The sequence below is a fragment of the Onychostruthus taczanowskii genome, unplaced genomic scaffold, assembly GCF_017590055.1.
Source record: "Onychostruthus taczanowskii isolate IOZ18803 unplaced genomic scaffold, ASM1759005v1 scaffold32, whole genome shotgun sequence".
In the NCBI taxonomy this organism is placed as follows: Eukaryota; Metazoa; Chordata; class Aves; order Passeriformes; family Passeridae; genus Onychostruthus; species Onychostruthus taczanowskii.
In genome coordinates, this window is record NW_024500572.1 from 668,958 (window position 1) to 903,961 (window position 235,004).

Below are 235,004 nucleotides of genomic sequence, written 5' to 3' on the forward strand. Positions count from 1 at the left end.
GCTTTTACAGATGGTCAACCCCTTCCAAAAACTCTCCTGATGAAATCTTAAGCCCAGATGAACAGCAGGTTGTGTCACAGTTTCAGTACAGATAGATTTAATTTTTGTTAACATACTAGTCTTTCACTCCCAAGCAGATACATAAAGATTCATAAAGTAAATAAATTATCATAGAATTATAGAATTGTTTGGGTTGGAAGGGAGGTTGTTCCAAGCTCAATCAAACCTGGCCTGGGGCACTGCCAGGGATCCCAGGCAGCCACAGCTCTCTGGGCATCCTATGCCAGGGCCTGCCCACCCTCACAGTAAAAAAATTCTCAATCAAACCTGTTCCAAGCTCAATCAAACCTGGCCAGGCAGCCACAGCTCTCTGGGCACCCTACGCCAGGGCCTGCCCACCCTCACAGTAAAAAAATTCATAATATCTAACCTAAACCTACTCTCTTTCATGTTCTGTGTGATTTATTTCCCCAAAAGATAACTTTGCATTAACAAAATTAAAGCTGCTTTCCAATCACTACTGCTTCTTTTAAAATCAGGATTAAATGGCAATTACTTGGGAAGAAGCACTATGCTTAATTTGCTCATTTGCAGTGCTGCCAAGCAGCACACTAACTAGATAGTTATCAGCTGTAAAAACCTTATTGAGCAGAAATAGGAATTAATTAAGGTTGCACGTCTAGAATCAGAGGGTCAGCATCCCAAGGCTGCCTGAGGACTTTTTGTCCTAGAGGTGATTGCACTCAAGATGCTCTCAGAAAGTTCTCTCAGTGGGGAATCTTTTATTTACCACTTACAGCCACCATATGACTGAACAGCATGATTGCAAGTCAGGTTAAAATTGCTTATTTATTAGAAGATCTTAAGTTTTGAGTCCAGACTTTCCTGTTGTGTAATACACAAAAACTGTCTGTGATGCCAGCAGTCTAAAAACAAACACTAGGGCTGCTGGAGCTTTTTATTTCTATTGTACATGCACATGCAGTACCAAGCCATATCTGTAAGGGCTGTCTGTTAAGAGATCTCACAGAGTCGTAGTTACACACTTGAAGAAAAGAGAACAGCTTTGAAGTTTCACACCATTTTGACATCATCCACTCAAGTACAGCCTTCTCTCCTGGGATGCGTACATTGTGTCTCACTAAGAATATATCTCAGAACTTGCTAGTTACCCAGCTACTCAGGAAGAAAGCCTTGGCATACCAGTAAGAAATGGTCACACCACTAAGAACTGCACTGGGAATGTCAAAGTAGAAGGAAAACAGAAATGCTAATTTAATTCCCATCTTAATTGAAATCTACTTTGGCAAAGAAGAAGTAGAACCAGAACCATAAAATGTGACTCTACCAACAGGCCAAAAGGACGTTTTAAAGACAAATGAAGGCCACCCATGACGGAACCACGAGCTGATTGCAGTGTTTGCCCTTGCAGGGTGAGGTCAGACCGGCACCGACCGACGGGCGCCATGTTGGCCTTGCCAGGCTGGCTTCCCCACACGCGGGACAGAGTCAGCCCCATCACTCCTGTTCACCCAGTGGATAAAGGAAAGATTCCTTCCTGCTGTCCAGCCAGCACAGCAAGCTCATCGTTACCTGGTGGAGGCAAACTGGAGGGGCCATCCTGCTGACCAGGGGTACCTCGGCCGTGACCCCTCACGCCCATCAGGTCCTGACAGGGTACAGCCCTCACGGCCCTCACGGCCCCTCATGGCCCTCACGGCCCCTCAGAGCCCCTCATAGCCCTCATGGCCCTCACGGCCCCTCATGGCCCTCATGGCCCCTCAGAGCCCCTCATAGCCCTCACGACCCCTCAGAGCCCCTCAGAGCTCCTCACGGCCCCTCACAGCCCCTCACAGCCCTCACGGCCCTCGTGGCCCCTCACGGCCCCTCATGGCCCTCACGCCCCTCAGCCAGCCAAGGGGTCTGGGCACCCATGGGCACTGCCAGGGCTTGGGGCAGGCTGAGGAACACAGTGCCAGGGCTTGAGGCAGGCTGAGGGACACGGTGCCAGCTGTGAGATGAGCTCCCTGGTGCGAGCCCTGCTCACCTGGAGCGCCCGGAATGAGCCGTGGATCCACGAGGGAGGCAGCGACATGGCGGGCACTTGGGCAGAGGCGTGAGGTGAGCTGCGATCTCCACAGGGACGTTGGGATGGGAGCTGTAAACATCCCATTCCCTTGGGAGGAGGCTGCAGGTGAGGGCTGCCCCTCACACCTGCGTGGGAGGAGGGAGGAGGTCCTGGAGCAGGGATGGGGGTACCCCTGGGGATACCTGTGAGTACCTGCCCAGCTTGGCATTGGCATTTCCTTATACTAGAAGCTGAGAGAAAATTGCATATTGATGATAGCAGAGTTGTTCCAGAAAAGAAGGAGTAAGAAATCATTTAAGATTTTATTAGATACGTTCTGGATGTTGAACTACCCAACTTTAACACTGGCATAAGGAAAGCATTTCCTAGCTTTGGTATTTTCTGCCTGGCAGAAGGTGCTGGCACTGCCAAGGTGAATGACCTGTGGGGTTGGGCAAGGAGCAGAGCTCAGAACAGTGAGCAGGCTTTGTAGAGAAGGAACACTACACCAGGCAGCCAGAAACAGCTGCTCTCAACAATTCTGAGAAAGTGCCTGCACTCCTGTATATATATGGGTGTGCTGGCACTGGGGTTTGAACTGACAGTGGGTTTTGTTTGAGACATATCCCTCAAAACCAGCATTATACTGAATATCAGGTTTATCAGATTTACCAGATTATCTGATTTTGTAGAGCTGCTTCTATTTGCTGTTGGAGTTGTGTACTAAAGAATAGCCATAGCACAACCTAAATGTATATTTCACTTACCTGTTTAACAGACTGTGAAATAACACAGGCCACACCACACAAGAATTTCACTCATATTAGGCTAGACCTTTTGTCTTCTCGTTCTATACAGTGGTAGATTTATCTATGGTGTAATACAAACTGTAATTTATTGTAAATTTACGAGGAAGTCTGTAGAGGATCCAACTTTATCACAACAAACCTGACGAAACGAGGGGAGCTGATGCCTTGTGTGAGGTGACTGAGGCTGAAAGGCATGAGTGCTCTGAACACAGAGATCAGCAATGTCACATCTGTGTCACATCTGTGCCACTGCTGGCCTCTCAAAGAAACCCTGCAAAGGCTGAAGGAAGGGGAGAGAGCTGGCTACAAGCATTTGTTTCCTCTTGGCCTTTCCTTCTGTTAGTTTACTTATTAACAGAATACTCTGTCCCATCCCTGGATTTTTTGTCTGCCTTCCTTCTTTTCATTTCAGTCGTTCTGCTGAAGTTAGCATTCACTTCAAATATCACACACACACTGACACTGATTTCTAACCAGCAGTGCAGTCACATTTAAATGAAGGTGGAAGAGCCTTGACTGGGAAGAGAAACCATGACATTTATCACAGATGTATGGAATGGTTTGGGTTGGAAAGGACCTCAAAGCCCACCCAGTGCCACCCCTGCCATGGCAGGGACACCTCCCACTGTCCCAGGGGCTCTCAGCCCCAGTGTCCAGCCTGGCCTTGGGCACTGCCAGGGATCCAGGGGCAGCCACAGCTGCTCTGGGCACCCTGTGCCAGGGCTGCCCTCCCTCCCAGGGAAGGATTTCTGCCTAATATCTGATCTAAATCTACCCTCTTTCAGTTTAAAACCATTATGCCTCACTCTGTCACTACCACATTTTCTGGAAGACTGATTACCTCCTCTTCTCAGCCCCAGTGGTGCTGATCCCTAGAAATCCATGATGTATTCTTCTGACAGAAGGAATTAGATTTATCTGATCTCTGTTCCAAAAACGTATGGGAAATCGGTTTTCTTTCAGCATGGTACTATTTAGCAGTGTAACTGTTGACTGAGGCAGATCTTGCATCATAAAGAAAAAGATAAGAATTTAACTGCTTGGAGAGTAACAGACTTTTTTCACACCCTTAAACTGAACTATTTTACTATTAAAATGAATTGTTTTGCTAATAATTTTTCTTCCTAAAATTCCAAGCACACACATTCAAAAAGGAGCAAATCCTCCACAGCACATCAACTGTTGATCAAACTGCTTTTGTATGAGGGATAGATTTGGAATATTTTTTTTCCAGAAATTCATTGTGCTGGAATAGACTTCTGAGACATAATTAAAGGTAATAACTTCAAATGCACTGAAACTCCTGAGTGTTTGCTGCACAGTCTCAGTTATCCATAATTGAATAAGCAGTTAAGATTTTAGTCAATTTGTCTGGAAGTATTTCAGTTCATTGGCTTTACAAAATCTCCTGGGCTCATCAGGAAGTGCTGCACACCTCCCCTCATCCCTTTCATTTTCTGGTTAATGCTCCAGCCTATTTCCATGCAAAGGGCTGCTGCTTGAGACAGGAACAAAGTGCATCTTGGTTTACTTGCATACATTTACATGCCAATGAAAAGCAACATGCTGAAAACATCTGAGTTAATTTTAGGCATTAAATTCAGCAGGAATATTCATATGAGTAAATATTTTCACAATTACTTCTGTCCCAGAGGATAGACACGAAATGAAATTTGAAGCCTAATATACTACTTTTTTCTATGAATATAAATTTCATAGGAGAACATTGGTTTTTTCACTCTTTGCTTTTAAAAGATTAGTTCAAATGATCAGGTTTATTAAAGGGACTCTATCAAGGCTTAATTTAGGAATTGATGAGGTAACAATATAAAAAATCAAATCCATGCTTCCTTTGTGTTGTTAATCTATGATCTTCTGTAAGACTGAAGTTGAGCCTGTGTAAAACACAGTTTTGCATTTGGAATTTTTTTTCTTCTAATGAGCTAGAAAATGTAGCAATGTGGTTTTTATTACTATTCTTTCTTTCATGCCTCTGTTTTTTTCTTCTAGCCCATAAGAGGTTTTTTGCATGTCTTAGCCTGAATGAATGTGTAGGTTCTTCTGAAAAAATATTGCATATTGGAGTATGCATATGGAGTAATAAAGGTATTTGTGGTGATGTCCATTGTCTGTATTAAAAAAAAAAAAAGAAAATAACATTAAAAGAGAGAAGGACTAATTGTTCATATACTGCTTACACAAATCCAGTTCTTCAGTTCACTTTTATATCCACATGGAACTGAACAGAGATTGTTATTCTCCGCGTCCAAGCACAGATGTAGGTTTGAAAGTAATGCAGTTAAAGGCTGTGGAACTCAAGTTTTTTTTCTTTTTTTAAGTTCACATGATTGATGTAGATTATACTGTAATTTGTCCAGGAGGTACAGATGCAAAATAATATGGAATTTATTAGATGACAGTTAAATCAGCCCCAGTGTGCCCTTTTGCCTTGCAGCCCAGCCTCCTTCCCAGGCTTTTGTTACTTTGCCATCACGAAGGGGGAGTTATCTGCTTTCTGCAGCTTTTTGGTTGAAGTGATCTTTTCATGTTAAATCAAATGAAAAGTAATCAACACTTAACTGTTGTTGTTGTTTTGCTACCTGAAGCATTTACCTGACAAAAAAATAATCACTGCAATATCCCATAAGGCTTCCTCCATTATCAGATTGACAGCAGCATGCACAGAGAAAGATAAAATGGAAGCAAACTGCTGCAAAGAACTTCAGTGTCTTTTTCTGGTGACCAGCATGGCAGTAGGGATAATTCCTCCTAGGAACTGCTGTCCTGGGAGGACACGTGGCACCTCCAAAGGCTCCAGCACTAGAGCACCACAGGAATGACCTGTATGCCTTACCTTGCAGAAGGTAGAGATATTAGCCAACTTCTTTATCTTTGTAATTGTAATGTACAGCAAGATCCTTGAGATTAATTCATAACAGATGTCAAGAAAGGATTTATCCATGGGTTGAATTAATTGGGAAAATAACAGAAGAAAAAAAGTTATTTTTTGTTTTATTCTTTATATCCTAACCAGCCACCATCTCTCCAGACTGACCTAGAACTTCACAAAGCAAATGATTATCATATTACTTTTCCAAAAAAAGAGTTTCCCTATATGTTTTTTAAAAATTCAGATCAGTCAAACTGCTGGAGCCTTCCCTTTATTTTGTGCAGCATCTGAAGCCGTGCTCTCAGTGTCCCCAGGGCAATAACTGCAGCCATGTGTGTGCCCCAGCGCAGGTTTTGGTATCAGCAGAGGAGAGCAGGGCTGGCTGCTGGAACTCAGCAGAAATTCACTCTGTGTGCTGACATCTGGGCTGGATTCTCAGTAAATGAGTAACTGACAGCACAGGCAGCTGTTGATGACTCTTCTCCGTGTGTGGAGACACGAGGCTTGACTCCATTTCAGAAGGCTGATTTATTATGTTAAATATTATATTAAAATACTACATTAAAACTATACTAAAAGAACAGAGAGATCAGAAGGCTTAACTAGAACAGAATAGACTAGAATAACAAAAATCTTGTGACTGCTCACAGCCTTGGCACAGGTGGCTGTGATTGCTCATCAATGGAAAACAATCCACATGGACCAATCACAGATGCACCTGTTGCATTCCACAGCAGCAGATAGTAATTGTTTACATTTCTCTCCTGAGGCTCCTCAGCTTCTCAGGAGAGGAAAAATCCCAGCAAAGGCTTTTCATAATATCATGGCTACAGGCAGCTTGTCTCTGAGTGCAGGAAATGCTTGGGAAAGGATGCTCAGGTGTTTATTCTGTGGCAGCAGGAGGACAAGTCATTCCATCCAGTTACCTTAACGGATCCTGGGATACCAGAACCTCAACCAGGCTCTAAAAATTACTTAATATGAATAAAATATTTATGTTTTCCTTGTATAATGGATGAGTTACCTTAAAATAGTGCCATGCAAATAAACCCCTCTAGCTCAACAGCAAAATGCTCAAGTTGTCATCATGTTTCTGCCTATGAGACATGACTGAATCAGTTCTGCCTAATTCAACCGTAAATACAAGATCATGAGACCTGGGGATTTCAGTTCCCCCAGGAGGGGCACCCCAGCATGTGCAGAACTATTCTCTGTGCAGGACACTGCAGCTTAGGCCTGAATTATCCCAGAGATGTGATTTGGGTGTTACCCTCAAAGACAGTCCTGAAGTACTTTTGTGCAGGATGTTTGCAGCTGCATTGTGTGAATAAATGAAAGGGACAATGAGCTATATATTAGCACTGGCAGTGGAACTGAGTAGCACCAAGTCTAGACCCTGTATTAATGCAAACAGTAATCAAAGACATGGCCTGAGCAATATTTCCAGTTACTCTTTTCAGTGAATATTTTGATACCAAGATTAGAGAGGAAATTACTTTTTTTTTAACTGTCCAGCAAGCACAGACTGAACAACTGAACAAAGAAGCAGTAAATTGTTATCAGCAACTCCAGCTTAAAAAGATTTAGGCTTGAGATCTGATTTGCTAATTCTGAGACTGAGGCCATCTCCTAACATTTTTTCCAATAAGCATTTCTAGTCAGGTTTTAGTCATCAAGAACTTAGTTCAGTTTAAGTTTATACCTTACTTCCACAGTTTCCTTGACTTCTACTGAACTTATGGGAATTTTGATTTAGAGACCAGTTCAAGAACTAAGTATCAACAGTTGATGAGAAAATGCTTCTCTGTGCACTGCATAAAGGCATCATAACTTACACTCCCTCATTCTTCATTAATATGCAGTTACACAATTTATATACCACTTTAGCCATTAGCATATAAATTGCCACCAATATACTGCATTCCCAGTGCAAAAATAAGCCAGTGTGAGGAAAGGAAAAGCTACCATAAAATGCCTGGTGTTTTTATATCTCTAGCTGCTTCAGTGAATAATAATCCTAGAGAGTCAAACTGATACACTTTGCTTCATTATGTAGAAATGTTGCTGTGATCACTTCCTCACCACTCTCAATGTCTTGCAATTTGAAATATCAAAATATTTTCCTGTTTGGAAAGCAAGCAAGTATTTTTGTAGAACATTCTAAAGAAAAATCTAAAATCACGTTGATATGGTTTTACAATGTCAGTCAAGCTCCAGACTGGAAAGCATTTTCTTCTCCACTTAGAAGAATGGTAAATTTGTAATTGTCTTTATTAACGACCTGCTTGCTGGTTTTGATGACTTGGGTTAACACAAAAGTAGCTTTGGGGGCAGGAGCTAGAAGTTGTGGCAACAGGACTGATGTGAGAACCCTTTTGAGATGGTTTGCTGTAGGGACATCTGTGGGTGCCAGGAAGGCAGCCTGCATCAGGACATGTTGACATAGGTGGCAACTTTCCATTAAAATTTTGGGGTTTTAATCAGAGCTGGAGATGTTTCTGTTACATGGTGGATCCACAGTACAAGATGATAGTGGAAATTCATGAAGCTCAGATGGAGAAGAGCAAGCCATCACAAAAAAACCCCAAAACAAACTGAAAAAAAAAATCAGTGATTCACTTAGTGAATTAGCCTAACTTTATAAAAGACACTTTATTTGAATTGGAATAAAAACACCAGCTTGCATCCTTTTCTGGTTTAGAGATGCATTATTAGCTTCTCAAGACCACAGTTGCAGGTAGTTCAATTGTTCCTCAAGCACACTCTTTGTTTTACAAGAACAGAACTTTTTGACAATCTTGTTCAAGACATAATTAGAACAATGAAGTCATTTTAGGTTAACTTCAGCAGCAAAGAATCCCATAGACTTAATAGGAGGAGGACTGGCTTTGAACTAAGCTTGGGCATGATTTTTTCTTATGCCTTTGAAGACACAAATAAAATAATCTCTCTCACATGGTTGGATTTGCTGGTTAATTATCCACAGCATCTGCAGCACAGAATCCAGTCTTGGGCTATTTCAGGTTTGGCAAGACAAATATATGGCTCTGCAGTCAGAAAACTGCATCCTTGCTCAAATCACTGACATCTGGAATTACCAAGAGCCAGGGGCTGGCCAGAGTTGGTGGCTTTGCATTGGTAAAAATGTATTGCAAGGTGACTGCACATTCATCACCATTCACGGCTGGGCTTCCCACTGCATTATGTTTTTGGAAATATCAGAAGACTTTTATTTCTTGCTAGAGATGGCATCCAATATCCTGAGAAAAAGTGGAGGTTTTCCTACAATAAAATAGCAAAAATATTGTGCTTTTTATGGAGTGTGAATGGCAAAGCTCTCATTTGGAACAGTAACTCACCACAGTTTTCAGAGAAATAAAACCAGAGTCCTGTAATAGAGGCTGTCACAATGTCTGTGTCAGATGAAGTGCAAAATGTAGACATTTGTAACTGTGGTGTTATTTCCCTCCCTATGGACAGATCTTTTTTCTCAATCACCTACGAAATACATGAAAGTGACAGGGACTTTTCCCTTCTGGTCATCTCTGAGAGCTGGAAGGAACACTCTGAACATCCCAAATAATGTCCCAGCCATGGTTTCCTTATGAAATGGTTAAAATGAGCCATGCTTCTCTCTGATAAGATGTCTGTGTCATTTCTAGTATAAATATTGGCAAGGATTATTTGCCAGTCTTTAGACACTCTGAGTATTTTTCCCCCTTAAACTTGGCTTTGTGATTCCTTGGTATGATTCCATCCTGGTGCAGCGCTGTTCAGTTCATTGCTGCTGTGGCTGGGAATGCTGGAAGTGCAACAGGCTCCACTTTGTCAGTGTTATCTCTGCAGTCCTCTTATTGAGATGGAGGCTACTTGGAAAAGGATGAGGTTTCTCACCATTTTGGGAAGTGTTACTGATCCCTGAGGAAATGTGAACATCCCACACTCAGTTACTTTATTCAAGTGTAATTTAAAACCGGCTCTCAAGCATAATGGGATGTTACAGCCAATATTTATTTTTCTTTCATTAGATAAATAGTATTAAATTGCAATCCTTGAGAAAATTGTACAGACTGTATCACATTTGAATGTGTTTGAGCTTGAGTCTCGCTCAGGCAAATTCTCATCATATTCAAATAACCATCATTATGCAAATAAGAACATCCTCATTGCCAAGCAAGTTTAAAATGGATGGTTGTTTTTTATCATGATGGATTATCTTCCTCCTGGTAGCAGCCACATGCAGCTCAGAAGAGCTGTACAGGTCCTGGTTATTCTCCAGATTTCTTTTGCCAGTTGCAAGCTATGGGTTTTGCCAGCAAGGATGGACTTTGATTCCTCTTCCCATGTATGCTGCTTGAAAAACAGATAACCAAGCTTTTCTTATCACCAGGGGTTTTGGCTTCTTGATTGTACAGAATTTTCATGTAACAAATAAGGTTATTCTGTGAGAGCCATTTTATTATATCAGTACTGCCTCAAGTTAAAATTAATTATAATTACAGCTCTGAAAACTGTAAATATAAGGCTGCAAAAGTCATCTTCGTGTTTTCCCTCTGATGTACATGTTGTGCAAAAAGAATGGTAGCTACAATAAGTTACAGCATTTAGCTCAAACAGAAATAATTCTTTCTGTCCTAACTTTACAAAGTTTGATTAATGCAATAAACAATAAATAACAAAACCAACCCCCCTTATATTTGGATTAACTGCAACCGTCCAGGACCTTTCTGTTTGTTCTCTTGGTTTTTCTGCCAAGTATACTGAGGATTAAGAATTCAAAATAGATACCTGGAAAAGAAATGCTTCATTCTCTGCAGAGCCATGAGAGAATGTGCAAGTGAGTTACAGGCCAGACAGGCTTGTTATGATAATAACATCACTCTTATTTCTATTTACAGTCAATGTTAGAGCTTCTGTAAATGAAAAATGCCACCAAACTACTTGAAAAGGAACTAGAATCTATAAATAGCTACTTTATGCACACTCAATTGTTTCCAGTTCTGTTAAGCAAATACATTTTCATCCTCTAGTCCAGCAGCTCATCCCAAGCAGTAATGTCTGGATGCAAGTATGTGCTACAGGCCAAAATCTGCTTCCATTTACTGCTTTCTTTTTAAGATCACTATCTTAAAGAAGTGCAACAGGACATGTTCTATGGCCAGATTCTATCCCTGGCCATTTGTGTGTAATCCTGAAATAACAATCAGCTCCTGAGCATGGTTGATCATAAGCAGTTGACTGTGTGGGTTATTTATTAAAAGACTGATTTTTGTGCATTCTCTCATGTACATTTCAATTTCTTTGAAACTCATTCTTTCAGTAAAGTTAAATGCCCCCCAGATTTCTAAATTAATAGAAGGTTTGTTTTAGAGTAGGCCTTCACAGACACATGAAATCATGTAGTTTAAATCTACTTTTCTAAATGCTAAGGGATAGGGGTGCTGTTGACATTTTAGGCTTTTTATCTTAAAAAAAAATAGAACAAAATATCTGTGATAGGAGGATTCTTGTAGATACCTAATGCCAGAGGGGAAGGCCTCGGCAAGAAATATTACATTTGTTGTAGCCTTTCCCAACAGCACTGTCTTGGAACTCTTGCCCCCACAACCACGGAGCAGATAATCAAATTTGTACTTTTGGTCTTAACACAGAGCTAAATCCCAGAGTGCTGAAAGTTAGCAAGAAATATTACATTTGTTGTAACCCTTCCCAACAGCACTGGCTTGGAACTCTTGCCCCCACCAACCACGGAGCAGATAATCGAATTTGTACTTTTGGTCTTAACACAGAGCTAAATCCCAGAGTGCTGAAAGTTGCTTTGTTTGGGAAGGATCAAAGAGGTGCCCAAGTTTGTGTGCAGCACGCTGCACTTTGATTCAATTAGGAAAGAAGTGATCAGCTTTTGCAGCACTCCAGGGTCACTGGATGGAGTTAATGAAGAAACAAAAGGTGCAATAAGGCAGAGCTCTGAGCCCCAGAGAGGGCAGCTCTGGGAGCAGCAGCTGAAGGGGAAGGAAAACACCCCAGTGTGCCCCAAGCCTTTGCTGACACCCTAGAGATATGGAAAAGCCTTGGCAAATGCTCACTGGAATGAAAATACACTGATTTAAAATTCAAAATTCCTGTCCTGAGCTTAGAAAAAGAACTTAATGACAATAAACTGTTGCAGTCTACATGTTCTTTTAAAAGCACTGTTGCAGTTCAAAAATATAGACAGAGTAGGATGCTGAGCAGCTGTGTTATAACTCCTGTTATACCCAATGAAACTTTCCATGAAAAAAGACACACCTAGCCCATCTTGCAGGAGAAGGGATGTACATGCACCTGCCATGATATTTTGCATAAAGCAGGAATGTGTTATTACATTTTAAAAGGCAAAAACCCCCATATCAGATAGATAAATTTTTGTTTTGTTTTCCTTTATTTTTAAGGAAGGAACATGGTATTGTATTGCAAGAGCCCTCTAACAGTCTGGATTTTTTATTTGGTCATTTTCTAAGGCACTGGCAATTATAGAAGTTTGGAGTTTTTTCTAAACACAGAAGAAAACCACATTGAAAAGTGTCCAGTTTTGTTTCCACAACTGATTCTATTGGGGTATTGGTGGTGTTAAGGGAAAAGAAACAACTATTTTAGAAAATGTGGCTGCACCCCTTAGACGAAAAAAATGAGCTATAGCCTCTTTGTCATTATAGAGTTCAATTCAGCATGGAAAATTCTGTGTATTTCCCTTCTTTTACCAGTGTATTGTACTTCACTGCATAACTCTTTAAAAACCAGGAATTGAGACACCTCTCATGCCATCATCTTTCCTCTAAAACAGCTTTCTTGCACAGCCTGGGATTAAAATTAATTTTCCTTTGCTTAATATGAAGGTTGTTAATTCCTATAATGCAAATGTTGTTTATCTAACACAGGCAAATAATTTACTTATTAATGGCACATTTAATTGAACAGCTTTGCTGCTTAGTGTGTGCTGAGTGTGTTGTTTGTGTCCTTCTTCAATAGGAAATAATTTTTTCACTGTCATTGTTTTCACTGGCTGGAATGGATGTGTTTAGTAACTGCTCATGCTGTTTGCTTTGCTTCATTTTTGGACAGGCCGTAACCCCCTTTGTTGAGAAGTGCATGGCTGTCTTTTCTATCATTAACTACAAGGACATTAGAGAGAAATCACTTTCTTTTTCCTTGATCAGACCGTTTGCAAAGTTTAGCTTAATCTAAACTACTCTGTTGTGCTCTAAGCTTGAACCCAGTGATGCTTCTCCCAGTCTGGTCTCCCAGGCTGTAATTTTGGCTGAGCACAGTGACTCCTCCTGTCCTGCAGCAGCAGAGTTACGACAGCACCACAGCACATTCTTCAGTTCAAATGTTGTGCCAAGCTCACAGAGAGAACAACAAATAAATGAAATCAGCTGCTCTTAAATAAAACAAGAATTGCAGAAGGATGTAGCTTACCTTGTGAACTCCATTTCATAATGACAGCTGGTTTATTACACCTTTTACAGACCATGGGTTTAATCAATACAAAACTCTAATAATGCAAAAAGATCCCGCAATGTTTTCTGACAAGTACTTGTAAATTTTTCTGGAATACTTCTTGTTAAACAAAGATTAAATGTGGCTATTAAAAGCGGGCGATAATGTTCCAGGAAGAGAGCTTTATTTCTACACATGAAATGGGTACTGGGAAAGGATTGTTAGGCTCTGCAAACTTAAAAAAATGAGGTAGTGACAGAATAGCTATTACTTTATATAAACAGTCAAATAAGCAAAGCTGCACTTGCCTTGGACTACATGACTGGGATCTTCAGCAGCACAGAAAGCAAACAAAAATTGTGTTCATTCCTATATATCAGCACTTCAGGTAAAATAATCTGAATTGCATCAATTCCATGATATTAACTTACACTGTTTAATTAAATCACCCCAACATTATTGCTGAGGGCATTACTCACTCTGTAATGGTGTCACTAACCTGGCAATTGTCAATTCAATTTTCTGGGTACAAAACAACTTGAAATGGTGCTGGAGAAAAAAACCTGAAATTATGCTGAACGTAATTGAGGTTTTAATTGGCTGTCTGATCAATGAGTGCCAGATCATGGACATCCTCAAACTTGTGCCTCTTCTGTGGCTTGGGGACAGATAATTATAACAGCAGTGCTGTGGGACCAAACACCAGCAGCTCCCTTCAGTGGAGTGTTGAGCATCATAGGTAGTTCCTGGTAAACCTAGTTTAAAGTTAATCCATACAAAGAAAAAAGCCCAATCTTCTTAAATTCCCGAACCAACTTATTCTCTGAATTTATTTTTTCTTCCAGCTCTGCTACTGTACATTCATTGCCGGTTCTAATCCCTCAGCTTCCCAATTCTGCATGCAAATTTGTTTATTTTGCACAGGATCTTGTTCTCAGAGTCGTTGGTTTGGGGGTTTTTTTGTCACACATTCACAGAGCTAGTGTAATTTTCCCCTCCCCAATTTCTTCTCCAGCAGCTCCAACTGCAAGGACAGCCAATGTTTATAGTGAGAAGGTTAAAATATTCTGGATATCTTCCGTTGCTTCCTCCCGTTTACTGACGCTGCAGTTTCAATATGAAATCTACTATAGCATGGAAGCTGTTTGCAGTATAGTGTAAGGGCTTCCTACCATATGCTCTCCCATCTGTGATAAGAATGAGGGCTTTGGGAAAAAAAGGCAAAAATTTCAGTGTGACTGGAGCTGAACTGCATGCAATTTCTGCCTGCTTTGAGGAAATCTTGAAAAGTAAATATGTGCATTATACATGTCATGAATTCTTCTGCCTCCTGTTTATTCCCCATTGCTGATCAAGCATTTTCTGTGTAAAAACCAGGGGCTAAGATCCCTGGAGAATGTTGGAACTGAATGGAACTGAATACACCTCAGGAGCTTGGCTCAGTAATCAGTTTGCAGACACTTTAATTGCTTCCAGTGACTTTTAGCCCTTTAGTGCTTTGGAGAGGGCGGCTGTAGCCTTGCTGTACAGATGTTAAACTTACACACAAGTGTCCCTGTGACTCCTTTAAGACCTTCTGTGGAACCTGCTTGCCTTGGTTGCCTCTGGTATTTTCAGTGTAAGCGAGGCCAGACAGGAAGAGCTCTATGGGCCCTACTAGACAGCTTAAACACCCCCCAAACCACCAAAAAACCCACAGAAGGAGGCAAAAAGAGGAACTGTTTAATTTAAAATGTCTTTATGGAAATTACTTTTAAATCTAACATGTTTCTGTATTGCAAATCTTTCCTCTTGATGTGTTTGATGTTCCTGTCTCTTATCATTCTGCAATGGAGTTATCAAATCTGGCTTTGGAGGTAAAAGGTTCACTGTCTTCTACAGTAGGTTTGAATTTGGCTTCATGTAACTACTATGTAATATTGACTCTATGTAACTACTCATTTTGCTGCACTGGATCTTCCATTCATAAATATTTAATAAAGAGCCAATAAATTATTAACCTCTAGTAGCATTACAACATGGATATAATAGTAAAAAATGCAATAATCACATTACTGTAGGGTATTACCTATTAGCAAATAACAGACTTAATTAGACATTACAAACATTTATCCTCCATTAAAAATCGATTAGACTTACACTTTATAGACCAACCCTAAATACACAGTGTGATCTAAAGCACACTGAATTTGGTATGCAGACAAAATACTGCAGAAAAACATACCCAATATTTTGGGCAACAATGATTCTTCAGTAGCCACCAGAGATCCAAGAAGGGAACCAGACAAATATTTTCTGTATGATTCAGTAATTTAAGTAATCCCATTCTTTCTGAAACCATATTAAGCAAGACAATCAGTCAGTGTGTTTTAAGTGACCCAGCTAACTATTCTTTGATATCTAGAAATGGAAAAGTTTAATAACTATAAGTTTTGCTTTTTCCTCTAACACCCTTGGTTTACTGTTTCCTCATGCCATTTATTTCACTATAATTTATACATTTTGGATACATATTTAGTTCAGATATCAATTCTTGTCTCGTTTTGAGGAGAAAATATGTTGTGCTTTGGTGTCAGGATGGTGTCTGGAGGCTCAGTGAGTAACTGCAGCACTAGGGGTCACTGGCACTCCATCAGTAGCCGGCGTCTGTGGCAAACCAGCTCGGGCTGTGCCGCAGCGACGAGCCCATTTAAATTCCTGGGAATTTCAGGGATATTGGCGCTGCCAAGCAGGCGACTGCTCGAAGGTCTAACGTGTCCACACGAGTCGGCACCATATGTGTTTATCCGCTGGGTTTGTGGGTTTCTCGTTCCTCCCAAATTCTTGGGCTGTGCTGTTTCTCTATGTATTTCAGCCTAACCTACAGCCAGCTGTAAGCTCGTGTTCCATGGGGACTGAGAAACTCCAGACCTTTGGCTCCAGGTCACAGTAACCAGCCTGGGGCACTAAAATGCTCCCCGAGAGGTTTCTGCAGCACTGGGCTCCTTCTTTCCAAGAGATGTTGAGCACAGAACATCAACTGCTTCTCAGAAAAAAAATTCTAATCACTGAAGATTGGACCTCTCCTTACAATATTGTGTTACAGATTATAATTAATGCATTTAATGACCCTTCTACTAAAAAAAGTCAGTTGATAAGGCATAAAAGTTGCTTTTTTAATCCTATTAATAGAATTGCTGTATTTTCAGTATTTTTTCATATTGAAAATGAAGGTCTAAATGATGAATTAAGGAATCTCTGTCTTGGTTTTCCAGAAAAGGAAGCTAGCAGTACATGCAGGCAAGGTTTTCATATCTCCAGAGTAATTTTAAATGGGCTTTGCCTTCCTTGGTTGCATCACATCAACTTGTCTTTAGTTACATCTCAGGTCAGGCAGAATAACATCTGGTCTGCTCTTTCACTTTATCTGCTCCTACAAACCAGAGTTTCCAGCTGCTCCCTGGGAATGTTATCAGATTTCCAGGTGGACAGTGCCTGTGAGCATTGACATTCCAGCCACTTGGATCACTCTGCCTCTAGTAACTCGGCAGGTATGGGTGCTTTTGTACCTGTTCATTTTCTCACAATATAGATATTTCTTCTCATACTGGCTTTTCCCTGAGGTGCACACATATTGGTTTGTTTATTTACTGAGTTTTCTCTGAGCTGGCCTCTGTGTCTTGTATGATTTGGTCCTTACCAATCATTTTGCTTTATTGTGATATGAGTACAGTAACTTGCAGCCACAGCAGCTTTTAAAATTCTACTGTCAGATGAAGCAGGTTAATGTATTAGTTCATTAATTCAAATCAAAAAGCTCTCTTAGATACACCTTTGCCTATTAGAGTGCTGTTGATTTGGCTGATAAGAGCCTAGCTGTGTTGAGATAAGGTCCTTTGTCACTTTTAGAATGACAAAGGAAATCATTTGGAACTGAGATATTTCTGAGTTTTCATTGGAAACAAGCAAAGGAGAGTGGAAATTCTGACATCATCTCCTTTTCCAGCGGTTGTGAGCTGACAGCAAGGCCAGCACCACAGAGCAGAGCTGCAGGAATGCTGATCCCCACTGAGGCTGGTGTTTGATCATTAAGGAGATGGCACTCAAGGGGCACTGCCACAGCCAGCAGAAATACAAGCTGTCAAACAGATCTTGCTTTCAGCCTGGCCAAGATTTTTCAGTGACTCCGCTTTTCTCATAAAACAGAGGCATTATAAGGAAATCAAGTGATTTAATTTTTTATTTCCCTGTGTGGTTTGAACAGATGAGAATTAGTTTTAGTCAAATTAACAAAGATTTAATGCTTCATCCTGCTGTCACTGAAACAAAAATCTAGGTGCTGCTTAATGTCAAAAAAGCATAAGATGCAGAAATTAAGAGGCAACTGAAGCGTGTGACTCGGTGTGGTCTTTGTGGCATCTCCCATTAAGCTGTTCTGACTTTCAGAGCATTTCTGTGGGAGCATCACAAAGAGACTCAGCTGTGGCTGTGGCACAGCTGGCCAAGACGTGGGGTACACGAGAACCCAAAGGAAGGCCCTTCCCCAAAAACTGCATTACACAAAGAGAGAGCAGACCACAGCTAGATGTGGTGAGGAAATAAGAGAGAGAAACATGAAATAGTAATGGAACAACTTCCCCTGTGCATTCTAACTGGCAGTCACAGTACACCTGCTGCCTCATCGCTGCTCAGTGTTTTGGAGACAACACATGAAATTGTATAAAATTGCTGGGAGGTCAAGCTGATCATGCTGATGCCTTTTCATCTTCTGAATCTCTGACTCTAATTGCTCCTCTCTTCGAATGTTGTGCAGTTGCAAACCCAGATAATCCATTTCAATGCCCTTTGTGCAATCCCAAGCAATGGAGAAAAAAAAAATAGGAGTAAAAATCTCTCTGTAAAAATCAATGGCAAGGCATGCACTGACTTCAGCAGCACCAGGATTTTTCCCTCAGAGTTTAATTGAAAGTGAAAAATATTTTTGGAGAAAAATGTCTAACTGCTCAGGTTAAAAGACTCAATAACATGCCCAGTTCTTCCAGGTCTGTGGGCACTGAGAGACAATTTTTAAATGCAGCTGGCTTTTGGAATGAATTGTTTGCTTTCAGATCACTAGGCATATTCTGCATTTCCATGTCTTTTTATCTATCTCTATAGATTTATTTATTAAGATATCTGCATCTATATCTATCTGTCTATCTAGATGTGAAATACTGGGCAGAGGAACATTTTTGCTCATGTACCTGGCTCCAGTTTTCCCTTGTGCAGCTCTTTGCCTTATCAGTGGGGCTTCCCCCAGACGTGTGCTTTTAGCCTGTCAAAGAGGGGAGATTGCTGCTTAAAAAAACCAACCTCAAGCAAAAATGGGAATTGATAAACTGATCAGAACAATTAACAATTCTAATGACATAAAGTTAATGTACCACACTGCAGATGAACCAAGAAGTCTCAGGGTGTGGATGGATCTTTTCATTACCTTGTTGGGTGTGGATTAATCAGTTTTCTACCTTTTCCATTAGGTTGTGGGTTTTCAAGTCTTCCCACTCTCTCATGTTTTCCTAATGCCAGCTCTTCCTTCACAATTAGTTGTGTTAATCACCCAGAAAAGATGGCATTCTTGCCAAAATAACATATTGCTAATGAAACAGGAAGATGTTTTCTCATTATGAGCTGTATGAATTGCTGTGATTTCCACGAGCAGTGCACAGGAAAGGTTTTCATCCCAGAAGCGTTGGCCAGGACAGAGTTTGCACAGCTGATGTGCTGCCATCTGCACTCGTGGGCACAAACTGGAACTGGGACACCCACTCTGCAGGGGGAAATTTGAGTGGCCTGACCTTCAGTTGGTACTTCAGCAAAATGCCCACTAAACCAAAAGTGAGATTATTTCTGGGCAGGGCAAGAAATGGGTGCACTTGCTTATCTCTGGAGGGACTGAAGACAACAGTTTATTCAAAGTCACTTGGCTTTGAGAGGGACTCGAGACCCAAATCTGGTTTGTGGGCATAACAGGATAGTAGAAGAAAATTAGGAGGATGCTGATGAAATATTAAGTGTCCATTACTACCTACTAAAAGTAAAATGTCTGTGGAATGCTCTGGAGGAGAAGAGTATTGATGCATAAAATTTAATAATTAGTTAGTGACCTTTCAGAATCACTTTAAAAAACCTTAAGGAAAAAGTAATAGCTTAGATTAATTTTTTTCCCTCTCACAAGATCAAATTAAAAAATTAATCTGTTCAGTGAGTAGCAGCATCCTAGAAGAAGGATCCTAGGTTCCATAGTTTCCTATTTGGGCTGAAAAATGAAGTGCTTTCAAGTCTGTTGTTTCAACAACGATGTTGCAAAATATGAAGAGAAGGGAAAGGAGCTAATTTTGCAAACATAATATGGCTGGCATTAAAACTCTCTCTCACTCTGCATTTCTATAACAACTTCTGCCCTTCTTTCATTCTAGTTACCCTAAATGACTGCAAGGCCTTAAAGCCTGTGCACAAAACATCTCCAAATGGTGCACAAAATAACTGAATGTAAAAGCATAGAGGCAGAAACTGTAGAAGAGAAGAGAATCTTGGTTTGGTTTTCTTATTATTCCCGTACCTTTTTTTCTTAAATTACTTTGGTGACTAAACTGCCCACACCTGTATCTGGAGAGAAAGCTCTTCCTTTGCACTTTTCATACTTTGCAGAGGCTTCTTTTTAAAGCTTCTTCACCAGAACACAGATTAACTGCAATGTTATCCTGGCACATTCCACCCTGCCACTGAATGAAGCTGGACACTGACTTCCTCCTCCAGAGCATGACTGCTGTATCTGGGATAGAGTGTTGTTTAATAATAATTCTCTTATGTTGTACAACACTGCAAGGTTTGGCCACAACATCTGTCAATAGCAGTTATCTATCCTCTGTCAGGTGGGGGATGTTCTGAGCTGGTACATTTCTGTTTGCAGTGCAATGCCAGTTCTAGACATGTGCTTCATTTCAGCTCTGGGGAGCCTCTCAGGAGCTGGGAATCCTTCCAAAGCTGACATGAACTTCTAAAATGAATTCACACTACCACACAAAATGCAGCCTTTTCTCACTGCATGGGTAATCATGTACTTCTCAGTGTTGGCAAACAGAAAGTGTGCAAAGTTTATTTTGATAGACTATTTACAGCTTCAGTGTTGTGGATGTTGATATACAGACAAATGTTTTTATTGCTCCCAAACATGTACTCCAAGAAGGAAGAAAATGACGATAAATTCTTGTAGCTACTTCTTGTTTTGTTTTGTTTTGTTTTGGCTGCGGTAAATTGTATTTTGCTGCAATTCTATCTGCCAAGGGTAATATAAATTTCATTATTAAGCTTGACCAAATGTTTGGGTTAGTATTGAAACCCTCTGTAACGGAAAACCTGAGGTCAGTTATTTGCCTCCAGCACTTTTGGAGACTGTTTTAGACCAAAAGTCGGTATTTTTGCTGCTGGTTTTGCAACATATACGAAGTATTCCATTACACACCTCTCACATTATTTCCCTATTCTGCCTGCACCGCACTTGATTTGGCTCACGACTGTTGCAGTGGCTTGGGGAGAGCCGCAAACACGGCAAACTGAGACGAGGGAAGGAGCCAAAGCCTCGCCACGTGCAGCAGCACGCTCAGGCCAGCGCGTCGCTCCTGGCAGCCGCAGGGATGCGGTGTCTGGGTGCGCGTCCGTCCGGGCGGGCTCGGGGACGCTGCCGAAGCGGCTGGGGATGCTCTGCCTGTCCGTGCTCCCGGAGCTGCCTCTGCCTGCCCTGTGCCCGGCCCTGTGCCCTGTCCTGTGCCCTGCCCTCCGAGGATGAGCCGGGGATCGGCGCCGCTGCCACCTCCGGGAGGAGCTGGGCAGCGGAGGCCGGGCAGGACGTGGGCAGGGGCTGGGCAGGAACCGTGCAGGGGCCGGGCAGCGGCGCCGGTCCGCGCATCTCCGGCCCGCCCCGCTCCGCCCCGCTCCGCGCCCCGCTGCCCGGGGATTGGGGCTGCCGGGCCGCCGGGGGTGAGGCGGGGCTTGGGTCGGCGTTATTTATTTATTTGTTTGGCGGTGCCGCGTTGTTGTTCTCGGCGGCGGCGGCGGCGGCTCAGCCCGGTACCCCCAGCAGCCCGCGGGATGCGGCGGGGCCGGCGCGGGCGGGCGGGCCGGGCCGCGGGGCGGGAGGTGCGCGCCGGCCGCCGCCGCCGGCCCCGGCAGCCCTGAGCGCCTCGCCGGCCGTCACCTCCTCCCTGTGATCTGCCTCTCGTGCGCAAAGTCAGACAGGTCAACGAGGAAATTGAGAACTTGAACGAAAGAAAAAAGAGCGCGCAGCACCAAGCCCTGCGCGTGTGGATGATTCCCGGGCTGATGAACATCGCCTAAAGGAAAACTTCGGTGCCGCCCGGGAGCCGCCGCGCCGCTCCCCGCGATGCGGGCGCTGGCCGTGTGAAGCGCATCCCGCGGCGGGCGGGAGGGCAGCGCTGCCCCGAGCCGGCCCTGCCCAGCGCCCGGCACGGACACGGGGCTGCCGGCCACGGCGCTGCTCGCCCGCCTTGGGCGGCTGCGGCTCCGCCGGCGTCTGAGTCCAAACTGACTCCTTTTTATTTACTGCGAGGAGAGGGGTGTTTTGTCACAGCATCATCTGTTTTGAAGAAAGAGGGAGGAAGGGGGAGGGTTAACGCTAAAGAAGTAAGTCTTCTGTGCGAAGGAAATGCTTTTTGCGCTTTCCAGATGACCTTTTCTGAAAATGTAGCCTCTCCAGCTGACCGGTTTTGATTTTGACTACCAAGTGTGTGAAACTGATCCCTAAGTGCTCCGCAAACCGTAGGATGTGTGCTTCCTGGATTAGCAATATGGGGCATCTGTTGTCGCCTCTCCTCTTGAGCCTGGCAGCAGTTTTTTCCAAAGGTAAGTCTTAATCGCTTCTGTTTCACTGCATCTTGTTTCTTACTTTGCACAGCCAGCCCTTCACCTCTCTCTCTGTAATGCCTTGAGTGCTATACAGTTCGAGACGGAAAGACTTGGGGGAAGCCATGCGCTAGTCAGAAACACAGAGGATGAGATGGGAAAACCTGAGGGGAAGGATCTTTCCTTGGCTGACCATTACAAACAGTCTGGCAGTTTCCCGAGGCATCTGTTACCTCCTTTCTGTACTTTTGGTGGGGTAGAAGATGCTGCTGCTGAGCTGAGCTGGTTGCTCTGCTTTGGATTATGAAGGGTTTCTGTTATGGAGATCTGAAATCTACAGAGGTACAAGCTGTTGGAGTTGGCTGCCCCACCGTTATCTTCTGTGCCGTTTTTCAGATTAAAATTCCTGTATCTCAGACTGACTGGCAGTGTTTTATTGGACCAAAGAAACAGGTACTTAGTGCAACATTTAAAAGCTTTGATGAGATGCTGTAGCAGGTGTCTGATATCCTGCATGCTGAATAGAGTTGGAACGTCCTGATGGCATGACTTCACACAACTCAGTGATTCCTTCTTGGAGCCCTCGAGCTTGTTTACAGTTCCAGTCAGAAAACCAGCACACAGGCAGTGCACATATTTTTGTGTGCATTTAAAGCTTCCTCGGAACTTAAAAGTTTCCATCGATGGCCTCAGCCAAAAGGTGAATGCACTTTTGCAATACTTAATTTAGATGATTCTGAGCATTCCTGTGACATATAAATTAGGAGAAGTATACATTTCTACCGAGCAGATACTGTGCATCAGCACTTACATTTTGGCAGGAAAACAAAGTTTTCACGTGGTTTAGTCTTCACAGGGGAATCAGAGCATATGCATTTAATCTGTGATTCTGCAAACATACTGGTGAAGAGCCCTGCTTATAAATATCCCTATTAAAAAAAATTATTGGTTATTCTTAACGCCCTTTTACACTTCCAGACATCAGCACTTTTCTTTTTCATTAAGTGAGTTATTTTTACTAATTAGTTTGTACCCACAACTGAACTTATTGACAGAAGGCAGAATACATAGTTATGTATTTCTATGGCACTCCCTGTATCAAATTCCATTCTCCTCCTTTTTTCCTTAGAACAGGTAAAGAATAAAGGAACAAAATTATAAGGCTTCTCAAATGTTCCCTAAATGCAGTGCCTATGCAAGTCCTGTTCTAAAGTTGCAATTGGAAATGCATTAGCAGCAGGGATTAGAATTCAGAGTCTTTTCAAGAGATTGCTTCATTCACATTGCACACCAGTAGCTTGTGATTGCCCAGCTAGGTTGTAAATGATGTATTTTATTATAAGCAATGTCATCAGTGCTTTGGATAGGCTCACAGTGCAGTAAGAGTATGAACTTCATTCCCTGCCTTTTGCTGTGTTTGAGTTTGCTGCCCTAACACTGCATTAACATAGTGTTGGACTGAGATTGCAGTTTATTCCAGGACTGGAATAAATGGCATTTCAATTTTACAGAATACAGCATTTCTTTTACTGCCAACTCAGCAATTATAGCATTCATATGTGATTTCATTCTGAAATGTCACATCTCTTTTGAAAGATGTATTAGGAAAAATTGCTTCACCAAAGGGGTTATCAAGCCCTGGCACAGCCGCCCAGGGAAGTGGTGGAGTCCCCATGCCTGGAAGGATTTAAGAGGCTGTAGATGTGGTGCCTGGGGACGTGGTCAGGGGTGAACAGGGCAGTGCTGGCTTAGCAGTGGCATTCGATGATCTCGGGGTCTTACCAGCCTAAAGAATTCTGTGATTCCATGAAACCTGGGATCAGGAGATTCCAGAGCCACTGGTGTTAGCTGTGCTATTGATCTTGCACGTCGGGTATCCAGGACACAGATACAGATATCTGTCTTTAACGCAATTGTTTATTTTTTGGTGACAGACTCCATCTGCACTGCTATGCCTTAATACACTGGAAAGACCAGAGTGTTCCAGAGATTTATAGAATGAACTTCACAGTGTAAAAGGTTGATTCCCACCCCCTCCACAGAGTAAGATGAACAGACAAAAAATACATCAGGCATGAGTACTACTACAGGGCATGTTACTTTGATGCTTTTTTGTTGCTAATAGAAAAACTCTCATTTATGACACGATGACAAAGTTTTCCTAAAGAGATACAAAGGCTTTTAACATGCAACAGCAATCAGCTGTCTATTGTGTATAGGGCTGCTGCTTATTACTCAGAACCATGGCAACACACCTTGTACTGCACAGTTTCCAAATCTTTCAGGTAATAATGTTGAAGACTTGAGAATACTATTGTGATTTTGCTTTGCTTTTATCTTGTAAAATGCAGAGCTCCAGCCTGAGAAATGAAATGTTGTTTTCAATAATGAGCTAAAGATCCTACCAGGCCAACTTGTCAGTGGTGATATAATCCACGTGTGTTAATGCACTGTCAGCCTAACAGTACAGGGATGTGTAAGGGCAGAGGAGATTATGCTCTGTGACTGTAGTTCACAGCTTTGTCTTCAGCAGTTTTCCTCAGTCAGTCGTAGGAGGCCAATGCTGGCCCTCAGTCAGTTCAGCGTTTTGCTGTTTGTTATCAAAGGTGGGAAGAAGTTCTTGGGAAATCTTCAGTCAAAAAATAACCAGGTCCAGCTGATGCTAATGAAAACAGACTATATACAGTAATAGTCAGCACAATAATGTTGGTGTTTTGTTCTCTTGTTTAAATGGAAATTCATCAGCTCCACTGGAGTACAACAGAAACTTCCATATTTTATGTGAGCTCCAGGTTCCATGCCTGGTTTAAGTCTAGAATAAAAACAGCATCTCCCATAAGATGCCAAACACTTTTGGGATGCATATTGTGAAACTAAAGATTGAGGAGCCTTTTTCATTATGAATGTCTCCATATGAAACTGGATTTCATTGATTTCAAATTTCAAGTTTAAGTAGACAGCAAAAACCAAGTGAATATTTTAGTGACTTGTTCTGTTTGTCTTCTGCCGAGCATTTTGTATTCTTCTGTGTCATCCTGGGCAGAAAGCTTCCTGCAAGTTGCTCTCTAATGATATCTCAACCCATAGAGCTGCTGGTTTCATTTTCTTTTTCTCTCAATTTTATTGAAATGGAGGCTTGGCAAGTGTATTAGGCAGGATTTCCTTGTATCCCCTCAGGGTGTTCCCCATAGCTAGAGATGTGCAGAGCGCATGTGCAGTGATGCAAATCTTCTGTTACAGCAAAGTGAGTGTGGGAAAACAAGGAACCCAAACCCCCAAATGTCTAGTTTTGGTTCATTTCTCTGGAAAAGTGGTAGTATATTAGTAATGGGATATTACTCTGTATAAGGAATTAAAATCAAAGATTGTTTAATTTATGAGATGTATTTTTTCCACTCCTTCTTGGTGGTGGCTAGACAAGAGTTCAGGGTTGAATTGCAGTTCGTGTTGACTGGTAGTGATTGTGATGATGAGGGACACATTCTTCTTCTCAAAGTAACAGTGCTGGTGTTTCTTGTGGACAGACCCATTCCTGGCATCTGTTGCTCTGGCTGTGCAGTTGGTCTGGATGGAAAATGTGCTTGCTGCTTTCACATGAACATAAAGTGCACGTGTGGTCATTAGGAGCTTTTCCTGTGAGCTCTGCCTATGGGCAAAACCCCCAAAAGTTTTCTATAAAACCCCCAAAATAAATTGAATCTTTCCACCTTTAAGCTCAAGAAGTTTCCTTAAACCCAAAGTTTTTGTGCTTTGTCCCAGCTGCATTGAACTTGAAGTTGTTCGAGACACTGTAAAAGGGAAGGGGAACACAATTTCCACTTTTTCACCCTTGCTGTGTTTCTTGCCACAGAGCATTTGTGGGAAAAGTCCCATTCTGATTCCTTTTCTTTCAGTAAAACTAATAAATTCAGACTTAAACAAAAAATTCCACAGCTAGATCCGTGTTTTATTTGTCAGCTGCAATACTGGCTTAATGTGATTTGGTTTCTAATATTTCCCTGTAATGTTCTCATTTTTTACTTCTGTCTTTTCTTTTATTAGTTCCTTAGGACAGGCAGGCTCTGTGACACCAACCAATGTTTTAGATATTAATAATTATTCCTTAGGACAGGCAGGCTCTGTGACACCAACCAATGTTTTAGATATTAATAAAAGCAGCTTTATTCAATAAAGATCAGTTTTATTTAATAAAGGAGAGAATCAAAAGATAATCTGATTTTTCATGCTGCATTCACATTAAATCAAGCTCCTGAGGTGGTTGTGGATGCCAAGTCTAGTGGCAGTCTATCACAGGCCCTAGGATACATAAACATGACTGCAGACAGATTGATTGCAGGGAAGCTGAAGAGGCAGCTGAGATTCATCACAAGTTTGGTTTGGTTTATAAAGTGCTACATTAAATTACTTGATTTTCACCAGCCTTTGTAGTATTGCCTGCTGCATTATTAATGGCAGCTCCAAATGAAGTGGATTTTAAGTAGTTCTGAGACATGTAGATAACAGTAATTATCATGAACAGTTTAAAGTACGTATTTGAGAATGTTAGGCTACTTCACCCGGGGGTTGAAATGTGGGCACAGTTAACTGCAGAATGAGGATTGGCCTCTTCACGTCCCTGATTTCTTCTTTTATTGAATAGACTTAATTCTGATGTAAGGTGTTGGTCTGGTGGCCCCACCGAGCCAAGGGATTGAAACTCTGCATCTTCCAAAGCACAGCCTGTGTGGTACCAAGGCAAACTTCCATTTCCTGCTCATTCCTGTGCCTTAAAGTGGACCCAGAGGAGGGTGTAACTCACAGCTCTGCGGTGGAGGCAGGTACAGCCTGCTGTTGAGCCCACTGCAGTAGGAGAGGGCATTTCAGTGCCTTCAGCAGGCTTCGGTTCAGAGCAGCCAGAGTTTTCTGGAGTGGTGTTTTTCAGCCTGTAGCCCACACACCGGTGGTGATTCATAGAACATCTGAGCAGTGTTGTGAAACCAGTGCCAGAAACCTTCTGCGTGCAAGGCAGAAAAAACCGAGGGGAGGAAATGGAAGTAACAAGGCTGCTTTCAGACTGCATCCCAATTTGTGTCTGGTTGTAAACAAAGACCTTTGTGACAATACCAAAACCAGGGTACTGTGTAAATGCTCTGGATTTCTGTCGGAAGGTTAGATGGCTTTTTTCCCTTGAAAGAGAAAAACCAGCGAGACTAACTGTGGGAGTTGGAAGTGTTGCTGTTTGGTGTTGCCTCTGTGCTCCAGACACAGGCACTGCTGGTGTCAGTGTTTGTGAGCCAGTGCAGCAGGGCTTGGTTTAAATCACCACTGAGCAGTGGCTCGGTGGGCAGGGCAGGAGAACCCTGCCAGTCACTTATGGCACCTGCACTCTGGGTCAATTAACTGCCTCAGAGCTTCTGCTCTGCACACAGAGGATGCTTGTTTGTTCTCACTGCTGGGTTTTTTTAATCAAGGTTTCCAGAAAGGTTCCTTGAGGGAGTTTCCTGTGCTGCAGACAATTGTCTCCCTGGAAGTGGCTCAGCAAAATGCACTTTGGTTTCTTGTACAAGCAGTATATAAAAGGTTGGTAGGAGAGTCATCAAAGTTGCCATATTTTCCCAGATTTACAAAACAGAAGGCTTCTTTCCTCCTCCTGTAGTCACTTCACCTTCTCTCGGGCCCATCTGGCTCTGTTTTTAAAGTTACTTTGAATTGGTTTGGTTTATTTAGTTATTTGGTGTTTTATTTGCAAATAAAGACTTTGCTGCAAGGATTTGGCTGAAGTGTTTCAGAAATTTGCTATGGTAATGGTTCGTAAGCAAAACAGACCCACATCTGAAAGTGACCGTGTAGATTCTAAACTGTGGGAAGGGGAAGGATACTGAATAATGTAGCTCTTAAAAAAACAACAAAAGAAATCAGTTAGCTGGGTAGGTATAAAAAAGCAGCAGGGGTAATAATAACAAGCGCCACAAGCAGAGGTGTGGGAAGATGTCAACACACTCTTTACCATTGGGGGACACAGCTTTGAGACAGACTAAGGAGCAACAGGAGCTCCTCTCAGCTGAACCAGGATGCTCCACATCTTGTCCTTTGATGTGTTTGCTTCCAAGAGAGGCAGACTGTTGAGCAGACAGTCTGTGATCTCTTGCTGAGGAGCAAGGCAGATGTCCAGATAATCACACAGATGAGTCTGCATGTCCTGCGTGCTAAAAAATCTCCAAGTCACAGAGTGTAGTCTCATCTAATGCTGAATGGTCTCAAAACCTTGAATTTTGTGGGCCCTCAACATCACTCACTTTTTATTAATATTTTTAAAAGTGTAGTTTTATGTCTTCAGTATACATTAGGTAAAATTCATTGTGCAAGCAAAGGAACCAAAAGCTGGCAGAGGTAACCAGTCAGTGGTGTCTCTGAATATTGATCCAATCCACAATATAGGGAAGGAAACAATCCCACTTAGTCTTCAATCCACTCATGAACCAAAGATTCTGGATTAGCACATAAATGTATCCTCCATTTTCTGCTGAGCCATGGTGACTCATTCTACTCATCTTCATGGAAATAATGGTGATTTGCATCTGCTTATATTTGTAATATCTGTATTTAGCATTGTATCTCTGTCCTAATGTAATCAGCCTTGCTTGGTTAATTTTGATTTGCTGGTACACATGGGGTAGTTATCTTTCTTGTCTGTGTGCATTTAACTTCCTACTTTGCTGCTAACAGTGGGGTATATTGTCAGGTTTTCCTACTTGATGTTGTTTTTGTAGATTGTGTTTTGAGCTACTGTTGAAAGAACTATTCAGCTCTTGAAAACTTTGCAGTGTGATAAATCTGTAAATGCACCATGTACCTGCAGTTACACTCCTGTCATCCTTACCTTGTTCTCAGAAATAAAAATAGCATCTAGTTTGCTCAGGGTCACAAGTCTGTAGCTCTGAAGATGAAGAAGGATCTCTTTATGTGGTTCACAGTACAGGACTTGGAGCAGAAGCGAGCAGCTGATTGTGCCCAGCAGAGGAAAGAGGTGCCCACACGCTGGAAGTTCATTGCCACACATGGTGCAGAGTACAGGGAATACTTTCACACTCATTTTCCGTGTGTTTGTTCTGTTTAGGATCTCTTTAACCCAGAGTTTGTTAGGTGCTGTGCTCACCTACAGAGTTAGGCACTCATCAGGAAACACTGAACACACTTGTCCTTCCTTCTCTGGAAGGAACATATGCAATGTACTGCTGTGTTAGTGCATGTCTGATACGTGACTTACCAAGTTTTGTCGTGTTCTCAGACTGTCGTGGCAAAGCCATTTCCAGATGTCACTGATGAGTTTCTTTGTACCCATTCCCAGAACTCTACAGAAATGCCAACTGCCCAGCAGCCCTGTGAATCAGGGTGTGAAAGATGGGGGTCCAAAATGTAGTGGACACTTTTCAGAATCTCATTTGAGCTGTGCTATCCCTCTTAATGACAAAGAGTGGTTACCCCTTTGGTGAATAAAAGCAGTGTGTTGTTTTTGAAGCTCCATCTCGTGCTCTGTGTAGGTCTGCCCTTGCTCACGTGGGCTTCCCCTGTTCATGCTCCCTTGTTCCATATCCTTTTCCATATTTCTGGGTTGTGAGCCTACCCTGACTTTGCTGTGCTCTGCTCTCTCCTCTGTGGCTGCCTGTGTCCCCTGCAGCACTGTCTGATAGGAGATGATTTCTTGCATACTGAACACTTGTGCACAGTGGGATTCTGTTCTGTGCTCCTGACTCTCTGACACCATCTGCCCAGCAAAGTGGTTTTAATGGGTTTCCACTGAGCCAGGCTGTACTACAGCCCTGGCAGCATGCTCAGGGTTTTTAAAAATAAACAAAATCTCTTCAGACAAGCCACACACGAACATTGGCATCTCCAACAAAATTGAGGATTTCATACTGTTTGATATTTTGTGGAGCAGAAATATCTCTGTTTGATAGGCTCTAAAGTGGGAAAATGACTGATAGCTTGGAGTGGCCTTCTAATAGTACTGGTTTATTATTGTAAATGACCTTATAAAGCATTATTTTCCATCCCATTTTTTAAGTCAGGCATTATTATCCTTTTACAAAAATGCAATCGTTTTACCTTGTTAGAGTTCTCTTCTTTATGAGAGCAGGGGAATGTAGTGGTTCATGATGGTGATTTAGGAGTGAGGGTATCCATTGGCTTTCTGTAACCTTTGAAAAAGCACTCCAGTTCCCTGTTTCCCTTTTTTTAAACTGTCTTGTCTGCTCAGAATACAAGGTGTTCAGAGCAGAATCTGGTTTACTTGCAGCCATACAGCATCTGCTGTACATTGTACAACATGAAATTAATTAATTTCTAGCATCTATATTAAAAATTGGAATGTGACATTCTGATGGACGTGTTGCTGGACAACATGAGCTGCTCAGAGGCCTGTAAGAACAGAAAAGAAGAGTGGGGTAAGGAAAAAAATAAAGATATGATGAAAGCAAGTGTGTGTTTAAAATATTCTAAGAGACTGAGTAGATGCCATCCCCTTATGTTACAATTAATATGCTATCTAAGCCTTTTCAAACAGCAGCAACGTCAAAAGCTTTTTATAAGAAGATGTCATAAAGATGGCTTTGTATTTACTTCTGTTGTAGTCCGTGTAGTCCAGTTAAACTATTAAAGAAAATATTTTCAATGTCTGTATTAACAGTGCAACAAACCTGTTATGAAAAAATAGTTTTTTTTGGCAGATGGTACAGATCTTAGAAATATTTCATTCCTTCTTTGCCCCTTCAAGTCTTTGGGGTTTATTTTAGGCTCCTTCACTTGGTAAGTTGTGAACATAGTGGGCAGTGGTGGTAATGAGATGGTGAAAGAGACTCTTGGCTGGTCCCTGTGTTATTGATGGGACGTGGAAGTCGAAAGAGTCAAAAGAAATGGATTTTTTCTGACTTCTGAGCTAACTTGTATGAGCACACAGAGAATCAGACACAATCCTGTTTGTTAGTCTTCAGGTTCTTTTATTCTAAATTATGTGGAGTCTGACCTGGAGCCGATTTCATGTTATAAAAAATACAAAGAAAATATCACTGTGAATTCCCTTGACAAAGAAGGTGGCATTTCCTTCTTTGTCAATGCTGTCCACCAGGCTGATGTTTTGTGGTATCTCAGTGCTCCTTTATTGTTCTTAATTATTCATTTGTGTAAAGCTATCTAAGGTAAATACTTAAGATCTGTGATCTTCCACAGGTGTTTGCTGCTGCTGTTACCTTTTTCCCCATTTGTCCTGTCATAACTTTGGATATTGCTGAAGATGTTCCCTGCTGTTTCAGCTGCAGCAGTTTACAATACAAGTATCAGCATCAACTGGGTCTTTGCTTGCCTTTTTATTTAGCCTCTTTATCTGAGCAGCAGTAGATCAGAGTAATGGTACAATAATCACTGGTGAAGCATGTATTTGTTTGGTTTTGTTCTATTTCTATGCAGTCATGTGCTCCTTTCATCCTTTCATCTATTCCTGTCAGAATTATGAGTTTGGTTTGGATCAGACCCTGAAGAAAGAGAAATGCTTGTAAGTGGAGAATACTAAATATAGCAGACCTTTGTTCCTGTATTTATAGTTTGGTGCTTAGAGTGTCTGCATGTACATTATAGGTTCTCATCAAATAATCAAATTGCATCAGTAATAATAAAATGATGGTTCATGAAGAGATTGTCTTCAGCAGGATGTTTTCCTTTCAGCAGGTCCAGAAGAGCAGGATGACTTTGGCAGCATATCTGCACTGCTGCCAGCCCTGGGTTTGGCAGCCCAGGTGAGGAGCAGTGAATTCAGATTGAGGTGCAGAGGGAGCATTCCCAGACCTTGTAGGATTTCAGCGGTTGCAGTGGGTCAGATGATCATTTCTCTCTCAAACTCTCCCAGCCCTTTGGTACTTATGGCCTACAACTTGTCTGGAAAGTTGTTGGGAGACAGTGAAGATCAAGGGATGAGGAAAAGTGCCCCCTAAATGCTACAAGAGTCCTGCAGGATGTTATTTGGTGTAAGAGGGCTTTTCCAGTGTCTCAGTTCATCCAGGGAAGTGCTAAAGCCATCCTTTTTTCCATAACAAGTACACTCCCGTTTGTCTTCCGCCTGAGAAGAGCAGCCCTGTAATCCTCACATCTGTGCTGACTGCACCGTTCCCTTCTGGGCCTCTCGTAGACTTGTTGCAGATGTTTGCTGCCACTTTGATCAATCTGTCACAAGAACTACACATTCTTTCCCTTGTTCTATCTTCTTCCTACAAACAGGCACTATCAAAACGTCCTCTGTGGAATTGTTGTGGCAGTCCCAGTTATCTTTTGTCCTTCTTTGACATCTGTCTTAGGAAGAGCTGATCGTTGTATTCCTTCCAGTCTGAATCTGACCTGGCCTTAGCAAATGTTACTGCCAGTACCTCGTCATTTTCTTCTCCAATTTCTGAACGAATGTTTCCCTCAGACACTCAGCAAGTGAATCCCTCCATAATTCCTGCACTTTCTCTTGACCCCTTATTTATAGGTCAGTGCTGCTACTGTTCTCCTTCCAATACCAAGGCTTGTTTTCAGCAGTGGGATGAACAGAAGGAATCACGGAGGAAAACAGACCATATATAATCTTAGATTTAGAGATGACATTGAACTTCAGTACTGACCTATACGAGTTATCAGAAAATAATTGAAACTCTAGGCTGGGAGCCCAGAAAATTCAGATTGAGGGCAAGCAAGAAGAAATTTATGGAAATTGGAAGACAAGAAGAAATAAAGATTGAACTCTGTGTTGTGGTGGTACTCTGCAGAGTAAGAACTGATAGTGAAGATGGGATTGTGAAAGTTGCATGATAGAGAAAATCAGAATTGCTGCCCTGTGAGCTTCTCCAGGCACCCAGGGTGTGCACAGCCCCTCACCACAGCCATCCCAGGGTCTGATGGGTTCAGTTACACAAATACTTGATCTTATCCAATGAAACTTGTATTCTACCAAACTGCAGAGCTGCCCTCACGTTTATCAAAGCAATTTAAATTAAGAAGACACAATCCCTTCTTTACACTTTAGTTTCAGACTAAGACAAATATTAAACTACCATAAATTTTCATGGAGTAAACAAATAATAATTTTGCTTATGCTGAGTGCAAGTTGCAGCAGCTAAGGTAGTTTTGCTTATTTTCTCAATAGTCTCATGTGAAATGGTTTGTACTTTATTTCACCCCCCTGAAAGGAAAACCAGAACAACTGATGCTCAGTTACTCCTTTGCATTCAATGGTTGAAAATAACTCTTTTTGTCTTTGCAGTAAAATATTCTCACATACATGCAAGCTTCATCATTCTCACCTCTTTTTTCCAGTAGTAAAATTCTCTCCGCACCTTCTGGCCTTAGCATAATGGAAGCTCTCACACTTTGCAAATCCTCTCAGTGTCTTCCCTTGACCTGCTGGCCGAGGGTGATACTGGGAAGGTTTTTGTTTCATTCTCAGCTCTAGCAATGGAACTTGCCTTCTGCCCTGCACGAGTAGGCATCAGCTGGGCCAGGGAAATGCTGCATTGTGTGCTCCTGGAGATGCCACGCAGCTCCAGAGGAGGGAATAATGAAACCACACAGCATTGCTGGGAAAACTGTGCTAAGTGCTGTGAAAACACAGCTGGGAACAATAAGCCTTCAGGAGTCAAGGTCTAACTTCACAGAAACAACGTTCAGAAGTTTTGTAATTTGGCTGTAGAAAATGGTTCTGACAGACCTTTCCTGGAAATTAAAAAAACCCACTTTGCAGGGATAGTGCAGGTGCAGTAGTTGTATTTTGTGTGTTGGATTTCGTTCACTTAAATCTAGACTGTAAACTGGAAGCAGAAAAAAAATAATATAATAATTCTTTACTGGGCTGGATCTGATCTGAAGAGGAGCATGGATGGTAGAGCTGCTCAGCAGCAGTCAGCCTCAGCTGGGGCTGCTGCAGTCTCTTTCCTGTGTGGCATTGGCATTTCTGCAGTTGAGTAATGAGCCATGCAGAGAGCTCGCAGAGACAGCTGAAAACTAATATTTTTTCCTCACTTATAGAGGTTGGGGTTTTTCTTTGCAGGCACCAGCTCCAGTAATACTGCAGTTGCCTACTGAGGTGGTTGAGCTCCTTGATCTGATGGAAAACTAACGGACCAAAAAGGAAAGCTTTCCAACAGAGATGGGGCTGTGAATAATCTCACCCCGAGGCCACACGCTCACCAGATCTCAGAAGAAAAAGGGCTGAGCGCCTTCACAGGCTGCAGTTAATGCTTTCTGTTTGTAGCATCAAACTATACATCCAGTAATCTGTTCCCAGGCCTTTTCATTCTCATTCCCTTGCAGAGAGCATGATTATAGAACCAGGTGATGTTCAACCTTAGCTGTTGTTCAAGCGTAGAAACCAGGCAAAATGGAAAGAAGCTTGACAGTGATCACTTGGTATATTTATATTTGCAGCTGATAGGCCTCAGCAAACTAACATCCATTGCAGCTACAGAACAGACACTTGGCTCTCAGTGCTGTGTTCAGCACTACAGACTGCTGTTGGATGGGACCTCACACCTGCCTGTCACCCAGACACTTCCCAGTTCTTCATCTCTTGGTTCTTTCCTTCCTCCTGAACTGAACTGCTTAAGTCCTAATGCTCATCAGATCTTGTGTGGGCTTCCTGCCTCTCTCCCACCACCACAATCACTCCCAGCAGACAAATTCCATGTGGGAGCTGTAGCTCTGCACAGGTACCACTGCTGTTCAGAGAGTGTGTAGTAAGGTGCAAGGACTCTTCAGTGCTCACTGATCTGCATCACAGTTCCCTTTTCTGTCCATTTGGATTCTTAAGGCATTCAGCCTTTGGGTCAAACTGCGAGCTCACAGGAGTGTTTTATTCCATTACAGTGGAATTGTGAGACCAGCATGAGGGCAAGTGGCTGTTTGAGTCATGGCCCAGTTCCTAATTATACCGGTGTGCTTCCTTAATGGAATTCAGAGGAATGATGATGTTGTGTGAAAGCAGCAATATTGTATTTATTTCTAAATTCATTCGAAGGTGTCAGCATGTAGCCCTGAGGATGTGAAAGCAAGGCAGAGCTTGTCAGCCTCCCTGGCTGCTCTGAATTACCCCGAACCTATTGGAAATGAAAGGTTCAGAGAGCACAGATGGAATAGATTGAAGCTTTGAGTGAATTGAAAGGGCAAGTTTGCTGGCTAATCATGATCTCTGTGGAGAGAGGGGTAGCTAATAGATTGCAATTGTCAGACATTGTGAAGTCCTCCAAAGAACTGCTTAAGGCATTTCACTTCCCAGTTCTAGCTTGTGTAGCTGCCTTCTCTTTAATTAAAATAGCTTTAGTTTCCACATAGTTAAAATAAAACATGGAAGCATGTAATACTTAGTGAATATGTGATGTAAGAATGGCCTTATCTTGGTTGATTATTTTCCTGCTTTTAAGATAACATTGCATTAATACATCTGTTCAGCAACACATTTCTTCTCTATTTAGATGAAAGCTAGATTTTTAGAAGCATCTGGTTTTAAGTTTAAGAACCAAAATGCTCCCAGCTCAGTGGATAGAATCTTGTCTGGAGTTCAGGGATGCTGATATTACTATTACAACAAAACTGGATGAAATTGATGAATTCAGAATTTCTGTTCCCCTATATATATTCAATTTCTCTGTGTTATCTTCTGATGGCAGAACTTGTCTTGAAATTTAAAGTCACTTTCAGATCAGTCATGAATATCTGGAAGTTCATCATTCACTCCAGACCCATGTCCATGATGCAGAACTTAAGGCTACTTTAAAACTATCTTGAAACAGTTTTACAGATACCAGGTTCATTCACATTTTTGTACATTAAAGCCCAGCCTGAATTTTGTTGAAAGAGCAAAGAAACTCCATAAAACCCTAGGAAACAGGGTGGCAGTCCTGTGTGCATCAGGAATTTCTGTCAGAAGGCTAAGATTGGATTAGAGCATCAGAAATTTCAGGGGTTTGTGGAGAAGCAGCCAAATCAGCCCAGCCTTTCCCTGAGGCAAATGAACGGCAGCATGTCCTGATGTCCTTTCCAAAGAGATTCACATTGATTGGATTGTTGTTAAGATTTTCATTGATCACAGCATTGAGCTGCATTCTCCCTTCCCCAGGACTGCACAAAGAGTGCTATCTTGAAAGACAGTTTTTTATCATTCCCAAATAATGCTTTCATGCTTCCTGTATACACAGAACAATCCATATCTGCCTTCTAAAATTAAATTCCTCTTACATTGTTTCAGAGCTGGATAATATCACAATATTCACTCTCCACAGCTGCTGGCCCCAGAAGATGATATGCAGGGCATTCTGTTAAATCAGACATATTCCAAGCAGACCAAACTTCCATTTTTTAGAAAACAATCCCTCTTCCCATATTAAGAAGTTTACAGACAGCTGTTTTTTCACATGCTCTTACAAGCTTTGGGTAGGTGAGCTGATTGGATATCATTTTAGACACCTTGGCTACTGAGACTTGAATTAAAGCATCCAAGTAATTCAGTATTTATTTCCCTTGAGATTTTCCTTGGAGTATCTGGTGGGCATCCTGTTCAGAGGCAATCCTCCTTGGGAGGCTGCCTGTCTGAGGAGCTCCACAGTTACCATGACAAAGATCTCTTTTATTTATTTCTCTGGGAGGGGAAGGCAGGAGCAGCAAAAGAGTAGGAGAAGAAAGCAATCCCGAGAGAGGAGAACTTGGCCATTGCTTTTGGAATCCAGGATGCCCTGGCAGCCCCCTGGCAGGGTGGACATGGAGCTGAGGGTGACTTTGCTGGTTGCTGCCTTTGTTTCCCTGCCCTGGACACACAGGGAAGTGACCAGAGTTCTACAGCCACTAACCAAATTTACTGTTTTTACAGCCTGTAAGGCCCTCTAGTCTCTCCATTTATAATGGCAAACGTGCAATTAGACCTTTATCCATCGTTTCACCTTTGTACTGAGTCTAGTGTTGCACGTTCTCCTTCTTTTGATCACCTTTAAAAGGGCAAAGCTTGTTTCTGTTGACTGTCACCTTGGTAATTAAAAGCTGCTGCTTTCCAGTTTGAATTTTCTGCTTTTCTGTTAAGCAGGTCCTGTTTTACCTTGATAAGGGTCACTCTCTGTTTAGGTTAAGCATATCTTTAGTGCCCGGTATTGGGGCCTTTTTAATGCACCAAAATCAGCTCCTGTCTGAGCCCTTCTGTGACACTGAGAAAAGGACTTCATGACTTTATCCAGCCCAGTGCCTCTTCTGGCCAGAGGCAGCTCTGATGGAAGGAGCTGTAACACTGGTAGCATTCCAATCAAATATAAAAAGCCAGATTTCAACCCCTGTCTTTGGGGTTATGCAGCCACAATCAGTCATAAGTTGGCCCTCAGTTTGAGGGAACAGTGAGTGTCACCTTTTGTGTGGTTCCTGGGGTGCTTTGGAATGGTATCACAGCCACCCGAGGGCCCCACAGCCTGAGCATCCTCCTGCTGCTCATGTGCTCTAAATGTCCCTGTCAGTAACACAGGACAGAGGCCTTGGCATCAAGGAGAATATTTAAAGGGTCAGAAATTAAGTGCTTTAATAAAGTGGAGGTGAGACACTGGGATACTATTCGATTTTTGTTGTTATTATTAATTCAAGGGGGAAGAAATACTGTAAAATGAACACAACCTCAGCTGAAGTTTACAGCTTTGAAGAAAATGGTGCCTCAGAGGAGTAGTAGGACTCAGGCTTGATTAAACTGGGATTTCAGGAATTCTCTGCACTGAGCAAAATAAAAAGGCATTCAATCTAATTAGATAGAATTGTGGAGGGAGAGGAGGAAGAGAGGTATTTCTGACCTGTTGGCTTTTATATAACCTTTAATCCATGGGATGTGTTTGCAGCTATTTTGGTAGATTTATTTTTCTTCTCAAGGGGATTTTGCCTCAAATTGTAACCTTTTGATAACTTTGCTTAGGAAAATCTGAGGAGAAAATATTCTTATGATCCGGTTAATATATACAGACTTTCAGGAGGCCTGTTCTGTATTTTTTCCTGATGAAGGTTGATATTTTGGCCAGATCCTGTGCCTCTGTTCCATTTCTGTTGGGTTAAATGGCTTTCCTGCAGTTTTGATTTCTGGAATATTCATCTAGTTTAAGGACTGTTAATCCTTATATGCTTTTGAGGAGCTAATTGGTACTCACTTGGCAGTTGCCTATTAGGGCATGAATATAAAAAGATGTAGAGGTATGTTTAGAGATAGCTAACATAATGCTTTTTGAAATACATTATAGCCACATTTTAGAAATGCCAGATAATATTTTTGGAAAATCTCTACTATATTGTGAACGTCCTCAAGAAACAGAAGAGGTTGCAATTATGTGCTCTGAAATGGAATTAATCCTTGACCCTTTGGAGAAGCAAAATGCTATTTGTGCTTAGAGACTGATGGAGATTAATTTTGATCATTTGCCAGTCATTCCAGTCTTTCCATCTTCTCATTTACTGCAAGTTATCAGGCTTCAAAATTCCCCCTGAACTCTGTGATAAACAGACCTAGGCCATGGAAATACTGTTCCCAGGGGGAGGTTTTGGAGTGACCCAGTGACACTGCAGAACAGTTTCCAGTGCTGGTGTTCTTTGCCCTTTTGGTGTAGATCTATGTTCATGTAATCCCTGAAGGGCTGAGAAGCCAAAGATGTGCTTTTAACATCAAATTTCAGTTTGCATGGACAGCAATCAGTGAAAAGCAGAGTTTGATTTATGATGGTTGCAGCTTGTGTTAAAGCTCCTTTGTTGCTCTCATGTTTGCTGTTGTTCCATTAATGCTCCCTTTGCTTGCTGCTCGTTGTTGGAGAACACATCACACTCTCTGTACTTCATTAGTTTGGTGTCTGGGAGAATTTGGAAGGAGGAGGAGCGAGTGCTCAGCTCCTGCAGAGTGACTCGTGCTCAGGATGAGGCGCAGTCACTTTGGATTTACATCGCAGCACTGGGGGCAGAACTTGCCTCTCTCTGAGGAATTTCACCATTCCTTTTGCTCCTGAGGAGCCTGACTAAACCCCATTCAGTATGGATTGTTTTATTTCCAAAATTGTGAAGGTTTCCTTGAAAGCAAAACGTTGTGGTCGGGACTGCTTCCTATTTTATTTGTGATTGGTTTGTATGTACTAAGGATGGATAAGAATTAAAACAATGACATAATTGTTATACTGTTGAAAAGCTTTGTGATTAATATGGAAACACGATTTGATGTTTTCCAGTATGTAAAGCTGCCAGTTGTGTTTGTTTCTTTTGCAATACTTGATTCTGTTATGTCTAAATATTTAGTTACATCTATGTAACAGTGACAGAAACCACAGAACATTCTAAAATAAATATGTTGTATTAGTAAAAGAAGCATCTGTATCCCTGCACTAATAACAGCCCACGTAGTACCTTCAAAATTCAATCACTGCAGTGGCTTAAGTTGAGGATTTGGCTGCAGCAATCTGTGTAATGGAGAAAACACCTGTTACTGAGTAGTGGTGAATGACTGCATTTTATTGGTTCATAACGGAACTCGGAGGTTAATATCTTTGTTTTGTGAAACAGATGTTTAATTCTGAGCCTGGGCAATTGGCTCTTTTCTGTCTGAAGAGGGAAAAACAATGGATGTGTTGGATTACTGCAGACTCTGTAATTGAGTGTGACAGATGTAATAAATTAGCCTTTCCCAAAGCTTTTGGTGTTTGCCTCTCTGAACTGCGAATTTTACTGGACTTTCTCCCTGCAGGTGGCATGGCAACATTCCGTGCATGTTTCACGTTTCTCTGAGAGGACAAAATGTCCCAGGTTTGCTGCAAAGTCACAGCCCCTTCCATGTGGGTAAAAGACAGATTCTCTGGGGTTCATGCCTCAGACTAACGTGAGAGGATGGCGGGGAAGAGCCCTTCAAAAGAAATGCTGCATGTGCTTCTGATTTACCCAAAGGCAGAAGCAGAGCCGTGCCCAGTTGAACATCCCAGCGTGGGCCACAGCCCCGGGAGCACCAGGGCACTCTGGGGGTGTTTAATGACCCAGACACTGCAAAGGTTCATTAACAGTGCCCAGCCTTCATCTCAGCCCGTCACCATCCTCTGCTGATTAAAGCACGACAGACCTGTTACACAAATGGGATGCTCTCTGGGTGTAGGTAGCACTTGCAGGGCTTCATTTTAATCTGATTTTCAAGAACCCTGACTAAATTCAGCTACTTGTTACCTTGATGTAACGGTGGAGTAGTTTCTGAGGGATTACTCTGGATTTACTTGCTTTAACAGGAGACAGAATTTGTCTGTTTAGATTTCAGCAGGAGGAGAAACTTTCTAATTAGAGTAATTTCTACTTTCCCAGCACATATATTTGATACATGTGCTTTCCCTGATTTTATTCCCTAATATGGCAAACCTTTATGGGATCTTTAAAAATGTACATCTGTTTTGTTTTAAAAATTACCTTAAGAAAACGTTGCATTTGAGCTCCTTGTTTTCTGATTTAGCTTCTTGTTATAGCAAAAAAGAGAAAGAATTTGAAATTCGTATTTGGGGGAAAATAGCTTTGATGAGATCATGTATCTATGACTCACTAAAAAAAGCAAATACTATTGACATTAATATAGACTATAAAATATGGGGTACACTTCTCCATGAAGACTGCCTGTGAGTCATGGAGGGGATGTGGCAAACACTTGTACACACGTTTGTTCTTGGTAGAAGTGTTCTGTTTCCCTGCGTTTGTAAGCAGGGAGAAATTCCCCTGTGATGCTCCTCTGGTAACTGCAGATCACTTAGAAGAGGATTATGAGGCAAACCCCCAGCATTCCTTCCCCTGCTACCAAAGGCTGTCCTGAGCACCCCCTCCCAAAGGCCAGAACCCTCTGTGCATCCTGGCAGGTGAGGCTCTGGGGATGCCTGGACTCTGCTGGGGGAGATGAATCACTCCCCTGGCATCTGGTGCTTTTGAGAAGTTCTGAGGATTTAGCTGTAAACCTCTCATTTATTACTTCACAAAAAAAGCTTCACATTTCTGTGGTTTTGGAGGAAACCTTGAACATATTTGAGTCTTTAAGGTTTATGTCTAAAGACAAATAAAAAGAAATCCATAAAATTTCTGTGGAAGTTATTGCAATTACTTCTTTCTGAGACACCAGAAGAACAGACTGAGGCTACAGTTATGAGAAGTATTAACTCTTAATCCTGTAAGTGCAGGCTGAAAGATTAGAACTGCAGTTGTTTTGTGTGTTGTTTTTTTCTTTGGTGATTTGAGTGGAAGGAGAAATTCAAGCAGGGCAAGGAAAATCTATGTAGTCTGTTTAAATCCTTGTTATTTATATTTTTGCAAAGTTTATTGGAATGATAATATTTATTGCAATGCCTTCAGCATCCTTAAATAAAGCGTGTTATAAGAATGGGAAGTCAGGTTATATTGGTTAGTTGCTGACTTTGTTTCTGGTCTGTGTAGACAAGAAAACAGGTGAAATATAACTGCAAACTTGAAATTACAGACATGTATGCATTTCCAACTCAGGCTCAACTAATAAAGCTTCCCAGTATTTTTAGAATGCTGTGCTGCTGGTAAAGTCAACAAAATCTCTGGAGTCCTGCTGGGGACTTGACCCTAATATCTTCCCTTCTGCTGCTTCCCTGAATTGGGGCTTTAGCTGCATTTGGCTCATTCTTCCATCTCTGCTGCAGATCAGAATAAATATTGTGACCCCAAGGGAGCTGGGGGAGCATGCAGACCCACAGGTCACGCATTTCTTATCAGTCTTGCATAAAGAGGGATCTCTCCTTCCTCCACAAAGCTTCAGTGGGAGGCCAGTCTGTCACTGAAGGACAGGCAGTGGAATCCCCAAATCCCACTGGATAAATGGATTTTACACGCAGCTCCAAGTGCAGTGGGTTGCAGTTGCTCAGTTACACTCACTGCAGTTTTCATTCAGGCTCGTTTCTTAATTCCAGTAGTAATTTTTAGCCTTTCTAACAATGCATTTTATGACAGAATAGTGAAAATTTATTCTCTTGATGCCTATTTCTTCTAAGGTTATGAAAAAATGATAAAACTGGAGTTTTCCTCTAACTCCAGCTCCAGTTTTTCCCTGCTGAGGAAAGAGCTCCTGCGCCGGCGCTGATGGATGGCTGGCTGCAGGTGAGCTGTACAGCATTTTAGCAATGAACACATTTTGCTTTTGAGTAACTTTGTCTGGAAGACATCTTTCTCCATAGCAAGGCAGGTTTGGAGGAGTGATCTCTGAGACAGAAAAGCTGTTCCAGTCCTGCCATGTTTTTCCTTACTTCATCTGAAGCATTGAGGCAATTTACCCAGCCTCGTTCAGTGCATGTTGTTACAATCCATGTTTCTGTGGAGTAAAGCTCACCACAAATCTGTGTTCTCCTTCATAAAGCTGAGCTGAAAACTGCTGTATTGAAGAGGTCTGTAGAAGCCCAACACAAAAAGTATTTTTTCCATTTATTTTCTTTGCTACATACCTCTCCCTACTGAAAACCTGTCTTTTCTTTCTTTTTCCTTGAACATTTAGGAATTATCCTCCACTCTCAATGGCAGTATGATCACCTTTTGGGAGAGCTAGGGGAGGCACAAGTTCACTATATCAACTGTGACTTAAAATGTTTCCTTGGTCACCGAGTTTGAGTGCTCCAATATCCACCTGTGTGGTGTGAGGAGTGACAGAGGGGAGAAGTAGAAACACAGAAACTTGGTTGACACAAGTTCACGATATCAACTGCGACTTAAAATGTTTCCCTTGGTCACCGAGTTTGAGTGCTCCAATATCCACCTGTGTGGTGTGAGGAGTGACAGAGGGGAGAAGTAGAAACACAGAAACTTGGTTGTATGAACAAAGCTGTGGCATTGTGCCTGGAAAACAGGCCAGGAGGGAAGGTGTTCTAATTTTCTCTAATAGTCCAAATCTATTTAAATTATCAAGAAATTAAATTATTTTTCCCCAACTCGAGTCTGTTTTGCTGGAGATGCTGAGTCAATGACCTCCCTGTCTTTATCTGAATCCATGAGATTTTCATCTTACTGTCCCCCCTGTGCTGTTGAGGAGGGGAAGTGAGAGAGTGGCTGGGTGGGTGTGTGGCAGCCAGTCATGGTCAGCCCACCACAGTCCTGCAAGGCCATTTTTGGATCCTGGGGGAAATACCCTGCTCCCAGAGCTGGGAGCAGCCTGCCATTTCATCTGCACCAAGGCACTGCTCCTGTTAGCATCCTGAGCTAATCTGCTGGCACAGGGGCCCTTGGGCCAACCCATGGGATTCTGGTAAAACAGCAGAACTTCTCCACAATTGAATCTTGTCTCTGAGCTCGTGCTCGCCTGGGTAAATATTAACTTTATTAGCTATTAATATATATAATACTGCTAATTCAGGCTGTGCTTTGCAAACACAGACCAGGCATTGTCTCCAACGGTAGGAAGTGGCTGTTGGAATGGAACATGCACAGCTAGAAATGACTGCAGAAGTTCCAGCAATGTTAGCAAAAGGAAAGGGAGATGTTGAGGAGGATTTGGAAGAAGAGTGGGAGTTCTGGCTAGCAGCCTGTCAGCCCAGATTTGTCTGTAGAGCTGGGAACAGCAGGACTGGCCCTCTGCACTCTCAGCAGCTACAGAAGGTTAGGGGAAAAGCTTTTAGAAAAAAAGGAGAAATGATAGGGGTGCAGAAGAGTGATGGTGCTTCTGAGTGTCACACAAACAGGATGTGCTCTCCTTTAACAGATTGCTCGGGTTTGATTTCAGCCTGTGCAAATGATCAGCTGGGGGTTTGGGAAGAACACGTCATGTATTTGGTTTTTGCTGTTGCTGTCTGTGTGAATACTCATGAAACTTCTGTGGCATTTTGCAGCCTGTTTTCCTTCATGCTTCCTGGAGGCCATACCTTGGCTTTCCAGAATTTTTCATTCAATTTATTACTAACCCAGTTGCAACTTCAGCTCTTTAAGCGCTATAAATAAATGCAAAAATATCATCCCTTCTGGAGGGGGAGAATAGAAGGTTCTTTTCATTTACATGCTTATTTTTCATTCATTTTTTGATATGTCTCTGTTCTCTGGGTTTCAGTGATTATGTACATGTCTGTACTGAAATTACTGATTTCTTTTACAGCTTCTCTGCAGTAGGTCCTGCAGACAGTTGAAGCTAATTTGATGGTGTCTTGCTGAGAACTCTCTCCAATGGCAGACTGAAACGTAAAAGACACAAATATCATCTGTGTTAGGGGTGTAAAACATCCAGCTGTGAATGGGGAATGGCAAAGCTGTTATGAAACAGACGCATTAAAGATTTTTAAGCTGTAATCTATGGCCAGGAAGTGACAGCTAACACAGAGTCACTCCTCCAGACACCTCTGTGAAAACTTCTCCGTGGCCTCCAGGGCAGCTGATTGATGGGCACAGAAAACTCTCCTTGGAAGCAGCCTCAGGTCATGAAAGTCATGGAAGATTTGACCCTTGCATTAGTCAGAGATCTGCTCTAAGCCCCAGGAATTACCACACTATTCCTGGTTTATAACACAGGTGCCTGCCTTGCCTCCTGATCTTAGACCTGGATTGAAAACCTCGTGCTTTCAGAGGAAACTGCTCCTGCCACAGCCTTTCAAATGCTGGATGTTAAGTGCTGTAATTCTGCAGAGTAACACTGTTGTACCAGATAATTTCTATGTTCTTTACTCCGTTTGCTTCCTCAAGGCACTGAGTTTTCTTGTTAATAATCCTGGTCAGGTGAAATATGGAAGAAATGGTGGATGTTACCCTTAATATTCACTTCTCTAATGTTTTTATTGGCAAACTGAATTTCTAAAGGCTCACAGCTACAATATTTTCTACATTTGAAGCAGCAATTTCCCTTCTACTGTATATTAACAGCCACATAGTAACATTTTTATTCTGTGCTAGGGGATAAAATGACTTGGACACTTTAATAACATCTGGCAAATCATTTTCCCTCTTATATGATTAATAATGGTCTACATGGATATGCAGATATACTCTTTACTTACTATGTGGGTTCATGCATATATAATGTCATATGGAGATGGGATGGATATAGAAAATAAGCAACAGTATAATGGGTTATAGTCAAAAACTCTAACCTGGGCAGTTAAAAAACTTGGAATGAAATATTCTGGGATTGGAATGTGAGATCAGTTCTGAATGTTACAGTTCCAGTTAATCACACCTGCACATCCAGCTCCCACTGCCATGTCCAGGGCTTTCCTGAGCTCCCCAGGAACGGGGACTCCACGCCAGTCCTTGACAGACCCTTCAATGAAGAAATTCCTCCTGATGTCCACCCTGAAGGAGTGTGAGTCTTTTGAGACACTGGGCTGGGGCTTAAAACGGGTCACGGACTCTCACTTGGCCAAGGGGAGCTGATGTTTGTGCTCAGCCAGGTCCCTCGTGGTAATTTACACCCATCATAGAACATTGGCAGAGCTGTAAAGCTGTGGTTATTCAGGTTTGTGTAGTACTCAATACTTCTGCACAGAATGCAGCCTGTTTTATGATGCTGCTGATTTTTGTCTTGAAAATCTCCTTCAGTAGATTTGCCTTGCAGCCATGTTTCAGCATGGAATGATTTTCAGTGGTAATAACGGAATTATTTCAGATTTGTATGACTGGATTTGGACCTTTTGATTGATTCCTGCTCCCACCTTGGATCCTAAAGTAAACAGAACCTGTTTCACTTAATAGGATTTTTCTTAGTGCATGATTGCATGACTTGAACCTACTTGTGTAGTAGTGACTGATGGTTTGTCCCTAGACAGATGCTCACTCTCCCACTGTCCTCTGATGTTTGCATCTCATTTTGCTCTCTTTCTTCATGGTAGCTTTTTTCATACTTCTTTGTCAAACTGCACCCTTGTGATAAAATGGGGATCTCTGCTTCCATGTGGGCAACAAGAGCAGCTCACAAAATGCTCCCCCCTTGCCTGTGAAGGATTGTTTTCCAGTGCCAGTCTGCAAGCACGGCATTACAAATGTACCCTGAGTCTCTGTTCATCACAGGTCTGCCAAATCCAAGATTTGAAATCAACTTGGTAAATATCAGTGCTTTGTTTTTGTTCCTGACTTTGTTCCAAAGGCCAGCTGAGGAGTTCAAACTGCCAGCCTTCACAGCCAGCCCTTCTCCAGTATTTATTTAGTGAGAGCTGCAGCCTGTACAGAGTAATCCCAGTGCAATATCAACTCGCAAACAATTTTCTAAAGCATCTTTAATGTACAGTGTTACTGTACCCAGAGGTGCAGGGGAGCAGTATTAATGCAGGCATGATAGTTCTGAGTGTTCGTATGAGTCCTCCAGGAATAATAAACAGCTTGAAATAACAACCAACAAATTCTCCAGATGCTTTTTATCCCTGTGTTGGCAACTGTGTTGATTCCAGATCAATGCAGGGTATTAAGACATTTATATGATTGAGCTAAAAAGCTGCCAGGTTGTACAAGCATTGGGCTCATAAAAAATAGGAGATCTGAGTAAAGGCAATGGTGTTCTATTCATAAACTGCAGGAATGGAACTTCCTGATAACAGAACAGATAGTGGCACTGGGAGGACGTGGGCTTTCATTGAGCAGGTGTGCTGGGGAACTCGGGGTGTGTGTAAGTCACTTGAGTACCTGATCCCAATATTGGAATCGTTTGCTTTTATAAAATGAGACTCCTGGTAGCATGGCCCAAGTCATTCCTTAAATAAAGCCACACAAAGCCATTATTTCAGATGGAATCCCAGCAGAGCTCAGAGCTGGGTTTGCCTCTCTGGTTCCTGGGCCAGCAGAGCTTTGGGACTCTGATGGATGCCACAGCTGGGCACCATGGAACGCCTCTGGAAAACAGAGAATATCCAGAGTACTCCTGTGGCAGGCAGGTGGGGCCTGGCTGCTGTCATGGCCCAAAGTCTGGACAGATAAGCTGATCTGAAGATGATGAAAGCCTTTGGAGCCCGGCGTAATTGGCTGTGTGGAGGTTTGGATCAGACTGTGGTTTTTTTACTGCATAAGTCAAAACCACATGTGGTTGGATAAAATGAAATTACACCCAGTTTTTCTTTGAAATCATTTGATAATATGAAATTGCAATGGCAGTGTAAACCCAGATAAGGTATTGATGCAAATACCTGTGAAGTGAAATCATTCTGTTCAGGTTCAGGTCTTGTACCAACCTTTTAATGCAAGAAACATTACACAGAAAGCTCCAAGCTTTCAAATGGTTTTGAAATGTTTCAGATACAAACTATTTTCCTGCAGATGTGTCTGTAGCTATTTTCAGCTAGAAGCTGAAAATCTTGGCTTCAGACCATTTGTTTTGGAAAACGGCTTTATGTACTTCTTGGGCAAAACATCATAAAAAACAGGAAGGGTTTTGTTTCTTCCTATTTGTATTTAATCTTGCATGTATTTCAGAATATTCTGGAAACTCACACAAGTGCTGTCAGGTGTTTGAATTTCCTGTGTTTTGCTTCAAGGACTCTTTTGTGTGAAAGCGTGTTATTTGTTGGTTGTCATCTATTCCACTTTTTAAAAAGTTTGTCAGCAAGTTAGGAGGCTTGAAAGTATTTCTTTGATTTTATTGACCTAATTTCATTTTTAATTGCTTTTTCAGTTGACATCCAAATGAGGTAATATTCATCAAATAGAGAGACAAAACAAGCAAAAGAATAGAGACTACTTTTTGGCTTTTATGCTCGAATCGTGATCAGTATAAAATATTTTTAAAAGGGGATATTAACTTCTTCAGAACTCCCAGGCTTTCATGTCAGTCAAACCATCTCTTCACACAGTTTTAGCTGGATGCTGCACAAAGAAAAGCTTTTTAAACATCATCACCTTTATGAATGTCCTGGGGTGACTTTATGATGCTTGTATGCTTATGATGCTGGGACAACGTCCCAGGGTTTATTTCTGCAGCCTTACTCCTGTGACAGATTTACTCACATGAGTAATCTCATGGGCTTAAATTGAATCCTGGCAGGAGTAACAATTGTGTGAGTAAACTAGTGATTATTTTTATCCTTTCTTTTGAAAACTATATTAGAATTCTTCCCTCTGAAATATCTTCCCAGTGTCTCCTGCATCACTCAAGTTACACAGCACTACATAAAATTCATTACAACTCAATTATGAGGCTCATTAGGCAGGTAGTGGCATTTTGGCTATCTTACCAAGTTGTGAAACATATTCATTTATTATCCATGGTATTGTTAGAATCAGAATGGAACAATGAAACCAAACATAACACAGAAGATGGTTCAGAACATAAAACTGTGGATCTTTGCCAAGAAAAGGTTTTATGTAACCTGCTTTGAAATCTCCCTGTGCTACATTCATGGCTGGAGCAAAGGGAGAGCTGTCCTTTGGAGGTGATAATGAACTCAGAGCACCTTTGACAGAGTGCCACTGCATGCTGGCTGGTGCTGGGTTTTATCCCTTTCATCTCCTGAATCTATCCAGCAGGTAGAAAGTATATTTATCTACCTGTACATCTTTAAATATGATCCAGCTCTTGCTTTCTGTGTTAATTAGCCCTGGTTTCCTCGGCTGAGTGCTAGCAACAGCAGATTCTGTGACGGGGACTCAAACTTCCTAAGCACTGCACAGAGCCAGCAGAGTAATTTGTCCTGTTTCAAGCAGCCAGGGACAGTGTCCCCAGCCAGGCTGGCATTTACCAGCATCCAGGAGCTTCTTTACTTAGTGGCTCGTTAGGGCCAGTGGCTGCTGATCGTTCTCAGCACTGACTGCTGCTGGCAAGGATGCTTCCAGGTGTGAGCTTTAGCAGCCGGGTCAGGGTCTCCATTGAAGTGTTCTGCCTGGAACTGGGTATTGTTCTTGGGTCTGGGGCTGCCTGTGCCTGTGAATGTTGTGTGTGGTGCCCCTGTGTGCAGATCTGTGCAGCTGACACGGACCATGGCTTACCCTGAGGTGTCCATTTCATTGTGGTGTCACAATGAATGCTTTGGGTTGGAAGGGAACTTAAAGATCATCCAGCTCCAAGCCCCCTGCCATGTCCCAGGTTGCTCAGAGCTACCTCAGGTTGCTCAGAGCCCCATCCAACCTGGTCTTGGTATCCCTTTGTTAACAGAAGAAACCTCAATTAAAGCTTTTTCCGTATCTTGTTGTTTCTTGAGTCAGTTTGTCCTGAATCCCGCCTTTCAATCCAATGAAATTCAGCCATTTTATACCTTGCTGTTATTTACTGAGTCTCAACATCATGAAGTTGGAACTCCTTTAGGCTGTACCTCCTTTACACTGAGAGTGTGTCTTACTTTGTGTTTGTTTTAATGAGTCATCCTATCATAAAACAACAGATGGGAAGTGACAGCTTTGAACTGTTCAGGAACAGGCACATCCCCATTGATGGTTGAAGGCCTCCTGAGAAATGTATCACAGAGAGCCCTGACTCATGTCCTGTTCCAAAGGTGAAGCCCACCGCTGAGCTTGTCACCCAGGGCTGGATGCTGATTGCCAGTGACACGTGTGCTCCTGGGATTAAGCCAGGGCTTGTGTCAGCCTGGCACACTTCATCCCCACACTCAGAGTGGAAAGGTCCCCAGTGCCCAAAGGAGAGAAAAATGCCACTGAACTGTGAAGAAATCAGAAGAGACTGGTCCCTTCCTTCTCAAGCAGCATCTCCTCCCAGAGCAAGGGCTCTGCGAGTTCCCTCTCCCAGTACAGTGGTCACAATCCAATTCCAGTTCAAGCTGCCCTTCCAGCCTCAGGGAAGTGTGTGCTCACCTCCCAGCACAGCCCAGCACAGCTGGGCATTGCCAGGGTTTGCTCACTCCTGCCACGCTGCCAGCCCAGATGAGGAGTGTGGTTTTTGTTCCTTCCTCCCTCCCTGCGTGGTCTGGCACCGTCTGTGTCCTCTCCACCACTCAGACACTAAGCAAGGTAAATGGTGCTGTGTAAGGAGGGTGTAAGAATTCCATTCAGGGTTTGTCCAGGTGGGCAGGGCAGCTCCTGGAGTTACACACCATTGTCTGCAGATCCTCCTGCAGCAGGAGTTCAAACTTAGCTTTGATGTTTAAACTGGAGCCCTAGTCTCACAAATCTCAGATTAAGTGAAGTCTTTTATAATGTCTTTTCTTGCATGATCACTTCTTGTGATTCCTATTTGAGAAGATAATGGACTCTGTAAATTCTGCCATATGAGCACCTGTGTCAGTGAGAAACCGTGCCCCAGAAAATGAAATTCTTCTGCTGTATTAAGTGCTTGGATTGTAAGCTAAAGAAACCTCCTGAGTAAAAGCTACTCAGTGCAGTTTCTCTATTAGCAAAGTGCTGTATACACTAAATTATATTGTGTGGCTGCCTCCAGTTTAGATAAGCACATAAATGAGATGTGCTGAATCTACTTTTTCACAGGCAGCAGTTCAAACTGGGTGTTGCACTGCAGCTGAAAACGTAAAATGGACATTATTCATATGAATGGCAGTAGTTACCAGTTAATGCTCACACCTTGATCAGGAAAGGAGCTCTGCGAGAAAAGGCAAAATTCCAGCAGCCTCCTGAAATTTCTGCCTGAATTGAGTGATGCAAAGTTTTGAGAAAAGTATTAAAATAATATAAGGAGGACATTTATTATTCTTTTGCCAAATGGAAGTACATTTACCTCCTTTAGCTCTTCTCATTTCAGTGTTGCTGGCAGACAGAAGGGTGTGCTCTGCATCACTAAGTGCTGCTCTGCCTCTGACAGGATCATCTGCACACCTGTGTCAGTGTTTGTGTGGGGTGTGTGACCTCTGGACTGGCTTAGCCCTCACACAGGCTCATGGACACAGGATAACAGCTTTACTTAAAGCGTGGAACCATGATGAGGTACTTGAGCTGCACTATAAAGACTGAAAGTCTTTGGTACTTGAGGCAGTGATGTGAACTGAGCCATATTTTTGTCAACAGACACTATCCATGAGACAAAGTCCTTATGGTTTGTAGTTTGATTTGGTTCTTAGTCTTCAGACATTGTTTTCTTTTAGTTCACTGCCTTCATATGAATGTAAAATACTCATGCCAAGAGACCATGCTAGGTACAGCTGAAGCAGAGAGGGGGGTTGTTTGTTTCTGGATATTGACTGTGCTTGACTATAGTTCAAGGCCTGAGATTAAATTTCTTAGATTCTCTTGAGATGCTAAGATCAAACATGGGCAATCCTAGAAGAATTCTTTTGTTTGGAGCTGCACTTAAATCAGAACAAATTAAAAAGTAGTTTAAGATGTGGAGAAATGGACTCTGAGTATGACCATGGAGCCTTGTCAGCTCTAACGTTCTGCTTGTCTGATTTTGAGCTTCCCTCATGCCAACTAAACCTAGTTTAGTGGATTAACTCTTGGCTTTCTTGGAATATTTTAACCACAGCCAAGCAGCATGGCACTGAAATCTCTTGTTACTGAAGTCCCAGGCAGGACACAGAGCCTCAAAAGCTGCATAATTAAAGGAATTGTGCTTTGCTTTACTTTCAACACTATTCTAACAAAAAGCACATTTGCTGTTCATGTAGGTAAGACAATTATGGCCACAGGCTTGGATTTCTTGTTGTGTGCAGAACCCTGGGGTGGTGTGGGTAGTGGTGGAATTCTGTGGGTTAGCAGGGGTGGGACAGGAGTGTCTGCGTGGGTTTGTGTCTGCACAGCCCAGGAACAGGCACTCGGCACTTGCACACTGCTCACTGCAGACTTGAATGCTCTGATGTTTGCCTTGTTGGTGAACCTGTGGAATTAGTTTTGAAGGCAACATAAATGCTTCTCCTCTACCTCACCAGAGCCTTTTAATTGCCTGTCACTGCAGCATTAACAGGCATGGAGCAGTATTAGAATTCCTGTGGTCCAAAATCTGGAGTCTGGACTGCTGGTACTGGAAGGCAAAGAGTGCCTGGTGTTGCAGCTCCTACATCTGTCCTGATGGAGCTGAACCCCTTTACAGTCCAAAGAAGAGCTTCAGCTAACACCAGATGGACCACATTCTATTTTCAGACTGATCTAATGAAATCACAGACAGCTGAAAATCGTCATTAGTCTAGCACTTAGTCTGGGATCCAGCGAGCTGCAGCTGAAACCAATCTTCAAAGAGTTTATTCTTTTCAAATACTTGGAGAGTTGTTACTTCGTGGTGAGCTACTGCTCATGAAGTCAAATACTTCTCTGGTCCTCTTCCTCTTAGCAAGTTTATGCGAATTTTTGGTCTTTGCTTCTTTCTTTCCTCCCCTTAAGTAATAAGGAACCTTTCCTGCTCAGGTCTCAATCAGCCTGCACACCAATTAAGCTAATTGGTGACACATTTGAAACACTCCCTAATTACAGCTGCAGAAGTTTTCAGAGAACAGCCTTTCTGCAATTTTTCCTTCAATCAAAATATAAAATGCAATAAACCCCCTGCAACTCTTAACTCTTCCCTGAAAAGACTCTTGAAATACTTCCAGAAGAACTTGGTCAAGTGACTCCTGGACCTAGTGGCTGCTCAGGGCTGTTGGAGGTGCCATGAGCAGGAGGGTGCTCCCAGTGAATTTCCTCACAGGAATCTCCCTGTGAGTGCCCCTGTGCAGGCAGTGGTGTCAGGATCAGCCCTGCTGGAGACAGCTGGGGCCATTCTGAGTACTGAAGAGCACCAAAGCTGCAGAAAGCTCTCACAAACCAACTGAACTTGGAGCAGCTGTGGGGCTTTGCTAAGTCGTGCAATCAGCCAAACCATCTCCTGGTGTGCCTTCTAAATTAAATACAGAGTTCTCCCCCAGTCCCCTTCATTTACAGAGCAGCTCCTGCTCCCCTCCCTGTGTGTGCAGCTTTGAAAGGACAGTGTGTTGCACAAGACCTGCAGATCCTATTTGCAAACAAAGTGAGTGGTTTGTGGTTCTTTGGGTGTTATTTTTCCTTTGTGTTTTAGTGGAGGAGTATTCTGTCTATCTGAATTAAGACATTATTAATAACTGATGATATCTCATTTGCTGTTACAAAAAATGCTGAGCTACTTTGGTTTATAAATGAGGCTGATGTCATATTTTGTTTGATTTTTTTGACCCAAACAGGGGAAAAAAGTGCATCTTTCTGTTACTTCTGTGTTTCCTGTGGGTTGCTGGTTTTATGCATCACCCCTTTCTATCCTGCATTATTTCTGCTGAACTGCCTTGCCTTGTTTTCTGTCTCGGGAGCAGTTCCCAGCTCCAGTCTGCTCACAAAGGAGTAATTTGTTGCCTTGAGCCTGGTGTCTGAAGGAGGAGACAGAAGTGAGCCTGTCCTGCTGGGGAAGGGCAGCACAGAGCTTCCCTGAGCTCCCCTCTGTGACTAGCAGCACTCACTGTTAGTGCTCCCGTGTGCCCTTCACCTGAGGAACTTCTCCCTGGAAAGTTCCTCCTGTTTCTGTGTGTTTTGATGACACTCTTCACCTACTACAAGTGTTTCCTCCCAAGGTATTGCCAGTGAATCTGCTCTGGCTTCCTTCTGCAGGTGGAGTAGTCAGGTACCAAATTCCTTCCCAGGTGTGGAGTTCCTCACTCTCAGTGACTGTGGGATCACTGGTGCTCCTTGCTATTTGTACCATTTAAAGCGCTCAAGTCTTACATTTTAAATGTGGCACCTCTGTGAACCATATGTAATTTGGCAGAACACTTTTAATATGTCATTTTAATGCTTTTGCTTTCCTTCACTTTCAGTGGTTTGTCTTGGTTGATTTATTCCTGGATATTTCCTAAAGTGCCAGGCAGTAAATGTCTGTACGTTCTGTGATTTGTTCCATCAAGTCAAACCATTTTTCAGGGACTGGGAAAGAGGTCTGAAGTACTTGCAGACTGCGTGCATGGATATGTAAAGAAGCTTAATTTGTAAAACAAGAGATAGTAATGGCAATTAGATTAAGTAATCAGTACTGTTCTGTTTGGTCCTAATTATATATTTGTTGTCTTCGAAATACAGGTTTAATCCTTCTTTTTGGTGTGTAATAAAACAACAGTTGGTAGTGATTTGTGGATTATCAAACTAGGCATAGAAATATTTGCTCAACTGTTTATTCCATTTATCCAGTGATTTGATTTTATCCAGCTAGGAGAGTGAGAGGTAGCTGGTATGCTCAGCAAGTCATTCATAGGGAAACAATGTCAAGCTTTAAAGGAACTGCCTTTATTATGAGTGTGCTAAATTAAAAAAAAAAAAAAATCCAGTAGCTCTTGCATGCACCATTGTAGTACAAAGGCTGTGAATTAAAATGGAGATGCAGAATACCTTTCCTGAGAAAGGAATATTCAAAAAGTAAGACGGAACTTGAGAAGACAGGTTGGAGGCTTTAAATTTTTTTCTTTTCAATTTTTGAAGGGCAACATTATCCTTTCCTATGTGTTTCTTAGGGGTTTTCCTTGCCTTCTCTAGTGCTGGGGTGCTGAAGTGTATTTCACTTTGGATTGACCTGAGAGAATAGTTTTTAGGTTTTGATTAGTTTAGCTTGGCAGCTGAAAAATCAGTTATTCACACAGACTTAGAGTAGACTATGTGAAAGTGCAGCAGCAGTTCTGTAAATTAACCCTGCTGAACAAAATGCAGCGGCCAGGGCGGGCGCCAAGTGGAACTGAAATGGGGAAATGCCTTTCTGCTGGGCTGCTCTTGCACACAAATCCCACCATCTGTCTTGCTCCACCTGGCAGACACTGCTCTTTATTCTGGAGACATGCAATTAGAGAAGTGCAGCTTTTCATCTGTTATTTACAAGCACTGATGTGAAGCATCAGTCAATTACACAATTGTAGAATCAATTTGGTGCAGACTTGATATATACAAGTTAATATGTTGCTTGCAGCAGGGTTTGCACTCAACTACACACAAACAGCAGCTCAAAATCTGAATTGAACTGTCTCAGGTGTGCACGTGGATTCACACATGCACATACTCAAATACTTATCCTTGGTGAGGATAATTAGTTGGAATGTGCAGAGAACCAGCCTTTAAGAGCTGGCTGTGACAGGGACTTGTGTAAGTGTGAAGACCTGCTTGGCAGAAAGTGTATCTGTAATTTGTTTTAAATGTACTGTAATTGTTTCTGGGCTTTCCACTGTGTGTTTTCCACCACTGCTTCTGAAGTCTCCTGTTGAAAGCTGCTCAGTGGGGCTAAAATGCAAAACTATTCATGTCCAAGGTGCAGGGATTTTAAGTATCCAAGCTAATTGCAGGGTAGGGGAAAATAACCTGAGCTCCCAGTGGTTCTTGTGCAGCTCCCCTGCAGTCCCTATTGCTGCTGAATATCAAACATCCTCCACACTCTCCAGGAGGAGCTCTCCTGCAATTAAATCTCCAGAGCAGGCAGTTCAATGCAATGGCATCCTCCTGAGGGGATTCTGACTGTGACACCCAGCTAAACATCCCAGTTCTGGTCAGCCTTCAAGAAAACAAAGTATTTAGCTGAGGTGGGTTTTCATGTGACCTTTAGGATCTGTGAGGTGATGTGGAACTGGCTCAAAACTGACAGAACAAACTCCCAGAGAAGTGCTGAGGAAAATACTGGCACCTTCTTCAGGCAGAATCTCTTTTTTGGTGTTTACAGAGTGTTGAACACTGCAGCAAATCTGTAAGTACCAGCTCATCTAGAGAGTACTTTGAAATAGCTCTGAGAGAATGAAGGCGGTTTGAAAAGGTACAGTAATTTCTGGAATGAGATTTTGCAGATTTGCATGAGCAAAGAACTTTCCCTAGTTGAGTTAAATGAGTAGTGGATAAGTTTGGAGCTTTGTGCCCTTTGGCGTTTGCTGGGAAAGTGAAACGAAACATTATGGGATTGTAAAGGGATAACTCAGTCCTCTTGACTCTCCTCTGTTACACTTTTGAGACCTTCAGGAGAGGAGCACACTGGTTTCTTTCCAGAGCAAGAACAGAGGTTTTAAAAATAGAGGAACATGGCAGAATAGGACTGAAAAACTGCCAGATTAATTATTCTGGTGTTTGGGTCCCTTTTTTTCCAGCAAATTCAATTTCTGAGAGACCTCAGCTCCCCCCTTAGTTGACAAGAAGATGAAAAGGGTGGGGAATGTCAGTTACCTTGCAGCAAAGGAAAAGCAGGGAAGGATGGAGAGCCAGTGATGCAGGGGCTGTAAGAACATGTCAGCAAGGCTCTTACTCATCTCCATTAATGAGTGTGGCCTTTGTGTTTGGGGAGGTGCTGAGGTCTCAGTGGCTGCTGACAGATTTGGAGCTGCACACGTTTCAGAGCAGCTTTTCAGGGCAGGCATTAAGGCTTTGTTTCCTGAATGCCCCGAGCAGGAGGAGCCTGTGGTTGAGGACACTCCCAGGTGTGTGGGGTGTCTGTGCCAGAGATCACTGAGAAAGAACAAATACCCAGGTGCCAGTGAGCTCTGCCTGCGTGCCCTGCTGCCAAAATCAGATTGGCCTTGTCCTTTTGGGATGTGTGTATGCATCTTCTCTGGTGCCCTCCAATTTCCAGAGTCCTCAGGTATGAAAGGTGCCTGAACAGGTGCCCATTTCTATCCGCAGCTCTTTCGGAGAGCACACTCAAGTATTCTTAAGCTGCACTTTCTTTATTGAATGTAAAATGTGTGACAATAATGTATTTAATGAAATATTGCTGGGTTTATTGAAATTCCTGGAAATTTGCTGCGTATACCAGCACCATGGTGTTATTTAAATGAGACTTTAAATGATTTTCTTAATTTTTTGGTCTTGTTAGTGAATGTAGCCATTGAAGATCAATATTGTAATTGTTGGTTGTACAAATTCAGTATTAGGCACAGAGCCTGCAGCAAGATGTAGAGTCATGATATGGATTAATAAAATTAAAATGAATTTTAAACCCCCCATACTCTGAAGGGGAAGAATGCTCTGCCAGCAGCCACAAACACTGTGCAGTTTCCAGAGCAGGGGGTTGGCTTAGGGTGCACACACATGGGGGTCTTAGAAAAGGTCAGCTCAGGACCTGCTCTGTTCCTTCTGCTGACTCAGGTCTTCATGTAGTGCTTAGAATTCTTTTTTCCTGCCATCAGTAATGGCCTGGTAGCAGAACTGCAGCCTCTGCACAGCCCTGGGATTCCTGCAGAAAATGAAGAGGGGATTTTGCAGACACATGAAGAAGCCAGCAGCCACAAACACTCTGTGCTGCAGTTCCCAGAGCAGGGGGGTTGGCTTAGGGTGCACACACATGGGGGTCTTAGAAAAGGTCAGCTCAGGACCTGCTCTGTTCCTTCTGCTGACTCAGGTCTTCATGTAGTGCTTAGAATTCTTTTTTCCTGCCATCAGTAATGGCCTGGTAGCAGAACTGCAGCCTCTGCACAGCCCTGGGATTCCTGCAGAAAATGAAGAGGGGATTTTGCAGACACATGAAGAAGGTGATTGTCTGAAGAGAGTCTGAACAGTGTAAGGCTGCTCCTGCCAGTCCTGTACTTCTGTCTGTCCTGAGGAATTGGACAGCTGATGTTGCATTCCTGGCACTCTGCACTCCCTGTTACTCAGCCTTACTTTTCTTGCTATTGGTTTCCAAGCATAAGCACATTAAGAAATTGTGTTTAAGTCAAGATATTCTTGGCAAGTATTTCGGCTTTCTTATTTTGTGGGGGGTTTTTTTTGGGTGGTGTTTTTTTGTTTGGGTTTGTTTGTTTGGTTTTTTGTTTTTTTGGTTTTTTTTTTTGGGTTTTTTTTTTTTTTTTTTTTTTTTTTTTTTGCTTGTGTGTTTGGCTGTGTTTTGTTCTTTACATCTCTGATATCTTCATTTCTTGCCTTCTCTGGAAGCAGAGCCATAAGTGGGGAGGAGGCAGGGCAGAAATGGAGGCACACAGAGTGCTGCTGCTGAAAGCCTCAGACATTCCAGTCTGGACACAGCAGCTCTCGTCTCAGGCCTTTTGTTGTTAGAGTTCTTGAGCTTGAAGTGGCTCTGTCCTATCCTGGTGCTTCTTCCATTGCATTTTCCTCTCATGGCCCGTTCAGTAACTGCCCCAGGACTGCAGGGGCAGGTGAGGGTGAGGCAGGGAGCAGAGCTCTGTGCCTGCTGGGGCAGTGACACACACACTGATGGTGCCTCTCACCTGTCTGGTACCTCCCCCCAATCTCCTGCAGCTGCTGGGCTGGGCACAGCCCTCTGTGCCTGGCCTGTCACAGTAATCCTCCTCTGCCACTCTCCCCTCTCCCCCAGTAGTTAGTGTGGCTGTGAGTTTGGTTTATTTATTGTTTGATTTTTTTTTTTCTGATTTTTTCGCACTGTAAACTTTGAGGTGCCCATCACTGCTTTGCTCTTTCATGTTCAGGCTGACATCATTTTGTGAAACAGTGTCATATCCTTTTATCTAAATACTTTTCTCTGTAATTATTACTTTGCTGCCTTTTCAGGTGGGAGCTTGCCTTTGTTAGATGATCTTTCTCTGATCATTTTGGTATCACTTGGTAATATAAAGGTGTATGTGTTCCTCTGAGACCCTTTTATTTAAATTATTTCTTCGTCTGTCTGTCAATGTGAATAATAAAACACCTTCAGGATTGCTCATCTCTCTCCTAATGAATGATCAGGTGTCATGTGTTCTAATATCAATGATTAATTTACAAAAATTTATTCAAACTTCAATAAAATGCAATATTCAAAGAAAATATTGTGTCATCAGAGCTCAGTGCTGTTGTCAAAAGCTTTCTGTGCCTGTTGATCAGGCCCGTGAGGGCTGGAGTTGCTGGGCTGCAGTGTGTGTGTCAGGGAGCCCTGCACAGCCCCGAGCTGGGTACCAGAGGTGCAGCAGGACTGTGGGACCCCCCTGTGCCCAGCAGCTCCTGCCCCTGGGGTCACTGCTGGCTCTCACTGCACACGTGCAGGCTGGAAACCCTTTGGTGCTGAGATTAAACTGCCTGAATTATCCTTTAGGGCAGCCCCAAGGAGCTCCTGATGGTCAGGCTCGTGAAAAGGGTAAATTCATGTTGGCTTTGGTTTGTTGCCCTGCTTTGGAAGCATCAGAGTGGCTCGTGCTAGGACTCAGGATTGTTTCTGTGCTGCTGGCTCTTCTCTGGTGGAGCAAGAGCTCCCTTTGCAGAGAACCTTTGGAATGTTTTAACAGTGGCTCAGGTGTGCTTTGCTGGGCAGGCTCTGATGTTTCTCCTTGCAAAAGCCTCTGTTTAAACACATCAGTAACTGACTTGTCTTTCAGCTCAGGCAGATCCTCGTGAAGTTCAAGCATCTTGGCTCAGAGTAGTTCCTTCTTTGCCTGACTCAACACTGACAAATTCTTTGTTTCTCGCTGCAGTGGTGATGCTTGATAGTTGCACAAAAAGAATGGTTTGAAAATGTGCAGTCCTTTAGAAGTGATGGTACAGGTGATTTGTCTGCATCTTTGTCAAGTTCAATTTGCTTTATTCAGCATCTGCTGTTGTTAAGTGTATGTTTCACTCTTTAAAATACTCCAACTTGTTTAAAGTGATCTTACAAGAAATGAGGAGCCACCTTTTCATCAAGAAGCTTTTCAGTGTGGTCTGCAGCCTTGATGTCCAAATCACATTTCCCTGACCTTCTTAAAAGGTCTGAAGAGAGATGCAGAACTGGATCGGGAGTTGGAGTAACTGGGGGAAGAGGGAGAAGTTGCCAGGTTGGGAACAGCATTGCTCTTGGAGAAGAATGATAATTTCCCAAGGATGAAACAGTCACAGGGAATGTCATAAAGTGAAGCAGGCAGAGCAGTCTGAAATGCTAATAAGGAGAGTACTCAAAAAGGAATTGGCGATTTTGGGCCTCGAAGCCATTTTTCGTTTTAATTTGTTACAGATAAATGCATGACTCTTGGATTGCAGGGTTCTATTTTTGCTTCCCTCTTTGTGACACATCGATTTGGCCTTATCACTGCTCTCTGGGTGCTTGCCCTTTAGAATGCTGCTGGTTCCCAAAAGCAGGAGGTTTTTTTGGAAACTGTTCCTTAGTGGTGCCACAGCACAAGGAGGAGAGATCAGGGTTCTTGCTGCAGATAGGCTGGATTCTTTGATTTCTGATTATGCTGATTTTCCTCTTCCAAGCAACTAGGTGAAGAATAATGGGAAATGAGTGCTCCAGTGTGAAGAGTGACAGTTACTTGATAGTGATCAATTGCTGCATCAGCCTTGTGTTACACAGCTGTGTGGGGAATATTGGGAGCACTGGAGACTTTTAAATACAGTCATGCATTCAGAAGGAAAGGCTCCTTTGTTTATTTCTTCTGCGTTTGGGGTTTTTTTATTTTATATGGCAAAGTAGTGGAAGCCTACAGCAAAATGGGACTGGTTTAGTCCTCAACCTCCCCTTACTTCTTGCCACTGTGTCACAAAGCTGCTGGCAGTAAAGCAAAGCAAGCCTGAATCCAGAATGGAAAAGTGCACTGCTGATGGTGCTGAGGAAGCTGAAGCTGCCACGAGGCTGGCAGAAGGAGGAAGATGGGGAATCACCCTTGGGAAGCTCCAGTTGGTTTATTCATGTCGAAGGGCTGTGGAGGATGCTGGAACCTGAGGAAGGAACAGGACAAGCAGCCTACCAAACCTTCAGGATGGAAATGGTCCTACTCAGATCTTTATGTAGCACGGTCTGAATTCTCTCTGTCACTCAGAGGGGCAGAGCAGATCATCCCTCTGGTAAAAACTGGCTGAGCTACACCTGGGGAAGGGGCTCACTCTGTTTATAGCCTGGCTTTAAAATGCCTCCCTTCTGAGCATTAGCAGATTCAGCCACTTAACTAGGTTAAAGCTGAAATACCTTAATTTTTCAGAAGTGAGCATGAAGTTTCATTGGAATGGACATCTCCCACGACATTACTCTGCAGAGCTGAAAATATATCATGCTAGCAGATTTTTTTTTTCTAGATACTTTTGCTGAAATTATTTCAATTCATAGCAAACCTAGAAGAGCAGAAGTGTTCAGAAGATTCAAGGAGAGCAGCTGAAATGAACTAAAAAGGTAAAATTTCAGCCCTTGCTGAAAAGAACCACTTATCTCAATCCCCAAGATATAGCAACAAATTTCATCTATTGCATTACCAGCCTGAGCCTGCAGCTGGGAAGGCAATTTCCCTAAGAAGTTGTTCCCTTCAATCTACAAGAAAAAGACAATTTACTTTTTTTTAATAGTAGCATTATATAATTGATTGGAAGAGTTTTATGTCTCATGAATGCTGGATGATTGTGGATTGAATTGTTTTAAAAATGAAGTAACTGTGAGGGCTGAAATGCCAAGGATCTGGCAATACAGAATGGAGTCAGGGGTCTGGCAGATGGCTTCACTTTTCCGAAGCCATGGTCAACGACTGCAGTAGAAGTGAGCCGTGAGGAGTGGTTTGTCACTGACTGAGAGCTGCTGTTCCATGGCTCTGGAGAAACGAGGATGGCAGGTTTTTAGCCAGGGTACAAGTGAGTGCCTTCACGAGGAAGGCAGTGTGGCTGAAAGGTGAATGCAGCAGGTGCACACAGGTGGTGCTGAGGGATTTGTGCACCAGCTTTGGCTGTGCAGGAGCAAACTGAACATGCTGCCTTTGCCTCAGATGCTTTCAAATTCACTGACCTACAAAGTGCTTGCTTCTTCCATCAATGGCAAATATTTTTAAACAGTATCAGCCAGAGGAAGGTTTACTGAGGAGAGAGGAAAGAAAACCATCCTATGAGAACATCTCAGGTGGCCACAGACTGAAATCCTCCACAGATTTCACATCAGAAGGGGTCAGACAGTCATTGTGGCGAGGGATTGAGACATGATCTCTCTGGGCATTAGCTTGGCATCAACATCAGCTGGGTTGGTTTCCTCCACACTGCTGGGGATGCTCTCCTGAAAGGACAGTGCTGGTTCTTCTGCTGCCAAGGTCTCCGTGTGGAGACGTTTCCAGACAGTGGTGCAGGAAAGGTCAATTGCAGTTCTTGAATTTGTTTATTTTTTGTCTTGGTGCTGTTTCCTTAAGAGCATTTCAGTTGCCCATCCTTTGTGTTGTTTGACATACTTTAAGTGAGAGAGTCACTGTGTCACTCTTAACTGTTCAGGTGGGTTATTCCAGTGGAACTTGGATTTTGATGGTATAGATGGAATGTAATATTTAGGGTAGATTATGTAATTTAAATCTTTAAAACACCGCTTTTCTGCTGAGTCTCACTAATAACAAACAAAATGGTAATCTTCTGCAATTCTGCCTTTGTAAAAACATGCATAATTTTTATAAAAATAGTCATGGTTGTAATTAAGGACGCTGATAGTTGTTTTTGTTTTTAATTTCCTATCCTTCTGAATCCTTAATAAACTTTCACGGTCAAAATCCAGATGGTACAGCAGAGCTCAGTGTTGTTTTTGAGACATTTTTTTGTTTGTGCTGATTACAACTCTCCCCAGATAAAAGTTTAAAATTGCTTGGGTTTTTGGCCTTTGGCTGTTTGGAAGGCTGCTGTAGGCTTCCAGCACAAACCAGTTCAAATTCAATGTACATTCACAGCTGGTGCTGGGGGAAGGGCCCTTTGAGGGGACCAGTTTGCCACTGCCCAGAAATGTAAAGCCCATGCATTTATTCCAGCTGTGAGGCTGGTTCCTATTTTCATAGACAATTCACCTTCTCTTCTTTTATTTTTCCCCATTTGTGTTGCTTTCCTGTTCTGAAGAGTCACTGATTTACAAAATCTGAGGAATATTGTCCTGTGGGGATGGGGAATGCAGAGGAAGGGGTTTTAATCCCTCAGATAATTAAGCACTAAAATAAATGATTAAAAAAAAAATGAGGCAAAACACTGTTAATTTTAATATAAAAATAATGTACTTTTCCCTGTGGAACATGAGGGAGCTGCAATCAAAATAAGGGGAATAAAAAATTGAATACTCAGAGTTTTTTCCTCTCCAAGTTGCATCTTTGATGCCTCTCTGTGCTTTGCCAAGATGTTGGGAGAACGAAATGAGTGTGGAATTTATAAATGGGGCATTGGATGGGGAAGGATGCTGTGGGCTGGATGAGCTGAGGAGTACAGCAGAGCAGAGCTCCAGCCCTGCAGCTCACTGCCCCAGAGCATCACGGCTGGGAGAAATCTTTGCTGGAGGATTATCCAGAAAAAGGCCTTGAAAAATTTCATTTGCTCTCAGTCACTATCTAGAGAAAGAGTGGGAGCTGGATGCTCAAAAGACTGAGGCTAAAATGAAGGTGGTTTTGGGTGAAAGAAAGCTCTGCAGTTTACTCTTTATTAAAAATGATCTTCATGGCAGATCTCAGATGAATTTGCCACCTCTGGGGGATCACAGGATTTCAGGCTTTCAGTGCTCTTGCAGTTTAGTCTCAGATGTTGCTGTGTGCTGGGGCCATCTTCCTGGTCCTTCAGATCGACTTTATTTCCAGTTGTTTGGGGTTTGAGTGGATGTTAATTAAACTTTGTAATGTATGGTTTTATTGCAGTTGTTTGTTGGAAGAGGAATTTCTCCTTTTCAAGATGTAGAGAAGGATTTTGTGAACTTGTGTAATCCTTTCTTCCTGGCCTCCTCCATTCTCAGATTGGTTCCTTCTGAGTGGAACCCTTATCTAGGGTTAGTTTGTTTTGGTTTGTTGCTGGTTTTACGTGATTTTTTGGATTATCTTCTTTTAAGAAGCCAGATAGTTTTGCTTTTACATCTAGAAAGTCTTTTTGCTTTTTTTTTTTTGTAAACTTCAGTTTGTTTTGCAGTGTGTTTGGGCCTGGAGAGCCTAACCAAAATCACAGCTTTGGGATTTTAGGTGCTGCTCCTACATAAATAGTAAGATAAGTTGGTTATGTTTGCTGCCTAGAAAGGGTGAGGGGAAAGAAACAGTAATAGCCTTTATTTTTTGAACATAAAACAGCAGCACAGGAAAAGTGGCTTGTCTGAGGTTGGACAGAGTGGACTGCAGCACCTAAATGGAAAATTCAAGCCAGGAGTAACTGGCTTCAGTTTAGGCCACCACGGTACTTGTGAGCAAATAAATATTTAGGTCAGATGCTGAACAAAAAAATAAAGACTACTAAAGCATTTGTGAATTAGAGCTTGAGAAACTGGGTTGTCTTTGGATGCCTTTGTCCCCTTTCTGAATAAGGGTAATGATTTGAATTTGCTGTGGGGGGAAAAAAAGGCAATTTCTTTCATAATTAGGGTAGAGGATGTGAGCACAAAGGTCAGCTGTTCAAACAGGAAAGGCGATGCTGTATTTGCATCCATGTTTTTAAAGTTTCTGTATTTGTTCTTTGGGACTGCCAGTTCCTAGAAAGGATGCAGAGCTTGCCTGCCTCAGGTAATTGCTGGCAGGCAGAGTTAAAACAGGTGCCCTGCAGTGGGAGAGGCTCAGGGCCATTGGAAATGTTCTGTGTGTGCAGGGATGTACAGCCTCCAGATAATGCAGCTGGATGAGGGGACAGTGGAGGGTTAGGCAACAATGAATCCTGATGGTGATCTACAGAAAAAAACCCTTTATTCATGATTCAAGTGAAATAGAAGGGACTGTAAATTGGATGCAAATGCAACTCCTTTAGAAATCCTCGCAGACTGGTGCAAAGGAGCTGTTGTGTAAATGGCTATTGTGCTAAATGTTTTTCAAGTGAAATTCAGCCTTGTGCAGCAAACCATTTAGGGTCCATGTACTGTTTGAGAGTGCTGAGAAGGTTGAAGTGAACTCTGGGCAGTCCATTTGCAGCATTTGGTGTAAAATCATTGCATTGGATTCCTGCACAAATGCAGCTTGCTGTAATGATCAGATTTTTCAGCTGTGCCTGTGCAGTGATCTGGGGTTGCAGGTGCTGACTGGGTCATTTTGTCTGTGATGATAAATGTTCATTGCAGTGGAGATGTGACCTTTGGCATGTGTAAACCTCCACAAGCTACTTCTTTTGATCTGGCTGTCGTGCAGAATGTATCATAAAGCATTGTTTTCCAAGCTGATTAGATAAATCATTGTCAGCCTAGGCCACCTCTGCATGGACTGATGAGGTTTATTGCCACAAACCCTGCTGCAGCACTGTCCAGCCCCTCAGTAAAGTCTGAGGTTATATCACAGTATGACTTGAAGAGCTGATATTTTACACTCTCCTTTCCTTCCAACAGTGACTGAGAGTCGAGGGATCCTGGAGAGCATACAGAGGTTTTCTTTGCTGCCCACTTACCTGCCGGTGACCTACCGCATCCACAATGCGGATGTTTCCTTCTTCCTTAAGGAAGCCAACCAGGATATTATGAGGAACTCCAGCTTGCAGTCCCGGGTGGAATCCTTTCTGATCTACAAATCCAAGAGTCCACCCGTGTTAAACGCCAGCTATGGACCTTTTTCCATTGAACAACCAGTGCCCCAGGACTTAATGCTGTCTTCAAATCCCTTTGGATCTACTAACAAGTTCTCCTTTAACTGGAAGCTCCAGGCCTACATCATGAGCACCAAGATCTACCTGAGCAAGCCCAGGGTGCAGGTGCTGTTCTACATCGTGGGCAGGGACTGGGACGAGTACAGCCCCGCGGAGCGGCTGCCCTGCCTGCGCGTGTTCGCCTTCCGCGAGACGCGCGAGGTGCGCGGCAGCTGCCGCCTGCGCGGCGACCTGGGGCTCTGCGTGGCACAGCTGGAGCTGCTGCCCGCCTGGTTCAACCCCCCCACCGTGGTGGCTGGCCGGAAGAAACAGCTGGAGAGGTCTGAAGGGAGCCCCGTGGAGCTCTACTACTCCATCCAAGCAGGAGATGAGAGAGGGGAGTGCGCCAAGGAGGATGTCAGGAAAAGCAACGGGATCCGGTCGGGGCGCAATGACATCGATGAGTCGGGACCTCCCCTGCAGAGGATTGGAAGTGTTTTCCTTTACCAAACACACGCTGCCCCTTCTTTGACTGAAATGAGATTGGATAATAATATTGTGATCCAGTATGCACCAAAGACTGTCAAACAAGGAGACGTTCTGACTTTCCTTGTATCTGTTGCTAAAAACTTGACAGAAGATCAGTTCACGCTGAGGTAAGGCTGCTTTGTGTTTCTTCGGTACCTTACTTTTTGTTTCTCTGCTCTTGGAAGTCACTTTCTCTGTGTAAATGGCCTAACAGTCCATCAGGTGCTGCTCTCCATTTCTCATGTTGCTCAGTCTCATACTGTATGAATTGTCTGAGATGGAGTGAGAGTGGCCTTTTCCTGAAGTTGTCCTTTGAGGAATACTTACAAAAATTGAAATGGTAGAGCTGGGACATATCTATGTACTAAGAGGAGATAACATCTAAATTCTTGAGAGCTGGAGTTTGAGTTCTCCTAATCTCTCTCACTGGACTCATGTTGAGATTAATGAAGCTTAAATCCACAGAGTTATTTACAGGAAATGAGCAAGAATTGGGCATTTCGGTAGGATTCACGTTTCAGCATCTCTCCCCAGCTTGTCGTGAGCTCAGTTCTGTATTGCAGGATGTCTGAGGTTCCTCAGTATTACTGATCTACCAAAACAATTTCTGAAAGTGAGAAGCTGCCCAGGGGGTGGTGGTTGGATGTGACATCAAGTGGCACATTGGTTCACCTCATTCTGTCCGAGCACTGAGCTGTTCCAGGACAGCTCCCTGTAACCACCAGCATAATCCAAGCCAGACCAGTAAGGACTGGGGCACGGAGCAGGTGTGTGGGCCTGCAGGAGGGACTGTCCAGCTGGCTTTTCTTTCCAAGCTTGCCCCTGTGTTCAGCACTGTAAGTGAGGGTTGTGTGGCTGGCGTGTGGGAAATCCGTGTCTGCAGAGATTATTCCATTTTTGATCCCTTACCGATGACTGGTGCCAGCTCTTCCTGAGCTGAAGGTAAATTCCACATTCTGACTTCTGGGGGTGAGGCTGATTTGTCTCGGGCGGTTGTCCTAGAAATGGTGGGTGTTGCCAAAGCTCCCAGAACATTCCTCTAAAACAGCATCATAGGAGGAGCAGTGAGCTCCCCACTTGGACAAATGCATTCACAAACAGCTGTGCTGAGCACCAGAGATGCTTTGGAGCTGTTCCCTAAGAAATCCTGAGAGGAAATGAGCTCCCCACTTGTACAAATGCATTCACAAACAGCTGAGCACCAGAGATGCTTTGGAGCTGTTCCCTAAGAAATCCTGAGAGGAAACTCCTTTCTCAGGTGGTTACACACCTCCCATTCCAGGGCTGAAAATGGGGCCGGGTTGGAAATGGAGCATTCATGGACTCCCATGTCTGCCTTGGCCTGGAGCAAGGAGTAACTCAGATTTGGCACCACTGGCCTCAGTACTAAGAGCTCAACCCAGCAATTTTTTCCCCTCCCCTTCCCCCAGGGAGATTTTTGGGGGATTTCTGGGGGAAATGGTTTGCCCTAAAATCAGGACGTTTTCCCTCTGCAGGTGTGTGATGTATAAACTGAATAACCACAGCACTTGGTTGTTGACTCAAGGGCAATTATTTCTTTTTCATCTGGTGGAGGACAAGCACATCTCCTCACCATATCAGTTTCTCATCTTCTGAGTCAATCTAAGATTTAAATTGTGTCCTGAGTGCTGATTTCAAACCTGGCAATCCCAAGTTCCTCAGAGCAAGTGTTCAGGGATGGCTTTCTCTTTATTCTCTGTACTAATGACTTAATCACATCAGTAGACATGGCAACTTCTGCTACATTTAAAAACAGGTTTAAATATAAACACTAAAAGCAATTAATTAAGGTAAAAAGTGTTTGTTTTCACTGTAAATGTAGAGTATTAGAAATCTCACTTCAAAGCATCTGTATTTCCATGAGCTGTAATCCATTAGAAGTGGAGCTGGTTGCAACCATTATAATTGTTACATATGGGTTTATAAAATTTTCAAAAACCTTGCTTTGTTTAAATTAGGATGAAAATGCAGCACCTGAACTTTTTAAGGAATGCTTCTAAAATGAATTCTCTGGAACAAAAAGGAAAATATGTGTTTGAATTGTAGCTTTTTATTCTGAGATCTAAAGTAGCATAAAACAAAAAATAAGCTAAAAATAGGGAGCGAATATCAGTTCAAAATGAAAAGTGTGGCATTCTTGTCTTAAAAACAGCACTTTGCTGTTACCTTTTAAAAACAGACTGTTGTAACAACTTGCTGTTGCTTTCCTGAGTTTTGATTTCTCTTGACCTGCTTTTCTGAGAGCACCTGGCTTTCAGACTGGGCTCTGCTGCAGTGGCAGAGCAGGTATAATGTGGTTTAGCTGTGCTCTGAGGGAGCCATTCCTTTCTTGGATCTGGTTACAGCATCTCTACGGGGTTTTTGGTTGGGTTTATTTGGTCAGAATTGTGATTTCTGTGTTCATCCCTCCATGGCATGTTCTCCATCTGTCTGGTCTCTTCTCATTCTGACCTTCTCTCTGATAGAGGAAAAGGTCTCTTTCCCCCCTCCCCCAGTGTAACTATTTATGAGGAAAATTGTATTAATTTTTATTTGAAACCACTCCATTATTTTTCAAAGTTCTGCCTTGAGTGTCAGCAAGACTTGGAACTATGTTCATGAAGCGAGGCCAAGGGCTGCTGGCAAAATGCTTTTACCATTGCTTTTGCTCCAGTGGACTGGAAACCATGGCTTGAACAGATGGAAAATATAGGATATGCAGGTCAAAAATGAAGAAACAGGCATGCAAAACAGCCAAAAGTAAAAAATTACTCATCACCACTATTTTCTGGTTCAGAATTATTGTGCCTAGAGTAAACCCTATCCCCTTTCTAACAGGAAATTGTCTTCAAGGGGAGCCTTCTAGAAACTTCTGAATACTAAAGATTACTGGTGAAAGGTACCCTTGGTTTTTATCTTGGGGTGTTCTGCACAAAGGAAGATATAGGGGTGTGAACATGGAACTGATGGACTGTTTTTAATTTTGGGAAAGAGTTGGACCATAAGAGCCAAGGCCTAGGTTTTGTTTTTTAATGAGCTCGGGAAATTAAAAATATTTGTCTTGATTCTGTATGAGTGTGAGAGATGGAGGAAAGGAAGGAGATAAAATATGGATGATGGGTAAATATGGAATATTGCTCTGGCTTGAAAGCCTCAGCTGGGCCTAGGGAAAGGGAGGGATTTCTCAGCTTCAATCAACACGTGCTTCCCCTTTTCCACCTTCTTTTCCCATGCTGCTGCCTAGGGAAGGCTGAAGCTCTTCTTCCTTCCCATCATGGGTGCTGAAAGGTTCCTGATGTTCATGGAAAATATTCCAGTCTGTCTTGTTTTGCTGTTTTCCTGCAGTTTCATGGTGCAAGTATTGGAAACTGAAGTGAGATCTTTATTTGTAGTGTTTTTGCTGAGAAAGGAAAACATGAAGTATAATTTCATGTCCGTCCTTCCAGTGCTTTCAGCAATTACAGCCTCAAAGCTCTGGTGTAACACGATTCCAATTCCTGTGTGCAAGCCCCAGTTCCTGCTGGGATTGACTCTGTGCTGTTACAGACGTGGCAATCAATAGGTGCAGGGATGCCAGGGTTTCCCACAGTCAGGAGCAGGACTTGGAATCCACACTGTCAATACTTTGCTTATTAGCTTTTTCTTGTTTTGCTGGGCCTAATAAACATAACCTTCTGTTTTGTTTTAAAGTCAGCAGGATTGATACTTTCTACTTGCAACCTTTTAAATTTGTTTTCCTATTTCTGGAGATGAATCAGCAAAGAAATTAGAGCTGGAATTGCCTTAAGCTACTGAGGGTTAGGCCTGCATGCATTCATGAGTGGAAAAAAACAGCAGCTTTTTTTCTTTTTACAGTTATTCAATTTCTAATTACACCTCATGACTCCTGTGTGAGGGAATGATTGAAGGTTGAAATAGAAACTTGTAAACCCCCAATATTGGAGAAAAGTAAGGGGCTTTTTATAAACTATCAATGCTATTTCTGCATTTGTAAACCCAAACTGGGGGTTGGACATCTGTAGGTACCAGTTTTATAAACTATTGGGAAGCTTTGTGGCTTCCCTCTGGTATTTTTAATGATGATAATTGTGGGAATACAGAGACTGGTGTGGAATTGTGGTGGTGAGTAAGCAGAGCTTATTGATAATTGGGAAGATTTCCCCCACAAGGCCCAAAGAGTTTATGTTACATGAGCTTCTTATTCTGTTTTATCTAACAATCAATCGACAAGAATCCAGCAAACATGGAAAGGGCTGCATAAATACACGAGGGGAGCAGAGTCCAGATCATTAGCACTCAATTTACACAGCAAGAAAATTTGAACAAGACTGGCATTTTATCAAACTGCTTGTGTGTTCTTCTAGTGCTGGGCTAAATCAAATCTTGTATTTCGTGCTGAGCTGAATCACATTTAAATAGCACAAACAAGTGGTGATCAGGAAGGTTACCAGCCACATAAAACTGAGATGGGCTTTTCTCCAGGCCTTAGATTATGTGGCGATTTTGTGGCAGCCCTGAACTTGTACCTCCTCTGCCAGATTGAAAAGAATCCTATTGTACATGTTTTACTCCTCCTTCCATAGCTCTGGTTCTGTCAGTTAAAACATCCTCTTGCACATTCTGGTTTAAACAGCTTCTAAAACCTTCTCGTAACTGAATTTTTCCCCTCACTTCTAACTATGAGAGAAAAGGAATTAAAAAAGCCCAACAAAACCAAAATTATCTCTTCTTTTGAAATACAGCCTCTGAATTTCAGCTTTTTCACTGCTCAGTCCTGAGGTAAAAATAAGATTGAGTTAGACACTGTGACCTAAGAAGATGAGAGTCCTGTGTCTTTATTGTTTTGTGGTAATAACTGGTAATTTCTTTCTTGAAATGCAAAATTTCTAAGTTTTGTTCTTTCCCAACACAAGCTGGTCCAGAGGTGTTCCTGCAGCAGGGCTGGGTGGAATCACCTCTGCTGCTGCCTGGGGAGAGGCTTCTCCAGCAGCCTCCTGGGGTTTTCTGCTGTGCTCAGCACACTGTGCAAGGAGGAATTAACTTTCATAGCCTGTTTATGAGCTAGTCAAGCAAATGTAATTTCTTTCCATCTTCTGGATGGCAGAATAGCTTCCTGCACTGCTAAGTGACTTGCTAATGGCCCAGAATTGTCAGTGGCACTGTGGAGACAAGTGCTTAAGAACTACCGACTTCTAGGGCACGCTATTGCCTCCTGTTGGACTTGCAGATTATATTAAGAAGAAAATAGTTCCTTCTGTTAAAATTATTCCAGTTAACATCCTCTGCCTTGAGAATCAACTCACATTGCCTGAGCTGATGTCAGAAAACTGAGAGACAGATCCAGCAAACCACTACCCACCCAGTGGCCTTTGCAGCCCTCTGTTATTTCAGGTTTGTTGCACTCAAGGCCTGTTTTCCTCCTCTCAGACCCGTGCAGAGCCTGAGCCCAGCCTGGTTCAGGCGTGGCTGGAGCAGCAGAGCCTCAGAGCTGTGTGAGCAGCCTGTGGTGCTCTGCTGGCAGACCCTGGGTAAGTGCTGCCCCGGGTCACTGCCCTGCAGCCTCGCTGTCCCAGCCAGACTGGACAGGTTTATTCTGCTTCTCCTGCTGGAAGGACTCTGCCTCTTCTCCTGATCGCTTGAGACTACAAATGTCAGGGAGCTGCACTGCTTGGGATTGTACTACTGCCCTGCTGGTCTAGCACTCCAGAATTACTGTGCTGCTGCTCTCTGGAGACACTGTGAGATTTGGCTAGGGAAAGCCAGCTTTCCAATAGAACTCGTTAATTTAGGGAGCTGAAGAACATTAGCAGAAATCAACTGAGCGTGGTTATAGCCGGGAAATACAGGTTTGGGTTTAGAAAAGGGGAGGTTTGGGGTACTACAGATCCCCCAGTTTACGGAAGAGATGTCAGAAGTGCTGTTTTCTCCCCGCAGAACTGCTCAGTTCTCAGTGCAGAACACATTAGCAGCTCCTTGGTATCAGAAATGAACGGATGTGGAGGGGCTGTCAGGGCTGTGCTGGTAAAGGCAAGACAGATGGAGAGGCTGATTGGCACTGGCAGGGTGTGAGCTGCCTGCTGCAGGTGCTGCTCCTGCCATCCATCACACTTTGGGAGATGTCACCCCTTGGCATGGGCTCAGGTCCCCCTGCTCAAGGGCAGGGCCTGGAGGGGTGTGAGCACAGGGAAGGGACACTGAGGGCTCTGCTGGGCACACCTCTGCTGGGACACTGAGGGCTCTGCTGGGCACACACGTGTGGCTCTGCTGGGACACTGAGGGCTCTGCTGGGCACACACGTGTGGCTCTGCTGGGCACACCTCTGCTGGGCACACACGTGTGGCTCTGCTGGGCACACACGTGTGGCTCTGCTGGGCACACACGTGTGGCCTGTGCAGGGATTTCTTTGTTCACAGCACCAGCGTGTGATGAGCGTGTCCATTCCAGCTCCTTGCACTTCCCTAGTTACTGCTGACAAGTTTAGGAGCTCTCTTTTATCTGTATTTTGATGTCTGCATATGTAAAACTGTCTTGTAAAACTCTGGGTCAAAGAATTCATCCTCTAGTATTCTAGTAAAACATGAAATCTCAATCAGGTAGGGATTTTTCCTGTTTCCAAAGTACTTCTAAAAATAAAGGGTAAGTACATTGAGGAATAAGACATTTCATGGGAGGAAAAGTAATTTTTGATTTGAAATTATTGGAAAAGTTTGACTTTTCAAGTGTTGCTTTCACATTTTTTAAGGGTAACATTTATCCAGGATGAGCACACTCATATGAAATGCATCAGGCAATCTCAAAGTGCATTTTTGATCACAAATAAATTGGAACATTAGTTTCCTACTTCTAATGGCAAATCTTCAGCCATTTCAGATTTTAAGGTTATTACTTAAACAGGTCTGACAGATCCTTGTAACATCTTGTAAAGCCGTGGTAATGAATTGTCTTGTCACTTTATCACATGTCAGGCTGCACAGCATCAGTCACTTCCCAGCAGTTTCCTCTGTGCTGGTCCCTGCTGGAGCCTGAGCAGGGTTTCACACTCAGCAGAGTCCCACAGCCTGCTGTGAGCCCTGGCTCCTGAGGAGCTGTGTCTGTGCCCTGGCTCTGCACCCCCCTGCCCTGGCTGTGCTGCACTGGCGTGTCCCACTGCTCTGCAGTGTGTTTGCTCTCTCTCTTTCCAGGCTGCTGCATCCACACCCCCTTCCCATGGCATGGAATTCCCCTGGGAATGGAGTGAAGGGAGCTGCTGGTACAGAATCAGTGTTTGTGCTGGTTGATCTCTTCAACCCCATCACAAAGAATGCCAATAGTAATAGCCCGGGGTTGGTGGTTCATTGCACAGAATAATTGATGTGTATTCTAGTAGATAGAATCTGATCTAAATCTGTAACAACTTTAAATGGTGACACCAAGCCCTGGCTGTCAGTGCAGGAGTTCTGCCTTTGGGGTATTAGAGCTGCACAGCCTGAGGTGCTGGGCATTGCTGGCCAAACTGGTGAGGCCCTTGGACACTTGGTGCAGACTGGGGGTATCTTTAGGAGCTCCACCTCGAAGCCCAGGATTAGTGGTGCATTTCTGGGTGATGTACTCACTAGCACTGAGGGCAGGGTAGAGCTGGTGCTCAGTTTGGTGCAGGGTGGCACATTTGGAGCCTGGGTCGAACCTGAGCACTGTTTTGTTTGGGTGCTCTTTGAGTGAAGATGTTGCCATTCTCCTGTTCTCCAGGAGGAAAGGGGCAATCCTCCCACGCTCTAGGGAGGACAGCACCGTGGGTTTGGTGCCAGGCAGGCTGTGCTGGGCACAACCTCAGCCTGTGAGTGCCTGTGTTTGGCTGAAATCAGAGACTTGAGCTCACAGAATCTGCCGTGGCCACTTCAGTGGCTCTCTGGCCTCTCTAGCAATTGGCTGAAGTTAGCAGGACAGAATTTGCTCTGAAGTAATGCAAGGACCCTTCATTTTCCTACTTACTTTTAATTGTAGTCTACCTGTTCCTTCCTCAGCTGTGCCTGCTGAACTCTGGTGCACTGTGCTTTGTAAAGGCTTATCAACAAAAAGAGATCTCTTCATAAATCCTGAGATCTAATGCCTGAAAGCTCTGAAGGGTTTGGGTTTAAGGATTGTCATCTGTTTGAGGAATTGCCTATTGCAAGTGTTCATTACTCAAGCTAACAGATACTGAAAATGGCTTTAAATCACCTGCTGGGTTTTACTTGCTTGTTTGCTTCATATATTATTTTATTTCAGGGATAGGTTTTCCTGCATATAGGTCCTGAATTTTAGAGTTCATCTATGAAGGCTTTTTTCCCTCTGCAGCTAGAAATGCTAATTGACTTTGATTGATCAAATAAAAATAAATTAATTGTGTGTTGAGAGACCCTTTCTGAACCATATCTGTGCTCCAGATTTAGCAGAGACAGTCATTCCTTTGCCAACCTGTCGATTGGAGCAATCTGTAACCAGTGAAAGAAGAATGTCAGCCATCACCAGCTGAAGCCCGTGTTGGTGGACAAATTTGAACCCAGGAGGGGAAAGGCAATTTTGGGTGTTGCCACTGTTGTTTAGAGAGGTGTCAGATAAACAGAATAAACAGGGAGGGCCTGGGCTGCAGCACCAGTGCGAGTTCTGGCACTGCTTTTGATTAATTTTCAAAATGTTCAAAAAGTTTTCAAAAACCAACTTCTGTGACCATACAGATGTTCAGCCCTCACTGAAACTTCATACAGAAACCAGGGTCTGTGACTTGACACCTCTGCAGTGACTGGGGCCTTACTTTGGTTGGCAAGTTCCAGAAATTTACTGCAAGTTTCCCAACATCTCTTAATAATGAAAGTATGGTGGGAATTTCCTTTATTGTGTTACTCTAGCTTCTTGACCTGTTTGTTAGAGGGAATATATTATTAGCTAAAAATACCCAACGTGAGGTATCTGCAGAGAAAAGCTCTATGTATGGCTTTGAGGTCTTGTAATAATTAGGTGGATAAACAATTTGGAATGCCTGAAAAATCTCATTATTTAGCTAGAGATGTTTAGGCTTTCTTAACCACCCAGAGCTGGTGATACTTTTAAGCTGTGACAGAAGATAGGAAATGCTTGGCTGTGCACTTTTTGGAAAATAGACTTCAAATCTCAGTTTGGGAAGGTTTTAAAATAGTAAGCTGCTCACCACGGGCTTGCAGATGGCTGAACTAGGACCTAACTGAATAAATAAGGTGGCTGCAGGGAAAGAACTGAAAGAGGAAAAGGAGGAGGGAAGAAAGAAGGGCATTCCCCAAGATAAATTAACATCTGTGAAATAAGACACTTCCAAATGTATGCTAATGGCCTAAATGTTTCCATATTCAATTAAGTAATAAGTCCCGAGTTGGCAATATCCTCCCAAAACATTCATTTACCAGGAGAAGGCTCCGCTGGGACAGCAGAGGCACCATAATGAACTGATGTGGGCAGTAAGACATGATAATGCCTACTTCAGAGGGAATTACTGCTTTCATAATGCAATTTACAACAAGAATTTACTTGTTGGAAGAGTTTTTTCTCTCTTCATTATGACAGTGTAATTATGACTCCAGTGGCTCAGAATAATTTGAGAGGAGTGAGTTACCAAAGCTTTTGTACTGAGTGTTCTTTGAACACAGGACCAAGGACAGTTCTCTGTAAATAATAATCCCAGGGAAGCTCTCAGAGGCCAGCAGCCTGCTTGCAGCTGTCTCATCCTCCTTCACTGGGCCCCACCTACAGTGGCCTTCATGTGGTTTTCTTTCTTGCTGTGTATCTATTTATCAGTTGAATTTAAAACACCAGCCCAGTTCAACCCTCACAGGCTCTGGTGCAGTACTCAGAGATGTTGGTTTACAGGTGTTGATGCACCTGTAGGGAGCAGCCAGTGTCCCCTGCAAGGCTGGCCTGAGTGGGTGGCACTGTCTGTGGCTGGAGGCTGCTTGGCACTGTGACCAGCCTGAAGTATTCCATAGCACTTCTTCAGAACAATGGCTCAACCCCTCTGGAGTTTCGTTCAGAACTGCATGTAGATGTAGTGCAGGGTGCTTCCAGTGCCTGCTGAAAGCCACAAGCAATTTATTTAGTTATTGTCTAGCTGACAGTCTTTCACTTCAGCCTCTGAACTTGGACGAGTGCATGTGAGCATGGAAATAGTCCTTGATGTTCTGTGCCCCCTCTGGTTGTGTTTTGGTTTTTGTCTGTGTTTTCTGACCAGCCAGGCACTACTGGAATAACTGTTCTGAATAGACTCAATGTTTGTTTGTTTTCCTTCCTCCATTGTCTTAGGAAAAGCTTTTAAGGATGGCACTTGGCAGAGATTGCTCTGGCCTTGTCAGACAGAAACCGACTGGCTGTAATGTGTTTTTTTCATTTCTCTGAGAGGCACCGAGAGATTGACTGTACATTTGTTACTTAAGACAGTATTGGCAAAATCTTTTTCAATTATGGCAGACTTCTCATCTTCACAGTGTGGCAGATGTGGCTTTTTCTAGAAGCTGAGCTGGATGTGCTAGAGCCTGGAAAAATGGCTCAGCTGTAACAGAGCTCTCTGCTCTGGTGTGTTGTTTATTCCAGCCTGAACGAACATCTCCAGGGGGATGCGAGTCCTTGTGCATCTCTGCCTCAGTCTGGGGGTGACTGCCATCTCCCTGAGCAGGGACAGGGCTCAGGAAGCCACTCACATCACAGCTCCTCACTGGTGGGAGCTTGTTTCCATGGCTGGCTGCAGCACCACGCCAAAGTCAGGGACCAGTAGCTCTGAAACCCTGCCAGGAACACCTCGTGATGCCTCTGGGTGTCACCTGGGAAAAAACCCAAACAAACAAACTGCATGTATGAAGTGTAGAATTCATTCCTAGAGGTGCTGACAAGAAATCTCAGTAGTCAGAGATGTTCTTTGGAGGACTGTATGAACATGCTGCTAAAGGTGCCAGGAAGCTTTGGAAAAACTAGAAACTATAAATAATGTGGTTACCTGATGATTTGCATTCCTTAAATCTAAGTAAATGCTAAGGCAGAAAAAGTAGATAAAAAGGACTTTTGCACTTACAAAGTCAATCTTTAGGTTTCATGGTGTTTTACAAAAAAAAACCTGACTGCATTTTATAGTCAGGTGAGCTGAAGCAAGAGGTGAGGCCAAATTGCCTGGTGTCCAGGAGAGTTGATCATTTCCCTTCAGTGCTACCAGGAAGCCTCACAGCCCTGCCTGCTGTATCAAACACACTGCCAGGTTGTGGAGATAGGTCAGGAATACAAGGGAACAGCAAGGAACTGTTTCTCCTTTTGTGATTTAATAGACTCTTCTGCTCTGTTTGCCCTCCGAGGGAGCCAACGGATTTAATACCCAATTTCTCTCATCTGCTATCAGAATGCAAATGTGATGGCAGATGAATATACTTTCAAGAATACTTAACCTAATGGGCATGTAAAGCCTGGTAATTAGCAGTTGTTTGTCTCCTCGTGTATAATGGTTTCAGTAATAGGCAGTGCCACACACTGAGATCTTGGTGTGGGCCTGGGCTGGATTCCAGTGCAGCATCTCCTGCTCTTCCAGTGGAAACAAACAAAAATTGCAATGTCCTCATTGCATTGGTTCCATTTTCAGTACCCTGTGCGTACCAACTGGAATACCAGGTTAATAATCCAAATGTAGCAATTAATCCACCTTTGACACAACACATGTAGCAACAGTGACAGATTTGTTGTATTGTATGTGGCACACAGGCAGGAATGTTGACAGAGCAGCCAGGGCTTTGTGGCTGATAGAGAAAGGATCCTACCTGCAGCCTCTGACCTTCCCAAGCCCTCTCTTGTATGGAAAAGAAGCAAACAAGAAACACAGCTCAAGGTTCATTACTCTCAAATTTGACAATGATAAAAGATAAAAAACGGTAATGGACACACGGCAGACAAAGTGGAAGTTGAGCTGTCTTGCTCCCTAACTGCAGTGCGTTAAAGCTATTGGGAACAATAAATTACAGTGGCCTGAGCTGGGCTGGGAATCAACACAGCAGTTTGTGCTGTATTTCATAATTCATGTTGTCATTAAGAGTGCCACTATTGTGCCAACACTTTTTGAGATTTTGTTTCTCTTCCGTGGGCTGAAATATTTCAGCAGAGCTGCGATGTGGACTGAAGGCTGCTGTTATCAATCGGGTGTGCTCTCCCAAAGTGGGTGTGAGCAATGAACTGCTGTCCCTGGGGTGAGAGCAGGGCTGGAGAGGGGCTCACAGGGGCTGTGCCAGGGCAGCTCTGAGAGGCTGTGCCAGGGCAGCTCTGGGGCTCACAGGGGCTGTGCCAGGGCAGCTCTGGGGCTCAGAGAGGCTGTGCCAGGGCAGCTCTGGGCTCACAGGGGCTGTGCCAGGGCAGCTCTGGGCTCACAGGGGCTGTGCCAGGACACCTCCTGCCAGGGGCTGCAGGGCAGTGGCGGCTCCCAGGTGTCCCCAGCTCCTGCCGGGCACGTTCCTGGGCACACACCGTGTGTGGCCGGCAGCACTGCCCGAGCTGCCGGCACCGCTCCGCTGCTGCTCGAACACCAAAGCTGGGGCTTCAGTCCGTCATGGAAAGAGAGGCTGCGTTTTGGTTTTGTAGACATTGCTGGGGCTGGGTGACAGTCTGAGAGCTGTGAAATTCCTCCCTGGCTTTGCAAGCAGGAAGGAAAAGCCAGAGCCATGGGTTCGGCTGGAGCGTGGCCGTGGAGGATGCCCGTGGAGGGGCAGCGGTGCCAGCCCCAGCTCCCGCAGCCCCTGGGCTGCTCAGGTGCGAGAGAGTCATTTCCTCTAAAAGGAGCTGCGAAGTCTAATTGAGCCCGTAAATGTAACTCCCCCATCACTCCTAAAAGTTAGGTGCAGTAATCATGGATTTTTCAACTGAGCGATGTAAAGTTGAAAACGAGCTGCAAAATGTGTTTAAAAAGCTCTATTTTCTAAGTGATTAGCTCTCACTGAATCTGTGTGGCAGCATGTGATCAGTAACAAGCCCAGCTCTATTAGAATACTCTTATTTATGACTGACCAATATAGACTCAGCTGTCATCACTTCACTCTTACAATCTGTTTTCTAAATAAAATCACAACTTAACCATATGCTTGACAGAATTATGTAGCAGCTTTAGTGTGTTTATTTTTCGCTCTGCTGTATACATCAGTCCACGCTCGGTTTGAAAGTCTGTTCTTTATTGCTGTTGTAAACTCAGCTGGGCCATTCATGCCCCGTGGGTATTCAGAGAACAGGCATTCAGTCAGATTTGTCCAATGATGCTGCCGAGGAGGCAGCATTCAGAATCCTTGAGAGGTGCATTGCCCTTCCTTCACAACAATTACTGTTTAAAGGGTTGAGATTTAGAGAAAATTGTTTGATGTACCTGTCTCTTTTTTCCCTCTCTTATGGGCAATCGATATTTCTTACAGGATGAATCAGGAGAAAGTTGTTCAGATGCTGGGCTTCTCTTTGGTTTGGCCAGCATAAAAACAGGCTCGGTCCCTGTGCCACAATCGTTTAATCTGTGGAGAATGTTATCAGCTGACTGGGGGAATTAAAACCTGGCCAGCTGCCCTACAGAGCTCAGCAAGTGACCAGTAAATCTTTGGGGCTCCTAGGGAAAGGTGGGCTTGAAGTCAAAAACCAGACATCAACAGAGAGAGAAGACAAATGTGTATATTTCAATCCCAATAAATTGGACTTTGGTACATGTCAGAATTGCTCTGTATTCCTTCGGAGCTGAAAACTGAAGCTATTAAGCCAAAAGAAGTGATTGCCTGAAATCCTAATATAGACTGGGGAGAGGGAAATGGTGCTGCAGCCAGGTAGAAAATGACAGCTCGTGGTGTGCCAGTCACCCACGCTCGCCTTGCAAATGGAGCCATTAGGGGAGAGCAGCTGAACGCAGCCGGATCTGCTGGGGCTGGCACGAGCGCGCTCGCCTTGCATTGGGGCTTGGCTTTTTTATTCTTTCCAGCTCACGGCTGATGCTTTCAGTGTATTCCAGCACCTCCTGACTTTGCAGCCAGGCCCAGTGTTTGTGGAGCTGCTGGAATTGGGTTGTGGAGAAGGTAAACCTCGGGTGGGGACTGCAGGGCTGGGAGTGGGACGCAGGGGGACTTTGTGCTGCTGAATGGTTTCAGTGAAAGGGCCACGAGCTGGTTGCTCTGCTTGGCAGGGCCAGCGTTTGTAGGCAGCGAGGAACTGGATACACAGGCTTTTCTTAGGACGTCAATACATCTTTTTAAAATGAGAAATATTTTCAAATATTTCAAAACCATTTAGAAAAATGTATGAATGTGTACCCTGCTGTTTGACAGACACAGCTTGGGAAATGTTATTGACTATAGCACTCTTCTTCAGAACTGGAGTCTGCAATATAAACCTTAACAACAAATCAGGCTAAGTGGAGCCTGAGTTCATCAAATACATCACAGCAGCACAAATAAACACCATACCAGAAATCCTTGGAATCCCCAAAACCTTCACTTATGCGTCAGAATTAAATTAGTCACGTCTCTGTTGTGTTATGATATTAAGACATGGTGGCTTTGAAGCACAACTCAAGTCTAGAGGAGTTCTGCTTAGTGGTAGAGAATTTAAAAATAGGTTTCTAAAGGGAAAGATTAATTTGGTCAAGTGACAATAATTTCAGAATAACAAAATGCTTGTCCATAATAGATAGTGCCATCTCCTCTGTTCCTTTGTGTACACTGAGTACGCCCTGCTTTTTATCTTACGTAAATGATGAACTACCTTGCACTGTCAGAAGTTGCACTCATCTTTACTAAGTGCTAATTAGTAACTACATGGCAGAGTCCTATTTTTAATGATCTGGAAACAATGCAGGTGGGGTTGGACAACAGTGTTAGAACAGGTCCTTTTCTCTGCCGTGCCAGCTGCAGACAGCCCAGGGAACCCTTCAGTGAGTACAAAGCCCAAGAACTCCCAGGCTCGGGAGGCAGATGTGCCTGGGAGGAGCAGCAGGGACAGGGACAGATCTGTGCAGGCAGCTGAGCTCAGCCAAAGCAAATCACAGCGCAGGTTTTGTTTCGTTGAGAGGATTTTGGGGAGCTGTAGTCCCTTAAGGAAGCTAACAAATGTGGTACCCCTCAGGGATTAATAGTACAGGGTGCTTCCTGTTTCCATGGGAAATTTAAAAGACCAATCATAAACCTTTGGTTTTGAGAAGATTTGTTAAATTGTTCAGAAGTTTTATGAAAACAAAGTATGTTCTGGATGTAATATGGCTTATTTTGAGATTTATTATTGGTGCTGAAAGTGTTCCCAACCTTGAATAAATCATATCACATATTTTTTAACTACCTGTGTAGGAATCCTGAACTGAGAAATAGACATAATAAATAATTTATTGTGCAGACCAGGAGCAAATATGTATATTACACTCTTTGATTTCCAAACACATCTTGCTGAGCAAAGCCACGTGGTTTAAAACAGCTTTGCAATACTCCTCAGTGTCTCAGAATCAACTTCTGAGCTATCCTTGAGTGAAATCCAGGGGCAGTTCCCAGCAACAGCAGTGGCAGCTTTGCAATCCAGCACTCTCCAGTTCTGTTGTGCCCGCCCTGGAGCTGATTTTGGGAGGTGCTGCTTTCACATCAGCTCACAGATGTTTGAAGAAGCTCCCATTCGTGTCAATGGCAACAGCCAAAATTTCTGATAGGAATTCTAAGTAGGCCAGAAAGAAATTAATGGCCTGAAGTTCCTTGATTATAAATAAATGTCTTTATTGGGTGAATGCTGAGAGGAAAAGACAGGAAGGAGAGAAATGATGATCAAGGGCTGGAGGTAGAATGGGGAGCTCTTCAGGGACAGAAATGAGCAGGAGACATGCAAATTTCTGGGCAGGGAAGAACATGCAAAAGTGAGAGTTTTCTATGTTTAAGGAAATGGGTTTGGATAGTCCCTGAAAAACTACGAAGGAATGCATTACAGAACTTGAGGGTTGGTGTAAAACGGAATAAAACTCATGGGAGCAGGGCTTCCATCTAATCCATGGCCTCTGTGTGCCAGGACAGGAGACCGGCGGGTGGCCAGGCTCTGTTCCTGGGCATGGCCTCGGCCAGACCTTGTTGGCATTGCTGTTCCAGGATGGCACAGATCATTTCTTCTCTCTGTAAATATTTCTTTTCAAGAAGCAGCACAGAAGTGCCCTTTTCCTCAGAGCCTTGCTGGCACCCTGCTTTTTTGATGTCCCTGTCACTTGCTTGGCGTGGCGCGGGATATGATCCCAGTTCTCTCTTTCTCTCCCAGAAGTGAGTGATGGTATTGTTACAGGAACGTGGCAGATTGAGGAGAGCAGAGCTCATTTTCTCCTCCTTCTGTTCCAGTTGAGGGGGAGCTCTCCCCCGTGATGCCATCAAAAAGCCCAACAGTGTCAGGAGAGCAGGGAGAGGGTGCAGCAATTCCAGCAGCTCTCAAATACCCTCCCCGGGCTGATGAGCTCTCCCTGTAACTGTTGCCTTGGTGAAACCTCATCTGTGACTTTGGGAAGTACAGGAGCTGATGGGACTTGCAGTGTCTTTGCTTTCAAAGTGACTTCACAGAACATGAAACTTGTGAGAAGAACATTTAAAGTCTCTTGCTGGAATTAATTCTGATCTGACTTATACCCAATTTCATTCAAATCAGACAGTGCAGATGAGAGCTGGCAATTTGCATAGACACAGTAATTTGGAGAGGGCGTGCAGAAGGGCTTTTTAAAATCCACATGGAGTTCATGTCCTCGGTCTCTGAGCATGGGTAAAATTGAAGAAATTCTGAATTCTAAGTCATTTTTTTTCCCTCTGACTCTCTTGTTTGCTCAAGTCCAATTATTCAGAACCAAAATATCCTATTATATCATGGACTAAACAGGCACACTTTGCAGCTGTGTTGGGAAATGAATGAACATTTGAAAATGTGACTCTCATATTGCTGTATTGTCATTAGTTTGAGTATGTGCTGCAAATAACATTTTGAAGACCAGGTTTCCTTTTGACTTTGAAGGAGACATATGAATTATTGAAATAATGAGCTAAAGTCTTATTTTAAATTGCATTCTGTTACTTTAAATGATATTTTGCTATAAATTCCAGTTTTGTCTGGTACTGCATTTAGCCATCTTTGATTTCCAGCAGGTAATAGTCTTTTCCTCATCACCACTATCAGTAGCAGCTTCAGTTTTAATTAATTCCCTGATCTAAGCACATCCCAAGGCAGTGCCATGGCACTGATCAGTCAGTGCATAACCAAACATGATAATGCCTCTGATAAGGAGCAGCACACCCAGTGACCCACTTTCCACATGTCAGTCTAACTCTGCTTCAAGGACGAACCTAGGAACGTGTGACAGCAGGTAACTCACTCCAGCTGCCCCCGCCAGAGCTGCTGCCTAGCTGCTGATCCAGGCAGGGTTTCCTGGCAGCCCTGCCTGGTGCTGGGTTCTCCAGGGCTGTCCATGGCTTCTCCTCCCTTCAGAGTGGATTTCCCGGGCAGGTGGAATGGGAGTTAATCAGTGCAGCCCTGTGCTGCTGCAGGACACACACATGAGCAGTGATGGCTCTGTCAGACTCAGCTTCCTAGAGGGAAGGTCTTCAAATTAGCCTTCAGGAGGGCCTGTCAGATTTATTTTTTTCTACTTTTCTTTTTCAATGTATCATTTGAGTAAATCTCCTCTAGCAGTCACTCCCAGACTACCAGGAGGGTATTTCTGGAAGAGGAACAATTTCTTTATTTAGCAGAAAACCTTGGGGCTGATTTATTGCCCTTTGACCTCCAGCCCTGGTGCTGCTGCAGATCACCCTTGGTGGCTCTGCCCCGTGCAGGGGATGGTGCTGGTGTGGCACAGGTGTGCCAGTGTGCCCATGGCAGCACAGCCTCTGCCCCCAAAACACAGCATGAGGAGGCAGGAAAAGCCACTCCAAAGGGAGCTGCTCCCACACTCCCCATCCCCTGCACTGAACAGAGTAGGGTGGGACTTCAGTGACTGCTGGATTTAAACTGGTTTTCCCCAAATTAGCCCTGTTAAAACAAGTAGCTCTCAAAGATGATTTCAATATTAGCAAATAGGGATTCCTGAAACACATTAGGGGGTTTTTGTCACTGAGATATGGCTGAATTACAGGCTTTGCCATGGATTTGATACAATCCTAATGGACTGTAATCCTTGTAATACGACAGGTTGGTGACAGAGATTACTAAAATATTTATCCCTGGCATCTTTCCTTTTCAATAAATTTGTTTTCTCTCTCTTAAGTGAAAGCACTACATTGACAGCAAACTAGAGGTATTTCATCAGTCTCTTATCAGCAGCCAGCACTAAAGCCAACAGGAAAGGTTGGGGGTTTTGAACAACATTTATTACACAGTGTTTTCTGTATTTCCTGACAAAGTTCCAAGAGAACCTTTGTAGCCACACAGAGCAGACTGCCACTTGCTTTTTCCAACTTGGAGCAGCTTGTGCTTAAACATCTTTGTTCCCCCAGCCCCACACTGCCCACATTTCACCTTCTGCAGCTCTGCACTGTCACCTCGGGGTCCCCAGCCTCGGGGCTCTGTCTCCCCAGCCCAGCACTCTGATGAGGAATAGATTTAAATCCAGATTTAAATCCAGTCCCTCCCCCAGCCCCTTCCAGGGCAGGTTGATTTTGTGGCTGGTTTTGCTCTTTGCTGGGAGCACGTGTGTCATGTCCCCAGCAGTTTGCTGGCGGTGGGGCTGTGATGACAGGGGCTGTTGTTTAATTAGTGTCTCTCTAAAGTGCCTCGAGCTGGGGCTGCTGTTCAAAGGCCTCTCAGAGCCACCTTTGGTGTGGGCTTGGAACCGGGCTTCAGAGGGAGCTGCTGGAAAGAATCAGCGCGCAAAACACTCCCAAGTGCTAATTTCACTGTGAGCTGAATTCTTCATTGCCCTGTTTGTTGATTCTTCCTTTGCCTCTCTGCAATTTGGGAATAAAACAGTGATTTTCAGAGCCATAGCACTGTGTGCACGTTTTGTGCAGGAGAAATTCCAGCTGCAGCTGGGAGAATGTTCTTTGTGAAGCAGATGTCTGCTTTTCCCCTGTCTTAAACTCATTAAAAACCCCAAAGCCACTCCAGCAGTCCAAGAGGTGAGAGTGCTGTTGGTAGCCACATCAGCACAGTGTTAGCTTCGGTCTGTCCTTTTAGAAAGCTCCACTCGTTTTGTAGGGTTTTCAGATATCTGGAGTTTTGAGGCAGATCTCAAAATGCAGCTGTGGCGTGGCACTGGGGCACAGAGGTGGCTGCTGAGAGCAGAGCACACTGCACGGCCAGAGCTGGGGCTCTGAAGACAGATCCCCAGGCAGACCATGGCTCAGAAAGGAGGGTTCAGCTGTTCGAGGCCTCTGCTGCTACTGGCCTCTCATTTGGGGAAGTGGGGGTTTGATGGCTGGTACCTGAAACCGGCTCACGTTCCTTGCAGTTTGAAACAACGAGGGGAGAGGCAGTGGTGGAGAAATTTATAATTTAAGTTATTTTCCAGGGCTGCTTTTCTGCAGTTTTTCTCTCTCTGTCGTGGTTTTTTTCAGCCTCGTGTTTCATCACTGTCATCACTTCATCATCCAGCCATTGTGGTGATGTTTCAGTTGCCTGCTAAAACAGCTTTTATTCTCTGGTGGTTTTTGTCCTACGAGCTGGCAGCCAGCGATACAGCCTTTTTTCTTTCAAAAGCAGCTGTCTAGTGGTCACTTCTTCCTGGAGAATTTTAAAACGTAGCAAATTAAATTAAGACTGTTAATGTTTTTGGCTACTGGGCTTTTGCTGCAGGAGTAAAAATGTCAGTCCTTGCCACAAGTAACATTCCTGCATGTCTGCTCATTAAAACTTTTAAAACCCTCTATTTTCAATAGAGCAAATTGGTGCCTAAAATTTTGATGCACTGAACCTGGTGTCCAAGGCTACAAAGTTTTAATACAAAACAGCAGAAAAATTCATGTGCACTTGAATTCTTCTTGAATTCTTGTTTTAAGTTCCCATATTCTGTTTCATGATGTTTAACTTGGAGCAGTGATGAAGGACAGTGGGGTTCTCACCCATTTGAATCCCACAGGAGGGTCCTTAGAACAACTCTGCTGGGACAAGAAGCCTCTCACTCCTTCTCATCTTTCTTACCCTGAAATGCACAAATAGAATAAAGCAGTCCAAGGATATGCATGAAGTGTGAGGCTGAGACATGTAGTTATTATTTTTTCAGGATTTATGTGTGGAGGGGATTACCAGCTGCCTTTGTGCTCCTGCACAGTAGCTCTTGTCTTGGAGAGCAATCAACAGGGAGGTTTTTGTGTTACTCCAAGGGATCTCTTCTGCTTGTTTGGATCAGCCAAACCTTTACCTATGGCTCTTCCAAGATGAAAATCATAACCATAACTGTGCTCTGGCAGGCACTGGAGTTAACTGCTGCAGCTGGATACTGGTAACACTGTGTGTACCCTACATTAAGGGCACAGGATAATTTTGAGCAGTGTCATTTTTGTATTAATTGAACTCCCTTCTGCATCAGTGGCTTCACTGAGCTCTTAGGCTTTGCCTGCAGCAGAACTCCTTGCTGCTATTTAGCAAATGTTGCTTTGGTGGCCACTCGTGCAGATGACAGAGAGGTGGTTAAATGTGGCACTATAAGAGCTATAGTGTTCAGCCTGGATTTTATGTATATAACAAAAATTCCTATTTGATTTATTCAGTGAATAGCTATTTTATGCCAACAGCAACTTTGGAGCAATGCAGGCTATTTTCCTGCATTGAAGAATCTGCACCCTTTATTTATACACTTCCTTTCCTTTCTCTTTGCTGTAGCCCTGGTGCTGTAAACCTTAAGTAATGTCATCAGGAATCAGTGGAGTTGCTCCCAGGAGGGAGGAAAGGTCTCTGCAGAAAAGGCTTTTCAGGTTCAGGATTTGTGCAGCAAAGACTGCTCCATGGATTTCTGTCCCTCAGATGCCGTTCTTTGAACATCTGACATGGATGTCATTGAGTGAAGGACAGGCACAGCACACATGGATCCGTGGGGTTTTAGTTTTGGCCAAGCTAATGTAACGGTCCAACTGCTGTCAGTGGCTGCTGTGTCACCTCCTGCAGGGAGCTGCACACAGCAATGGATGAGAGAATTCCTGGGAAAGAGAACTAAGCATTCACCATTTCTGTGATGTCCAGAAGATGATTTTATCTGCAGCTGTGAGAAGTTGCTAGGGAACAGAGCTAACTCATTTTGCTGATGGCTCTTCGTTAGTGCTGTGGAGCAATGTTCCTTCCGCTCCCAGCGCTGCTGCCGCCTCATTCTGCATTAGGATGTGACTTGGAAATACCTCAGAACTGTCCTGCTGCTGGAGTCTGAAAGGAACTTTTTAGTAAAGAACATTTTCCAGGTCACTTCCAGCAGCAGCCCGTTCAGTGCTGGGAGTTCCCAGGTGTCCGTGGAGGTCTGGAAGGGCAGGTTCAGTGTGGGACCCTGTGGGGAGCATTGGGCTCACAGAGCCTTCCTTGGGTTCAGTCCCTTCAGCAGAGGACAGGAACATTTCTGGAGGTTCTTGGTGTTATCTGTGGCTGCTGATACATTTTAGGCTCAGCTGGAAGCACTTGCCTTAAGATGCACACTCCTTGTCGCTGAGCATCAGGCAGCTGGGGGAGTTGGGGTGGTGGCTGCTTGAGGAGTCAAACTTCCTGTAGTTGTGATTGCTAGCAACATCCCTCCTTTCAAGTCTTGTGAAAAGGTCATTGGCCAGGCCATGGCTCTGAAGGAGTATCTGCATCCCTCAAAAAATTGCCTTATTGTATGACCTCAAAACAAGAGGCCTGTAGCAGGCACTGCTTTTCAGAGAAAACCAAAGAACTGATTTGACCAACCCCATTGCTCCTTGGTCTGTATAGAGAATATAAAGGTCCATTCCTATTTCTGCAACTTTTTGGAAGACTCAAAGTGCACAATTCACCGGTTTTTCCTTTCTTTTTCTGTGCTCAATGTTTTCAGCCAGTTCAAGTGAATCATAAGAATTCCCCTACTTGTTGCTTTCCCACTCAGCAGAAATGTATATGTGCACACATAAACACAGAGAGAAGGGTCCTACAGCTCTTTGGAAATGCTTTGTTGTTCTGTTCTCTCTCCTCCTCCATCTGCAGTGGAGGGCTGGGTAATCCACAGGGCACTCATCCCCTGGGCTGCAGGGTTCTCTGGGGCTGTCCAACAGCAGCCTCACCCCATGCTGCTTGTGCTGTGCTGGCTGTTTCAGAATATGTTTTTCACCTGTGAAATGGGGCAGATGGCACTTTGTTTTCACTGCACAGAGTGCCCAGTACTGTGCTTTGTTTTTCTGTCTTTCCTTAAATCTAAGTCTAATTTTAAAAAATTGCTGGTTGCACAAGCTGTGCTGTTAGCAGCTTTGCTGCTGTTTGGCCAGGAATAAAAGGGATGTGCTGTATTGTTTGCTTTCTTACAAGCAATTTAGAAAGATTTCAGACCCTACATATTATTTTTTTGCATTTATTTTGGAAACAGTACTTTGAAGCAGTCCACAGGGCTCCCAACCACTTTAAATCAGCAGGCAGCACTGTTTGTCTTTGCCTTTCATTTTTGTTAGCAAACACCTTCCTGCACAGCCTTGAATACAGAAAAGATTTGCTGTGCTCTGGCTGCTCGTGGTGCCCAGAGCTCTGTCCTGCAGGGGTGGGTGCTGGGGAGGGGATCTCCTCCTCCTCCTCCTGCCTCCAGCATCCTGGACAGCCCAGAGATGTAGGAGCAGGAGGGGGCACCAGCCAGGCTGTGGGCATGGGGCAGCCACGAGGGTGGTGGAAAACCTGTTCCTGACCTTTCTGTCACGCTGGGAGTCCCAGGATGAGTCCTGCTGGGGACACAGAGTGCTGTTCTTAGCTTGAATGTCTCTGGAGGTCTGCTTCCTGAGCTGCATCTAAGTCAGAGTCTGTCTGAAAAAAGATCTAGCTCTGCTTCCCACTGAGGATGTGGCCCTCTGATGCCTTGTTTGGTGAGTAAATAGAGGTCAGAGCTGCAGACTCTGTGTTTGTTTCTGCTTTAAATCGATTTGTATGCATCCTTTCCTTTTGGCTCTCCAGAGATGTGTGTGTTTTACATCTTGCAAAACATGTTTTTACCTTGTTTGAAAGGCACAGGAATATAATCTGAATGTGTGTCATGTGTGCATGTATGCAGGTATCTGCACCTGTGTGCACCCACACAAACTTCAACCACAACAGGCAATTTCTGGCAACCCATGAGATATACATTACAGACAAACCTATTTTATTTAACTCCTGGTATGCACAATACACTTCTGAAGCCCAAATAGGTCTTGTGCCCTTTCACTAATTAAATTTCATTGTAAATCCACCTGGGCTATGTTTTTGTAATATCTCCGTTTGAATGGCGGTGGCTTGGTGGCTGTGTGGAGTGGCTTTTCCTCCTGAAATGTTAATTAGGTGGAGAATATGTTATGCTTTGGAAAAGCTGCATTGCAAACCCATAGATAAACAGATTGATTTAATTTTAATCTGCTTTCATGGTGATGCATAATGATAACTGGTTTCTGTCTCACAGGGCTGAAAACCACAGACCTTAATAAGAGTTTGTGGGTATATCATACAGCTTTAAATGGCTTCTGTTGTGCTAGACCGCTCTCCATAAATTATTCTAACTCCATCAGCATCTCAGGGACTCCCCATTCTCTTCTGCTGTGGATTTTCAATCAGTGCAACTATTAGTGTAATCTGAAGAAACATGGAGGTATCTGCTCTGAAAACAACTGCCAACACTGGTTTGTATATCAAGTATTCAGTGGGGAGAGCAGAACCAAAAAAAGCCTTGCAGAAGCCAGCTCTGCAGATCAAATCACTGCATCCAAATCCTACCTTTTATGAGCCATGCCAAAATTAATTATAGAATTAAAGCCAGACATTCAGATGGTTGGTATGAAGTGTCTTACTACATAGCCTGTTTTTTGTGATTTCCCTTTCTGCTGAACTGAGAAAGGTGCAGTTCACCTCAGCCAGTTCAGAACAGTTGGTTTAAACGGGCCCTTCTCAAATACAATTTCCTGCATTGAAAGAATTTCAGCTTTAAAGGTTTGTTCCCGATGAGGAAATAATTTTTGGGTTTAATGGTCTGAATTTCTTCAGGGGTTCGTGGTAGACACAGATCCAGAAAGCCTTTGTATGCTTGGTTTTCATGTGCTCACAGCAAATATGCCTTAAGTCTGACACAGATGGGCTGAGTTGTGCCTGTTTTCTCAATGACAGACACGTTTTATTTTTGACTGATGTTCAAAGAGCCTCTTTCAGTCTCAAATTTTGTCCTATATTAGCTTCAGCCATAAAAAGCAATGAAACTGCAGAGGGAGGCAAAAGAAGAGTATGACCTCAAAGTGCATAAATTTAGCATCACCCCAATCTGTACATAAAACTGGAAATGGAAATGCTGGGAACACAAATCCCAGCCAGCCCTCCATGTGCTGTGGAGTGGTTAATTTGTTCTCTGAGGGCTTCTCAAACGGGAATAGATTTTGGCCCAAGGATGGTTTTTCAGGGAGACTGGAAAGACAAAGGGCTGGATTACCTCTGGGTTTTGTTTTCACTGTGAGTCTTGGCCTCCTGCTTCACCCTCTCACTCTTGTCTGGTGAGCTCTCTGGCATTCCTCATTCCCATTCCACTGCTGTTCATGAGGTTACCAGCTTCTCTGGCATTCACAAACCTGCTATCCCATACTGCCTTCAATTCTGGTACTCCAGAATTTAAAAGAAGCTCTGTCCCGAAGCAAAGCCAGAACATTTGTTGCTGTTTTCCATTGTTTTGTGATATTTTTGTGCATTTGAATCTGATTCTTTGAGCACAGAGGCCTCAGGGAGGGGAGGAGGTTGTGTGCAGGCAGTGAAACATCAGGATGTAAATGTCAGACTGAAGTGCTCTGGTATCAAAACGGCCTCATTTAAGCAACATACAGCTCCAGCCTGACCTCAGATCCTGCAGAGATGTCTGCATTTAATGTACCACAGCATTAACAGGATCATTCTGCACGCACTTGCCAGCAAGAGACAGCTCCCAGGGAACTCTGTGAGTGCATCTACAGCTTAGTCATGCCACAGCTGCTGTCTCACTTTTGGATCCCATGGTAGCAGCTGGCCCCACACTACCTGATTTCAAGCACGACATTTCATTCTGGTCTTCAGGAAGACCCTGAGGAGGTCTGCCAGCTCCTGCTTGGTGTCTGGAAGGTGGAAGGGTTTGTCCTTCAGCCCCTTCCAGGCTCGGGGAGTACAGACTAAATAAGGTGTTTCCAGCTCCAGGAGCAGCAATTTGTTCTTGGATCTAGCAGGGATGTCACTGGAAGGAGCCTGTGTGAGGAGCCACCCATGCACTGTCCCCAGCAAAAATGAGCTCTGGGCAATGAGAGCTGGAGGGCTGGGAATGCCTGCAGGGTTTTGTGCAGGGAGTATTCTGCTGCTGGCTTACATCAGTGTGTTTGGCTTTCCAGTGAGTAAAAACTGACCTCATTCCTTTGTTTCATGCCAGGAGAAGCTGTGGTCAGGTCCATTTCTGCTCACATCTTGGTTGTCTTTGGTTTGAAATGGGTGGTGGGGGAAAGCCTCTCCCCACCCCTCCTGCTCCCATCCCTGCTGCCCAAAGGAGGTGCATATTGGCAGAGGGAAGGCTGCCATCCTGCACTGCTCTGCTCTCTCTCCATTGCTGGGTTAAGGTCAGGCTCTGGGCAGGAAGAAACACTGGAGATAAACAGAAATAGAAGCCCCTTCTAGTTATTTCTGAAATGCTTCGGGGAGATGCAGTGACAAGGCAATCTCAGAGGCCACTGTGATGTCTGGTAGGTGCCTAGGAGCTCTCAAAAATGCCCCCTCTGCACACAATTTATCTGCCACCTTCTCATCGCTGCTGGTGACAAGATGACAACCAGCGGTAGCAGGGTGTTAACAGGCTCCCTTTTCTTTTTCTCCTTTGATGTTGAAAGTAGCTCTCTTTCTCAGAAGGACCATGAAAGGTTCCCACAGATCTTTGCCCCGAGCACTTACAGTAATGAAAAGCTAACTTCAATGTCACGGGTCTGAAGCATCTTTATTTAGAGCTGTTTAGGGGTCGGATTGCCTGTTTATTTGTACTGTGTTGGAAAGGGGGATGATGCTTGTGTGCTGCCAGCAGGGCACGCTCTGAGTGAGGGGAGGGGAACCTGGCCCGGGCAGGGTGTTCGTGCCCATCCTGGGCAGGGTGTCCGTGCCCATCCTGGGCAGGGTGTCCGTGCCCATCCTGGGCAGGGTGTCCGTGCCCATCCTGGGCAGGGTGTCCGTGCCCATCCTGGGCAGGGTGTCCGTGCCCATCCTGGGCAGGGTGTCCGTGCCCATCCTGGGCAGGGTGTCCGTGCCCATCCTGGGCAGGGTGTCCGTGCCCATCCTGGGCAGGGTGTCCGTGCCCATCCTGGGCAGGGTGTCCGTGCCCATCCTGGGCAGGGTGTCCGTGCCCATCCTGGGCAGGGTGTCCGTGCCCATCCTGGGCAGGGTGTCCGTGCCCATCCTGGGCAGGGTGTCCGTGCCCATCCTGGGCAGGGTGTCCGTGCCCATCCTGGGCAGGGTGTCCGTGCCCATCCTGGGCAGGGTGTCCGTGCCCATCCTGGGCAGGGTGTCCGTGCCCATCCTGGGCAGGGTGTCCGTGCCCATCCTGGGCAGGGTGTCCGTGCCCATCCTGGGCAGGGTGTCCGTGCCCATCCTGGGCAGGGTGTCCGTGCCCATCCTGGGCAGGGTGTCCGTGCCCATCCTGGGCAGGGTGTCCGTGCCCATCCTGGGCAGGGTGTCCGTGCCCATCCTGGGCAGGGTGTCCGTGCCCATCCTGGGCAGGGTGTCCGTGCCCATCCTGGGCAGGGTGTCCGTGCCCATCCTGGGCAGGGTGTCCGTGCCCATCCTGGGCAGGGTGTCCGTGCCCATCCTGGGCAGGGTGTCCGTGCCCATCCTGGGCAGGGTGTCCGTGCCCATCCTGGGCAGGGTGTCCGTGCCCATCCTGGGCAGGGTGTCCGTGCCCATCCTGGGCAGGGTGTCCGTGCCCATCCTGGGCAGGGTGTCCGTGCCCATCCTGGGCAGGGTGTCCGTGCCCATCCTGGGCAGGGTGTCCGTGCCCATCCTGGGCAGGGTGTCCGTGCCCATCCTGGGCAGGGTGTCCGTGCCCATCCTGGGCAGGGTGTCCGTGCCCATCCTGGGCAGGGTGTCCGTGCCCATCCTGGGCAGGGTGTCCGTGCCCATCCTGGGCAGGGTGTCCGTGCCCATCCTGGGCAGGGTGTCCGTGCCCATCCTGGGCAGGGTGTCCGTGCCCATCCTGGGCAGGGTGTCCGTGCCCATCCTGGGCAGGGTGTCCGTGCCCATCCTGGGCAGGGTGTCCGTGCCCATCCTGGGCAGGGTGTCCGTGCCCATCCTGGGCAGGGTGTCCGTGCCCATCCTGGGCAGGGTGTCCGTGCCCATCCTGGGCAGGGTGTCCGTGCCCATCCCGGGCAGGGTGTCTGTGCCCATCCTTGGCAAGGTGTCCATGCCCATCCCATCCTGGGCAGGGTGTCTGTGCCCATCCTGGGGAAGGTGTCCATGCCCATCCCATCCCGGGCAGGCTGTATGCACTCAGCAATGGCACGGGCTGAAAGCTGAGCCCTAATGGTTGTAAACTGCAGGGACTGGAGGTGTTAAAGCAGCCCCTGTGATAAATGAGAGAGGATGCTGCCTGCATTTTAATTGGAGCTGCAGCCTCTTCCATCACTAGAGTAAACAGTGTTCAGTGGGTCAGGGGAGAGGATTGGGAATCGCTATCTTTATGCACTTAGGTAATGCATTCCTTGATTTCAGCTGTGATGTATTGATTCTGGGAGTTCCTTCTGTGCTCTCTTTGCTTCTCCCTTCCCTTGATTTGTACCCTGTCAGCACTGACGAGTTTTCAGGGATGTGGACTCCCAAGGGCTTTGTTTGCCGTGATTGATTTTGTGTGAGGGGTGAGCTGCTCAGGAGCCTGGGTAACTGATGTGAGCAGTGATCCAGAGGTAAATAACAGCCGGGAAGGTGGTTAGCTGGATGGGCTCCTTGTTTGAAAAGAAACAACAACCCCAAACCAGCCACAATTCAAATGTTTATGGCCTTCCTTTTTCCTCCTCTCCACCAAGCAGACCAAAGTTGACATGATGGGCACAAAACACTCCAAGGACTCCTCTTGCTGCAGCCCAGCCTCAGTGTTTTGAGCAAACTTACAACGTGTTGTACTTAGACTGTTAACTGAGAGCAAACCTGCTGTGCAGGTTTTTGGTGTGCTGCAATTGAGACATCTTAGAACAGAGAGGCTGCCTGAGGAGCCCTGGGAGCAGCTGAGGGGTCAAGCCCTGCCCTGGGAGCAGCTGAGGGGACAGCCAGGCCATCCCGTGCTGCAGAGTGGCCACAAAGTCACTGAGCTCTGGCAGCAGTCAGTGCTCTCACCTCAGGAGACTTCAGCTGGTGCCAGAAAACACACCTTCAGTTGTTACTGACCCTGTTTCACCCAGGTCAGTCTTCACTAATTGCAACGTGCTGCTGCCACTGTAAATGGAGTGAATAAAATGCTGCAATTGCCCAACAGTGAAAAACACAGCACTGAGACATACTGGAGGCAAAACATTTCCTGGGATTGAGGATTTGAAGTTTCTGTGCTAATTATAGAAGTATACTAATCTGATTCCTCAAAATGAGTTCCTAACCTCTAATTCTGTAGAAAGCAGCAAACTTGTGTACTGTTTTCAGTAAAATCAGGGGATTGGAGCATTTCACAGATGACTACATGAGATCTTATCTCTTCTGAGAAATCCTGATCCATAGACTGCATTTACCCCAAGGATCTGCATTTCTTTTGAAGCATTAGAAATCAGTACAGGATGGCAGTTTGTCATTGGATAAAGTGAATGCCAAGGATAAACAAACTCAGCTTGTCCTGCTGGTTGTGTGTCCCTTTTTCTGGCTTACCTCCTCACCCACCTCCTGGCATTTAAAGGAATCCAGACAGAAAAATAAGATGATGGCATCAGCTATGTGTCTGTGCTTGTACACTTATTTTACTATAGTTTTAAAAGCTTTTTACAATAAGGAATGAATTTTCTTTGATTTTCAGTGTGTATCTGTTTGCTGACGAGTCCTGAGACCCTGCACAGCTTTCCAATTGCAGTACAGCTAGTGCAGGTGTGCCAGCTGAGCAGGGTAGACCCTGCTGTGGTCTTAGGCTGTTTAGTTAATAAAATGTGTAAAATAAAATGTGTAAACGTGGCGCTGCCGTGCAGTCAGCACAATGCACTGGTACAGAGCTGAGGGGCCCAGCTGGCAGCAGGAGCTCCAGGCTGTGTGAGTGAAAGCACCCCTCACTCACAGCTGGGAGGGCTGGAGGGAGGGCTGGGCATCAGCTCAGCTTCATCCAGGCTGGGGCTTTGCACACCCATCAGCTCAGCTTCATCCAGCCTGGGACTCTCCAAACCCATCAGCTCAGCTTCATCCAGGCTGGGGCTTTGCACACCCATCAGCTCAGCTTCATCCAGCCTGGGGCTTTGCACACCCATCAGCTCAGCTTCATCCAGCCTGGGGCTTTGCACACCCATCAGCTCAGCTTCATCCAGCCTGGGGCTTTGCACACCCATCAGCTCAGCTTCATCCAGGCTGGGACTTTGCACACTCATCAGCTCAGCTTCATCCAGGCTGGGACTTTGCACACCCATCAGCTCAGCTTCATCCAGGCTGGGACTTTGCACACCCATCAGCTCAGCTGGGTCACCCAAATCCCACAGTGAGACTTGAGCTACAGCTGCTGTGTCAGAGCTCTGGGGTGGGGTGAGCTCCTCAGTCACAGCCAGACAACTGCACAGCACTTGAGCCACCCAAATCTCCCTGAGGGGTGGGGATCATTTTTCTGTCACTGCTCTGGGCTGGTGCCCAGCAGTTTTCCTTCCCTGAGGTGGAGCAGGAAGGCATGACCAGATGCCAGTCCCTAGGAATGGCTGAAGACACGTGCTGAGAAATGTTTCACCCAGGTTGTGTGGCCTCTCTGTACCTCCCTCTCTGAGACATCAGGAATGGAGTTTAATTTCCACTCCTTTGACCACTGATCTCTTGTCCTGAGGGATGTCTGCTCTAGCAGCAGTGACTGCACCTGCTTAAAATTCATTTTGTTAAATTAGCATAGGAGAACTTGTACAAAAATTGGCAGCCTCCCTGTATTTATTCTTCCAGGTGTGCTAAGGAAATTGCAGCCACTGCTGTTGAGTTAGTGCTGGAAGAAAAGAGATTTAATCCTTTTTGTTCAAGACAGTTGAAGGAATCCTTTGGCTTTTTATTCTGAAAACATCTGTGTGGATCTTGTCCTTCAAAGACTTCCTGAGCAATTTCATGCGGGGGCAGAGCTGACAGTGCTGTTCTGCTGCTGTTTGCTTCTCTGCGTGGCAGCAGCTGCTCAGACAAAAACCTCACCTACCTTTTGGGGTTTCTGCCCAGAACCAAGAACTTGCCATGGCACTGAATGCATTTTGTGTATGAGATTTTAAGCAAATATAATTAAACTGTCATTTCCTGACACCTCATGAGGCTTGACCACAATGGACTTCTTGTAAACACGTTCAGGAACCAGAAGTAAACAGCACCAGGGACTCCTCGTTCAGTAATTTGGCCAACATTATATTTATACCTGTGGGGTAATTCTGTAGTGCCCTGAGGTAGAAATTTTGGAAAAGAGAGAGACAGAATTAAAGAATGCCACACCTGATGAGAGGAATTGAAACAGATATTTGAAAGTGCATCTCTCTCCAACCCCTTCTCCACTTGCAGCTTTTATTCTGGTTATTCTTTCACCATGCAACCCCAGAAGTATAATGCTAGCACATGAAAACTAGAAAGTGCCTCTCAGCAGGAGCCAGTCTAGTCTGCCACATGGCTTTTGCTGTTGTTTAAGCTCTCATACATGGAAACAGAGCTCCAGAGAAATCTTGCTTTAGGAAAAATAAGAATTTTTAAAAATAAGTGGTTTTAAGTTCAGAGATTACAGGACAACTAAACGCAACAGTATGAAAAGAAAATGTTGTGGACCCAAAAAGATGATGAAAATAAGAGCAAAGATAAGGATTGTCATCCTACAGTAATCCAGAGAGGGAGGAGAGAAAGGGTGGATTTTGTTTGTAATGAGGCTTAGCAATGGCTCTTCACTCCCTTGTTTTTACACCAGAAATGGTGCTTTCTGCTCCAATACAAAAACTTGCAGCCAGGACAGAGCCTTAACATGCCCAGAGTGTGGGTGAGGGAGGAGCAGGAGCGAGGAGCCTGCTCCAGAGCACACCTCCCCTTCAATCCAGCTGTGACTAAAGCTGTAATTAGCATCAGTTCAATCAGATTTCTGTCTTGATACAATTTCTTCAAAATATGAAAGTCTCAATTAATTCTCTCATCTCCTTTCCTTGTCCTGCCGTTGAACTCTTAACGAGTGGTGGCATTTCTGTGGGGCAGTAATGAGAACACGATGATGAAATAGGAACAGATTGAGCTGCTCTTTCCTGTCTGATGGGTGAAATATCTTCTCGTTTCCTAGGGCCAAGGTGAAGAGAGGTGTGAACGTTGTCAGCGTGAGAGCCAGCAGCCCGTACCTGTGGGACATCCGAGAGAGCGAGGATTACACCGGGAAGTACGCACCGGCTGTTGTTGTTTGCCAGAGGAGATCTGCTGCTGAGAGCAGGTAGGGCATGTCCTGCAGCCTTGCTTTTCAGAACTCGTGCCTGTTTTCAACACATTTTTATGATTTTAATACCTTTTCCTATGGTGCATGAGGAAAGGCTTTTGGAAAAGCTGTGTCTGTCTTGTACTCATTGCTGAATCCACCACGCAAATGTTACTGAGTCCTAGTGCTCAAAGGAACTGGAAACTACCAGAAAATACTGTTGTCACCAGTTATTTGGAAGAACTTGTTTCATATCTTCGAGTTTGATTGTGGCTAGTTTAATTTTTCTTAAATTATCTTCATATGGCTGTTTGTGGTGGATTTTTTTGGTTTGGTTTATTAATTTTCCTTGAGGTTTTCTTGGTGGGTTGGGTCTCTTTCCTTTCTTTGCTGGGTTTTTTTCTTGTTTTGTTTTGGTCATTTGTGCCTGTATGATAATGATGTTGAAGGTGAGATTTATATGAATTTTTGATCTGCAGAAGGAAATAGATTTTCTGTTTTCCATTCCCATTCTGCAACATTGACCTGTCTTAAAATGCCTTCATCTGGCAGGTGGATGTTCCTTTTTTAATCACAACTCTTGTTTAATGAATGCATTTTTATATAATGTGCTGCTGCTTCTTCATTGCTTCTGGAGCTGCAAGTCAAGTGCACATTACAAGGACCTGACTGCCTTTGTTTGTGGTTGACATTGCTGATAGAAAACTTCCCACATTGTGTGTGATTCACGTGTGAAATGTTACAAAATCTAATAAGGTTTGAGGATTTATTATGTGCTTTACGATATTTAAGTAAATACCTTCTGAACGTAATAATTCGGAAGTTTCGTCTCCTTGCAATCTGCATGTATGAAAAAAAAGAGGAAGGGAAGAACTTCCCTTTGTAATCACTTTCTGCTTATAATAACTCAGATTCTACACAGTTCCTGTGCTATAGTGTGCTGAATTTCCCCCATCTAAAGCGTGTATTGTCACATATCTGACTGAATGGCATTGGGCAGAGCAGAAATGTGTGTGCATGCCAAGGTGGGAGCTTCCTATGCCAGGCACAGTCTGTCAGATTCCTTAAAATCCCCCTTCAAAGCTGCTGCAAGAAAGGATGAATATTTTCATTGACAGAAATGGGCACTGGATCAAAATCAGAGATTATTTCAGCGATGAGTTTTCCATCACACTTTATCTTGTTGGGCCCATAGAGTGCATTTGCCTGATTTCTCTTCCTCAGCAGGAAAATGTAAAGCAGCCTCATGGGGAAATTGAATCTTGGCAACTGAACTTCCCCTCACTATTCATCATCCAGTGGCAATCCTTGAAAATGACCCCTGGTACACAAAAAATAAATTACTATGTCATCTTTCATGTAGTGGCTGTGGATTCTGTGTGCTTGCACGTGCTGAGTATAAACATTGCTGAGTGTTTATTGAAAGAGATCTGAGGTTGTACACAGATTTTACTGGAAAGAAAACCCAGGGAGGAGAAGGTGCATGTGTACCTCTCCTGTAACTCCTGGTTGGATTTGCTCCATCGAGTTGCCAGCTGAGATTTTCTGGTTTTCTAACTTTTGAGAACTTCTTCCTCCCTCTTTGTAAACAAGTGCAAAGTATTTGCAATGCATTGCCCAGTGTATTGTTTTCCTCATTAAATTTAGTTGGATCTGTTTAGCTGTGCATTTGAAGAAGCAAGATCAAGCATTACATGGGGAAAGAGCACATTACATGTGCTCTACACTTTTTGGGAAATAATTTTATCCTTATCTAGAAATGTTTGATGTCACCAAATAGGCACACTGGGTCACAGTTAAATATTGATGTCCCTTACCAAATTTTTGGCCTCTATAATTAATTTAGAAACGACACAAACTCTGTTTGCATATTCTTGAATTTCTCCTAAAAAGCAGAGGTCTGATCACACGGGTGCAAAGGTGGCAGTGTTAATTAACTGCAGATTCAGTACCTTTGTGTTCCTGATAGTTTTACATGGATCAGAAAGTAGTGTTAATAAAGCTAACTCAGTGTGACAAGTGTAATTTCACGGCTTAAGGAGGCACTTGTGCAAGTGACAACCCAGAGCAGAATGGCAGAGCGTTCCTGCTCGGGGTTTGAAATATATCCGTCATTTTGTTTGGAGAGGTTCTGGCACCGGCAGCTTATCGTAACAGGATTAACATATAAATATTATCACAGCCAGCAGGCTGTTTTCAGATGAATATTAACAGCAAATATTATGATTCTGTCTGGGAATAACTAATTAAGCCCATCTGTCAAATATGATTTGAAGTTCTCGTGCCTTGCTTATTATGGGCTTGCGACAGTGTTCCAGATTAATGGTGAAGCAATTAGAAAGTTCTCCCAATTCTTCTGATTTCCTTCTCAGGCAGTAATAATTTCATAACACTCTAAATCCTGACCCAGGAGATTATTAGATGGCTTTACTGCTTGTAGCATCTGCACAGCACTGCTGCTGTTGCCCGTGAAGCATCGATCTCCCACCGCTCTCCTGACATGCAGGTGACCAGACAAGCAAAGAGAAAATGGTGTGGGAATTAAACAGTGATCAGAAACGGGCACGGGGAAACCCTTCGAACGCTGACGGAGTCTGGGAGGTGTGTGCTAACCTGTGCCATCCTTTACTTGTGTGCTGGGAGTTGGCTGATTTTATTTCTGTGAATTCCTCGTGTAATGAGGTGAGATTCAGGGTCCTGCATTTCCCGAATGTTTTCTTGGCTTTGTGCTGTTTCTCACCTTACCAAAATGGGGCATCTGTGCTGTGCCAGTGGTGACTGAGAGGAGGAACAGCCAGAAGGTGAAGGTCTGGATTTCTGCCTGCTCTTCCCCTGTGGCTGCTGTTGGACTGGCAGTGCCAGGTGGGATGGGCCTGGAAAATCCTTGGCTGCAGGTGAAGATTTTTTGGGTTTTCCTCACTGCAGAACACAACTGACAGCACTCCCCTCTGCCCACAGCCGCTGTGGAGACATTGGGCAAGATGTGATAGTAATGGGAGCCATGATCCTCCTACAATATTCTGTTCATGTTTATATTTTTGGGTAGCAATGTTTGATATTCCCATTCCATTAGTGTGCTCTGTGCCTGTGGCAGGAATGAAGCCACTGATTCTGTCAAATACAAAATAATTACAGACAGGGCTTGGCCATCTCTGAGTAGAGCCTTAATGACCATTTTCTGCCTTATCACCAAAAGTGTTTCAGTTATATAATGGATAATTGGCCCGGCAATTTCCTTTCCCCTTTTCTGGAAATGTAACAAGGACAGCATTTGTTTTGATACTTTTGCTCCTCAGTTCTGTAGCACTGAAGGAGTTGCTGGTTTGTGCTGCCTGAAACCAGATGCTGCTGTCAGAGAAACTGATTTTCAGTTTGAACTACAAGTGACTAAATCAGTTTGTGAGAACGTGAACACAGTGAGAGACAGTAACAGGATTTTCCAGACTATATTCTTCATTTGTTCCTGCATTTATTCCTCATTTGTTCATGGTACTGTATTTCAGTGCTTAATTTTCTTAACACTTCTATAACTGAAGAAATTAACCTGATATTAAATAACAGGGGACAGGAAAATTTATGCCAACATTGCCTTTGATTTTCTACTCAATATTTTCTTTCTATTGCATTTATGCCATTGTCCTTAGTGCCCTGTTTCTCTCATTTTCAGTGCAGTTATTAAACATTTTCATGCTGTAAAAGCAGTGAGCTTGTTGCACGTGCCAGTACATTTGATGGACTCCCAAGAGTGCTGTACTCCTAAAACACTTCTGAAGCCAACAAGAGCAACAAATTTAACATAAATAACAGCCTAATGGCCACAATAATTACACTCTGTCTCTTGCTGGTGTTCATCAAAATGCTTCATAAAAGTAGTTTAATGTGTTAGATCACCATTAATTTTTTCCTTGCTCCCCTGTGCTCACATGACTTTGTCACCTAGAAATGAATTATTGCTGGGAAAGAGAAATTTCTGCTCTAAAATGAGAGAAAAGTACATGGGATGTAGTAAAAAAAAATCCCCTTGTATTTTGTCACATCCCATCCCGTGGGAATCACGTGAGCTTCACTTTGTCAAGATGAAATGAAAGCAAGAAAGAGATTGCAGAAATCAGACTTTCAGAATGGAATAGACTCAAGAGTGATGTTCTCAGAGCTGGACAGGCCCAGTGGGTGAAGGGCTGGGCTAGCCTGGGTGTTTGGGGATTTTAGTGGCAACCCAATGCATTATTTGTTTATGTGAATTCTAAGCAAAAAAAGATTTCTCCTATTCATTTTTTAATCCTGATTTTATTATGGAGGGAAACAGGAGGGAAGGGAGAAAGGTAACACTTTTATGTGGTTGCAAAATTGCTTTCTGAGAATAATTATTCAGCCCTAAAAACTGTCTGTTCACTCAGCATTGTTGGTGCTGATGTAATGCATTAGGATATCTGCTGTTGGGCAGGTAGAATGTGTTCATTTAATTCTGAAACAGCAGGGTTGAACTCTATTTCTGCTTCTGAGACATGTGGGTAATGATCAGCTGCAAATATATTTACCCTGGGTACTTCTAGAGTTTCATGCTGTGTACACTTTGGGTTTTTCTGTTTCCTTCCTGTGGTATTAGAAACCTCCAGGCTTCCACGAGTTTGTCTGCTGTGATCATGTGAAAATCCTGAACATCTCAGAAGTCATGTTTACATTCCTCTGTTTGAAGGCAATTAGTCACAAACCTCAGTTTCTCATTTTAAAGCTTAAATGTGCCCTCAGAGAGAGAACCCCTTGAGATGCTGAGGAAAAATAAATTTGTCTGAACCAAGCCTCAGTGCATTATTATTTTACATGCTGACCCACTTTTTCAATTTTTTTAAAAAGAAAACTATTTTATTTAGCAAGAAATGCAGAATCTTTCTTGAAATCATTCTACTCAATGCTGATACACTAGAAGAAATGTTTATGGTTATCATCTGGGATCAGATGGAAAGGAAAGAGATTAAATAATAACCAATTATTAGATAAAGGCATTATTAGCTGTTTTTTTCACCACCTGTTGGTTTGAGACTCGTTCATTTAAAGAAAGCCCTTCAAAGGCAGGAGGATGGCCCTTGGCATCTTAGAGGGGCCCTGCTGTGTGTCTGACATTCACATGGAGAGGTAACCCAGGGAATTGCAGCTCAAAGGGCAGAGCAGATTCCCTTTAATCTCAGCTGAATCTCGGGCTCTCCTTGGAGAGCAAGGCTGTTCCTGTTCCTTTGGTGTTGAGCAGGATGCTGTTGGAAGTGGGAAAGGTGAGAATCAGCACTGCCTTTTGAAGCTGTTAAAGAAAATAAATTCCTTCATTCAGGGATTATCCTTTTGAAATACCAGCCTATCACTTTCGTGGTGCCCCAGATGTGCAGATTTCCTGGGATTGGAGTCCTTGGAGCGGAGTTGGGATCACTGTGGGAGCTGTGCTGGCTCCCCCACACCCAGGGAGAGCTGGGGCTCCCGTTGCACCTGTAGGAATAATGATATAATTCATGAGTAAATACAAGAAACTGCTAAAGATGCTGTGTTCCTTTCAGAGGGTTTGCAGTAGTCTCATTTATCCTGGCCACTTTTAGGTTTGGCTCTGCTTTAGTGACAGTGTGTTCCAGGTGGGAAATGAGGCCAAGGAATAGTGACAGACAGTGGGGACTGCAGACTGGTGTCCTCAGGGCCAGTGGCCACTCCCTGGCTGTCCACCACCTCAGCACAGCTCTGGAGTCCTCCTCTGGATATCCAGAAACCCTGGGAGGAAATTCTGTATTCTCTGCACTCTCACAGCTGAAGACAAGCTGGAAAAGTGTTCCTTAATTTGAGTTGGAGCAGTTCCATGTTCCCATATGGCAGCATCAGGGCAACCTAGCCCAGCTCAGCCAGCTGTGGCCTCAGGGCACAGCTTGGAACAGAGCAATTCTGGCTGCTTGTAAGGAGGATGGATTTCATTTCCTGGCCTAGTTCATCTGGAAGCGTGTTACCCCTTTGTAATTTTGGATTAAATCTTGCTGGGTTTTACTTCACGTATCAAAATAGCCCTGGAAGGCAGGGATCCATAGGTACTTCATGGATGGGGCTCCCAAAGGATACAAAAATGGAACACAGAGCAGGTACTCCATACTCCCTTGCTCAGGAACCCAGCTAGGAACACAAGAAGAGCTGTGCTGGCTCCAGCAGCGTCACTGGGGTGGCTCAGAGGTGGGGCTGTGGCTGGAGCTGAGAAGTCCTGGCAGGAGTTCTGATGATTCCTGTGCTCACATATGAGAGGCCATTTTCTGGTGCTCCCATGGGAGTGGTCAGAGTTTCATTTTTGGCATTTCCAGAGGTTCTGGAGACACAGAGCTGTCTGTGATGTGCTGTAATCAGCCTGTTCTCTCTGAGTTACCCATGCAGTCCTGTGGATAAAACGAGGTTCTGCAGCACCATGTTCTGCATCAGCAGCTGAAAGGAGTTCCCAGGGACTCTTCTGAAGGTACTGCAGCTCTGCAAGTAATTGAGCTGCAAACAATAAATAATGTTAGGGGCTTAATCCCCTTTCATTGAGAGTTCTTGGCAGGAAGGCTGGGAGTCAGATAATTGAAGGGAAACAATCTAAGGTGAAGTAGCTTGCTGACAGAAGTCAGTTACAGAAAAGGCAGGTAATTCATGGATGTGCTGGGAATGCTGTCCTCTCTTCCTGGGTGATGTGCAGGTATTCTGGGGGTGTTGCTGTCACCTCCCTTGCAGAGCAAAGGTCCTTCTTTCTGCCTGGTGTTGAAGTAGCTAAAGGATATTTCCAATACTCTGGATAACCTCATTCATATTTAGTGTCTGTATTTTTACCCTGGTATTACCCAGTGTAATAAATACAATTTGAAACTTGAGAAAGAATAATTTCCCTTAAGAACCTTCAAGATTCATCATTGTTATGCTTGGCCTGTGTTTGTGGTACTTAGCACTGTAGTTCTTAAACCTTTAGTAGCCCAGAGGCTCAAACTAACAATTCCAATGGGACAAAACCAGTTTGCTTTCTATTACAAAAGAGACAGCAAGTGAGTAATCTCCTGTCTATTAAAAAATTTAATATTAAATGCAAAAGTGTGTCTTGTGAAAATATCTCTAATGCTGCTGTTGATTTTTTTCCCCTTGGAGGAAATATTGTAAGAAGTAATACTAATTACTGAGAGAGTTGGAAAGTTGAGTGGATGACTTGAAATATGAGCTGAGGCTAAAAATATGCCTGTTGCTCTTGAGACATGGGAATTCCCCTGATTTGGATGGAGAAATCAATCTGTCACATCTAAATCAACACACGAGCAAGTGTAGGCCAGAAGGTTAAGGGAATTATGTAACACAGCCTGGCATCCTTCTAAATCACAAAACCAATCCTAAATAAATTCCAACTGCCAGTACAAGGCTGAGCTCACTGGGCATTTGCATGATTTTATGGCTTCAGCTCTTCCTGTGCAGACACATCAATGGCACAGTTCTCTGCAATTGCTAGTGTGTTTTAGCTCTCCTTTTGGAGTTTCTCTTGGCTGCCGTGCCAGTGAAAGAATTTGTGTGTTTAGGATGCCTTGTCTTTGTGGGTGTCTCTGAGTCTGACAGAGACATGTACGTGTGTAAAACAGGCCCAGGGCAGGGGTCTGCGCTGAGGGATTCCGTGCAGGGCTGGGGGGTTCCCTGGATATTCTGGGTGCCACGCAAGGAGTGTGCAATGTGACTCGTTCCTCCCGCAGGGGAATCTGCCGTGCCTGCTGCACCCTCCAGCCTGGCTGCTGTTTCCAGCCCAAGGCACGGTCTGGAGCTGAGTTCTGTGCTGTTTGTTACCTGCAGCTGCTGGAATGTGCAGTGCACTGTGTCTCCAGAGAGGCTGGGTCTGTTTGAAATCCGTGCTCCTTGGGTGAACGATGAACCCTGTTCTGTGTGTGATAGTTTGACACAGAATTGAGCGGAGCAATGCACAGAGGAAACGTTACATAAGCAGTGGGACAGGAGGATTTTTAGAGGGTGTAGGAGTGGGATTCAGGCTGTACCATCTATGGCAGTGAGTGAGCTGGGAAGGACGAGTGGCTCGTTGCACAGTTCTTTGGAAAAGTGCAGGAGTTACTGCAGCACGTGTTCCTTTTGTTACTCAGGAGCCCTCAGAGTTCTTTGTGTCAGAAGTATGAATGTGGTTTGTAATGGGAGTATCAGGAAATGGGAGTGTTTGCTAGCCCTGCCTGTGGTGTGAGAGTGGCCTAGGCTGGGCGTTAGGTTAGACTGCAGGAAAACATTCTTCACTGAAAGAGTGACAGGGCACTGCAGTGGTCTGCCCAGGTGGAGTCACCGTCCCTGGACGTGGCGCTCTGAGCCATGCTTTGGCTGATGAGGTGGTGTTAGGTCATGGGCTGGGCCTGATGATCTCACAGGTCTTTTCTCCCCTGGTTAATTCTGCTGGTCTCTTATTCAGTGATGAGAAGTGCCAGTCCGTGGGAATGTGGGCCCTGGCACGGGGTTGCTGCTGGCTCAGTTTCCAGGAGGATCCAGAGCAGATCCCGTGGCTGTGACCAGGCTGTGCCTGGGGCTCTGTCAGGGTGCCAGTGAGGAATCACCTGCACTTATGCAAATGTGCTCATGTTATTCTTAGTTCCAGGGGTTACCTGAAGCTAATATTCAAATGTGCAATTAGCTGAAAGGATGGCTACTATCTCCAGTGATTCTGAGATAAATTTTCCCTGGCGTGTTGCAGGAATGCCTGCTTGCCTTTTCCTCAGCTTTAGCTGAAATACTTGAAAATCCCTTCAGTGTTGACAAGATACTGTCTTTTCTAGAAGTCTTACCTGTGACCCAGAGGCACACATTCCTTCAGCAAGTCACTGGTCACAGGACGAGCAGAATCCTTGAAACTAGGACTGGAACAGGGCCTTTCACTGTGAACTCAAGAAGTGCTAAGTGAAACTTCTTCATTTTCAGTTTATTATTAGACTCTTACATTTAATCTCATACTAGAGAGAAAATAATTAGCTTGAATAATTTTCAATACAGTTAATCTATTCCTGAGTGGCAAATATTGTACCTGGAAACAGATCGATTATGAAGTGTTTCCTCTGAGATGCCTTTTCCTGTTAATTGTTGAAGCAATTAATTTTCTTACAGACACTTGCAGCTCTTTGTGTGAAGTAGTGAAGGCAAGGAAAACAACAGGCCTGGCAGAGAACAAAGATGCCTATAAAAAATGAGCACAGAATGAATAAATAGAATGTATGTAGAGTACATGAGCTGTGCTGGCCATACATGATGCACGTGTCAGCATCCATAGCGGAGGAGCTTTCCAAAGCTGCCCAAATCAGGAGATGCTGGAGTGAATCTTCGATGCATATTCATGAGGAACAGCCTCACATGAACACATGGCACTTGTTCCACAGGACCATGGGCACAGAGGAGTTTGGCAGACAAGCTCTGCCAAGTCTGGGTATGACACGTGTTTCAAAAGAACGTCTCCCTCCCGTCCTGAGATCCACACTTGGGAAAAATTAGGGTAGATTTTTATAGGGAAAACAAAGTTCTGTTTTGCATTTTGGATGCCAAACCCAAAATTTATCCAAACTGTGTCCCTTGCCAGTCTTTGAGTCTTTGCTTGGAAGCATAAGAAACTTCATAACGTTCTTCTATTTTTGAATGTTGATTTCCAATTCTAAACGTCTTTTAATATAAACAGACAATGCTGTTCTCCTAAATTCTGCTGCACATTGCAAAATGGCTACAATTTAACTTGGTTTTCCCAAAAGCTAGATACACTTCTGACATGGAAATTTATATCTTCATTTTATAGCTTCATTTTTTTTGCCAAGTTGTCAACTACTGAATGGAGGGTGGTGCAACAAATAATTTTGAATTGTTTTAATTATTTTCATAGCTTTCAAATCCACATGTTATATTCCCATGATCTCACCAATATCTATTTTATGTTAGAGATGCATTTACACATTCAGTGCATACCTATTGTCTATATTGCAATTCTGATAGATTGAATCTGGTTTGATTTTATGCATATTCAGTACCAAGAAGGCTGAGGAAGAGAGGGGGGTTGTGGGTTTATTCTGTATTTGTTTTCTATATTTGAGTAAGATAAACCTCTGACTTAGCCCTTAAGAGTCTCAAAGAGAATTACAATGTCTTGATGAAAAATTACTATTTGTTCAAAAATCAAGACTTTGTTCTCATAAAGGACATGAAAATAAATCTTGTTTGTAGTGGCTCTCAGCAGCAAAGGATCAGGAATTTAGCTGTCTCCAGAGTTTTGGGATAAATGACAGTTTTAGAAATGCAGCCTTATGATCAAATCTCTGAGATGGTGAGAATCAGCAGTTGTTTTGTAAAAGCTGTATTTTTGCTCCTTTAGGTGTGTGGTTTTGGCACTCTCATCATTCTTATGTAATTCTCTAGGAAAATATCTCTTGTTCAGTGGTTTAAGGGATTAATCTTGCTTATGAAAGGAAATGCTGCTTCTGCTTCTTGGATAAACCACAAATAAAGATTTTACTCTTCAGTTGTAATCAGGACTTGTAAACACACCCAAAAGTCCTAATGAACTGCTAAAGATCGTTGAGGTGCTTCCATCAGAAACTGCAGAGTTTAATTGCATGGAAATGCACAATGAGCAGGCAGGTGAAAACAGCTCCTAGGTAGGAGAACTGCTGTCAGGCACAGCCCTGCCACCACAGACCTGCTGGCCAGCTGGGGTGGAGATGATGCTCTCATCCCCCTTCCACCTCAGAGACTGAACGTTTAATTTTCCTTTACAAAAAAGATGTGGCAAATGGAACTTTTTAACTTTGAGTGGAAAAGGAAGAGTTGTGCCAGGGGCAGAGCAGAGAAAGCAAATATGTAGATGTAGTCAAGAAGGAAAAGCAGGATGTATACCTATGGAGATGCACTGCAAACACAGGAAGGAGTAAATTACAGCACTTCATTTGTACCCCAACCCTGTTTCAGTGCTGTAATGTAGGGTAACCAGGGCTGCTTTCAGCTGGCACATCCCCAGGTACAAGCAGTATCAGCACTGTTGTTGACACACCTGGCTGTGGGGCAGCATTCCTAAATACCATTTTTCATGGCAAGCTTGCAGTCCCGCAGGTGCTATGGTTTTCCAGAGCATAAATCTGTATTTAGATCCATCAGGAAAGGAGTGGTTTTGGTCTGTGCCTGTGCAGAAGTCTCCTGTTCTAAAATTAGAAAGTCAATTTGTCTGTTAAGCCAGGGGAAGAAGCAGTTCTACATGCCCTCTGAAATTAGCAGTGGAACAAGCTGTATTGAACTCATCTGTACATTACCCTCCAGGGCAGTGGCTGCATCCAAGACAGACAATATTTCTCCAGGCTGTCACAGCTATTTGACACGGAAAGGAGGAGGGGGAGCAGGGAGTTGCTTTAGTCTGATCTCTAAGTGAAATAACCAGCTGAACCTTTAAAATCATCCAGAAGATTAAAGGACACTTCAAACAGTCTGGTGTGTCAATTTATTCTGCTGAATATCTCTTCCTTAATTGTCACAAAACTAAGACATTAAAGTTAACAGAGTCATGTGCTCTGTTAAAAGGTGCTGTTGCCTTAGAGAAAGGTGTTACTGGAGAAGAGAAATGCAGAGGGAGGTCTTTCATGTAGTACAGAGCCAGGAGAAAAAAGGAAATAAGGCAACAATTTGAATGCATTTGATTTTCTACAGATAGCACTTGGAAGAGATTTAACATTGTGGTAGGTATGCAAGGATCCGTGTCTCCTGTTGCAGAGAAGTGAGTGTCACTGCAAAGGCTGCTCTGCCAGCTGTTGAGCAGATGAGAAGGGACTGACCATAAACAGCTTCAATCCCCACAGTCTTCTACAAAACTGAGCCTGCAGAGGCACAAGCATGTGGAAAACTCCAGAAGCTCTCAAGGAGAAAATGTGATGTAGCTGCAAAGAAGCACACGCAGCTTTTGCTGCTTCCCCCCCAAAGGCCTGGGGAGAAATATGAAAGAAATTTGTGCAGCAGCATATCAGGCCTTGAGAATGATTTCCATGACTAATAATTCAAATTAAGTTACATACATGTATAGGATATTAGGCGATTGCAATTTCAATATATTGTAGATTAAATTCACCTAATATTTGTGCTGTGCGAGCCGGATCTCAGAGAATGTGCATAAAGATGTCAAGTCAATTTCTCAAGCTTTTTTCTCCTACAATATGATTTTTTTTTTCCATTAGCTCTTAATTTACATATTGTTTCTGCACTCTGTGGATATTGCTTTCTTTTTTGTTTATACGACAACAATATTCATGCTTTCTATTTTTAGCATTATAATATTCCTCCTATTTCAGAGAGGTGTCAACAGGCAAGTGGATATATTCAAGTGCTGTGGTGTGTTGTGCAGATCTCTCGCTAATAATAGGTGTAGGATGGTTTATTTCAAAGGAGAGAACTTATGCTTATTTCTGCCATAAATACAGCCAGCAGGACTACACATGTGCTAGCTCCAGAATACATTTCTCATTTTTAATGAAGGAAATAAAGCACGTAACTACAGCTAGGTCAGTTTTTCATTAATTTCATTGGGTTTTTCCTTTGGAGAATAAAGGGATTTTAGCCAGGTTTTGAGAGCAAACGAGTCTCATGCTGCCTGTGCATGTGTGCCTGAGACTTGACAGCAGCAAAGCTGACTCAGAGATGGGTATTTCTTATCTGTGTCAGGAAAACACACAGAGTAGAGGAAAAGCATAATAGAGAGTCTCCAGGCAGCTGAATTCTTATCAATAGGCAATTATGGAAAAATCTTAATAAGGGCTTGTAGTTTCTTGGACACAAGAGCCAATCAAGCTTGAGACAGAGTTCTGTAGGAAAGTGGCTTTTTCTTGCTCCATCCTCATGGAGCCTCTTCTTTTCCATGCTTAAGTAATTGCCAGGAAATCTTGGCTCTGTAGTGCAGACCTGGCTTTGGGGCTCAATTACCAACGTGTGGGACTGGGGGGAGCTGAGAGGTGTGCTCTGGAAGGCAGGTGTGGGATGGAGGCAGGGAGGGCCTGTGTCCTGGTCAGTGCCAGCCCAGGGGTGTTTGCAGGGCTGGCTGCCCCTGCAGAGCAGCAGTGCTGTGTTAATGCAGCCAGTGCCAAGGGTGAGTGCCTGAGCCTAGCCAGGAGCTGCAGCTGCCTCCTGAGCCGAGGAACATGTGCTCACCTGAATGCCTGCTCTGTGCAGCCGCCCTTGGTTCCCTCTGTCCTCCTCTCCATGAGCTGGTTTGCCAGGGGAGGGCTCCTTGTGGCAGCCCCAGCTCTGGGAGCTGCCAAGCTCGCTGCAGTTCCGTGGCGCTGGGACACGACGGGGCCCAGCTCTTGTGCAGCCCCTGGGCTGGGTGGGAATGAGAGAGCCCTGCGTGCAGAGCTGCAGCCTGAGCAGCTGGGTTAGCACAGGACTGGTGATTCCAGCCTCTCTCTGGGGTGAGGAACATCCTTGCCTACATCCATCCCTCCATCGGGGAATCTCTGCTCTTCCATCCGTTCCCCTGGAGGATGGACGCTGCAGCTGGCTCAGGCCTGGGTGGTTAAATGTTGGTTGGGTCTGGGGTGGTTAAATGCTTGCTAGGTCTGTAGCTGGGCTGGGCTCTGCCTCACAGCAGCAGAAAGGACTTGGTGAGGCAGCAGGAGCCTGAGGTGAATTCTGTGTGAGCCCTGCAGCTCCCCCTGACCTGGGATGGACGGAGCAGTGCTCACCTTGAGCAGCACACAGACACCAGCCGAGCAGGGAGGCATGCCTTGCCACCTCTGCTCCACTCCCAAATCCAAAGTACAGGCTCTCTCAAGAGGGAAAATGGAAGTCAGAATCTTCAAGGTTAAAAAGTTCTGTCTAACCTTTCATATTATTGCTCAGAAGAATTATTTTTTTGAAGTTAATAAACCACGTGCATTTACCTCATATGGCTATTTCCCTCCCCAAACAAATTGCTTTTATTGTCAAAACTACAAATTCGGGCATTGTGATCGATACCATCGTTTTATGAGCTGTCAGGAAAGGGACTTGAAGATGCAGCTTTGCTTGATTGTGTAGGAATAAAGATTGATCAGCCCTGTTGCTGCTCCTGTATAGATCCTGGGCTGATTCCCATCCAGTGTACAAAGCAAAGCACCATCCCCTCATCCCTCTTCCAAATCACATAGTCGATAGCTTTCCCTCTGTGCTTCTCTGCAAGCTCCTGAAAGTACAACCCCAGTGAATGTCTGAAGAAGGGCACAGAGGAGGAACATATTTTGGTGTTGGGGGGATCTCTCCCTCATAGGAAAATGTCATTTGAATTCCAAACTTTTCTTGGTTCATTTTGCAGAAGTACTGAGCCAAGACTGTTTGCTTGCACTCTCCCATCTTTTCTGTGATTGTTTTTGAATGGAGGGAAGAGTGCAAGATGAGAACAGTGGGGGCTGCTGGCCTCAGACTGCTGGGTCTGGGGGGCCCTGAGGGGCTGCAGTGTCACACGCTGCTCCAGAGGGACAGGCAGCCTTCTGCTGTCAGAGCTTGCTGAGTATAATTATTTCCAGTGGAAAAAGGGGATACTGGCTGAGGTATTTTCATTGTCTGTATTTGTTTATCATAAGAAGTGTTGCTGTATTTATAGCATAGATGACTTCACAGACTTGTGCATGGTGCAGGTTGTGCAGTGCCCACAAGCTGGACCTTGTTAGACCCCAGGTAAGTCAGAGTTCATATTCCCAGCTGCAGGTTTGCTCAGGAATTGCATTCCCAGCTGCAGGTTTGTTCAGGAATTGCATTCCCAGCTGCAGGTTTGCTCAGGAATTGCATTCCCAGCTGCAGGTTTGCTCAGGATTCGCATTTCCAGCTGCAGGTTTGTAGCAGCTGTGGCACACATCCTGTTCCATGTGTGCCCTCAGTGAGTGAAGGGCTGTCCCTGCTGAGGGGGGAGCCCCTTCCTTCCCTTCCTGCCTCTGCTTTGTGTGGCAGGGAGCTGCTTTGGGCATCAGAGTGCCAGAAAACAGTGGCCAGATAAGGTGTTGGGTCCCCAGAAGGGCTCGGTGCCCATCCCAGCTGGGTGCCAGGGCAGGGGGGCAGCTGCAGGAGGAGAGGGCACAGGCTCCTGTGAATGCAGGCTCCAGCACATTCGGGGTGCCTCACACTGGGGATCCCCCATTCTGGGTTTCACATGAAGAGTGGGGACATCCCAGTGTCTGATACTGAGGGATGATATCAAACATTGCATGCTTAGTGTCTATAAAGCTTTTGGAAATTTTGGATAGAAGGCTTATAAAAACACATCTAGAGATAGAGTGGACATCATTCTGGGGCAAGTCCTGCACTTAAGTAAGTGCTGGGTTCTACTGGATCCTCTCTTGAGGTGTGTACCTTTGCTTTTATAGTCTTAGCAGGAGGCCCTCAATGGAGCTCTCCCTGCTCAAGGTGCACTGCCCTATAATCCCACTGAAACGGAGTGGAAAGCCCGTGAAAATTTCACTGCATTTGCACTCAAGTGACATATGGCCATGGTGTTAATTTAAAAAAAAAAAAAAAAGGTCCTGTAGTCTCCATGGAGACTGAGCATGCTGGAAGAAGTGGGAGTATAAAATATTTTCAATTTTAGGTTGAAAGGCAGAGATCAAAAGTTGTGCTGGTTAAAATGCTGGTGGGTGTCAACATGCCCAGTTGAATGATAAGGAATTTCGCACAAATGCTTTGCAAAATGTTTTGAAAATGAGATTTTAAAGCAGGTTTCCTGTAGTATTTTTAGTGGGTTTCTGGAATAGATCTGGATGTGTACTGTCTGTGCCTTTGTCATGCAGCCCTACCAGAGTGCATGAGCCAGGAAGTAAAATACCCATCCTGGCAATAAGGAATCCTTGTTTTACAAGGTAGCATTCAAATTCTTTTAGAGCATCATAAAAAGTAAATGAAAGAAGACCCAGCAGAAATGGAGACATTCCATGTGATTAAGATGTCTGGCTGTCAAAGAAGCCAAAAAAAAAAGCTTTCCCAAGCTTGCTTTGGAGAGGAAAGAGCAAGAAAAGCACATGAGAAGTGTTCAGCAAAAGGAGCCAGTAAGGCTGTTTGTTGGTAGCTGGTGAATTTGGTTCAGTGCTGCTCCTCAGGCACTTGGAGAGCAGGAAAGCATTGCTGGGGAAAATCACCTTACTGGTTACATGCAAAGTGGACAGGGGGAAAGGATGCATTTTGCAGCTTTTTGTTCCCATGTGACCATAGAAATAGCTTTGCTGACATCCAAAACCCAGGGTTTGTGAGCTGTGATTGAAAAATCACTAATTCGATGGTTTGTATCTTAAATAACTGTGGTCAGGGTGGGACTGACAGGAAGGACAGACAATTTGCCTCTGCAGAATGATTTCCATGGGGAAGACAGTTAAAAAAAGCAGAACTGGCAATTCTGGACATTTGCACAGAGTGCAGTGTGGCTGTTCTTGGTGCTTTAGCTGGGGAAGGTTTATTGAGTCCCCCGTGGCTGACAGTGGGTGATACTTGTTTATTTAAATTGTTTACATGTATGGATCTGTTGCTGAAAGCCAAGGATGTCTATGGGTTCAGCAGCCTGAGGGGAGGAAGAGGAGCAGAACTGGGAGGGGAAGGTGGATGAGGGTTTGTGCATTCCCCCTGCTCTTGGTGTCCCTCGCTGCCTTTGGAGCCCTCATTTTCTGAACTAACACAGGGAGCTGGAGGTAAAGGCTGGAGCTTCTCTTGCCTTTTGGGGGCTGAGTGTGAAGTGCTTGAACAAGGAGCCTGAGTCTTATTATTTTGGGATGGAGTTTTGCCAGTGATATAACCAAAACAAGATTTCTTTATTAAAATACCTTTTGAGCATTATTAAAAGAAAAATTAAAAGGCCCTGCCCTCTTTCTCCCTTTAGATCAGAGCTGAACAAATACATAATTCGGGGAAGACACGAAGGAAAAAACCACACATGAAATGCAAAAATATATTCAGTTCTGTACCACTGTCTGCCTTGGAATTGGCTTCCTCTGTCAGTAAACAACTGAACAGATGGAAAAGGTCTGAAACAAAGGGAAAACATTACCTAACAAAAATGCTTGGTGCTTGTTACCTGGAGAGAGTGCTTCAGTGAAGGCAAACAGATGAGGGGTTGGCTTGCAACATGAGGAAACAGGAGTTTTTACAAATCATGGCTGTTGAGTTTTGTTTTAGGAAATGTGGTAATCTTGAAAGGAGCAGGCATTTCATGCTATAGGTGCTGGCACCACCAGAAATACAAATGGATTTGGTAGCTGTGAACTTTCCCAGCAGTCAGTGCAGTGTTCTCGTGGTGTTCTGTGTGGGAAACTCAATCAGTGCCTGCTTTGCCCTGCCTGGTTCTTTGTTCCCTGCAGTCAAACAACAAGTGATTCCCTGAGTTTCTCCATTTGCAGGAATAATTGAGTAACAAGAATTTTTGTCTGTCATGGATCCCATTCTGTATGTTCTGTAATAGACTGACATCAAATTATGGCTTAAATTTAGGCATCAGGTTTTGCAAGCAGCACTTTGGACAGTAATTCTTTATTTCTCAGAGGCTGGGAAATTGCACCTATTTTTAATAGCTTTGATTTGTTAGTACATTTATATTGAATCTGTTTATTCTTCCCTAACTCCCTGTAATAGAAATTAGGCATGTAATTAATTTAATAATAGCACCTGGGTCAAAGGAATTTCATGCCACCTCTCAGTTAATAGGAATAAAGATATTTTATTCTGAAGACTATTGTGTATGCAGAAATTTTCCATTTCAAAAAGAATAATTAGCAGCATTGTTAAGTGAACTGAGTTTATCTTTGGTCAGCTTTGCATTCCAGAGTGACTGCAGAAACAGAAGAGTTGAATGTTTTCTCTGCTGTTCAGTTCTGGCATGGCACATGCAGTGTCCTTGGATCAGTGCTAGTGCAGTCACTTTGATTTTTGTGCTCAGCCTAACTTGGAAATGGAAACTGCTTCTGGCGTGCACCTGGAGAAATGTGTGTGCCCAGCTCCTGGGGTGGCTTTCATCATACAGCCAGTTTGTACTGACTCAATTTAAATGTTAAGTGTTGGTGCATGTGGGGCAGATCCAAATGTACTCTTACAGCTGAAAATCTCTGCTAGTTCAGTTCTTTTTTTTTAAATTCTGATTTCAGAATAGGAAGATGTTGTCCTTCTCCCCCCAAAACCCAACTAAACCCCTTTGTCTGTGGAGTTCAGACACAAAGCTCTTAAAAAAGACTTCACTCTGTTCACTTGTAACGTTTTTTCGTTTGCCAAGGCTCTGAGTGGGTGTTTAATTTTATTTAAAGGACAGTGTGAATAGCCTCTGGGGATTAATTTAGAATTTATACAATTCCCCACTTCCCTTAGATAAATCCTAGTGAAGGAATCATCTTTCATATGTAAAGAAAGTTGTGATTTCCACCCCATTTAAAGTCATGTTTTATTTAGACCATTCTATTTCCTCTTCTCTTGGGGCACTATCTGAATTCCTTGTCAGGTCATTAACTATATTAGATGCATTAGATGAAAAACATTTGAACATTTTTTGGTCAGAGGAACAACATTTAATGAATTAATGCTGTGTACAGCATTAATAATGTAATAATGTATCTCAGTGGGAGCTTTGTGCTCTTTTCCCGCCTGCCCAAAACTGCGGGAGCTTTTTGTCTTAATGGAACTGGAGTGGGCACTTGAGTGGGCACGTCCCTCTGTGTGCTGAAGCTCTTCAGGGGTAAATTCTGAACATTTTCCTGCTCAGGGTCTGGGCTGGAGAGCTCAGTGAAATCATTTTGGGAGAGGCCGTGGAGGCACCTTGTGCTGGGTGAGCTGCTCCCACGCCCTGGGCACGGCCCAGCCCAGCCCTCCTTGGGCCTTGCCTTGGAGGGGCTGCAGGCAGCTGGGGCAGCACAGCCGGGCAGAGCTCTTCCCCTGGAGGCTGGGAGCACGTCCCTGCCTCTGCAGTGGGCTCTGGGGCTCTCTGGGGCAGGGGAAGGCAGGAGCAGGGCAGCTGCCACTGCCTCGGCTGCCCGGAACAAGGAGCAGCATTTCACAGCAGTGCAGGCGCGGCTCTTTGGTTCCTCGTCCCCGCACTGTGCCACCGTGCTGGAGCAGGGGGCTCGGTGTGAAAGCCGAGCACAAACACACCCAGGGCAGGAGTGCACAGGGAGATGCTCAGTGACAGCTTCTCCCTGCTGTCACCACACAAAGGAAACAGCCACGGTGGGAGAGGAGTGGCCAGCAGTGCTCTGGTGACCTGCACAGTGGCAGCAGTGACCTCTTCCTTGGGAATGGGCACTCGTTCACTGCTCACACCTGAAGGGAGTTTGAAACTTGCTTTGTCTGGTTTCTTATATTCCTATTGATTTTACAGTTTTCCTTACAATTAGCAGATAAGGTGCTTTTCTCCCTCCACTCAGCGTGTTATTTATCCTTCCCAGACAAGGGTTATTACATGCTGTCTCTTTTTCAGGCAAAATCCAATAAATTTTCTGATCTCTGCTGTAAAACTGGGGTAAACGGATCGTGCAGAGGAGTCATCTGTCATGATTCCTCCTTAGTGTCTTGCAGGAAATGAGCAGCCAGGAAGAATCTACCAAGGCTGAAAGATGGCATTTCCTTCTTTTAGCTCAACCTCGAGGAACCCAGCCTCAAACAATGGAGTTTGTATGAAATTCTCAACTTATTTCTCTCTGCCCCTGTTGTTTTCTTCTGAAGAAACTGAAAACCTCACAAGCTTTTGAGGTTTCTGTTCTTTTTTTTTTTTTTTTTTTTTTTTGAAATGTTTATTGGCTCTTTGGCTGAAAAAATATATCCCTTCAGTGAGCACTGGCACCATTTGTTCAGTTGCACTTCATTAATATGCACATACTTAGCCCGCTATTGATTGCTCTTGCTGCCACACCAGAGGTGGGGGATCAGCCAGTGGAACCAACATCCAGCTTTTGGCAATAGATAAAACCATGGGAAAGCTAAAAAAAGGAGTGATTGCTCTTCACAGAGCATCCCAGGCTGGGGTGGTTAGCCAAGGAGAGAGACCATTATGAGACACCTCACAGCTGAGTTCTACAAGTGTGTGTTTTGCATCATGACTATCCTGCAGTGTTCACTTCTTGGCAACCTCCCTCTGTAAGGCTGCCCTGGAGCACCAGTTCTATCCTTCCCGTGCTCCTGAGTCCCTGAAGTACTTCAGTTTAACCTGAAATCTTGCTGGCATCAGTAGGATTTGGACACTTGCTTGAATTTCAGCAGTTATATTTTCTTGAACCATTTTTTGGAAATGAATTCATTGGCTGGGCAGCCTTGGAGCATGGGAATAACGTGGGCTCTTACAGTAAACATGAGAAAGATTTTCTAGGGTGACTAGAGGATTTTGGGTGCACCAACTTTGTATTTTTCAAATTAAAAACTGAACTGAGATTTGATTTTCAAAAATGCTGGAGTGCTGTCAGGGTGGTGGTGAGGGGAGGAGTGGAAAGCTCAGTCCTGTGTCCCAGTCAGGCAGGCACATCACTGGTTTCACTAACAATCCTGACCAGGTGGAATTGAAATCTTTCTCCTTTTCTGCTTGCTTCAGTTCCTCCTTTCCCTGCTGCTCATCGGTGGTGACACAGAACAAAGGGCAGAAAGTTCTCACTGTCTCTTATCTGGTTCATGGTGACCAACAGGAGATAAACCTGTCAAGTCTTAGGCCGGACCATTGTGGCAGACTTTCCCTCTGAGGAATTAATGCCTCTGGGATCAGAGTCAGAAAGAGGATCAGTCAGCTTCAAAGCTGTGAAGTGCCAGTCCCTGCGCTCAGAGGTGGCAGCTTGGCAGGTCACCACAGCTGGGCTGGGACTGGGGGACGAGGGAGCAAAGAAACCCTGCCCACAATTCCTTCAAACTCGAGCAAAAAGAGACTTGGAACGGGGAAGGTCGGCAGCACTGGCTGAAGGCTTTCACAGCAGTGCTTCTCCACCCCTGGGGATTAACATATTTTACATTCAGACTGATAGCTAGATAATGCTGTATTCAACGTTTTGGAGGTTTTTGCAGGATTTTAATAGTAAGCTCAATAGAGCAGGCATTTATTTAATAAAGAAAGTTTATGCCAGTCTCGTCTAACAGCAGAGTGAGCTGATTAAAGTTTGGCAGACCCTATTGACATTTCTAATAAAGAAATCACTACCGCAGCATTTTTTCTCTATTTAAAGCAACAAGAGCAAGAATGGTGAAGAAATAAAACCTTTTGAGAGAAAGACGCTGTTGACAGCACCTTTTAACTTCCTCCATTTAATCACAAGTGCTCAGCTTTTGCCACCACTAGGACACATAAAACAGTAATAGTGCAATATATTCATTACTCATCGTCCTCTGGAGTGCCTGGGAATTAGGAGAGTGCAGGGGCTGGCTCACAGTGGGGAAGGAAGAGCCTGGAGAGTCTGTGGAGAGGCCGTGCCACAGTCACTGTACAATCATCCTGTGCCACGTTTGCTCTAGAGCTGCTGATGAGCTCACTGACTTGGATCTGCCACTTTTCCTCACATTGCAGATTTCCCAGGGAGAGCTTCGTCATTTGGGTCCTTGGTGCGTTACTCCCTCTATGAGCCCTCCTCAGCCTGATCCAGGCTGCCTCCCAAAATCAGTCCCTGCCCAGCCAGGGTCCATCAGGGGGAATGGAGAGGCAGGACGTGAGCCCTGGAGCTGATTTTCACAGCCCACAAACTAAAGGGTACTTTATGTCCACACCTTCAGGCAAATGAGACACTGGGGATTGTTTAGTTAATCCTTATCATATTACAATGTAAACTAGATTATTAATTACACAACAATAGTGATGGGGTAATAATGGTAAGAGTTAAATGAGAGTTTGGAAAGATATTCCCACATCTGTGTCTGCCCCTTGTACAATGGATGACCATTGCTATGTTCATTTGGCTAACGAGGCCATCTCAGTGGGACCACTTACATACTTAGGAGCTTTTATTTTGGTTTTCTCTTAAATTATTCTTCAGATTTTAAACAGATTCGAGGGAATATCACAAAGTCATACTTAAAATACTCATTTTAAGGTGCCCAGGCTCACCAGTAGTGCTGTCACTGGTGGCTGTGTCCAGAGCTGTGTTTCCCTGCCCTGTGCTGCCCTGGACATCTCTGTGGTGTTTGCAGCCTCACTGCCAGCCCCGGGGCAGGAGCTGTCTGTGGGCTGTGATTCCCTGGGGTGCCTGTGTCTGTTCTGCTGAGATCAGCATCATGGGCCATGTGTGGCTGCACAGGGCAGAGCTGAGGCTCCTCTGCCACCTGGGCATTCTTCTGGGAGCATGTCTGATGAGAACAAAGCCATGAGCACTGCTCAGCAGATGCTTTGCACTGCTTCTGCTCCCCCTGCACTGAATGACAGTATTTGCTGGTAAATGTAGCTTTGGTTTTATCATCTGTATCTCTCACTTCATCATATTTATCCATCACTTGCCAGGCCATTACTCACCTTAAAGTAAGTTTCACAGATAAAAGGATGAAGGAGGGTTGTAAACGACAGCAATGTTTACCATCCCATGTGTCCATCTCCCCTCTCCTCTGAAGGAGCCAAGGAAATGTAGAAAATAGCCATGAATTCTCCAAAAGTCTGTCTCCCACATGATCCTTGCTGCTTTCCAGGCAAGCCCTTGGCTGCCATTGTTGCTGCACATTTATGATCAGAGAGTACTTCAGTCATTTCCAGAGAACTCCATAACACACTTGTGTTGTCCAGTACTCTGTCCTGCACCAAGATTTATCTGCCTCATGTGTGTGCAGACAGACAGACAGACAGAAGTAACCTTGAAAACCTTACCATTCAAATATGAACTTTGTGGCAAATGCCTGTATCAGTAAGCCTCAAAGAACTGGAAAATCTTTTATTTATTTAAATTATCTTTGCATCCCCAAGGAGATGTTTTCTGTGCTGGTGTCATCTTCCTTCACAGGAACTTCTGCACACGTGCTGTGACAGTTTACATGGAAAAGGCACCTTTAATGTGCAGTTTAGCACCCTCCAACACACTCCTAGCTTGGAAATTGAGTGTGCAAAAAAGATGCAAAACTCAAATCTAAAAATATATCCAAGTGTCAGACTAAATTAAAATTCGTGCTTCATTAAGTGGGTGCAGTGCAACTAAAAGAACTGCTCCTCCTGTTCAGCTGGGGCTGAATCTCCTTAGGAGTGCCCATGGTACTGAGTTAATGGTGTTCAGCAGTTGTTCATTCCTAGTTTGCCACAATACCTGATTCTGCTTTTCCAGCAGTTGTTATGGCACATCTTCAAACTGATTTTAGGCTTTACACATTGCCTTTATGTTTGATCAACCATCTTCTTGCTGTGAATTAAAATACACGCCAGGTGCTGCAGCACACCTGTGATTTACAAACTGTTACTGGTATGTGAAATATCAAATACCCTTTGGTCACCCAGTGGGTGCTGTGTGAGCAAACACAGCCCGTGGAGCTGCTGTGGCTGCAAGGATTCCGTGGAAATACAGAGCCTTGGAAAAAAGAAAAAAACATTAAAAAGTATGTCTGGGCTGATTTTCCCTACCCTTTCATGTTGAGCACTCGGCCTTGCTTTAAAGAGGGATTTCAGAGAAGCACTTTGCTGTGTTGAGGGCTGGGAGCTCTCAGGCTGGGCTCTGGGTCCCACCAGGTCCCTGAGCCCCGGGAGGAGCGCTGGAGCTGATGTTCCACACCGTTGATTTTGTGCTGTTTCAGCAGTGGAGATATCAGGAGATCTGAGTACATATCTGAGCAAGAGCCACGGCTTCTTTCAAAGTACAAAATCCAGCAGAGTGCTTTCTGAAATAGGCAAGCTGACTTTTGACACTGAAGCATCGATTTCCTCCCTCTCCTTTGAGTTCGTATTGTTACATTTCTTTGACTTCTGACATCTTGCAGATTTTTGCAAATGAATGTGGTGATAGACAGGAATAAACTTAATTGTGAGAGTCAAAGATGAACCAGATGAATGCAAAGTAGGTCAGGAAAGGAAAAGGTGAGGGGAGCATTCTGGCAGTGACATGAGGGACATCTCTGCCAGGTACCCCAGGGGGAGATTTCAGAGCAGGAGGCATTTATTTCCATCCCTTTCTCTATTGCTCATTAGCCTTACAGCCCTAAGCAAAGTGCACTGGTGTCTTTCCTTAAAGCCAGGGTTTGGCTCAAAGCTGGAATATGCTCCACTGGAAAAGAGCTCCCAGCCCAGCAGGGCCAGTGGAACACACTTGGTGTCCTGGCTCCTCCACAGGAATTGACTGTAAAACGTGGGAAAGGTCTGGCACAGTCTCTGCAGTGGTGAAAGCAAATTCCACCCAGTGCATAGGAGTTCTGTGCTGAGGGCTGCAGACCCTTCCTGCTGGAGCAGCTCTAACTCCCTGTTTTACTGCCTTGGTGAATTCCACTATGTATTGCCACTGTGTTCTCTGAAATACTGCAACTCTCTGAGGCCAAGGCAAGTTTTCCACAGAAAATGATAATGTTCTCCTTCCTTTATTTTAATTGGTATTTCAGTGGAAGTGAGGAATTTGCTGATTTATGTAATTCTTTAAAAGAGGGCAGGGCAGCAAACTTCAGAGTAATTTATTTTTTGACATATATATTGCAGTGGTTTCGAAGACTTTTTGCAGCAGTTTGCAATCCTTTTCTGCAGAGCAAAATATTCACCTCAGACAGTGGAATTTCATGAAGTCATCACTGATTCATGCATTTCATGGTTATTTGCTATTTTTGCAGCCTCATCTGTGCATTTTTACTCCACGGCATCCTGCAGGCACGTTCATTTCTATCTGCTGTGCTGAAGTATTTATGCAGATTGTTTTAAGAATATGTTTTCAAACAGTTCAAGAAAAACAAACTTTTTCTTTTAAATAATTGTAGTTATCAATGAATTTTGTTCTGTATGTGCAAATACTTAATGAACAAAAAAAGATATAACTTGGCTTTTAGCAACCAAATATGAATCTCATTTAGTCAGTGAGATAACCATTTCTAGAAGTTTTCAGTATTCTCCCCCTCTCCAGTGTTCATTCCCAGCCTGCAGTTGGGATGCTCTCAGTAAGGCTGAAGAATCACAGGAGCTCTCAGGAAAAGGGGTGCTGACGGGGTAATTTCAGTGATCTGAGCTGAAATGATTTCAGTGACAATGTCACTGATCTGAGCTGCAGGGCAGCCAGCCCCGTGTGGCTCAGAATGTGCCCTGGCTGGGGCAGGGAGTCGGGTTTAGGTTTGGCCAGCCCATGATCATCAGGCAGAGCTCGTGTCCCGTTCCGGGGGAGATCCGAGCCCGCTCCTGTCTGCAGGCAGTGCACAGAGCCCAGCCTGCTGCCCCTGGCCACAAAGCCTGCTCTGCCTGCCCAGGCTCAGCCTAACTGCAGGGCAGTCAGGCTTGCACACAGCTGAGTAACCGTGCCTAGCCAGGGCCTGTGTTCTCCCAGCTGCACAGAGGTCTGAGCGTGCCATTGGAAACCACTTTGGACATTAACACCATCTTCATTGGAAACTATTCACATGGCTTAATTGCTTCCTTGAAATCTTCTGCATCGTGGGCTTGTCTGAGCAGCACGTGGGAGGGACTTTGGCACCAGGGATGTGTTGGAGGTGGCACAGGAGGTCCAAGGCAGGGCCTGGAGCAGGACCCGTCCTGCTGACTCTGCTTGGATGGGATTTGCCCTTCTCATGCAGGCAGAAGCAAACCTGGCACCTGGTCACTGCAGAGCCCTGGGAACCCCCCAGCACAGAGGTGCTGTGCCTGCAGGGCTTTGGAAGGGATGCTGCTGATGGCTGTGTCACCAGGACTGCCCCACAAGGGGGGTCCAGCACCAGGGCTCCATCCTCTCGGGGGGTTTGGCTGCTCTGGGGCAGGACAGCTCCGGGTTTGAGGGGCAGATTCCTTCAGAGCTGCTGGGCATGCCTGGGGCCCTGCAGGAGTGTGTGCTCACCTCCCAGCAGCTGGGGCAGCTCCTGCAGACCCCGAGCAGGTTCCCAGATGTGCAGGGTGCTGCTTCTGTGCCTGATCCCCCCCCAGGCTGCTCAGGGAGGGAGGGCAGCGCTCAGTGTTCTTTAGCTGCTGGCACAAAATGACTAGCGATTGTCAGGAAGCATTTCTTTTTCTCTCTTGACATTTCCTCCTAGCAACACGTAGGATATACATTTCCTATAAATTGTAAGCCTTTTTTTTTCCTTCTCCAATTTTTTGTGAGTCGACAAAGTATTGGGTACAGGGAGAGTACACAGAAACACGAAGGAGGTGTGTGGTGTCCAAGGCCTGCAGCAGAATTCCTTCTGTGAACCCACAAGCAGTGTTTTCAAGGCATTCAGATTTACCTCTCAGCTGTTCCAGCAGCTCAGAAGGAGATAAAAACCTCCAAGAATTTTGCAATAGCTCTTGAAGAGCTGAGAGCACACAAAACTCAACCAAAACAAAATAACATTTCTTATACCTGAATGGGTTTAGAATTGGTGTCATTTACAAGAGAAAAATAGAAAAGTGAAGGCAAGAATGTTAATAAATTCCACAGTACTCCTTAGCGTTGAATTCTATCAAAAAGTGAAGTCAAGGATGTGTGTGTGTTCATATGTGAAAGCCATAATTTATTTAAACTTCAGTGTGCCTCTGGTGCTTTCAGGAGCTGGCTAATGAGATGATGACGTTTCACCTTAAGGTCATATTTTACAATAAACTCCAGATATTATTTTCTTCTTGAGGTACCTGTAATATCTTAGGTGATTTAAAAATATTGCATAAGAATGCCACAGACTGAAATTTAGACAGACAGCTGAACAGTGGGAAAGGGCAGGATTGGGAGAGAATTTATTTTTACAAGGCAAGTCATAATGTTTCACCTGGGAGGTCTCTGAGAAAGGTTTGGCTGCAGCCAGGGAAGGTCAGTACAGATTAGAGCTCTGGGATGAGCTTGCTTTGTGGTTTAGCTCCACCAGGCCCTGCAGCAGAAGTGACTGGGAGATGGGTTTTGTTTTGTCAAGATAAATATTTGAGGTGTGCAGGGGACAAGGAGGGTTCATAAAGCTGCCTTCCTTGCTCTCAGTGGCACTGTGTGCTGTCCCTCTCCATCACGAGCACCCTTGCTGCTGCTCTCAGTGCCAGGGCAGCTCTGCGTGCTCTCCTGCCACTGCTGGGCCTCTGTGACCTCTGGGCAGGCAGGGCTGCTTGGGCCAGCTCCACTCCTCAGGCACCACAACCATCACAGTTCTGATGCATAATTTATCCCTCTTTTTAGATCAATTTCCTTTCCATCTGCACCTCTCAATGTGTTGTTTCTTTTGACATCTCAGGCTAGGGCTGATCTTTTACCATTCCAGAAGAATCCAGGGTATTTCTAGCCTTTTGAGCAGTGGTTTGCTACTTTATGTAAAATGAACAAAGAACAGAAAACTCAGCAATCCTACTCTAGAGCAGCTCTGAGGAAGGGCCAGCAGCTTGAAGGCTTGGGGCAGGAGCTGCCCCTGGTGAACAGGCTGAAAACATGGCCAGGGCTCATGTTCCAAATCCAAAAGACACAGATGCAAACTGTAAATCCTGTCATAATAATGCTGACCCTTGCAATATTTCACCCAAACATTTGAAAATACGACCTTGTATTGGCTCCCTACTGCTCTTTTATTTCCTTTTTCCCCTATAGAAAAGCAATAGCTGCCTGACACTTGTTTAACAGTTTCATCTCTCGCTGTACTCGACTCAAATTGAAGCAAGTTGCTCTTTACAATTGAAAGTGTGAAAGGTTGTAGAATTGTCCTCTGGAGGTCAGGCAGGCACTCAGCTCAGGTTGTGTATCCCAACCTCCTTTTTCTGTGCTCCTTTTTCTGTGCTCCTGCTGAGCACAGCAGCAGGGGAGCCCTGCTGGAGCTGGTGTCACCTTTGCCTAAATCTGTGCCCAAACACCAACACTTCCTCCTGCATTATGGGCTTTGCATCATCCCCATGTTTCTTCTTCCTGCTTTTAATAATCCACTTTGTCAACATATCAAAGCAATGGCAAAGCAATGAGTAATTTATTTAGAGGAGGGACACCAGAGACACCCCAGTGTGAGGGTTATTGTTACAACTACCAAAATGTATTCAAAGAAATCATTGTGCCTCCTGTGCCAAGGTCCCCAGACATGTGGGTAGAATCTCTGCCTTATGGCTAGCTTGGTTTTCCCCCTCTGTCTCTGTCCCCCCTTCAGTGTTTGAAAGCAGAATTGCCTCTGCAGCATTCAGGGATGAGGCTGCAGCTGGCATGTATGAAGATCTCCTCTGCTCCCACAGTGGGGTAGATAATTGACAGTAATGGCTGTAAAATCCAGAGCTCAGGGGCTGGTTTGTTGGGGTTTTTTTAAACTCCCAAGCCATCCCTCTGGAAAACAGTTTGATCAGTGGCTGAGCATTTCACACTGGTATTAATAAATGCAGAATGTTAAAGAGCCACTTCAGGAATAAATAATCTAATTCAGTTCATAATCCTAAATGTTGTTTAAAAAGAAATAAAAGTAATAACAAAAACAAATTACCCTTTATTTAAATATTAATCTTTGATGGTAATTGTGCCTGAATAAATATTTCAGTTGGAGAAGTGGGTTGTATTGTCAGACTGAAAGCTGTGCTGTGACTGAATGCAGTGTCCTGTGCTGGTGGCTGGCAGAGAAGAGCTGCTGCTCTGAAAGCTTTCTGCTGCTCTGTGACTGTCACTGTGCATTAGCAGCAGCTCCCTGGGTGATGGGGGCTTGCTGAACGGGGCAAGGACGTCCACTTGGCACAGACTCCTCGCTGGGCTGCTCCAGTCACATCAAAATGGTAGATAAATATATATATATTGATAAAACCAGCAGCATTCACAGCTATGGGGCTTTGTGTTGTCTAGGAGTGCAAAACACAGCTAAAAATTCACTCTGTTGTAGTTTTAGGAGGAGCTGGTGTGGCTGATGATGCTCCCAGTTCCTGCTTCTCACCTAATCCAGTTGTAACACATGCACCACTGAGCTTTTTCTTATTTAACCAGGATTTGGATCTCTGCTCATCTAAAAAACTGCATTATTGGCTACTGCTTTTGTTTTTCTGCATTTCTGTTTCCCTCTGGACCTTGTGGAATGCCAGTGCCCTGGTGCAGACCAGAATTACCACCCAAAGAGCCCCCAGAGTCGAGGGGCTTCAAAACAAACCAGTGGAGGGCTTCCTATCTGTATTTTAAAGACTGTCAAGAAGGCAGATGTTGCAGTGGCCTAGTGCAGATCTAAATGCAGTGGAGTGATGTGGCTAGAAAAGAGCTCAGCCTCTGCAGTGTGCCCCTTTGAGCAGGGACTGCCGTGAGCTGTGCAGCTCGTGGGGATCAGGAAGGTGTGATGCAGATTCCTGACCGCTCCTCAGGGCATTCTCCTGCTGGGAGTGCTGCAGCCCAGGCTGATCCTGCCGTGCCAAAGGACGGGGTTCTGCTCTGCTGGGGTCTCAGTGGTCAGGATTTGTTCCTTTGGAGATCTGATTGTAGCCCTGAACTCTTCCTTTTTGGCCTTCACTGACAAATGTGGGAGCCTGAATCATGCTGAGGATGTCAGAAATGTGCAGTGAGGAGTGGGGACGTGGCTGGCACAGGGTCACTCAGCAGAGCAGTGACAGAGCCAGACGTCTCCTGTGCTCCCAGCTCAGTGTTTCACGTCAGCTGCAATTTTTCATGGCTGTGTGGCTGCTCCTGTTGTATTCCTGCTTGGAAATGGACCCAGTGCCGTGATGTCCCTGAATTCAGTCCAGTTCTGCCCCTGGAACTCCAGCAGTGGTGCAGGGGCAGTGGAAGTTTCTCTTTCTGCCATCTGTGATTGCATTTTATGAGACTGATGAGAAGAGCAAAGGATGATCATGTTTGCAGCATGGGGCCTTCTGGAAGTAGGAGCACCCTTTAATTTATGATTTACACTCATCAGTACTGATGGAGATGTCAGTTTTTTTGTACCTATGGGAGAAATGTCTGCTCTGGAGCCACTCCCTGCTTCAGTGCTCTTCATTTCTCTTTCTTACCCAAATAGCTTCCAAGTTGTTTCTACTTCATCTTTTCTCCACACAATTCATCTGCCCACTTCTCACATTCATGTAAAAACTCTGGCACCAATCCTTGGCTCTTTCATGTTTTAGATTATTTTGCTCCTAAGCACTGGAAAAGTCTGCACCCGTAATTCAGATGATTTTGTTGCTTCTTGTTTTACATCTCCACAAATTCTGCAGAACACAATGTTTCTTTTATGAACAAAGAGTTCTAAATTATTAAACACAGAAATAAGAGATGGAGACATACTTTGTAGCGCTTTTCCTTTGGAATTGTCAGAGAAGTTTGATTCATTCATGCTATTACATGTTTTTACCATGAAAAAGAGTTATTCCTTTACCTTCCTTCACTTACTGCTGTTCATTGTGTGTCCTAGGATGCTCTGATACAGAAAATAACCATATTGCATTTTAAATTTCCATTAGCTGTGCTAGCAGTCAGAAGCAGCCCTGCAGACACCGGCTGTATGTGTGCTGAGAAAATTCCAGTGAGGGAAAGGCTCCTGTGCTGCTGCAGCCCTGCAGACACCGGCTGTATGTGTGCTGAGAAAATTCCAGTGAGGGAAAGGCTCCTGTGCTCCTGTGCTCCTGCAGACACCGGGTGCATGTGTGCTGAGAAAATTCCAGTGAGGGAAAGGCTCCTGTGCTGCTGCAGACACCGGGTGTATGTGTGCTGAGAAGGTTCCAGTGAGGGAAAGGCTCCTGTGCTGCTGCAGACACTGGGTGTATGTGTGCTGAGAAAATTCCAGCGAGGGAAAGGCTCCTGTGCTCCTGCAGACACTGGGTGTATCTGTGCTGAGAAGGTTCCAGCGAGGGAAAGGCTCCTGTGCTCCTGCAGACACCGGGTGCATGTGTGCTGAGAAAATTCCAGTGAGGGAAAGGCTCCTGTGCTGCTGCAGCCCTGCAGACACCGGCTGTATGTGTGCTGAGAAGCTTCCAGTGAGGGAAAGGCTCCTGTGCTGCTGCTGCACCCCGAGCATGGCTGGGCTGTGCTCCTCGAGCAGAAGCCAGGCCATGCTCTCATTCTGTGGGGGCCCTCATTGCAGGGGTCACTTCACTGAGCGAGGGGCAGGGGTGATGATTCTCTCCACCTATTAATTTGGTGAATGTACTGAGTTGAACTGCAGGATTTGCTGATAAATGAGCCCCCAGCTCAGCAGGCTGTTGAGATTGATTGCTGTTTAGCAGAGCACGTGTGCTTAGCTGGGGTGGCAGAGCCCCAGTGGCTCTGAGCAGGGTCAGCAGTGGAGCTGGGGCTCCAAGGAAGGTCAGCAGCCATGGAATGGGAGGAGTGCTCAGCCAGCAGCCTGGTTCCTCTGCATGTGCTGCTCGGGAATGAGGGCACACAGGGACTCTCAGGAGTGCTCTGCATCCTGCTCACACAGGTGTCACTGTTCCCTTCTGCTTCCAAAATTTAATCATTCTTCACCTCTACTCTTCTCTCTAATTTTGTTGAAATTGGTCTAATATTCTGGAGGGAATGACAGAGACTCAGATGGACTGATTGCATAATCCTCTCTTTATTAAGGAGCTTGGAAAAAGAAAAACAACTCCCAAACCAGCTTGTTATAGCCATCTATGCCACTGCAGAAATGATTTCTTTCTAAGCATTTTATCCTAGCTATTTTAAACCTTCCCAGATATTGTGCTTTTCATTTCTTTCTGAGACTCTTCCACTGTCTTTTTGCTTTGAATTTGCTCCATGTTTCCTGTTGTTTCTAATTATAGTTTTTACCATGAAAAAGAGTTATTCCTTTACCTTCCTTCACTTACTGCTGTTCATTGTGTGTCCTAGGATGCTCTGATACAGAAAATAACCATATTGCATTTTAAATTTCCATTAGCTGTGCTAGCAGTCAGAAGCAGCCCTGCAGACACCGGGTGTGTGTGTGCTGAGAAAATTCCAGTGAGGGAAAGGCTCCTGTGCTCCTGCAGACACTGGGTGTATGTGTGCTGAGAAGGTTCCAGTGAGGGAAAGGCTCCTGTGCTGCTGCAGCCCTGCAGACACAGGTGTGTGTGTGCTGAGAAGCTCCCAGTGAGGGAAAGGCTCCTGTGCTGCTGCAGACACCGGGTGTATGTGTGCTGAGAAGGTTCCAGTGAGGGAAAGGCTCCTGTGCTGCTGCAGACACTGGGTGTATGTGTGCTGAGAAAATTCCAGCGAGGGAAAGGCTCCTGTGCTCCTGCAGACACTGGGTGTATCTGTGCTGAGAAGGTTCCAGCGAGGGAAAGGCTCCTGTGCTCCTGCAGACACCGGGTGCATGTGTGCTGAGAAAATTCCAGTGAGGGAAAGGCTCCTGTGCTCCTGCAGCCCTGCAGACACCGGCTGTATGTGTGCTGAGAAGCTTCCAGTGAGGGAAAGGCTCCTGTGCTGCTGCTGCACCCCGAGCATGGCTGGGCTGTGCTCCTCGAGCAGAAGCCAGGCCATGCTCTCATTCTGTGGGGGCCCTCATTGCAGGGGTCACTTCACTGAGCGAGGGGCAGGGGTGATGATTCTCTCCACCTATTAATTTGGTGAATGTACTGAGTTGAACTGCAGGATTTGCTGATAAATGAGCCCCCAGCTCAGCAGGCTGTTGAGATTGATTGCTGTTTAGCAGAGCACGTGTGCTTAGCTGGGGTGGCAGAGCCCCAGTGGCTCTGAGCAGGGTCAGCAGTGGAGCTGGGGCTCCAAGGAAGGTCAGCAGCCATGGAATGGGAGGAGTGCTCAGCCAGCAGCCTGGTTCCTCTGCATGTGCTGCTCGGGAATGAGGGCACGCAGGGACTCTCAGGAGTGCTCTGCATCCTGCTCACACAGGTGTCACTGTTCCCTTCTGCTTCCAAAATTTAATCATTCTTCACCTCTACTCTTCTCTCTAATTTTGTTGAAATTGGTCTAATATTCTGGAGGGAATGACAGAGACTCAGATGGACTGATTGCATAATCCTCTCTTTATTAAGGAGCTTGGAAAAAGAAAAACAACTCCCAAACCAGCTTGTTATAGCCATCTATGCCACTGCAGAAATGATTTCTTTCTAAGCATTTTATCCTAGCTATTTTAAACCTTCCCAGATATTGTGCTTTTCATTTCTTTCTGAGACTCTTCCACTGTCTTTTTGCTTTGAATTTGCTCCATGTTTCCTGTTGTTTCTAATTATACTCTCCTGCCTACCTGCTCTAGCAATTTTCTCTCCTTGACGGATAAATCCTTGAAATATTTGTGGAAAGTGAGCACTTTCTGGTTCTTGTGCCTTTTAAGCCTCACCTACTGATAATTTTTTCAGAAAATCACCAACCTGCCTTCTGCTCTACTTGATGTTCCTTTAAGTACTGCTCGTTCAGGCCCTCTGGAAATCTGGCAGATTATTTCTTCTACCGTTTTTCTAAAAAACCCTGCCCATTTCCTGCGGTCCTTGTGGCTCTTGTTTGTACCTTATCCTGCTGTGCAATGACAGCAGAACTAAAGTCAAACAGCTTGAGCAAAGCAAATGGAAAACCATGCCTAAAAATCCATTTATATTCACGGACTGTAGTGATAATTCTGGCAGCGCTGTGTTTTAATTCTTCACATCGTTTGGTTGCTTTTAATACCCATAACAGCTGCCCGTTGGATTTCTCCACACAAATTCCAAGAACCGTGCTAGTTAGGGGGTTTGGAGTAAGTTCCCCGTCCAAATTTTCCATTTTGCTTGCTTGGAGCAGATATTCTGAGCCCACACTTTTGGAGATTTTGTGTCCCAGCTCGTACCCCCTTGAAGATTTTCACTGCAGGGAAAGAAGAGCAGTGTCTGTATTTGCAAAGGTTCCATGTCAGCCTTGCAAAGAAAGAGAGTTTACATTCAATTAAGTCATTAGACTCACAATTGGACTAAGAAACTCTGGGGCAGTAGCAGTGAGAGTAAAAACCAAGTAAGAGTGAGTAGTTCAAGCTGTCCAGTGTTCAGGTGTGTGCTGTGAAATGTTACTGGAACAGAAATTGATCTTCACTTACTGCTTCCCCCCCTTATGTGAATGATTTATGAACCTGTTGAAGCTGTTAATGATTACTAACATTACTGAATTCATAATTATAACAATTAGGGTGTCTCTTCCCCTGCCTCCAGCTCGATCAAATCAATATGTCTTTCTCAAGGGCTGGATGTGCATCTTTCCACGGTCAGTTGCAAAGATTTCTGAGTTCAGTCTGAGGCCCCCCCAGGTAGGAGCAGTGCTCTGCTGAAGCTCAGAAGGGAACCTGCTGCTGAGGTCCAAGATTAGTACCTGCAGACTGAGCTCTCAGAGTGGCTGTGGAGCCCAAATTCCAGCAGCTGGAAGGCTGCCACACAAGGAAGGCTGAGTGATGGGTTCTGGCCTCCCCTAGCTGACAGTGCTGCTCCTCACTCTGCTCAGGTGATAATTCCCATTCACAGGGGCACGTTTCTGAGGGTGGCATGGAGCATTTCATGCCATGGCTGTTTTTCTGTCTCCCCCACTTTTCTAGTTATTAGTCTGATCATGTTATTATTTGTACTGAAAGAGTAATTTCCTTTTGGAAATGGCAAACAAGTGCAGCCACGATCTGCCAGAGTGGATTGAGTGAGGTGGTGAGAGCCCACCATTCTCATCTGCCTCCTCAGATCAGGGAATGTTTAAAGTCCATTTAAGTTTATCTGCAGTAATGGTTTTGTTTACAGCTGTTTGGCTGGAGGTGATTTGAGGACACAGAAACTTGGAAGGAATAATTCTGGAGGAGGGAGCTGTTACCAGCCATTCCATGTTCCAGAAGCTCAGTGTTTTACTGCGAGCTCTTGCAGGAGGAGGAGCTGCATTGGCATTATCCCTTGCATGTCTGGGGTGGGATGGGCTCTTGGAATTCTGACTTCAGCTCCAGCCAGGGTGGCTCCTCTGGCTGCTTCAGCCATTAGAATAATCAGCTTCTGCAAAAGTCTTTCAGGGAATAGGCATTTAAAATCCCTAAGTGCTTTTAGAGTGGAGCTTGGTGAGTTTATGGAGAGATGACATGGTGTGGTGGTGGCCCTGGCAGGGAGCAGCCAGCTCAGGGTGCAGCTCTGCTTTCTGCTGCCTTGGATTTCCCTCTGTAGGGAGGATCTGCCTGCCACAGGGGTCTGTCCCTGCCACAGGGGTCTGTCCCTGCCACAGGGGTCAGCAGCTCCTGCACTGCTGGCAGCAGTGACCCTGGGCTGCTGCTTGGCAGGGAGCAGCCAGCTCAGGGTGCAGCTCTGCTTTCTGCTGCCTTGGATTTCCCTCTGCAGGGGGATCTGCCTGCCACAGGGGTCTGTCCCTGCCACAGGGGTCTGTCCCTGCCACAGGGTCTCTCCCTTGGCGTTTGCTGCAGCAGCTCCTGCACTGCTGGCAGCAGTGACCCTGGGCTGCTGCTGCTGCTGCTGGGGGACACAGAGGCACCCGAGGGTGGGACTGGGAGCAGCCAGGGGCACAGACCCCAGCAGGGACACCCAGGGACACAGATCCAAACAGGGACACTCAGGGACACAGACCCCCGCAGGGACACCCAGGGGCACAGACCCCAGCAGGGACACCCAGGGACACAGACCCCAGCAGGGACGCCCAGGGACACAAATCAGTGCTGCTGATTCCTGCACTGATTCCTGCACTGATTCCTGCACTGATTCCTGCACTGCTCCCTGCCCTGGGGGGCTTTGCTGGCTCCGGGCACCTCCCACGGGGTAATGCCCTGCAGCATAACTGCCATCATAACCTGCCACTGCTATTATTGTTATTATTTGAGGTTTTTATTGTTTTTATTCTTTCCATCACTCCTGGGAGTGTCCCCAAGCACTGGCAGGCTCTTGTGTCCCCTTGCCCTGAGCAGCCCTGGGCTCAGGTGCTGCACAGCCTCGGGCTCCAAGGGGGAGCAGCAGGTGCAGCAAACCCCAAAAGGATTGACTCCAGCACTTCATGCTGATCAGAACATGACTTCTGAGAGCTCTTGAACTCACACAATTTTTGATGTCACAAGTAGATCAAAAGCTGTGATTTGATTTGGCAGGACCTAGCACTCAGCTGCAGAGCTGTCCCATCATCCTGTCTGTGTGATTTCCTCATGGCTGTCAGATCATCCCAAGGTGTGTGGAGGGGAAACATCTGCTCCAGTAAAAATGTACCACAGCTGGAGCAGGGACAGGTACAGGAGGAATAATTTACTGAGAAATTATCTACCTTGAGAAAGGGGCTAGACCAGGTGGAGTTCAAAGGTCTCTCCTAACCAAGATTGCCCTGTAATTCTGTGATTTAAAATATATTTCAGCCTAAAGCTCTTTCAAAAGCTGGTTTTGGAGGGAGGCAAGGTGTATCTTCTCTTTTCAGTTTATTTTTCATATTACTGCTTAAAAATAAAAAACAAATGGGATTCTGGAAGCTTCTGTTTTAATATTAAGAAAGCTGGAAAGTATTTCCTTTTTTTAATTCTAGACTTGGCAAACACTGAACAATTGTGTACAGAAAACTCTTTTTAAATTTTTATTTTAACTGAAAAGGACTTTGCAGTTTTGAAAGATGTATGAGTTCAGCAGAAATACTTGCTGAATAGTTCACAGCAGAGGACATTCCTGCAGCTGAGGGTACTAATCTCATATATTGGATGTGCCTTGGCAGGTATCTCCAAATAAGTCACTAATTTTGAAATACATTGAGAGCTTGAGTCTTGTGGAATGTGATGCTGCTTTTATATATAATTGTATTTGTGGAACCAGTGTGGACACTAATAAGAAGGCATAAAAGAAGGTGTTACAGATCTCACCGTGGAGATGTGGCTGCAGCTAAATGCAAAGGTCCAGATCTTCCACTCTGGGTTTAATGCCACAATTGCATTTTTGAAAAATTAGTAAGGGTCATAATTTCAAAACCATTCTGACTTCCAAAGTCTAACCCCACATATATTTATGCACAGGTGTAAATTTGCTGGTCATGTGTGAGAGGGGCTTTTAAGTGGATAAATATTTGTAGGATGAGGAGGGAGTCGTGCTGCAGGGCTGAGCACGGTGCTTGATCTCCTGGTTTGGCGTGCTGGGATTACTCAGCAGTAAATATTTGCAGTGCTGGCTCTGGGGGTTTTCAGCATGAAGAGCCTGGGTCTCGTTCCCTCAGAGCAGAGCAGGGTTTGTGCAGCTCCTGCCATTCAGAAAAAGGTTTCTTTCATTTCCAGGAGGCCGTGATGCTGTTAACAGGCTGCCAAATTGCAACGTGAATGAACCATCTAAAGCTCCTCTTAGGAATGCTCGGGAGTGTTGTTGATCCAAAGGCTGGGGTCTGGGGTGAGGCTGTGGATGCCCACAGCGCTGCCAGTGCTGGGCTAGCCCTGCCTGAGCCCTGTGTACCTGCTTTGCCTACCCATAAAACAGCAGCTGTGGCTGAAGTTAACAGCTTTTCCCCTTGCTAAGCCAGCCATCACCACATTCCCTGGTGGTCCTGTGCAGTCCGAGCCTTGGCTGGATCCTGCACACACTTCACCCTGAATCGTGACCGCTTGTGGCTCTGTGCCTGCTCTCCTCTTTGCAGTTTTTACCAGTTTAACCAGTGAGTTATCCTGCATTTATTGTTATTTTTGTGCCGAGGACGATAAAGCAGCAGGTGGAGAAAGCCACATTGAGTGTATTTGTGGGGTTTTATTGGACTTTGCACTGTCAGTAAAACCATTTTTGTAGCCTCCAGCTCTGCCTGCTGCCCAGGAGCTGGGCTGTGCTGCTGGTGCCTCGTGGTGGGGCTGCTGCAGAGGGACCCGATGGCCCTGGCTGCTGGGGATCCCTCACTGAGTGATTGTCTGATGGGCTGGAATAAAGTCAGCATTGATTTCCCCTTCCCTTGGCACAGTGTGGGAAATGATCCCTGCCTTTACCACGCCAGGAGATGCTCAGAGCCCTGGTTCTGAACTGAACTGCTGACTCGGTGGGTAATTATGTTTTAAATTGATATTATATTAAGAGATTTGCTAATTTTTGCTCACTTCTGAATTATTTGGGAAAAGTGCTATCAACAGCTGGAAAATCACATAGTGAATAATTTATTTGACAATAGCAAAAAAATAAAAGTCAAATAAATAATTCAGCAAATATTTCTCAACCAACACTACTGATGTCAAGCTCCAGAGAGATGGATCAATTTTTAAAAATAACTCTATTACATGATTAGCAGACTCATTTCTTGGTGATTTTTCTTGCTAGTTGGTTCACTTCATGCAGTGGTTCCCACAGAAAAATGACTTTTCAGTCTACCTATCCTGAATTTTTAATAGTAAGATGACACTGAATAAAGTTAAATTTTCATGTAGTGCTGTATGTATCACCTTCTCTTGGTACATCAGTGGTGAGTAATGATCTTTGCTGTAGCACAGGGCTCCAGGTTCTACTGATATTGGCTTTTAGAGTGCCCTCTCTGACCTAGGGACGGGCTGAGCCCCAGGTCTCACTTTCTTGTCTAAAATATTTGAGTTTTTATTGTTTGTGTGATGTGCAGAGGATGAGCTGTCAGTGTGCTGACACACATGGGGCAGCGTTGCGCCATGCTGCTGGGCTTGGCTTAATAAAATTCCAGCTTTTTGGGTGAACTCAGACATGTTTTTGGCTGCCAGGGAGGGCTGGGAATCCTGCTGGCCGTGCCAGCCTGGCTGGATGTGAGACCAGAGCGTGGTGAGCTCTCCTCCTGAGCTGAGCCAGCCCCTCCGACCGTGCTGCTTGAAACTCCTGCTTCGTGGCAGTTCTTGCAGTATTTGATTTTTTTACCTGAAGTACCAGTTGTAGGAACAAAACATCCACAGAAAACCTGCAGGACCCACAGCTGCCCCTGCTCGCCCCTGTGCATCACCACCAGGTGCTGTCAGACATGCAGCAGCAGCAGTTTATTGCATTGCAAGTGGCTGTTTATTCAGCAGAGAGGTGATCTCTGTCTCCCCAGCAAATGTGGAGAGGAATGCAAATGTCCCTCCTGCCACAACAGTTTGGCTCAGATGTAGAGGCTTCTTAAAACAAAAACCCTCACAAATAAAAGGATTCTCTCTCCCGAGACCAGAGTTGTGGATATTTTTTAAGAATTCAGCAAAGACTAGACAGACAGTCTTCTCTTGGTGAAAATAAACTAAAATATTATCAGGATTCTCTCCTGGCTACTTTAAATATAGATGGGATATATATATATATGTGTGTGTGTGTATATATATATATATATATTCCTTCTGGTACAGGAGATTTTTCACTCAAGTGATTTCTTTTCTCTTAATATCTTTTAGTTGCCTCCTCCTTTTTTTTTCCCCACCCAAAATCTGTTTAGGTGTGAAGACAGTTTGTTACTGGGCTGCATGTTCCCAGGAGCACTGCAAAAATATGGATAAAATCCACTTTATTTAAAGACTTTGGCAGTGCTGGGGATCTGCTGCTCTAGGGAGTGTAAATGCAATGTCCATGTGCTCTAGGGGAGCTCTAGGGCTGGGGACAGAAGGGAAGGAGGTACCAAAAAGCAAATATTCTGAAGGAAGGGCTGGTTCTCTAGTGATCCTTTGATTTCCTTCCCACCTCCTCATTCTTGGTTAGGAAACAAGAACTGTTCAGTGATGGTATCAGGAGTAATGGCTTCAAATTCCAGAAGAGAGGAGCAGAGAAGGTTTGTAGAATCCTTTTAGTGAAATTGTTTACATTCTGCAGAAAATACCATAGGAAAAGGTTGGGTTTTTTTTTTATTTTAAACAGAATCTGTATCAGAAATTAAATGTTTTTTAAAAAAATAGGGAGCTTTGTTCCAGTGTGGCAGTGCTTTGGCTTTTTAGGCATTTATCTACATCTGCTGTGGGCTGATGTTGTTTCCTCCCACACAGGGAAGGGAACTTGGTGGTTTTGTCTGAATAACAGCATAGCACATAACCTTACTTTTAGCCAAAAAATTAACTTCTGTCTGAAATGTCACCTTTTTTTTCCACTGTGTGGTGCATAAATCATCTCATCCCCTCTTTTTATGAGAAAGTAATTTTCAGTTTAATTTTCTCTGCTGTGGAACAGGAGTAATGGTTTTCACAAACCCCTGCGGGCCTCCTGGGGTCGGCTGTGCTGCTGCCACCCTCCTCTCTGCTGGGAAGCTTTCCCAGTGATCCTGGAAACATTTCTTCCTTTCCTGAGCTCTGCTGTGGCACCCCTTGCCCTGGCCCTGCAGCGTTTCGGGCCAGACTGCTTTGGTGCCCTGCAGGAGATGTGCTGGCCACCTTTGTGGGGGTGGAGGAGAATAAAATTACCTTTGCTCGGCTCTCCTCTGCCGCAGGCTCCTTGTTCACGTTCCTGTGACACGTCCTGGTTTGCATATTGATGGTTCAGGCTGCTCCTGCCCACTGCAGCCTGCTGGAGCCAGTGATGGACCTTGGACCAGGGCTGCTCTGGGGAGGGGCAGGAGGAGCCTGGGGTGGGGACATGGCACAGGGACCACAGCTGGTGAGGGCAGCAGGGGATCCTCCACCTGAGAGCACTGCCCGTGTCCAGAGCTGCCCCTGGGTTCACAAGTCTCTCCTTCCAAACAGGGTGTGACAGCCCTCTGAGGAGTGCTCACTGAGGAAGAGTATGTCACAGCAGAGGTGCCAGCACTGGCCGAGGGCCCTGCCCCTCTCAGAGCCAGAGCCAGCAGAGGAGGTGTCTTTATCAAATATTTTGCCTGTGTCAGGGTGTGTCAGAAGCAGCAGGGGCAGGGTGGCCCTGTGGAGGTAGGAAATGCTCCCCTAGAGGCAGGACAGGGTGCCCCATGGCTCTTTATTTGTAAGAGCTGCTTGATCTCTTGTTGGGGAATAGGAGGCAGATGAAGAAATACAGAACAAAGCTGTCTGTGCCATCCTGGCTGGCAGAAGGAAGGACCTGACTACTCCATTCCAGTGAATTTTGGGGTCGTTGGTTGGGCTGAGATGCTGTGAAGGTGTGTCTGCACAGCACAGAGCCCAGCAGGGCCCTGCTCACCAGGAGTTCCTCTGCACTTTAACCCTCAACATAAACAGCATCACCCAGGGGAGGGATTTGGCTTTGAAACAGCACCAAGAGCTGTTTTACTTCAACTGAGCCTGCATTGCTGCTGTGCCCCTTTGGGGTGTCCATCCTCCACTTTGTGACCTTGTCCCCTCCCACACTGCCCCTGCCAGTGCACCTGCAGCGGAGGTGGCTGCAAGCTGCTGCTTTGTGCTGACCACAGCCTGGATGTGCTCCTCCAGGAGGGCTGGGCACTGCCCCGTTTCCAGGAGCAGGGCCTGGGTGCCCAGTAGGAATATCCTCCTTGGAGCAAGCAGCTCTGACTTCAGCAGAAAAGCCACAACTTTTTTTATGTGACTGAACTCCACAGGTGAATATTACTTGTCCAAATTTCTCCGTTTATGTTCTTTAGCTGTATTTTCTGATAGGTAACTTTTTGCCTTATTTCTCTTTTGAAAAACCCCAGTTGCTGAATTCATCTTAGGAAGAGTGCAGACTGGGAAACATCCATGGGACTGGCACGTGGGAGGACTGACACAGTTAGTGATTCAGTTGCTGAATTCAGCTTAAGAAGAGTGGGAAACATCCATGGGACTGGCACGTGGGAGGACTGACACAGTTAGTGATGAGTAAAGCAATTGAGCCAAGTTCCTGACCTGGTGCTGACAGCCTGAGTCTGATCATAGGTCATAGTCACAGGTCATGCAATACTTTCACATTTTAAATACGTCTTTAGTGGCAGTGATGAGGTTCTTACTGATTTTTGTTGTGCATTGTTATCTTCTCTCTTGGAGGTGTTTAGCATTTTTAAGGGGAACTAGTTCAAGTAATTTCTGTCAAAATCACATTTGGTAGCTGGTAGCAAGGTGTGGGATTTTGCTGCAAGAAATGCTTCGTTCAAATACCTGCTTTGAAGGAGAACCTAAAAGAAATACTTCTGTGCCTTTGGGGCTGCTGTAGCTGTGGCAGTGGGAGCTGTAGCTCATCAGTGTGCTCCACCTCTCTCCCTCCCCAGCTCTTCCACTGCCTTGTTTTACTCTGTCCTAATCACTTGTCTCCTAATCTCCAGCATAGCTGGAAAGCTTTAGGGGTTTGCCTTTTTGTGAGAGTGTTTGGGTGCTCCCAAGGTCTGGCACTGTGCCCTCAGTGCCCCCTGTCCCTGTGGCAGCAGCAGTGCTGCAGAGCCAGCACAGGGAGCGAGCAATGCATCAGGCAGCAAGGCAGCGATGCAGTGATGCGGCCTGAGCAGAGCCCCAGCCCCAGGCAGTGATGCAGTGATGCAGTAATGCACCCTGAGCAGAGCCCCAGCCCCAGGCAGTGATGCAGTGATGCAGCCTGAGCAGAGCCCCAGCCCCAGGCAGTGATGCAGTAATGCAGCCTGAGCAGAGCCCCAGCCCCAGGCAGTGATGCAGTGATGCAGTAATGCACCCTGAGCAGAGCCCCAGCCCCAGGCAGTGATGCAGTAATGCAGTGATGCAGTGATGCAGTAATGCACCCTGAGCAGAGCCCCATTAGCTCCTCAGACTCAGGACTGGGGTCGAACTCGCTGCACAAGCCAGGCTCTGGGCCAGGCTTTGGAGACAATGCCCTGCCCGTTCCTGCTCACACAGTTAAGGGAACTGGGATTCAGTAGTCACAGCTGCATAAAGCAGCTTGTGATCCCACCCAGGCCAGCATGAAGTGAGACTGCATTCAGGGCTAGTTTAGAAATTGTGCTCTTTTTGCCCTGACGTGAAGAAATGAGAAGTTGAACACAATGTGTTCCATTTTGGCTTGCTTTAATTCCATCCAGGAGAGAAGAACACAGTGCATCCACTGAAATACAAACCTTAAGGATGATCAGATCAGCCTCTTCAAGAGGCATCGGGTAAAGCTCTGAATTTAGTCAGCACAGTGGAAATCTCTGAGGATCTTGGGAAAAGTCTCAATCTGGCGCTGTTGTCATAACTGGTCTTCATAAAAATGTATCCTTAGTTTCAGCTCTTTTCCCACTTCAGCTGGGAAGCCTGCTGGGGTGTGGGTGCATTTTGGGATTCTCTAATCAGAAATGTTCCCTGTTTTCCTAGTTACACCCTCCAGCAGAAATGGCTTGTGACACCTCAGTGCTGTGCCAGTCTGCCTCTCCTTGAGGATTATCCCACAGAAAGGAATTCTGCTCTTTCCTTTCCCCTCCACACAAACACTGGTTCAGCATTCAGTGCTTCAGGAGTAAAAGCCTTCTCAGTGTCCCCTGGATTTGTGCACTGCTAAGAAATTCCACATTCCTCTGCAGCTTTGCAGGAAATTGGGTATTTCTGTGTCTCTCTCGATGCTACTGGCCCAAGGAGCTCACCTTAACAATGCAATCTTCACTACCTTTCCATGCAGCAGCTGGTTTTATAACAAATTTACAGGAATTGCATCAATTCCCTTTCCAGTCTTCCCTGTTTGCATTTCTGCTGTAAGGAATCCTGTGAGACAAAGACGGAGCCCAAGGAAGGACAGCTCACAGAGCCCCCAGTGCCCCCCAGTGTCACAGCCAGTAAGGCTTTGCTCTTCTCTGGGGGTTTCACTCACGATCCTGGCAGGACTGGCTGATACTAAACAGCCCAGTTTTGTAACTCTCTCACAACAAGCTCGATTATCTGTAATTCCTGGTTTAGCAGAGGACAGAGGAGCTTCCCACAGACATTCACAGCAAGGTAGCAGTACAGCCAAAAATTAATTCTGGGTTTTGCAGTCTTCTGCTCCCTGCTGCCCTTGTTCACGGACCCCATCCCGAGCTTTGGTCTTTCTTCCATGCCTGTCTTTTTAATAAACAGAAAATACTTTTGATGCAGTGCTTTCCCCCTTCAAGGAGTGATTCCCTTAGTTTGTTCACGTGCTGCTTCACCCGGGAGGAAATGCAATGTGCTCATTGAAGGGGGGTCTGGGGGTCAGTTTAGGCTGGACTTGCAGCCTCTGTTTGGCCTTTGATCTGGTTGTGTTTCTCCCCCTGTGAAATGGAGCAGTGCCCAGTGATCCAGTCACAAAGTGTTACTGAGCCCCTTGAATTGGTGGGAAATAACCTGAAATCTTAAGACAAGTGCAAATGATTAATTCATTAAATCCATCATCCCACCAAATCCTCTCTTTGAAGGAGCCTTAATCCAAGGTATTATTATAGTTTGTTCACATGCTGCTTTACCAGGGAGGAAATGCAATGTGCTCATTGAAGGGGAGTCTGGGGGTCAGTTTAGGCTGGACTTGCAGCCTCTGTTTGGCCTTTGATCTGGTTGTGTTTATCCCCCTGTGAAATGGAGCAGTGCCCAGTGATCCAGTCACAAAGTGTTACTGAGCCCCTTGAATTGGTGGGAAATAACCTGAAATCTTAAGACAAGTGCAAATGATTAATTCATTATTAAATCCATCATCCCACCAAATCATCTTTTTGAAGGAGCCTTAATCCAAGGTATTATTAATATAAAAGCAATTATGTTCCTGGCTTATCAGTCATGTGAATGAACATTTCATTCCTTTCTTTGCTGCAGTGTGGAGGGTCCTTCCTCTGAAATCATGCAGATTGATTTTGAGATTGAAGAGCTGACTGACCTGCCTGAGACCCAGCTCATCACCTGGCAGGTGGAATATCCTGGAGACACCACATCCGACCTGGGAATCTCCAAGATCTACGTAAGCCAGAAGGACCTGGTAGGAGTTGTCCCTTTGGCTATGGTAAGGAATTGTTTGGCGTTCTGCAGGGCTTCAGCACTCCAGTGCCTGACCGTGCCCACGAGCAGCAGAGGGGAGGGAGGGACAGAAGGAAGCACTTGAGAGTCAGATCCTGCCTGGGAGGGGAGAGCACAGCTCCCCTTGGCAGGCAGCTCCTGCTCTGTGGCTGCTGCAGTGCTGTTTTGGGGGCAGAAGCTGGCTGATGGCATTTCCCCTGCTCAGCACTGCTGTGGGTGCAGCACGAGGTGTGCTCGGGCACTCCTTCCATCTGACCTGGGTCAGGAGTGCTCTTGCCTTGGCTGGGCTTCCTGAGTGACAGGGTTTCCACATCCTGAATTCTGACTCCACGTCCATTTGAGAGTGAGGAAAGAATTGAAAGCAGTGGCATGAGCGCTGATTAATTTGAATTAGCTGGGGAGCACAAAATGCAGCCTGGAGCCAACTGTCTGTTCTTCAGAAATGCATTCAAACAGGTACCCCATGGTGACAGTGAAAACCACAGGACCTGAAAATGGCCCGATCCTTTAGCCTTGTTTTTGCCTAAATAATGCCTGTTAGATACCCAGATTTCAAGTACAATCAGAAATTTGTGCATTTCCTCTTCTGTCCCTTTCACATTTCTTTGTTGTTGGGATTGAAGCACACTTGTGTGAGGTCTGGCTGTGCCTCATTTCTGTTCTCAGGCAATCTGTTAGAAAATATTGACACATTATTATTTAGTGCTGAAAGAAAAACAAAAATCAATCTCAAAGCATTTAAAAAAATGTAACCTGGATGTTTGCCTGGTGATAGCAAGTTAATTGTGCCATTACTGAAGACTGAAGGTGTTCTGTGCACTTTGACTCCCAGAACTGGCTGCTCTTGTTATTTGTATTTCCCAACTTCTACTACTCAGATGCTGGGATTCTTTCTTTTACCACAGCCACGTTTTCTCCCTTCATTGTCAGGGTGTGTCTCCCAAATGAGAGTTGTGTAACCCCTTTGCACGGCTGCTTCCTCCTGCTGAGCCCTGGGATGTCTCTGCTGCTGTGCTGGGAAGGGAAGGGGCTGTTCCAGACTCACAGAATATTCTGGGCTGGGGCATCGAGTCCAGCTCTGCTGTCAGCTGGGCCCTGGAGTGCAGGCACACGAGTTCTGGGTGAGGGTTAGGCTGTGGAACAATCAGACTGAGGTATTGTGAGACGTTGGGGTTTCAGTTCTCTCCATACATAATTGAAAAGATAAAAGGTTTCCTCCCCAGTGGTTCCAGTGGTGGCAGGAAACCAGAGTTCTCCTCAGGTGTGCCCACGAGCCGTGATTGCTTTATTATCAAGTGATATAGTGGCAAAATATAGCTCCTGAGAACAAAAATAGATCCTGCTGGCAGCTGCTACAAATCAGCTCACTCTCTTAATTTCCATTAAAGATGAGGAGAAGCCCATTTTGCAGCAGCACAGAGCTGTGTGCTCAAAGGTCACCTGCAGCCTGTAACGTTCTCAGGAGATGGCATTTGCAAGGCAGCAGGTGTGGGGATGATGGGCAAGGGAGAAGGCAGAGACAAATGGCAGCAGTCCCTGGGTCCCTGACAGGCTGGGAATGCTGTGACCTTCTCTGCATGGGCTGCACTGCCAGGGAAGGAGCTCCAGGGTATTCCAAACCTCCAGGTCTTTGTCATGCTTCGCTTTGTGCTGAGGAAATGATGATTCACGTGCAGCCCTTTTGGCATCCAACTTTGATTAGTTTGGTACTTCAGTTTTCCCTGTGGTCCTTGCAAAGCTAGCTTGTCATTTGCAAATTAAATTTAAAAAAAAAAAAAATCTCCTCTTCCATTTAGAAAGAAGCACAATGAAAACAAGTGTTATGTTATTTCTCTGGTTTTGGAGACAGGAATGATTTGGGTTGGTTTTTTACTGGTCTTTATAGCAGACCATTTAATTTCATGTGTGCCATTGTTTCAACCTGCTCCTGATGTTCTTTTTAAAACTTTAATGAATATGTTGACAGGAAGTAAACTGTTCTACTTACCATCAGCATGAGAAGCTGTATAAGCAGACCAGGTAAATAAATAAAATCAGTCATGGCAGTAAAGAGGCTATTTATTAGAAAGGAAACTTTATTTGTACTACAATTATTTCTGATAATTACAGGGATCAGCTGTCATGGTGGTGGCTGCCTCTGATGGATTTTATAAATCCCCAGGGTATTAATGCCCTTATAAATGCATGTTCCTGACACATTCCAGTGGTAAGTAGTGCTGTTCATGTTCTGGTGGAGACTGGGTGCAGCTCAGGCTTAGCTACCAGAATGCCCAGGGGGCTGCTGCAGTGGGGTTCTGGGGGCTGCTGCAGCCTCCTCTCCCCATCCACCCTCTGAGCTGCCAACCAGGCTGCTTTGGGGTGAAATCTGAGCTTTTCTGCAAGGTGGCTCCCCTTGGGAGGGATGAACAGATTGATTTCAGGGGGATCTGCTTTGGCTGGGGCCAGCCTCAGTTCTGCCTGGCAGCTGAGCAGGATCACGTCAGCCAAACCCTCTGTCCTACTCCAATTCAATGAGGAATATTCCTAAAGACTTCCACTGACAGCTTTATGAAAAAGAAAGAGATGTCTAGAGAGTAGATAAAAGCTTTTACCTTCCTAATTCATAGCTTTTAAATTGCAATTACAGTATTCAGGCAAGTTTTCAAATATTTAATTAAAATGTTACTCAGTGCTGAAAAGGAGCCTTTTAAATCAAAATGATTAGTGAATCACAGATGAAATCTACTCCTAAGAAAGGAAGAAACTGTTGGATCATTGTGATATTGCCAGCAACCATTTTCTTTTCGGAAATACATCCTATTGCTTCCTGAAATTAGACAGGTCAAGGACTTCAAATTTCACCATGAAACAGACTTGCCATTCTCCCAGTAATGTCTCAGCACCCACCAGTTCTGGATTTGAGTCACCTTTCTTGGAAATAGGCATCCCAGACGATGTCAGAATACCAGATGATGTCTCTTGCCATTGCTGCCCAGGTGTTTATGTCCTGGAAATGTTTTGTTCTCTGTCTCAGAAGATGCATGCCAGGGTTTGGTTCTGTTTCCTGGGGGTTTTGTACAGTTGCTCAGGGCTTGTTCTCCACATTGGCACATACTTGTCCTGTGACTCAGTTACATCCAGATGGTTCTGCTGCTCTGTTGTTTCAGCCTGGAGACCTCTTCCCTGATGCTGAAATTCTGACTGTCAGTCCCCATGGTGGAGCTTGTCACTGTGACAGCATTTCATTCCTTTTCTGTTGTCTGAATCCTTGGGTTTACCTCTTGCTTCTATTTAATAGTTCAAACTTCTGTATTGACAATGCCTTCCCAGCTGATATTGTCTGTAAATTTGAGTAGTAGTCTATTCCAGGGTCATTACTGGCAGCAGTAAAAACACAGATTTTCCCTGGGCTATTGTATCAGTCTGATTCTGGAATATTTCTGTGGCAGTCCAGAGGAACAGATTGTCTCCCTGGCTGTGGCCCTCCCAGCTTTGCCTGGATCCAGAAACCTCCCTTATGGATTGGTTCTCATGCTCAGGCAACTTGCACTGCAAGGACTTTGTATTGCAGAGCTTGTTAATCAATCTTTGTGCGGTGTGGGAGTCAGATCAGATTCTGTTTCACATCCTGGTAGCTGCAGTCAGCCCGTGCAGCTGAGGGGAGACAGTGTGTCATTAACATGGGAGAATCTGTGGTGCTTCAGGAATTAATTGAATCGCAGGGATCTGAAGCCACAAGACATTTTTCCTGTATGCCTTTTTCAGAGCTTGTGGCGTTGGCACCTCTCTGTGCCCCAGTGATGGACCAGGCCCTGGGCAGTGCCCTGGGGTGTGGCAGTTCTGGACTCTGTGTTCAACAAGTGAGCATCCCTGCAGTGGGGCTGATTTCAGGGCTCATTCCCACGTGGAGCTGTCTGGAAATACAGCTTGGTTTGGGATTCAGCCCCCTGCTCCTGCTGCTGCTCCGTGAGCCCTGGCCTTGCTGTGGCAGGGCCAGCTGCATGGCCAGCAGCCCTGGCTTTGTGTGCAGGGAATGGAGTGAGGAGTGCAGGCACTTGGCAGGGGAGCAGCCCCATCTCCAGTCCAGCCAGTGCCACGTTCCTTGGGCTTTTCCTTGCAGAATTAATGACGACCCTGGGGTCCTTAACATTTGAAAAAGCAGGCAGTAGCTCTCTCCCTGCACAATTAGAATTTGTGTTGTTGTGTGGAGCATGCAGCAAAGGAATAACTGTGTTTATTGCAGCATCACACACGCTTGGCTCCTCACATCCCCGAGCAGTGACAGCCCTTGGGCAGACCTGGTTTAATCCAGTCCTTTTTCTGCCACTGTCACCACAGGTGATGGAAGGGGATCTTGCTGAAGCTGTTGCTGAAGACAGGAGGTTGGAAATGCGGGTTTGTCCCCGGAGCTGCAGTGGGGCTGAGTGATGCTGTGATCTCTGGAACAGCAGCAGGCAGCAGCCTGGCTCTGTGAGGGGCAGTGAGTGATGAGGGCTGGGGCTGCCACTGGCACAGCTGCTGACAGCCACGCAGTTTGATGTGGGACGAGGAAAATTGGGCTCCCCAGAGAAGCAGGAACCAGCACAAGGGTATTTTCCTTAGGAATTAAGGCCTAAGAAAAATGGCTTTGCATAAGAGCTGTTCTTTCTGAAGTGTGAGTTACATGTGTTTGCTTTGATTAGACTGAACAGGGTTTGTGACAAGCCCAATCGTTCACCCTGACAATCCCTGTGTTGCTCTGGAGCTGTGAAATGTAGAAGGACCAGGAAAACACGGCAGTTGTGAATTTAGAGCAGGTTTCACCAGAACTTGTCCCTCCTTTGTGACAATGGACACAAGATTTAGAAGTGCTGGCCTGTTTTCACACTGCTATAAAACCACTGTTATTACAAATGTTCTGAGTTTAAAACAGAAATAATTTGGTGGTGAATTGAGTTTTCAGACTGACAGTCTTGTAATTATTTTATAATTGGATCATTTTTGTGGAGTCAATTTCAGCCAGCTGAAAGGGACCTCATTTTAAGTAGAAAAGTGCTCCAGCTGTCCAGTGCCCTGCCCAGAGAGACTTTGGGTCTGTGCTCTGGGGCTTGGACACCTCCAGGGAAGGGGACCCCCATCCCTCTGGGGAGCCCTGGGTGTGCTCATCCCCATGGCAGCGTTTTCCCTGTGTGTCCAAATGGAATTTCCCATGTTCTCTCCTGTGCCAAATGAGCTGGAGCTGATGCCTTGGGGTGGCTCCCCAGAGCCGAGGCTGGACAAGGTTAAGAGAATAAATTGGGTATTTTCTGAAGGCCTTCAACAGGCACACCTTGGGCAGTCACAGCCTCCGAGGGGCTGCTCCCAAAATGGTCACAAGTTTTTCACACCTTTATAAATTTGGTGCATTTACATATCAGGGGTAAATCCTGCAGTTACAGCTTCAGGTAATTTATTCAGGAAGTCATTTACTCCAAGTTTGCTCCCCTTTTGTTTCCATCTCTTGGGGCCTGAGCCAGTGATGTGTCCTTGATTCCCAGGCCTGGAGAGGAATTGTGTCTGAGTAAAACGGGAGAACAGCAGCTGACAGGCTGTGGAGTTTTACAGTTCTGCACTAAAGCAGTGCGGGACCTGGAAAATACAAAAAAAAAAAATCTAAAAGATAAATGCTAAGGCATGGGGACAGTGTGGCTCCTCTCTGGTGTGCCCTGTGGGGAGCAGCAGGGCTCCAGCTGTGGGCTCCAGCTGTGGGCTCCAGCTGTGGGGAGCAGCAGGGTTCCAGCTGTGGGGAGCAGCAGGGTTCCAGCTGTGGGGAGCAGCAGGGCTCCAGGTGTGGGCTCCAGCTGTGGACTCCAGCTGTGGGCTCCAGCTGTGGGGAGCAGCAGGGCTCCAGCTGTGGGCTCCAGCTGTGGGCTCCAGCTGTGGGTCCCAGCTCAGCCCTCGTGGGCCCGGGCTGCCCCAGCTCCTGGGACTCTCAGGCACTGCCTGCCCAGCTGGGGCCAGCCCAGCTTGGTGGCCCTGGCCTGGCCCCAGAGCAGCGTTGTCCTTGGCTTGGGCTCTGCTCTCCCTTGGCTTCCCACCTCTTAACTGGCGTGCTTATGAAAAGATTTTTCCCTTTTGGCATAACGAAGGGGATGCTGCCTTAATTGGTTCCCTTCAGGTTAGTGATTTGAATAAAGCACTGCTGAAGGAGAAGCAGAGCATTTCTCCCTACTGAAACAGATCCTCACCACTGTGGTGCTGCTGGAGCAGACCCGGCTGGGATCTCTCTTTGCAGCTTCTTGACATTATTTTTAGATGTTCTTCCTACTTTTGTGGTACTGTTTGGGGGATGGGGGCTTCCTTTTTGTTCTTTCTTTCTTCTTTTTTTTTTTTTTTTTTTTCCTCCTGGGGATTTAAGATTTGGAAATTATTTATTTATGAGCCATGAAAATCTCCCCAAAATGGATTTTAACAAGTGTGTAATTGGATAATTTGACAACTGGTAAGCTGAAGCCCCAGAGATCAGGAATTACACTTCACCACAGAATAGTAGTTCTTCATGTAGAATTAATTAGATTTCCTCTAGATTACAAGTAGTAAGAAGAGTAGTCAATTAAGAGAATTATTCCTTGACTTCTCCATCCTTCTTCCAGCCAGTGGTTTTAAGAATTCCTTTTCCTGTGTGAGATGTCCTAGAGGCAGGGTGCCAGTCAGAGGGCCAGGGGATTGAAGAGTGACCAGGACTCAGAAGCAGTGGCAGCTGTTGAGTGTCACCTTCTGAGGGCTGATTGTCCCCGGAGCTGGAGAGTGCTGGGTCCCAGAGGGTGAGCAGCCACACGGGGCCAGGCTCCTGAGGAGAGGAGGGTGCTGCTTTCCAGCAGCACTGCTGGGTCCAGCACGCTGGCTCCTCCCCAGCTGGGCTGGCACCAGTGCCTGTGGAGCTGCTGCAGAGCTGGGCTGAAAACAACAATCCTAATTCCTTTTTTGTGGGGCCATTCTGAGCCCTGCTCCCTTCCCTGGGTCCCTTCATCGCCTGCCTGTGCAAAAGGAGCAGTGGCATGGTCACACAAGGGGTTAAAAAGGTGGAGGCAGAAGCCACTTGAGGCAGAGTGGCTGTGGCAGGGACAGCTTTGGGGCAAACACTGGCAGTAGGACAGGGCAGGGAGAGCCTGGAAAAAGGGTGGCAGTGGGGGAAGCCTCACTCTGCCAGTGCCCCCAGAGCAGGGCCTGGGGCAGGGCAGGGCTCAGCTCGGGGCTCTGAGCTCCCTGGGGACGGGCTCAGGGACTGGGACAGGCTGGGGTCATGTGCAGGGTGTGCCTGACAGCGAGTGTGCAAGGAGATCGTTGGTCCTGTGCCTGCTCTTCTCCCTTTCTCTCAGCCTGGCTTTGTGTGGGGCAGCAGAGAGCACGGGAGGGTTTGGGGGATGAAGGAGCTTGGGCAGGCTGGGATGGTGAAGGTGTTGGGACAGGGTGGGATGATGATGGTGTTGGGCAGGAAGGGCTGATGAAGGTGTTGGGTTGGAACAAGCAGGGATGATGATGGTGTTTCTTTGGACAGGCAGGGATGATGAAGGTGTTGGGCAGGAAGGGGTGATGAAGGTGTTGGGTTGGAACAAGCAGGGATGATGATGGTGTTTCTTTGGACAGGCAGGGATGATGAAGGAGCTTGGTTGGGCAGGCAGGGATGATGAAGGTGTTGGGCAGGCAGGGATGATGAAGGTGTTGGGCTGGGACAAGCAGAGGTGATGATGATGGTGTTTCTTTGGACAGTCTGGGATGATGAAGGAGCTTGGTTGGGCAGGCAGGGATGAAGCAGAGCAGCCAGCTGGGGTTCACCTGGATGTTTGAGTCACACCTGGACCTCCCGAGGGCCCTGTGGTTTTGGGCACCTTCCCCAGTGCCCAGGAGGAATTCGGGCTGTGCACTGTGTGGGTGTTCCTGGGGCTCCCAGCTGTTGCCAGGTCAGCAGCACAAGCACAGGGCCTGCAGAGCCTGGTCCTGTCCCCCTGGGGAAGGGGCAGTGGAGATGCCCAAGGGAGAGGACATGGACCCAAACCCCCAGGGTGAAGATCTCAGAGTTTAATGTTTCCTGAATGCTGAGGAGATAGATTTTGTAGCAGCACATCTGTTTCACTTCCATTGTGACCTTCAGAGAAGGGATGAGGAAAAAGTAAGACAGGAAATCTGTAGAGCTGAGATTTTGGAATACCTAATGTTGTTTTGTAATCGCTGATGTCATTTCTAATTGTGAGGAGAATACAAAAAACCCCAACAGCATCAAAATGTGGGAAGTGCTCATTTAAAAAAGCTTGACATTTAAAGAGACTAAATTATAGGCATATACGAAATGTAAATGTTAAATAAAAAAAGTCTGGTTCTTTTTCATACCACTTACTAGTAGCTCTATCATAAAATAACAGAATCACTACCCTGGAGTGGGATTCTGCAGAATTACTCCCCTGGAGGTACAGGAGTTACAGTTCAAAGTGACTTCTTCCTGCAATGCTAAACTTCTATTTCCTACACCCATCAGCTCCAAACAGAGGGAACATCAATATTGAAACCATTCTACACCTGGCCTGAAAATCAGTCCTGACAATTTGAAAATAACTTGCTGGACTTTCAAATGTCCCAACTGGCTGTAAAAGCCAATAATTGTTATGTTACATAGAAATATGAAACTTACATAGTTGGATAAAGAAAGACAGTACACTATAGTGATGAGACTTTCCATTGCAATTCAGGGTAAAAATTCTAAATTCTGGTTGTAGTATTTGTGAGGCAAACCAGCTTTGAATTTAAAAATAATTCTCTCTGTTTCAGTGAAATGAAGGTGTGTTGTCTTCACATGTATGTTTTCTCTTTGATCTTAAAAAGATGTCAGAAAATGGAATTAAGTTCCCTTGTCAGAGCTGGGTACAATCTAATATATGTATATAGCTCTTTGCTGATACCAGGAACCACTAAAAAAAGTGAAAAGCTTAGACATGAGGGGGAAAACAAAGCATTTCAACATTTAAAACAGAGAGGAAAAAAGCTGAACATATGTAAAAATATGTAAAAGTATACATCTAATTTTGTCCTAAAGAGGAGCAGAAAAGAACAGATCTGTACTGCAGCTGGCATCCAAGAAAGCACAGCTCTCCTTCTTTGGGGACGTGGTTGGGCAGATGCTGTAGAAGCCAGTGTCAAATTTTATGGGTTATGGATGTGTTTTCTGTTCTGTGGTCTGTCAAATGAGTTATGAATTTCTTACTGTAAAAAACTTGAATGTTTTAGACTTGGCTTTCTGAAGCGATTCTGAGCTTTGTCTCTCAGCTTCTACAGCGTGAGTGGGAAGCCTTCAGGAGGAGGCAAAAGTCCAGTTCCAGTTGTCTTCATTTCTAGTTTCCCTTTTCCATGTTAAAGTGGGAAGAATATAAAGAATGAGAAGGTGTGGTGTTGGTGTTTAGCCAGAGCAGGATGGACTATTCAGTGAGTTTGAAGATGGGTCCTTTCCTTGCCCCTGCTTTCCTTTCCATGTGCTGCCTGTTAATGGTGCTGGCTGTGAGGAGAGGCTGCTGTAGATGTGAGGATGATGTGCAGTGTCCCCTGCAGCAGGCTCTGACTGCATGGGCTGGGCTGCAGGGCTGTGCTGACAAGGAGATGGGAGCAGGCTGGAGGGCTGCAGGGAGGCTGCCTGCTCAGGCTTGCAAGGGGGCTTGGACAATTCGGGGCACTGTGATTATGAGTCCTGCTGCACAGGATTCTGAGCAATTAACTCACACGTAGGGGGAAAAAAAGCCAAAGCCTTCAGTATCTGACAGCAGTTCAGCTGTGCCTCACCCTCTGACGTGGCAGTGTGGTGATGTCCAGCCTGGCAGCTTCTTGTGGCTGGCTTTTAAGAAATCCTGTGCTCAGGTGGCCCCAGTGCTGGCCCTGCAGAGCTGCTGGCTGCCCTGCTGCTGTCCCTGCTGGGAGAGGGCAGCCAGGGGCAGGGACTTCCCCTCTTCACTTCAGGAGCAGGATCTGCCACCTCACCCTCTCTGGTGACATTTCTATTTAAAAGTAAGGTGTGGAAAGAAAAAGGGTTTCCAGGTGAAGAAGTGATTCGTCTTCCAAAGTCAGCCCAGTTAATTACCCAAGCAGAGGAAGGCAGTCAGAGGTTCTGCAGTGCAGATCAAAATTCTCATTTCAGGCATCCCAGAGCTGAGAATGAGGTTGAGTCTCAGGGAAAGGGAAGTTTTGTTCATATTTGGGACTGGAAATCATAAAGAACTGGGCTAATGACTGGAAAATATTGGAACTTTCTGCACAAAATATTTTCCTTTAATTTCCACACATCCGAATAATCCAATTAACAGTCTAGGAGGAAGCATGGCCAGGGATCTCTCAGGGGATCGAGGAGGCAGGTTTTACTGCCTTGTTCTTGTCTCTAATGGTTTCTCACAGTCCAAAAGACTACAGAAATTGAGGTGAGAGGATGTGCTTTTCTGTTTCTCCTGATAACATTGCCCAGGGATATCAGTGAAGAACACAATCTGTGGAGAAACTCAGAAAATTCTCTAGTAAAGGAAGAACAGCAATTGGTTTTCCTGCCTTTGCCATTTATCAGGGGTGCTGAGGTTCCTCTCTGGAGCTCTCTCACCTTTCCTGCCCTGCCACAAGCAGAGGCTGAATGAAACAGAAGCCAGTGCTCTGCCAGAGACCTTGAGAGCTGACCTGATTCCATCACTGCTCACTCCCTCTGGGCACTGCCCAGCTTGGTCCTTCTGCAGCCCCTGGTGCTCTGTGCTCCAGGGTCCTGTGTGACCTCACACAGTGCCAGTGCTACCTCTGCAGCCCCTGGGTGTCCTGTGCTCCAGGGTCCTGTGTGACCTCACACAGTGCCAGTGCCACCTCTGCAGCCCTGGGGTGATCTGTGTCCCAGGGTCCTGTGTGACCTCACACAGTGCCCCCCCTGCAGCCCTGGGGGGCTCTGTGCCCCAGGGTCCTGTGTGACCTCCCACAGTGCCACCTCTGCAGCCCTGGGGTGTTCTATGCTCCAGGGTCCTGTGTGACCTCTCACAGTGCCCCCCCTGCAGCCCTGGGGTGCTCTGTGCCCCAGGGTCCTGTGTGACCTCACACAGTGCCAGTGCCACCTCTGCAGCCCCTGGCTGACCACGAGCTGCCCTGTCCTTGCTGAGCTGGCTGGGAGCCAGTGGCCTCAAGAACTGGATCACCCCCTGGCATCCCCAGGGCAGAGCAGGTGGTGGTGCTCTGCTCTTGTGTTTGGTTTCTATTTCTGTCCTTTCCAGATTTACAGAATTTGTTGTCTGGCCACGAGCTGCCCTGTCCTTGCTGAGCTGGCTGGGAGCCAGTGGCCTCAAGAACTGGATCACCCCCTGGCATCCCCAGGGCAGAGCAGGTGGTGGTGCTCTGCTCCTGTGTTTGGTTTCTATTTCTGTCCTTTCCAGATTTACAGAATTTGTTGTTGCTTTCTGGAGTTGCTTTCTGCCAGCAAGGAGGCACTTTAAAGTTCAATGACTTTTTAATAATGATTTGGTTCTCCTTCCTGAAAGAACTTTGTTATCCACATCTTAATTGCAAGAATTGCTGCTGCTGCTGCCTGAAAGCAGTTAGCAAACATCAATCTTCTGGGAAAAAGACTTAGCAACAAGCCAAGCTATGAGTAAACCACATTGTGGTACATGTTTGTGTGTGGTACATGGCTCTTTGTGCCTGTAGGTTGTAGATGAACCAGGTGGAGCTCCTGTGCTGCTCCCAGCTGAGGAGGCAGCTCGGTCACCAAAAGCAGCTTGGCTGCACAAACACAAAGCTCTGCTGGTGGAGCTGTTCTGGGGTCTTTCTGTTGCTTTTCGTGCTGTTGAGCAGTGTGTCTGGCTCAAGGCTGTTGTGCAGCCCTCCCCATCCTAATCCCCACACTGGGCAGTCTTAAAGTAACAACAAATTTCTTCTTAAACACCCAGGGTATTGATATGGAGTCACAACAATGCTGTGGCATTCAAAACCCAGGTTGCAAGTGGGGATTTAATGGTGTAAAAGAAGCATTTGATACCTCTGAGAAACCACCTGACACTTTGGTTGTCACAGGTTCTGGGCAAGACCAATTGCATAACTTAAACCATGGCAGAGAAAGGCACTGATTGGAAACACATCTTGGGAACATGAGGTACAGAGTCAGGAGAAGGCACTTGTACCTTCTCCTCTGACACTGGCTCTCTGCATGATCCTGAGTAATTCTGGCCCAGCAAAGGGAGTTCCCAACCCAGCTGACCCTTCTTACATCCCCTCCTCCCTTGTGCCGGGGCACCGTGGGGGCTGGTTCCTCTCTTCTGCAGCACTGCAGGTTTTACTCAAATAACCTTTGTCAAACAGTTTGAATCCCTCCAGCAGAGATTTCACAAAGGCTGAGAATGGGAGAAGAATTTGGATGTTCTGACAAACTGAACACACGAATTATCTTACCTTCATACCTGTCTTCCCAGTGCCCTCTGCTGGGAAGTTCATCCAGCCCTCCCCTGGGTGGAATTCCATCACACTTCAGTCTTTGCCCTACACCTGTGAACATCCTCGTGGTAACCTTTATGTGGTTTGCAACATCCCTGGCAGAGGAAGGGATGCCCAGTCATGCCCCTTCAAAAGTCACTGCTTCCACTAGAAAATGTGCATTTGTGGCACTCCTTTAGTAATGCAGATTGGTGCACTGGGAGGACGTGGGGTGGTAGGAGGGAGCAGGAAGGGTGGGAATGCAGCAGCAGCTGCAGTGTGTTCTGTTAGCAGAGTGACATTTAGGAATGCCTGCCAGTGGACTCTTATCCCTCTCATTCTTTCTTTGTTATCTTAAATGGATTCAATCAAGAGCTGCTTCATGGACAAACAGCTCGAAGAAAGCATTTAACTTATTTCCTGGTGTTAAAAGTCTTTATGCTAAGCAGCACTGAAGAACAGTGTGCAAGTGCTTCGAGATACCTACAGACTAATGTGGAATTAACTTCCTCCCTGTGGAAGAGCCTGGGACTGGTCCCATCCCTCCCCAAATCCCACTGTGGGAGGGTCTGGAGCGAGTTCCACATTCCTCTTTCCTGTCAGGGCCAAACATCCCTTCCAAAACCTGTGCCTGTTTTGTTGCTGGATGTCGGTGGAAGGAGCTTTCTGTGATTCCTGGGAACATCTGGACCTTGGTCAGACCAGGCTGGTGACCCCCCAACCCACGGGAGGGGTCAGAGCAGCAGCTTTGGTTTGGGCTGCACTTCGATGTTTCACTGCAGGCATTTGACAAACAACTTCGAATGTCAACCTGTGAAAAACCCCTGTGGAAAACAAGTGTTAGTCCAGCTGCAGCTAAAGGGAGCATTTTACCTGTCACTGTGGCCATGAAGGCAGTGAGAGAAAACTCTCTTAATGGGCTCTGATTGGTTTTATTTAAAGAAAGACTGATCTCTCTGTGGCCAAAGAGCAGCTTTTGTTTTGTTGTTTCTTTTTATGTCTGTCTGAGTCTCTTTCCACATCCATTCTCTGCCTTTTGGTTGGAACTGGGAGGGAAAGGCAGAGTGAACCTTTCCACCTTGCTTGCATAAAGGGTTTGTATTTGTTGGAGAAGTCCTCAGCATTGAGCAAATGGAATTATTTATGGCAGAAGAGGAGCACAGGAATATGAGGCTACGCTTCTTTATGACTGCAGAAATTACAGCTGCCCTCATGTATGCTGTTCACAAAGCAGTTGACAAAAAGGATTGATTTTCAGAATTCACTGGAATGAAAGGAAAATAAGCCTATTAATAAAGGTATCAGTACAAGAGCTGTGAGTCACAGGCCTATTGACTTCTCTTCCTGACCAGACTCCCAGCACATCACCAGCTCGCTTTTGGAAGCACTCGAGACGGAATCACTCCTGCTTCAGAAGTGTTCCTGTGAAGAGATTGATGCCCTACTTCTGCCCTGGATATCAGTGTAGAAGTGTATGAAAAGATCATCAGGTGATCCTCAAAATGATTCTAAAGGATTGAAGTTGGTTATTTTTGTTCATGTGGGAGTGTCATTTCTATTGTTTCTTGCTAGAGGCCTTCCACAGGAAAGCATGAACTGAGCTTCAAAGTGTCTGTATATTTGCTGTTTTATTTACTATTTCTAGGACTAAACCAGTAGGACTTAATATTTTCCTGGATGTCTGCAAAGCACAAAACCTTTAATGCAGCCTTGGCTTGTGAAAGATTCCCTTCTGAGTCCCATTTAAAGGGGAAAGGGAGTGTGAGGAGGGGAAAGGGAGGGCCAAGGAAAGAAAGGTATTTGTCAGCTATTAGTTTAATGCAGGTTTATTTAGAGAAAAGGGAACAAAAAGAAACTCATCCATCTGTACATATGAGTTATATCTTGGTAGCTCTGTGTGTAATTGCTCAGCAGAGGCAGGGCTGGTGCTGTGTTGTTAATGCAGACACTGTTCACCAGTGCAGCTTTGGTACACCCACAGCAGACTGAGTTTTACTGCTCTTGCCTCAGCAAAGAGGCAAGCTAAATATCTCACCTTGTGGATATTACTATTGATTTGTAGACTATTTCTTCTCATTTTCTTAAAAACGTGGATTGCCAGGTGTGTTTTCAGTTACCAAGCAGATCCCAGTGCATGTGTAATTTCTGTGATCAGCATTAGTGATGTCAGGTGCTTGCATCAGCCCTGGCAGTGGATGATCTGGGACCGGCCTTTTGGGGGTGAGCTTCCTCCAGGAACTCTTGTGGGGTGTCCCTAGAGGCTTGCATTTGGCTGCCAGGGATTTGGGCAGGGCTCAGGCAGCAGCCAGGGCTGCTTGGCATGTCCTGAAGTGAGTGCTCACTGCAGGCTCCAGAGGGCACGAGCTGGCACCTGAGAACATCCTGGCTGTTCCAGCACAGCCCTGTGTGCATCCTCCCTGGATGAAGCACAGATGGACCTGGGCCATCTTGAGCATCGCTGGAGAATAGAGGGGAGCAGGCAGAGCATGAGAGAAGAAGATTGTTTAAGTGTGATAAGTCAATTATCATTATTATGATAAGTCAATTAAAAAAAAAATCCATGCTGTACAGCAAGTATGGAAACACCTCGTTTGTTTGCTGAAGTCAGGTATTCAGGGGATACCAAAACTGCATTGTTGCCATCATTACAAAGGCTCTGCTGGGAATAATCAGAGGATCTCACTCTCCATGACAGTTTTTTGGAAAGCAGCTTGTGACAGACTATTTAATGAAGCAGAAAGTGGAGTTGGGTTTGCATTATAGAATAGTGACATGAAATCCCATTCTAAAAGAAAAAAAAACCCTAACTTTCTAGCTCCTCTTCTTCAGATGTCTTCATTTAAATGCAAATAGCAGCTTCATCCACAATGAAATCAAAAAAGCTTCTTTTTTCCCTGGGAAACAATAATGAGGGTAAATTTAAGTAATTTCATTTTTGTAATAAGATAATCCTTTTCAATGCTTGTGGTAATATTATGATAAAGGTTGATTTAAAAATTATTATTTTTGAGTAAGGAAATGTATTTTTGGCTTTTGTAGAAGCAGGAATTCTGAATTCACTGTAACTCTGCCCAGATTCTGCTCCTGGGGGCAGAAAGTTCAAGGGCCTGATCTGCATTCCACTGAGCCCAGTAGGCAGATAATCCATAATATTATCTGCAACCAAATCTTGTTCCACCTACACTTGGTTTGCTGATGAAAATAGCTCTGGTGGGATTTCCTTGTGCTGTTTGTGCACGAGCAGCTTTTCAGCAGCCCAGGTCTGGGGCACTTCCCTCAGTTACTGGCCTTAGGGACAGGGCAGGAGGTGCCAGAGCTGCTGGTGGCTCCTGGAGCAGCTGGTTCATCACACCCTGTCCCTCAGCATGCCTCAGATGCTGGCCACACTGTGCTAAGGATGTCCAGGTGCTGACTTAGGGACAGGAGGTGACAAAGCTGCTGGTGGCTCCTGGAGCAGCTGGTTCATCACACCCTGTCCCTCAGCATGCCTCAGATGCTGGCCACACTGTGCTAAGGATGTCCAGGTGCTGACTTAGGGACAGGAGGTGACAAAGCTGCTGGTGGCTCCTGGAGCAGCTGGTTCATCACACCCTGTCCCTCAGCATGCCTCAGATGCTGGCCACACTGTGCTAAGGATGTCCAGGTGCTGACTTAGGGACAGGAGGTGACAAAGCTGCTGGTGGCTCCTGGAGCAGCTGGTTCATCACACCCTGTCCCTCAGCATGCCTCAGATGCTGGCCACACTGTGCTAAGGATGTCCAGGTGCTGACTTAGGGACAGGAGGTGACAAAGCTGCTGGTGGCTCCTGGAGCAGCTGGTTCATCACACCCTGTCCCTCAGCATGCCTCAGATGCTGGCCACACTGTGCTGAGGATGTCCAGCTGCTGCTGGGGTGGATCAGACATCATTGTGGTGTGCTGTACTTGCCTGGCACTAAAATCCTGTGTCTGGTGTGTTCTCTGCTGCCCTGAGAGCTGTGGTTGCAGCTGATAATCTGCACTGCCTCCTCCTGTTAGCACCAACCTGTGAGAACTTTATCTGCACTTCTCCTCCAGATAATCTTCCTGCATCTTGCCAAGCTCCAGCAGCTCCACAGCTCCTTTGTTAGGAAATCCCAGACAGAAGTGTTTCATCTCAATGGAGTGAGGTCCAGGGTAGATAACAGAGATGCAGAAAAGGAGTTGGAGCCTGTAGGTAAGAGGAATAAGAATTTTCTACAACAGTTTAATATCCAGAACTGAAAATCTTGCTATTTAGCCAAAGGCAATAGGATATCATGGAATACAGATGAACAGCAAGGTGTTTCCAGCAGTCCAGAGAGCAAAATATACTTCTGCTATTGTATCCTGTGTTTCTCAAGACTCAAATTATGAATGCAACTGCTGACAGATGTCAGAACACTTGTGATACAGGTCCTGAAAAAAGAATGTGCTCCCTGGTTTCCAGGGACTGCTCAGACCCACCCAGAGGCCTTCAGGTGTCTGGGGGATTTTCTGTCCAAGAATAAGCAAATGTCATTTTTTCAGCCACATACAGATCTAATAGAAACAAGTTGGAAGATTTTAAAATCAGCAAGGACCATTTTGTGCAGCTGTTATTTATGAGTAGTATTAGTTCTAATAGCATTGTCAGCAACATGTATAGTGTTTTCTTGGTTCAATCAAGTCTTTCAGGCTATTTCATGTTCATGTCAGTAGTTCCTGGCTGATTCTTCAGATAACTGGGTTCTGTCATGCATTTTGAAGTCTCTCTCAGCTCAGCAAGAGGGCAATAACACAGATTATGTCCAAGATGGTCATTGCAGTATAATGTAGATATACATTACCTGCATTTTGGTTCTCTTTCTATTGCGAATTATTCCATTGTTAGATTTTAATTTGCACATTAAACACATAGTTTCCCTTTATGAAGCCAGAAGGGTTTTCTTTGCAGTGAAAATGAGTGGCTCAATTACCCTCCTACTAATGGATAAAATGTAATTAACATTGTCTTGAGGCTAATTTTCATTTATGCTGCCATTCTGCGTAAGCTGAACATCATTCTCTGGAAAAAGTCAGTGTGTCACTTTTATTAGCCCAGTTTGCACTTTAACACCAAGAAAATTAATTCAAGATACATTAAGGTACTTAAGTTGAAATGCAGTGACATGGTCTGAGGGCAGCAGATAACTGTCCTTGTGGAGTCACACAGCTGGGGTGCCTGAGGGATGGGTCCTGTTTGCATGGGGGCACCTGGGGAGTGCAAGGAGCAGCTCCCACGCCCCTGCTGCTCCTGAGCCCACCAAGGTCTGCATCCTTTCACACGTGAACAGCCAGAAAACCTTTCTTGTGTGGAATTTCTTCCCATCAGCTTGTCTTCGAGGGCTGAAGCTGTGTGGTTGTGGTTGAGTTTTCAGGAATAGTGCCAGCACGTGTTGCGTTGCTGTAGCACAATGCAGAATGTTTAGCAGTACATTTTGGGGCATATTTTAGTGTCTTAGAAGCCTGTAAGGAAAACCACTTCAGAAATACAGGCAGTGGTCAGAGCCTTCAGTGTTTTTTTCTGTTCTGTATGTTTGTAAATATCTGCTCCATGCTGACACGAGTGAGACCAGGGCAGGTTTGTGCTCTCGCTGCAGTTTCACAGTCAGGTGTTTGCCAGGCTCAGGATTCTCACCCGCTGGACCCTGGCTAGATGTTTTTCTTCACCAGACTGAAGGAGGGCAGCTCAAGTCCTGGATAATTTCAATTGATTTATTGCAGGGTCCAAAAGGGATAGGAAAGCATGGAGGGTGGGCTGAGGGACAGACGGTGAGTTGGAAGGACAGCAGGGACAGGAACAACCAGCAGAAGGACACCAGGGCCAGTGCCCCCTCTTTAGGGAAAGTTACAGTTTTGTGCACAGCTACACGTCGAGGGGCATGGGAGGGGAAAAGTTTTCACAGGAGTAACCACTGAAAGATACAAAGGGTACAGGATGAGTGGGATGTGAAAGGGAGTACAGCATTCCAACCATGGGAGAGGAATGAATTTCTCCTGACTTAGACAACGGGGCATTCCCAGGGCATTCCTGAGATAGCTTTCTCACCCCTGACCCCCACAGGTGTTTGTTAGGAAACATTTCTCCACATTTAGTTTGTATTTTTCTTTGCCCACTTGAATCCCAGAGCTCCTGCTTGTGGTCCTCTCTGGGCCCCTCAACACCAGCCCTTTTCCTGCTTTGGTTTGGACGAGCCTGATTCCCTGCTCTGGAGATGCTGTCCTGTAAATGCAGAGTTCCTCTCTCCTGAGCCCCTGCCACAGGCTGTTCCTGGCAGTGGCTCTGCTGCTGCTGCCGTGGTGCAGCTCACCTGAGCCAGCTGTTCACCATCAGGGCTGTACAGGGAGATCCTGAACCTCTCCTTGCCCCCGTGAACCCACCCCAAGAGCCCTCTCCCAAACCACAGTGGCCCAGCAGACCTCTGAAATCTCCCTCTTTTCCAAAGTGGCTCCTTGATGCCTGATTTTTTTGTTCTGGTTGCTGAACCTCTCCTTTCCCCCCGTGAACCCACCCCAAGAGCCCTCTCCCAAACCACAGTGGCCCAGCAGACCTCTGAAATCTCCCTCTTTTCCAAAGTGGCTCCTTGATGCCTGATTTTTTTGTTCTGGTTGCAAAAGCGGCAACCTGACTCTTAAATGTGTGTGGGAGTCAAGTGTTCTGCTCTTGTTTTTCCATGCTTATGGATCCCCCATGGACAGGCATTCAGCACCTGCAAAATTGAAACAATAATAACCCCAGTGATGAAGAGAGACTGTGTTGTGATTATAGTTTTGCTTTGCTCTCTATTGGGAGCACCTTTTTACAGCAGCAACCTCTGTGTGGAGCACTGTAAAAATAAGTGGGATGTGCTGAAGGCATGCCAGGTGTGCAGAGGGAGATAAACTCACCTAGCTCTGTATCATGACAGCAGAATAGACTGCTGTAGCAAAGCATGCCTTTAAAAGAGCCTGGAGGTTTCCATGGTGGAAAGCTCAGCAGTTCACCTGGGAGGAGGGCAGGGCAGTGTCCTGGGAGCTCACCTGCCCCAGAGCTGGGTCTGCACAGAGCACCCCCACCAAAGGAGGGACTCCTTTGGTGGCACTCTGGGGCTTTGCCGTTTTTTAGGGACCCAGGAGCAGAGTTTGCCTTAGATTGTGCAGAACATGGACAGTAGCAGTATTCAGAGTGAACTTCCAGCATGTCTTTGAATTCAGGAGCAGTTCTCCATCCATCACCTGTCTCCAGGGTGAGAAAACCAGTAACAATCACAAATATATACTGAATGCAAAAAATAGCTACAATTGATAAACTTTTCCTTCTCTGCCTGTTTTCAAGTCTGTTCCCAGGTGCAGGACAGGGCCCTAACCCTGTGCTCTGCAAGAGCAGTGCAGTGGAGGAGATGAAATCTCCCTGGCTGCTCTCCCTGTGTGGAAGGAAATCTTCCTGTAGGTTCAGGAGCAGGAAACCTTCCCAGGCACTGCTGTGCCTCCATCTGCTTCCCTGCCCAGCCTTTCCAAGTGGCACCTGCACGTCGTGGTGGCTTTTTGGGAGCTGTGGGGGTGACCCACAGCCTTGCTGCCATGCCAGTCAGTGAGCCAGAAAGTGTAACTTCTTAATTGCATTTTGGCAAAAGGCACGGCAGCCACTAGGTACGTGGCACGGAATGAAGCTTTAGCACAGCTGCCTCATTTCAGCACATTTTCAGTGTTTCCAGCTCTTTAGGCTGAGCATGTGTTTTAATGGTTTAGGTCCAAGTGCATCAAATGTAGGAAGAAAAAGAGCATAAGCACTAAATCCAGAGATAAGGCATGGCTTGCACCAAAGCAACAGATTTCTTCCTCTTTTCTGGATTTGAATGTAGTTAGAAAGAGAAATATGTTCCAGAAGAAATCCAATTGCTCTGGCATTAAATATAAACATATTTATATATATCCATGTGTGTGTGCTAGTGACAAGGCTGTAAAGGGCCTGGCTGACAAAGGGAACATGAGAAGACACTTTCTGTTGTAATTCCCAGCCTGGTCCTGTGTACAGATTATGTTCAGAAGCAGCTTCAAAGGGCACATTTTCGTGCCAGGATCTGATCCTGGCAGGAGCCCTCAGCCCACCTGCCCCTTATTGTGCTCATTAAATCCCTGAGCCCAGTCTCTGCTCATTTCAGGGTCTGTCAGCATTTCCATTTCGTACCCATCTCATGTAATGCACTGGCCCCTTCCTTTGTGCTGCACAGAGGTTATCAGTATGCTGTGGGCACTATTGTATTTTACAATATGTTTAAGAAGCAACAGGATTTTAAATTTGCTGGAACAGTTTTGTCTGAGGTGGTGGATTAGCATTTCAAATACTTCTTTTGTGCTAACCTCTTGGGTAAACCCTAATTATTTAAAAGTAAAAAGCTTTCAGAAATAGATGACATTGCTAATTGAAACAGTCACAAATGAAAAACTAATGTAAATGCTTTAAGTTAACCCAAACAATTTGTCTGTCTGTAGGGAACATTACAGCAATCAGAGGTAGATTAACTATGGGGAGGAGCAGAGGGAAACAGGGAGTCCGTAGCAGCATTTACTAACTGGGAGCCAAAACTCATTTGTTACAAAAGCTATACAGCCTCAGTCGTTCTGTTATCTGATGGTGTGAATTATTAGTGTACATTATGGGTAGCTTGCATAATTTCAGATAAGTATTCCTAGAAAATTGCATTTTATTTTCCTAGTAGGAAAAAAAAAAACCAAAACAAAATCCAGGAGACAATAAGAATCAAAAGAAATGTATTACCTTTGGACACCAAAATTCTGCCTAGTACTTTCAAGATTAATTATTTTGAAGCAGTCCTTTAAGCTGAAGTTTTAAAATTTTTTTTCCAGTAAACATGCAGGGTCACAGTGGTTTTAGACAGCTCATTTAATCTGCAGCTTGAATACAAAACACAATTCCTGCATTACCTGGCAGCCAGAGCCAGGAGGGATCCATCTCAGCCCTGTTTGAGGTGTGCTGGGAGGCTTTTCCCTCCAGCAGCATCTCCCTGCACCCCTGGGCTGGCCAGAAGGGCAGCTCATCCCTGAGCATCTCCCTCAGTTCATCCCTCAGCATCTCCCTCAGCTCATCCCTCAGCATTTCCCTGACCCCTGGGCTTCTTTGGGAAGGGCAGTTCACTCTCCCAGAAGGGAATTCAGCCACCCCAGCTCCTGCTGCTCTCAGTGCACAAAGCAGAGGGGTAATGAGATCTTGTATCCAAAGGCCAGGCTCCAATTTATTCCTTTCTTCCCCAGTGTAAGGCTACCTTCTTCTGTTCAGAACCTCTTTACCCACTGCTGACCCTGCTCTGCCCCAGCTCAGGGGCTGCACTGTTCCAAGCATGGGCCAAAGGCCACAGGAATGGAAGCAGAGCCAATCTTTATTACCAGACTCCCTGGAATTCCAAACCCCTTCCTGCAGAGCAAGAGCCAGCACTGCCACCTCTGTATTTCAGAACTGAGGGTGTGTACTTCACAGGGCTGGGGATAATTAAGAATTGTTCAGAGATAAGAGGAAAAAATGTTTTGAGCTGTGCTGTTGAGTTCTATCCTTCCATCCTAATGCAGTTTCAGAGCAAATCCCTCCATGTCATGTAAGCAGAGCATTAAAGGAAACAGCACTCAAGATGATGCTGTAAAATGTGCTTTAATACCACAATCATTTATTATGCTCATGATGTATCTTTCATAATAATAATAAATCTGAAAGCAAATGTTTATGCAACATAAACCTAGCTTAAGGCAGACTGCAGAGTTTAGAAAGCTCCAAAAGCTGTTCAAAATCTCTCACAGCTCTTAAAAAACTTAAATTCTCAGTGTAGGATTTTTCAGTGAAAGCTGTTCCTTTTCCTCCTGAGGACAGTCTTTCCCTCAGGTGGATGAGAGGGATATTTCTGTGTCCTGGAGCTTTGCTCTTTGAGCTGTGTGAAAGCCTTAGGTTCCACCCAAAACTCCCAGAGCCCCCCCAGCCTTCAGTGCAGGTCTCAGGCTCCGAGTGCAGCTTGGCTCTCCCAGGCTGTGTGTGCTGAGGGCTTTGCTCGTGCTGTGTGTGCCCAGCAGTGCCTGCACTGCCACCAGAGGGACATTGCCAGGGCCTCAGGTGCTGGGAGCCTCTTGCAATCCAGACTGCATTTGGCCAGGAGGACAAAATCACGCCAGGAGCCTCTCGCTATCCCTCTAGGATGTGTCTTTCTCATTTTGGCTTCTCTTCTTCGTGCATGCTGAGCCATTTGTGTTTCTGGGCTTCCACAGCTTCAAGCAGTGCCTTGCTCCCTGTCCCAGGCCATCGTCTGTCCCCGTGGCACCGAGGTGGCTGTGCAGTCAAACCCTGAGGCAGGCTGGATGTGCAGGGACACTGACTGGGCAGGAGGAGGCTGAGCTGCTGCTGGAGGGGCCCTGGGTGGGATCCAGACTCCTGGGGAGCTTGAGGAGCTGTCCCCTGCCATCCCTGCAGGGCTCCAGCTGCCTGGGCAGCGTCCTGGGCTGGCACGGAGTGTCCCCTGTGCCTGCTGGTACATGGGTGTGGGTCTGGGGGGGCACATTCTGTAGGGTGGCAGCAGCTCTTTGTCCCTGCAGTGACCCTCACACGTCCCCCTGCCAGCTCAGGAAATAACTGACAGCAAAGCTTATCCTGGATACATCCCAGTGGGACAGTATGGAAAATTCTCTGCCAGCCAGACTTTTGTTGTATTTGTAACACTCAGGTCCTTATTCTGGCAAGGCAGCCTGGCCAGGAACACCTGGCTGGTGGGACCTGACCTGGAAATGTGCTCTGGGATCAGCACTGCCATCTGAGCAGCACCTGGGGTTCCAAAGGAGCTGTGTCCAGTCCAGATTTGGTGTCCATTCCAGATTTGGTGTCCATTCCAAATTTGGTGTCCATTCCAGATTTGGTGTCCATTCCAGATTTGGTGTCCAATCCAAATTTGGTGTCCATTCCAAATTTGATGTACATTCCAGATTTGGTGTCCATTCCAGATTTGGTGTCCAATCCAAATTTGGTGTCCATTCCAGATTTGGTGTCCATTCCAGATTTGGTGTACATTCCAGATTTGGTGTCCATTCCAGATTTGGTGTACATTTCTAAATTGGTGTGCAGCTGCCAGCTGCCTCCTGCCCTGCTGGTGCTTCAGCAGCTGGCTCTGATGCTGCAGAGCAGTGAGGCCAGGCAAATGTCCCGTGTCACATCCTGGAGCTGCAGGTGCCTGACACTCAGCAAAGCCCCTGCCTCTCCCACATCAGGTCCTGTTCAGCTGGCTGGCAGTGGATTATATTTTGTATAATGAGGCATGATCTAGCCCAAGTATTTAGCATAATGGAAGAACAATGAATCATTCTGGAGCTGTGGCAGAAGATTTGGATGCTGTACATTAGGTAAATAAACAGTGCCTCATTAGAGCAGGAGTTTGTGTGAAATCAGGAGGCAGGAATTGTATTACTTTGTTTCAATGGGTGATAATTATTTTAAGCCATTGGAGTGAGTAGGTTGTAATTCATTTGTACCTCCCTTTTGTCTGCTGCTGAAGAAGACTTGAGAAATTGCCGTGCTTGTAAGCAGTGCCGTGTGTCTGGCACTGATAAATGTATCAAACTCCAGCATGACTTTATCTGGGAAACAGATTTTGATAGCTTGCTAGGATTTAGGTCATTGGATAATTCAGTGCAAACTGCAAATCTTAATGCTATTGACAGAAGACAGAGCACAAATAGGCAGCACTTTCTATAAATCCCAGACCTGTAAGTAGCTCTCCTTTCACAGATTTATGGTAAATGTCCTTGAAAGCTGTTCAGGAAAATGAGCATGCTGCCTCTGGATTGACAGGTTGCCTTTTCAGATTCATGGCACCCACGTTTGCCCCACAAGATGTGTTGTAAAAGATCTGCTTTATCATGGAACATGGACCTGTGCAGAATACAAACTTTGTAGGATTTACAAACTTTGTAGGATTTACAAACTTTGTAGGATTTACAATTGTTCTAGGGTGCAGATCTGACATCCTCCAGTGCACAGGGAGAACTCTGAAATTACTGGGGCCACATGGCTGCCAGCCTGATTTATCTGGGACTGGAGAAAGTTCCTCCTGCTCAGCTGTAGGATTTACAAACTTTGTAGGATTTACAATTGTTCTAGGGTGCAGATCTGACATCCTCCAGTGCACAGGGAGAACTCTGAAATTACTGGGGCCACATGGCTGCCAGCCTGATTTATCTGGGACTGGAGAAAGTTCCTCCTGCTCAGCTTTTTGAAAGTTAAAATTCTAAACCAAGAGGCTGAGATACACTCAGACACCCAGGAGCGTGGTTTGTGTGCAGGAAAGAAGTCAAAGAAATTTTGAACATCAAAATAAAGAGTGACATTAGGTGAAAATATTCCTGATTTTCTGGTACATTATTTGGTTTTATTTGGCTTTAATTAAACCCCCCAAACAACAATAAACTGCCCTTCAAGCTCAGAATAAACCAGGTGTGTCCATCTTCTGCACAATGGCTTTTTGAGCCTTTCTTTCAGAGGCTGGTCATCTCCTCCATGCCAGGAATAAATCGGACCTGACATGTATGATTACAAAGTTGTTTTGTTTTGTTTTTTTTCAAAATTCACATCTAGCCTAGCATGAAACACTCTGTGACAATAGTGAAGTGACATATGTCACACCTCAAGGAGAGTGGAGACTGCGTGACAGACACTGCCTGGGCTCAGGCTGATCTAAATCCTGGTTTGTGACGTGCTGCACTTGACACTCCTTTAATTCAGCTGTGGAGCACAGGGGGAAAAAGCCTTTGCCAACCTCAGCACCTTCTCCAGCAGCTGTAAAAATTCCCAACACAGATGTCGTGTGTTCTGTCACTAAAACACATCCCTGGGGCTTTGGTGTCATTCCAGTGAAAATCAAGGAGGTGAATCCCATTGTTTGGTTTTTTAAGCCCCGTGGCTTGGCAAAGCAAGCTGCACTCATCAGTCCCTTCCCTCACAGAGGAGGAGGTTTGGGCACAGGAATTAAAGCAGCCCTGGTGTGCATTAGCACAGCACTGCTCTCTGAAGCGTTCATGGAACTTTTAGCAGGAACTTTGTGTTCAGGCCCAGTGGTCACACATCTGTAACTCCTGGAATTGCTGTCATATTTTGACAGATGGAGAAATCTGGGGGTGTAAGTATTGGTATTAGTCATTTTGTCAGATTTAAAATCAATTAATGCCTGTTTTCTGCTTGTTCTGTGATCATGGAAGTTTCCTGATTTGAGATGCGTGTTTCAGAACTGCTCATTTCCCAGGAAAAATCAGAATGAGATTAGTAGGCGTGCAGTGTGTACATTATCTGTAATAGCTGTGCTCCCTGTGATCAAAGGCAGAGCTTTTCAATATGCAGTTGCACAGTATCATGATCAAGAGCTGGCAAGAATAATCTCATCAGATCCATGTAGGCAGGGTGATAACAAGTTGTTTATAGAAATTAATAGTGTGAGCTTAAATTTTTAAGATTTTCCCATGAGTGTGCTTGACCTTTTCTTCTTCAAACACTGTCAGTTCATTTTCTGAGATTCTCTGGTTCTTCATCACTTACTTAGAGCCTGAAGACAGAGTTCAGGTGTCGCCTCTTGGTCAGGTGTAACTATGGTAACAAGGCAAGAATCAAGGTTTGTGGTCTTCCAATGCATATTTTGCCTGGGGTTAATAATGACCCCAGTATTGGCAGCCCTTAATATCACCGAGCAATTACAGAAGGAATTGAAAGAAAATGAATGAGGATGTTGATATTGGTAGTTCTGGACGTTAGAGACCGGCTAGGAAGGAAATGAAGATCTGTGCTGGGTGGGGAGAGCAGAAGTTCAGGTTCCAGTCTCTGCTTTTCTGAAGATCAGAGATGGACAGGACGTGGCCCCTTTTCCCTGCAGGGTCCTGCTGCAGCCCCTGAGAGCCCCAGCCGTGGAGAGGACACGTGCTGCTGCTCTCAGAGCTGGGGGGCTGAGCGCATCCTGCTCAGGAGTGTCCCTCCCGTGCTGGCTGGTGGCCCGGCTCCCAGCAGAGCCCAGGCTGAGCCATTTCAGCTTCCTCAGCAGAAACTGCCCCGGGAGGGCTCTGCGTTGTCAGCAGCACCCAGGGCAGCAGCAGAGGGGCAGGCAGGGCAGCCTGGCCTGGCTCCTCAGGGCAGCTCTGCCACAGCCCTGCCTCGAGCCCTGATGCTGGCACAGCTCCTGCAGGAGAAAGGGCTCCCCTGCAGCCCCCCCGGGCTCTCGTTTCTCCTTTGCCCAGCAGGGATAGCAGGCACACCCCTTGTCTGAGTCACAGCCCCGAAGGTTTCATCCCCGGACCTCTGGGCTGCTTTGGGCAGCTCTGCCTGGCAGCTCAGCCGACCTTGTCTGAGTCAGCCCCGAAGGTTTCATCCCTGACCTCTGGGCTGCTTTGGGCAGCTCTGCCTGGCAGCTCAGCCGTGCTGCCCCTCGAGCTGGCAGAGCTCTGGCAGATCCCCCCGTGTTAGGAGACTCTGAATGTTCTCCCTGTTATTTAATTCGAGGCAGATGGTGTCAGTTCACTGCACATGAGCTGCTGACACCTCTCTGCCTTTGCTGGCCAGGGTGGGAGCTGTGCTGTGCCCACCTGCAGCTCCAGCAGCAGAGACCTGTTCTGTTCTGCTCAGAACCTGTTCTGTTCTGCTGCTCCAGCTATGGCTGCCTCTGATGGATATGGATTCAACTCTGCTTTAGGTATTGCTTCTCTAATTGCAATTTCTGGTCCTCCTCGTGAAATGGTTCGTCTGTTTTGTTTGTGTTATCAATGGGAATGCTTTGAAAATTGCTTTGGTCCTAAGGAGAGCAGGAGGAAAACCTTGCTTCATGGTGAGCATTTTGAAAGAGTGTTTATACCCTGAGCATCAAATTAATTTCCCCAAAGAACAGGTTGAGCTGATCAAAACCAAAACTGATCATTGGTTCTGCACATATTTGAATACAAATAATTTGAATACAAGTAATTTCAACAAGTCTGTTAAATGCAGCAGCTCGTGGTCATTTCCATATTTCCTCAAGCACAACATAATTATTTTCTTAAACTTAATTTTCTTGGTTTTAACCATGGAATGAGCTGCAGCATCCTTTTCCCTGGCACGCAGGCAGGTGTAGCTCGGTGGCTGGGCAGAGTCAGGGCACAGCCTGGGCCCTGATGTTCCTGATCTCACTTCCTTGGGGTGCCAGCCAGGGGAGGTGGAGCAGCAGCACATCATTCCTGTGCTTGCATTTTTCATGTTTCTCTGCAAAGCTTTTGATCCTCAGTTGAACTCCTCTGAGAATCCTAATGGAAAATAGTTGAAAGCTTTAAAATACCTAAAAATTTTGCCAGATCTTTGTAGATTCTCAGAAATCCTTTAGCATTTGTGAGAATTGACAATCAGCAGCACTCCCATATTTACTTTTTGATACATTTTATATATAAATTTATTTTTAAAAATATTTTTATATTTTTCTGTGTGTCTCATCACAGTAGTGAGTGAATTGCATTACAGTTGCCCAATACCCTGCAGGCTGGAGGATTAAGATCTTTTGCCAAGCACAGAGGAGCTTAGTCAGAGTTCAGAAGTGTTCTCCAGCCCTTTCAGGGTGTTTGTGGCTGGAGCAGGAGTCAGTGTCGAGGTCAGCTCTCCTTCCTCTGTGAGTCCTTTGGTTCCACACTTGGTAATTGCTGCCCGATTCCTTAAACTTGTTCTGAACCTCATCTCTACGAGGGCAGGGGTCACAAACAGCAAAATAGACTGAAAAATGCCAGGACGTGACTTGGATCACAAAAGTCTGAATTTGTCCTCCCTAAAAGCAAAGTTATTTAACATAAGAAGGGCAAAAAGCCCTTCAGTGGAAGGCTGCTCCTCTGAAGGATGGAAAGGTCCCAAAGGCAGGAGAGCTGGCCCAGCACTCTCAGGGATGGGGCTGCCCTTGGCTGATTTGCTCTGCACAGTTGCATTTGGCTAACAGGTCAGACAGCAGAGTGCCCACTATTGTAAGCATAACCTTTGTAAAAATGTTAGATAGTGAGAAAGCACACCATTTAATTTGATTATAGGGAGCTTTACCAATCATTTCCATGAAGCCATAAATGCACAAAACACTACCAGAGGCTGTGTGTCTTTTTGAGCCCAGACAGGTGTGTGGATCTGCCAAAACCACTGAAAGACTGACACAAACCTCTCTCCCTGGGTAAATGTGAATCTAATTACAGGAGTTAAAGTAGAAACCCTGACATTTTCAAAGCAAGGACCAGATTCTGATGTGGATGGTTCAAGTGTGACACCCAAACTCATATCCAGACTGAATTTCAAGGAGCCTGATCACTGAAGTTGCTCAGCAGGCAGTTCCCAGGTAGCTCACTTTTATTGAATTTTAATGGAGTAAATTCACTTAATTGCACCTGTAAAGAAGAATTTGTGTGAGTAAAGGCACACAAGTTAGAAAATGTTGTGCTTTGACTTTTTTGTGCAAGCTGGGATAGTGGAAGGTGTCCCTGGCCATGGCAGGGGGTGGATCTGAGGTCCCTTCCAGCCCTTCCAGTCTGGGATTCTGTGTGAGCTGGGATGAGGGGAGCACAGAGCACTGCTCTCCAGGGAGAGGGGTTACTTGGCAGACAGCAGTGCTCAGGATACCAGAAACAATATTTTCCTAGATAATTATGTAGAATAAATAAGCCTGGTACAGAATCTGTTCACACAGTTGAGAAAAGCACATTTTAATTTCTCAGCATACAGTTTAATGTGAGCAGAATCTCTAAACAGAGAGTTGACATTGTTAACAAAGGTAATATTAGATTTGAATGAGAAACTTTGTATGGTTAATTAAAAATCAAAGGCACAGTTATAACAGAAGTAATTATCCAGGAGTATTAAATCAGTTGCAAGTCCGAGCCCATAAAAGAATTAATCAGGAATAATTTAATATTTGATATTGAGGGCTTATATTTTCCACTAATGCCAAAATCCATTCCATTAACCAGTACAATTCTTCAAGTCTATCTGCAAACTGGGTCCCTAAAAGCAGGACAGTAGAGGAGCAATGCAATGGGAAGAAGCTTTAATTCTTCTTCTGCAGTGCAGTTCCAGTAAATGGAGGAGTGTTCCTGTTGAGAACCCCTCTGGCTGAGGCCAGGGCTTGTTCTGATCCATCTCTGCAGCAGTGGCTGAGGGCAGGTCCAGAGGAGCAGTGTGAGAGCAAAGGGAGCTGTGTTCCAGCTGTGCAGCTCAGCATGTTTCTGATCTAGGGCTGTGATCCACTTTTCTTCCATGAATTGGTTTGATTTCCCTTTAAATTGCACTGGAGGTCAATCCATAGAAACGTCCCTGTTTTCTGTAGCCATGGATTTCCTGATGCAGCTACATTATTTGGAAAGCACAGTCTTTGTTTGGAGCCCAGCCAGCTGCTAATTTTCCCTTTTCACTTGTGATGGAAGACCATGAATCTCAGCTCTTGGTTCTGTTTCACCTTACCACTGATCTCCTGTGAATTCCTCTTGTAGCCTCTCTCACTCATCTTTTTTTCTTCCCTCACCTCTTTGGCCCCTGTGGGGCCCTTCTCAGGTGTCCTGGACATGCTCAGGAAACAACTCAAGCAGGTTAGAAAAGGAAATCAGAAGGGATGATTTGCTTTTTGTGACGAGGGAGCTGAGATGCTGGGGGCATTGGGGGAGATTCCTGAAGCAGAAAGACATAAAAGCAGCACTTGAGTGATGGGGAGACTGTGATCACCATCCAACTCCTGCTGAGTTACCAGCCTCGCTGAGCTCAGAGCAAGCCACCACAGGTTCTGTAGAACTGATTGTGCAAAAGAGGCTTTTGTTGAGCCAAGCTGTCCTTGGCCAAGGTAGCTCAGGAGCTTTGTGCAGATTTTGGCTGCAGGGTCTCAAGCTTGCAATAAATTTCGAGCTAACAGGAAAACCTGACCAAATAAAAGCAAAAGTCAGATTGTGTTGGTCCACTGTGTCTGGCAGTGTCTAGAAGAAAAAGCAGCATTTGTTCTTGTCATCTGAAGACTCTTGCCTTCCTTTGTAAGCCAGAGAAGAAGCGTGTCACACAGCAGAGCCGAGCCCTGCAGCCGTTTGTCACGGGGCAGGCGGGAGCAGGGAGATGGACGTGAGGCCCCACGTCTGAGGCACTGCTCACAGAGAGCTCCATCAGCTCAGTGAGAGCTCCTCACCTGCCCTTCCCTCCTAACTGTGAACTCAACCCCACATAACTTACCTGGGAAAACCCCATTGCTCATCAGGTATTTCTTACCTTTCAGAATTCCCAAAAGAAACCCCAAAAGGCCTCGGGGTGTTTCGGGGTGGGTTTGTTCCAGCGTGTGCCCCCTCGGGTGGCAGGAAGGCAGGTGGGCTGTTGGCCACCAGGTTTGCAGGAGAAGTTTGCAGAGCCAGGGAGAGCCCTGGTCCTTGCTGGGTGTGTGACCTTGGGAACAGCTCCCGGCCCCACCAGACTCAGCAGGGTGAGTGGGGCAGCCCGAGCTGCTCAGGGTCACAGCTCCCAGCCCTTGTGGAAGGACAGTTCTGAGCACAGGGTTTATTCCTAGGCCTTTGTCCTCGCTTGTCAAATGAGAGGAAGCTGGAGGAAGCAAATGAAACTGTTACTCCTGCACTGACCCCAAAATTGAATTGCTGGGTGCAGATCTCTGTATACACCAGATTAGGAAAGTACTTCAGATGTCCTGGGTACAAAATATGTAATTTGATGTCAAGTCCAGATTTATTTCCTTGAGGACTTTGGGCTGATACCAACACAAGTTCCCTACCAATCATTCTGGAAGGATTAGACATTAAACAAGAGTCACAGGACACACAATATGGTCTTAAAGCATTGAATCTGAAGCAGGCATGTTCCCCAAGATATTATTACAAGATTCTTCATGTCTTTTTTCTAATGGCTTTTTTGGATTCCCTGCTTTCAGCCTGCCACAACCAGCTTTACAAGTGTCCAACTTCTCTTTTTCTCTGTTATTAATTTTTTTCCTATTGTAAAGCATTCTTCTGTCTGTCTAACTGCTTCTTAAGTTTATTGCTTTTCTGTGGTGCTGTTAGGGATTTTATTTCCCAATTGGTATTACTTTTTAACTACTCATGTAAATCTGTATCAGTTCAGATTCAGGCAGAAAAAACAATTTGTCACAAATCTGTAAAGGCTAAATGATCAAAGCAGAGCTTGCAGGCTCACTCCTTTCTTTCTCAGCCTACTTCTAGACCTAAAAATGTTTTATCTTCATTCAGATTCTGATCCTGCCCTTTACCATAGCCTTTATCTGTGGCAGGAGGTCCTTGGCATGTCTGTGGAATCAGCAGTTTCACCCATTGATATCCTGGCTGTTGTTGTCACTGGCTAATCACAGAGAAAAAGTTCTAAGTGAGTAGTGCCCCTGAAGTCCAGGCACAAAACCACCACTAAGGACACAGCATTTGTAACTAGGGAGACTGTTAGAAATAAAACTTTGGTCATTGTGTTCTATTAAAAAAAAAAAATTATCATTTTCTTCCCAAGACCAAATGCAAAGAGCTGAAGATTTGGCTGCTCAGCTGCAGGGATGGCAGCGTTAGAACCAAAGTCCATGGGGACAGATGGGTTTTGTGCCTAGAAACGGGGTGTGAGCACGAGGGTGGGTGAGGTTAGCCACGGTGGCAGGAGCTGCAGCTCGGCAGGACAGCGTCCCTGTCCCTGCCCACGCCCTGCCATGGATTTTTCTAAGGCCATGCTGTGCCCCAGATTCTGTCCTGGCCACCACGGTGTCCTCACGAAGGTCATGGTCACATGTCTCAGAGCAGACTTTGGCCCCATTTGCCATATGGGAGCTGGAGCATCATCTTTTTTTTCTGAATGTCCCCTTTGTTTATTTTTGTGTTTCTGTTTAAAGCTGAGGAGCTAATTACGAAGGCAGCAGAGCCCGCTGGCTGCAGGCTGCCCCCTGCTCTGCCCTGAGCCTGCTCATGAATGAATTGTTGGGTTGCAGGCGGCTTTGCAAGGCCCTGTGATGGTCCCAATTTAGCTCAGGCTGCTTCTTGCCTGACATTCCTAAATATGAATGTGCTACGCAAACTGCCAGGCCAGTCTGGAAGGGAATTTTGGAACAGGCAGTTTAGTCACTTCTCCTCTGCGCGGTGACCTGCAGAGCACCAGTTCTCTTTTCCTTGTAACCTTTTTCTTCTCTTTAGAAAAGTGAAAACCTGGTTTGGTCCTTGCTCTGGGGCTCTGCCAAGGGAGTTTACAGTAACTGCCACATTTGGGCAGATTTCATCCCTGCAAATCTGCTGTTCTCTCTGGTCACTGCATCATTTTCTCCTGTCTTGCCACCCCATTTGGTCCGTGGTCGCTGCTGCTGTCAGGATTTTCCCTGTGCAGCTGGGCAGTGGGATGGCAGAGCTCCAGGGATGGCCACTGGCTTTGCCACTGCAGGCTTGGGCAGTTCCCAGCCTCAGCTTCTCAGCTTCCCCTCTGGAAAGCTGCAAGAGCAACAGCAGAACTCCAGAATGATGGGAGAATCAAGTCAGAGCTGATGGATGTGTTGATAAATTGATTTCTGGATCTTAGAGGTCTCTTTCACCTCTGTGGTTCTGTGTGCACCTTGATTTGCCTTCTTTACTAATGGGTCTTGCTTAACCCCACAGAGTTAAAGCAAAGCTGTGGGAGATGAGAGGAGAGAACAAACGAGTCTGCTGGAGATTTGCAGCATCCTGTAATCACTGTGGCAGAGCTGAATTTTAAAGAGGGCTGTAAAGTACCCAGCTCTGCAGGTGTCACGGAAAAGTGAGGATGTGCCTGTGGAAGAGGTGGTTGTGAGACATTAAAAGCCGGGAAAATTGTAGGAGATAATGGAGCAGCTTGGGAGGAGGGGGCAGAGCGAGGTGACAGTGTCCCAGTGGCACTGTGTGCCCGGCTGGCACAGCTGCCAGGGCAGAGCAGTGTGAGGGGCAGTGCTGCCAGGGCACGCTGCCCTGCCCTGCCCTGGGCTCCAGGGTCTCTGTCAGCAGTAACCTTCCCTGGAGAAACTGTGCCTTCCCTGTCCCCTTCCCCTCTTCTCTGCCTCAGATTCCTTCCTGCCCCCCTCTCCCATCCTTGGCAGCCTCAGCTCTCTCCCAGCTTGTCCCTTGCTGGCTGTGACAGTGCAGAAATCCCTGGTGGCCAGAGCAGGGCAGGCAGGGCTGCCTGGCCCTGGAAAGCACAGAATGACAAAACAAAACCTGTCAGATTCCTCTGCTGGCTGTTTCTGTGTCCCAGGGGCTGCTCTGAGGTGCTCTTTGTTGGCCAGACCCCAAGGAGCCGGATGGCAGAGGGGGAAGGGTCCCAGCTGTGTCTGCAGAATTCCCCTTGGACCATGGGGCAGAGGGGCCAGCACAGGGTGGGACATGGGGAAGGGTCCCAGCTGTGTCTGCAGAATTCCCTTTGGACCATGGGGCAGAGGGGGCAGCACAGGGTGGGACATGGGGAAAGGTCCCAGCTGTGTCTGCAGAATTCCCCTTGGACCATGGGGCAGAGGGGCCAGCACCGGGTGGGACATGGGGAAGGGTCCCAGCTGTGTCTGCAGAATTCCCCTTGGACCATGGGGCAGAGGGGCCAGCACAGGGTGGGACATGGGGAAGGATTCATGTGCAGCTCAGGATACAGCCTGGAAATGACAGCACCAAGCTGTGAAAGAAACACAGTTGTAAAAAGCCGTATTAAACAAGGCTAGTGATCTGTTTGGGGATTTGTAATGCTTCCCTCCATGAAAGCAGAGCTGTTTCAGTGAGTTTGACCCCCATCATGCTGGCTCTGCTGCACATCCCACAAAATATTTACTCTGCTGAGCTGCATTACCAGAGTCTCGTTGGCATCCTTGCTTTGAAGTGACATCCCAGAGCATTCACTGTCCCTGGAAATCCCCACGTCACACCCCACAGTCCCCCCCCACAGTCCCCCCTGCAGGAGGTTTCCCAGCTGGGGGCTGAGGCCAAGGAGCCTCGTGCAGGCACAGGGACCGACCCTGTGTGCCACCCTGCCCTGCTTGGGCTAAGCTGGCACGGCTGTCCCTGCCACGTCCCCAGCAGCGAGGGGCAGCAGGCACCTCCTGGACCTTGGGGCAGTTCCCAGCTCTGCTCTGAGGGTCACCAGCCTGTCCCTGCTGTGGTGGTGCCTGGCAGCCTGCTGGGGCAAAGCCAACAGGAAATCCTCCCCAAACGCTTTTGTTTCCTTTCAAGAGCAAGCTGTGTTGGTGATCAGCTAAAGCAGCCTGTCTAGAGACTGAAACCAAGTGTGCACGCACAGCTTTGTGGAGTTACACTTTGGGGCCTGTGAATTAATTAGCAATTCCTCTGAAGAGCCACAGCCTGACAGCTCTGAGGCTTCCTGCGTGTGACTTTGATAAGCAGGGAAGGTGCACGACAGCTCCCTGGGAGGGTGCTAGCCTACTTAGCACTGCAAAGCACCCAAACACCAAAGGATGGCTCCCCAGAAGGATGCCAGCACAATTCCTAAATGCTACACATCAAAGGGACTTTGTCGTCTTAAACCTGAGACAAATTAAATTTACATTGCCTCTACAGCGAGGACAAAAGTGAACTCCCATGGGAGGGTTTGCCTGTCAGGCTGTGAGGCAGAGCCAGTGCAGCCTGCTGCCTTTGCTGCTGCTGTCACAGCCTGTCCCAGTGCTGAGCAGCTCATGGCCTCTCCAGTTTGCTCCAGAGACACAGAAAGCACAGGTTTAAAATTCATTTCTGCTCAGTGAAGTCGCTGTTGGAGACCTGGAGCCCTTGGGTGCCTTGTCCCAGCAGCAGAGCTGGCAGTAGCAGTGAGCCCCAGAGGGGAGGCAGCCCCAGAGCTTTGCATTTGTTGTGTTTGCCATGTCGTGCCTGCAAGGGAGCTGCTACCTGTTGTTGGCTGCTGCAGCAGCCTGACCTCGGCTCTGAGCGGGGCTGGACACTGCACAAACACAAAACAAATCCAGAATCCCTGTTTGGAGCCACTCCAGCTGAGCCACACGAGGCAGACAAAGGGAAGGAGAAGGGACACAACAGGTAAATGTGTTTTTCTCTCCCTGGGAGTGAGGTGATTTATTTCCTGGCTTTTTTCATCACTCAGAGATGTGGAATTGCATCCTGCAATCACAGGCAGTGTCCACAGTTGGGATTGCCTGTCTTTGCTGCACACCCTGTGAAACAGGGGAATTACCAGCCTGGCTCCATGGGGCAGCTCCAGCAGCACCTGCATTTGCCTGCTGAGATGCATTTCTGTCCTTCTTGAGCTTTTTACTGAGCATCACAGGCTGTGTAATGAGAAACCTCTCACTGCTGGTCATCTCCTAATGATCCCCCTGTTCCTTTGTACCACCTGCCTCTCCTTTTGCTCCCTGTCCCCTGTGTACTGCTCTCAGTACTGTGTTACATCTTCAGCTTTTCTTCCCCACCCCTCCTCCAGCCTTAGTGATAGATTCTGTCTATACTGAGATGAAAGTTCGTTAAAAGGCATAAAAATAGCTGAAAGGCTTTGCAAAAGTTAAGTCTGAGATTAAATATAATTAGGTGTTTTTGCTGGATGCCTGTGTGTTACAGGAGGAGGGGCAGACAGGCTCTCTGATTATGCCATGTTGCTTTTTCCCTACAGCACAATCCAGCCATGGGCTGTTCTCTGTTTTTAAACTGGAAAATTGTGATTGCTGGGCTTTGTGTGTATTTGGGGTTTTGTTTCATCACTTGTCCTTGCCACGTCTGCTCCCTCCAGTGATCTGCCCCAGTGAGGAGGAGTGACAGTGTGACCCCATCACATGGAGTCAAAATTATTCCAGGAATCACAGGCTGAGGAAGAAAGGGTGAGAAATAGATTCCAGTATTGATTCTGCCACCCACTCCTTTTTAAACAATGGTTTGCAATCACATTCTACCATTCAAAAAATCCATTTTCCCCTCTCCAGCAGCTGAGTGGAGGAGTGGGAGCCAGCAGGTAGATCTGGCCAGAGAAATGTGCATTTGGGTTCCTGGGATGCTCCTTTTCCCCTGTGTCAGCACATCTGCCCTGGAGCTCTCCTGCCTGCACTGAGGAAGAAGGGAAACTGATGAAGTAGCAAGTGCTTCAATGAAATGTGAATAATTTGCTTATATCCCCCTCCTCTCTCCCATTCCCAGGGACTTCAGATTTCATTCTGTGTGATGAAAGGTGCCCACATTAAACCAAACATTTAACCTTGGAGATCATGTCAGTCTCTTCACATTTTCTCATTCAGATTTCACCATGATTTCTCATACTTGCAGTATCTCAACTTGTACTTGCAACTCTCCTGTTCATATTAAAGGTCTCACAAATTAATTTGGGTTATTTCTGGCCACTGCTCCTTTATTCCTTTGGACACAGAAGAATTGCTGGTGATTTTTCAATAATTTTTCCAGCTCGTCCTAAAGAATCTGGAAACAACAGGGGAAATAAGGAAATCAGAATGATATTTTATATATTTCAAGCTGTTTGCCAGCTCAGAGCTGACAATAATGTGCCGCAGGCGAGGAAATCTGCTTTGGAGCAATTTTGGTTTCTCTGCTCCACCTTGTATCTAGCCCCACCAGCTGCTTCTAAAACTTGTACTTCAGCTGCCATAATCTTATCATTAAAGGTGGATTTAGGGTTTAAGAGGCGATGAACAAACCCTTTTTCCTTGCAGCCAGGGGCTGGGAGATGACTCTGCATTTCAGGTGCAAGCTCAGCTTTACTCCAGCTCAGAGCTAATCCCGACTGGAGGAGGGCTGGTGCCACGACCCACAGCAGCTCCTGGGGGGGATGCAGCTCTTGGCTTTTCTCTTCAGCTGCTGCTTCCTGACTCCTCAAATCCCTTCTCTGTCACTGGTTTTGTTTCCTGCCCTTGCGGTGGTAACAGGAGGAAAAAGCTGAGTTTGACCACATCCATGAGAATGTCAAGCATTTAGACTTTATTGGTTTAGAAGCTTACTAAATTTAAACAGAAGCATTAACATGGCCTTAGGCTCTCTTGACAGTTATAAACTCTTCCTTGGGGGGATTTCTGTAATGCTTTCTAATCAGCTTAAGGAGTTAATTAAACAGCTGTCACTTAGCTGCTTAATTCTGAGACTTGATGCTAAATAAGATTTGAAATTAGTTATGCATGACTGAAGCATGGATCCTCTGATACGAGCAGGATGGCTGTGGTTGAACAGGAGGCAAATCTAGGTCTTTTTTACCTAAATAGTCAGGAGATTCAAGGTGGGACCCTGGATTAGTGCTCCACATGCTGATTAATAGAAAATACATTAAAAAGAGGAGAATGGAGAATGTTAAGGAATGTCAGTGGGAGGGATTTTCAGGCAGCTATTCAGTCTCTTTGTGCATGCTCTGGCCTTCAGGAGATTTCAGGGATCAGTTTATTCTCTTCCTGATTGCACTCTGTACATAACCCAGGAGCCAAAATACCTATTGACACCCAAGAGGAGCATTCTTGATTTTTGAAATTAGATTTTCAGCCTGCAGATATATTGCAGTGCTCTAATGAAGAATGTCTCTGGAGGTCTGCTGTGCTTCTAGAACATGAGCTACAGTGGCGTGGGGAGTTTTTAATCTCCTTTTCCCTGTGCACTGTGGTAGGACAAGCCCTTCTCCTGCTGGAGGGGGCGAGTGTGCTGGGTGGAAGGATGCCCTTCACTGCAAGAGAAAAGGAACAACACGTGTTCTTGGTGATGGATGCAGTGATTAATCCAGTGGTAGGTGTGGCTGGGCTGGAGGCAGTGATGAGCATCTGCAGGCAGGCTCAGACCAAACTGCCAGGGAGAGCCTCCCGTGGGGCCCTGAGGTTCAGACAGGACCCCTTGGGGGGTGAGTGGAGCTCAGGTGCAGCTGGAGCAAAGCTAGAGTCAGTCTTGCACTGATGCTTCCAAAAGTTACACATATACATGTACACCCACAGACATTAGGAAATACTGTCTGTCTATACACAGACAACAGAAACAGAAATTTGGAAAGATTTATAAAGATATTGTAAAGCCCTTCTTTTCACCCTTGGAAAGATAAGGCAAAAGATGTCTGAAGGGAAATTAAATTTCAGGGAAGCTACCTATTAAAATTGAAAAAACCTAATAGGTATTCACTTCTGCATTTCAACTTAAATTGATGCTTACTGTGTACATCTTCTGAGTATGTTTCTGCTGCAGGGCTTAATATGCTCAGTTATTTAATCTGAATCTCTTCAGTAAGCAAAGAACACTCGCTCTGGCATCTTTTTTAAAGTATTACTGTTTATTTACTGTGGTAGCAATTTCAGAGTAAAGATTACCTGGTCTTCCAATTCTATTACATGCAAAGACATGTTTTTCTCTGATTATTTAATTTTATTGTTGGAGGGGCTCAGTGTAAGTGAATTATAGAGATATGCTGTGTTAATAGTTAGAGACAGTTCAGCACCTTTTTAATAGCTGCTGAGGGAATCAACTTTTACCAGTGACACTCTGGCTGTAGCTTTGCAAGAGCATAACTATTCCCATCCTGAGTGCCCTGACATCTTATCTCCTGTAATCTGTGTTAGTTATAGATAAAGAACATCATATTTCTTCAGGAAATTCCTTTTCCACTCAAGCAGCAAAAAGCAACAGTTATAAATTAGTAACCATTTAGATTTACAGCTTTTACATGCTGAGGCTCTGAGCTATAAATCTGAGCGTGGCTAAGCAAGTATCATGTTTGTTTCCTCAGAATGAAGCAGTTTTCAGGTTTCATGTTCAGCCCTTCCTGGCTGTTACCCAGGTGCCTGCAGAGCATTTCCCTGTGCCCGGCAGGCTGAGCTGCTGGAAATGCAGTTCTGCTCCCTGCTTTGGGGGTGCAGAGCAGGGCCTGAGGAGACCGTCCTGCAGTGTGGGGAGGGACAGGAATCCCTGCAGGCAGAGCTCACAGCCTGGTGACTGCGGGGCAGGACAGCCCAGTGCCACCCAGAGCCACCCAGTGCCACCCAGAGCCTGCCCAGAGCCACCCAGTGCCAGCTCAGTGACTCTGGGGCAGGACAGCCCAGTGCCACCCAGAGCCACCCAGTGCCAGCTCAGTGACTCCAGGGCAGGACAGCCCAGAGCCACCCAGAGCCACCCAGTGCCACCCAGAGCCACCCAGTGCCACCCAGAGCTTGCCCAGTGCCACCCAGAGCCACCCAGTGCCACCCAGTGCCAGCTCAGTGACTCCAGGGCAGGACAGCCCAGTGCCACCCAGTGCCAGCAGGGCTGGGCACAGCACTGCCAACTGCAGTCTCCTGCAGGGGCTCTGGGCAGGGCGTGCTGCATCTCCCGGGCTCAGAGGGGCTGCAGGGCAGGGCAGGACAGGGCAGGACAGGGCAGGGCAGGACAGGGCAGGACAGGGCAGGGCAGGACAGGGCAGGGCAGGGCAGTGCCAGCAGGGCAGTGCCAGCAGGGCAGTGACAGCAGGACAGGGCAGGGCAGGGCTGGACAGGGCAGGGCAGTGCCAGCAGGGCAGGGCTGGGCAGGACAGGGCAGGGCAGGACAGGGCAGGGCAGTGCCAGCAGGGCAGAGCTGGGCAGTGCCAGCAGGGCAGAGCTGGGCAGGCAGTGAGCAGCAGATCCCAGCCAGGGGCAGGGAGGCTGCACTGGGATACACTCTGTGTTCTGAGCATCCAAAGCCAGCCCTGGAAAACTCAGAGACTCAAAAGAAATGCAAGGAGCTTCTGAGAATCATTCTCAGTTCCTGGCTCTTACCGGGGGAAATCGCACTTGCCTTTGGTAAGCAGACCTCATTAATCACACTGCTTCAAAGGCCTGGTTATTAAAGTTCCCTTTGCTTTATAAAATAATTGTGAGGGTCACACTAATGGAGCCAGGGGAGGAGGGAGCTGTGGCTTGGGGGATCAGGGGAGAGCTCTTTGCTCAGCTGAGCAGGGCAGGCACTGAGCAGCAGATCCCAGGCAGGGGCAGGGAGGCTGCACTGGGATGCACTCTGTGTTCTGAGCATCCAAAGCCAGCCCTGGAAAACTCAGAGACTCAAAAGAAATGCAAGGAGCTTCTGAGAATCATTCTCAGTTCCTGGCTCTTACCGGGGGAAATCGCACTTGCCTTTGGTAAGCAGACCTCATTAATCACACTGCTTCAAAGGCCTGGTTATTAAAGTTCCCTTTGCTTTATAAAATAATTGTGAGGGTCACACTAATGGAGCCAGGGGAGGAGGGAGCTGTGGCTCGGGGGATCAGGGGAGAGCTCTTTGCTCAGCTGGAGGTGTGAGCAGCCTGGGAGGTGCTGTGCCTCCAGCAGCCGCAGGGAGATGAGATTGGTGCCCGAGTGCTCGCAGGGCACTGCCAGCAGCCCTGCCACTGGCTCTGTGACTGCAGGGCTTGTGCTGCCAGCTGCAGCTCTGCTGAGCCCACGGCAGCAGCAAAAGGTGCTCAGGAACCTGGGGGCAGAGCCCAGACATGGGAAAAACCCAGAACCTGGAAACTTCATTGCAAACCTGAGAGCTCGGCAACCTGAGCAGCATGTTCTCCACTGAGCAAATGTGTGATCAGGGCAGACCTGAGTGTACAGGCAGATATTCTCACCCTTGGATGAATGACATTTTCAAAATATCTGAAGGGCTTTTGTGCTGAGGGAGGAAGAGGATTTTCTTCTCAAGTTCTCTTTTTGTGAAATCCTCTTTCTCCCTTCCCTAAAGATCACAGTGAGGATGGGGCAACCTTAGCAAAGCAGCTATCAAGTGACCAGGAGGGGTTTTTTCTTTCTTTAAATATTGCTTTGAGTCTGAATAAAGTGTGTCTGTTTCTTTAAGTAAGAGGGAAAGGTCTTTTTGATGTGAATTCTTTAGAGGAGAAAAATCTCAGCTTCTCCCCTTTAGCCCAAGAGGCAGTAGGAGCAGTCATCATCTTCTGGTAACTTGGTTCCAATCCCCACTCTCTTGTCTTCCAGGAGTAAAATCAGGTCAGTCTCAGAGCTCATAGTGGGAGCTATTTAGATAATGAGAATTTAGTACTTGGGGGGCTTTGGGAGCCTTTATTGCACAAGAGCCAGCTGAAATCAAGGGCCTCTTGTTCTACAGGATGGTCCCAGCTTCACAGGCACAGCTCTGAAGGGCTCAGAGACCTTTCCAGAGATGAGCAGGATCTTGCAATTCGGGGTGGGAGGACTCGGGCAGCAGTTTGTGCTCAGAGTCCTGGCAGAGATCAGCCAGTCTGTGGTGCCAGACAGAGGTGACACCTGGTGACAGAGAGCTCTGGTCAGTCTGATGCTCTTCAGGTAATCAGAGCTCAGCACTTTGAAATAAGAACTGCTAAATCAAACAGCAGGAATGTGTTTTGCAACAGGCACTGGTCACCAGAGAGCTGGTGAGCCCCAACCCTCCCAGCATCCCTCCTCTGTCTGAGAGAGGCTGGGTTTGCACAGACCTCCTTGGAGGTAAAGAAAGAGGTGTGGGGAGGTGCTTGCCCACCAGGAGCCAGGGTGAATCCTAGAAAACTGAAGAGGGTGTGATCCCACCCAGTCCTGTGGTGCACAGTCACTTACCCGGGACCTTAATTCCCCTGGAGGCAGAGCAGGGGAGGCACGGTGCTGTCAGGAGAGCAGTGGCACTGCCCCACAGGCTCTGGGGCTCTGACCTCGCCAAGCCTGCACCCCCAAGAGCAGCTCAAACCCTGCCCCTGAGCTGTGCCCACGTGCCAGCCTGGGTGCCCAGGCAGAGGGCACTCCCAGCATGGAAGGCCAGTGTTTGTGGGAAACCTTTCAGAAAAGGGGGAAAGCAGCAAGACTTGAGACATTTTTAGGTGATGACTAAGGTGAGCTCAGGCTGGAGGTGTCCCTGCTGCCACGTCCAGGTGTGTTTGTCCCTGGGCTGCAGAGTCACTCGGGTGCTGGCTGCTCTGGCCCTCAGGGAGCAGCAGGTCCTGCAGCAGGCAGGGCACAGACAGCAGGGCACAGCCAGCAGGGCACAGCCAGCACACAGGGCATCACAGCAGGGCACAGCCAGCAGGCAGGGCACAGCCAGCAGGGCACAGCCAGCAGGGCACAGACAGGAGGCAGGGCATCACAGCAGGGCACAGACAGCAGGGCACAGCCAGCAGGCAGGGCACAGCCAGCAGGGCACAGCCAGCAGGGCACAGACAGCACACAGGGCATCACAGCAGGGCACAGACAGCACACAGGGCATCACAGCAGGGCACAGGCAGCAGGGCACAGGCAGCAGGGCACACAGCAGGGCACAGACAGCAGGGCACAGACAGCAGGGCACAGACAGCAGGGCACAGACAGCAGGGCACAGACAGCAGGGCACAGACAGCAGGGCACAGACAGCAGGGCACAGACAGCAGGGCACAGACAGCAGGGCACAGACAGCAGGGCACAGGCAGCAGGGCACACAGCAGGCAGGGCACACAGCAGGCAGGGCACCACAGGTACCTCAAGAGCCCTGAATCACAGCTGGAAATCTCCTGTCCTGCCTGCTGCACTGGGAGCAGTCCTTGCCATAGCCATGAGGAACTGAAGCTGGATCCAGGTGGTACTAATGAATTAATAGCAGAATATAAATACTAAGTGGTCTTTTGTTTCCTTTTCTCTTAGGAAGCAGAGATCCTGAACACAGCTATTCTCACAGGGAAAACAGTGGCTGTCCCTGTCAGGGTGGTTTCTGTGGAAGATGATGGGACTGTGACAGATCTTGTGGACTCTGTGGAATGCAGGTCATCAGATGAAGACGTCATTAAGGTAGGATCAGGCTGCTCCTTCCACAGAGGCAGAGGCCCTGCAGAGCACTGCTGTTCTCTGATGGAACAAGTTCTTTCATTTTCTGACTGCTCTGCTGCTGGAACCAAGATTTATTATTGCTGTTATTGCTGTATAGCTCGCTCCAGTGAAGCAACAAACCAAACACAAAATCCCAATTTCCCGTCCTGCTCGTCAGACCCGTGGGATTGTCTGACACTTCCCACTTGGGAAGCATTTCCAGAGCTGCCTCTCCCCGTGCCTCTGCAGCTCCACGGGCTGTACAGGAGTGCTGGCAGTGCTCTGCTCCCTGCTGGGGCTCAGCGTGTGCTCTCCTGGCCAGAGCCAGGGGACCAGGAGTGCCTGCAGGTCCTTTTTGGGACCTTGGGGGGGTCACACTGGAGCCTCAGGGTAATCCCTGCTCCTTGGAGGCTTTCAGCAAGTACCACATCACCACTGAAATCCTGCAAGGAATCAGTCCTGCACGCTTCTGGCTGCTGGGTGAACGGTGAAGAGGCAGGAGCTGTGATGGGGGCAGATAAGGCACAGAGGATTCCAGCAGGTGACACAAGAGGTGCCTGGTCTGCAGCAGCTTTTTTCTTTTCACAAACTCTCTGTGCCTGTCACTTGAGAGAGGAAACAAGAGATGCAGCTACAAATGAATGTCAAAATTGAAGTTTTTGGGTTTTTTTTTTTATAACCAGTATGTCTCAAAACTATCACAAAGCCTCCAGGCCACCCTCCCAGTGGAGGGAATGGAATTCCCAGTGGAATTCCCTCCCAGCTGCTGGGAATGGCTGCAGTCCCATTACCTCCAGGAGCTGCTCCTTACTGGGACCTGGCCATGCCCAGAGCTGCCTGGCTCCTGGGGCTTCAGCTTTGCCTCCTTGGGCTCAGCTTTGCCTCCTTTGGGTTCAGCTTTGCCTCCATTGGGGTTAAGCTTTGCCTCCTTTGGGCTCAGCTTTGCCTCCCTTGGGCTCAGCTTTGCCTCCTTTGGGGCTCAGCTTTGCCTCATTTGGGCTCAGCTTTGCCTCCCTTGGGCTCAGCTTTGCCTCCTTTGGGTTCAGCTTTGCCTCCTTTGGGCTCAGCTTTGCCTCCTTTGGGCTCAGCTTTGCCTCCTTGGGGTTCAGCTTTGCCTCCCTTGGTCTCAGCTTTGCCTCCTTGGGTGCTCTGGCGTTGGGCTGCAGCAGCCCAGGGCTGTGAGCAGCTCCAAAGCCTCCCTTGGAGCCCCAGCAGCTCTCACCACCCTCCTGGGGCACTTTCTGCCTCTCTGGGCACGGGTGAGTGAGTAGTTGCTGTCCTTTGGGAGGCTCAGACACACCCACAGGTTTGGTGGCTTCGTGTCACAGAGGCAGTGACAGCTCGGGCAGAACGAGTGAAGAACAGAGCTGGGCAAGGTGTACATGGTTTTTCCTGAGCTGTCTTTGCTGACAAAAAAAATTGCAATTTCTGTGCTCATTGGACTTGTTTTAAATAATTTCATCATGGTAATTTATTACACATGAGATGAACCCCAGGAATTTCAAATTTAGTATTTTTAATGCTTCCCCTTTAGAAAATTCTCAGTGTTCCTATTTTCCTGATTAGCCACTGTGTTGGTATTTTCTGATTAAACATGCCTTTCTGGCTGTATTATTAGGAACCTTTGGGGTTTGGGGTTTTTTCTCTTCAGTGAAGCCCTTTTGGATCTGGTAAATCTGCCAAATATAGCAAATTGTTGGACTTAATTTAGATTTGGAAACAGAAGGAAATTATTTGTCCTTATGTTGTGGGAGTTAATGGACCAAGTCTTACTAACTCATCTTCTATTTCATTTTTTTGGTGAATTGGAAAAAAAAGATTTTGAAAACAAATACATCATTTGGAAGATGTGTAAAAAAGCAGTTTTGCTTTCTGATGTTTTAGTCGTTGCCTGTCAGGACACAAATACCCAGTGCTGGTGTGTGAGGTACATTCACACACCCACCCCATTAACAGCGGTGTTAATGACAGCCCTGTGCCACAGCAGGCTGTCACCACCAGGGACCAGCCCCCCCTGCACCCCTCCTGCAGAGCAGAGAGGTTTCTGCACAGCTAAAATGAGTTGCCAGTTTAAAGTGAGCTCTTAATTGAAAATGTGTCTGCAGTTTCCAGTTTACCTGCTCTGGTTCAGAGCAAGCCTTGTTCACGGGCATCTAATGAAGATAAAGATGTATAATTACTGGCCAGCCTTCAGCATGCAGCAGTAATTAGAGTTTCTGTTCTCTGGGCATTAGAGTGGGGAATAGAAAATGGAAGAAAAAGCTGCTTAAGATGCCCACTGAAATATAAAGATTAAGATTACATTTCTTTGGGTCTTTACTGTTGCTGTTTTTCAGTGCAGCTGTCAAGCAGCATCTAACAGATTGATTATGTCTTCGTGGCTTAGCTTTTATTCCTGGCTTTTTGGTGTTGATTAATGATGAGGTTAAGCTCATTTTCCTTGCAGAATGAGGGTACCTCATTCTTCTTTTCGTTTCAGGGTCCACATTTATTACTTACTTATTTCATCTGAAACTTCAAAGAACTTTAAAGAGCAGGTCCAAACTCTGCACTGACTCTTCTTGTGCCAAACTGCACCTACCTGAACACGGCTGAATATGTCAGAGCAGAATTTAGTCCATTGAAACAATATTTTTGATGACTTATCAGAAATCATTTGGTCCAGCCTGACAGAATAACCAAAAAATGAGGTGTGTTACAGACTGTGTTTCACTAATTTCAAAATACGTTCAAGTACTGACCATTTGGAGGTAGTAAAACTCCTACTGAGCTAATGGGAAAAAAAGAGATTTTTGAGCAGACTTGATTTTTGCTGAGTTATTAGTAAGGAATAAACTCTCAAGATTATTTTAATCAAGAATAAGGAGAGAAGAAAAATCAGCTTCTTTTAATCTTTCATTTTGAAAAGACATTTGTTTCCAAATAGCCATTTTTTTCAAGGCTCAACAAAGCCTGGAAGTTTCCAAAGCAACACTTTCCAGTGCTCTGGGTTTTCAGCTTGACGAGTTAATTGAAAATCTGCATTTGGTTACCCTGAAAGGAAAACTGCTTTTTGTTCATTGTGTTTGATCACACACCTGAAAGTTTCCACAAGTCACAGTGCTGGAGCCAGCCCTGAACAGGATTCAGCTCCTCTGCCCCTTTTTTGTGCTGTGCTGTGTATTTCCTGGAGGACTCCTGAAATCGGAGCCTTGCCCAAGCTGTGTGCTCTCCCTCCAAAAGCCCTGCAGCCGATTTCCTGCTGCAGCAGCTGCAGCTCTGGGGGGCTGCCAGGGAGCTGGGGCTTCTCCTGCATGGCAGGAGGCTGCTGGGCTCAGGGAGTGCAAGGGGGATGCTCTTGCTGCTGGCATCCCTGGCACAGCCTGGGCACTGCCCCAGAGCCCTGCAGGGCAGTATTTTATATGTGGCTGATGAATCTGTGCCTTGAGAGCTCAGTGAAGAAGGCTGTGCCATGATTTTCCATAATATAAAGGGATTTCTCTCACCAGCTGAACAGCCTTATTCCAGCCCCCAAAAAATTTTGATCCATCTTGGAAACAATCTTGATTTAAGACAGCAAATGTATGTTTTTATTTTCTGCAATGTCTAAACATTTCATTTTGATAGAAAATGATGAAATCACAACCTGTCATTTCAACTCAGTTTCAGTATTCCTGACATTGGAATCCATCTGACCTTTTCACCTTAGGATGGAGCAACTTTAAAAATGAAAATGCTTTTTGTGCTCTGCTCTAGAAATACAAGACAAACTCAGAAAAATGCACAGTCAAAACTAAGAGTTGTAATAGTAACTGTAGAGTTCAGTTCGTGTGCTGCTGGTGTTAGTTATAAAGGGAGAAGGCACAATTTTAATCTCTGGTATGAAAAACAGACGTGGCAAAGATGAATTCTGAATGTGGAACCAATGCAACAGACTTGCACCTCCCAGGAATTGTCTGGAACTCACCTAAAGCTGTTGAAATTACTGGATTTGTCTCTTTCATATTCTGCCAATTCATCATTCTGATGTGAATCTTGGGAAGTAACGAGGTTTCTCTGGTGTTTTTTGCCTTTTTGTAATCATCCCTACTGAAAACCCCAGTGGGACTGCCACAGTCACTGTTGCCTGCACTTCCTTTATGTTTTTGAAAGGCTATAAGCTTATAAGATAAAAAACTTCTCTGTAATGGAAAAAAAAAATCCAAATAATTTCTGAGTTGAGGCTCCTTCAGAATTCTGCAGAGAAGTTACACCATGCCATGTGGATGACTGGCTGCTCAGCCCAGTTTAGGATTTTCACAGCCACAAAATGACTTTGTTTTGTTGAGCACTTGCAGGACTATCCAGACGTTGTGTTAGGTGTGGAAGGGGCTGGTGTTGCCAAAATAAAAATACATGTGACAAGATCTCCAGCTGATTCAAACGTGCTCCAGTCCAAGGACTGTGTCAGTATTTGCTGAGGCTGAGCTCACGTTCTGGAGCTAACAGAGGAGTTCTCAGAGCTCAGGTGTGGAATAGCTGCAGGGTTCCAGAGCTCTCAGAGGCAGCTGGAGGAGCCAGGCTGATCCTGGACATGCATCTGTGCAGGAAAAGGGGGGCTGGGTGAGTTAGGAGGGCTGGGGTGGAGGCGCTGTAATGAACCTGAGTTTTTAGTGCTGTCCTGCTCTGCCTCGGTTCCAGAGAAGGAAGGAATGGTGCTCTGACGGTTAAACCTGGGATGGGATTTTAGGTGTTGCAGGTTCTAATAAGGGCTCAGCCTGCTCACAGCGTGTGACACTTGATTTTCATTTCTGCCTTAACGGGAGTGCACAACAACTGGATATCCCTGGGATGGTTTCTGGGGTGCTGCACTGAGCTGTGACAGGGTGGGCTCTGCCTTGTGCTTTCAGCTGGGCCGTGGCTGTGCCACTGTGGGCCCTGGTTTATCTGGTCTGTCTCAGCAGACACACAAAAGGTGTGTCATGCTGCTGAATTACCTTGGCAGACAAAGAGCATTAATGCTAAATCCCCAGGAGTGCTTGGAGATGTGAAATGTAATGTGTAAGCATCCATTGTCAGCAGGGCTGTTAATAACATCCATAACCCTAACTAGGACAGAGCACAGGCTCTCCAAAAATCACTCCTGTTAAATTCACTTCATCACAGCACATACAAAATTCTGTCATGATAAAACATTGGTGGCTGAGTGAGGAAGGGTTTAGAAATATTTTCAGATTTCTTATGTAACAGAGTCTCTGCAGGTCAATTGACTGAAGGTTTCTCCTCTTTTTTTCACTGTCTGGACCATTTTGCATTTCCTTTGGGATGGTGACTTTTGGCTACCCGTGTACTTTTTCTCTGTGCAGTTATATAAAAAATTATGCAGTACTTAAGTATTTCAAGAGAAAAGAAGGCAAAGCAGTCAAACACACCTGAAAAGTCTCGGGATGCCAGAATAGCAGGAGTTACCTGGGTGCAGTTTATTACCAGGAGTGATTGTCTGTGACAGTTCTTTACACGTGTGACAGGCTCTGCTCCCTGGGTGCTGCATTTCTCTGCAGGACACACCAGTGCTGTTGGTTTCCCCCATCAGCTGCCCACAGAAATGCTGGACAACTCTCCTGTTTCAGCCTTGGTTTGCAGCATCGTCCTGTTGAATGGTTATTGGATGATAAGCCTGATTTCTGAATCAATTTAGGCATTCAAATCCAATTAATTTAATTGCAAATTAGAAACCTAAGCACCTACAAAAAGTGGCTTTAATGGCCCTTCAATTTTAACTAAAAGTGTAACTGTGTATTTAGAGCAGGTGGGTATTATACAAAGCTGATATTTTCTCCCAACTTAAATAATCTGTTCCTTATAATAACCATTAAAATAATGTGATTATTTGCAAGCAGGTAATTATTTTGCAGCTGTATAGGGGTTTTGTTTGAGTAAATTTAGGGCATCTTCTTTAGACTTGGGATTTGAGTGCTCTCAGCAATTTCTTTGGGCATTTGTGAGCGTGTGAAAAGCTGTTGTAGTGTTTGAGACTTTGTGCAGACCTGGAGCTGATAGCAGGATGAAATCTGTGAATATGACGTTCCATTACATGCTCCATTTCATTCCACTAAAAGGCAGAGAGGGAGAAGTGAAACTTCAGTAATGAAGGGAAGTATCATCTGCCCTGGTGAGGAGGCTTCTAAAGGCACAATGGATGGTACTAAAGTGCATTTTCTGCATTGTCTGTGAGCATTACATTAATTGCACTTGGCTGTCAGTAAAAGTCGGTCTCACGTGCACCCACACATACAACTTCTGTTAATGACTGGATCCCATTTCTGCCACTGAAACCCCAAATTCAGCCCGGTGTATTAATGGGATTGCCGTGCTCTTTGTGGGGTGAGGGGAAGGGGCAGCGTTCCAGGCTGGAATTGCTTGTGTGTGAGCACAGCCCTGGCTGTCACAGGCTGCGTTTGTCTGCGCTTGTCACACAGCCAGAGCCAATCCACCGGTCCCACCGCCACAGCCACACGTCTGCCCCTGTTTCCTTGGAAGTTCTTCACACTTTTTGATGATGCTGAGCTGAGTTTCAAGCTTGTAACAAATCTTGAAAGGCAGTGTTTCCCCAGGGCTCACAATCCCATGGCCAGGATTTCACAGGGCCTGCAGACGGAGGAGCACAGCCCCTCTGGCAGTGCACTGCCTGTACTCTGCTAATTTTTGCGGACACCTTGACAAGCAGTTCTCCAAATAGTGCCCTTTGTTCCCAGGTTAAACAATGTGTGTGTCTAATCTCATGTGTGGCTCCCTGCTCCCTGAGCAGATGCGGCTGGGCAGCGTTCCCTGAGACTCATCGCTCTGAGGCTGGGTGAGGTGTGATTAACCTCATCCTGCACTCTGCAGTGCTGAGCTGACAGTTATCATCTGATCTCCAGCAAGGCTCATTACTGACAAGACTTCCTTCGCAGGCTGGGTGCTTGTTTTGTTGCTGTGGAGTGGATAAAATGAGAGCCTGAATATCATAAAGTGTGCTCAACACAGGAAAACTGCAAGAAAGAAATTTCTGGGGAAGAAGAACGAATGGGATGGCCCCAGAATCTCATTGTCTGAGGGAGGACTGCCTTCCCTGAGCAGCACAGGCAGCAGGGAGGGAAGAACCTGCTCCAGTGTGTTCTGGAGGCAGTCCCAGTCTGGCCAGGGTGTGCTGGCAGATCCTGAGGGCACTGCAGCTGCCCTGACTCTGATGATTTTAACCACAGAACCAGAATGAGGCCATCACTGAGCCAGGCTTTCCTGGAGCTGGTGTTTTCCTGAGCCCAGCCTGCCCTTCAGGCAGGAGCAGTGAGCAGTTTGCTCAGTTTGCAGTCCCCTGAACAGCCTCCTGTGGCTCCTCTGCCCTTCACAGCAGGACAGGAGTGGGCCAGAGCAGGACGAGACTGAGCAGTGTCTCTGAGATGGAACTCTGACATTCCATGCTCCCTGAAGAAAGAAAACAAGGGAAAACCTTGCTGAAAACAACCTGATTGTGTCTGCGTGGGTGTCATGGCAAAGCAGGCAAACGGCTGAGGGGGATTTTCTTGCACAGACATCAGATGAATGGCAGAATCCCATGGAACGGAGCCAGCACCAGGATCTCCCACTTAGGAATTCCCTGCTCCACTGAAACTTACCTAGCCTGGGGCTCCTGGGGGCTTTCATCAAGCCTTTCCTTTGTTAGAGGCATATTTTACCCTTTCACGAGAAATGTAGCCTGAAATACAGAAAAGAGCAATTCCTAATTAAACTCCTGCCTAAATCCATTATAGCTTCTGAAGCCATTGAGACAGGGAGATGAAAAGAACCTTAATGATCCCAATATGTAAATAGAGATGTAAAAGTTTGTTTGGAGGAATGAAGGTTGGAGGCCAGATAGGAAACCAAACATAAAGCCTCTTGGTAGAAATTGAATCACTGCATTAGTTATCATGGATTTTCATAAAAATAAAGTAATAATGCACATTCAAGTTTCAGTTCGTAAATACGAAGTGACAGCCTCTGAGTAAGCCACTGAAATTATATTATAGAGCTAAAAAAGAATAATAGAGGAAATTGAGAAAGCATAAGAGAGAGTTGTAATAGAATTGGGCATTGGTATAAATACAGATCATGAAAGGGAGATTGATTTAGTGAATGATATGAAACTCAGGAACTCGAGGTGTTAAAAAGATCATCTGCTCCTGTGATAAAGAATGCCTAAGGCTGCACAACTTTTAGCTGAAACAGCCAGATTTGCTTAAGGTAGGTGAACTTTAAAATTGTGTGAGGAATAATGTATTGCCAGGGAGCTTGCTTCTGCAGGACACAGTTGCTGTATTAAGAAAATTACCTTTTCTCATCAGTTTAGTCAGAAGTTTTACCAGGGGTTCTGGGAGCAGGGATTGCTGTACTCCACAGGGACATTCCGTGGCAGCCAGCAGTGGATCTGCAGGAAAGCCCTCTGTGTGAAATGGATGTCCATTCTCTGGGTGGTTCTGTGTCCCTGGCAGGACGTGGGGCAGCCTCAGATTCCCCTGAGTGTCTGCTCATGTGCAGGGACGTGTCCAGCTGTGAAAGCATTGCAGGACTCAAACCCACCCACCTGTGACTGCAGAGGAGTGGAAATCCCTGTCTGCACGTGTCTGAGGGAAGGAGGATCAGAGATCCAGATGGATCCTCCTCTGGAAGCTCCCCTCGATATCTGGGGGTGATAGAACAACTCTTTTGGAGTTTGGAAACCAGCAAGTTGGGATTGCAGCTTTGTTCCCAACAGTTCCAAGGGTATGAATAACTCCACACTGAGATCTGCAGCAGTCGTAGTTCTCTTGCAAATATCACATCTCCATTTCCTTCTCCCTGCTTTGTGTGGAGTCCTGCTTTCCAAACAAAGGGCAGGCACAGGATGCAGGACCCTGTTCTTGCTCTGTATCTCAGTCCACTGGATTATGCACATCCATGCACAGAGGTTTTGAGACAGCTGAGAAGAGTCCAGGGAGGAACTCTGCACGTCCTATAATCAGCTTTTCTCTTCTTTCCATGCTGGGGATCACCTCTGCTTCTGAGAAAAAATGTGAATGATCGTAGCGAGTCCAGAGCATCGCCCTGAGGCAGGCAGCCCTCATTCCCTGTGGGGATTGACCAGCCACGAGGCTTTGTTATTGCCATCATCAGTTAAACACAGAGCATGCAGGCTGTGTTCAGATGGAGCCTCTCATAGAGGCTGGCCCTTCTTCCTCTTGGTTGTTTGAAGATAGTTCAGATATCAAGCTTCAGGACTCAGCTCAATTTCCCAGTAAATAGATCTGTGGTATGAGTGCTTGTCAGGATGGAGGGAGTGTGAAAGCATTTGAAAGATCAAAGCAGCACGACTCCCATCAGAGTCAATGGGAACAAGCAGCTAAAATCTTACAAAATGCTTTCAAATTATCCTCCACCTTCGATTCCCTAGCCTTGCTGAAACCAGCTCCTGGAATGTTTTATTGGATGTGTTCCTCTGTCATCCCTCTGAAAGCAAAAGGAGGCTTGGAGGAGCTGTGGGCTCAGGTTGGCAGCGAGGTGCTCTCTTCCCCTGGCTGCCCTGGGAGCTGGGCACAGCTGGGCTTCGTGATCTGGTTTGGGAGCAAAGCTGCTGTTCTTCTCCTCTGCAGTGACCTTGGGCGTGTTCTGAGCCTCTCTTTGCTCTGGGGCTGTCAGAGCCAAGCTCCCCAGCCCCAGGGCTGTGTCTGGGCTCTTCTGCACGGGCAGGGCTTTGCTCTGCTGGGCCTGGCACTGCCCCTTGGAGCACATTTTTATTGGGAAAGCTCCTGCAGCATCTCCAGTGCCCAGGAACTGCAGCGCCCGTCAGAGCCCGCCCTGTGACATGAGCAGCCATGAATAAAACATTGATGAATAAACAGAGCACAAAACCACCTTTTATGAGGTGAAATGGCAGAGATGAAATAGAAACTGCATCTCTTCAGTCCTCACCTGGACTTCCACCCATTCCACAAGTGTGGGCTTGTTTAATCAGTTTTTCTGGACTACATGAGAGGAAATGTTTCTGGCCTGCCTTTCCTATTTATGCTAAATGTAGCTGTTTTCATTGTTTGGTTGATTATTCTCCAATGTCACCGTAATGAGACTTCATTTCTCATCCCAGATAGCACCTGCAGATAACATTGCCCAGCACTTTGTGGCCAGGGAAAGCTTTGTAAACAGTTAATTCCTTCACTCCCACAATGAGGATCATGCTAGCTGTGCTATATAAATAGGTGTTTATATGAAAAAATGCACACAGAGACACACATTTGTGTCATGAGCACTGAGCCCTCACTCTGATGTGCTTCACAAAGTGTTTTCAGGTTGTTTTTTTTTTTTTTTGCAAAATGCTGAAATGCTGTTAGATAATGGGGGTAGTTCAAATATAAAATGTTCATCAGCAGCACCATTGTTGTTATTATTTTACTTGGCTGTGCAAAGAAAGAGACACAGGAATGAAACAGTATTGATCCATGGTGATTTCACTGTCCTAAACCAGGCTTTTGTTTAGCTGGCTGAGGAAAACAGGATGCCTTTTCTTCCATCTTTTTAATACGTTTTTTCCTCGAATCTTCTTGATTTAATGCAGTGTGATCAATTTTCAGGCAGTGGTTTGTCCTGCACGTCAGCATGCCTCACAACTAATGCTATAAATACAGGTGGGAGCAATATCTTCAGCATTTTCTCACATCTAAGAAGGAAAAAAGGAAGTTTGGAGTAGTATTTACTTTGTGCACTGCAAACTCATTTACCTGCATAGCAGCAGCATAAATTGATAAACTTTAGTGCACGGGTGTGGCCAGGAGGGGTGCTGGGCACAGGCTGCTCTGTCCTCTCTGGAAGGGCAGCTGGGAGGGAAGGATGTCCCAGGGCTGGGTCTGCCTCTGGTCCTGGGCAAAACACATTTCCCACTACCACAGGGCCTTTTGCTTTTGTCATCAATATTGAATCTGAGGAGCAAAGATGAAATACTTGTGGTTTTTTTTACCCAGAACACCTGCATTTCTTGGAGATGGCATGCATGGACTACAGACAGGAAAAGTTGTGCATCCCTTATCTCACTATAAGGCACAAAAATCACTGGCATTTTCCAGCTGAGATGAAAGGAGCAACACTTCCAACTAAGGGAGACATTCTCGAAAGTCGTTTATCTGAGCAGATCTGAAATGTTGCTGCAGTTGTTAATTATCATCTCAGTCCTCAGCGGTCCCTAGAGCTGGAGAGTTTCTAGTCAGATCCTGTCTAGTTCAAATCCTTTTCTGCACTGATGTCACCAGGCCAATCTTCCCCATCCTGCACTTAATTGTTTTCTATCCAGCTTTGTGCTTTGCCTTTACCTTTCTTCAATCTCATCTATTTATTTCAGATAGTTTTCTACACTACAAAGATCATTTTGAATTCTAAGCTTGTTCTCCAGAGAACTTCTAACCCCTCCCAGCTTGGCATCATCTGCAAATTTAATGAAATTAATTAAATGAAAATTAAATGAAAGGCTCACATTGACTTCAAGGGGCATTGGAGTGAACCCAAACTGTCTTACATCTTTCACAAGTGGTTCAAGTGAAATACACTTATTGCTTCACAGCCCTTTTTGTAAGGGAGAAAGACGGATGCATGTTGAATAATTCAGGGTCCTCGTTGCTGACTGAGAGAGATTTAACTAATTTGTCAAAATAATGACCCCTGTTCACGGCAGGGAGCAAGTGGGTCTGGATGATTGCTGTCCCCAGAGGGGGGCTGGAGCAGCCTGGGCTCAGCTCAGCCCCTCAGCAGGGCTTGCCTGGGGCTGTGCAGTGCAGGGTGGGCACAGGGCTCGGAGAGGGTGCCAGGTGTGCTGTGCCAGGATGAGAGCTCCCTCCCAGCCTGGTGGGAAGAGCTGCTGCCCTCAGCCAGGCTGCACAGAGTGCTGGCACTGAGCCCCAGCAGGGCCACTGGGACCCCTGGCACAGCCCAGAGCCCTCCCTGCGCTGTGAACCCACACTGGGACCCCTGGCACAGCTCAGTGCCAGAGCCCTCCCTGCTCTGTGAGCCCACCCTGGGACCCCTGGCACAGCTCAGTGCCACAGCCCTCCCTGCTCTGTGAACCCACACTGGAACCCCTGGCACAGCACACAGCCCTCCCTGCTCTGTGAGCCCACCCTGGGACCCCTGGCACAGCTCAGTGCCAGAGCCCTCCCTGCTCTGTGAGCCAACCCTGGGACCCCTGGCACAGCCCAGAGCCCTCCCTGCTCTGTGAGCCCACCCTGGGACCCCTGACACAGCCCAGAGCCCTCCCTGCTCTGTGAACCCACTCACGGGCAGTGAGGGAGGGGAGCTGGTGTTGGTGGCTCAGGGGAGCACAGAAATCCCCTCCCTGCTGGGTGTCCCCCCCCTGCTCGGTGTCCCCTCCCTGCTGGGTGTCCCCTCCCTGATCAGTGTCCCCTCCCTGCTCGGTGTCCCCTCCCTGTCATTGTGGGGAAGGGTCCTCTCTCCCACTCCAGTGCAAGCTCTGGGGTCACTGTCACAGCAGGAGGGTTGGAGAACATTCTCTGGCTCTCCAGCCTGTCCGTGCGGGCTGCTGGCAGCTTTCATCTGGACCTGTGTGTTGTGGCTGCTGTTGGAGCACAGTCCTGCTTATTTATGCTTCTCTGCAAGTGATTCTTGGCTTAAAAAGGCGTAGGACTCTTTCAGAAATTTTTCATGTTTTGCTGTTGCATTATTTTCCCCCTGTCACTTCAAAGTGTTGGCCAACTTTCCAGAGCCTGCCGTGTGTGCATGAGTAAATGTATATTGCAACAGATTTTTCCTTTTTTTCCCTAAGTTGTGATGTTGGATATCTGAACACTTGCCAGAGCAGTAGAACCAGACTTTTCCTGGGCAAACTGTGGCAGAAAGAGGACTGCATCCTTAACTCTTTGAAGTCTCCTGTTACCAAGATGGAAATCTCTTTGTCCTTGCAGCTCTAAAGTCTGCCATTGCTGAGCATATTTCATCTCCTTCTGGCTGTGTTGAAGTGACTGAAAGGCAGTGCCCTTGCTGGGGCGGTGTCTGAGTTCCACAAGTGATTTCAGCAGCCTTTGGGCATTGTTCTGTTCCGTGCCAGCTGAGAATGCCTCAGCTCAGGCTGGTGCCTGCAGATCTGGGCTTGTGGGACACTGCAGGCTGAGTGCACCGAGGAGTTCAAACTCCTCCTCTGCTTTCATCCTGGCATTCTCTTCTCTCTGCAGGGGATTTTCAGTCACTTCTTCTGTGCAGCTCTCATCCCCTTGAAGTCTGTGAAGCTCCGGTCACATCAGTCCTCAGTGCTGTCCCTAATTAAAACTGATGAATGACCCATTAGTGTTCGGACAGATGTTCAGATCTCAGGGCTGTTCCTGTTGGAGGCTGTTTGGGGTTGGATCAAAGCTTTCCAGAGTCAAAGGGACATCACCCTGCTGGGTGGAACTGGCTCTCCTAGAGGCTGGACCCTGGAGCCCCCAGCCCGGTTCGGTGCAGGGCTGGGGCCGTGCCTGCCCGTGCTGTGTGTCGTGCCATGGCCCGTGGCACAGAGGTGCCCAGGCTGGCCAGGCTGCCCCGCTCAGCAGTGATCAGCTGGCAAATCCCACAGATCTCTCATCCCTGTGCCACAGCCAGCCCGGGTGCCCCTGCAGGTGTGTTGGCAAGGCTTGGCACGGGGCCACCATCACCAGCCCTTCGTGTCCCCGTGCCCGGCCTCGTGTGCAGCCCCGCCAGGAGCTCTGCCATCCCTCTGCAGAAGGTGAAACGTTCTTCCTCAGCCCGTGGTAACCACCTGTTGCTGCAGCACGAGCTGCATAATCAGAACTGACAGTCCCTGTCTAGAGATTTCTTGGAAGCTGGAAAAATGAGAATGTTGTCAAAAAAATAGCGACGCTTCTAGTCTGCAATGCAGTGATGGAGATGAAAGATGAGTGAATCCAAGGAGGCAGAGAATATATCAGCCCAGTGCTTTTTTCTAACTAATTTAGGAGTCCAGAATGGTCTGGAAGAATTTACATTTCCCTTACAGCCTTCGAGAAAAAGCATTTTAAGCCAGTTTCTCTATTTCTTTTTCTTTACAAAGAAATCCAACAGCTGTTGGTTTGTCGGACCAAAGTTTAATAGCAGTCATGCATAAAACTACAACAAGGGTGGTAAATTTCTTTATTCTTCAGTTGATGAAAAAGAATTTTTATATTTTATTTGGTTTGAAGCAATTTTCCGTAAAGTTATGAAAACCCTTTAAAGGAGGATCTTATTTTTTTCTAAGAGAAAAAATAAACCAATTGTGGCTCCTAGAATCTAAAGCACGAGGTGGGCTGGGGCCAGCAGGTTCCTGGCAGCTCCTGAGGCAGTGCCAGGCTGGCTCAGGCTCTGCTGCAGGAGCAGACATTGAGTTCTCTGTGTGTGCCCTGGACAGAGCTGCACCCCCAGAGCTGCCCCTGCCCCAGGAGCTGCTGCTGCAGGTGGGAGCTGAAGGGCTGGCCCGAAAAACTGCCCAGAAATGTTATCAGCAGAAAGATGCAGATGGGGATCTCCAGCACCTGAGCTCTTCCTTGTTTCTGACAGATCAGGCTTTGAGAATCCCTGTAGAACAAGGGGATAGGAGCCTGGTTTTACAGATCCATCAAAGGAGATTAAAGGCTGGATTCTCAGGGAGGTTTAAGCACCAAACTCCCCTGGAGTTCAGAGGGAGTTTAACACTTCAGGATCCTTCTGAGTATTGATCTCAATGAATTACAGCCGGCTAGTAAGTGTGTGAGGGAGCAGGAATTAATGCCAGGCTTGTGCAAAGGGGTTCTGTGCCTTTGTGTCCCTTCCTGCCCGTGGGAATAGCACATTCACTGTGCCAAAGGTACCGCGGATTCCATGAGATTGGGTTTTAATTGAGCAGGTTTCATCGTGATGATTTTGTTTTGATTTGTGGCCCCAGTTCATTAAGGCTTATTGGGGGAAATTTGGCAGGGTTTATTCAGTCAGAATTAGTACTCCTGTAAAGCAGCTTCATGAAATGATGCTAATTTCCTTGGAATTTCATCTCTGACAGAAGAAAAAAAGAAGAGGAGTTCAGAGGGAGTTTAACACTTGAGGATCCTTCAGAGTATTGATCTCAATAAATTACAGCTGGCTAGTAAGTGTGTGAGGGAGCAGGAATTAATGCCAGGCTTGTGCAAAGGGGTTCTGTGCCTTTGTGTCCCTTCCTGCCCGTGGGAATAGCACATTCACTGTGCCAAAGGTACCGCGGATTCCATGAGATTGGGTTTTAATTGAGCAGGTTTCATCGTGATGATTTTGTTTTGATTTGTGGCCCCAGTTCATTAAGGCTTATTGGGGGAAATTTGGCAGGGTTTATTCAGTCAGAATTAGTACTCCTGTAAAGCAGCTTCATGAAATGATGCTAATTTCCTTGGAATTTCATCTCTGACAGAAGAAAAAAAGAAGAAAATGATGCTACCAGGTTCTTGTTGTGTCAAGGAAACAACTTGTTTTGACATTTCCAAAATGAAATGTTTTGATTTTTTCATTTTAAAATAACTTTTTCCTTGATGTTGTGGTATTTTTACATAATTTTAATCATTTGAAATTGAAATGAAACTGAATTTCGTGACCCAAAAATGAAAGCAAATGTAGGTGTCTTGCAAGCCCTGCTGAAGTGCAGCATTCATCCTCGAGGCAGCTCGACTGCCAGTGCCAGGGGAGAGGGGACACAGCACCAGGGACACCTCAGGTGGCCCTGGCTGCTCTGAGCCCAGTGCTTTAGGGGGGACAAGCTCTTAAAGGCAGCCCCTGGACAGAAACAAACCACAGCTGAGGACACAGTGTGCAGAGACTTAAAAATGGGCTGGGCAGAAGCTGCTCTGCTCTCACTGCCACCCCGGAAAATGCAGAAAATCTGCAAATCCACTGCACAGAGGAACTGACTGTTCCTAGTAGTGGAAACAGGGGCAAAAGGAGCATGGAAGGGAAAAACTCACTGAAGTTTTATCTGCCAAGTCTGGATTTTAAAAAGCAAAAGGTGATTCCTGAGGGGAGGCTGTTAATGAGGGGATTTTTCAGTTGGTAACACCAACACAGCAGACGTTGTGTCAGACCACAAAGGAGCTATTGCACTTGCAGCTCCAGCTGGATGCTTGCCCAGAATTGTAAGTCCTTTCAAATGTCCCACTGCGTGTTTCACTCGGGTATATTGGGCTGAGGATAACGTACTGATGTTTGCCACAATGCTGCAGAACAAACCAAAATATTTCTTAGAAATTAATTGGCATCAGACTTCTCTTAATCAATATGCTCTACGAGATGCTTCAGGTGGATTAGTGCAGTAAAAATCATTTTTCCTGCACACAGGGCTCTGCTAACACCCATTTATAGCAGTGCTAGGTGGGCTTGCATCATGTCACTGTGGAAAGGCTGGCAGCAAACAAGACCCTTAGAAACTGAGGGAGCTGTTTGGCTCTGGGTACAAAAGGCAGCTGCAGCTGTGGATGCAGGATTTTGTGGTGCCGTGCTGCAATAGGAAAACCTCAGCAGAATGTGCTGATGTTAAAGGTGTGGACGTCCCAAATTCAGAGCACCTCTGGTTTGTCCCAGTGTGCAGAGCTGGGATGTGTCACCTGACAGCTCCTCTGAGACAGGCCAGGCCACAGAGCCAGCTGGGGAGGGTGAGGAGCTGGGAAGCCTTGAGGACACAGCTCTCATTTCACAGGACCATGGGATGGTTTGGGCTGGGAGGGACATCACCAAGGTCCCACCCCTGCTGCTGCTGCATCCTCTGGGATGGACATCTCCTCCCATCCTTGGGGTTTGACCCTGCTGCTGCTGCATCCTCTGGGATGGAGATCTCCTCCTTATCCTTGGGGTTTGACCCTGCTGCTGCTGCATCCTCTGGGATGGAGATCTCCTCCCATCCTTGGGGTTTGCACCTGCTGCTGCTGCATCCTTTTGCTGCATCCTTGCTCAGGAAGGCAGGTGGGACAGGCTCCTTCTGGGGAGGTGTGGGGGCTCAGGGCTGAGCCCTGCAGCCTCCCTGGAGTTCCTGCCCTGCAGCTTTAGGCCGGGCTCAGCCATCCCTGGAGCTCTTGATCCCTGCCCTGCAGCTTTAGGCTGGGCTCAGCCATCCCCGGGTCCCTGATCCCTGCCCAGCCGCCTTAGGCCGTGCTCAGCCATCCTGGGTTCCTGATCCCTGCCCTGCTGCCTTAGGCCGGGCTCAGCCATCCCCGGGTTCCTGATCCCTGCCCTGCTGCCTTAGGCCGGGCTCAGCCATCCCCAGAGCTCCTGATCCTGCCCAGCCGCCTTAGGCCAGGCTCAGCCATCCCCAGAGCTCCTGATCCTGCCCAGCCGCCTTAGGCCGGGCTCAGCCGTCCGCGCGCGGTCCCGCTCAGCGCCAGGTTAAGCGCGGCTCAGTAAAGGTGACTCCGCCTCCCCCGAGTCATTTAGAAGTGACTTATGGAGCTAATAATGGCCTCATCCCTTTGTACCTTGGTACACAGCTTGTGTTCTGAAGGCTTTTATAGCTCAAATGAGCTGCTCTTGCTTATTTATTTCCCTCCTCATTCATTTTTAATGGTTAGCAGAGACTCCCCCATTCTTCTCCTGACAGCAGTGATTTAGGCAGGGCTCATTATCATAACTTACGTTACTAAATATCCCCATTTGTGCTGGTAGACCAAGGAAAATGTGTGCAGTGCTAAATCAGAAGAGATCCCATGAGCCTGGCACGGTGGCAGGGCTGTGTTTGAAGTGTGTGTTGTATACAGAGAGCCCTCGAGGGGAAAGGATCATTTACAGGAACATGGATGGGGACAGAGTCATCCCCAAATACAGATTTTTATGGGGAAATACCAGAGGTTTACCTTCCCAACCGGCCACCCTTGAGATGCACAGACCTAAACTGCTCAAGATACATTTTATTTTCAAAGACTTATTAGCTGTGACTTCATAAGAGTTCCAACAGAATTACTGTAGCAGGAAAGAAGTCTCCTGTGAGGGCTTTACTGTTACCCCATGGGAATTTAATAATGCTAATGAGGTGGGGAAAGACTGTTCCAGTTATTTGTGAGAGCTAGCAGTGAGGTTCTGGGTTCCTCTTCTGGGACTCACGATGTACATTCCCCTTTCCCTCCCTCCCATTAGAGCTTTGGATTCTGTTCAGCCAAAAGCTACCCCAGAGTTTATAGGACCAAAGGAATATCAGCCACAAATTCAGATCTCCCACAGCCAGCCTGCACACAGTGGGAATGGGAAAAGCAGTAAAATGCTTTTAGGAAAGGGATGGGAGCAATGCTCACTGGAGAATGGGATGCAGGAGGTCGGTGTGATAGGGACTGTGGGATTTGTGGGGGGCCTTATTGCTGCTTCCCACGTTTTCCCCAGGCTGGTGAAGTCCTGCTGCAGGGCTTCCAAGAGTTTAGTGTTTTATTCCACAGATAATGTGAAAGAGGAGAAATTAATAGAAACCAATTTCTGTGTTTGGGATGACACCCCAAGAGCGTACAGAGGTGGGCAGTTGAGGGCAGAGATGCCCCCTTTGCAAACTGCACAAAGGCTTTTCAGGTAAATGTAAAGCAGTGCCTTGGGGCAGCAGTGCCCTCGTGGTGTCTGTGCAAGTGTCACTGCTGCTCTGTGCTGGGCTGGCAGTGTGGGACAGAGCACATGCAAGTGTCACTGCAGCTCTGTGCTGGGCTGGCAGTGTGGGACAGAGCACATGCAAGTGTCACTGCAGCTCTGTGCTGGGCTGGCAGTGTGGGACAGAGCACATGCAAGTGTCACTGCAGCTCTGTGCTGGGCTGGCAGTGTGGGACAGAGCACATGCAAGTGTCACTGCAGCTCTGTGCTGGGCTGGCAGTGCGGGACAGAGCACATGCAAGCGTCACTGCAGCTCTGTGCTGGGCTGGCAGTGTGGGACAGAGCACATGCAAGTGTCACTGCTGCTCCGTGCTGGGCTGGCAGTGTGGGACAGAGCACATGCAAGTGTCACTGCTCCTCCGTGCTGGGCTGGCAGTGTGGGACAGACACACCTCTGCCCCGGAGATCAGATCTGTGTCACTCACAGGAAGCTGCCCTAGCTGTTCACTGGTGGAAGAAAAAGAGAGGGACCTGCAGGAGCCAAAAGAAGGCCAAAGCACTTTTATAACCTGCCCACTTCGTGCCCACAAAAGCCATTCAAAGCTCAGTCCCTCGAGAGATAAAAGCCCCCTGTACTGAGAGAATTTCTGGAGCATCTTGTGAACGCTAAGTACAGTCTCCCTTAATTAATGGAAGTCAGCTCGGTGCAGGTGTGTGAGAAGCTCCAGTGACACAAAGCCTAGAAAAGCTTCAGCGAGGGAGCACAGCACCAGAAGGGTTTAATGGCATTATAATGTCCTTGAATCACAGTGGCCACAACACAGAGATGTATTCCAGCAGTACATTAGCAGGAAAAGAAAATCTGCTCTTTTTCTCTTGAGCCCTTGTCACCTTTCCTGAAAGCTGGAGCTGGCATCTCTGGGATATCAGAACTCAAAGGCAGGAGGAGGGGAAATGACAGATGGGGGAGTCCCTGGATTTTGGGAAGGAAACAGATGGGCTGTCCCCACAAATCACCCACCTTTCCCCCGTCCCTTTGTAGCTCTGCTGCGTTTCCAAAGTGCTCAGTGCCTTTCTGGAATGGCTGTGTGTGCCCAGGCTGCTGCAGCCCTGCTGTGCCCCCGGAGCTGAGCTGGGCCAGGGCAGAGCTGCCGGGCACTCCTGGCACTGCAGGGCTGCCCTGGTGTGTTCTGGCCTGGTTTGGTGCTCAGCCCTGTGCTGAGGCCAGGGGCAGGGCAGGCCTGGGGGCACTCCATGCCCACTTGGGTGAGTTTATGAAAGGAAAGGAGCTGGGATCCAGGCTGAGGGTCTGGGATCTGTGCCAGGCTGGAAAGGGAAAGGTGGGCTCAGGAGGGGCCATGGCAGCCAGAGCTACTCTGGGCTCTTCCCATCAGCACCAGCTGGGGAAGCCATGGGAGAGACCCTGGGGCACAGCCAGGGCACAGCCCCCAGTGCCAGCTGTGGGACAGCCCCCAGGGCCAGGGCACACCCAGGGGACACGAAGGGTGCCCAGGGGACACAAAGGGCACCCAGGGGACGTGCAGGGCACCCAGGGGACATGCAGGACCCAGCAGCTCCCACGGCAGTTCAGAAGCTCAGCTCTGATCTCTGGGCTGCCCTCAGGCTCTGGGAAGTGTTCCAGTCCTTAAGTGCCTCAGGGCTGCAGTCCCAGGGCTATCACGCTTAATTGCCTTGTGTTAATTAGCTAAGACTGGCCTGTGTGAGGAAGCAGAGGTGGCAGGGAGGTCACAGAGCTGTTAGCCAGCCAGGAAAGCATTCCCCTGTGCCCCTGGTGCAGCCTGCAGAGCTCAGGAGCCCAGGGCCAGCGGCTCCTCGGTGCCCCTGGGGCCACCCTGCCTTCGTCCTGGGCTCTTCCCACCACATGGAGCCTCTGCTGCTCCCGTCTCGCTGGTGTCTCCGGGGAGGGACGGGAGGCAGGAAGCAGCAGCCAGAGCTCGTTAGCACATGGGAGCCTTGGCTGGTGTGAGAACAGCGCTTAGAACACAAAAACACAACGGGGACAAGCACAGTGCCAGCAGGCAGCAGTTGGGAGAGGGAGCAGATGTGCAGCTCTGCCTGCAGCTCTTCTCACCTGCTGCCTGTTGCACAGGCCAGCAGACACTGCAGCTGGGCTGCTTCTGGCCCTGAACAGCCCTGTGACAGCATGTCTGCCCTGCTGCTGCTCCCAGGGCTTTGCCAAGGCTCAGGGCAGCTGGGATCAGCACTGGAGGGAGGGGATGTGACACCAGTGCCACCAGTGCCCTGGGACCTGTCTGTGCCCAGCTGCCTGCTCTGAGCTCTGAGCAGCACGCTGGGGCTGCATCCTGACAGAAGCTGTTAGGAGCTGGTGTAAAACAGGCTCACCTGAGACACAAACCCCATCAATCTGCCTGTAAACAAACAGCAGCTCAGGAGTTTGACCTTAAAACAGACGTGGCTTGGAAGGGAGACATTGCAAGAGCCATGATAACATTTTTTGGTGTGTCACCTGGGCTCAGGCAAGGCAGGATGGAATGCATTTGCCATGCTGGGCTCTTCCCTCCACATGGAGCCTCTGCTGCTCCCTTCTCACTGGTGTCTCCGGGGAGGGACGGGAGGCAGGAAGCAGCAGCCAGAGCTCGTTAGCACATGGGAGCCTTGGCTGGTGTGAGAACAGCGCTTAGAACACAAAAACACAACGGGGACAAGCACAGTGCCAGCAGGCAGCAGTTGGGAGAGGGAGCAGATGTGCAGCGCTGCCTGCAGCTCTTCTCACCTGCTGCCTGTTGCACAGGCCAGCAGACACTGCAGCTGGGCTGCTTCTGGCCCTGAACAGCCCTGTGACAGCATGTCTGCCCTGCTGCTGCTCCCAGGGCTTTGCCAAGGCTCAGGGCAGCTGGGATCAGCACTGGAGGGAGGGGATGTGACACCAGTGCCACCAGTGCCCTGGGACCTGTCTGTGCCCAGCTGCCTGCTCTGAGCTCTGAGCAGCACGCTGGGGCTGCATCCTGACAGAAGCTGTTAGGAGCTGGTGTAAAACAGGCTCACCTGAGACACAAACCCCATCAATCTGCCTGTAAACAAACAGCAGCTCAGGAGTTTGACCTTAAAACAGACGTGGCTTGGAAGGGAGACATTGCAAGAGCCATGATAACATTTTTTGGTGTGTCACCTGGGCTCAGGCAAGGCAGGATGGAATGCATTTGCCATGGATCTGTCTGTGAGGGGCTGTTGTTGTCTAAAGATAATAATGTTAGGAATGCCAATTATCCTACAAAAGCTGGTGATATTTAAATATGATTTAAACTCATTCAGCATTTAAATAGAAAAGTAGAAAATGGCATTAAATTCAGAGACAAGGACGAGACTATACATTGCAGAGTGAGAAGTATTAAATGCATTGATGGAATGGAATAGAAGGTCTGGCTGGTAATGGATTGTGAAAAGAGCTCAGGGTTCTAATAGATCATTCCTTCAGATCATCAGCACGGTAAAGTGGTAGTTAATAAATTATTTGACGTGTACATTTACTCATATATTTTAACTAACTGTAATGAACAGGTCCTGTCAGCTCACCTAGATCCTTGCAGTAGCTGCTAAATTGCTTGAGTGAGATTTACTAACTCTCTGCAATATTGATGTCCTGAGCTGCAGCTGATAAATGAAAGGACATCAGGGCTGGCTCCTGTTCCAGGGCTCTGCCAGGCTGGCAGCAGGGCTGAAGCTGTGCCCTGCCAGCCCTGAGCCCTTCCCTGGGAGGAGATTTGGTCGTGAGCCCCCCATTCATTCCCTGCTGCCTGTGACAGGACTCTCCAGGAGCTCTGTCCCTCCCAGCTGTGTCTGCAGCACTCACCTGCTCCTCCCCAGCTGAGGGGGCTCTGTGGGCTCTCAGGGGAGAGCAGGAGGACTGGGGGGTCTGAGCTGGGGGCAGAGGAGAGGAGCCTTCTCTCCCTGCCACGATCCAAGGTCTATCCTACTGCTGGAGTGGGAATTAAGGACCAAAAAAAGGCTGTTCCCTTATCTTAGATGATATTAGAACTGTTTAGAGCAGGAAAATCCAGCCTCTTAAAATGGTGCTGAATTACACAGGCTGTTAAGGGCACACCAGGCACCTTTCTTGTTATTCCATGTTGTCCTCTGAACCTGGAGCTAGTTTAAACCTAGATCCCTTCTCTTCCTCCCACTCACTTACCCAGCATGTGGTGAACTTTATAATTAGTAAAGAGACTCATTAATTTTTTTTTCCTTCTCCTTTTTATTTTCAGGTTTCTGACAGATGTGACTATGTCTTTGTCAACGGGAAGGAAATGAAAGGCAAAGTGAACGTCGTAGTTAATTTCACTTACCAGCATCTGAGTGCCCCTTTAGAAATGACAGTGTGGATTCCTCGTCTCCCGCTGCAGATAGAGGTCTCTGACACAGAACTAAATCAGATCAAGGGGTGGAGAGTCCCCATCATCTCTAATAAGAGGTAGGTTTCATTAGAGAATGTTCATTCTGGGCTGTGCACTTGCCAGGGACCTGTCAGGGCCAGTGGATCTGAACATGCTCATTTGGCCTTAATGCAATTCTGCTGTAAATTTGAAGGTCATCAGACATTTATTCAATAGGCTCCTGCACTGGACTTTTAAGGGAAATGGAAGCTGCAGGTAGCACGAACCTGGATTGGAAATCAATTTCCTTTTGTAGCACTAATGACTGAGACAGGAAGAGCCAATTGGTCAGGTTAGGCAGCAAGGAGACACCAGCAAGAGCCAGCTCTGGCAGGGCTGGTCGGTCTCCAGCCTGTTCACAGGTCCTGGCAGCTCCTGGATCCACTGTCAGTGGTCACAATTAGCACACAGCTGTTTCACACCCCTGTGGGGTGCAGTGGCACTGCTGAGTGCCCCACAGTCAGGACACAGAGCTCGCAGGCACTGTCAGTGCTCACAGGACAGAGGATGGATGAAGCAGGTCAGAGCTGTCTGCATCTGTTGTCAATGTTAGTAAGAACAAGAGGAACAAGTTGATAAAGGAGGTCCTTGGTATTCCCAACTGCAAATGAAGCCATAAATGAACCTGTATTTATTCCAAGTTTCTGTTAGCATCAGAGCAAAGACATTTTGGTGGAGATGTGATTTCAAATCGTACTGTACAGAGAGGGATGTGTGTGTAGGTGCAGAGATTTCCATGGCAACACAAAGATGTTTATGGGAAGATCCAGAAAGGAAAGAAGTGTGAAGGTCCTGAAAGCAAGGACTTGACATGAAAAACAATGGAAGAAGCTTGGGAAGGATGGCATGGTGGCAAAGCTGGGAGGGCAGTTGATGGTCTCAGGTGCTGGTTTTGAGTCATGAACACAGGAAACAGGGTAAAAGCAGGAGAAGCTGAAGGAAGCAGCTGGTCCTGGAGCAGGCTGCAGGCTCCCCAGCACAGCTGACCCTGTCCCCACTGCTGTCCACAGGCCGGCCAGGGACAGCGATGACGAGGACGAGGACGAGCGGCGGGGCAGGGGCTGCACCCTGCAGTACCAGCACGCCATGGTCAGGGTGCTGACACAGTTTGTGGCCGAGCCCCCCGAGCCCGGGGCCCAGCTCAGCTTCCTGCTGGGCTCAGACTGGCAGCTGGACATCACCCACCTGGTCAGGGACTTCATGCAGGTGGAGGAGCCCAGGATCGCCCGGCTGCACGATGGGCAGGTGCTGGTTGGGCTGGAGCTGGGCATGACCACAATTCAGGTAGGAGATCACTGACCTGTTCTGCTCCTCCAACTCCCCTGGTGATCCGCTCCCCTCCCTGGCCGTGGGTGATCCAGTATTAATGACAAAAACTGGAGCCATGCACTCCTGAATGGAACAGAATTGGAGCAAGAACTAGAAGGCATGGCAGAGATTGTTTTCTCTCCTTATCTGGTGCCCCAAAGTGTAGCAGATCACAGTTTCATTTAATTTAATCCAACCTGTATATTGGGAGGCTTTTTCTGATTATTTTTGCCTAAGGCTGCTTGTGAACCTGGAGCCAGGATTTGGGTTATCACAAGGCATGCAGCTGCTGGAACAGCTCAGTCTTCTCCCAGCCTGCACTGACAGAGCAAAGGGTAAAGGGAAAATTAACCAGTGGGGGTTAAGGAAGTGAGACTGGAATATTAATCTAAAAATTAATTAAAAGAAAAGGACAAGGAGATGGGGAGAGAGATTATTTCAGTGATAGTGAAGTAGAATACGTGCTAACAAACACTAGGACAGGGAAAAAAATCTCTCTCCAAACATGCTTATCCTCCCAAACTGTCAAAGCAGAAAACAACCAGCACACCTGTCGATAATGAGGTTGTCAAGGCTGGAGAAATGAGATTTGAGATTTTTGACTTTCTGCAAACTCTGCAGAGATTTTCTGAGGGCCTTTCTAAAGCTCTGGAACTTACAGTGCTCCAACCAATGCACGTAAAACTGTGGAAAGAAAAATCCAAGGGTAAAAAGCTGAGAGCAAGTTATATTTAAAGAATACCTCCTATAAGCTGCTTCCAAAATGCTCTGTATCCTGTATGGATCATTAAATTCAACTCGCTTGCTAATGAGCATCGTGGATGTCATGTATCACTGCACTGACCTCTGTGTGTATTTTCTTAACCAAAACAAATTCTCTCTGTCAATTTTGCATTCAGTACCATGAGAGGTTGTTGTAGCAATACATTACCCCTCCTTTCCACAGGACAGAAATAAATACCATTTATTCTGTGGATTTTGTATAAATCTACAGACCTCATTATACTTATGCTACCTCAGAACATGAGGATTAATCAAATACTTCAATTTCACATGAAGATTACATTTACAGCTAGTTACTCCATGTGAGGCAGATGTGGTTCTTGCATTTACAGACAGTTACCACATCTGAGGCAGATGTTGGCACATTGCAGAGGGCAGTGGCACAGCTGATTCCATTTGCACTGGTAAAAGGTGTTATAAGGCCCCTGTTATTGCAGAAGAGTTACAAAATGTGAGTAGCCCTTTCTGATCATATTTGAATAGTGTCTGCTGTGAGAAATTGCTCCCATTGCCATAAACATCCCTTATCTGTGTTACATGAGTTCAGTGCAGATTTTTTACGTGGTGCTGTACAAAATGGCTGTTGGTAACTTTGGTTTTTCTTTGCAGATCCTGTCCCCCCTTTCAGATGCCATCTTGGCTGAGAAGACAGTGACAGTCCTGGACGAGAAGGTGACAATAACTGACCTGGGAGTGCAGCTGGTGACAGGACTGTCCCTCTCTCTGCAGCTCAGCCCGGGGAGCAACAGGGCCATCTTTGCTACTGCAGTAGCACAGGAGCTGCTCCAGTCCCCAAAGCAGGTATGTGCCCAGCTGGGCTGTGTGAAGGAGCTGCTCTCAGGCACGGCCTCTGGCATGTCCAGCTGCTGGAATTGAGCAGGTTTTTACTGACAGTGTGCTAATGAAACGTTCTGTTCATGGGACTTTCCTGAAGGCCACCAAGGGTCCTAAACAGCAAAACAAAGATCTCACAAAAAGGGCACTGTGTTTTAACAGCCCCTGGCAGCAAACACCCCTCCTGTCATGGCTGATCCATAGGTAACAGGCAGTGATGTGTCAGAGCTGAGCACCAGCAGTGCCCTTGCACACACACACACACACACACACACACATGTGCCTTTTCTGTCCCATCCAGCACCCTCTAGATCCCAGGAATCCTGCCATGTTCAACTTCCCACCACAGGTATCCAAATAATCCCTTTAATTCCACCTCTCCATGAGAAAGTGCCTCGTGTTGTGCCAAACTCTTCTTCCTTAGCCACTTCCTGTGAGCACTTTAAGAAGTCAGGGAGCATCCCTTTATTCTGATTCATTACTAGAATATGAATCAGCATCACTGACTCATTTCCTGATTCATGATTTCATAAACCATTTTTTTCCCCTTATTACTCTTAGTTCCTTTATTAGGGAACCAACAGTTACCAAGGGCTTTTGGACTCTGCCATGTCCTCATCGCTCCCTGCTTGGTATTTGTCCTTGTGCTTTGTACACATTTGAAATGTAAACTTTTTTTCCAAACCAAATCCATCAGTCTGGGACTTTCATCAAGGATACACTGGGCTCTTTACACCTAAGCATGTTCTGAGCTTTAAAGGTAACTGGCATGCACATTTGAAGTTTGGCCAATGCTGAGGTGCTTTAATTCATCATGGGGTCTGATCCTTGGGATTCAGGATGAGAAATAATGCAGAGCTGCTGTCTTTATAGGGTGATGAAAATCAGGCTCCTGTGTAGAGTTCCAGGAGTCAAGGAATCGATGCCAGGCATTGAGGGAAGGCCAGTGAGCTCATCCATGGCACGGTGGGGTTGGACAAAGTGCCCTCAGACCAGCCCAGGGCAGGGTTGTGCCAGTCAGCCCCACTGGGTGCCCAGCTCGGGCATTTCAGTGCCCAGAAATGGAGTCTGGACAGGGATCCACATAAACCAGAGAGGAAACTGTGTGCCCCCCAGTCTGGCAGGGCTGCCTCTGCTTTGAAAGGCAGCTGAGTCCCTCCACTGCTCAGGACATGATTTTCAGAGCACAGTCCCTATAGGCAAAGCAATGCAAAATTATTACATGATTATGCAGGTTTAAGCAGCACAGTTGGGAGGATGAGAGTTGATGACATAAATTCTATGCAGCCTTCAAGAAACAGCCAAGGATTAATAAACACAAAGCTGGGATTTATGACAGTGTCAGCAAAGTCTTAGGGCTCTGGCCTGAAATAGAGACAGAAGCAAATCTCCCATTGAAGCAGGGGGAGCTTTGTGGCTCTGAGGATTTCGGAATCAGGCCAGTAGATTGCACACCCTACAATCCCAAAAGACTGGGAGCTTATTCTCCGTGCTCTGAACAGGTGAATGACTTTGTGCTATGAGCAGTTTAAGGGATAATGTGTTTATTCTCTGTACATATGTGGAGTTAGAATGTAAATACTGTCTGTATGAAAAACTGCTTTTTTAAAGAAACAGGACTTTTATATTCACGGTTTTCTCAAGTTGATTTGTTGGTTGGGTGTCTGTCTGTCTGTCTGTCAGACTCTCAGAGCAAGGTGATCCCAACTCTGACGACACAAAAGCTCATTTCAGACAGCAGAGAATGCACTGATGGAGCCAGGTCTGTCTGCTGGGGATTCTCCAGTGCAGATATTCCAACCAGGGCAACTCAGACCATCAGAAGCAGGAATGAGATTCCAGGAGAGCAGCCTGAATTTTATCTGTAAATGACCAATGTATGAATACAAAGATGTTTTTCAGGTGGCACAGCAATTTTCAATAGCCATTTGAGAGTCCTTGTAGGACCTGATTTTCAGAAATGGGTGAGCACATGTTTTCTGAAACTTAAAAATACTTTTAAATGTTTCAAGTTGGAAGCCAAAGTCAAGGATCCCAGGAAAGCTGCAGCATGAGGCATGTTCTCATCACCCAGGTCGGATTCATTGGCATTCAGTGAAAGCCTCCATGCACACTGGAGTACACAATCTGCATTGCTGTGACACGAGATTAAACTTCATTATTGTCTTGCTTTTAATTGCTAACAAGCGTAAAAATTATCCTGGCTGTTTCCTGAAGAAGCAACTGATTGGTTTCCTCTGCTTATACAATCTGCTAATTTAATTTGAGACCCAGGAATCAAGGAGTGAAGGTATGGAGTCATGTGTGGAACTGTTTGCTGTATTAGCTATCTTTAACATGTGCTTTGTGTAATAAGAGGAGACTTTGTATTTTAAGCAGTTTAGAAATAATGTTGGGGATTTTTAATGTAAATATACAACAGTAAATGATCTCAGTCACTGCTAATGCTTCCTGACATGCAATTTATTGTGGTGCTGAAGTAGATTCTGCAGAGCCCAGGGGATACAGCTCCTTTAAGCACCTTTGTGGAAACCAATCTTATTATCAACGAGTGTTTTAGACCAATATTTCTCTTCATGGCTTGGCAAGATATTAATTTCACTGCTCTCCCTATTTATTTCTTTTCTGATCACTACTGGTGTGTGGATCTTGTGAGGAGGAGGCCAGACCAGAACAGAGCACACTTCCCTCAGTGATCACTCTGAGTGGGTCTGTATTTGTTTTATATATTACAGGAAGCAGCCATCAGCTGCTGGATCCAGTTCAGTGATGGATCTGTCATGCCCCTGGATATTTATGACTCCAAAGACTTCTCCTTGTCAGCCACCTCTCTGGATGAGAAGGTGGTCTCCATCCACCATGACCCCAAATTCAAGTGGCCTGTGATTGCTGCTGAGACCGAGGGCCAGGGCACCCTGGTGAAGGTGGAGATGGTGATCAGTGAATCGTGCCAGAAGTCCAAAAGGAAGAGCATCCTGGCTGTTGGCAGCGGCAGCATTAAGGTCAAGTTTGGGCAGAGTGATGCCAACCCCAACGTCAGCGACAGCAAGCACAGGGGTGCTGGTGTCCACCTGGAAAACCACGCCGGCGACCGGCGCCAAAAAAGCACCTGGCCGGAGAGAGGGGGAGGGGATGGGCACTACTACAGCTCCTCCATGGGCCACGAGCAGGGCAGGGCCACCACCACCCACAGGTCTGTCCTGAGCAGGAAGGAGGACAGAGAGAGCCTCCTGGACGATGCCAGCCAGAACCTGCCCGTGGACTTCACCAGCTTCCCCGCGCAGGTGGATGTGCCCAGGGACGGCGGGGACGCGCAGGACAGCGACCTGGTGCAGGCAGCCCGGGGCCTCAGCGACCTGGAGATCGGCATGTACGCCCTGCTGGGCGTCTTCTGCCTGGCCATCCTGGTGTTCCTCATCAACTGCGTCACCTTTGCTTTGAAGTACAGAAACAAGCAGGCTCCCTTTGAAGAGCAGGAGGGCATGAGCCACTCTCACGACTGGGTTGGGCTGAGCAACAGGACTGAGCTCCTGGAGAATCACATCAACTTCTCATCCCAGCAGGATGAACGAATCACAGCCATCGACAGAGGAGTGGACTACGAGGAGAGCAAATACCTCCTCAACACAACTGCCACCAAAAATATCAATGGACAGTCCTTCAGGTCTCCTGAGTCCACATTCAGCGAAGGGAAGGAACAGAAGAGTGAACCAACCACTTCTCCTACCTCCAAGAGGAAACGGGTTAAATTCACCACCTTCACCACCATCTCCTCTGACGATGGCTGTCCAACTGTCAACTCAATCTTGATGAGTAATGAGGATGACATTAAATGGGTCTGCCAGGATATGGACCTGGGCGAGTGCAAAGAGCTTAAGAACTACATGGAGAGGTTACACGAAAATGCGTAACGAGACACAAAAGACTTTTTTGGTTTGGTTTGTTCGTTTGTTTGTTTTTCACTCACCTTCTGCCTTTAATTTTGGGTAGTGGGGCAAAATGTATTCTAACAAGAATCAGCTGGTGGATAATAACTCAATGGAGCCCCAAGAAGCCACCCAAAAGCAGCTGGGAGAGCAGAGATCCTGGACAGCTGTTAAAATTCAAGTCTTCTCTGTGCTCAGAGATGGAAGTGAGAGATGTGTGTGGTTTTTTGATACACGATAACATGAAAAAAATACTTAGAAAAATAATACGGTCTCATTCTCTGTGCTTTCCCAGGAAATCAATAAATATAACAAACTCCAGTGCAGTTTGGATATTACAAAGCTCACACAGCTCTACTGTTCAATATTGCAAGCTTTGGTTAAAAGCAAAAGATTGGTCTCAGAATAAATAGTTCCATGAGAAGAGCATGTCATTCAGGCCACGTGCAGAGAATATCCATCCAGGAACATTAATTTAAAGCTGACAAAAACCAACAGTGTGAACGAAGCAGCTCCCAGAGCTGAGGAGTCATGAGTTTCCAAAGAGTCTGGAGGGGATAAAGGCGTAACTGGGCTGTTTACAAACCAGCATGCTTGCCTCCCAAGCACTGACAATGGATACACAGATACAGTTCAAACTGAAACTCTCTTTTTAAGTAGATGCCAAGGTAATTAACTTCGCCAGCCAATTTTCGGTATTTCTTAATTTGTAAAATAGGAGAAGATATGATCTATACTCAGACTATCACTCATACTAAGGAAGGTCTTTTGGAAGTTTGAGAGAATGAGCTATTTTTAAAAGCCCGCTTTGTTTGATTGTCCTGTTTTGGATTTGTATTCCCAGCCCTTTCCCTGGAGCTCCCCGTCTGCTATCCTGAGGGCACTTCCCAGATCAGTCAGCCTTGGAAGCTGCGCTCCCTTCCCTCCCTTCCCTCCCGTGCACACTCACTCCTCCAGGGCTGCTCCTGCCGAGCACAGCCCTGCTGGTGCCACGCTGTCCTGGCCTTCCACGCTGGCCCTTCCCAGAGCTGGCCCTGTCCCTGGCTCAGTGCCACGTGTGCTGAAGTGGCCACCACAGCAGCTGCCTCTTGGTCCATCCCCTCCCCTGGGAGAGGTGGGGCTGGCCAGTTCCTTGTGCCCCCTCCTCAGCCCAGCACCTTTAGAGGGCACTGGGAGGTCACAGGGGAGAGCTGCACGTTCAGCACTGAACCCTGCACAGCTAAACTCAGCAGATAACATTTGTTTCTCCCAGGGGTGATGATTATCTTCTGTTTTCTTCTGATAAGGATGTACATACAGTAGGATTACCCTTCCAACCCAACATGCCCCCAGACTCAAACCAGGACATGTCTTGTGAGGCCCAACAGCAGCCTCCAATGGCCGGTGGCAAAGTGCCAAAGCACTAAATAAAATCCAGCTAATGGATTTTATATATAAAAGTATTTCAAGTTCCCCTTTTTTTTCTGGAGTAAGTCCTTGCCCCCTTTTTGTTAAGTCTTCCATCATTGAATCTAGGTTGCTCAGTTTAATACACACCCGCCCTCCCACAAACACTTAGATTGAATCCCTCTATATTTAGAATGTACTGTAGATTGTAAGAATGTAATATATATATTTATAAACATGCCAACTGTGAATAAAATTTGCATTTTAGTGGCTTCATCTTTTTTTCCTACTCCACACGCCTCTTTCCTGTTGCTGTCAGAACGTTTACCCTGAGAGAGCCTGGCAGCAATACAGCCTTGAGTGCTTTGATGGATGCAGGAGGCACAATCTCCTCACAGAATGTACACTGGCAGTGCTGGGGGAGAACATGCAGCCCCAACAACATGTCATGCTGCAGATGTATGTGCACCAAGTCACCCTTCCAAGATTTGAAACTATTTGCCAATAAATCCACATGCTTCATTTCTAACCTGAAAGGCCAACATGTGAATTTCTGGGTTTGGGGTCTGGTTTTCTCCTCCGGGAAGATCCACACTTGGCTATTCACCTTTGAAGGGAGTAGGTGAGGAAACAGAGCAAATGTGCCCAACACTTTGGAGATCAGATTGTCTTTGCTTTCTTTCAGCACCTCTGCTCAAGGCTTGGATGACCCAGTGCAGGATGGAGTGCAGCAGTGCAGGACAGGGTGCAGCAGTGCAGGACCAGGTGCAGCTGAGGACAGGACAGTGCAGGGTCCAGACCAGCTCTGGCAGAGCTCTCAGGTGAGGGAAGCAGCCTTGGTGCTGCAGCACAGCCTGGCAGCCTCCCCACAGGTCCAGCCCAGCCTTGCCTCCAGCTCTGGGGCTATTTTGGGTGCTTTTTGCACATCACAGCGTGGTGTCTGAGTGAGGCAGGCAGGCTGGCAGTGCCCAGGTGTCTCTGGAGGCCGAGGTGTGAGTGCAAGTTTGCCCTGCCAGTGTGGCAGTGCGTGGCCAGTGGCCCTGGTTGGGAGGAGCAGGAGCAGCCTGTGACACTGCTGTGCCCAGAGCTGCCCTGCTGGACCAGCTGCCTCTGGGCAACAGCAGCAGCTAACAGCGAGTTCCTCTGGCAGCACAAAGCACAGAAATGTTCTCTGAGGACAAACAGCCTCCAGCTGCAGCCCCTGAGGATGCTGACAGGCAGATCTGTGCCTGTGTGCTTGCTCAGAGCTGCCTGTGCATGCAGCAGCTGGAACTGGCCACTGTCCAGAGGGCAGTGCTATAAATAATAAATATAAATATAAATAATGCAGTGTTTGGAGTGCTCCTTGCATGGACCTCCCAGTGCTCTGAGCAAGGTGTGCTCCTTACTGACCTGGGGAGCCCAGGGTGAGGTGATGTGCCCAGAATCACTGCAAATCTGTGACAAACCCCACTGTGCAGGATGCTGAGAGTGACCTGTGCCACCTGTATGCAGGCAAACACCCTAATTAATCTGCTAATAGCAGAATACATTGACTTCCTGTAGAGATTTTTGCATCTATGTATCTGTTGGGAGGGGGTGTTGTGTACATTCCCTTTTGCTGCTGCAAAACCCTCTGCACCTTGAGCATCTCAGGGAGGAATTCCATGTTTCAGCAGTCAGCTGAGATCCCAGCTGGCAAACGTGGGACCTAAATCCTGTTCCTCATCATTAAAGCAGTGATGGGGCTGATGTGCTGCACACACATAATGTTTTGCAGCTGTGGCTCCCACTGGCAATCTCTTGAACCTGATAAAGAGCCCTGCTGACAGCAAGCACTCTCCTGTGAGAGTTATTAATTATCTTATTGTTTTCTTCTGTGCAGTTGCCTCTTATTTTCATGTTTGAGTCTCTCTTCCTGTGAGTAGACTGATTGAGGCATGTTTAAAAAAAAAGAAAATTTATCTGATACAGTTAGGTTCTTTTTAGAGACTTTATGCCTGAATACAATCAGGAGTAGAAACTCAATGGTCCTATAAATCAGGTAAGCTGGTTCTTTACTCTCTTCTTTCATTTTAAAAGCTTCCCCTTCAGCAGTCTTAAATACATGGTGGTTTAGACCCAGCTGCATTAAACACCAGCGAGCTCAAAGTCTGAGCAATGCAGCTAAATAACTGGTTTGAAACAGGACTTCTCTGGAGTTGACTTTAAAAACCAGAACAGGTATTAAATCTATGTGCAGCCTGCACCAAGTAGCTCTAGAAACTACTTCCACACCTCGTTTCTGTAATGAATGGGATGTAAGTGAAGTGAGCACCTGGAGACGCTTTAGTTGAGCTCCGTGTGCGCTCGGTTTCTCCAGGACTGCCAGCTCTCAGTCTGCTGTGGCCCCAGGGGCTGTTCTCTGTGGCAGCTCCTCGGTGAGGGCTGAAGGACTCGTGTAGTACAGCCTGGAAGAGCCTTTCACACTGTCACTGGGGAGAGCTGGCTGGGCTCGGGTTGGTATTGATCAAAGTCCAGCAAGCATCACTGAGGAATTAGCTCGGGGAAGGAGCTATTGCTGCCAAACGGTGCGGTTAGAAAATGCCTCAAGCATTTGAAAAACCTCACAGAGATGAATTTATTTAGTCCTGAAAGCCCAGGAACTCTGTCACATATTTCTACATGTTCATTGTGGTGCCAGAGCCCTGGAGCCCCACATCTGAGTGCCAGCAGAAATCAGAGCTGTCCTGCTGGCAGCCCTCCCCAGCTAGGGGCTCAGCTGGGGGAGCTGCCAGGGTGGCACAGGTGTGTCCTGCAGGGCAGGTGTGTCCTGCAGGACAGGACAGGGTGCCAGCTGAGCTCCCCACACAGCCCCAGCCAGCCCTCAGTGCCCTGCCTGCCTGCAGCTCCAGCTGTCCCCTGAGGACAGCAGAGCTCTGAAGCAAGGCAGGGTATCCCTGCAAAGTGCTGAGGAGACAGGATTTGTGTTCTGCTTGCAGTTCATTTCTGCGTGAAAGCTCCCAGGTGGGCCCTGCCTGTGCCCTTACCCAGCCATCTGCTTAAGCACCTTTGTGGGCAGTGTTTGGCTGCCAGCACCCATCACCTTCCTCATGCAGAAATAATGCTCCTTCCAGTGAAATCAGTGATGTGCTGTTTGGAAGCTTAAGCAGGTGAAGTTCCAAACTGGCAGCACTAATGGCCTGAGAAAAGCAGAGCACCTGGGCCCTGCTCCTCCTCAGGAGCATCAGAAGGGCCAAGGTTACTCGAGTCAAGCAAGTATGCCTGAAACAGGATCATTTTCTACCTTCTTGCTGATGTGATATGAAGACCTCTGTCAACAAATGCTTCATTATGCAGGCTCCCTGCTCCAGCTCCGTGAGGAACAGCAAATTAAGCAGCCCACGAATGTAATATTAATGGCTGGAGCAGCAGCAGTGCTCCTGTGCCTGTGTGTGCTGCCAGTGCTCATTAGGAAATCCCCAGCACACGGCCAAGGGGGCTGCTGGATTGCACACGACAAGTTCTGCCACACGTCCCCCCAGCAGCAGGGAGCCTGCAGGGACACCAGTGCCCCGAGTCACGTTGGACTGCACAGCCCCAGCTCGTGGCTCCTGCTGAACTGCTCTGGGTGCACACGAGGGCTCCTGCCAGGCTGCCTTCTGCAGCCACAGCCCCTGCTGCAGCTCTGGTACCAGCTCTGTGTGCCTGAGTCCATTCAGCTCTGTGTGCCTGAGTCCATCCAGCTCTGTCCATGCTGGGTACCAGCTCTGTGTGCCTGAACCCATCAGCTCTGTCCATGCTGGGTACCAGCTCTCTGTGCCTGAACCCATCCAGCTCTGTGTGCCTGAACCCATCCAGCTCTGTCCATGCTGGATACCAGCTCTCTGTGCCTGAATCCATCCAGCTCTGTGTGCCTGAACCCATCCAGCTCTGTCCATGCTGGGTACCAGCTCTGTGTGCCTGAACCCATCCAGCTCTGTCCATGCTGGGTACCAGCTCTGTGTGCCTGAACCCATCCAGCTCTGTCCATGCTGGGTACCAGCAGTCTGTGCCTGAATTCATCCAGCCCATTCTCTCTGTGTCCAGCTCTCTGTGCCTGAATTCCCAATCCCTCTCCATGCTGGCTGGCCCTGGTTGGGTGCCAGCTCTCTGTGCCTGAATTCCCCCAGTTCTGTTCCATCCTGGCTGGGTCCAGCTCTCTGTGCCTGAATTCCCCAGCTCTGTCCATGCTGGATACCAGTTCTCTGTGCCTGAATTCCCCAGCTCTGTCCATGCTGGGTACCAGTTCTCTGTGCCTGCCTTCCCCAGTCCTCTCCATGCTGGCTGGCCCTGGTTGGGTGCCAGCTCTCTGTGCCTGCCTTCCCCAGCCCTCTCCATGCTGGCTGGCCCTGCCAGGGTGCCTCCAGCTCTCTGTGGCACCTGGCAGAGCCCAGCTCAGTGTCCCCAGCAGCAGAAGGCTGCAGCTTTGAAGTGTAACAGGGCTGTGCTGATTCATGTTCAGGCCTGTGTTCCTAGTAATTAAATTAGAGCTTCCTACAGTCAGTTAATGCACTAATGACATAAAAAGCAATCCAAGGAGCTTCACTACTCAGCCCTGATAATATGAGACTGCAGAGATGACTGAGTCCCATTTGCAGCGTTTTCCTGAGCTCAGTGAGTGCAGATGGGCAGAGTGGAGCAGAAATAAGGACAGAAGGAAGGGGACTGTCCTTGCACTCTCCCTGAGCACTGCCTAGGTCAGCACACTCTGCCTGGGTCCAGCCCAGCCTCATGTGTGTCCATGAAGAGCTCACCCACCTGTACAGCTGTACCTCATGCCTCCCTGTTTCTTCAGCAGATCCTTTGTCTGATGTCTGTGGACACACATTTTCCATCCTGTTATCATCAAGCCAAGCCCCTAAATCACTGTGCTCCTCTTGGCCATGAAGAACTCTTTACAGTTTTCCTGCATCAGCCCCCTCTCAGGGCTAATCAATAGCTTTGCTCTTAGCATTTGGCATTCCCTCCTGTGCTGCCCGACAGGACACCAAGGTCAAATCAGTCCCTCTTGTGCTCCTCCCTTAAATAAGTGCTACAGCCTGCAAAGAATTCTGCAATAGTGGAAAATCCTGTCTATTGATCAGGTCTTGCTCTGTACCAAGCTCTCCACACAGCCTTGACTTTAATACAGCACTCAGTAATTGTCTTTGCCAGACCAGTTCGTGCAGCTGGAGAGGCATTTTTGGCAGGCTGCAAGTGCAAGCTCAGAAGGGTTTTTTTCATTGCACTGCACAGTCCTTGCACAATCACCCCAGCCCCTGAAGAACCTTAGGATTTTAATCATCTCCTCTAATTGTTTTGTCCCTTCATCATCTGCAGGGCTGGTGTCCCCCACTCCCATTGCCCCATGAGGAGGGGCTGTAATTGCAGGGGGTGCTCTTTAACCCCGCTGTAATGTGATTTGTGAATTGTGATTTCCCCTGCTGGGGAAGATTGCTGCAGAGAAGAGGGAGGACAGACAGACAGGCTGAGCATGATCACACAAATCAGGCCTCAAACCAGGGGAAATTTCCAGGTTTTAGAGCAAGAGTGAGGCCACACTGCCGAGAAATTTGCAAACAGCTAAATTTTGCCACTCTGATGCTCCTAAAGAAAATAACATCATCTCCTCCTTCGGAGTCACACCCTTCCATCTTGAAAGGCTGGTTCAGCTTCTCACCCTCCCCTGCAGTGACCTGGGCTATAAACAGCCTCTCCTCCCCGTGGCTGTAGGCTCTGAAGGGGAGGCACAAGGGGAACGCAGCAGAGAGGGGCAGAAAGGAGCAGGAGGGGACAGGGATGGCCAAGCTGGGGCACTTTGTAGCCTCCCTGTAGGGGAGGGAGCAGCAGGACACACACAGATCCCTGGGATATGGGAGGTGCACCCAGCCAGCCCTGGGGCCAGCCCGAGCTGGGGCACTGTGCCACCTCCTGCAGGTCTGGTGAGCCCAGTGTCCCCAGGCCAGCCTGGGGAGCTCTGGAGTGTGCCCTCCCTGTCCCCCATCCCCAGAGCCCCTGTCCTGGTGGGCAGTTGCTGGATTAGCCAGGAGCTCCCAGCCTGCTGCCCAGGGGAGCTCCGGATGGGATGCAAAGCCCAGGTCCCCAAGGGATGCCTCTCACACTCAGTGTTCCCAGCTGCTGTGGATTTGGGTGCAGGCAAGGGCTGGGAGATGGTGATTTTCTATTGCAAGGCAGCAAGAGGCCTGAAACAACTCACACTCAGGTATTTCTGTGGCTGTGAATACACAGATGGGTGCTTAGGAATATCCAGCACTGCCTGCCCTCCTTTCTGCCTTAACTCATCCTTTGCTTACTACAGCTTCCCATCCCCCACTGGAATATTTTCACTTGCCGTCCTTTAAAGACCAGAAATAGCTTGTCAGATTGAGACAGCTCTTGAGAAGTTTAATTTTCCTAATGCTTGTTGGAAATCCCCTTTCTGAATCTGCAGGAATATTAAGGTTCTTACCATGAGCTGGGCAGAGAGGGAATTTGCAAGTAAAGCTGGCAGGGAATTGCAGTTGGGTGAGGAGAGCCTTGATGGACAGCAGGATGGGTGCAGGACGTGTCCCCAGGGAGGGGAGGATGCCTTGGAGCCGTGGCTGGCAGAGCTGGAGGGGGTGGGTAAGTGCCAACCATTTGTTTTCTCCCTGCCAGACCCGGGGAACACAGAATTAGACAAGAGTAGAGCAGAGGCACACGGAGTGTTTGCGAGCGAGGTGAGAGCTCGAATGGTTTCTGCTGCTGGCTCCCCAGCTGGGTTTGTGTTGTCACTGCTCCTGGCTGGCACAGCCAGTGGCCCCTGCAGGTGTCCTGCACCCACACGAGGGCAGCTGGGAGCCCTGCCACATTCTGGGGTGAGGGCCAGGGCCAAAGCAGGCTGGAACGAGAGCTGGGACAGCCGTGTGCCTGAGCTGAGCGCTCAGCGCTGTCCCCAAAGGCAGTGCCACTCCTGGTGTGTGTTCCTCGTGCAGAGAGAGGAGTCCAGAGGTGTTTGTGAGTGTTCCTCATGCAGAGAGAGGAGTCCAGAGGTGTTTTACACCTTTGTGAGTGTTCCTCATGCAGAGAGAGGAGTCCAGAGGTGTTTTACACCTTTGTGAGTGTTCCTCGTGCAGAGGAAGGAGCCCAGAGGTGTTTTACACCTTTGTGAGTGTTCCTCGTGCAGAGGAAGGAGCCCAGAGGTGTTTTACACCTTTGTGAGTGTTCCTCCTGCAGAGAGAGGAGTCCAGAGGTGTTTTATACCTTTGTGAGTGTTCCTCGTGCAGAGAGAGGAGTCCAGAGGTGTTTTACACCTTTGTCAATGTTCTTCATGCAAAGGGAGGAGCCCAGAGGTGTTTACACCTTTGTGAGTGTTCCTCGTGCAGAGGAAGGAGCCCAGAGGTGTTTTACACCTTTGTGAGTGTTCCTCCTGCAGAGAGAGGAGTCCAGAGGTGTTTTATACCTTTGAGAGTGTTCCTCGTGCAGAGAGAGGAGTCCAGAGGGGTTTTACACCTTTGTGAGTGTTCCTCATGCAAAGGGAGGAGCCCAGAGGTGTTTACACCTTTGTGAGTGTTCCTCGTGCAGAGGAAGGAGCCCAGAGGTGTTTTACACCTTTGTGAGTGTTCCTCCTGCAGAGAGAGGAGTCCAGAGGTGTTTCACAGAGCCAGGGAACAGTGAGTGCCCCCAGCTGCTGGCAGGGTCACAGGCACAGCCGTGTGAGAGCCTGGCAGTGCTCTGTGTCCTGTGGCACAGGGGATGGATCTGAGGGGACATTTCCCAGGACAGGCAGGGCTGAGTGGCAGTGCCAGCCCCGTGTCCCTCCCGTGGCAGCCCCAGGGTCTCAGCAGGGCTGCAGGAGCTCAGCAGGGCTGCGATCAGCCTAAGCAGAAGCAAATAGTAGAGCTCAGAAAGGCTGATAATTCTCCTCCTCGCCTTTGACCAGCTGCTCTTCCCTTCCCGAGTGCCTGGCCCCAGCAAATTGCTGCAGTAAATGGAGCAGTTGAGGTGCCCATTGTTCCTGCCCTGCCAGGTGCCACAGTGGCACCTTTGTGTTCCCCCAGCTCCTCGGATGTGCTGCTCACACAATGGTCTCTGGCGTGGAAGGGACCTGGAACGAGCTCTGCATTATTCACTTCATTTATTTTGATACAATATTTGGAGCCACTTCATTAAATTCTCTTACAATGTCCTGTCATTTTTCCCCTGTCTCCTTGCCAATGCCTGGCTCGTACAGATAATGCAGCAGCAACAATGTGGGGTGTGGGGAGGTGGGGAAATGGATTTGTTTTCTATAAAAGAGGATAGCTGTGAATTATTTCACTTACTGATCTGAGGATTCTCTCTCTCTCTTCCCCTTTTCTCCTCAAAAAAGAAAAAAAAAAAAAAAAAAAAAAAAAAAAAAAAAAAAAAAAAAAAAAAAGGAACTTGGAACAGATTTTTGGGTAACAGATACAGGCAGTGAATACTCAGGGCAATTCAGTCCTGAGCAGAGAGAAAAGCCTCCAGCTTTCCAGCCCGGGCGGGGCGTGCAGAAGACAGGATACAAAAATACTTATTTCCTACGCTGAGAAATGAGCCCTGCCCCCCTCACCTTTCAGTGTGTTCCTAATGCAACACAACAGTCTCATGAATTGGTTTGTTTTTTTCTTTTTAACGTTCCAAACGCTGTGCTCTGAGGAGGGACTGGTGGAACAGACTCAGGGGCTCAGGGGCTGCTGTTTGCCTGGCACTGCAGGGTTTGTCAGAGCTGCCAGGCATGTCAGGAGCTTTCCTCCAGGTGTGCTTGCAAATTGCTGGAAGGGGAGACTTTGGCTCAGCAATCCACTCTCTCCAGTGAGCAGGAGGGATGTTGAAGAATAAATGGAGTTTTATGCAGCGCAGTTGAGAAAATCAACACGCTGCAATTCCTCCTGGGTTAGAGGGATTTGGGATTTCTGTCCTGCCTCCTCACAACAGTGCACGGTGTTTGAGGGGAAGGGGTTGCATTTGAACCCCTTGGCTGCATTTGGAGCAGCTTCACAAGATCTGCTCTCCTCCAGGCTCTCCCCATCCCTTCTGTGCCTGCCACAGTCGGGGGTTTGTGTCTCCAGGTGAGGCTCCTGCTCTGCAGCCACACCTGATTTGCATGAGCACATAATTAATGGCATTGCAGTGACAGAGCCAGCCCTCAGGAGCTGTGTGCAAACCAGCTTTCACCTGTTTGCCTGCACATTTGTCTCTCCCTTCATCATCCAAAGCCCAAACACCTGAGGAAAGGTCAGTCCTGACTCGGAGAGGAAAGCAAACAGCGAGCAGGAGCTGGCTCTGGGGCTGCACAGCTCGGGAGCAGTCACTGTCATTTCTGTGCTGTGGGGCCATCCCTGGCTGCAGAGCTGCTCTGGAGGAAGAGGCTCTGCCCTCTCCCAGCACCTGGGCCAGGGGGTCCCAGGCAGGAGCCACAGAGGGGAACCTTGGCCCAGAGCAAAAGGAGCTGCTCCACACAGCACGCTGCCAGGCTGCTGGGCAGCCACGGGCAGTGTGGGACACACAGAACCAGTTGTGGGAATTGTAGATACCTGATTGTTTGTTCTTTTCTGTGGTACTAGCATTGACAGAAGCTTGCCATTGCCATGTGAATGTTGCTGGGGCTGCAGAGAAGCTCCTGCCACTGCAGCCCCAGGAGCTGGGGGTGCTTGGACTCCTGCAGCCTTGAGTGGAGCTCCATCTCCTCCTGGGACACCCAGGAGCTGCTGAGCCAAGGCAGCCAAAACTCCTCTTTATCCAGAGAGCCCCATGGCCTGCTCCCTCCAGTGCCTCTGCTGGGCCAAGGCAGCCGCTGGGCCAAGGCAGCCAAAACTCTCCTTTATCCAGAGTGCCCCATGCCCCGTTCCCCTTCAGTGCCTCTGCTGGGCCAAGGCAGCCAAAACTCCTCTTTATCCAGAGTGTCCCATGGCCTGCTCCCCTTCGGTGCCTCTGCTGGGCCAAGGCAGCCAAAACTCTCCTTTATGCTGAGTGCCCCATGGCCTGCTCCCTTCAGTGCCTGTGCTGGGCCAAGGCAGCCAGAACTCCTCTTTATCCAGAGTGCTCCATGGCCCATTCCCTTTCAGTGCCTCTCCTGAGTCAAGGCAGCCAAAACTCTCCTTTATCCCAAGTGCCCCATGGCCTGCTCCCCTTCAGTGCCTGTGCTGGGCCAAAGCAGCCAAAACTCCTCTTTATCCCAAGTGCCCCATGGCCTGCTCCCTTCAGTGCCTCTGCTGGGCCAAGGCAGCCAAAACTCTCCTTTATCCACAGTGCCCCATGCCCCATTCCCCTTCGGTGCCTCTGCTGGGACGTGGCAGTGCCCATAAATGATGTGGGGGCTGTGGCTGCCTGTGCAGCCTGGGCTTGCCCCTCGTGCAGAGCAGGGCTCATCCCAAGCCCTGTCAGGATCCAGGCTCAGTGCCAGCTCCTGGGAAATGAGTTCACAGCAGCCTTGGAAGGGTTCCCTGGCTGGGCACTCCCTGGCAGGGAGGGCTTGGGGCTGTTTTTTTGCACTCCTGAGGCCTTGATTTGCTGTGTGGTTGGTTTTTTCCAAGCTTTTCTTTACAGAAATGAATATTCAGTATAAAAGGAAATGCTTTGTTATGTGGAATGTATTATGATAAGTATTCTGGTTAAACTCATTTGGGAGGGTTTTGGTTTTCTTCCTTTTAAATAGCTTTAAGTAAAGCTGGACTCAAAAGGCTTCATTTGCAGCTGTTCAAATTAACTTCTTCTGGTGGAAATAATAGAGGTGGACAGTTAAAACTAATATTTTATGGATTTTTTGTAAGGGAATTTATAATCCACATATTAGTTGACTGCAATTTAGGTTACCTAGGAAAGGGCTAATAAGGAACACAGCCTGTGCTGTGCCTCCAGAGGCAGTTTGTTATGTTAAGAGATTGACATTTAAATATTTGGTGTGGCAGAGAAAAAAGATCTTCACTGGCTGCAGCACAAAGTGGGTTCAGTCACTCCTGGTCTTTATGTAGAAGTCAGTGAAACACTTCCTGGAAAGCAGAGGATTGTGTGACAAAATCTGCTCCTGTTGAAACACAGCTTCCCCTCAATGTCAGCACAGAGTAATATTGCACAGAGCTTTTCCCTGTGTGACAATTATTTTAATTATGGAAGCGGCAGATGAACTTTTGTCACGTTTTCAGCACGAGCACTGTCCCTCCCCAGCAGGTACCTCTAGAGCCTGGGTGGCACCACAGGTGAGCAGCACCTGCAGAGGCTCCCAGGGCAGGGCAGAGCCTGGGGACAGCGAGGGGACACAGCCAGAGCCTGCCCAGGGCTGCTGCTTTCCCTTTTAATTGCATCTCCTGCTTCCACCTCGGGCCACTGGGATTTGGGGAATATTCTGTTTCACTTATTACCCAAAAGGGCAACACGTGGCACTGGACTCCTGCCCAGCAAGCACTGGTTAATTATTAAGGCTGTCTTTTTCTCTAATTACTCTTAATTAAAAATTTCAATGACTGCCACAATGGTTGCTTGTTTAGTCCTGTTCTCCCTGTTGAAGCCATGGCTCTCCTCACTGTTATTAGTACTGTAGCTCCAGGCTGCCATCCACAATGGAAATCAGCTTTTCTTGTCACATCTTCCTGATCACTTTGGATTTAGTCTGGCTGGCATCACGTGCTTTTCAGCAGAGTTCAGGTTTTGGGCAGACAGAGGGGCTGTGCCAGGCCCCTGGCTCTGCTCAGAGCCCCAGGGGCCCAGAACACACAGGTAATTCCTCTCCTGGTTTCAGAGCTGGGGACCATTGTTGCTCTGGGTCTCAGAGAGTCTGGGCACACCAGGCAGGCCCTGCTGCAGCTGGGAGCTGGGCCCAGAGCTCAGACAGAGCCTTCAGTGTGGCTGTATTCCTCATTTTGGAGTAAATTAAACTAACAGCCCTCCCCAGTCTTTATTTAGGACTCAGCCACGCCAGTCTGGAGTTCCTTTTCTCTAGAGTTGCATTATCTTGCTGGGTGGCTGCTCTTTGAGACTGCTCCTTTAACTTTGGTGGTTTTTGGTGCCTTCAGTTTGCTTTAGGGCTGGGAGCTCTGCTTTGCATCCTCTGCTTTTAATCCCAGTCAAGCAGTGGTGATGGAGCCGTGTTTGGAATAATTCTGTGTTTTCTCAGTAGAATACTGAGCCACAGCCTTAACCTTCCCAGCAGTTCATGGCAGTTGCAGCTGAGTTATTTGATTAAGATATTATTTTTACCAGCTCCTTGAACGTGCTGCAGCAATGTGCTTTATCCTCATTGTCTGTGTTTGTTCAGGCTCTCAGAATGAACTCTCCACTCATTTGGCACTGATGCCAGGGGAACTGTTGTACTCCAAAACAGTGGGGCACAATGTGCAGCAAAACCTGCTGCTCCTGCAGTTGCATCCAACACACAATGGGAATTATTTGGTGCTTTAGGGTGTTCATCTGCTTGCCGTGGCACTGGGATTGCAGGTTGTGTGGCAGCCCACAGGTGTGCCCAGTCCCTGGAGGAGCTCAGTGTGCATTTCTGTTAATATCTATTAATATTATTTATGTTAAGGGCCTCTCTGTTTTGCTCCCTCCCAACAGATGGAGGTCTCTGGTGTAGCTGCAGCACAGAAGCTGAGCAGGGATTGAGGATGCAGCAGGTAACACAAAATGCTCCAGGGACTCTGGGAGCAGCTCCCACGGTGGGGGATGCAGTCAGGAGGAGACTGAACACAAAGCAGCCTGAGCTGCAGGCTCTGGGAAAGGCTTCAAAGTGCTCAGAACACTGCTGGGGTCACACTGAGAGGAAAAGAGAGTGAAGTGGAGTTAAAAGGTGATGAATATTCAGAAAGGGAACACTGATGTTCTCCTGCTCCAGAAAATGGTTATGGAATTTGTCCATTGCCCCTTGCTTTGCTGTGCTGTCAAACACAAAGAGAAACACAAAAAGGTGCAGCTCTCTGCCTGTGGATAATCCTGGCCCAGGCAGGCTGAGCTCAAAGGCAGTCCCAGAGCCTGGTGGGCACTGCAAGCTGGCAAGGCTGGGACAGGCAGGATTGATGGAATTTTTAAAGTGATTTCAGGTGAATTCTTATTTACCTAAACCTATTTTTAAAAGCAAAAGAAAACCCAAACTGGTAAGAAGCTGGGAGCCATAAGGGCTGGCAAAGGCCACACTCAGGCTGGGAGCTTTTGCTGTGCTGCTCAAGCTAAATGAGAGCTTTGGTAACTCAGTTCACTTTGTTAAAGCCACTGAAATAACAGTGGGACTTTGCCGTGTGTAAAGGCCACACTCAGGCTGGGAGCTTTTGCTGTGCTGCTCAAGCTAAATGAGAGCTTTGGTAACTCAGTTCACTTTGTTAAAGCCACTGAAATAACAGTGGGACTTTGCCGTGGCAGGGATTAATTTTTGAAGCAGTAGAGGAGCATTTAGTTTCAATGAGTGATGAAACTTGACTGAATCACACAAATGAAATGAGTGACCTCTATCTGGCAAGGCTGTACTTGTGGCTGGACTTCTTTCTGAAGCACATTTGGAGTGCACAGAAATAGGAGCACATGAAAATCTCATCCAAGGGGTGCCAGCCCTTGCTCTGGAGCAGGAAGGGTTAAAGGCTGCTCAGGGGGGTGAATGCTCTCCCAGTTCAGGTGCCCACAACTTTGATTTCTCAGGGACCAGATGTTCTCTGCTGGTCTAATTAAAACGTATTGTTTAATTTCAAACACATGTTTTAAATTAGCTTAATGGCAATGCTCTAGGGGAAATGGATTTCTAGAGTAGTTTTTTCAGGCACTGGACAAAACAAGTGCTGGCCTGCATTTTTGGAAGGGATGTGAGATTTCAAGTGCCCTCCATATTTGCTACCTAAAAGAGATGTCGTAGGAATGACATGGAATAATTACTTGATGAAAATATGCTTAATTTAGAGAGAATTAAATTGCAGATGATTTTTGAAAATGTAAACTGTTTCTTAAAAAATTAGGAGTGCTGGTTTTTACTACAGTTTGCTCCTGTTTGATGACTGTGGGACTTTTCATTGTAACAAGTAGCTCCTTTCTCTAAAATTCTCGGGGCAGTGAAGGCCCTGGAAGGTGAGGGTTGTGTCTGAGTCAGGCAGAACTGAAGGCATGAGGAGCTCTGGCACAGGGCAGGGCTGTAGGACCTGCTCTTGCATGAGGTTTCAGCAGCAAACATTAAAGGAACTGGGCTGGGACCCACCAGGCAGAGGAGGGTGGAAGTGAAATAAATTCTGGAGTGATGAAATTACTTTGGACAACTTAATGAAAAAAAATGCTCAGATCCCAGTGAGCCATTAAATGGCTGAATTCCACATGGAAGCACCCATCTCCTCTGACAAGCCTTTGACAAAACTGTTTCTTTATTTTCATGGGGAGTGATTCCTGACCTGAAGATTAAAAAGACTGAGGGGAGAAAGGGGCAGAATGAGTTATAAGCCCAAGAGACAGGAGAAAATACATTGAAAATGAACACTGAAGTGCCTGTGCATTTATTAATCCTAAAGGTAGCACTTGCAGATGTTTGGGTTGGGGCTAAATGGATGGTAAATGATTTGCAGAAGAGGCACAAATAGTTTTAAATCTTCCAATATACATTTTAAGGTTTTTCTTTCACAATTAAGTCCTGATATGGTCATAGCAAAGCTTCCAAGCAACTGCCTGTAGGCAGGCTGGAGCTCTGGGGTTCTGCAAGTGGAAACCCCAGTGGTCAGCACCCCAAAAAATGGGCACACAGCCCAGCATGAGTGTTCCTAGGGCAGGAAGGTACAGAAGCTAACCCTGGGGACTGGGATGTGCATGCTTTAATTAAATGCAGTGCTAATTGCCATGGCTGGGTTTGTCAGCCCAGCTCTGGGGCATTGTGCCAAGGCAGGGAGCAGCATCCTGGTACCCATGGTAAGGTCCACTTCCCGTGGATTCAGTGGCAGACTTAACAGCAAAGTAAAAGGCATGCAATTAGGTTAATTAACAGTACATTTCAAGGCCCTGGAATACAGAAGGAGCCGTGGGGCAGATGCACAATGGAGGTTTTTCCCTGCAAACAGAACCAGGGCTATTTTTGGAGCTGGAGCTGCATCTCATCGAGGTGTGCTTTGCTTAAAAAGCTGCTGGGGTAGGAGCGGGCTTTGAAGGGGAAGATAAATACTGTAATTAGGGCTGCAGGACAACAAAAGGATTATTCTTACCTATAAAATCATTTGAGTGAAGTTGCTGCAAAGATAATTACACCCAAAACTGCTTGCATGGGTCTCATATTTTCCTTACAAGGACTTACAAGACTCATTGAATATTTATAGGCCTGGAACATAAGACTGGGTGAAATGCAAACCATAAATCCAGTGGCAGTTTATGGTGATGAAACTCCTGCAGTTGCTGGCCAGGCTTGCAGGGAGAGCAGCCTGTGATGGATGTCCCAAAATCAGCCCCTGCCTGAGGGGTGCAGCCTCCTCTGAGCCCCACACAGTCCTGGGGCCCCCAAACCACACCTGGGCTGCCTCCCCTTTTCCTTCCCTTGCTGTTTGTGCTTCTGCCACTGCTATCACATGCAAATGAGCATGCTGCTTCCCAGATGCAGATTTCATATTTATAGATTAAATACAGCCTGAAAAATCGTATGTTAATTACATTCTGAGGGTGTAGCAGAATTTCTCACTTGAACATATTTTGTTTTGCTGGGAATAGCACAAATTCCAGATCAATATATTTATAGTTGAAGCTTAGTAATAAATGTATCAGGCTGCAGAAAAAGCTTTCTAATCATTACTATTACTAATCACTTGCCATCAGCTCGGTGCTTAGGCTTCTGTTCCACGTTGTGGATTTGTTTATTTGCTTTTAAGAACCTGTTTTTCTCAGAAGGCAACCAATACTGTTGGAAGGGGAGGGGGAATGGCTGAGGATCAAAGCCAGTCAGGCAGGGCATCAGCAATGAGCTGGCAGAGGAGATCTCTGAGAGGTTCTGAGGAACAGGACACCCTGAAGTTGGCTCAGTTAGTTGGAAAAGTCCTTTTTTATTCCTTGTAAAGGTCCCCTGCCATATGTGATGCTGCAAATGCATCCCTGCAGTGGATGCAGTGGCCAGGAGAGGCAGCAGGGCCTTCCAGCTGCACTTCCATCCCATGGCAAAGGACTCTCCAGGAATGGTTAGGGAAAACCTGCTCAGAAGGGAGTGCAGCAGTGCTGGGAGTTGAAATCAGGCTGGTTTTGCCCTTGGGGATTGTTATTGAAGGCTGAGCAGCCCCAACACAAAACAAGGAGGGGAATTTGGGAGAAATCAATATACAACATTCAAACTGCTTTCTTGTTTACTGTACCAGAACCTTGCAAAACATCAAAAACAGAGAGGAAAGCTTAAAATACACTGTGAACTTCATTATTACAAAGAAAACTCTGACACAACAGCCACTGGAGTCAACAGAAAACATTTCACAGGCTCTCCTTGAGGCAAGAGAGACCATACAAAGCAAACAGATTCCTAAGAACAAGTAGTTACAAATATACCCTTAATTTTTTATTTTTCCTCTAGATGCAAGTCCTTTGATGACCAGTTACAGACTCAAAGATGTGTCCATGATCCCTGGGCTGACAGGGATGATCAGTGTGGGCTTTAAGCAGGGATCAGTCTCACTTTCAGACCAGCCTGCTGCTTTGTATTGAAATACATCCTGAAAAGCCACGAAAAAGAACAAACAGTACCAAAACACACAGTAAATTGAAAATACCTCCACCCCCCATCCCTTTTTACAGGTCTCATAAATCTTTCAATAAATAAGTAAATCACAGAGGTACCAAAGGAACTGGCAAAGCAAGAGGTAGTTTATGTAACCAAGCAGCTCTGGCACAGCTCTGGCACCTAGGCCAAGCTCCTGCCCTGCTCCCAGGGGCAGAATGCAGGCTCAGGAGAGGGGCTGCAGGGCTCAGGGCAGCACAGAGCACCCTGTGCTCTCCCTCTGCCCAGCACCAGCCCTGTCCTGGCTGTCTGTGATCCCTGTGCTGCCTCAGGGATGGGCTGAAGGGGGCTCTGGGGTCAGTGACTGATCCCTGTGCTGCTGCAAGCTCTGGGGTCAGTGCTTGATCCCTGTGCTTGGGCAGGCTCTGGGGTCAGTCACTGATCCCTGTGCTGCTGCAAGCTCTGGGGTCAGTGCTTGATCCCTGTGCTTGGGCAGGCTCTGGGGTCAGTCACTGATCCCTGTGCTGCTGCAAGCTCTGGGGTCAGTGCTTGATCCCTGTGCTTGGGCAGGCTCTGGGGTCAGTCACTGATCCCTGTGCTGCTGCAAGCTCTGGGGTCAGTGCTTGATCCCTGTGCTTGGGCAGGCTCTGGGGTCAGTCACTGATCCCTGTGCTGCTGCAAGCTCTGGGGTCAGTGCTTGATCCCTGTGCTTGGGCAGGCTCTGGGGTCAGTCACTGATCCCTGTGCTGCTGCAAGCTCTGGGGTCAGTGCTTGATCCCTGTGCTTGGGCAGGCTCTGGGGTCAGTCACTGATCCCTGTGCTGCTGCAAGCTCTGGGGTCAGTGCTTGATCCCTGTGCTTGGGCAGGCTCTGGGGTCAGTCACTGATCCCTGTGCTGCTGCAAGCTCTGGGGTCAGTGCTTGATCCCTGTGCTTGGGCAGGCTCTGGGGTCAGTCACTGATCCCTGTGCTGCTGCAAGCTCTGGGGTCAGTGCTTGATCCCTGTGCTTGGGCAGGCTCTGGGGTCAGTCACTGATCCCTGTGCTGCTGCAAGCTCTGGGGTCAGTGCTTGATCCCTGTGCTTGGGCAGGCTCTGGGGTCAGTCACTGATCCCTGTGCTGCTGCAAGCTCTGGGGTCAGTGCTTGATCCCTGTGCTTGGGCAGGCTCTGGGGTCAGTCACTGATCCCTGTGCTGCTGCAAGCTCTGGGGTCAGTGCTTGATCCCTGTGCTTGGGCAGGCTCTGGGGTCAGTCACTGATCCCTGTGCTGCTGCAAGCTCTGGGGTCAGTGCTTGATCCCTGTGCTTGGGCAGGCTCTGGGGTCAGTCACTGATCCCTGTGCTGCTGCAAGCTCTGGGGTCAGTGCTTGATCCCTGTGCTTGGGCAGGCTCTGGGGTCAGTCACTGATCCCTGTGCTGCTGCAAGCTCTGGGGTCAGTGCTTGATCCCTGTGCTTGGGCAGGCTCTGGGGTCAGTCACTGATCCCTGTGCTGCTGCAAGCTCTGGGGTCAGTGCTTGATCCCTGTGCTTGGGCAGGCTCTGGGGTCAGTCACTGATCCCTGTGCTGCTGCAAGCTCTGGGGTCAGTGCTTGATCCCTGTGCTTGGGCAGGCTCTGGGGTCAGTCACTGATCCCTGTGCTGCTGCAAGCTCTGGGGTCAGTGCTTGATCCCTGTGCTTGGGCAGGCTCTGGGGTCAGTCACTGATCCCTGTGCTGCTGCAAGCTCTGGGGTCAGTGCTTGATCCCTGTGCTTGGGCAGGCTCTGGGGTCAGTCACTGATCCCTGTGCTGCTGCAAGCTCTGGGGTCAGTGCTTGATCCCTGTGCTTGGGCAGGCTCTGGGGTCAGTCACTGATCCCTGTGCTGCTGCAAGCTCTGGGGTCAGTGCTTGATCCCTGTGCTTGTGCAGGCTCTGGGCTCAGTGATTCCCCCTCTGCCTGGCTGTAGCAGCAGGTGTGGGTGTGCACTGCAGGTGCCCAGGGGCTGGCAGTGGGGAGGG

The 235,004-nt window shown here is 46.5% G+C and overlaps 1 protein-coding gene across 1 annotated transcript; it reads left to right on the forward strand.

Annotated features, from left to right (window-relative positions):
* The first annotated feature begins 22,025 nt into the window (after positions 1-22,025).
* On the forward strand, positions 22,026-214,999 carry TMEM132D (transmembrane protein 132D). The gene is made up of 9 exons (XM_041410249.1): positions 22,026-22,126; positions 65,088-65,976; positions 97,401-97,544; positions 141,948-142,131; positions 185,077-185,220; positions 207,996-208,201; positions 209,174-209,447; positions 210,864-211,055; positions 213,824-214,999. The coding sequence occupies exons 1-9, from the start codon at positions 22,048-22,050 to the stop codon at positions 214,997-214,999; spliced, it is 3,288 nt and encodes a 1,095-aa protein (XP_041266183.1). The 5' UTR covers positions 22,026-22,047.
* Positions 215,000-235,004: the final 20,005 nt, after the last annotated feature.

Excerpts from the sequence above, each read along its gene's own strand:
- TMEM132D (XM_041410249.1), top strand. The coding sequence starts at position 22,048 with ATGTGTGCTTCCTGGATTAGCAATATGGGGCATCTGTTGTCGCCTCTC. Across the intron at positions 65,977-97,400 it reads GAAGATCAGTTCACGCTGAG|GGCCAAGGTGAAGAGAGGTG; the intron begins GTAAGGCTGCTT and ends CTCGTTTCCTAG. Across the intron at positions 142,132-185,076 it reads GAGTTGTCCCTTTGGCTATG|GAAGCAGAGATCCTGAACAC; the intron begins GTAAGGAATTGT and ends CTTTTCTCTTAG.